Consider the following 288358-nt stretch of genomic DNA (forward strand, 5'->3'; position numbering starts at 1 on the left):
AAGACGATGGAAAGCAGGACCCAGTGGTTATACAGGGCCTGCGCACCACCACAGACCTCGCTCTCCAGGCGACCGAAGTGATGGCGTGCACACTGGGTCTGCCGATGTCCACTCTTTTGGTCCAAGAGACACATCTGGCAAAATTCTGCGCAGATGGGAGGCGTCCAGAGAGTCCTGAGGCCATCAGCCTCTCCGTCGCGACCTGGCCCCCACAAGGGTGTTGAGGTCCTGGTTGGCGTCTGCATCCCAGCAGCCCCGCCCCTCTGCCCCAGGCTCCGGTGCTCCCTCCTCAGGTGGCCCCCCGCAGACAGAGGTTCCATCAGAGGACATCAACTCCCTGCCAGGAAGCGGCTGGCAGGAGCCACCCGGGGACCCAGAACATCGGGCACAGCTCCGACCACACGATCGCTGTCAAGCTGCATGGGATGATCCTTGCCACACGTTTCCTTGGTTTTGCTCTCAAGGGTCGAGCTTACAAGTAGAGCCTCCTCCCCCTCGATCTGGCCCTTCCTCCCTGTGCCTTCACGAAGGTCACGGAGGCTTCTCTCACTCCCCACGGGATAAGTATGCTTACTATCTTGCCGACTGACCTATAATGGCACTCATGGGATCTGTGGCCTACGCACAGGGACCATGTGCATGGCACCTCGACTGATTGGGTCGGAGCACCTCTTTTCCCGGTATGGGACTAGACTCTGGTACCATACAGCAAGCCTCACGAGAGTGTGCCCAGTCGATGCTGTGCTGCCTGGCCCTTGTCTGACAACAGTCAGCGGTCGCCCTGAAACACTCAGAGGCTCCTGGAGCATATAGCATCCTTGTCGGCAGTCATGCCGCTCAGGTTGATGCATATGAGACCGCTTCAGAGTCGGGTTCCCTGGAGAGCATGGCACACCGGCACAGGGCGTGTTCCCATCACGTCTATCTGCCGGCACACCCTAACCCCTCAGACAGACATGTCCCACTCCAGGCTGGAGTCCGTTAGAGCAATTGGGAGGCGTGCGGTGTGCAGCGGGCAGGCAGTGTCGGGGCGCTGGACGGGCCCCTGCCTGCAGTGGCAATCCAATTGCCTGGAGTTGCTTACAGCTTACCTTGCGATGTAGAGGCCCCTGATTCCCATTTGGCACAAGCACATGCTGCAGACAGCATAGCTGCCCTAGCGTAGGTCAACCGTCAGGTGGCGTTCATTCATGGCAGATGTCGCAACTCGCCCGATGCCTCCTCTGGAGTCAGCAGTGGGTGGTGGGCCATTCATATCCCGGACGACCTCGATCAGTTGGCGACTCCATCCCCGCGGTCCAGCCCATTAGGTGCAGTGCGGGCAGGACGAGAAGATCCGAAGTGACCTGTCTCCCGCTCTCGTGAGCATGGTCACTCGGACAAGAGCACCACCACTAGGCGACTGTCGCTATAAGTGGCGCCTCTTCTTGCCCTGCTGCACTTCCTGCAGCACAGAGTGCCTTGATCTGTGTTGTGCTGGGCAGCACCACCCGATCAGCAGATAATCGCCCCCCTGTCATTATCCGTATCCTCCTGGGACCTTAACATGATCCTGGTGGGCCTGTGTAAGGCCCCGTTGGAGCCCCTGGAGAACCCAATCTTTCTCTAATGATTGAGACGCTTCTCCTGTCGGCGCTACATCAGGAGGGTAGGTGATCAGCACGCACTCTCCGTGTCCAGCGGGTGCCTAGAGTTGGGGTACCCCACGTGGGCTAGAACCCAACCTGGCCACATGCCCAGAGTCCTGTTTGGAGGCTGTCTTCATACAGAGACTGGCACACTGGATCGTGGTCGCCATCCCTTGGCTTGCCGATCTCAGGCCCCTGACCACTGTAGTGACACTCACTCCGCCGGGGTGCAGCCTCCTTGTGGGCACTAGCTCAGAGCGCCTCTTTGGCAGATATCTGCAGAGCTGCGGGTATGGTTGCGTCCAGCCTTTTTTCGCACGGGCGTCAAACCTGTGTTGGACCGGGTCTTGAGTGAGACTGACAGTGGCTGGGCGTATGCCTGCAAAGTCTTTAGCAGACTGAAATAAATTCCATAGCAATTTCCATGTTTTAACAAGCTGTCCTTATCCGTGCACCTCTATTATTTACCGAGAGCTGTGGAATATATTTCATCAATGGATTTAGGTGACTATTATGTTTGTGCTTGTGGAATAATGGCTTTTATTGTGTCCACCTGATCTTCCCATATAGATCAGTGTTATGCAAAACATTGATGTGGTCTGTTTTGGGTGTTTTGAAGTAACACTTCCTGGTTACTTAGATGTTATTTTGCAAACATAATTTATGGATTATATTTTACTTATATAACTTTATTTTTAATTTTCCTGTTGAATAATGCAACTTGCAGGGTTGCAACTGCAGGGTTTTATTCAGAAATGTGATCTCAAAAATTTCACATTTTCTTTACATTATAACTGTAAGACAACTGTGTTCTCATTAGTGCCATTCATTTCCGATCTGTCAACGTGTGAGCTATGGTAGCACTGGGGTTGATGTGTTTTAAACAATGTTACATACTGTTAATGGAATTTATTATGAGAGTCTGCACTTAGTAATATAAGGAATACAAAACTAAATGCAAATGTGGAGATCGTAATCCTCGAATATAAAAAGATTGGGGAAAGGTCTGAGCACATATAATTCAAAACGTATTATTAAGTCCCTGCAATTGTACGATTCACAGTAAAATGAGACCTTGATGCTTTAAAAATAGACTGAACTGCAGAGGAAGCACTAAGCTTTTTATTTTCTACCTCACATTGCCTTTTATTTAAAAAACCTTTATATTTCTTAACTATTTTAATGCATAAAAAGCCCATGTAAAACAGGCGCACCAGCAACCTAAGTAAAAAACTGAAATACGTATTAAAAACTCTGGATGGAATCTGTTCTTTCCATCAAGCCAATGTAAATCTAAATGCAAAGTATTATTTAAGATGAAGAACATGTTGGGTAGTTTTACATGTGCTGTACAATGGCATATCACTAGGTAACAGGATGATAAACTAGAGTTTATCAGAGTGGGGGCTGCTGTGCAACTATGCCTTCAAAAGCCATGTGTACACAAGAAATGGCTTTTTAGACATTTTTGTCCAATAAACAAGACTATAAAAATAATATGGCAAATCCTGCTGCGACGTAAACTAAATATATATTTCTGCGTTCTGTCTCCTACAGTATGAAACAACACATGTATTAACAGAAACACAGCTTTCACACAGAATTCACCAGGGGAGCTAATGCTGAATGCAGATAAAGGAAACTCTACCTTGCGTTAAAGAGTGGGTAAAATAGTGAGAAAACAATGTTTATTATAAAGAAATACTTTAGAAATAGTAGAAATTGCATTTTCCAGGCCTCACTGAAATAGTGTAAAGAAAGAAATGTGTGTTTGTGTGTGTGTTCATAATTTTGCAAGTGTGTGATCACACACCCTCATGGCCATACATTTTCTGCTTTAACCAGCTACATTAATTACGTTTGGTTACGCCTGCCACGAGGCAACTATATGCCTTTAAGTGGCACCTCTTCGCGAGGCCATGAGTGGGTCTCTACTAACCTCCTCCCTGCAGTAGGAAGTGGTCTCTGTAGCACGTTTCCTCAGTGAGGGAATAGCGATTCCCAGTGGCCCTTACGGTGCCTCCGCCTGTGACGGCCGGTGGTAGGGACTCCCCACCTTTTTTAAGCTCTGGGACCCCTACCTCTTCTCTGGAAGGTTACAATTTCGCACTAGCGCTCAGGTCTGACTCGCCCAGGCCAGTCAGCATCACTACATTAGAGTTTGTGACGGGGCACAGCGCCGTGGCATTTTCATAGGAACCCCTGCAGCAGTCGAGACACGATTCACAGGTTCCTCAGCACAAAAGTTGAATGAATGCAGCACACCGGCTGCAAATTTCATTCGCTAATTCTCATTGGCCTTTTCAAGTCAGTCAGAGATGATAAGTTCTTTAAAGTTAAAGAATAAATTTAAATGTAATACCAAATAGAATTTGATATTAAATTGCTATATTACATTTTATATGTATGAACCATCAAAGGCGATAAGGTATAGCCAAGAGCGGTCCAGACCAACCTTACGAAAGTATGACGAAGGTATATACAGAAGGTATACTTACCTAAGAAGGTTTCCAGAAACACGTATTAACGATAAGGTACGGTTTAAGGTATTACTTAAGAAGGTTTCAGGAAATGCAGCCCTGATGACATTTCCAGTCTTGACACTTGGCATTTGGATGAAGGAAATTTTGAAGGCTTTTTTTAGCCTGTAGCTACAGACAGTGTTTTTGTGATGGAGTGTAAACAATCTTATTTCAAAATATACATTAGTTAGCATCTTTAGTTGAACAATCAGAAATACAAATCAAGAAAATAAATATAAATAAAAAACAGAAGGCAAGAAAGAAAGGAAAAAAACAAAAAGAGTGTAGCGGTTTTAGCTGTTGTTAAATAGTGATGAATTTAGCTCACCAAATATGATTTTGATAGACCCACCAGGTCTATCAAGATCACATCCATGAAATTAGTCTAGCTCAAAGTAAAATACACATAGTAATCATTATTAAATATACATATTTTACAGTTTCTGATTAGCAGTATAGTGAAAGAAAACATGTATGTATTTTTTCAGCAAATGCATCAATGATATTATACACTTTAACGTTATCTCATAAGTTATGCAACTTCACCAAACTTTAGAGCTGTAGCATAGATCGAAAAAACAGTTAAAGGGACCAAGTATATGTGAGTGTTGAGCACAGAAAACCCATTATAAGTGAATATATGGTTGTTTATTTAAACTACTTTGCATGGTAAACATAATGATCACTAAACAAAAACAATACATATATGAAACACAAACACGTTAGGGACCGCAGAGAGAGAGAGAGTGAGAGAGAGAGAGAGAGAGAGAATAGCATAGCAGCAATCAGGTAGGCAAAAAAATTTCTGAACGCCAATAAAATCATCTTTAACAAAGAGGCACAAACTTAACATAGTTATTAGGGATGCACCGATACCGATACCAAACTCATGTACTCGTACTCGTAAAAATTCCCCGATTTCAAAGACCGATACCTCACGTGAAGTAATTGACAGAACGTTCCAGTGCACACAGAGACACCTGCCATAGCAGACACAATGTCATAGAGTGTTCACACATAAAACGTGCTATTCGTGTGTAGTTGGACGCTTGAACATTTTGAGTTTACTTGCTTCATTCGCGCTTGGAATTCGCTTCATTCGCGAGTGAAATTTGCAACATGGGAGGGGCTTCTGGCAGGCGGCTCCAGTCTTGTTGTGAAATGGCGGACATGGATTTTGTTGAGCAGGTAGCTGCGCATTATGTGCTATGGAAGGCTGAAGATAGACGTAGACTCGTTCGGCGCCGTATTGGGTCCATCAGATCCTTCAGAGGCGCAGTCCTTCATTGTTGTTTCAGATTTCTGCCTCATAATCACATAATTTCTAGAGCAGGCTCCTGATTGGTTAACCAAAGTTCAGATTTTTCAACTTCAGATTTTTCAAATCGCGCGAATAACACGAACGCTCAATTCGCCTCATTCATGTGAATCGCACCGCAAGTAGGTCTATCGCGTCTCTGCATTGACTTAACATGTAAATCACTCTCTCTTAACGCTTCATTCACGCTTAGCAGTGTGGAAATATTTCAAAATCAATGATGACGACCCACGCATGGCAATCTGCATGCTTATGTCCTTGGTTTTGCCCTTTGTAGGTTATTGGACACTGTGAATTTTGGGCTTTGAACATTTTTGATAAGCACATAAGATTGATTTATTTTTTCATAATATGAGTTGAAGTTGTTAAAAATAAAGTTGCTGATATGTTCATTAGTGTCATTGTGTTGTTCTTAGAATTTGCCACAAACAAAAAAAAAACTGTACAACAGGCGTCGGTATCGGTATCGGTGAGTACCAGGGAAAAAGTGTCGGTACTCGTACTCGATCCTTAAAAAGTGGTATCGGTGCATCCCTAATAGCTATTCTATATATAGAAATGGATACTTGCGAGCTCTGTGCTTGATGTCCCGTATACGTGGATATGTAAAAAGTTCAAAAATGGTTTCAGAATGCAGTCCTGCTAAAATAAGTGCGGGCCTCGCAACCAGCCGCATGGTGCAGCCAGGTGTGCGAGGTAGCAGAAGTCCATTGTTCCTTCTTTCCCCCCAGTGGGGGAAACGCCGTCTCCGAAGAGAGGCCACGAACCAGTATCTGGTGAGGGCAGGTATAGAGAAAAAGGCCAAGCTTTGTATTCAGAGCAAGGTCGATCAGAGTTGAGCAGGGAAGAGGTTCTCTGTCCACTCACTGGTTAATTTGTGTCATGATCCGGATAGAAGATCCTAAATGCAGATGCGGAATAGGTTAAAAAAGCTTTAATACAAACAAACACGAAGCAAAACCCGCGTGGGGGTAAAACAATGGGAAACAGGAGGTAAATCACACAGACTAGACAGGAACAATACATTCGACTAAAATAAACTGAAATAAGCTGGAGCCAGGTTTGGTTCTGGTCTTTTGATGATGTTATCAAGAAACGAGGACATGTATAAGGTTATATACATCTGTTTTATCTCATTTAACCACTGATTGAAGCTTGACTTTGATTCAAAACACTTATGAATGAAAAACTTTGCCATATATACCAATAACTTAATAACAAATTCTAAATGTTTGTCCTCCAAAAAAATCCCAAACTTTATTTTATGCATTGTAATGGGTGGGATTATAATCTCTCTGGATTGTAGCAACCAGTTCACTCCAAAAAGGTTGTACCAATTCACAAAGAAAGAAAACATGGTCTAAACTTTCCAAATTAGTTATTAACCTCTAATCTTAAAAACTTGTTTGTGGGATAAATCTCATTTAACATACTTAAGGTTAGCTTCCTCAGCCTTCGGAGGAAGAGGGAAAATAAATACATTTTTATTTATTTCCAACGTATCAAAATCTTTCAACATATTTGGGTTTAGGTAAAATGCTTGTAAAAGAAGATTCCTTACACCACATTTGTACATTTTTAATCACAAAAATCAATACCTTCTATGAAGAGCTGTCTAATACCTTGAAGTAAACAAAATATCCTCTTTAAACATGTCCTCCAACGTATGTCGTTTTTGTCTCCTCAAATACAACATAGTGTTCTCTCTCGGCTGCATGCCAAGCCTACTTCTAAAATGTACATTTTGGGGTACTATTTAGCAATAATATTATGTGTTGTGGTTTGATTTTCATTTCAAAATGTTGTGATTACTATATTTACATTACACACATATTCAGCAAGTAACATATTTGTTTATTAAATAACAAAAACACAAGAATCTGCAGCCGCCTGACAACAGCAATCCATTCTGGTTAGACAATTTGTCCACTCTTGATCGGCGCTGCAGCCGCCTTAAAGTGGCAGTCCGTAAATTCCTTTTATGTAAAAATGAACTAAAATCAATTATTTAGCAAGAACATGAAAGAACATTGTTTAAAACTGTGTCACTACCCTTGCTGGATTCACCTGTCACAAATTGGCTTTGGACAGAACCCAGATGCAGGCAGACGAAGGTTTAACAAAAAACTTTATTAAATAAAACACCCGCAATGGGGAAAAACAAGAACAAAAACACACTAGAAAACAAACACTAGAAACAAAACACTTCACAAAACCGAAACAGGAAACAGGGTAGTCCAACAAGACGAGAAACAGGGGATACTACCGTGAGCGTTGATACAAACACCAACATCAGACAAAAGATAAAGACAATGCACCAACACTGAACAGAGAGAAACTGAGACCATATAAAGGGAGACACTAACGAGGAGTGATTACATGGGGAGAGTGGTGACAGCTGATGGGAATGAAACCCTAACGAGGTGAATTACAAAACAGACGATGGGAATGAAACCCTAATGAAATTACAGGAGATAGGAGGGTGGGGCTGAGAGACATAACAGGAAGACACGTGGCATCACGTAACAACATAAAGCCACATGTCTCCACACATAACACAACAGAAACCCGAAAGACGTGGCAATGTCATGACTCTGCCCAGGGAGCTTGAAAGCTCGAGACAGGAAGGACAGAGTCCTAACATCACCACAGAACGTTTGTAATAATGGTTTGTAATTTATCCTGACGGGTCGATTTTTTCCGGAAAATGCATAATTTCGTCACATTCGTGAACAGAACGAAGAGGATCCGACTGCTAGGCCGTGTGTGGATGCTGCGTGTGACAGGGGTAGCATTGTACACAGATATTTTTTCTTGAAAACTTTTAGTGTTATTTATGTGTTGCATGTCTATTCTGACACACTCGGTTACGATCATACACACAAATGTGAATTTTGTATAAAAAAATTGGTATTCCAATCATATTCACTTAATCAGGGATTAAGAATTAAATATCCTACGGTCTGCCGTAGGTTTAGCTCCCTACGGAAAAGAACAAAGTGTCCGAAATGATGGGCGTCTTTTTACTCCTCCCCCGCCAGCAACCAACTGATCTCGAGAGTCGGTGGCAAGCTAGAATGGGTCAACTCGCACAAGCTTGACGGCTTTCGTCTGTGACAGACAGCGCAAGATGCATGTCGATTAGAAATGTGTCCGAGTTATACCGCCCTGCTCTGATGTCATGCTGACGTGTGCCAAAAAACTCTCATGGCAGGGAGGCAGCCTGGCTGGAATCCGTAGGCAAGTGCAATTGCTTCCCCCTGATTGTGTTGATGAAAAGCACGATGGGAAATGAATTGCCAATGACAAAACTTAAATGCTCATTTGGCGAGAATGCCAGCTATTATCTTTTTTCTTAAGTGTTCCATTAATAAGTCCATTAACTGAAATAGATTGTATTTTTTGTGATTTATATGTGAAAAAAAAAAACTTTGTGAAATACATTGTGCTCATAACCACCTTCACACAGGGGCACAGTTGGGATCAATAAGTTACTTAGTGTAATTAGGACTAATGGTTTGCACTAAAGAGCTATTGGAGAATTCTTATTTGAAATCATGGATAAATAACTATCAACACTAGCAATTCATGATCAAACGTCTTGTTTATGTATGTAACCTCCGTTCCCTGATGGAGGGAACGAGACGTCGTGTCGAACCAACAGATGGGGTTTGACTTGAGCACCTATCATCTTCTGACTATTTTGAAAAGGCCAATGAAATTGCCGAATTAAATTTGCATGCCGGACTCCGCCACCGGATATCAGGGTATAAAAGGAAGACGGCGTGCTGCATTCATTCACTTTTTGTGCTGAGGAGCCTGAGAGCATCTCTTGACTGCTGCAGCGGGCAGCAAGTGTTGTGGCATATGGGACAGCGCGAAAATGTAATCATCCAGTGGGTTTGGCAGGGCGTCTCAGAGCTTTGGCAAAGATGAGAGGCACCTGCCCTCGGCCACCACAGACAGACGCCTTGTATCTCTAATGGCGAGAAGCCTTCCAGTACCGTAGGGCCACTAGGGAAGCGCTGTTCCCTGAAGGGGGATATGCGCTACGGAGACCACTTCCCACCGCAGGGAGGAATATAGTGGAGACACCAACATGGTCTCGCCCTCAGGGGAGAACTGATGGGAGGTAAGCGCGGACCAAGGTCCCGCCAGGTGGATGTCCACCTGGAGGAGGTCATGGGTCACCACGAGGGGGACAATCTCATGAGGAAAACGTCAGACGGAACCACCCTGTTGGGGGGTTACTACGTGTGGGGCACTAGGTCCGGTTAGAGCTATGTGTTAACTCAGCTGATACCCGACCATAGGAGGCAGGCTGCTCTGCACAGTCCGCCGCCATGGAGCGCTTAGTGATGGATGGAATGCCTGTTCTTCGCCCGAGGGGAAAGAAGTGAGGCTGAATTAGCGCACTGACCCGCCCGGAAAGGGGGGGAAGGCGCTTTCGCAGGCGTACACCCTACCGGCCGCTGGTCTCACGTGCTGGCAACATGCAAGACTCAACCGGCAGCTCTACAAATATCTGCCAGAGAGGCGCCCTGAGCCAGTGCCCATGAGGAGGCCACACCCTGAGTGGAGTGTGCCCTCACTGCCAGTGGGCATGGGCAGTCCTGTGATCGGTATGCCGTCGTAACGGTGTCCACGATCCAGTGCGCCAACCTCTGTTTGGAGACAGCCCTCCTTGCTGACCTCCGAAACAGATAAAGAGCTGCTCAGAGCTCTGAAGCTCTGCGTGCAATTTAGGTAGAGGCGCAACGCGCGTACCGGCCACAACACGGCCAGGGTTGGGTCTTCCTGCCCAGTGGGGAGCGCCTGCAAGTTCACCACCTGGTCCCGAAAGGGAGTGGTGGGAACTTTGGGCATGTAGCCAGGCCGGGTCTCAGGATCACGTGAGAGTTACCCGCCCAAATTTAAGGCAATCCGGGGATACAGAAAATGCTTGTAGGTCCCCTACCCTCTTGATGGAAGCGAGTGCCAGCAGGAGGACCGTCTTCATCGAGAGGTGAGGAAGAGCGGCCTCCTAGGGGCTCGAAGGGGGGCCTCTGAAGGCCCGCCAGGACCACATTGAGGTCCCAAGAGGGAACGGAGCGCGGACGGGCAGGATTCAGCCTTCTTGCGCCCCTCAGGAACCTAATGACCAGGTCATGCTGCCCCAGGGGCTTGCCAGCAACAGGTTTGTGATGAGCGGCAAATGCGGCTACATACACTTTCAGTGTGGACGGGGAGAGTTTCCTCTCCAGCCACTCCTGAAGGAAGGACAGCAAGTACCCGATCAAGCATTTCCGTGGGTCCTCTTCACGAGAAAAACACCAGGAAGAGAAGAGGTGCCACTTAAAGGCGTAAAGCCGCCTCGTGGCCGGGGCCCTTGCCTTTGTAATGGTCTCTACCACCGCAGGGGGTAGACCACTCAGGGTCTCCTCGTCCCATCCAGAAGCCAGACATGGAGGTCCCAGAGGTCTGGTCTCGGATGCCACAACGTGCACTTCCCCTGCAAAGTCAGAGGAATCGGCCAGGGGGGAGTTGTCAACAAGAGCATTAGCTCCGAGAACCAGGTCCGGTTGGGCCAGTAAGGCGCAACTACTCAGACTTGATGCTCCTCTTCCCTGACCTTGCACAGGACCTGTGCAATGAGGCTCACTGGGGGGAAGGCGTACTTCCGCTTGTCCCGCGGCCAGCTGTGCGCTAGGGTATTCGTGCCAAGGGGGCCCTTGGTCAGGGAGTACTAGAGCAGGCAATGGGTGGTGTCCAGGGAGGCAAACAGGTCCACCTGCGCCTGCCCGAACTGCACCCAAATGAGCTGAACTGCGCGGGGGTGGAGTCGCCACTTTCTCCGAGGTGTTGACTGACGAGAGAGTGCATCGGTTGTCTGGTTCAGGTCGCCCTGGATGTGGGCGTCTGTTGACACCATGACTCGCCTCGAGACCTGCCCGAGAGGGACTCCGGCCCGTAAAAAAAAAGGTAATTGAAGACCAGGGGGTTAGAATGCGACGGCAGAGAGGCGTGATGACAATACGCCTGCTGCCTGTGTGCCACGCTCTCCAGGGAACTCGTCTCTGTAGCCAGTGCAGGAGCGGTCTCATGTGCATCAACCCGAGGGGGACCACCCCTGCCGAGGATGCCATGTGCCCCAGGAGCCTCTGAAATAATTTCTGGGTGACCGCCGGTTGCTGTCTGAGAAGGCTTAAACAGTTCAGCACTGACTGTGCAAACGCGCTCTAGGGTGAGTCGTGGCGTCATGGAGACAGAGTCGAGTTCCATACCGAAAAAAAAGGGAGCTCTGCGCCCGGGAGAGCTGGCTCTTCTTTCGGTTGACCCGTAATCCCAATCGGTCGAGGTGCCGGAGCACCCAGTCCCTGTGTGAACACAACAGATCTTACGAGTGTGCCAAGATAAGCCAGTCGTCAAGAAATTTGAGTACCCGCACACCGCTCTCCCTGAGGAGAGCGAGGGCGGCTTTCACGACCTTCGTAAAGGCCCGTGGAGACAGCCGAATGGGGGGACCCTGTACTGATATGCCCGTCCCTCGAAAGCGAACCGTAGGAACGGCCGATGACAAGGGAGAATCGAGACATGAAAGTATGCGTCCTTCATTGTCGATGGCTACGAACCAATCCTGACGTCTGCCAGACGGCAAGATGCGCCTCTGCGTGAGCATCCTGAACGGCAGCTTCTGCAGGTGCTTGTTCAAGGTACGGAGATCAAGAATAGGGCGCAACCCTCCGCCTTTCTTAGGGACGACGAAGTACGGGCTGTAAAGCCCGCAGGACATCTCGGCCTGGGGGACGGGCAATCTCAGCCCGTAGTACAGGAGCATCTCTGCCTCTGCTGAGGTGAAGAGGATGCCCCGAAACCTGCGGACCGTATTCTGTAGCCACCGTGACGCTTGGAAAGTGCTACCCAAGCACCCAAAGACCGAAACAGGGGGACTAGAGGTACGATCTGCTTCATCGCCCCCGCGATGGGGTGGTTCGACAGCCAGCAGTGCCGGTCCCCCGCCGGGGGAGACCCCACGGGAAGGGACCAGCTCCGCTGTGTTTCCTGCCTGGCGATGGCACAGCTCAACGCACCGTCGAGGTGAGAGTGCTGAGGGCTGGCTATGTTTATACTCTGCTCTGCACCGTGACGCAATGTTGAGTCGCCGAACACCGTCCGCAGAGGTTGAGAGCGGCTGTGAGAAAGACCCAGGGGGTACGAAAGCTCTTGTGAACATGTGGGCACCAGGCCCCCGAAGGGGACCAGCAGATGTTGGGATGGGACATGAACCATCCCAGTCCGACCCGGCAGCGATGGAATGGCTGGGGTCAGGCCCAATCTTGTTCTCCTTGGTTTCACCTCATCAGCTTGTGCTTCTGCAGCGGCTGCTGATGAGACGGCGCACCTTTCCTTGACGTCTTCCTCCGGGGGGCTGCCTGAGGAGGGGGCGTCGGAACTGGGGACGACGACAAAGGTGGCCGGGGCTGTTTAGGAGCAGAGCCCGAACGGGACCTCGACAGCCGGAAGGCGGCCGGCCGGCCCGCGCCGGGGCTCACCACAGCCCACCCTGCGAGATGGGAGCATCGAGAAAGCGGACCTTCTCGGCGTCCCGCATCTGGGCAAGGTTGAGCCAGAGGTGCCTCTGGACCACCATTGTGGACATCGTCCGACCCAGGGCCCGCGCCACCACCTTCGTCGCCCCGGAGGGCGAGGTCGGTGGTGGCGCAGAGTTCCTGCATTACCTTTGGGTCGGTCTTCTCTCGTGTAACTCTTTCACTGATGGATCTGCAGGACGGCCATGTTCATTCGCCAATTTCATTGGCCTTTTCAAAATAGTCAGAAGATGATAGGTTCTCAAGTCAAACCCCATCTGTCGGTTCGACACAACGTCGAGAGACCGACAGAAAGGGAACTGTTATTTGTCTAGTATGCCAATCACCTACCAAAACTTAATGCCTTCAGCAAAATACGTCTTATTTAAACAATTAAAGATTGTGTATCACAGGAAGTTTCTGCCAATCACGTGTTAATCTTGAGTTCCTATACAGTAGTATCGCATACGTTGTATCTTCGAAGAGTATTTAGTTTGATAAAATTTGCAAAAGAGAGATACAGCTGTACGATTATTTCAGAAAAACAAGACTTGCTAGAGGTGGTACTAGTGGGGAGAGTGGGGCGGGACTACAGCACGAGCAACCAACACATCATCACATCATCCCTTTGTGTTTTGTACATTATGCACATACACGCCGATTGCCAACAAAAAACAAGACGTACTGTATGACTTAGTTTGACTTATGCATACAGTTAATGTCCGGCGTCTTTTAGCACTGATACCGTGCCAGCAATCAGTTTCAAACAATCTACAAATCCAGCTTCTATCCACCGTTTATATAACATCCATCACTGAAATGCCATGAACAAACAGACACACATAAACTTCACTATCGCAAGAATAATGAGCTACAGTACAGGTAACCTTTATGGTAAGCATGTCTCACTCGTTGGTTGCTTGGTTTCTGTGCTTTTGGCCAATAAAAGGAATAGGATCCTGTTACGTCCTGTTGATGTATTTGAAATGTATATATTATCTGGGGATTGGTTTCACCTAGTGGATGTATTGTGTGGTTGCTGTTTATCTTGTACTTTCTCATTCAGCCTGGGACGGCTGATTGAGCACCAGCAGATGCTCATTTGAGGACTGCAGCATTTGTATAAGTGGATAAGAAGCAATGCTGAGGATCTGACGGAGTCGGAAACACGCTTCACTCTTTCTCCTGATCTTGAACCATTATCTTGTGTGGAGTTTTGTGTGACCATGTGTGGTTATTTCTCTCAATGTGGTAAAGGAGTAAACAATCTTTAGGCGTGACTAAAATTGTGAGCTAACTTAATGATATTTCTTTTTAATTATTATTTCTTTGTGTATTCTTAACCCTTATGTAAATACTATATTTGTTATAATTTTGGTAAGAGGTAGGGAGAGGGTGCCCTTTGGTTTGAACCTAATTTTTGTTAATGGTTTTATTTAGTCAAGGAGGAAGGTTAGTATTTGTTGTTTATTTCTTTTTTTTTTGGATACAGGTTATTTAAGTCTTACCTGGAAAGATAGTGTAGCGGTTTTAGCTGCATGTTAAAATAATGACGAGCTTAGCTCACCAAATAAATTCTCCACCAGATCTGAGTTATTTAAACATCAGTACAGTCAAGGAATTAGTTTAGCTCAATGTACAATATGTATAATAATCGTTATTAAATATACATATTTTACAGTCTCTGATTAGTAATGTACAGTATAACAATATTGGTATTCATTCGTCCAGCGAATGCATCAATTATTAATACACTTTACGTTATCTCATGGCCATAAGTTACGTTACTTCACTAAACAGAGGCTGGAGCAGAGGTAGCCTGGATCTAACACGGTTGAATTGACTTTGCGTTGTGAGCATTGATCACAGAAACCCATCACAGATGAATATATGGTTGTTTATTAAACTATATCTAAATGGTACACTTAACGATTGCAAATACAAACAAACACACAACATGAATACACATATGGAGAGAGGAGAAATAGAAATGTGAGAAGTATAGATTGTGAGAGTAGCATGGAGAGTAGCATCTGAACACCAATAAAAGATCTTTAACAGAGGCACAAACTTAACGCAGCTATTCTATGAATAGGACGGAATACTTGCGAGCTCTGTGCTGTATTTGTATCCGTAGCATTTGGAGGGATGGCAAGGTTGCAATTGGTTTCAGGATGCGATCTCGATGGAAAAGTTCTGGCCTCGTGGCTCAGTGGTAGGCCGCAGTCCATTGTTCCTTCTCCCACCCCCCGATGGGGGTGAAGGCAATCTCCGAAGAGACTCCAAGAACTGGTTTCTGGTCGAGGCAGGTCCAAAGGTGAAAAGCAAGGAAGAGAGCGGGAAGTGAAGAGAGTGATCTCTTATTTAAGTTGTGAGGAGGTCACGCCCTGTTGCTGTAACAGACCCAGTCAGACGGTGGCACCTTTGGAGGGAAAGTAACTTGTCTTTGTCTGTGGAAGGTGATCGGGTGTCCACTCACCTAACTGCCTAGTTGTGCTCTCCACTTTTTGCTGTGATTGCTAAGTGCAGACTAGCTATACTAGTAAATAACAAAATTAAACTGCCACATCTGGGAAAAGACAACTTACATTGTTTGTTTTTTGTCTCTTCATTCACTTTATTTGGCAGTTATGTACAAAATTTTTTTCAGTCCAGAAAAATCACCAGCTCAGTCCAAGACGATGACATTTGATCACTATGGTTACCACTACTACAGGCTCAATTAAGCAAGGGGCGTTTCGAGCATTGAAGGACATGACGTATACGTGCGTCTGACATATGACATCGGAGGCGTAGTCGGCTGTCAGTGCCAAACTCTATTATAAAAACTAACCGGGATCCCGATGAGCAGGAGTGATCACATCAAACCTAATCAAAGCAACATTGCGCTCTCCGTAAACATCAACTTCATGCTGCAGTATTCCTCAGAGAAAACACCCTCTCCACGAAGAGAATTTGTTTTTCCGCTCTTTCTAGCCTAGAACCAATTATAACGGCTGGGCATGTTCAGTGATTTCTTAATAAACATTTTTTGAAATTTTAAATACATTTTGTAATTTAAAGGACGATTAAATAAAATGATGCCGATTAAATTAAAATGCGGCACACTTCTTATGACTTGCGTCGTGTCGCGGGACAACAAAGCTTCAAATTTTAAATCTAAAGCTTCAAATTTGAAAGCTTCCCGCAAAATGCGAGACAGGTGGTTCCCCTTTAGTAATATTAAGCAGGTTTTTGATTTACACACTGTTTAATGTTTGATGATGATCACGTTATTTTATATTTGAGTGAGTGAGCAATCTTCTATCACTTGTTTCAGCTTCTTCTCCTGTGTTTTTATCCGGAGGATATTCGGTAGGCTAGAAGATGCCAGTACAAGTGCAAACGTATAACGTTAGCCTAACGGTAGTAATAACTAGCTAGTTAAACAAATAGGCCTCCAGTGAAAGCCAGCCAGATGATGATCTTCAGACTTTAAGGATAAAAAACTGAATTCTTACCCACTGACTTCTTTCCGAAAAATCCCCTAAATTTTGTTTGCTTCATTTTTCTTTCCTGCTCGCTGACTATCTCATTTGTCAACCGCACTCGTGCTAGCTCCTCCCCTACATGCTGCATATTCAACAGAGAGGTAGAAACAGAATAAGGTATAGAGGCTACCGACAGCAAAGAAATGTATTCTATAGGCTAGATTATTTTAAGGTCTATTTTTACAGGCTGCAGTATGTGCAAAGCGCAATGAAATAAAGCAACTTATGACACGAGGATGTGTTCGTGGCCGCGGGCAGACTTCGGCAGTGGCCCTACCAGGTCCAACCCAATGCGCGAGAAGGGTACCTCGATGATGGGAAGTGGGATCAAGGGGCTGGGGGGAGGTCGCTGGGGGGGGACGTCAGCTGGCAAGTAGGACAGCCTTGGCAGAAGCGTTGCACCTCCGTTTCCAATCCTGGCCAGTGGAACCTGTCCCGTATCCATTGTGCCGTATTGGCGGCCCGAGTTGTCCGGCCATCGGGTGGACATGTGCGAGTTCCATGATTACCCCCGTTTTTGTCTTCGGTACCACCAGCAGGGTTTTGTCCTCCCCCCGTCTTAGGGCGACACAGTACAGCAGCCCGTGTTTTACAATGAAATGGGGAAGGGGGTAAGGGCCTGGTTGTCGGATTTCCTGGTCCACTATGCGCACCTGGCCCCAACAATTCCTGGAAAAGATCAAAGCCTAGGTTAGTGGGACGAGGACTACACTCACCCCCTTGCTCGCTCTTGGTGGCCATCAAGGCCGGCCGTGGCTTGGGCATACGTCGTCTTCGTGGGGGTTTGTTTCTCCGCTGGTTGGGCTTCATCGTCCGGGCCAACAACAGATCGAACCCGGGCCAGTCACGGCCCAGGAGAAGTGGTACGGGCAGGTCGTTCACGACCCCTACATCTAGGGTCCAGGACCCGGGCTCCGCAGCAACCACTACTCGATGGCTAGGGATCTCTCGGGTGTCCCCATGGACACACGTTATCGGAAGTAGACCTTTCCAGAATGGACCAGGAGAGAGTGGAGGAACCTTCCGGTGGACGACGCAGCCGCCAGCCACGCATTTGGTGTCGGAACCGCCGGCTCAGTGGACATTGGCTCATCTTGTGGGGAAGTCACCGGGGGTCTGCTGACTGGCCGTGAGATACCCTCCTGCGGTCGCCACGGGGAGTTCACCCTTCTAGGCTGGGAAATCGCTCTCTCTCCCCCTTCCCGGGGCGAAGGTGGCGTCCGCCAACTCTACTGCCTCAACGAGTTCGCGGAGGGAGATTGGATTTCGCATGGCGACTTGATTCCTACACCGGTGAGGCAGAGCCCTTAACAGGCGGTCCAAGACGCCTTTTTCCCGCTACCTTGGTACCCGAGGCCCCCTCTGTCAGGAGCCAGAGATGAGCATACCTCGAGAGAAATAGATTTGAAGTAACAGGGGCAAACGGACATCATCACATGAAGTTAGATAAGATACACAAATTTACAAGATATATAAAAGATAAATAAAAATACAAAAAGGGAAAGAAAGGATCTTTTAAAGATAGCTTACAATAGACTCAATTATGTTGAAAGTTTTGAAGCCTTTTGAGTTCAACGGATTTGACATAATCTTTATGTAATAAAGTTCGTAAGAAGGGAAGGAAGGAGGCGGGAACCGGCGAACATTTAAACTTTAAAACTTTAATTAAATAAAACATAAACACTGAACAATCCGGCAGCCACCTCGCGGTAGACTGCCGGCCATAAAACATACACAAACTAAACACAGTTTCGGGCCCGGTCCTCTCTCGTCAACAGTCCTGCCGAACATCCATTTAAGCTCCCAATCTCCTCCGTGATAAGATGCGGGACCGGTGCGCGCACAGCTGATTGCACTTATCACTCACGCCACCGGCCCCGCGTCACGGCTCTCGTCCCGCCTTCCTCACCACATACCCCCATCACCCCTTACAGGCCGGGGGGCACCCCCGAGACTGTACCTACTCCCCCCCCTGGGGAGCCAGTCTCGGAGTCGGCAGCGCCTGGGGGTATGCACCGGCGAGACGAAAGACGGGAGCCCCCGGAGCGACAGGGACGAGAGAGGGGAGAGAGGAAAAGAAAAAAAATTGTCCGGTTCCCTGACACGCTGTCACTCGGTCCTCAGCCCAGCCGAGAGGCTCTTCCTCGCGGTGCAATGCGGTGGTGCTGGACGTCGGGGGGACGGCCCGATCCTCCTCCGCCTCCTGGCGGTTGGCGATGGCCCTCGGCGTGAGGGCAGCCAGCAGCGGGTCCCCCGTTTCCTGTTCCTCACCCTCATGGTTGTTGGACACAGGATTCCGGCCCACGGCCAACGGCGACGACCCCTCCGCTCCCTCCTTAAGGCCGCCATCCCACCTCGGCCCAGGAGCACGGCAGCGAGCTCTCCGTCCCAGACGATTTTTCTTGCTCCAGCACCACCGCCTCGGGCAGCCGCCGGCGGACGTCCCTTGTCACTCACGCCACCGGCCCCGCGTCACGGCTCTCGTCCCGCCTTCCTCACCACACTTTATATAATTTAACATTCTAAAGTTAGGTTTGCAATGAATGGCTCTGGCTTTATGAAGGTGAAATTTACCCAGAAGACAAAGCAATAAAACAATATGTTCCAGATTAATGTCCTTGGAATGAAAATCTGACACAAAAATAATAGATTCTGCAAGAAAAAATTTACATGGTAACTTTTGACCAAAAAGATTCGGAGACTGGGCAATGATAAAACAGATGTAGAATAGATTCTTCATCAGAATTACAAAATGAACACATTGAGAATATATTCTGAGAAAATCTGCACAAAAATAAATTACAAGGGTAGTATCTATGAACAATTTTGAAATTCTTCTTTAGAGGATATATTCTGATAAACAGCTTGGGATAAATAGTTTGTAAGGTCCATACGTTTTTTAATTCAGAGTTCAGATAACAGATCCTCCATTTAGATTGTGCTTTAAAGGGGCATCCTGAAGTTGAAGAAAGAGCCTTTCTAATGAAAAAGTTATTGCATTTTTTATCTGATAAATAAACACCATTAAACGCAAGTGTAGGAAAGTAGTTCCTAGAACTCTTTACTAGAATACCATCAACAGAATTTTTATTGGAATCGTGTACATATAAAATTTCACTTTTTGGGGGATTTACTACTAATCCTGAGGCTTTTGATAAAATAATACATTATTGAAGGCAACAGAAACTTGTGAATTATTATTAAGAAAAAGACTAATGTTGTCAGCTAACTAACTAATTATCAATGTATTCCCTTCAATATTTATACCTTCAATATTGGAGTACTTTATATGCAAGCTTAACAGCTTGGCGGCTAATAGAAAAAGAAAAGGAGAGACGGGGCATCCCTGGCGAATATCCTGACCCACAGAAAACCGGGGAGAAGTGCCGGGAACTTAGGAGACAAAACTGTTAATACCGTTATATAAAGTACGAATCGCGTTAATATAGGATTTACCAAAACCAAACTGATGAAGGGCTTCAAAAATAAAGGAATGCTCAAAAGTATCGAATGCTTTATAAAAGTCGATAAACAAAATTAACGCATCTTTCCCTACCTCAGAAGCACATTGGCTGAGTGGCACTTGCCAATAAACTTTTAGTAGATCGAGTTTTATGACAAATTTTGCTAACCCAACTCTATCTACACAGTCTTCCATCCTTGGAAGGGGGAAAGAGTCAGGTTTTGTTACGTTGTTGACCTTCCGATAATCAGTGCAAAAGCGAGAGGTGTTGTCAGGTTTTGGGACAAGTAAACAGGGGGAGCTCCAAGGACTCTGGCTGGGCACCGCCAGTCCATGGCGCAGCATATACTCAACTTCTGTCTGCATGATCTCACGTTGTCTTGGATTTACTCTGTAAGGATGTTGTTTTATAGGTACCGCATTACCAACATCAATGTCATGAACACACACAGTAGTTCTACCTGGCACATCACTAAACAAAGTAGGGAAGGCACACAGTAACTCAATTAAGCCATAAGATTGTTCATCAGACAGATAAGAAAGAAAATGTGGAAGATCTTTCATTATGGCCGAATTACTTAACCGGGTAGAGGAAATTGGTACAGCTCTACACATTAAACCATCTTCCTCTAAGGAGTAATTTGCAATCACACCTACTGCAGCATTAGAGGATGCCAGTGGGAGGACCGGAGTTTGATCTACAGCCAATTCACAATAAGGCCTATTTACATAAGCCTTAAGCCTGTTTACATGACAAAACCGGCTTTTACATTTGCGGTCAGGAGTAGCAATGAGAAAGTTTGTCTCATTTAACTTTCTTTCAACCAGGTATGGACCAGAAAACTTTGCATGTAAAATGGAACCAGGCATGGGGAGTAGAACCATGACTTGATTACCAGGACTAAAATCTCTTTTCACAGACTTCTTATCAAAATAAGACTTCATCCTTGTCTGTGCCGTAGACAAATGAAGCTTTGCGAGAGATTGGGCATTGTGCAGCTTCTCACGAATAGAAGTGGCGTAGTCATCAACAGGCAAAGCTTTGGAAGTTGGACTCAGCAGCTGTTCACTTTTTTTAACAGTTTTAGAGGGCCACTGACTGTGTGGCCAAACACCAGCTCAGCAGGGCTAAAGCCAAGGGACTCCTGCACAGATTCTCTTACTAAAAACATTAGAAAAGGAAGGCCCTCAACCCAGTCTTTTCCGGTTTCCACACAATATCGTTGTAGCATCGTTTTTGGTGGAACCGCTCTAGTGCAAGTATCTACAAGATCTACAAGTATGACAAGGTCTACAAAATCTTGACACAGCTGACTTAAGACCAGGCCAAAAAAAACTAGTAATGCGATGGTAGGTTTTTGTTATCCCGAGATGTCCAGACAAAGCATTTTCATGGGCAAGTTTTAAGATTTGCTGCCGATAACCATCAGGCAAGACAATCTGCTGCACCTTCTGCCAGCCTATCTCCTCTTGTTGGGGTTTCCAGCTACGCATTAACAATCAACGTTCCCAGAAGAAAACCACACCCGAATTAGGCACATGGGTAGTACAATCTGCAGCTGCTATACACTTTACAAGAGAAGGGTCTGCTTTTTGTGCTGGAGCTAAGTATTCCCTACCTAGCTTTAGAGGGATTTCAGAGGTTATTTCTTTATTGATAGTTACAGCACAGTCAGGGTCTGGAGTAACAGATAGGACACACTCCACAGAGTCAGACTCATTAATCTAAAAGGAGTTTGAGAAATCCACCACTTCATCAAATTTCTTTGACTGGGCACGGGCAACTGCACATGCAGAAAAACGGACGGGAAATTCTCTGCCAGATCAGACTTCTGTGTAGTACTAGGTTTATATGATACAACTGGCCTAGGAAAGACTGTGCCACCTGCAAGGTAATTTTCGAGAATCAAATCAACGCCCTCTACAGGCAACTGTGGACGTACTGCTAAACTGACCACACCAGTCACAATGTCAGATACTAGATACGCAGTATGAAGCGGCACATTCATACAGTGCATTTTATCACTGCGAATCAGCATGCCATTACCCGTAAAAGAGTCAGCAGAGAAAGGCAATATACTCCCCGAAATAAAGTATTGAGCTGCACCTGTGTCACGTAAGATTGTTGCAGTTTTAAAATCAGAATAAGGAGATAGGGAAACTGTGTCTTCAAATAAGAAGGGGTGATAACCCTCTCCACCAAGAGAGTTGCCATTACACAAGGTTTGCACAAGCGCTACTTTTTTGGGTTTGGAAACTGTGCTCTTTTGCTTCCAAGCCTTACAGTCCGCAATCAAATGGTTTGGATAAAGGCAAAAAAAACTTGCCTATCACCATTGTTTGTAAGTTTACGCGCAAATTTTGATGCAGTTTCACTTTTTAATTAATGTACTGCACATAGTACAAGTGAGCTTTCCACATTCACAAATGGAGACCTGGCAGATGTGTGGGCTGAGAACACATTTCTGTGTGTCAGCACAAACTCATCTGCTAAGACCGCAGAATTAGTCAATGAAACCACTTTTTGTTCATTTAAATGCATTACGATATTTGTCGGAAGACAATTTTTAAATTCCTCTAGCAAGATCAATTCCTGTAAATTCTGTAAAAAACACCGCTTTTCAAAAAGAACTCTCTTCTCTTACAAACTCACCATACGTTTGTTTGACTGTTTTCGAATGACCACGAAACTTCAGTCGGTAGGCCTCAGGGACTAGTTCGTAGGCTCGCAATACTGCAGCCTTAACAATAGAATAGTCAAGAGAGCTTTCAATTGGTAGAGCCGAACAAACTTCTTGAGCTTTCCCGGTTAGACTACACCGGAGTAATACAGCCCACATATCTTTTGGCCACCTCAATTTACTAGCGGCACGCTCAAATGCGACAAAGTACAAATCGACTTCTGTTTCTCTGAATGGAGGCACAAGCCTTATATACTAACTGACATCGAAATAATCGCTAGGAGGTGCATGAGAAAAATCCTTTGTGCCCACACTACCACCAGTCGTTAAGGGTGATGAGACTGATGCGGGGCTAATACGTGAAAATGGTACTGGTTTTTAGCCAGGCGCTCTGATTCTAGATCCAATTTACGTATTTGGATATCTCGCTCAGCCTGCCTCTCCACTACACAGTTATATTATTTTTGCTTCACATTCCTGTTTTTTTATTTCAAGTTCCAATTCCTTTAACTTCAAAACCATTTTTGGATCCTGAGAGATAGCTGACTCAGAGTTGAGATTCCCCTCTTCAACCTCTAATGCTGCCACAGACTGAACCTCAGTGCTCTCGTCAACTTCTCTTCACAAAATACCTTATTTTACAAATTCTTCAAACAAGATGTCTTTAAGTACTTGTTTAGTGACGTCGTTTTTTACAGAAATATTAAAGAATTTTTCTTACAGCGATTAAACGCTTCAATAGTAGGAGAAAGAGTAAACGCAGTAAAATCAAACTCCATTATTTTAAGGCCCACGACGCTTTCCTCTCCACCTACAGTCAAAAACAATCAAATAATGGTAAATGAGAGAAGAGAGTACTTACCACCAGCCAATTAACGGCCAGATGAGCCCCGACTTGTTACAAGCTCTCCCAGGGTTGGGAGAGGGTAACAGGATTAAATTAAATCAAAACATAAACATGGAGCGTTCCCTTCAGTCCTCTGCCCCAGAAAAGTGAGCCAACTCTGAATGCAATAAATTAGATTAATTTATTTTGCTTAGACAAAAAGAAAAATGGAAGCATTCAATTTTCAGGAGAATGTTATACCAAAACAACAAACAAAAGAGGAAACTAACTATTAAATAAAATAAATAAACAACATATGTTTCCCTCCACTCCCTGACTAACCAAAAACAGGGATTCATGTTATACAAAAATAAAAAGGTGGCACCAACTCCCTACAGCTTCCAATAACAATTAGAAAAAGTTTTAATATAATATAATTACAGTACCTTTTAATACCGAAACTAATTTAGACAAAAACAAGGATATAAAAGGAAAAAAAATCACTACCTGATATCAAAAACTGTAATGCTGACACCCTAGCATTCACAAAAGATGCGCTGTAATGCTGACACCCTAGCATTCACAAAAGATGCACTGCAATAGCTACACCAGGACAACACACACCAACTTCACACTTGATTATAGCAACACACAAGTCCGGTGCAGGGGAGAAGTGAACCTCCCCACAACAGTGTGTAATGGAAATTTTCTAGTCTTGCCTCATGATATGTCTATGTTCTATGTTTTCAGAATGTTATCATGTTTTTCTCTATACGCGTCATTGCACTCTGCCGTTGTCCTCGAGCAAAGCACAAGACATTCTGTTTAAGATAAGGGGTCCTCACGTATTGTGTGGACCACAGAAGCGTTCTTGCTCGAGAGGAAAGGTGGGGAGGGGTGTCACGTTTTAATCATGTAGGCTATATACTCTGTGTGGAGCAGGAAAGAGCGCCTTTTCTGTGCACCATGCTCATTGCTTATGATGCAGATTAAACGATAATAAAATAATTTGCAAGGTACTTCCATGTTTCTCTGTGTGTCGCGTTTGTCAAAGTTGACTCAACCTAGTTTAAGGAATAAGAAAATTCCACAACAAGTGACTCAGCTGTCTTATTGCGTAGCTCTGCAACAGTCCTTATGAGCTTCAGGTGTGACTAATTAGCTGATAAGCAAGCAGAGTGAGGGAGAGACAGAGCACATAAAGTCTCGGATATGTATGTAACTTCTGTTCCCTGATGGAGGGAACGAGACGTTGTGTCGAACCGACAGATGGGGTTCGCCCTTGAGAACCAATCATCTTCTGACTATTTTGAAAAGGCCAATGAAATTGGCGAATTAAATTTGCATGTCGGGCTCCGCCCTCGGATATCCGGGTATAAAAGGGGAGCCGGCGTGCTCATTCATTCACCTTTTGTGCTGAGGAGCCTGAGAGCATCTCGTGCCTGCTGCAGCGGACGGCTATTGTTGTTGCATGAAGGACACAACGTCTCTATTCCCTCAATGGGGAGGTACGCTACGGAGACCACTTCCCACCCTCGGGGGGCAATAGAGTGGAACATCAACATGGTCTTACCGGCAGGGAAGAGCTCATGGGAGGTATGTGCGGGATGCCGCAAGGTGGATGTTCACCTGGGGAAGGTCATGGGTTCCAGGAGGGGAACTAACTCAGGACGGAATCTCAGACGGAACCACCCTGCTGGGGGGGTTACTACGTCTGGAGCACTAAGGTCGGTTAGAGCTACATGAGGGTAACTCAGCTTGGGCCCGCCAAAGGTGGCAGGCTGCTCCGCTCAGCCCGCTGCCTTGAGTGCTTAGTGATGGATGGGCTGTCTATTCTTCGCCCAAGGGGAAAGAAGGGAGGCAGATGATAGCACACTGACCCACCTAAAGAGGGGAATGGCGCTCTTCGCAGGCGTACGCCCTACCGGCCGCCGGTCTCACCTGGTGTTACCCTGTAAGACTCGAGCTGACACCGGTTCCACGCGGAGGTTCCAGAGGTCTGGTCTTGGGTGCCACAATGTGCCCTTCCCCTGCGAGAGAAGGTCCTTCGTCAGGGGAATTGGCCAGGGGGGAGTTGTCTCTGAGAACAAAGTCCGGTTGGGCCAGTAAGGCGCAACTAGTATCACTTGATGCTCCTCTTCCCTGATCTTGCACAGGACCTGTGCAATGAGGCTCACTGGGGGGGAAGGCGTACTTCCGCTTGTCCCGTGGCCAGCTGTGCGCTAGAGCATCCATGCCGAGGGGGCCCTCGGATAGGGAGTACCATAGCGGGCAATGGGTGTTTTCCAGGGAGGCCAACAGGTCCACCTGTGCCCGCCCGAACTGCACCCAAATAAGCTGGACTGCATGGGGGTGGAGTCGCCACCCTCCTCGGGGCGTCAACTGACGAGAGAGTGCGTCGGCTGTCTGGTTTAGGTTGCCCGGTATGTAAGTGGCATGCAGAGACTTCGTCACCTGCTGACTCCACAAGAGGAGGCGTCGAGCAAGTTGCGTTAACTGCCGTGAGCGAATGCCACCCTGATGGTTGATATACGCTACGGCAGTTGTGCTGCCTGATCGGACCAGTATGTGCTGGCCCTGCACGAGGGACCATAGTCCCTTCAGTGCAAGCAGAACAGCTACCAACTCCAGGCAGTTGATATGCCGGCACAGGTGGGCCCCCGTCCAGCGGCCCGACACTGCGTCCCCTTTGCACACCGCACCCCAACCCTGCAGGGAGGCGTCGGTCGTTACCACGACGCGCCTCGGGACCTGCCTCAGGGGGATGCCAGTCCGTAAGAAGGTCATTGATGACCACGGGGTTAGGATACGACGGCAGAGAGGCGTAATGACGATCCGCCTCCTGCCTGTGCCACGCTCTCCGGGGAACTCGTCTCTGTAGCCAGTGCTGAAGTGGTCTCATGTGCATCAACCCGAGGGGAAATACCCCAACCGAGGATGCCATGTGTCCCAGGAGCCTCTGAAAAAGTTTCAGGGGGACCGCTGGTTGCCGCCCAGGTTCAGGCAGTTCTGCCCTGATTGTGCACGCTCTTCAGTGAGCCGCGCCGTCATGGAGACAGAGTCGAGTTCCATACGGAGAAAAAAGGAACTCTGCCGGGGAGAGCTGGCTCTTTTACGGTACGCTGCACCCGTAACCCCAAACGGTCTAGGTGCCGGAGCACCATATCCCTGTGCGTACACAACAGATCTCGCCGAGATCACACAACAGTACCCGCACACCTCTCTCCCTGAGACCCTTTACGACCTTCGTAAAGGCCCGTGGGGACAGGGACAGACCGAATGGGAGGACCCTGTACTGATATGCCCGTCCCTCGAAAGCGAACCGTAGGTATGGTCGGTGACGAGGGAGAATCGAGACATGAAAGTACGCGTCCTTCAGGTCGATAGCCACGAACCAATCCTGACACCTGACGGATGTCAAGATGCGCCTCTGCGTGAGCATCCTGAATGGCAGCTTTTGAAGGTGCTTGTTCAGGGTACGCAGATCCAGAATGGGGCACAACCCTCCACCTTTCTTGGGGACGATGAAGTACGGGTTGTAAAACCCGCTGGACATCTCGGCTGAGGGAACGGGCTCGATCGCTCTTCACCTCTGACTGAGGTGAAGAGGATGCCCCGAAATTTGGGCGGAGGTCTGGCGAATTGGATCGAGTAGCCGAGATGGATCGTATTCTCCAGCCACCTTGACCGTCTTGTGAGTGCTAACCAGGCACTCAAGACTGAGACAGGGGCACTAGAGGAACGATCTGCTTCACCGACCCCGCAGAGGGTGGTTCGTCAGGAACACTTCTGCTTCCGCGGCGGCTGCTTACCCTCGTGGAGCTCTTTCAGTGCCTTGGCCTGATGGCCCTGCAGGATGGCCATGGCATGAAGAGCTGAGGCTGCTTGTCCAGCGGCGTTGTAGGATTTCGACACCAGTGATGCCGAAACCCTACACGGCTTAGACGGGAGTCTAGGTCGAGACCTCCACGTGGCCGCCGTCTGCGGGCACAGGTGCACCGCGGCTGCACGTTCCACCTGGGGGACATCGACATAGCCTCTAGCTGCCACACCATCGAGGGAAGAGAGGGCGACAAAGTCAGCTTGACGGGAGCGAGCCGAAAAGGGGGCGCTCCAGGTCTTGCTGATCTCCTCATGGACCTCGGGAAAAAATGGCACAGGGGCCGTGCGCGGCTTAGAGTCGCGCTCAGACCCAATGTACCAATTATCCAGCTGTGAGCGCTGGGGCGTGGGCAGTGCGGTGCACTGCAGCCCGATACTCGTGGCGGCACGAGAGAGCATGGCTGACATCTCAACGTCTGCCTTTTCCTGAGCTTTCGTCTGCCTTTTCCGCAGTGCGGGCAGGATGACTCCACGAAAGCTGCCTCAGCCTGTTGGATGCCCAAACACCTGACGCAGATATCGTGTCCGTCCCCCTCCTCGATGAGGGAGCCGCAACCACGAGAGCAGCTGGACATTTCTGGACAGAAATTTGCTCTTTTAGAAATTATCTCTTTTTCGAACACCTCTGGAACTGCTGAAACGCCGGGGGGGATGATCACTAGAAGGGACAATCCGCTGCACCACGTCAAGATATATTCGTTAGTCATTCAATGCGAAGGCTCCGAACAACAAAAGGTCAATGAATGAGCACGCCGGCTCCCCTTTTATACCCGGATATCCGGGGGCGGAGCCCAGCATGCAAATTTCATTCGCCAATTTCATTGGCCTTTTAAAAATAGTCAGAAGATGATTGGTTCTCAAGGGCGAACCCCATCTGTCGGTTCAACACAACGTCAAGAGACCGACAGAAAGGGAACAACAATATTCAACAACGTAAAAGACAGATAACAAACACTTTACCTAATACGTTACTAGGATGTAACACTTAACTACACTATACAAAATTATAAACGCAACATTTTGGTTTTGCCCCCATTCAAGATCTAAGACTTTTATATGACACAAAATGCCTATTTCTCTCAAATATTGTTCACAAATCTGTCTAAATTTATTCATTTGGCAGACGCTTTTATCCAAAGCGACTTACAAGTAGTTTTTTTACAGTGTCACATTACTGCAGAGCAATCAGGGGTAAGGTGCCTTGCTCAAGGGCCCTTCAGTCATGACCTGCTGGCACTGAGATTAGAACCAGCAACCTTCTGATCACAAGCCTAATGCTCTAACCATTAGGCCACAACTGACCTCTAAATCTGTGTTGGTGAGCACTTCTCCTTTTCTGAGATAATCCATCCACCTCACAAATATGGCACATCAAGATGCTGAATAGACAACATGATTTTTGCACAGTTGTCACAGGGATCTCGACCTGACTGCAGTTCGGCATCGTAACCAGCTTGAGTGGCCAAATGGTCACACGTAAACTACGTCATATGCTGTCACCATCAGATGCAGAGAAGCTAATTCATGCCTTTATGACATCAAGACTAGATTACTGTAATGCACTATTAGGTGGTTGCCCTGCAGGCCTATTACAAAAACTCCAACTGGTCCAAAATGCGGCAGCTCGAGTTCTTACACGTACAAAAAAAGTATGAGCATATTAGCCCGGTTCTGTCAACCTTGCACTGGTTGCCTATAAAGCATCGCATAAACTTTAAAATCTTGCTTATTACCTATAAAGCCTTGCATGGTTTAGCTCCTCACTACTTGAGAGAACTTCTAACGTATTATAGTCCATCACGTGCACTACGCTCTCAGGTGTCAGGTCAGTTGGTAATACCTAGAATTTCAAAATCAAGTGCAGGCGGCAGATCCTTTTCCTATCTAGCGCCTAAACTTTGGAACAGTCTTCCCTGCACTGTCCGGGAGGCAGACACACTCTGTCAGTTTAAATCTAGACTAAAGACGCATCTTTTTAATCTTGCATACACTACACTATCATAATATATATATTTCAAAGATCTAGGCTGTACTAGTTAGATCAACCGGAACCAGGGACACTTCCAATAACAACTTATGCATTTGTTGCATCAAAGAGTGCAGAACAGTACTCTACTCTCAGCCAGTCTTGTCTCATTTTTTCCAAGGTTACTAGAGCGGGCAGGATGCAGTCCAAGGTTACCGGAGCGGGCAGGGCGCAATCCATTCCCAGACCTGACAAATGCTGGACGAAGGACGTGGCGACTCTACAAAACTTCAGTCGATATTAGATTATTAATTATAATTTTAAATCTAACTTTTTTTATTTTGCCTTGTTGTGCGAGCACTGTCGAGCTTGTGCAGAGGCAGCAGTTTTTGCCAGAGGGGAACTGGAATCCCCTGGTTAGGCCTGGTTTCCCTTTGAGGTTTTTTTTCTTCTCCAATGGAGTTTTCGGTTCCTCGCCACCGTTTGCATACTGTTTGCCTGGCCGGGGGGGCTGCTAGAATTTGATAGTCTTATTTAATTAACACTGCATATAGGAATTTATTGTGTGTCTGATATTTGACCTATGTTTTGACTTCCATAACCTTTTATGTTTTACTTATAGTCAATGTTTTCTTGTACAGCTGCTTTGTAACAATGAAAATTGTAAAAAGCCCTCTATAAATAAAGCTGACTTGACTTGACATTCGATGGCGTCTGGCACTTTGGAGAGGTGTTTACTTCACGGATGAATCCGCTTTTTTTACTGTACAGGACAGTGGGTGTATGGCGTCATGTGGGTAAGTTGGTTTGCTGATGTCACCTTTGTGGATCGAGTGGCCCATGGTGGAGGTGGGGTTATGGTATGGGCATGTGTATGTTATGGACAACGAACTCAGGTGCATTTTATTGATGGATTTTTTTGAGGTCCATTCTTGTGCCATTCATCCACGACCAAACCCCTGATGTTGCAGCATGGTAATGCACGGCCCCATGTTGCAAGGATCTGTACACATTTCCTGGAAGCTGAAAACATCCCAGTTCTTATATGGCCAGCATACTCACCGGACATGTCACCCATTGATCATGTTTGAGATGCTCTGGATCAGCTTATGACAGTATGTTCCAGTTCCTGCCAATATCCAGCAAGTTCGCACAGCCATTGAACCAACATTCCATGGGCCACAATCAACAACCTGATCAACTTTATGCGAAGGAGATGTGTTGCACTGCCTGAGGCAAGCGGTGGTCACACCAGATACTGACAGGTTTTCAGAACCCCCTAAAACAGTACATTTTAGAGTGAACCTTTATTGTAGTAGTTTTTGGCAATGTTGTGGGCTCAGCAGGCTGTGTGAATGGGTTGTAGCGATAATGAAGGAAAGACAGCTTGTCTCTTTATGGGAAAGCTTGCTTGAGCTGATAGGGTATATGCCGCGATTGCTGATTGCGGATCAGCCGGGCTGATTATCTGCTCTGGCTCCTCCCGAACTTTGTTAATTAAACATTGTTTTATCATACGTGTTGACAGGGGCGATTCTAGGTTTTCAATGTTAGGGGGGCTCAGTCTCCAATGAGGATATATATAAATAAATGTAACAGGTTCGTTATGGCCCGCGTAGTAGGGGAAATTAATACGTTACTTTGGAAGACTTACAGCGGAAAGGATCTTAGTCCCCCACCCCAGTACATTGAGTCTTGGTTTATTTTAGTTGTACGTTTTATCTTACCCTGTTGTATCATATACTAAAGGAACCAAAGAGTGTGGCTTCAGGTAAGTTAAATAACACGGCGGCTGTCTGAAGTACAAGTATGTAAGACAGTAACTGTTGTTACACACTCCACAAGTACCTAACAGAGCAAGTGAGACGCCCCCACTCCAAAGTAAGTAACATCACAATATCGTTTTAGATTAATTGAAACCATTAATCGTTTATTTTGCCTTTCCTTTAAGGTTTATTTTTCTCCTCTGCAATATTCAGCAAAACTGAGTTTAGATTAAGGCATAAAAGAATAAAATAAACAATATAAACAATAATAATAATTCAAATGATAAGATTTGTGCAGGGTAACATTTACAATTTACATTCGCAACAACACAACTATAAATGATCAAATTCAAATGTTCAGTTCACTCAGTCTATATCAACAAAACGTGTAATGATATGTAAAAGTACCACTCCGTAGCCACGTTGACTTGCGTTGAGTGCGATGACTTAACACCTGTGAGAATAGTAACCAGGAAGATTATAGATGTGTGCCAAAGATGTCACTTGGATGGCAGGGCAACTATAAAATAACATCAATAATGCCCGACCGTGCTCGATGAGTATCCTCGGAGAAACAGGGGATCGCGCACGTGTTCCTGCGCACATGAAGCGCACTTGGAAAAACCCAATACTCCACACAAAAAATCTCGAAAACAAAACACAGTCACGGACGCAATTGCTACTTGCAAAAATATGCGTAATAATGACGCTCGTATCACTAGCACTCGGGAGTTCTTCATTTCGGCATTACAGCGAAGACTACGGTGTTCGGCGAACCTCTCGACATTAGCAGCTCTCTTCTGCTTTTCAGTCAGCTTCCAACACCGTCTGTTTCTTTCAATGTAACTTTACACAACCGAAAAAAATAAAACCGTCTTACGCACATCTACCACGAGAAACTGTGTAATAAATTATCACGTTATTTTCCTGCAAACGTTCAACCAAAAACTCTCTGTATAACTTCACAGCGAACACTTCACTTCTTCTCTTTTCTTCTTCTTCGTACGGCGCGCCTGCGTCTCGGCTCACACTCCAAAAAAGTATGTCAAAATAAAAGTCCCTAAGGAAAAATACATTCAAAAATGATTACCATTACATTCCCCCCTGCTAAACCCTGCCACGCCATTGACATCTCCAATTGGCTCACATCTGAAACACAAAACAATACATTTAGGTAGTGCAATACAAATATTAAACCTTTTAAACAGATAAACACTTTTCAACTTTAAACAGATTCGTCATTAAAATCTCAATTCAATTCTTTTCACGTTTCATGAATTTTTAACCACATAGTCATCTCTGTATCTGAAAGGTAAATTACCACGGGTTTTTCTCTGCGAACACCTAAGCTCAGGTAAGTCTTGACAATCAACCTCAGAAACATCAGCATCATCTGAAACATTTTGTAACTCAATTTCTCTGGCTACATTTTCAGGTTCTTGCACTATATCCCCTTCTAGATCTACATCATCTGCTCCAACCTGACCCACCCCTTCATCTCAGTTAAGTCTAAGTGGAGTGACTGGAACACAAATAAGATCTGGGAATTCGGATTCAGAATCTGACTGGTCTGTGGCTTGTTTTCTGGATGTACAAGGTGTCGTAGGTGAAAACAAAGGAAATGTGCAGTGCCTAATCTGATCTCTGTGAGCTACTCTAGCTGTCCCCCCTCTCTCAGGTCTGATAGTGAATACAGGGATGTCTGGATGATTCTGCTTTACTACTATGTAAGTTGTGTGCTCCCACTTGTCTTGGATTTTGTTCCTGCCTCTGTGTCTGTGATTGCGAACCAAAAGGCGGTCACCAGGCCTTACAAGCACTCCAGCAGACTTGCGGTCATACACCCTCTTGCGTCTCTTTGCAGTCTCTTGATTGACTTCACTTGCAACTTTTACTGCAGTTTTCAGTCTTTCGTGATGATTCCTCACCCATTCATCCAGGTTTTCTGCATCACTTTCCTCTAAATCCTTTCCACCCAACACATCCAGCGGAATAATCAAATAAAAGAGGGAATATCCTGTGGATGAGTGAACATGGTTGTAGTACACCATCACCAGTTCTGGTAGATGAGTCTTCCAGTCTCTTTTTCTTTCAGGGGTCAGCGTTCTTAGCATGTCGTGCATGGTACGGTTGAACCTCTCGCATCGTGAGTTTCCTTGAGGGTGGTACGGACTTGTACGACTCTTTCCAATACTGTACACTTTACAGAGTTCCTTGATCACATGCGCCTCAAAACATCTTCCTTGGTCTGAGTGTAAACGGGCAGGACATCCGTAGTAAACAAACCAATGTTTGATGAGGGCCTTAGCAGTAGTACTTGCTGTTTGGTTCTTTGTTGGAACAGTAACAGTAAATCGGGTGAACATGTCCGTCAGTACCAGCACATTCTCATATCCTCCAGATGACATCTCCAGCTGGGTGTAGTCCATTGCCAGAACCTCTAAAGGAGCGGTAATGTTACTGCATGTCATTGGGGCTCTGATTCTTGGAAAGACATCCTTTGCAAGTGTACATCGCTTACACTGTCCCGTCCATCCTTGAACATCTCTAGACATGTTGGGCCAATAGTAACTCCTTCTCGTTAACGTTAGGGTACTTCTTTCACCAAAATGACCTCCATGCTCGCGCTGACAGACGTAAACTACTCACCGCAAGGGATCAGGAACAACCAGCTGGCTAACCTTTTCTCCATCTCTTGGGTCATAAATACATCTAAACAACACTCCGCGATTCAGCTGAAGACGGTCAAAGTCTCTGAAGAGTTTCTTCAACTCTGGAGTCATACTACGTTGTTCTGCTGGGCTTGGTCTTTTGTTTCTAGAGACGGCGTCATATACCGGAGCTTCACAGGGTCATCCTTTTGCAGTTTCATGATCTCATCCCAGCTGTAACCACTCACTACTTCCCTGACAGATCCTTGAACAGCTAGCTGATCTCCAACTTCGTCCTTCTTGGTCTCCTGAGCTGGCCACAGACATGTGTGCACCTCCTGAGAACTGATTCGGATAAAATCCTTTTCAGTGTCATCTCGTTCGGGTTCTTCCTTGGCAGGTAACCTTGACAGGGCACCAGCATTTGTGTTCAGTCGATCCGGCTTGTACAGAAGTTCGAAATTGAACTCTGCCAAGATTGACCTCTGCCAAGATCCCGAGATTGGCTGTCCCCAGATACCGCAGAGGATTGTGATCAGTCACCACAGTGAACTTAGAAAACATGAGGTACTCTTTAAACTTTTCTGTTATAGCCCATTTAAGTGCCAGTAGTTCCAGTTTAAACGCACTGTAATTCTTATCATTTCTCTCTGACCCTCTTAGACCCCTGCTTGCAAAGGCGATAACTCTCTCAACTCCCCCCTGCTTTTGGCCTAACACAGCTCCGAGGCCCTGGCGGCTTCCATCAGTAGTGAGGATGAATGGAACACTAAAACTGGGGTATGCAAGCACCGGTGGAGACATCAGACACTGTTTCAGCTTGTCAAATGCAGCTTGGCACTCGTTACTCCAGAAGAATGTTCACGAGGCTTCCTTTTGGTCTGACTGCCCATCAGTGTATGCAATGGTTTTGCTGTTTGAGCAAAGTTTGGTACGAATCGCCTGTAATAGCTTGTGAATCCAATTAACTGTCTCACTTCTGTTACACTCTTGGGTACCGGCCATGTATCTAGGGCACTCACTTTTTCATCATCAACCTTGATTTCTTCTGAGGAGATTAGATGACCAAGAAACTCACTTCAGATCGCAGGAGGAAGCATTTGCTCGGTTTCAACTTTAATCCGTGCTGTTGTAGTCGACCAAGTCACGGACGCAATTGCTACTTGCAAAAATATGCGTTATAATGAGGCTCGTATCACTAGAACTCGGGAGTTCTTCATTTCGGCATTACAGCGAAGACTACGGTGTTCGGCGAACCTCTCGACAGTAGCAGCTCTCTTCTGCTCTTCAGTCAGCTTCCAACACCGTCTGTTTCTTTCAATGTAACTTTACACAACCGAAAAAAATAAAACCATCTTACGCACATCTACCACAAGAAACTGTGTAATAAATTATCACGTTATTTTCCTGCAAACGTTCAACCAAAAACTCTCTGTATAACTTCACAGCGAACGCTTCACTTCTTCTCTTTTCTTCTTCTTCGTACGGCGCGCCTGCGTCTCGGCTCACACTCCAAAAAAAGTGTGTCAAAATAAAAGTCCCTCAGGAAAAATACATTCAAAAATGATTACCATTACATAAATAATACTCTACTTAGCACCACATACTGTTGACATTACTAAAAAATATTATTCACAAAGATTATGCAGATTAAAGACAAGTTATTTTAATTAATATCACATTAATCTCTTCTCTTCGCTCTCTCAACGGAGGCAGTCGCATTTTTCTTGCTCCCGTCCTCCCCTTTTTTTTCCTGCTGATCTTGTGTCTCGTCTCGTATCATGTATTGAGAGATTTTCACTGCACTGCTCTACAACTGAAATTATGGATCTGATCAAATGGTCTCTCAACGCTATTGACACGATCTTCTCGACGAGAAGCTTGGGTTTGGGGGAACCTGCCTGCCCTGACGGAACGTTCGCAGCTGGCTACACGATGGACGCATGGGAGAGATGGCGGATCGTGTGTCTGGCGCCTCTTTCCCTGGAGGACATTGAAGATGTCTACCTATTCGGAACCATGATAACAGGTATTATGCTGATTGGATTAGGCTGTGCCGTTTGTTATCGAGAAATTAAGAAAACGGTAACAGCTCTCAAAAGTCTCACAAGGCTGCCCGTTATGATGGAAGTCGTGGGAAGAGCGGTCGGCTCTGGAAATGAGACTATTAACCGCAATATGGATTCTATCACGGAGAAGCTCACGACTTTGCAAAGAAAAATTGATATTCTTGGAGACCATATTGGACAAAGAGAGTAGCCGTGGAAATGGAATGCGGTTGCTCGCCCTAAGACCAAACAACCAATCTTATCTCTTTCGACTCCCCCGTATCAGCCTTGGCCAAAGCTGCTGCTAAAATTCAACCCTGAGTGGAGCAGTACGTAGAGACGCTCTTGCATACCTCCCCCATTCTACTGAAACACCTGCATAGACTATCACACAGACTCTTACAGACACACACAAACATAGGCCGCACTCGAGGGCGGCAAACCCACTCCCAGATCCAGTGCCTCCGTCGCTTCGACCCGCCAGCCTGACAAGTGGGTCTGCATGCGGCGCCACCATGGCAGCAGAATCAGATGCTGCTTGTCGGAACTGGATTACCTATCCCTGTTGCAAGTCTTGTCTTTGGTGTATTGTGTACATGTTTTTCTCCCCACCTTCCCCATGTTATGCTTTATCTTCTTCTAAAAATACATTTCGTTGTACTGTAATTGTATGTGTGTAATGACAATAAATTTAATCAAATCAAATCAAATCAAATTAATCGATCAATCTGCAACATTTATAATTCAGAGTGACAACAACTGTCACAAATCCACATAATAAATGTCACAAACAACTGCTGAAAGAAATAACTTGATATGATTGTAATATAGTTCGTACAAGTGTGGAGAAAAGGAGGCGGTTCAGATATTTATTAAATAAAAATATAGCGCCACTGCGCTTCTCAACAATTCATAACTCAGAATCAACTTTATATACGGTTTGCTTGTAGTCATGTCTGCGGGTTCGTTCGTCTCCCCATAAGAAGCAGAGAGGTGTCTCCCAGCCGGTCTCTCTCAGGTTTGTCTGCTGACTGCTGACATTTTAAAGAGTCTCCTCACCAATCACTGTAACATGACACAGGTGATCTTAATATGCACTTGACCTACTTACTCACTGTCAGTCCCGCGCCTCTTCCCTTCTGTGCAGACTCCGCTAAACCACGCCTCCCTTGCCACATACCACCACTGCCCGACTCAGGCCGAGGGCCCATCCAGCCTGCAGCCTCCCCCCTCCTCCTGGAGAGGAAGTCAGCTACCACCATCTGAGACCCCGGTCTGTGGATCCGCGCGTTGGTATCCTTCATGCGGTGGAGCCATTGGAGGGGAGCGTGGTCCGAACAAAGCGTGAACTCGCGCCCCAGGAGTTAAAAGGTGAGGGTGAGGATGGCCCACCTGATCGCCAGACACTCCTTTTCAATGGTGCTGTACCCCGTCTCTCTCCTAGAGAGCTTGCAACTGATGTACAGCAACGGTCGTTCCTCACCCTCCGTCTCCTGGGATAAAACCGCCCCCACTGCCATCTTATCAATTTGGGGACGCACCTGACCGTGACCCAAGTGGAAGCCCACATACCTTACCTCCACACGCCCAATTGCACATTTCTTTGGGTAAGCCATCAGCCGGGCTCCTCTCAGCGAATGTGTCGCTCCCAGTCATTGCTGTAGATGATGATGTCATTTAGGTAAGCCGAGGCCTTTCGGCGGGAGTCGAGCCACGAACTGCTCCAGTGTCACCTTGTCAATGATGTTCTCGGCGTCGTCTCCGTCAGCCATCAGCCACTTGCGTTAGGCATCCCGGAGCTGCTGAGCAATTGCAAAGGGTTGGCCACCCTCCCCAAGCTCCAATGAGCGGAACCGCTGCCGGTGTTGTTCGGGGCTCAGGCCGACGAGCTGGAGAATGGCCTTCTTGAGGTCTGTGTAGACCAGGAGATTTGCTACGGGCAACTGCTGGGCGCCAGCTGAGCCTCCACCGTCAATAGAGGGATATGCCTCGATGACCAAACGTCAAGTGGCCAGCACGGAATCTCCACGGATCTCTCGAATAGCTCGAGGAAAGCTTCCGGGTCATCCTGGGGACCCATCTTGTGCAGCGGGACGCAAACGGCTGGGGATTCCCTTATGGCTCCGCCCTGACTCAGCCAGCTCCCTTCCCGAAGGCCCAGCAGCGATTGATGCTGTTTGCGGTGAAGACCGGCGAGCGACTGGATCACGTCCGCAAAGGGCGTTGATGGCGGGGACTTCATGGTGGCTGCAACTCACTCCTTTCCACCCAGGTTTGATATTTATATTTGATAATGATATTGATATGTTTCCCTGCCATTCATTCTAATTAGCACGAGCGCTGTCACTCCTGTGCCTGACTGTGTGTTCATGTATTACATCCACAATATATTTTAAATTTAATAATAAAATATTCGTCTTCAGAACCCAGAACAATAAATAACATAGCAGCCGCACTAGGCTGAACAACAGTTACTCTATCTGCCCGTCTTCTTTCCAGGGCTCTCAAAACTACCATCAGCACTCAATAACTAGGTGCAGAAAAATTAAATGCTAATGACGTTCAATCCACTCTGTGCTACTATGAACTGGATAATGTGCTAAATAACGTAGCCTGACGCCGTTTTCATAATAAGAGTTTTAAAGGGGATTATAAAGTGATCTTGAATACTTGTATAGACTTGTACTTACAATAATTTAAGGGCGCTAAGCTAGAACTTTAGGGGGGCTTTAGCTCCCCTTAAAAGTGCCTAGCAACGCCACTGCATGTTGATATGGGTAAGAAGGCTGGATACATAAACCTGGATAAACCATCCAGAAGGACCCTTCCAAAAGGGAGTTTTATTTACTAATATTTTTTTAAACAAAGGTTTCAGATCCACTACTCTTAAGTCATAATTGGTTGTAATAATGCTTAGTTGAGCTACACAAAACTTGTCTCAAATGAAGACCATTCAAAGGTTGTTCAGTTGACATCAACAGTATTTGTTATATTCTTGTCTGGATTTGTTTATCGTGTCTGTGTGCTAGGCAACACAGCATGCCCATCAGCTGCAGTTAATAAGTTGTGCCGTTGAACATCTACCGTGAGAAACAACAATGCTGTGGTTGCTGAGCTAAAGAATTTATTCTTGCACAATCTCACAGATGCTCCTAGAGGCAAACGCTTTGGCGGAAGTTGAACATGTAGTGCTTACCAGCCTATGTAACTGTATTAATGTTCAAACCTACTGTAAGCATTATAAAAATTATGTAATAATGCTATCTTATGTTTAGACCGTCTTGGCTATTGTAAATATGCGGCAACTAAGGACCAAAAGCCTGAGATCAAATTGGGAATATATATATTTTTAAACCTGCAAGTACACATAACAGTTGTGAAGATCTTTATAACAAAATAAATGTTTTAAATACAACAGTCCTCTGTTACATGTGTGAAATATAATGTATCCGTTTTTATTACCAACATATTATTAGATGATCCTCAGGTCACAAACAGAAGAACAGAGAAACCAGCAAAACTTGCTGTTTACTAAAAAGGTTATGGCAAAACATGCAGTGCATTGTAAAGCAACACTGCCTCAATTTGAATATTACAAAAACTGTGGTCTTATTAATGCTATTCAATTGTTTAAATCCAATTTAATGAACAAGAGGATAAAAATGAGAGACAGGTAGGTTGGTGAAGTTGCTGAATAACCTTAAACTACCACTTTAACATAAATCAGGGCAAATACATTGCCCACTTTTTTAAAATAATATTTAACATACATAATACATTTCATGCATAGGAATAAGTCTGATATTAACATTTTTGTTTAGGGTATTTGCATTGACACTGTACCTTTCCTGAAAGATAAATAAGGCAGGATAAGTTAACCTTAAATTCTTCTTAAAGAGTGAGGTTATCAAATATCTCTTCACTAACAGATGAAGGTGTATAACTATGATAATTTAAAAAAGGCAACGGGTTCTATGAGTGTATCCATCTCAAGCAGGGGTAAAAAGGCACTGGCTGAAATATGAGATCGTGAGCGTCAGTTTTATCCTCTAGTATCAGACTTCTGTAGAGGGTATGCATTGTCGTTACCTTCTCGCTGGGACACGCCCCCCTTGAGCGTGAGTGGTAAAACACGCAGCAAAATGGCTGAGGAGAATAGGAGAAAAAAAGAAACTGGGACTAAAACACGAAATTATTGGCTGAAATTACAAGCAGCTGGACTCGACGCTGATCCTTACAACTCCACTATGACTTACAAAGGAATCAGGTGTTCCTGGACACAGAAATGTTGCACGGAATTGCGTTTCCTTATAATGTAAGCAGTCATTTTGCTGAATGTTTGCCACTTGCGGAGGCCCGTTTTGGTGTGCTCACATGGTGTTCACGTGGTAAAGTGACGACACGTCCATACCCTCTATAGCAGGGCTGTCCAAAGTCGGTCCTGGAGGGCCGGTGTCCTGCAAAGTTAAGCTTCAACCCTAATCAAACACACCTGAACCAGCTAATCAAGGTCTCGGTAGGCAGAAACTTAAAGACAGGTTGTTGAGCCAAGTTAGAGCTAAACTCTGCAGGACACCGGCCCTCCAGGACCGACTTTGGACACCCTGCTCTATAGTATCACATGCAACACATTTAAATGACATACAGCACCTACAGATTTGTTTATTTTTACCGAAAACTGATTTTGAAATTATGAAATAACATATCACGCATTACGAGACTCAAAGCAATGCTATTGCTTGCTTATTAATTGATATGAATTCTGCATTGTAAGACATCAAAAGAAAATTAAGTCATAAAATGTAAGAAACAGTTTGAAATGATCCCCAGACTAATCCATATCCCCAAAACCACACAATTTCCCTACAGTAGCAACACTGTTGTCCATTTTTGTACACCCCCTTCTACTAAGGAAAAAAGTATTAAACATTATAAACTCTGCCTTTGCTGGGGACATAACTAACCAACTTTCACTGCAATAGATTATAACAGTATTATATATATGAAAAGGCCTAAATTGTTACAGCTCTATAGAAGCTCAATTTAAATGCAGTTTACTTATTTGTTTAATATTACAATACTGCATATGTGCAGTACCGGTTGAAGCCCGGATCAGATTAAAGTCACTGATGTTTGCCTACAGGACTATCACTAGATCTGCACCGGCATACTTTCACTCCTACACCCAATCAAGAACCCTGCGTTCAGCAAACGAGCGGCGCCTTGTAATGTCTTCTCATAAGGGCATTAAATCCCTTTCCCACTCAACTCCTTCCTGGTGGAACGTTCTTCCTAATGCGGTCCGGTCAACCACATCTCTCACAACCTTCAAAAAACAATTGAATACTTGACAGATAAATGAAGAAAAAAAGGACACTAACCCTCTTCTATCTTTTGTTGAAACTAGTAACTTTGTATTAGCACCTAATGTACTATTGCTCTCTTATGACATATCGCTTATTGCTCCCCGGACTCTTTGTAAGTCGCTTTGAAATAAAAGCGTCTGCTAAGTGACTAAATGTAAATGTGCAATATTAATTACTGCTGTTAAAAAGCAAAAGAGCATCATGAACATCAAAACAATTCAAATTTACTTATTAAAATTTTCTAAAGCCCTTTCACTACACCAGTTTCACAATATATTATCTAACAAAAAATTATAATAAGCAATACAGTGTTTCAGCATTTATTAATCTTTGTTCATGTTAGATAATGTCTATTTTTGCATTAGATGATTCTAAAATATTAGTAAATGCTGATACTAAGATGAACTAAAGTAAATTATTTCATTGTTGATCATTAATTCATGTCAGCTAACGCATTCATTAATTGTGTTACTTTTTAAATAAAAAATATTATAATGTAGCCTACTGTTATACGTGCATTATAGGCTGTTTCATCAGACGCAAGGGCCTGGCCCGAAGTTCATTTCTGGTATACATTTGTTGATCGCTCTGGCTAATACTAAAACTGTATTTTATTTTATTTCATTTAAATTAATATTTGATTGCATAATAATTGTATTACATAAAACTGTCATGATTCTGCCGCATCATGTCATGTTTCTCTTGTTTTAGTTGCAGGATCATGACAGAACCTCATGTTTAATGTGGGGTGAGGCAATTATTGTTATGGTCTTACATACACTCTCTCCGGCTGGTCTCTGTTACCATCCTCTCGTTACCTTGTTGTTGATTAATGCCCTACACCTGTTCCCCTCTTGATTTGGTCCCTTATTTAATGCCCTTGTGTATTATGTCTTGTTAGTCTAGTTTAGTGTAGTTTTGATGTTCATGTTTATAGTTTATTTTAGTCTTGTTTAAGTGTAGGTAGTTTTAGTCCTGTCTTGTTATTAAACCCATGTTATGTTTTGTTATGTTACCCCCACGTGGGTCTTTGTTTTATTATTTATTAAATTATCTGTTAACCCCTTACCCGCTGTCTGCACCTGGGTCCTCTCTCCTTGTCTCACAACTCGAGAACCATGACAAAAACAATTTGTTGAATGGGCCAATTAACTTTGTTGCATTTAAGATTAACCAAGAAACGCTTCGTCTACTGTTAACCTAAAATAATACTGGCTAGACATACTTTTAACTTGCTAGCAAATGTAAATAAATTAAACATTTTATCAGAAATAATCAACAGGGACTTTGCGGATGTGTACCGGAAGTTAAGTTTGAGCCACAATAGTGTGCATAGTAACGTTTATTTTTTTTATTGTCCAAAATGTATGATGTATTAAATAAATCATTATTTCTGTGTATTGTCATATACGTCCATACTAATGAAAACATGAAACATTCTTTCATGTGTTCATTTGGTGAAATCAGTTTAAAAATCGTGCATTTTGATTTTACTGTAATTACATCTTGAATTTAATCATTTAGAATCTTGCCAAAAATTTTAAATGTAAAAAAATGTTTAAATAATCACTCTAATAGTCCTTTTAGAGCAAATTCATTAAATTCATGAAATGTGCAAAGGCTGAAAAATATAAATGTATAACATTTTCAGGCCAGCCCTTACCCTCCCATAAAATACATGCCTTTGTTTACAGTATATGCAAGCAATATCTGTGCAAAATATTTTTACAAGTTAATATAATTATTTAAATGAATACAATTATATGCTTTTATAAGGACATCATTGCAGAAGAGCATTTGAGACAATTGCATAAAAATCAGTGCAAACCACTATAATACTATTTAGAAAATGACTAGTAAAAACCAGGTTACAATTTCATGTTGCCCTAGGAGGTGGAAGAACAAGGGAAAGAGGCCAAATGCATAGTTAGGTCATATCAGGCTACAGTTTTGAATAATGTCTACTTCCACCAGTATGTGTTTTATAAAACACAGTGTCCACAATGTTATAGAATGATTATGTGTGTGAGAATATGGTTCAGCTTAGTCTGTGCTGTTTATAGACCAGTCATAGGGTAAATAGTTCACTTTGACATTTCCTGCAGATAGTAAGGCTTTTAGGCTCAACTTCTTCTGTGACGGCCCCATATGATCAAACACCCAATTCAGCAGCTAGAAGAAATTAACACAACTGACTGATGAAATCCAGAGTGAAAGATACCGTTTTTACCAAAAACATAACAAACGGAAATATTCATACGAGAACAGTGATATGACAAAGTAATACCTTTTCATCTGTCCCTCCAAAGTCTGCCTTGTACCATTTAAAGATCGGGCTGAGTTTCACCTCTCTTCTCATGCTGTCGATCGTGACGCTGTCATCATTCTCTAAGAATGCTTCTGCAGCAGCACGCAACTGATTATTGATGTCCTAATACAAAATACAGTATACAGTATATTGAGTTTGTATGTATATATATGCATTTATAGATGTAAAAAAACATTTAGCAAATAATAATAGTTTTGGGGTGAACCTGTGGTGTGTAAGTTCTAATTGGAGGACAGCTCTTTGCACCACAGTTTAGTGCAAAATGAATGAGAGGCTCCACATCATGAAGCGCCACCTAATGGATGAAAACACACATAACTCATGCCATTTACTCAATTTCTATATAAACTTCAAGAAAGTAGGTGAAACCTTCAATAACTTAAACTCATAGCAAAAACATTTTTATTATACTTTGCTATAAATTTCAGGCCACAAAAAACCTTTTTGGATACCTGCAGTCGTGGATCATTCTTTGAAAATGGCTTCAAGAATTGAGCCATGCCTCTTCGATTCCCTCTCAGAACTCCATTTTCAATATCCTGCAGTGTGAACACTTCGCCACCAATGAGGTAGCTCACATAGTTGAAGAACTATAAAAAATCAAAAGGGCAAACATTAATGATATCTTTCTATTTCTAAACAAAAGACCTGAACCAAACTTCTTTAGATTCTTTACATTTGAGAATGTATTCTTACCCGGTACCTCTGCCATAAGGTATTGGGAAAGCCAAGGCGCAGATTTCCATGGATGACGAGAGCATTATAGATGTTGATGAAGAAGGCCAGTTTTTCTTCGCGACTCAGGGACAGTAGTTCCACACGCTGAAGATGGACAGCTAGCTCACAGTACTGCTCGTAGTAAGGGCTGCGACGCACAGCCTTGTAATCGACCGTCTGGTTAAAAGTCAACACAGAGACGGTCAGACTGACAACTGTTTACTTATTTAAAACATAATCTGGTGGAACGGATCCTTTACTCACTATAAACATCAAACGTCTAAGTGCAATTAGCATAGGTGTCTGTGGCGACATGGACTTGCATCCTTCTGATATGCATGAAGTGTGTTATAAGATGGTGAAATGGAGCATTACCTTGCCATCTTCAGAGAGATGATCAGAGTAGAGTTTCAGGATCAGATTCCTCATTGCTTCGGAGACATCAGAAGCTGCTTACAGTCAGTGTCACAAACAATAAATGTAAGAATGATTAAAACCACAAAACACTAAAGGCTGTACATGCTGCATTGGTAACATGCCTCAGAAACCTTGTTGGTACTCTCATCAAACTGCTGTCATTAAAAAGATTTCAATGTTTCCTGTGACTGTTAAACTCCAAAAGATTTCACCAGCTTTTTCCTGTATGTGAAAGCAAGTACAGTATGACACCCGATACCCGATGGAAAATGACATATGACGTGACAAGCGTAATGGTTTTAATATAATAAATGGAGGACGCTATCCCATTCATCAATGTCAATGGATTCTGACTGGTGTAGTACCTATGGACGTAAGTACACTCCATTGGTTGAACAAAAACTGCTGTGTTATCCTCGTTTGGTTGCTCAAAGACACGTGTTTTACAGTGTTTACCTATTTCAAAAACCCCCCAAAAAATGTTTAAATCGATCATTTCACTGAGAAGGGTAGCCAATTTGAGAAACCTCAATATATGTTCTAATGACACTGTTTTCTTTGGTAATGAGATACAAGTAACCATAGACCTACATAGACGCTGCAATGAACGCCTTGGTCTTTTGTTCTGATGTGTTAACCGTATTGCCATATTTAAGAAGACAAGACTGCCCTTTAGAGGGTTTCACACTCCTGGCCCAAAGTTAACTTCCGGTCTCTGTTTGGCTAGTGGCTAGTAATATAACAATTTATTTTTATATGTATTACAATTTAAATGTAATGTATATTAATTCATATTTACATTTTATTGTATATTAATTGTATTAAATTAAATTAAAACTACTCAACAGTTAGATTCTTTGCAGAGGTCTAATAGAAGTTAAGTTTGGGCCATAAAATGTTTGTTTATATTGCTGCCGCTAACACCGTCTATAACCTCAATACAATAAGTATAGAATGGAGCTGCATTTTTAATTTTGTGGTCCAATAGAACATGGTGAATAATCCTTTGCAGATGTTGGATTGTCTCCACAAATATTATCTTTCACATTAATATAAACAGATGACAGCAGATATTCTTAGAGAAACAGCTGGTGATATTAAAGAGGCTCACATGCAGCCAGAAGCGTTCAAGCGACACCAGTCATCAACACTGTATGCCAGCAAAACGTAGAAGGAAAAAAAAGCAAACATATATACTAACCTCTTTCAAGCACTCCCTCTGGATCAGTGCCATCTTCATCAGGGACAGGTGGAGCATCAGGGGGCACAGGTTCCTCTCGTACCAACAGAACAAGATGTTCCAGCTGCTGAGGATCCTGAAAACACATATAATATATATGATCTGTTATTATTATATTAGGGGTAATTCCTATTATGCCGTTCCTTTTTAACTATGCAACTTTAAATAATTTTTTTGGCGTTGTGTCAAAAGAGGTACTTTTAGATTTTGTTTGTTACGTATTGTTTAAAAATGCAGACTTTCAGAAATATTCTTTGGTCAAACTCAGACACTGAAAATCTAAGTATTTAACTTGTTATATTAAATTATGCTTTTAATATTTTCCCCACTACAAATGATCAATGTCTGCCAAATGCAAATAAAATATCTTTAAAAGTTTAATATTTATTTAATATATTGCACTGTAGAAATTACATGTGGGACTCACCAGGTTCTGGAGGTCCTCATTGTTTCCAACATATACATTATTGAAGAAAATCTGTGGTACAGAACTGCAGCCTGTAAGTTTTTTCACTTCAGTTTGCAGTTCTCTGTGTTTGTTTATATCCACTTCACACACATGTAGACCTAATTTCGTCAGAGCTGCTTTTGCCTGTGTGCAGTGTGGACAGCATGACACAGAGTACACTGTTACCCTGCCCTTCATGTTGCTTTTGTTCTCAGCCATCAAAGCACCTGCAGGTGAGTTATTAACAAATAAAGAGAAAATAAATCTCTGAATTAATGAATTAGTGTCAGTAAAGAATATTCCCTTGTGAAAACTATCAATTGTTTTATAGTAAAAGTGTGTGACAGACAGATACCAAAAGTTTCATTTGTATTACCAGTTTTACCACAAATATGGTTATACTTCGGTTATCGTGGTGAGATATCTTGAATTATTATAAACATTTATATTAATTATATATTTATGTGTCAAATATTCTCTGCAAGAATACCAACGTTACTACCAACAAGATACGACTCTGTCACAAACAAATAATAAAGCAAACAATTGTATTGTAACTAAAGATAAAAATGATAGCAAACCAGCAGGCTTTATGGATCTGGATAAGCTGTTTTCTGGACCTACCTTTTTAAAGGTCTGGAATATCATATCAGTGCGTTCGGACAGTCACACAATAGACTTTTTAGCCCGACTGCGGGTAAACACATATTTGCTGCTTTGGCTGGTTTTTACTGTCTATAATTACAAGACTAAGCATTGCTGTATATTGTCACTAAGCAGTGTGATGTTGTATCCATACTCATTATTCATCTGAAGTTGTCTGAATAGAGATAGGAAGAGATTCACGGGCAGCACGGACAATAGTGGGAGGGCGCATCACTAATACAACGATGTGAAGTCAGTAAAATTAAGGCGTTTGGAATATATATATATTAAGAGTTACTAAACAGTTATAGTCAAATAGCCAGTGATACATAAACTAATAAACTGAGTTAAAATAACCTCAAGTCAAACATAAAAAAGAATGTAAATTGTACACTCTTTTCCACATTATAAATCACAAATAGTATGAAAGAACTTAAGTAATGGGAAGTATATATGGCCAAAAGACCACATTTGATATTTTTAGGTTCTTTAAATAGACACGCTTTGCCTAAATTACAGCTCTACAGCACACAACCTGATTATTATGTATTTTTGACTACACTGAGTAATTTGGCACGCGACGGCTGCTTTTTATTTTGAGCACAAGAATTCGAACCATTTTTGTTGTATCAAATTATAAAGAATGTATCGCTAGCTCAACAACTTTTTTTAATTACTCTCCACGTTGTAGAGTCTACTATTTTGAAATATTTTTCTGGTCTGGGAGGTCCTTGTTTTTATTCTTTGTTGTTTCTGTCTTCACCCTTCTGAGTGGCGTCATCGCGTTGCGTTGAACAAGGAAATGAAGGCGACGGTCGGGTCGCTACAGACGACGCTTAACGTGAACGACCGCAGAAAATGTAAGACCATTGAATGGTTGTATCTTTTTCACTTATGTGATGTATAAATCCTTTCGTACTTTTGAGAATTAGTTTCTTGCCCTGTTATCGATCATAACTGTTTGATAAACGCGTGGTCTTCCCACGACCTTTAGAGTTTACGAGAAAGTGCAAGCGACATTAAAGTTACATTTATAAGGATGTGTAACAGCAGACCGTAGTTAAATGTTTGTGATCTCAGTGTTGGTATATATTCTCGCAGTAGGCCTACATGATTTTTTTATAGAATGGTGTTTTTGGTTTTGTTATTGATTGGAAATGAACTTACACTGCCTACGCTTATTACATCTGGCAGTTGTATATTTATCAGTCACGCCATTGACTTCATCTTGGTAGTGTTCAGGGCTCAGTCATTCACCTGTCATGAATGAACTAAAAATGTATTATCTCTCTGCTGCTCAGATGATTGTAATGTTTATTGAAGCGATTGTTTGTCTATTTACGGTAGAAATCTCCCGTCTTCGTTTGTTAAGGATGTAAAGCGTCTTCGGATGGGTCGCTTCCTGGTCACATTACAGTCTTGGTCAGAGATGGGTCTTCTGACTATACATTTAGGGGCAGTCTGCCTAATTTCTTTATCAGATTAATTCATTGCTGTATTACGCCAACCGAGTTTCACCTACGGACCTACACACATACACAATGGCACCAGTCCCGCCTGGCATTCGTTTCATGACATCCTTCAATAAGGACCAATGGTGAGTATGAGCATCAGATTTTGTTTTTCATAAACTTAAACGTCTTGTGTCATATGTCTCATTTGTTCACACATATCTTTCGGCACAGCTTCCTTTTTTAAACACAAAAGGATATATTTATAACAGGATGTTCATGCTTTTTCCATACAATGAATGTAAAGGGTGGTTGACCATTGCTGTCAAGCAAGATGTCATTGAAAAATTTATGGTTTCAGAGGACTTACAATACATAATAAGTCTCATATGGATAACCTTTATGGTGCTTGGAGAGTGACGGTCCTTGGTGCCATCCATTTTTATCGTATAGATGAGAGGAGCTTTGCCAAAATTCTTCTGTGTTTCACAGAGAAAGATAAAGGGTCCCACTTCAGTATAGGGCGCAATTCTCGCTATTAACAAATCATAAACTAGGACTTCTCTGCCAATAAACTCTTAATTTGTTGGTTATTAATAGTTTGTAAGGTAGTTGTTGGGTTTTAGGTATCAGGTAGGATTAGGGTTGTAGACTATGGACATGCAGAATAAGTGCTTTATTAGAACTAATAAACAGCCAATATGCATGCTAATAACAACTAGTTAATAGTGAGAATTGCCCCATAACTGAAGCGATACCAAATAAAGTAATACATTTTAAATGAGGCGTGGAATTTCTATCTCTTAATAGTCCTATTTCCTTATACATTGTATCCCTCATTGTTGTTAGACAGGCTTGGCAAGCTGCAGTCTCTGTGTGCTGAATCAATGTAATTCCTGCTGTATAATTGAACAAATCCATACTGGAACACTTTCTCATGACGCATTAACACAGCTCTCCCCAATCTGTTTTGATCTGTACAGTGGAATGAAATGTTTAATGTTGGCATTGTTCAATGTAGGCTGTACTCAATTAATTGATACAAGCATCTGCATCCTGTACCAAGACTCAGTACCATGATTACTGACACGTATACGAATAAGAATCTACCCTACAACATATGAATATTTCACTTGAATACGTCATTAAGAACAGACATTAGATTATGATGCGTCCGGTTTGGTGAGTTTACTGGAACAAGGACATAGGACTAGGCTAGCCATGTCTAAACTCTGTGAACATGCCAGCAGAATATGTTGTAATCTTATAGGAATAGTTTGCCCCAAAAATGTATTCATAATTTACTTCATGTTCTAATCGCATTGTGTGTCTCGTGACAAAATATATAACACATATACACATATAACAACTAGTCAAAAATATAATACGAAATGATTTGTGTTCAAACTAAGAAATTATAACATATATATCTGGAATGGTATTAGGGTGAGTAAAGTATGGGAGAATTTTCATTCTGGGGGAACTATTCCTTTGAAAAAGGTCTGTAAAGTGCCAAAAGTAGCTGCCAAGATAATTTTTTGAACATTCTATTTATTGATTTCATTCTATTTATTAAAATAACGATACAAATATACAAAAAGGTTTGATCTTCCATTTACACACAACCTATTACTCTTCTCAAAACTAAATTCCACTGTGTCACAAGAGCATATAAACATATATTTTTTTTAAACTGAATCGTCTCCTTTTGGAACCAAACTCTTCATTTGCAAAGTTATGCACGTCCTTTGCATGCCTATACATTTTTTTGCCATGTTTGAAGATGTTCATTAGTCTGGGCATTTTCTTTGTATAAAACAAAAAGCCAGGATAAAATAATAAAAACTAAGCAAATAAGTTAATACAATAAAAAAATTCAGTCAGTATAAGAATTTAACCTTATAGAAGTGATTCCTTTAGTACATTAAACAGTCACCCGTCTTAGAAACGTAAGCAGGGTCTGGTTGCCTGGAACTATTAGTTTGTTTGCTATAGATAATCAAAAGTTGTTTGCTTTATTACATAGGTGGAAATGTTATTGATAAGCTCACAATTAATTTGCTCCCAGATTTCCACAAAATCCAAACTCAAGTTGTGCTTCAAGTTCCTATACTTGTTTATTCATAAAAAAATAATAATTATTTTGTTTACATTTAAGAGTTTAGTACTCTTACATTTGAATTCAAGCAAAAATAAAAATAGATTGCCGTTTTTCACTTTTTCACACGTCCCATATCATTGCCATTGCAGTGCATAAGGAGAGGCCCTGTAAAATTTCCATATTTCCCTGTCTGACCAACCTTGTTTAACCCTGTTGCGTTTGATGTTTGATTTACGTAGGTACAAGGCCTTCACATTCGCGCTCACTTTTCTGCTCTACACCAGCTTCCATCTATCCAGGAAGCCCATCAGCATTGTCAAGGTAACTAATTGTTTCAAATAAACACAATAGTCTGAGGCAACATGCATTTATGGAGTCACCTGTAATGTAATGCACATATTAATGTGTAGATATCTGAATTGATATAACCTTTTAAGGAACCCATGTTCTTACCGGAAATGTACAGCTATTTTGTCTATTCCTGTAACATATTAACACATTTATCATGGTGTAATCTAGCATTCCATGGAACTCTGCCATTTGACAATGTTGAACTTGCACTATTGACTCAGCCTTGAAATTTTGTCATTACCTGCGTACCTTTTGTAGGATGAGCTGTCAGAGATAACTCGTGTTCTGTTTACTGATGCCTCTTTGAGTGACCGCCACATGTGTTTGTGTCTGTAGAGCGAGCTGCATAAGAATTGCTCTCATGTCATGGAGTTATCAACAGAGAGCAGCAGAAATCACCGGCCTGGACTGCACCCGGAACTAGAGTGCAGCTGGAAACCATTCGGTAGGATTGAAGATGACTTTGGTTATATTATTTTCTGCGTGCTACAGGCTTAGGCATAATTCAGAATTTAAAATGTGCTGCTTTTGAATTCATAAATTTGAATTTGAGTTGAATTATACACATCCCACTATAAATAGAGTGACAGGAAAGTGAATGTACTGAATTTTTATTAAAAAAAATCATCAGTTACAACACAAGACAATATTTTGTTAAACACAGCAACAAAATAGACAAGAATGAAATTCAACAAAAACTTCTATAGGACGCTTTTCAAACGTTAATTCTTAATATAAACTTATGATACAATTTTTCAGTTCATTGAAAAATGTAACATATTTTTACAGCTTTACTTATAGCATTAATTTGAATTGCCTGGTTATGTTTAACTGCAATTCTATTTTTATAAATCGAATAGAATTTAGCTTGCCTTTTTAATCAGGGTTTCTTCCGTTCATTCAATATTATATTTCAAATGCAAAATTGAAAAGGGAAAACTTTCATTTCTTAATTTCTTTCAGAAAACAAAAAAGGAAAACGCATTTCAAAGAAGAATTATTACCTGTTTCTATACTTTGTTTAAACTGGGAAAATCAAATAATGAACATATGAAATAATTAATAATGCCTGTATTTTCAACCAGGAGCTACATACAGTGTACTTTTGCAACAGTTGCAAATGTCACCAACAGGGGGAGCAAAGATGCTGCAAAGCAGCTAGAGTCATTCAGGTCAATTTACACAGACTATTATGGCATTTAGCAGGCAATGCAGGTGTGATCTTTAGCCCAACCCCCTGTTTCTGAGTGTGGACTGGGCAGTGCCCGGACGTCTGCAATGGACTGTTTTCTCGTCCCGCTCCCTCTAAATTCTATTCAGCACCGGTCCTCTCCCGCTGTTCACTTTGTTCATTGTCTGCATTATATATACCTGTGTTTCTCCTTTTATCTTCTGTTTTTATATTTAAAAAACTTCTGTGCTTCTTTGTAATAGTGCCTGTCGGGTGTATGCGTTTTAGCGTGTGTATGTGTCTGGTGTTTGATGTGTTCTATGTGCAAGTTTGTGTGTGCGCGTGTCTGTCTGTGCGTGGGTGTCTGTGTGCGTCTTTCTGTCTGTCTGTGTGTTGTGCATGAGGGTGTGTTTAATGAGTCTGTTGTGAGCGTATGTGCTTGCTACTGTGCTTGTGCGTTGTGTCTGTGTCACTTTGCTCTTAATTTTTCTTTCTTTCTATAAATTGAATGGAATGCTTGTAGTTATCATGTTTCTTGTACAGCTGCTTTGTAACAATGAAAATTGTAAAAAAGCGCTATATAAATAAAACTGAGTTGAGTTGAGTTCACCCGCTATTTGCTTAATAATTATTTTTTTCCCACGCAGCACATGCATATGCAGTCCTCAGATCAGGCTGTACTTGTGATCTGTTAGAAGGATGTCAGGAGTGGGCTCCCGTCCCCCTTCACAGAAAACAAGAGTACCCGACGGCTACCGTCTTTTATAGGCTACGATAATGTAATCCATCGCCGCAAGAATTCGTACTAGGGTCCCGCGGGACAACCACAGTAATGAAGACCTCTAGTAGACAGTCCATTAAGCACAACCTATTTATACTGTAAAAATACCGTATTTATACTGTAAAATATTAGTGATCCAAGGCTATAAAAAGAAGCCTTACATTTCTGAAACTGGGCTTAACGAGTCATAATAGACTTGTGGAATTTTTCACAGGTCAGTTTTTGCCTATTAACCTTTCCTAATAAACATATTTGCACCTCCTTGCTTTGTAGAATCTTTGCTCCACCTGTCGGTGAACTTTCCAACTGTTGATAAAAAACGTACTGTGGTTAAAAATACAGCCTTTAAAATCGTTCCTCATTTCATTTACACAGTTTAGACAAAGTATTGAAAAAGTTAACAATTCTTCTTTTTTTAAGAACCATATTTTATTTTTTTATTTTGTGAACGAAATGGAAAAAACATGTATTTTTTTGTTTGCCATTTTTTAAATTTGAAAACTAATATGGAAAGGAACTGAAGATACCCTGATTCTACATCAATTCAAATTTAAGTATTACATTTAGATCTGTTCTTAAATTAATTCTGAATTACGTGCAGTCCTGGTATGCTTTATAACTCTTCTAAACTTTTCCATTTTCTACAAACTATTTTATTTTGTTTCATTTGTATTCAAAGTAGGGGTGTCACAATATTTTGATTCTGACAATAATCATGACATGAATAAATGTGATTATTAATATTGTGTTGATATTACATATGACAATATTGTAAATAATTCAGCTGCAGTCTCTGGTTGATACTTCTTTGTTGAAGTATCAACCAGAGACTGCAGCTGAATTTATTTACAAAGTAGGTGACATTTTTGCACCCTTTCAACATTTTTCCTTAGGATATATTATTAATTACAAACTCTTTCTGCCTATACTCACAATTTGAGTGTAATGCAATGGCCAACATTTCTTATATAGTGTGACAGCCCTGATTCAAAATAATCTCAATATCTGTCTTTATCAGACAGATTATTGAAAATGTAACATCTCTATCTACTTAATTCTATAGATAGAAGTAACTATAAGCAGTTACTTGGAGCAATGGATTACTCTTTCCTGTGTGCTTATGCTATAGGCATGTATCTGAGGTAAGAATGGATCAAAAACACTCACCAACTAACCACCAACACACTGGGAAAGAGAAGTGACAGACAAAATATTATACACATAGTCTACCTGAACATAGCACATGAAACTTAATTTTTTACAGATTACAATTTAAACTAATATGTTTGTTTATTGTTCATTATTGCTAATAAGTGAGATTCGTTGGATATGTGTAAAGGAGAGTAATACAGTAATTTACCTTTAAGTGGAATCATTGGAGAGCGTTTGCCCATTCGTCTGTACCTGACTGTCGGCATGTTGGCCAGTGGCCTTTTCACCTGTATTTTTGGACTGGGATACATCTATGACATCCATAGCCTTGGGTTCTATATATTTGTTCAGGTGAGTTTTGTTTTCTAAAACATTGAAATGACACATCTTACGGCTCCTTTTATTGTGCCGATCATAAATATCCTTAGATTATTTTTAATAATAATCATAATGTGATTTGTACAGTCTCAGAAACTTCTTTAGACATTTGTTTCTGCATGTTTAAGGTAACTTTGGAACTACAGCACAAGCACACAGAACATCATCCCATTATCCCTGCATAACTGTGGATTCACAATAAATTTGTGTTTTTTACAAAATGCACGTACGCAGCGATTGCCAACAAAGACATTTGGCGCAGTTTCACTTACCACATTCAGTTCATGTCCAGCATCTTTTAGCGCTGGGACCGTTCAAGTTTTATATAACATTTCTCACCAAAATGCAGTGAACTAACAAACGCAGTTGAACTTTAGTGCAACAAACGAAGTGCATTGATGGGCTGCTCTTGCTGGTTGATGCATGGGCGTGCTTTTCCCGGAGAATTTTTAAATAAGGGACTAAGAAAAGTTCTTACGTAAGGGAATACTCTCCGAAACCTATACAAACCCTAGGGGGGTTGGTTCGAGCACAGAAATACTGTGTGATACGTCTAACTCGTTTTTTGACAATTTGACTGATAGCATGAGAAGCCAGCATGTTTGACATTTTTATTAAAGAAAGAATGAATGAAACACTGTTGCACCACCATTTAACTTGTTAACTGTTTTTGTTTGTCTCTAGGTGGCCAATGGCTTGGTTCAGACCACTGGTTGGCCGAGTGTGGTCACATGCATTGGAAACTGGTTTGGCAAAGGCCGGTGAGAGGCAGTATTTTTACTACTTGATTTGAAATATCATGAGCATGTACAGTACTTTTCGATTTTCGTTTATCCACCTTTTAACTGTTTTGTAACTAAATCTGTTAATGGCACTCGAATAGACGTTACATAATCTGTTCATGTTTTCATATCAGGAGAGGACTCATAATGGGTCTGTGGAACTCTCACACATCAGTGGGGAACATTCTGGGTTCTTTGATCGCTGGATATTACGTCTCCTCAAACTGGGGTCTGTCTTTCATCGTCCCTGGCATTATCATCGCTGTCATGGGGGTTATCTGCTTCTTCTTTTTGATAGAGCGTGAGTGTTTTAAAAATGACTTGTTTTTAACCAGATCGTATATTGGTCTTTATTCAGAGTGACTGTTCGCACTCAAGTTTATATTAAACTGCTACAACCACTTGCACCCCTGTAGTCTCATATAGCCAGACCAAATGCAAATCTCATGGCAGATAAATGAACTGAAAGATACCATGTGTTTTGCAATGTGGCGTTTATGTGCAAGTTCAGATCTGCCTTGTGTTGTTTTTCCATCTCAGTCCCAAACTGCAAAATGTTTACATTTCATCATCATTAAGTTCGCTTTATAGCTTTATATCTAAAACATGGTAGCGTCATGTTAGGTAATTTTACAGCATATTAGCCAGGGTGGCCGCGGGTCCCTAAAGGGCACCCGGTGTATAGAGAGATGTATGGCTTAATGCGTTGTAATAGCCTTACACTAATAGCATTTGTCGTAAGACACATAAAATATTTTCAATTCTTAAAAAAACAACTAAATGTAATACTCATTTGGAACCCAAGGAGGTAGTGTTCTTTTTCGATGACATAAAGTGGTTGCAAGCACAACTAGGCAGCCAAACTAAACATAGACACACTAATCAGTTCTTCAGTAAATATAAGGCTCTGTAGGATAATATAAACAGTATATATATATATATATATATATATATGTATTATGCTAAAATAAGAAAGAAAGAAAATAAAGACGCTATTTGGTGTATTTTCATACATTTTAATATTGTTTGTCAGAAACAATACATTTTAATATTGTTTGTCAGAAACAATACAAACATGCATATTAATAACTAAAGTCATTTCGAATTTATTATATACACAATGTTTTAGCCATTATACGTCAATATATAGGTATTTTTAACTTAAGAATTTTATTGTTAAAGACTGCGATGTAAAGAAGCTTTTTTCCACAGTGGCCACTAGCAGGGTGAACTCTTAACAGTGTTAAGGTAGCGCTAAGAGCGCTCCAGACCAACCTTCCGAACGTATGACTCACAGAAGGTATACTTTACTAAGAACGTTTCATTAGCTTATGGTATAATTTTAGAACGATGTAGCTTTAAGAGGGTTTCGGGAAACGCAGCCCTGGTTTAGGTTGCAACCATTTGACATCACAGATTTTGACGGAAAATAAATGGCGGCTGTATGATATTTAGGAGGATCTATTGACACAAATGCAATATAACATACAAAACAATGTTTTCAGAGGTGTATGAAGACCTTACAGCGTTAGCGTTATGTTTTAATGACCTTAGAATGAGCTATTTCGATCTACCGACACCACACGTCCCCTTTCATGGAATTTGCCATGTTGCGATGCCATGTTTCTACAGGAGCACTAAACCAAACATCTGCTCTGCAAAGCACATTTCGTTAATATGTTTACTCCTTCAGCAAAGAAGCGAAAACATTACGACAAAGTCCTGTGTCAGCCACTGTTGTGATTCGGAACGGAGGGTTGAGCAATGGAGTGAGCCATTAGTTGCCGCTAGAATCTCCACACAGCATCTTTAAACATGTTAGCAGTATGCTAAAACATGCTAGCATCTGCTTTTGTTTACAAGGTTGTCCAAATTTTTAACTATTAAATAGTAGAAAAAAGCGATATGCGTTAGCATGCTAAATAATGCAATATTCGATATTCGATACAATATTTATTTTTCTAAAATAAATTTAAACTGTTTTAAAATGTATATAACCAATATGACTGCACAATATTAAAGAAAAATGTGATATACAATAATTTGCTTAATAATGTAGTGTGGGATAGAATAAAATGCATATATAAATAAGTTTATATAAAAACTGAAAATGATTTCAGTTCTTTAATGCCGCTGGCATTTTTGCATGACTCCAAACCCACACAGATGTTTTGCATACACATAGTGATAACAGCTGTCTATCACATGATGTACAGTATACAACATAAATGTAACCCAACAGCCTCTGACTTACTTCTTTGTTCAAGTGTAAATGGGTGCAATTTTTCACTGATTTGAATCTTTCTGTTTTTTCAGACCCTAATGATCTCAAGACAGCAAGTTCCCAGAGCTCGGCTGCGAGTAATCAGGTGAATGAACTGTATTATTTAGTTTTATTCGTATTCACTTCTTTGTCGCCTTCGTCAGTGAAGTCAAGTTTATTTATATAGCACTTTGTACAATTTTCCTTGTTACAAAGCAGCTGTACAAGATATACAACATATTGACTCTAAGCAAAACATATATGGTTATGTAAGTCAAAACACAGGTCAAATATCAGACAGACTATAAATTAATATATGCAGTATTAATTAAATAAAACAATTAAATTCTAGCAGCCCCCCCCCCGGCCAGGCAAACAGTGCAAAACTGTGGCAATGGAACCCAAAACCCAAGAGAAAAAAAACTCAGAGGGAAACCAGGCCTAAACAGGGGATTCCAGTTACCCTCTGGCAAAAGCTGCAGAAGCTCGACAGTGCTCTCACAACAAGGCAAAATAAAAAAATAATTAGATTTAATATTATCATTAATAATCTAATGAAATTTTGTAGAGTAGCCACTTCCTTTGTCCAGCTCTATAATCACAGCTTTTGTCAGGTCTGGGCATGGACTGCATCCCACCCACTCTGGTAACCATGGACTGCGTCCTGCCCTCTCTGGTAACCTTGGAACAATGATACAAGACTGGCTGAGAGTAGTACTGTTCTGCACTCTTTGATGCAACAAATACATCAGTTGTTATTGGAAGTGTTCCTGGTTCCGGTTGAGCTAACTAATGCAGTCTTAACCTTTGGAATATTTATATTGTGATAGTGTATGCAAGATTAAAAAGATTAGTCTTTAGTCTAGATTTAAACTGACAGTGTGTCTGCCTCCCGGACAGTGTGGGGAAGATTAGCGCCTAAACTTCCAAAGTTTAGGCGCTATGTAGGTAAAGGATCTGCCGCCTCCACTTGATTTTGAAATTCTAAATCAACTGACTGACCGGACGCCTGAGAGTGTAGTTCACGTGAAGGACTTTAATACAAGAGAAGTTCACTCAATTAGTGAGGAGCTAAACCATGTAGGGTAGTTTTTTGTAATAGGCCTGCAGGGCAACCACCTGCATTACAGTAATCTAGTCTTGATGTCATAAAGGCATGAATGAACTTCTCTGCATCTGACAGTGACAGCATAGATATATTTTTAAGATGGAAAAATTCAATTTTCAGGTGTTGGCGACATGGTTCTCAAATGACAGAGTACTATCAAATAAAATGTCTAGATTCTTTGCTGGAGACGAGGGTTTTATGGAACATCCATCAACAGTATTCTTGGTTGTTACGTATGCCGGTTTTCGTTCCAATAAGAAACACTTCTGTTTTGTCCGAGTTCAGTAATAAGAAATTGTTACTCATCCACTTTTTTATATCGACAATGCATTCCACTATTCCATGGAATTGCTGAGTTTCATGAGGCTTCAAGGAAATATTAAGTTGCATATCATCAGCAAAAGTGAAAGCTGAAAGCTAACTCTGTGTTGCTTATATCTCCTAGAAGTAGCATGTATAATGCGAAGTGCATAGGCCCTAAGACTGAGCCCTGTGGTACACCGTACTGGACTTTGCGTGACACCTCATTGTTTATAGCTACATATTGAAAACGGTCGGATAAATAAGATCTAAGCCATTTCAAAGCTATACCCTTAATGCCGACATAATTTTCGAGTCTGTAGAGGAGCGTGCTGTGGTCAATGGTGTCGAATGCAGCACTAAGATCTAGCAGCACCAATAAGGAGATACAATCTCGGTAAAATGCCAAAATCAGGCCATTTGTAACTCTGATCAAGGCAGTCTCTGTACTGTGATGTGCTCTAAATCCAGACTGGAAATCTTCATTGATGTCATTCCTTTGGAGGAAGGAACATAATTGAGTTGAACTACTTTTTCCAGAACTTTAGATATTAAAGGTAGATTCGATCTGTATTTAATGGCTTTCCTGTAGCTCAGTGGTAAGAGCATTGAGTTAACAACGCAAGGTTGTGTGTTTGATGCCAGGGGATTGCAGATACCTATGTAAAATGTATAGGATAATGCAATGTAAGTCGCATCGGATAAAAGCGTCTGCCAAATGCCTAAATGTAAATGCAAACTAGTTCTCCAGGGTTGAGATGTTTTTTTTTTAAATGCCTTATAACAGCCACCTTATATGCTTTGGGCATATGTCCTAGTGTCAGAGATGAGTTAATAATGCTAAGAAGAGGATCTATAATTTCTGTGAGCATCTCTTTCAGTAGATTTGTAGGTATAGGGTCTAGCATGCATGTAGTGGATTTAGATGATCTAATGAAGAATAATCGCAATTTCTCTTTGGGGCGCTGTAGTTAGTTGTTTGTTCAACGGGTTTCACTTTTGGTTGCATAGTTATAATTTTTTCTCTAAAATTGTGAAGTAATTCATAAATTCACCACTGCAATGCTGATATACAGAATCAGAAGTCCCTGATGATTTATGTTTGGTTTATTTAGCCACTGTGTTAAATCCTAGGGTTGTGCTGGTCTTCTATTAGTGATGAAAAGTAGGCGGATCTAGACGTTTTTAGGGTTTTCCTGTATTTTCGAATACTATCCTACCATGCTGTACGAAATACATCTAATTTAGTTTTCTTAGTCGCACTCCATTTTTTGTGCCTCATTTTTTTAGAGCCTGAGTGTGTTCATTATACCACTTGTCGGACTGTCATTTTGAATATTCTTTAAGCTCAGAGGAGCAACTGTGTCTAGCGTTCGTGTTAGTTATCTTTCCTTTGGAGTAAGGATGATTAGGTAACATCTCTTCTTCTGACATATTTGTACTCTACAGTAGTTGCTATGACGACGAGTCTGTGATCCGTACACCTGTGTCTCAGTAGAGCGAAAGGTGCTCTTCTAATGCTTAGAGAATTCAGATATGTAAAATGCATTCTGATCCAGGAGGTGTGGCTCATCACAAGCAACAGAGACTTAAGTGATGGAGGTAAGGGGTGACAGATTCATGTAGATTGACGCCTCTTTTTCTCATTTTGAAGTGGAGGAGGAATTAATTAAATTCAAGGGGAACTTCAAACACTTTGCAGCTGGCTAATGCATAATTCTTGATTCTTTTTATATTGTTTACCCTCATGCCTTTTCAGTTGTTTCTAGAGGTTCTTTAAATATTCATGGCAGACAATAATTCACAAAAAACGTCTAAAGGCAAATGTACACTGATATGATCCATGACAACAAAATGTATTTTGCCTATTGACCACTTACAATCGACTTATATAATGGCAAATAAATACATTTAAAATATTTGGCAGCAAAGCAGCTTCACAGAAAGTACATTTAAGAATAAACCGTGGAGACAAACGATAAAACAGTACAGTAATGTCACCCCTTCCTTACAGCATATACACAAAATAGCAGTCTTTCTAAGTTTTTCTTAAGGTCTCTGTCATATACACTCACCTAAAAGATTATTAGGAACACCTGTTCAATTTCTCATTAATGCAATTATCTAATTAACCAATCACATGGCAGTTGCTTCAATGCATTTAGGGGTGTGGTCCTGGTCAAGACAATCTCCTGAACTCCAAACTGAATGACTGAATGGGAAGGAAAAGTGATTTAAGCAATTTTGAGCGTGGCATGGTTGTTGGTGCCGGACGGGCCGGTCTGAGTATTTCACAATCTGCTCAGTTACTGGGATTTTCATGCACAACCATTTCTAGGGTTTTCAAAGAATGGTGCGAAAAAGGGAAAAAACATCCCGTATGCGGCAGTCCTGTGGGGCGAAAATGCCTCGTTGATGCTAGAGGTCAGAGGAGAATGGCCCGACTGATTCAAGCTGATAGAAGAGCAACTTTGACTGAAATATCCACTCGTTACAACCGAGGTATGCAGCAAAGCATTTGTGAAGCCACAACACTCACAACCGGATGGCGGATGGGCTACAACAGCAGAAGACCCCACCGGGTACCACTCATCTCCACTACAAATAGGAAAAAGAGGCTACAATTTGCACAAGCTCACCAAAAATGCCACGGCCTACCTGAGCATTGTTTCTGATCATGTCCATCCCTTTATGACCACCATGTACCCTTTCCTCTGATGGCTACTTCCAGCAGGATAATGCACCATGTCACAAAGCTCGAATTATTTTAAATTGGTTTCTTGAACTTGACAATGAGTTCACTGTACCAAAATGGCCCCCACAGTCACCAGATCTAAACCTGATAGAGCATCTTTGGGATGTGGTGGAACGGGAGCTTCGTGCCCTGGATGTGCATCCTATCAATATGGGCCAACATTTCTAAAGAATGCTTTCAGCACCTTGTTGAATCAATGCCACGTAGAATTAAGGCAGTTCTGAAGGCGAAAGGGGGTCAAACACAGTATTAGTATGGTGTTCCTAATAATCCTTTAGGTGAGTGTAGTTCAAACATGTTTTGTGTATTCTCAGAAACTGCACAAAAGCTGGAATGGTGCAAACGGACACAAAGATCTCTACTTACAGTACAAACAAGGAACTAAAAAACAGGTCAGAATCCCTGTGCGTGTATGTTTTGTTCTCTCAGGCACTCCCTTGTAATGTGTTAATGTTTAATAATTTTTTCCTCTTTGCGGTTGTGTTTGTTAGAGCTGGGATACAGAGCTCCTTCTTGGGCAGGAGAGCATTGGAGTGTGTGTTCCTGTACAGCAGGTTGTGGTGGTGAAGAGTGAAGCAGAACCATCCCCCATTAGTTTCATGGGGGCTTTACGAATTCCTGTGAGTGCCATTCGTTTATCTTTGCGATGCCACCCATCAATGAAAAGTTGCAGCATGTTATTGAAGTTTCTCTCTGCCTTTGTTTGCAGGGAGTGGTAGAGTTCTCTCTATGTTTATTTTTTGCCAAGTTGGTCAGTTATACTTTCCTATTCTGGCTCCCCCTCTACATCACTAAAGCCGGTGCGAGAAACACACTTACACACTCAAACACACACTTTTCATTAGGAGGGTTATTATCGGCATGTCAGGGAAAAGTTGCTCTACAAATTAGGCTGACAGTAAAATTTCACACTCATTGAAATTTAGACTTAAGTAAAAACATATAATAATGAGATTGAGAGCATCTTAGTAGTCACATTCATTTCATTTACAGTATAATACTAAATTTGATAAAACTGAGATTAAATATGTTTTTACTCATGCTTCTCAGCTCACCTTGATGCCAAGAAAGCTGGAGATCTATCAACTCTTTTTGATGTGGGAGGCATTGTCGGTATGAAGAAATATCGTTTTTGTGTTACTTAGTATTCAGGGGTGTGCAGTACGATCTCTTGTCATAGTATTTTATAGCACGGTAATAACTTGTAAGCACACCCCACTTTGTATTTCATTCTTCTCCAATTTGTATGTACTGTGGTATGAGGGGTATAGCGAAACTTCTACCAGTCACACTTCTAATGTTGCATATTTATTCTTGCGTATTTATTGTCATGAATATCTATCCTCATTCCACCCGGCCTTCTTTAACATAGCTTGTGTGTGTGTGTAGGAGGCATTCTGGCTGGAGTAATGTCTGATAAGATGGGAAAGAGGGCCACCACGTGTGCTGTGATGCTTTTACTGGCTGCACCTACAGTATGTTTAACTACAATACAGATGCTTCAAAATATTACCAGTATGAAACTAGATGCAGGGGAAGTGAACATGTGAATCATTTTTCCCATCATTGACTCTGGTTTGTGTTTTTCTTTTTCAAGCTGTACGGCTTCTCTATGATGAGTCAGTTTGGCATAGGTCCCACTATTGGTAAGACATGTCTCATAGTGTTGCCTTTCAGAGTCTATGTTCTGTAAGAGCATTGACCCATGTTGCTTTGCTTTAGTAGAGAATTAATGATAAGTATACATGAAATGATTCATGACAGATATTTTAAGTTAAAAAAGTTCTGTAGATGATGATTGTAAATGTTGTGTTTTGCAACATTTTTAAATTCATAAATTTAAAATGCTTTCAATTACATGTGGAAAAGAGAAATTTTTTAGAAAACATTTAAAGGGGTCATTCGACGTGGCTAAAACGAATATTATTGTTTGCTTTAGATGTAATACAATGTGTGTACACGATTTAAGGTTTAAAAACGCTTTATTTTCCACATACCGGGCATGTTTGTATCTCCTCTTTGGTCCGCCTCTCTGAAACGCGCTGATATTTTACAAAGCTCATCACACTGAAAAGCCAGTTCACTAGTGCGTAGTGATTGGTCGAATACTGCACAGAAATGTAACGCTTAACAAACAACCATATACATCATACAGAGTTTGTGTGAGATAGAATCAAGCTTGTATTACAGCAGGGAATGGTAACATAATAAATACCGCGAGTGCTTCGGCCCTTCTTGATCAACCAGTGTTACGCCATGTCTCATCACAACAAAGGCAATAAACCCCATAATAAACATGACATTTGTTGCCTCTAGTTGGCACATTATTACTGATTTTTAAGACTTGTGTTGTCTTTTTTTCCATGTTGCGCTCGTGTTTGCATTTGCATCACACAAAAAAACATCAAATTCAACTCGCATTTGTCCGTAACAAAGTCTTTTACAATGAAAATATACTTAAAGGCTGTGAGCACCAGACAGTCCGTGCAGAGTTTTAACAGTTGGAATTGCCCCACTTTTTAACAAAAGCTTCCGTGCGTAGCCGGTCTTGATCTCTCCCAGATTCGTGAAGCAATCATCCGTGTGAAAAGCGATGCACACACTTGAATATTCGGACTGTACTTTTCTGGAACAGTATTGTACATAAAATGTAACCGTGTGTTTTTAGTTGCCTCGTCCTTTGGAAGGGTAAACAAAGAGGCTTTTGTTTCGCAACGAAACACACATCGTCTCTGCAACATGGCTGCGACGGACCGATACAATGAGATTTACAAGACCGCCCACCTTACTTGCATTTACATTTGGGCGGTCTTAGTCAAATCATACCACGAGCTGACGTCAATTTGCCAGGGTGTGGTTACACCAGGCATTTCAGGCAGGTCTGGGTGAGCATTCGCTTCAAGATAAAATGTCTTTTGTTCCGACACTTACATTTTTGCTATTTTACATGCATGGGCAACTTATAACACACCAAAGACAAAGAAAAAACACGTATTTCCGGCGAATCACCCCTTTAAAATGAACACTTAACTTGCCTTCCAAAGAAACGCAAGCACATCGAATAGTGTCATGTCATAAGAACATTTTCAAAAACTGTGTCTGGATAATAACATTTATTAGAACACTTAAATAAAAATGAAACTTTTTAATATATTTTCCCAAAATGAAAAATTAAGATTTTTTTTACTGCTTGATATTTTTGTTATTGTCTGTAAAGGAATGCTGCTGGTGTGCGGTTGTTTAGTCAATGGACCTTATGCTCTCATCACAACAGCTGTCTCCGCTGATCTAGTAAGCGCTTTAAAAACTCCTAACGTGTGCTTGCATAATCTTCTCCTTGGTCATGATTTGATGGGTATTTTTTCTGTCTATAGGGCACCCACAAGAGTCTAAAGGGTAATGCTAGGGCTCTCTCTACAGTTACAGCTATTATAGATGGGACAGGATCTGTTGGTAAGCACATATCATTCATCCACTCAGCTGACATTCTTATTGTATGTAAATGGTATTGTGAGACATTGAATTCAGCCTCAGGCATTTGCTGGTAGAACTGAAAGAGGTCACTCTTGCACCTTTTTTGTTCCCAGGCGCAGCTGTAGGACCTTTGCTTGCAGGGCTGTTGTCCGCAGGAGGTTGGAATCAGGTCTTTTACATGCTCATGACTGCAGACTTTTTGGCACTACTGGTGAGTTTAACACCTATGTTGACTCTTCTGTAAAATGATGGTTTATGTGCAGGCTGTATCACAGTTCATTTTTACCTTTGGTTTATATTTATTCATTTAGCAGACACTTTTATTGACCTTGTTTGTATGTTTGTTCCTAGGTGTTGATGAGACTTGTAATGAAGGAGCTTCGCTCTAATAAGAACCGTCCAGGAGTTGCTGTCGAGTGAGTGATGGTTTATAGATTTTTTTATTATTACTTTATGAATGCAAATAAAAAAATGAAAACATTTGTTCTTTTTATAATTGTAATTTATTGGTTATTTTCTATAAATGTTCTTTTTCAGAATGAAGGAACATTGAGACCTTGCATTAACCTGTGGGAGAGAAACGGAGAGAGGGAGAGTTAAATGGAAATGTTTAAGTTGATCTCTCATCTGTTATAATATCTGACCACTTCCTAACCTGGACCAAAACTTGAATTTGGGACCAAAACTTGATAGAAACCAGTTCTCTACCCTTTGTTTGTAGAATACAAAGACAAATTATTACTTTTTCATGTTTTCTTCATATAGCATATTTTAACTGATTTACAGACTCTCATGATCTTTGAGTCTTGTGATGGCATATTCAATCTGTGGCTCTGCTTGCATTTGGCCCTTGAGGGTTGAACCCAAACAAGTGAACATGACCTAGAGATCAAACTTAAACATATCTCAAGTTGAAGACCGCACACTTGCACAACCAAAAGTAGCCTCTTCTTTTCTGGTATTGAGGAGAATCTTTCATAAAAGCAGTGTAATTTGTACTCCTAGACCACGAAACCACTGCCAGGCATGTAGCGCCTTACTAAAGTAATAATTTAAATTGTCACATGGAACAGAATGTGAAAGTTTGTTCAAGAGAAGTCTAATGAACTGTTTAAACAGAAATTCATTATGTTCTCTGTCATGAATAAAGCCCATGGAGTGAATATAGTGGGTTTATGTATATATGATAAATCTATAATATATTAAGGCCTATATTGTTCTCATCTGCCTTTTTATGAACCAAAGCCAATACTGTGCAATTATTGTATCACTGATTCCTGTCTCTTGGTGTGCCGATGTAAAATGTTCTTATCCTGTGTTTGTATATAGGGGATCCACTTGGACATTCTGCCATGTGATCGTTCACTTTGACAAATTATTTTCTTAATGTACTTAATATTATATTTATTTATTTTTCATGTCAGTCATTTAATGCTGGCTTGCGACTTGAATATTGTGGAAGATTGGTTATGAAGGATATCAGTAAATTGTATCTGAACATACAAGGACAACATTTTTACTGCTCTGAATAAATTTATCTATTCAGAATTAAGGTTGTATAATATTGATAATACAAAACAAACCTTTTTTTGGTTATTTGATATATAATATTCACTGGCATTCTATATATGGTCAATTTAAATATGTGGGAATAAAATTCTGTTGACAGAATTTGGTTTTGTATTTAGGACCCTGCAGCTATTCATGTGTAAAGTGTATAATGTTCAGGATTCTGTTGATCTGCAATGCTAGAGGCACATACAGATGTTTATTTTAAAGCTGGACCTCTTATGTAACCATGTGTCACGAATGTGTGCATCTGTCCTTGAAGGAGTGCACACTCTAGATAACTGAATGTATCTATATAATTTGTGAATAGTACTTTGGTGTAATGACATGCAAATTACACTGTGCCTTTTTCTCTTTATTTTTTTCCATTTATTATCAGCTGCTTGACAGGATCCCCTGTTTGGGAATTATCTGAATTATGTTGCTATGTGTATACAGAAGACATTTTGAATAAAGTAAACAAATAGCTTACCTCTTTCTCCTTTGGCTCGTGCAGGCTGGGTACATTTAATGTAATTGTTTTGTTTTTATTTACTTGAAAGTAGGGTTTGGCCCAAGGCATAAGCGAACAAAGCGGCTGCTTAGGGCCCCCGTGGCCACCAGGGGGCCCCAAGTCTCTAAAAATATATATAAATAAAACGATGTCGCTTCATGTACTCTTGGACCATTTCTTGACATCGTTTTTTTATATAATATTTCAACGTATTTGGGAATTGATCCTATATGCATTATTCATAGAAAAAAAACTTCAACGCAATTTAATGCTGGATGCATACACAGCTAGAGTATGACTAGTCTCGAGTAGCCAGGCCGTATCGCGACCAATAGGCCATATGACTGACAGATAAAGCCACCAATCATGTTTCGTCTTAAGCCGCGTTAATGTATAGAGGCGTGGAAATCTCCCTGCAGTAACAGACCGGTTTAAATTCACGAACCTGTCAAAAGGTTAACAGCAAAAAACATAATAAATGTATGCCGTGATCCTCGCATATTTTAAGAATTGAGCGTTTAGTCGATCGTGATTAGTTCTTATAGCACGTTGTAAACACAACAGCTTACTCCTTAGATCAAGCGGCTTAGCCTAGTAGGCTATTGTTAGCTAGCTAGTTAATTAAGCAAGCAAGAAAGTATGTTTAATTAAACATCCGCAAATAGCTTTGCAATCTTAATATATATAAAACACTAAATATTACTTAGCTGGTTTTAAAAATAACTTTATTGGATTATATTTCTGTAATAGAAATAAGCTTCTGTTTCATAAACTTGGTACTGGTAATAAAAAATAAGCTTCTGTGTTATAACTTTAGTACTGATAACAGTTTAACATTACTTACATTTTCATTACATTTGTATTTATTTTTCATATAGGAAGATCCTGTTGGTATTTTATTGTAGTTGATTGGTATTCAGATTTATATTTTATTCTTGAACCACCTTGTTACAGATCCGTCTGATCTGTTCATTTTGTTATTATTTTGTTTAATATTGTCCATTTTGTCCATTTAAATGATTTTTTTATATAAAACATACACTGTTTATCTTAAGTAATTTAATTTGTAGTTAGATTGTATTGCACTTTTTGGACATTGCAATTTTTTCTAACCAAAAGAAATTAAAGTGGTTAACATGTTTACCGTAAATGCATTGTCTACTGGTTTATTTAGCTCATTTTAAGTACACCACATTAAGTGTGCCAAGAAATTGGATTGATTAGCTCTTCCCTTTATAGTTCTCTAATTGAAAGGTTCATATTCATAATTAACACACTTTGTGCTTATTATTAATAAAGTGCTGGTACTGTATGTGTACAATAAACATTTAGTTTGGAGCTAGAAAGCTAGATAATACTTAGGCCTAATAAAAACGTAACTTGCCACCTCACTCAAACGTGTGATAACACGTGGTTCAACAAACACATAGGGTCCTACAGCATTTGTTTACTTTTGTATTATATGTGCACACAAATATTTTTTAAATAACATTCACCTACCACATGCTCATCGGGTGAAAATAATTAGCCTGAACATTAAGAAAACAAGCGAATGCTACAAAAACGAGCCCTTGTATAAGGAAACATTTCAGCGCCTGACAAATGGATAGCGACTCGTAAGTAGCACTAAAAGCATTGCTACGTGCAGTCCTGTTAAGTGCATTTTTGGGAAACGCACGTGAAACGAAGACAAACGTTAAAATGAACAAACAACAAAAACAAGTGGGAGTTTACAGAGAAGAAGAAAAACACAGAAATTACCATTTATCTACAAATTGATGTTTTGTTTTATTGGAGGAGATTTGTTTGAAGTAAAATTTTTATTATTAAATATTTTATATTGACAATTTTGCAAGACATATACAATAGAAATTTGTAAAATAGGAATGAAGTTTAATGAATCTTGTGTTTTGTGAATAGCCCGGCATCATACTGGAAAAGGGATATAAAAAAGACTAATATGGAAAGTGACATCTGAGACGCAATTAAAGCAATATTCCCAAATATTTAATAAGATTCGATTAGAGTAAGAACATTAAAAAGAGAAACAAATATTTTATGATAGATCTATATCGATTTGACATCACCAAAGCATCAGCAAAACAGCACATCAGGACTAAATGGCAGTGTTGTTTCACACTAGCCTCTCCATCCTTGCGTGTCCTTGTGGGCCTCAGTTACTATGGAGATCATGATGAGAGAGCGCGTGGTTTTTCCTCTTCTCGCGCATGAACTAGTGGGAGTGAAGGGGGCGATGAGTTGAAAGATCAGTGCAATGAGAGACACAGTCTCTGCCTTAATAAATGTGTTGCTGCTGAAAGAAACGCTCAGATCTTTAAATTAGGTCGCGTACAGGATACGGGGTCCAGGGAACGGACGGAGAGAAAGGTCAGGGAGATGGGCAGTGCGTCTTCGGCGTATCGGTTGATATACCTGGACGTGGATGGACGGATCCAGAAGGTAAATCCGCAGTGTGACAATGTGTTTTTTTCAAAGGGAAAGTGTGCACTTTTAATACATAGTTTTAAAAGTTAGATGTTTATATGGTATCACTGAGGCTGTTCAATTGTTTCCTTGGTTAAACTTTACAAATATAGTTATGGTTTAAAATTAAAATCTAATTTTATAATTTAAATTGGCCTACGTTTTTATTTTTTTTATTTTTCATGCACATCCTTTCCCTAACGAATATAAAAATGCATGGTTTTATTTGTATAGAACATAGTTTTGCTACATTAACAAGTTTGACAATGCTATTAGTAATTATACTAATGGTCACGACGTCTTTTTAATGTCTCGTAATTTGACTTCATTTAACTATTTATTGTCTTTTGTTAGCCACTTATCCTGTAGGATCTTCTTTATGTGCTTTTCACTATTATAACACTTCACACAGTCTTCTTCAAACTCTTGTGTTCTGAGTAGTGTGTGGTCTCAGCTCTTGCTATCAAGGTTAAACAGCTGGTCTGACTGATTATACATTATGAGACAGATTGTTGGGATATTTGCGTTCCATTTACAGGTATCTACAATCAGTTGTCATCCCACTGCTGTGTATCTAATTCAATAACAACAAATCAATGAGTTGTTTATTCACCAGAGTAATAAAATGCTAAGTAGTCTTAATAGTTATAAATGTGCCTCTGCCTTGTCATTGTTCTTTCTTGGCAATGGATCAAAAAACTAGACAATCAACATATAAAAGCAATGACACACATGATTTAAGGAGCACATCTGTGTGTATGTCTGCACCAACACAACGCACAAACATTTAGTTCTGGAGTAATGGCTAAACGAATAGGTCTATCATAAATTTGTTATACTAGTGTAGCTGCATGTCCACACATTTATTCATAAGCGCTTATTCAATAACTGAAACATGCACTGAACAACACTACAATGCCAATTTAAAATAATTATATAGAGCAATATATTCTGTGAATATACATATTTACAGATGGTACGCACTCTTTCAAGGCATAATATGAATAAATGTTTAATTAGGAATTAATTTACATAAATGATATAATATTATTAAATTCAGTACACAGTGGGAAGAGTTGTAAACAGTGTAATTTTATTTCTGACAAAGTGCAAAATTGCAAGCAATTCTTATTCTAAAAATGATTTCTCGTACTCCAATTAAAAAGCAGTTGCACTATTGAACAATCCCTTAAACACTATAAAGCTCCTTATCACTGACTCTCTCTCTCTGTCTGCCAGCTGCAACCCACCCAAACCGCCCCACCCCATTGTTTTTTTTAACTGTCACCTTTTTTTTGCTGTCTTGTTGTGTCTGCTAATTTCATTAGTCAGACATGTGTTTGAGGTGGGTCAGAGTACTCAGGGGTCAGGTTTTGAATGGTGTGCAAAGTCTTTAATAATCAATAACGTATTAAAAAACATAAAACCATGGTCAAACTATGCCATAGTCAATTCTTAGATGATTCAGTTAGGGGAACTTCTGTCTTCTATGATAAAAAAGTTATAGTTTTGAGGAAAACAATTATTAGCACATGCGTTTTATTGTGTCTTTTTAATTTTAATTTGGAGTCGTTTGAATAAAGGTTAGATTTCCCCGAATATTTTTTTTGTGAGCTTATTAATAAAAAGTGTTAATGTTTTCCTTTTACATTAGGTTAAAAAAATATTAAAACATGCTAGTTATTCATTTGCTATTTGTATAGTTTGTATAGAAGTATCAAAAATTCCAGCATTGCATTCCAATTTTGTTGTTGTGAAATGTGGTTATATTAGACATAATACAATTAAGGTTATGAGCATCTTTGTGTTACACAGATAAAATCATAGTCTTTAATTTTTCATTATTTTAAGTAGTCAAACGAATTACGGGAATAGAACTAATAAAACAATGCACCCATTTCACAAGCAAAAGTAGTTATTGCATTTTGTCTTTATTTTAGGTGGTTTTTAGTCGTTTCTGTAGTCCGTGTGACATTAAGGAGCTGTTCTGCACTGCCACAAGGCTCTCCAGGTACAACGTGTTATTTGTGTGTGTGTGTGTGCGCACGCATGCATGCGTGTGCGTGCGAGCTTGCTTACGTGTGTTTGTGCATGTGTGATTGAAGTGTTTCCATTTGTGAAGTGCTCCTCTGTTTAAAGAGTGTATCTGCTTCTGACAGGAACACAACCATTTCGCTTTTGGACTCAACAGGAGCTATGGTCTCTATTGACCCCACAATGCCAAACAACTCTGAGAGGTAATTTTGTCGTCTGCCCCTTTTTAAAACCCTTTAAATTTGTGAACTGCTTTAAATGTGAGTTTTTACAGTAAGTAAGCCGATTCAGTACACAAACAAAAGTGTTAGACCTAAATCTCTTCAGAATGCGTCACCATGTACTGTTTATAATAGATAAGACCTATAACAAACAACAGGTAGTTGAATTACCTTTTATATGGCCTTTTACATGGATACAAATCTTATTCTGTAAGAAGAATGAAGCTGTTGCTTTTAAAACTGTTTAGACTTTTTTGGACAAGTAGAATTCTCTTGATAGTCTGTTAAATCAAACTGACTAAAGGGTCAAGAACTAAACTCTCACGAATCTATTAACACCCGTTTACAGACAGACTTATGGTCAAAATAGAGAACACTTTATACATAAGGATACTGTCAAAACATTCTCAGGTGAGCCAGAAATAAAGTGGCCCATTGTAAAAAACCTTATCTGGGGATCATGTACAAATCTGCCCTTCATGCAAGACAAATAATGGCTGACGGCCAGATAAAGATAAAGGTAAAGTTCCTGTTTGAAAATTAAAGAGTGCCCATTTGCTGTTATGAACAACAGGTGTAAACAACTTTGATAGCAATGCATCTATGGCATTTGGACATCAGTAGCTGCTGATTGTCAGTCAGGAATAAGGGACGTATTTTAGTGTGGCAGCAGCTTTGTAACTGCGTTTGTGTGTCTTGGTGTTTTTCAAGGTCGCCATACAAAGTGGTGCCAATAACTGACGGACAGCTTGCAGGTAAGTGTCATTTGTTCTGTACCTTATATAATAATCAAGACACATGTGCCTCATGTGAAATGGTGTGCTTTCATCAATAAATAGTGTTTGCATTTATTGTTAAAGGAGAGTATAAAGACTGAAAGGGGAATGCACAATTGGAGTGATCAATCAATATAAATCACCATAAATGGAGTGTGCAGAAGAGTAAAGGCCATTTGTCACTGCTGAAACACTCAGACAGTCTTTTACATTTTGTCTCTGGTAATCTCGAGCTGGGAAATTAACTTTATTTACGTAAAGCAAACTAAAATGTAAATTCCTTTTTTGGACAATTTCTCTAATCCAACATGTTCCATCCTGCTTTGTTTTTTAACATCGCGGCACATACTGTGGCTTTGAATAGCACACAACCATACTATGTATTAATACTTAGCATGCACAGAATTCCTGTATACATGGAATCCCGGAGTTTAGTGATGTTGCTAAATTATTAAATGAAAGTATTTTCATGTTCATGACTGTGAATGACCACAGTGTCGTCTAGGCAACAACAGCCACTTCTGTTTTGCGTTAGTATGTCCCAAGCAACAAGTTGGTATAATGCACTACATTGTACATATTATTCCATAACAAAAACAGTATATACTTTTACTGCATAAAATAAGTGTGCAATTTGGGACGCAGCAAGGGTTTTTCAGCATGAATGGAGTTTAAGATGACTGTGACCTCTGTGAAGTGATTTGGGGATAATGAGAGACAGTCAGCCAACAGTGAGTCTTTTATTAGGCACTTGGTCTGAACTTTGTTCATGAAATTCAGTGGATCCACATTTGAGAAGTGTGCATGTTAGCAAATTTCACTCTATAAAATTGTAAGTGGTACGGTATGTTAACGCACGATGCGGCTATGTAAACACGGTTAAACCAGGTGAGATTGTCATTAAAATTGGAATTTCTTGCATTACCTTTATCATTTATCTTATCTCCTCTCTGACTATTTTTACTCTTTGGATGCTTCAATTTACACCTTTATTGCTTATGCTTTATTTACGCTGTCAGAGTAAACTTAGATCATTCTATTATAATACTTCGTTCAGCCATGATTAAGGATGCATATTGTTTTGTCATCTCTTAGATAAAGAAGAGCTGTTCCAAAATGTGCTGACCCAGGTGGCAGAGCAGTTCTCCAGGTATTTTCAATATCAGAATGACCTTCTTCTAAATACACCTTTGATATATTGCTGGATGAATTATTGATTTGTACTTTTGTCTCCGTCTCCTTCTATTCCACTGTTCTCAAAAAGGGCATTAAAGATCAACGAATTGAAGACTGAGGTGACGAATCGTCTAGCCATGCTGGAGAAGAGAGTAGAATGTGAGTTTAAAATCCTATATTTTTTAGCTCATGGATAGAGAGCATGCTAAAATGAATGACTCACCCATGACAACAACCGGCAACCTTCTGATCACAAGCCCAACGCTCTAACCCCCAGGCCACAACTGACCCCTGAAATATGAGGAATGTTTTATGTAACTGGCTCATTTAGTTTCTGTAAGGAGCCATGCACTCTATAGCTGATAACTCATGTGCCAATGACACATTATTAAGCATTATATTCCTTGTCATTTATAACCACAAAAAAATCATGCAATTTACACAGATCACTGCGCATATAGTAGAATGTACATTAACAAAATGTGACATGTTGCACTTCAAAGCAGATTGGATTGCTTGGATTGTTGATATTATATTTCAATAATGCAGATTGTCTGAAAATTATATTTTTCGAGCCGTTGAGATATCAACAGTTTACATGCTTAACTATTGGAATATCACCACATTACCCAACATTCTTCACTTTAATATTCACTTTGATATTATTTAGCAAGAACAAAGTTATTACTTTGCAGGTATATTGCTGTCATTTACATGCCATTCACATAAACAGGCACTTTTAGTCTTTTCATTACTTGGAATAGAAAGTTATTCATTACTTTATACATTTATTTAAGGCTCTGAAGTACTGTGCATAAAGTAACATCAGAGGTTGTAAAACTCAAGCCACAGTTCCTCTAAGCAAAATGTATCATTGGTTAGAATTTGTATGAACATTTACATGTCTCTATGCCATCTTTGTTATGCTGTGTTTTCCATATTAAATTGTTTTGTCTTGAATTAGACAGCGGAAGTGCAATTCTATAATGTAGCTTATTTTTTAAGCTGTAACACTAAAGATGTAACACTTGCATTTTCTGCCATCTCATACTAATCTTGAGTACCTACCTATAGAGTAGTATTGCATACTTTGTATCTTCGAAGAGTCTTTAGGTTGATCACATTTGTTAAAGACAGATATAGCTGTTTGATTATTTCTGAAAACAGGCGTCCTTCTGAACATGTGTGGGAGGGGGTTTGGTTGGGATGCTAGGGATTGGGAACTAAAGAAAGAGCACACAATTTGTCAAGTTCTGACCCCTTTCTCGTGCAATTCCCCACTTGAAAAGGACAGTCCCTCCACATGAAGATCTTAACTGGATTTCACTCAATAAACAGCCATGGAATCAGTTGTTCGTTTTTTATTTACCATTCGTTGGTTGGCAGTAACCAGGTGAAAAACCTCAAAAGAGGGATGACAAATACAAGTTATTATTTGAGTTGCCAGTCAAATAAAACACATACCAATTTATCCACATTCACCTCAGATTAACACATTTTTGCCATGATAAAATACAAGGTTTCTACTTTTAAGCAGATGTTTTTCCAAAATAGACACCCAGCATTTTAAACCAAATGCAGAATCAGTATATATTTTTTAGCTATATTTTCTTTTTCTGAATTAAGAACTTGGTTTACTAAGATTTCTACAAAGTTTAAATTACTTTTAACCATTTCAAACACATTCTTTGTCAACAATAAATTTGGCTCTTACTTTTCCTTTATACCCCACAAACAACATTTGAAGGTATAAATACAAGAAGTCCTATCATAGTCAACAAAAGTTAAGAGTCTGTATTTTCCAGAGTTTCATTAGCAGTCTAGCCAAGCATGGCCAATATGGCGCTTACCGGCTGTCCTTCACAGTTTTGTGGAGGGCTTGGTCTTGCACAGTCACCTTGATTACAAAGATGTCTGTGGTGCTATAAATGCTCCTTTCACTGCAGTCTAAAGACAACAGCACGCTGGCACGCCCAGATTGCCTGGAAGATTTGTTCCACCTGGTTCACCACTGATTGAAGGAGGAGGAGTTTCACCACTGAGGAGCTCCCAGGCAGTTTGTCAGCACACCTCCCAGTCAATCTTCCCACGGGAACCGATGGAAAGATTGTAAATCAGCCCCTACACACTGCCGGTCAGCTCCGAGTTTGATCCTCACCTGGTATCAAGACAACCAGGCGTCGAACATCTCTGTGCAGGACTGTGGTTTGCATAGCTTTTTTCAGGACTTTGGCCAATGGCCGGTTTAGTGCGGGTTTTGTGACTGGGGGGCAGGAGCTTTGGACCACTTTGACGTTCACGTCTCGAACAATGCCCTTAGCATCTGGATTAACGCTCACCACCCGTCCCAGCTTAAATTGGCCCCTAACTGCATTTTGGTCACACAACCAGACAATATCTCCGACAGCGACGTTGCAATACGAAGTGTGCCATTTACTTCTCAGAATTAAGTTTGGGCCAGCAAGCTGACTCCAAGACCTCCAGAACTTGTTGACCTGGTTCTGCATCTCTCTGAGCCTCTTGTAAGGGTAGTTCGCAAAGTCAAATGTTCTAATCTCACCGCTTGGAGAGGCTCGGCCCAGGAGATGTGTGTTGGGTGACACATACTGCATGCTTTCTTCATGGCTCTGCACCCTGGCATCTATTGGGCATTCGTTGGCAAGATTTGAAGCAAGTTGTAGTGTTGTTTGAAGCTCGCTGTAGCTAAGGCCAGTGTTGTTGCCCAGGCTCTGCAATGCCTTCTTGAGAATGCGGACAGCGGCTTCAGCAGCCCCATTGCGGTGAGGTGAGTCAGCAGGGTGAATTGTCCACTCCCATCTGGTACCTTTTGGAGCCGACATCTCTTCTATTGAAGTTCTATTCTGAGCATCCAGCAACTGGTACAGCCGTCTTAGGACAGGTTTGGCGCCGATGAAGTTTGTCCCCGGGTCGGACCAGATCTTTCTTGGGTGCCCCCTAATTGCAGTAAAGCGTTGGTAAGCCATCAAGAAGCTCTCTGTCGACATTGTGTTGACCAGGTCTGCATGAATTGCCCTGCTGGCCATACAGCTGAAGACGACACCCCACACTTTCATTGAGACCCGTTTCTTGATGTCATCTTTGACAAGGTATGGTCCAAAGAGGTCGACTGTGGTGAACTCGAACGGAACTGCAGGTGTGGCCCTTTCAGGAGGTAGGTCACCCATTACCTGTTTGCACCTTCTTGCTCTTGACTTTTTGCAGAAAAGACAGTTCTCCACTAATTTTCGGGCAATTTTCCTCCCTTGGATGACCCAGGCTTTCCTCCTCATTTTCAGCAGGGTTGCAGCCACACCTTCATGACCCTCATCGTGCGCCTCTTGTGCCAATAAAGTAGAGACCCATGCATTGAAAGGCAGAAGGGGAACTGCAGCGCCATCCTCCCTGAAGCCATGGATTCTCCCACCGCAGACTAGTAACTCAGATTCTGGCTCTCTGTACACAACTAGGCGGTCCGTAGTGGTAGTTGGGAACGTCACCCCCTCTTGAGCAGCAAGATAGAGGTCTCTTATTGCCTCTTGACTTTCTGTGGTGGTGATAACTCCTTTTTGTGGAAATTGCCTCCCACTTTGGGGTCTCGATGGACTTTGTTGTAGATCTAAACTTTTTGGCGGCTCTCCAGATAAAAGCAACAGTCTTGATTAGACACTTTAGGCTACTAAAGCGCCTCTCATCCACCAAGTTTAGAACAGCTGCACCTGCAGGAAGTCTTCCCACAAGACTTGGAAGACTTATTTTTGCTTGGGCTCTGGTGAGTGCTGCCAAAAATGACTCCTTTTGCATATTTTTAATGCTTTCTCGAGCTGTCACAGACACATCTCTTGACGACATAATTGGCCACTCGCTCTCTGGAAGATATAGAAAATCTGGCCCTTGCTGCCACTCTGAATGGGCATCAAGTTCCTTTGGCCCAGCTCCTCGAGTGATAATGTCAGCTGTGTTGAGTGGTCCAGGGATCCAGCACCAGTCCTGTAGCCGTGTGCTCTCTTGGATCTCTCCAATTCTATTAGCGAAGAAAGTCTGAAATCCATAGCTTTCACGCTGGATAGCTCCAAGAACAGTCTGACTGTCTAACAAATGGTACCAACTTTTGATCTGGATCTGGGTATGCTGTTCAAAGTACTTTTTCAGGCGGCTTGCAAAGACTGCACCGCAAAGCTCTGCTTTGACTGCATCCCCCCTCTGATCTAGTGGTGTCAGCTTTGCTTTTGACTCAACTAGTCGAATTGTTAATTGTTCCTTGCAGTTCCACCGCAGGTAGAGGACAGCACCATAGGAGCTTTCACTGCCATCTGAAAAAGGGACAGCGACTGGTTCAGTTGTTGCCTTTGGTGGAGTAAGGGCTCTTGGGAACATTACTTTGCTTAGCTGGACGTACTCCTCAAAAATTCCAATTGCATCTTTGCGGAGCTCATCCGACAGGGGAAGGTCCCATGTGTCCTTGACCATGCTGCACTTTGATTTTGCCTCTTGAAATGCCCTTCGGACCAGGATAGCTCCTTTTTGCTTTAATGGCGTTGTCAGGCCAACCGGGTCGTACAAACCAGCAACTTAACTCAGCAGTTCATGTCTCGTCAGCGGGTCTGGTGTCTGTGCTTGTACTTCTTCTACCAGTAAGTCTTGCCCAAGCCTCATCTTTTTCTTCCGCCTGGAGAAGTTGACTCTCACCATGACATGCAACATGTCTTCATCCACAATGTAGCCGAGACCGAGCGCCTTGTTGTCTTCCTCCTTAAGCTGATTTGGCAGGACAACTATTTTTGGTGATGCCTTTTCTCTTACTCCTTTATTTTGGCCCGAGAAGACCCAAGGCTTCAGTGCAAACCCTCCTGCTTTTAGAATCAGCTCCACATTCTTTGTGATGACTTCGAGTCTTTCACGGCAGTTGTGGGATGTCAAGATGTCATCGACGTAGCTGTGCTCATGTAATACTTGACATTCATCTGTGAGGTGGCTGAATTGAGGCAGGTTAGCCGTCTCCCTCATGGCCAGTTGTGCTATGCACCCTGCTGGCTTGTCCCCGATATTCACTCTGGTTATGGCATATTGTTCTAACTCATTGCCCTCTGAATCCCGCCACAAGAATCGGGGTAGATGGACTTCCCTCTCCTCAAGCCACACAGAATTGTACATTTTTCTGACGTCTCCTAGAGCGGCGTAGGAGCCTTGGCGGAACTTGAGGAAGACAGCTCGAATCGAATTGAGAACGTCAGGGCATTTCATCAGAAGGTCATTGAGACTTTGGCCTTTGTACTAGTGACTGCTGTTCCAGACAAGTCGCACCGGAGTTGTAACAGAGTGGGGGATGGGTGCGATTAGATGACTAATATACCAGACAGGTCCATTCCAGTTAGTTAGATCCTCTTTGGTCAGCTTTCTTGTAGCCCGGCGGTCAACCATTTCGTGGACTTGAGCATCATAGGCTTTTTTCCACTGCGGTTCCTTGACGAGCTGTCTCTCTGTTCTGAGAAAGGTTGCCTCCACTGCTTGTATGTTGTTTGGCAATGTAGACGGGTCACTGAGCCATGGATACCTTGCATGCCAGTGTGGACTATCACTGTGGTCATCAGCATCAACATAAGTCAGGCCACCCTTAACAACTTCCAGCTCCCTTTCTTCAGCCAGAGTCATTTATTTGCCACCAAGTTGACAACTGCCACAGCGACATCCTCCACAATATTGGGGTGCAGGGGGCACCAATGCTATCCCATCTCCACCACTCAATAAACTCCCGAGTGGTTATAGCAGAATAAGAAGACTTGCTAGTAGGTTTGGCGCAGATATGCTCTTCATACATCAATGCTGCCGTTCTCATGGATCTAGCGATGTGCGCTCTGGACTGGTGTGCTGTAACTGTAGCCTCTTCAAACAGACCAGGGTGTGTCCCTGCAATTGTCTTTCCCAATGGCCCATCCCATAGTACAAGGTCCCCAACAGTGCGTATTTTCTGTGGGACCAGTCGCCCTTCCTTATGGCTTATCAAAAGTTTTATCTGTCTTGGTCTAACAAGTTCATTTTGGGGGACATCTGGAAAGAACTCTTGGAGTCTTTTGGCTGTCACATGTTTGTGAATATCTGCAATACTGTCCAAACCATAGCAGAGGAGTTGGTGGGATCTGACATTGCTCTGTGCGGACCCGGATCTTTAGGAGGTACCGTTTTGTGGTGATGAACTTTCATTCCACACCGTGGACAACAAGGGTTATGGCTTCACTTCTGAGGTTCAAACAATCAAAGTCCCAACTTTTTGTCCTGCATTGGCCGTGACCTCTAAGAGCATCATGATGACTGGCCACTCCACTATTCCATTCTCTGCTAGAAGACTGGGTTGGTTGGACACAAGATAGGTTCTGGCTATAGTATTGCAAAAAGCATTGCAACACTTCTCTGCAAGTTCAGGTGATAGGCTTTTAATGAACTCTTCTTGGGCTTGGGTATAACGCTCTCTTGTGTCACCTCCCACTTTGCTGTTGTTGGACCTCTGGACGACATTCCCTTTGGATGTACCAACTCTCGGGCAGAGGTAATAGTGGTGTCCTGCAGCACGCTGTTCTATGCAGTCTGGCCTCCTGCACAGAAACTCTGATTTACAATAGTCACCTTCATTGTGAATCTCCAGGCATTTTTTGCAGGCTCCCAGCTTCCTGACAGCATCTCTTTTCTCTGCCAGCTTAAGCGTGCGAAACTTTTGGCAGAAATATAACCTTTTCTTATGCTTCCAGTCTCCGCAGACATCACATCCTTGAGCCTGGTTGCTTAATTGGGTGGAGGCTCTCGTTCGAGCTTGCCGAGGTTCAGATTTTGGTTTTGGTTCCTCCTCTTTCAGTTGGTCCAGCTTCTCATAGATGGCTTCTTGACCTTGAAGAAACTTGAGGAGGTAGTCAAATCGCTTGTCTTCTTCAGCTTCATCACCTTTGCCAGCTACATGCAGAAGCCATTCCTTCTTCAGGCCATCAGGAAGTTTACTCTCTATTGTCTTAGTAACAAGAGGGTTCTTTATAGCACCAGTCTTGCCAAGCTCGTTCAGATCGACCAGGGCTTTTTCTACGGCTTGGATGAGCTCAACAATTTGATTTGATTTTGATTCAATTTATTGTCATTACATACATACAAGTACAGTGCAACGAAATGTATTTTTAGAAGAAGATAAAGCATAACATGGGGAAGGTGGGGAGAAAAACATGTACACAATACACCAAAGACAAGACTTGCAACAGGGATAGGTAATCCAGTTCCGACAAGCAGCATCTGATTCTGCTGCCATGGTGGCGCCGCATGCAGACCCACTTGTCAGGCTGGCGGGTCGAAGCGAGGACCCGCCAATCCTTCTGGGCTGGTTACCTTTAACTGCTTGGAGTCTTTTGAGCTCTTCTACTATCTCAAGGGCTATATTTGTCTTATTTCCAAAGCGGTTCTCCAAGACCCGGAAAACATCCTCAGCAGTTGTGTAAGTTGTGAGGTGGAGGTCTCGTATTGTCTTCTCATCCACACTGTTGAGAAGTTGGAACTTTTTAACCTCTCTAGATCCAGTAGGTTCTCCCTGCCTCTGGAGCGCTTCCCAGTCCTTTTTCCACCGATGAAACTCTCGGCGGATGCCAGAAAACTTTGGGAGGGAAGCTGGCTTTAATTTAATTGCTGGTGTGGCCACAGAACTGTTCGAAGTAGTACTCAATCTGCTGGTTTCTCCTCTAACGTGTGCCCCTGTAAAGTCTGCTTGTCTTATTGTGAGATTTGGCAGGATAGTTTCAAGGTCTTTGATACGACTCTGGAACTGTTGTTGCTCTGCTGGGGGGGCCCAGCACCTCCAATATTTGTGCACCTCCTTCGCAGCCTTCACAAGTTTCTCTAGTTGTCCGATCATGAAGAGATATGCATCTGGGTTTTTTCTTGGGTCCACAGCTCCCACGTTTTCTACTTGCGACTCTGCTGTTGTAGTTGCTTGGGTCAGTTCATATTCCCCAAAATTGGCCCACAATGTCTTTTGTATGAGGTCCTTTAACTCCTGCAGTTTCTTCTCACACTCATTGGCTGTTTTGACCAAGTCAGACTTCTGCTGCTTGCCCAACTCCTCTGCATCAGAGTTTTCTTCAATCCATTGCCCCTCTACATCATCGTTGGCTTCCAGGACTTTGCCAGCTTCTGCAGTGAGCTTCCTAAAATTGTCTCTGAGCTCCTCTTCTGACATCATTGTATGCATTCGTAGCACATTATTGGCCAGACGGGAAAACTGACGCTTCGCTGATGTCCAAAATGCAGTGAACTAACAAACACAGCTGAGCTTTGCGAACAAAGGAGCACATTCACTGAAGAAAAGGATTTTTGCTGCTTGTCCAATTGTTTTTATTAAAATAAGTTAAATCAACATAATGTTTGTAAACTTTTGTCACAACATGATTTTTTCATGTTCAGTTATGTAAATGAATCCATTCATGTTGGCACTGCATCATTTATGTGTTATGTGGCAGAGGATTTAATTTTCCCAGCATCCTTTGCCTAAGACTTCATTTTGAGAGTTATTTTCTTAATTAAGTGTTGTTTTATGTTTTTCAGTAGAGAGAAACACTTGTTAGGGTTTACTGTACTTACTGTGAGAATTAGTGGATTTATGAATTAGAATTTCTGTCAAGCTTGGTTAACCTCATATCTTGTTAGAGATCAAATAAAATGTTATGTTTCATTAACTAATGTAAAAAAATTCTGAAACCTATACGAATGCTGGGGAAGAGCACAGAAATTGTCATGATCGTTGGTGGTGAGACACGGACAGAGGACCCAGGTGCAGACAGCGGGTAAGGGGTTAACAGATGATTTTAATAATAGATATAAAACAAAGACCCACAAGGGTGTAACACAACAAAACACAGGATGGATACAATAACATGACCGACTTACTACACTAAAACAAGACTAAAATTTACTTCTCGACTCGACTCAACACGGGAACTCACCACACAACCACAATGTACCAGCACAAGACAGAAGACACAAGGGCATTAAATAAGGGACCAAATCAAGAGGGGAACAGGTGAATGGCGTGAATCAATAACGATGAGACGAGAGGGCGGGAGATGAGACCGGAGAGAGTGTATGGAAGGCCATAAGGGCCATAAATGCCTCTCTCCACACAAAACATGAGATTCTGTCATGATCCCGCCACTAAACCAAGAGAAACAAGACATGATGCGGCAGAATCATGACAGAAATACTACGTCATATGTCCAACTCGTTATTTGTTGACACATGTCAAGAATGAGAAGCCAGCACATTTTACACGGTAAAGCAGCCAGAAGGCCATCAGGATTCATTCCATAGCAGCATAGCTGTGTGTGCTCATAGAAATCCATAAAGAAAGTAAAGTATTCATTCACCACGGGGATGGACTTTGACTCTTTCATCAATGCAGACTATTCACCAGTCAAGGTGTGGTGATAAATCAGTGTTGTCTATAAACTACGTAAAAAATAAGAAATGACAAGCTATGTATGACCATACCTGTATGAAAATACCTGTAAACTATCTTGATATTTCTGTAACCTACTTAGATGTCACAGTACATACATGGTTGCAGGATGATTGTGGACTGTAGAGAGAAACATGGCAGACAGCATCATGTGTCAAATATAATTTTACTGCAATTTCTCAGCAGTATGCATGTGGGTACTAGGAAAATTAGTATGTGGGTATGCAGCTGGTAAGCATGTTTAACAGCTCATTTCCATATTTTCTTTCTGTGTGGTCCAATTCAAATATGTAAAACCATGTATCGCCTTCCTTTGTGTCATTACATTTTCGTTTTATTAACTCTCTGTTTCGACAGTGGAGGGTATGAAAGTAGTGGAGATCGAAAAATGTCGCAGTGACATCAAGAAGCTGCGAGAGGAGATGGCCTCCAGGAACAACAGGTCAGGCACCTTAAACACTTCCCATAAGCCATCACACAGTTATCAGAATTGTTAGAATTAAATATTGAAATCAGTAAATCATTTTATATTGTTATTTCAAATGTAAACAACATTGTTGAACTGGCTTACTGAGAAAATGTTCAGATGAAATGGATATAACTAATAATGATTTTTAAAGTCAATGTGAAATGCTTTTCCTCCATTTTACTTCCAAAATCTGAAATATTTATGAAAGATTAATTGAGAACATTTGAGTATACATACAGTAATACTAAGAATGTGTATCAAAAATGTGTATCAATTTGTATTTTAGTTTAACATTGGTCAGCTGTTTGCTTTTAATAAGAGGAGAATTGAAAATCTTAGTCAGCTCTTGTTAAAATACATACGATCTATTCCCTTTTGAGTGTTAATGAGCTGACACGGATCTCACATGCTCACTTATCAGTAAGGATTATAGTTGAATCAAACGTAGCTGTCTACTCTCAAGATACGTTCTTTAAGAGATATTGGCTTAGGACACAAAAACGAAAAACACAGAATGTTTTCTTCTTAAGCAATGAGCTCACACTCTGTTATTTTAACCTTTGCAGTAGTTTTCTAGATGACAACAAGAAGTTAACTCCTCGCAGAGATGTGCCTTCATACCCAAAGGTAAAATGGCAAATGTACTTTCGTGTTTGTAATTTGTTGCCTTTATTATTTTCATACAATAACCATATTTTAATTATTTTTATTGTAATTGAATGTATTAATGCTTTATGGAACTACATGGTTTATGGTTAGGGATAAGTTAGGCTACTCACAGTTATGTCATTATTTACTCACATTAAATTTCAAACCTGTATGCTGTTTTTATTTATGTGTTTGTTTATTAGTGGAACACAAAAAGAGAAATTGTGAAAAATCTTTTTGCTGTTTTTTTCCGCCACTGTAACAGAAGCCCATACAACGTGTGTGCTATATTGTAAGTCTTCTAAAGCTAACAGAAGACTTATATTTAATTCACTGAAAAACATTTCCTTCTGCTGCAGCTCTCATTGATAACAAACCTCATTTGTTTCTCGAGTGTTTACAGCCGGAAGCAGCATGCCAGTTTGAATGTGTAGACGAGAAGACATCTAAAAGAGCTGCATAATCAATCTCACTACAGTATGCAAACGCCACCGTTTGCATACTGTTTTGCACTGTTTTGCCTGGCCGGGGGGGCTGCTAGAATTTGGTTGTCTTATTTAATTAACACTGCATATAGGAATTTATTGTGTGTCTGATATTTGACCTGTGTTTTGAATTCCATAACCTTTTATGTTTTACTTAGTCATTTTTTTCTTGTACAGCTGCTTTGTAACAATGAAAATTGTAAAAAGCGCTATATAAATAAAGCTGACTTGACTTGACTTGACTAATTTCTTAAAACAAGATGTATTATAAAGTTACTCAAAATATTTAACATGCAATAACTAATGGAATATATTCAGAAAAACAATGTATTCAAAACATTTAACAAAAAATGTATTCCTTCTTAAAGCATAGGTGTAACGACATGGGATGGAGTAAATAATGACAGAATTAAAATTTAATAATAATCTTCCCCGTGTTCAGTGCTTAATAATGCTTTATAACTGCTTTATAGTACATTATTTAACAAAGATGTGTGAATGAAATGTACATAATGGCCACAGCCAGGCGTTGGTTATTGGGGGTTAACTGGGAGCTCTGTCGCCTGCAGTACATGCTTTCCCAGCAAACCATAGATGCCCTCAGAAAACCCGCCTTCGACGTCTGGCTGTGGGAATCCAACGAGGTAAGAGTCTAACACTGCACTGTCGGATCTTTCTCCTCTTCTCTCTTGGCCTGTTTTCTTTCTTCTGCGTCTGCTGCTTGTGTGTTTGTGTGGGCTTGTTTAGTACCACCTCTCCCAGGAGACAGTAGAAGCTTTGAGGCAGCCAGTCTTCGATGTGTGGCAATGGGAACCAAATGAGGTGAGCATCAGCCTAATGAAAGATCTTTTGGATATCAGAATTTTAAGGTCCAGTGTTTAATTTTTGGGATGATCAATTGATAGAAATGCAATATAATATACATACATGTCTTCAGATGTGTATAAAGAGCTAACGCAGTGAAGGTTTATGTTTTTATTACCTTAGAATGAGCAATTTCTATCAACACACACCTCCGGTGACCTTGCATTTAATTTGCCATGTTCTGACAGCCGTCATAGTGTTTTGAAAGGGGTAGTGGGTGGAGTTAGCGGTTGATTGCAATTTGCAACCTTACCACTAGATTTCACTGACCGGACCTTTAATTAAAAACTGCAATATAAGATACCAGAAAACACCAAAGCGTTTATTGCAAATATGCTTTGCATGAAATCCATTCAAATGTAAAATTTACTTAAATCGTTAAAACAGTAAAAATAAAAAAATTATTTGTCTACAAAAACAGAATGTCATTCTGTTAGAAAAATACAAAGTTTTATATTTAGTACAGTATATATAGTTAGTATATAGTAGTTTGTCAAATATTTTTGATTTGTATGAAAAAGATTCCTTTTTTTGTCATGATCCTGCCTCTCCTTTTCTTGGTTTTCAAGTCTTGTGGCAGCATCAGGTCAGACCCATGTGTTTTACGTGGAGAAGGGGCATGGCACTGTTTGTTTTTGTAATGCCATGCTCTCTCTCCGGTGTTGCATCGTTTAGCCCCGCCCCCTTGTTTCTCTGGTAGTTCCCCATTAGTGTTTCATCACACTCACCTGTCCACCCAGTTCCCCATTAGTATTAAGTCTTGTCACCTGCCCGTCACCGGCCCTGGTCTATCATCCCGTTTGTGTTTCATTCCCTTCACCTGGCTGTCACCCTCCCTTTGTGATCATCCCTAGTTAGCGTTTCCCTTTATATTGTCTTAGTGCCCTGTTGTTCCTGTTGGTACATTGTACGTACTCTGCGTACTCTGCCTTGCATACCCTCCCTCGTGTACGGAGTACCCTTGTTCCTGTTGCCAATTTGTGGATTTTTTTGTAGCTTTTTTTTTCTAAAACTTTGTTTTGTCCCCCTTGTGGGAAGTTTGGGTCTGCCTTGTGTTGTTCATGTTTTCCCCATCGTCTGCCTGTGCTTGGGTTCTGTCCTAATCCCTGACATTTTTATCAATTATTATCTATATTGGAATGGTTTGTCAATTTCACTCTTGTTCTTATTATTGTTATAAATTAAACAGTAAGATGAATTTTTATATTCAAAAAATGAATTTTCAGTGTGATCTCCAATGTGATCTACTTTATCAAAATGAATTTAAAAAAATCAATCAATCATTAAACTGTGCATAGTTGAAAAAAACATAAGAATGCTTGGCATACATAAATTGCTGATAATAATTTTCATACTGACGAAGATGCTATCTTCATTGGATTTTTATTTCATTTTAAGATGCTGAGTTGCCTGGAGCATATGTACCACGACCTTGGACTAGTGAGAGACTTTAAAATAAACCCCATCATGATGAAAAGGTGGCTGGTAAGAAAACTAGCTATAATTTAACCAATTATATAGTTAGTGGTATTTCTGGAGAGAATGTGAGTACTTGCCAATGGCCATTCTTGTCCCTACAAGCCTTAAGGCCCGGATCCAATGTAATATTCTTTTTATTCTGTTTCTCTAAGTCTTGTTCTCTGTTCACTCTTAGCTCTGCATCCATGACAATTACAGGAACAATCCCTTTCATAATTTCCGCCACTGCTTCTGTGTCACACAGATGATGTACAGTATGATCTACCTCTGCAACCTACAGGTATAAACTTTAATATGAAGTTATCAAGGGAACCCATCACCACTATTTGACCTCTATCAAAATTTTAATTCCTTCTAAATATATTAAATATATTAATACAATATAAAATGTATACAAAACTTTCTATAGTTTTCTACACTGGTCTTCATTGTTGTCACTCATTGCTACACTGTCTATTGCTGTCAGGATCACTTTCCTTAGAAATACAGTTAGCTACACTATATTCAACTGCAACTCGCAACTCGCTCGATGCCTCCATCTCCGGAGTCAGCAGTGGGTGATGTCCCTGCGGGCCATTTTTATCCTGAGTGAACTCAAATAGACAGCCGACGTGCTAACTCGACAGGTCATGCTCCACGGAGAGTGGTGACTCCATCCCCGTGCACCAGCCCAGTTGGGAACAGTTCGGGCAGGCACAGGTGGTCCTGTTTCCTCCCCAGGCCCTTCCCATTGCCTGTGTTGGCACTCCCTGACCGAGGTCACCTTGTAACTGATGCCTTCACGGAAGTACGCCATCGCACCAGTGAGCCTCCTCGCACAGGGAAGCTCTGCTAGGGGTATTTAGCTCTGCTAGTGGCGCCCTATGGGCCCTACCAGACTCTGTTCTGGGAAGGGAGCGCTTCTTACGGTCACTCCCCCTGGCCGATTTCCCCTTACAAAGTCGTTCTCGGGAAAAGGGCATGGCCTGGCACCTGTGACCAGACCTCTGGAACCTCCATGTCTGACCCCTGGACAGGACGAGCAGATCGTGAGCACGGCCATTCAAAACAAGAGCTAACCATTTGGTGACTGTATGCTTAAGTGGTGCCTCTTCTCATCCTGGTACACTTCCCGCTGGGAAGACCCACAGATTGTGTGTTCAGTGTTGCGCTGTCCCTCTCAGGTAAGTATTATGGACGGCACAACCCGACCAGCGATTCCTAAGGGGTGCGCCGTGGGGGGGGCTAATCCCCCTGTCCACCCCGCACCCTCGTGCCTTAAGTGGTCCTGGTAGGCCGGCGTAAAGGTCCCATTTGGGCGTATACCTGCGAAGTGCCTTCTCCTCTCTTCAGGTGAGTAAGTGTGCTACTCCAGCCTCCCTTCTTCCTCCACTCGATGAAGTCAAGGCATCCCATCCATCATTACACACTTCCTGGCGGCAGGCTAAGCGGAGCAGCCTGCCCCCTTAGGGCGGGTACTACCTGAGCACTTAGTGTATAGGTCTAACCGGACCTAGTGCTCCAGATGTAGTAACCCCCCCTCACAGGGCGGTTCCGTCTGACGTATCCTCATGGGCCGGCTCCCCGTGTTGGTAGCCCATGACCACCCCTTGGTGGGCCTCCACCTCTCGCGGTTCAACCCCACATTGTTCCCATGAGTTCTCCCCTGCGGACGAGACCATGTAGGTGTCTCCACTAAAACTCCTCCCTGCGGTAGGAAGTGGTCTCTGTAGCGTGTTTCCTCAGTGAGGAAATAGCGCTTCCCAGTGCTCCTTACGGTGTCAGGCGGCCAACTCGCCTTTAGAGTAACAAGGCCACCGCCTGCATGACCGATAGTAAGAGCCTATCGTCGTGATCACATGAATTTATACCTTACTACACCACTGGATGGTTACGGTTCGCGGGGACGCTCACTTTGACGCGCCTTGGCTGGTCAGTGTCGTTCCGCTGGAAATCGTGAGTTGTGTTTTCAAGAGGGACCACCTTCTGTCAGTCTCAACACAACGTTGAGAGACCGACAGAAAGGGAACGTCTCGGTTACGTATGTAACCTCTGTTCCCTGATGGAGGGAACAAGACATTGTGTCCATCATGCCACAGGCGCTGCGCCGGCCTACTGCAGCGAACGAGAGTGCCTCTCAGTTTCCTCAGCCCAAAAAGGTGAATGAATGTGCACACCATCTTCCCTTTTATATCTGTATGTACGGGGCAGGGACTGGCATGCCGTCCCATTCACCAAGTTCATATGCCTTTTCAAAAGTATAATTGGAGATGATAGGTTCCCAAGTTAAATTAATTCTGTCTATCTGGACACGTTTCATTCCCTCCACCATGGAACAGAGGTTACATAAGTAAAAAAGACGTTTGTTTTACATTTATATCATGTTCATGATATAGATTTTATATTGCCTAAAACATAACCCTCACACAGTTAGACTGATACATAATTTGGATCATAATTTTGATATGAAACAGTCGATTGTCATGATATTCAACTATATGTAGTTATCTTCATAGATGTAAAGAAGTAAAGACTATTTAAGTTTGCAACTCATCCGATTAATTTGGGATTGTCATGTATTGGAAAAAACACTGTTCCTGAATTAATATGTCATGCAATTATCTCCTTATTTTTGTCAATAAACTGTTGGTAAGAATGCTCATTGCATCGTGTTGACACAGACACAGCTTTGCTTTGGCGGGGCTTAGTTTGTACAACCAAATCAGTTACGCTAACATCTCTACGACTTTCAACATCCGTCCACCCCCTCGGCTCACCTCCCCGAACCCACTATTATCTGCATAGTTGAACTCCTGAAAGTTATTCTTTTGACTCCAGTAATCGAAATGCAATAATTTAAGTATTCAGTGAACAGTTTTAATGGCTTTGCGATACAATCATAACTAATTATAGGTAGTTGACAGACTAATATGCAAATTTGTCCTCAGGGGTGTTATTGGCCCACTTGCATAACTCAAATCCACCTGTAGCCAACAGTGAGATCAGTTTGTCGACCAGGTGACGAGCTTCTTCAACCGATGGGAGACTTTGCAGACAATTGTCCACATAAAAGGATTGTTCTATGGACACTCGAACGTCTTCATCTGGCTGACTGTGGTGCCAAATGGAAGGACTTGCCATGAGTAGATGCTGGGTGGTTCCTCTGTCTTCAGATCTTGCCACAGGAAGCGCAGCAATGGCTTGTCCTCTGGGAGCACCCTCACCTGATGAAACATGCCTTTAATATCGCTGCTGACAGCAATTGCACGCTCTCTGAAGCGCAGCAGTACACCGAGTAGACTGGAATTTAAAGTGGGCCCAGGCATCATCAGCTCATTAAGGGTTTCTCCATTGTACATGAAGGAACAGTTGAACACGATCCTGCTCTTACTGTTATGGCTCACCATGTGATGTGGGATGAACCAGGACTCTGCTGCTTTGCCCAGCTCCTCTTCTTACACTTTAACTGCATAGCCCGCCTTTTCCAGCATTCCAATCTCTGTACAGTATGCAGATGCTCTTCGAGGGTCCCGCAGCAGGCACCTCTCTGTACTTCGGAGATTAGCTACCACAGCCCCCTTAGGTGCCTGAAGCTGTGGCATGTTCTTTACCCTGAGGAGGGGAGTAGCGTAGTGCTGAATTCCGTCAACCTCTACTCATGTGGTCTTCATCTCCAGCAGGCGGACTGCTTCCTGATCCGGCCTTGAGCATGTGACAAGTTTTTCGCTCCTGTATGGCAGAACATCCAGCTGCCACAATCTCTCTACACTCTGTAGAAGCTCGTTAGTGGGTGAGAGGATGGAGACGTGCAGGCATTGTTGTGATGTTGCCTGCTGCTTGCTGTACCTGGTCGGGCTGCTTGGCACTTGATAAGGCCTTCTTAACTGTCGGTGTGCTCTCAGGTTGGTCTGTGGTATGCAGGATGTTGGTGTTCTTGCCACTCTTAGCGTTGCGGCGCTCTGTGCTGGGTCCTACTCTGCTCTTGTTTTCACCGATTAGAGGCTCATACACTGTCTCTTGCATCTTCAGCTCGTAGTCAAGCCAGTCAGAAAAGTGCAATAGGCTTGGGATTGTAACACGCTGTGGGTACAGGAACCTCTTAAATTCCTCCCGTATATCATGGGGCAGTTTGGATAGCAACCGTGTCACATGTGAACCACAGTGAAGCTCAGTCTTTCCACTTTCCCCAAGCTGGTCTAACATTGCCACGAGTGCTCTTACTGTCAGGGCGAATCGCTTAAACCCACTGGAGTCACCATGTGCAAGATTAGGGGCCTCCATTAAATCAGCTATTTTCCTGAGAGCTAGCTGGTGAGGCTGTCCATATTGCTCGATTAGACTTGTCATAGTGTCAGTGCAGGGCTGTAGTGAGTTAGTGTACGAGTACGCTATTAGAAGTGCCTCTTCATACACAAGGTGGTCCACAAAGATCTGGTATTTAAAGCGCTCTGTAGCGTCCACAGGCAGCAGGTTCTCCAGAGCGACCTTAAGCCTGGCGAACTCTCTCGGATCCCCTTTAGTGAATGCAGGGATTGTGGGTTTAGGCCCGCGGTACACTGTCTCATGGTGGTGTGAGGGTCGCAGGTCTTTGGGTAGCGACTCACATCTTCATGGGGTGTAGGGTACATAGTACTCTGGTGTCTGCCCCCCACCCACTGGATAATGGGACTCAGGGTGACTGGGGCACTCCTGCTGATGTGTCATCTTAAGGTCTCTCAGTGCTCTTACGAGCTCTGCCTTTAGGTCCTGTGATTGTGGCTGACAAACGTTTTCTGCTACTGGGGGTGGTGGCGGTGGCCAGTCATTGTCATCCAGAGGTAGAGTGTGAGCACCAACAGGTGGCGGAATTGGCATGGTTTGGTACGCCCCACCATCCTGCTCTATGTCATGCTGGTGGTAGGCAGATGTAGGGAAAGAAGAGGGGGCTACCTGTCGCAGTGCTGATGCGTCTGGAAGGGGCGTACGAGCGTTAAGTCGCCTGTGCATGTCCATTACCTCTTGCTGCAGCCTTTGATTATCTTCCCTCATCTTATAAAGAACTTCAAGGACTTCCAGCGCTGTTTCTGGGGCAGGTCTCGATTGGGCAGAGGCAGGCGTACTCTGAAAAAGGGGTTCTGCATACTCAAACTGAAGTGGATATGCAGCGTCCGCTCCCCGTATGACACTTCTGGCCTCATGCATCAGTGGTGGTGTGAGAGGTGTCATCCTGGCGTGTCTCTCTGGGAATCTCACCATGCTGTTGTAGGGCCGCTGTTGCTCTAACAGTGTAGCCGGTTGATGAGGCAAATGAGAGGGCGGCTGCAATGCTTGGAGGGAGATGTTATAGTCTTCCATCCAGGCTGGTCGTCGGATCTCTCGGCGGGGTCGGGCATCTACTGGGTGTGTATGCTGATCCAAAAACATCTCTATACAATCCTACGGTGGCCACGCTGAATCCGGCTCGAAGGATCAAATCTTTTGTTGTTGGAAAGGACTGTATAATTTGACTGGTCTTTAAAAGTTTATGGCCGCCAGGGAGCATCGATTAGAATGCACACAAGATGTTCCATTTAGGTGTTTATTGGACTTAAGGTTTAAATATGACGGTGTCTGTGGTTCTGAAACAAAGGTACAGGCATAAATCTGTAAATGTTAACTCTCTATATAAATGTTAAATAGTTATTACATGCCTAACAGGTATATAATTAAACCCACACAATTAAAGATGAAATCCTCATTTCGTTATGTATGACTTTAATGCAGTGTTATAATAAAGGCTTATTACTAAGCAAATACAGACTTATAAATACAGTCATACAATATATCCCTGTTCAAAGATTAATTTGTTGCGCAATAACTGCAACAATATAACATAGTACATTTGGCTGAAAATAAATAAGTATGAACTGCAGAGTTACTCCTTAAATTAAACAACGTTACATTACAACGTTGTTAAATTAAACAATGTTCATTGCATGAACAACAGAGAAAAGACATTATTTCAATTAAGACATGTAAGGCTTGCAGATTAAATCTCCATTAATTATCAGTGTTCTCAAGAATTAAACCCACTAGCAGTGCTAATTAAGCTCCGCCATTATACGATAATGACCAACATGCCACGACATTAATCTGAGGTGAAAATAACAACAAACTTCCGTATACTCACTGGTAGTTGCACGCACACAGTTCTAGACACTTGTAAACGAGTACTATCAGTATTAGAACAAATATAAATATAAACTGCACAGTCTCTCAACACCAACGCTCACTTTCCCAAAACCGAAACTAAACTGTCTCCTTCCGCACGCCGGAACTGGGCACATTGACACTCCTGATTGGCTGATTCTCAAGCAGCCAGTTTTATCGGTCTGAAAAGGGTCGTCCTTTGTCACACACGCACGACGATGACGTACTTCCGCTCAAATCGCTGCCAGATAGGTCACTTCCGCTCTCATAGCACTAAGGGGATTTTTCACCAAGTGATAACGATGTGTATAATAATATTCACAATGCTCACCTGTAGTGCTGTGATCATGCCTCTACTAAGTGCAAAAGTTCACTTTGCTTTTTGTCATATTTGTTGATGTACTTTGAAACGGATAGCCTGAAGTTCTTCTCCTTTTTGGTTGTCGACGTATGGCTAATTGTTTGAATAAAAAGACTCCCGTTGTTGATCGTAATCCTATGTACATCCTGAAGAGAAACGCCAATGTTCCCTATGGCACCGGATGCAACAGAGCTGGCAGAGATTTTAGTGGAAGGACATAACCGCTCTGTGTGCATGGATGTTATGGATAAAAGAGCATATAAATGGCTGGTGGGTGGGGGGTGTAAAACCAATTCCGCTCATATGCCTCACTCTGCTCTCGGTTACCATGGAGGTTATTGCATATAATAACCTATAAGTTATTACTGGCCTGGCTATAGAGGCCAAACTTTTAACTCTAATTTACCCATCTAGGAGGACTGGAATACACATCAACACACACAAATATATAGGAGTCTAAGTGTGCTGTGTTCTTCTTTTTAGGAAAAGTTAACACAAGTAGATATTCTTATTTTGATGACTGCAGCCGTGTGTCACGACTTGGATCATCCTGGGTACAACAATACGTAAGAGGTTCTATCATTTATAAAAGCATATAAACATGAACATGCTTCCACATTCATTCACAAACACATACTCACTGTTTTGCAGGTATCAGATTAATGCACGCACAGAGCTGGCTGTGAGGTACAATGACATCTCCCCTCTGGAGAACCACCACTGTGCTGTGGCCTTTCAGATATTCTCTCAGCCAGACTGTAATATCTTTGCCAACTTCGATCCTGAAGCTTTCAAACAGATTCGTCAGGTTTGGCTTTCCATGTTTCAATAAATGAATAAATAAAACCTTCAATTAAAATGTTCTCCAGAAATTATTATTGGCCAGTACTCTACTGTACATAGTGATGAACTATACCTGGACTGTGATTTAATTTTTTTCATCTAAAAATACCATTTGGTTTTATATGCTGTCACTTTATGCAATTACATTAAAACCTTTTTAGTTTTGACCGAAGTGTCCAAATACTTTCTTTCACAGGGAACTATCACTCTGATACTGGCCACAGACATGGCTCGACATGGAGAGATTCTGGACTCTTTTAAACAGAAAGTGGATAACTTTGAATTCGCAAATGAGGAGCATGTTACTTGTGTGAGCTTTCTGTACAGTACCTGCACTTCCCAAAAAACATAATTGTATTACCATTTTTTTAGATATATCCCATCAAGGTCCATGTAAATACTACTATGATAATAATTTGGCATCATTATCATAAAATATAATCCAGTACCACAGTATGTATATTGTAGGGGTTGATGGGCATGTTTTAAATAGTGGTTAGTTTATACTATAAAACAGTTTTTCGCCTTAAATTTTTTTATTTTCAACACGCTGGGTCAAAATGGGGACACAAATTAACTGGGTTAATTGAATTAAAGAAATTAATTCCTTTTTTGACCCAATGCTGGATTGAAAATAAACCATTTTATTTAGAGTGTTGAGAATAGGGTGGTACATAATTGTTTAAAATTAAACACTTTGACTCAATATGTACCCACTAAAATCACAAAAATGTATGTCAATACATTTAAATCAGAAATAATTTATTATACTTAGACAAGAACTGGTATTTTTGGAACAGACAGTAGGAAGGGCAATGAAAGAAAACAGTGGCCATTCTAGTCCGGTGTCTTTTGAATTCTTTTTTTTGGCGGTATTGGAGGTCTGAAAAAATACAAAGCATGTTTTTTCCCGGTTTTTATTTTCAAATAAATGCAAATAGAAACAATAATTGGAATTGGAATTTGGTAAAAATACTTTTAGTAGTTCACAGAATGAAATTAAAATGATAGTTTTATCTAAACACATGCCTATAAATAGAAAATTTTAAAATTCTCTGAAATAGTTTTGAAGCATGACACTTTTTTTCTGACAGTTAAAGATGATCCTGATTAAATGCTGTGACATCTCTAATGAAGTTCGGCCGATGGAGGTTGCTGAGCCGTGGGTGGACTGTTTACTGGAAGAGTATTTCATACAGGTGTGTCTGAAAACATCCCGAGTTAGAAATTCATCCTTCATTGTAAAACTTCAATTCAGTTGTATGTTCTTCATTAGTATTGATTTCTTTCTAAATACTCCCATTAAACAGAGTGATCGAGAGAAGGCAGAGGGTTTACCTGTAGCTCCTTTCATGGACAGAGAAAAAGTGACCAAGCCCACTGCTCAAATTGGCTTCATCAAGTTTGTCCTCATCCCTATGTTTGAGACAGTAATGAAGGTAACGCTGAATACAGTTTAAATTATGTTTTTTTATGAAGACACCAGTTTTATGAATTTTATCGGGCCTTCTCACAGTGCTACCTTTGCTTGCATGCTCCTGGTCATGTTTATTTTAAGTGTAATAGTATCTTTTATTGTGGCTGCTTGTCTCCAGATTTCCTTTGAAAAGCATCTTGCATTCTCTAAATCTAGTGATGCATCCAGCAAATGAAAAAATAGGTTTAGCGGAAACAATCCAGTGGCCCGTTTCAATAAGGAGGGTCAACCAACACAGAGTTAACTCTGAGTTGATTTACACCAAGATGCGAAACTTTGAGTTTTTGGTTTCAGAACAGCTGATTTGAGTTACTTCTATCAACTCTGGGTTGGCTCACCTTGAGTTGAGCGCATACACCACAACTACGACAACCCATGATCAATAGAGCTCTGATATGACAATTCACCATGGCAACGGCACCAAAAGAAAAAGCAACAAGGCGGCAGAAAGCACTTGAGCAAAGGCACACTTTCCGCTCTGCATACAGTGGCTTTACTAATGTGCTGAAAATGACTGAAGATTAAATGAATAGATAAATCTACCAATAAACAAATAAATGAATCAGTAAATGGATGAATAAATGAATGAAACACCAGGAATAAAATTTAAATAATAAAAAATATTATATTCTCACTCCCCCATCAATGCTCTGGTGATGAGTGTGAGACGTCGTGTATACTTGTTAGGGGTCAGAATGATCAGCGGTTTGAACCCTGCTTGGAGCAGATTTGGGTAGGAATGGCTGCAGGTTTTGGTTAATTGTTTGTACCTTTATCGCTTAATTTCTGCATTTATGTCTGTATTTATTAATTTCTGTATTCGTGCACTTTATGAAGTCCTTTCTCACCCTCCATAGAAAAATACAATTTGTGAGCAAATGTAGGGAAAGAGTATGCTCTGATGTAACACATGGGCACGATGACTGATGTTATTGATGTAAGGATGAATGATGTGTTGATATATCTATTTCACTGCAAAGAAAAATGGTACAGTTTTAATACAAATGCACAGGGAAATGACAAATTCCACTCGCCACCTAAATTGCTCTCCTGAAATCAAAATACATCCCTATGAATTAATGCAGCTTCTTCACGTAGAGGATCGTCTATAAAGGCACACATGACATTTTAGTCACCGAGATGGTCTCTGTGTGGTGCAAAGAATGACACTTATAAATTAATGAATGATGTACACCACCACTTGAGCTTTAAAATGGAGAGGAGATCGAAAGAAACTGGGTTTACCAAAGAAAACCTGTTCCCGACGAGTTAAGGTTCAAAGAGTAAGTTACCATGGTTACTGACTTGGAGTATAATTTACCTCTCTTTTAGAAACAGGCTCGAGTTTCCCTGCTTTTTCGGGTTTGACATACATCGCATTCTGAAACGGAAAACCCAGAGTTTCCTTCATTTCAGAGTTTTCACTAAACCACCTTTCTGAAACGGACCCATGGTTGCTATAAAAATCAGAAGATGGTTGTGATGTTAATATTCTTCTTTGTAGTTATTTCCTCAGATTGAAGAGGTAATGGTACAGCCACTAAGAGAATCCCGGGACAGATACGAGGAGCTTAAACAGATAGATGACGCCATGAATGAGGTTAACAGCGAGCACGTTTGTGACATATGCCTTGTAACCAGAATTATCAGTTCCAATTTATTTTATTATGCCAAATTTTTACAGGTACAGAAAAAGATGAGTGAAAATGTAACATTGGGAGGAAAAAAGAAATGAGGTCAGTTTCCAAAAGTACTTATAATTAGTATTATTATAATCATTTTAAAGTTAATTTTTGTGAAATCTAATGTTTTTTTTCAGCTGTAATCCTCATAACAGTTGGTACAAAATGGACACTGAGTGACATCTCAGAAAATCCAAAGCATCTTTCAGGGAATTGAACATTGTACAGCTCAGGCGTGAACTTGAATGAGTCTTTATTTGTGGTGGGTTTTTTGATTTTGTATAAGAATAACTATTATACAGGATGTACAGATTTGTAGACACTTCTACTTGAAAATTAAAGTCTAACTTTTAACAAACAGCAGTGGGTGTCATTTTAAAAGCACTCTGTATTTTAATAAATGTTTATTCATGTTCTTTTGGCTGCATAAAAAGTACAGCCACCATCATTGCTGCTTATTAACTGAGCATAACAGAAATTATAGTGACATCTAATGGCCAAAACACACAATGATACAGCTTCTGTTTAAAAAAATGAAAAACAATTTAAACAGTAATACAAATAAAATAATCATTGTTATTATATGATAGCAAATGTAAAAGTAAGCCTCTTATTTAGTCGGTGTTTTGTAGCACAGAATCCCTCTCCATTTTACTTCTTTTTTCAGTCACATTGGATTTAGAGCCATTTGCTGCTGCTCTCTTATTGCTTTCCTTTTCTAGTCTTTGCTGTTTCTTCTGTAAATATGATGCCATGTTGTCAAAGTTCACCTTATATAAGTGCTTAAACTGACTTTCCAGCCCCACAGAACCTGTGAACAAGACAGAATGCAGCATTTGAATCTAAGAGATCAAAGTTCAGATATGTTTACATGTTAATTGTGTAGATATATGTGTAGTCTTGATATGACAATACAATTTGGTTAAGTCAAAGAATCAAATTGTAGCCTGTTATTTTTTTCTCTGTAACAATGATATTTAGTGTATTTCTTACCCTTAAAGACATTCCATTGGGCTTTTAATGCTTCAGTGACCCTGTTCAATTCAGGTGTTTCTGTATCACACAGCTATAGCCAAGCAAAATGAGTCAGTAAAAGTAAAGTTACCTTTAGTATATCAAAAGAAAGCCTTAAAAGTGGGTATACCTCCCAGTGTTCTTCTGAGTATTGATACAGAAGCACATTCACGTCTTCATTCTCCAGTAAGACCCAAAGATGGCATTGTGAATCAAAGGTCATGTCCCAGGGAGCATGAGGAAGAACAATTTTCTCAGCAGGCTTCAAGCAGACCTCTGTCCCAGCATCCACCAGAAACAGCTGAACTGAGGGAAATCTAAACACATGAATATGAACATTTTTATGTAAAATGACATACAGTTGAAGTTAACAAACCTCTTTGCAGAACCTGGAAAATGCTGAAAATGTATGTTTTTGGGTGTAAAATTATTATTATTATTATTTTGATTATATATTTACTTTTTTATTTAGTAATGTCTTTCAGAAGCTATATAAATGCATAAAGTATATGCTTCTCAGGAAATTAAATGTAAACAATTTACACAAAAAACATTTTCAGCAGATTACACCCACCTGACTTTGAGTTGGGTTGCCTTTATGAGCATCACTGAATGTTTCTATGATCTATTGTAATAGTTGTATACGAGTCTCTTGAATGTAAACAGGTGACTTGCAACATCATACTGTTACTGCTGGATATGAGTCAAATATACAGAAATGCTGAAAAGGAAAATATTCTGGAGGACCTGGATAATTTTTCTTGAAATCAGTGGACAGTTTAATGACTCTAACAAGAAACCCTTAAACAACTATGACGAAACATAAAACTGTCATTGATTGTGCAGGTAACATCATACAGTATTAGTAATCGGGGATGTGATTTTTTTCTGCAAAGGGGTATGTAAACTTTTGACTTCAACTGTAGATGAGCAACATCTTACAAAAGACTTGTTTTGTCTGAGAGTGTTTTAACAGAATTCTACAGACATTGATACTAATGAAAGGAACACACCTCTCACACTGGACAGCTATGTGTCGCCCATCTGGCGAGCTGATGATCCGGCTAACAGCAAACCTCTAAGAAAAGAAGACACCTTGGTATATTTTTAAAAGCAGGTGTCAAATTAAAGTAGTAGTTCACTTTCAAAATTAACTTTTATTATAATTGGCTCACCCCCATGTCATCCAAGACGCTTATGTGTTTGTTTCTTTTGTCGAAAAGAAATTAAGGTTTTCGATTAAAACATTGCAGGATTTTTCTTCATACTTTAATGGACTACAAATGGTTGAAGGTCCAACTTACAGTTTCAGAACAGCTTCAAAGGACTTTAAACGATACCAGACGATGAATAAGGGTCTTATCTAGTGAAATGATTTTATCGTTTATCTAGTCAAACAAACGTCATTTTTAAAAAAAAATAAAAATGTATATGCTTTATAAACGCTATGTCAAGCGTGACCTTTTCAAAGTAACCAGGTATTACGTGAAGTCATGAACGTGCATCGCAGAACAGAGCAAGGCGAGCATTTGTGTTTATAAAGTATATACATTTTTATTTTCTCAAGTAAATGGCCGATCGTTTCGATAGATAAGACCTTTATTCATCGTCTGGTATCAATTAAAGCCCATGAAGATCCACTGAAACTATAATTTTGACCTTCAACCGTTTGGAGTCCATTGAAGTCCACTATATGGACAAAAATCCTGGAATGTTTTCATCAAAAATCTTAATTTCTTTTTGACTAAAGAAACAAACAAACAAATAAATAAACATCTTGGATGACATGGGGGTGAGTAAATTATCATGAAAATGAACTTCTCCTTTAACATGTTAAACACTTGGGTTACATTTAATTAAAAAACACTCTATATAGCATATGTTTAAGATTTGCATTAAGGTATAATAAGTGATAAGTTCAAATTAAACACAACTGAAAGTGTTGGACAGTTTTTATTTGACTGGAGCCGAGATCATGTGAGGGAAATAATTATTTGATCCCCTGCTGATTTTTTAAGTTTTCCTGCCTCAAGAAATGAAGGGTCTATAATGAGTATGGTAGGTTTATTTTAACTGATAAGAGACAGAATATAAAAAAATCAGGGGTACATTTTTATAAAAAGGTTATAAATTGATTTGCATTTCATTCAGTGAAAAAGTATTTGACCCCTGAGCAAAACATAACTTTGTACTTTGTGGAGAAACCCTTGTTGGCAAGCACAGAGGCAAGACATTTCTCATAGTTGGTCACCAGGTTTGCACATATGTCAGGATACATTTTAGCCCATTCCTCTGTAAATCTTAAATGATTCTTGGCTGTCGCTCAGCAGACTTTTATAGGACTAGGGTCTAGAGACTGGCTAGGACATTTAATGTGCTTCACCTTAAACCACTCTTTGGTTGTCTTGGCAATATGTTTTGGGTCTTTGTCATGTTAAAGGAACATCCACGACTCATCTTTATTGATCTAGTTAAGGGGAGGAGATTCTCGTCCAAGATTTTACGGTACACGGACCCGTCCCTCAGCCTCTCAATGCGGTGAAGTCATCCTGTACCCGTAGCAGAGAAAAGCCCTAAAGCGTAATGTTGCCAACACTGCTTCTCTGTAGGGATGGTGTTCTTGTGGTCATAGTCAGCATTTCTCTCCCTCCAAAAACAATTTTGATCTCACAGACAATCATTTTGATGTTGATTTTCAAACTTCAGACGAGCAAGGCGGGCGCTTCAGGTTTTCAATCTATTGTGGCATGGCGTGATGTCTTAACTGTCTTGAAATTCTGATGGTAGGCATCTTGTATATACATAAGCTGATTTAGGAGTACTTTTTCAAAAAGACGGGACTAATCTGTGGTCCATATAGGCACATAATCTGTGGAGCCAGAATTCTTGCTGGTTGGTAGGGGATCAAATACTTATTTTAAATGCACTGAAAAACAAATACATTTATAACCTTTATATAAAAGATGTCCCCAGATTTGTTTGGTTGATATTTGGTTTCTATCAATTAAAATAATCCTACCATAAAAATTATACACCCATCATTTCTTTGCAAGCAGGCAAACCTACAAAATCAACAGGGGATCAAATCATTATTTCCCTCACTGCATGTATAATAGAGGAGTAAAGCACAGGTCTGGTTGGGCTGAATTTTCTAGGTCTACTTAAGGTTTTTGCATTTTGGTAGTGCTTTTGTGACAATCATACAATTCAGAACTAAGATGAGAACCCCCAAAATACGTGCCGGAGTATCATGAAAATTAGAACATATGTGGGTCACCTTTTCCGTGTCTACATTAGAGTTGTCCAAAATGATTTGCTTCAGGTCAATGCTCTGTAACCTCCGACCAGTCTCATAATGCCAAACCTTCAGTGTGCCATCCTGTAACACATTTAAAATCAACTAAAATCATCACCACCAGATATTGCAACCTAATCATAAAAAAAAGTGAATTGTAAAAGCATGCTTACCCCTGAGCCAGAGAGAACACAGTCAGGGTGTCCTGCAGGCACAAGCAATGCACTGACAAATCTGTAAAAACAAAATCAGATTCAAACCAGAAACAATATGAACCATATGACAACAACAAATTCCTACTGTCCTTACTCTCTGTGCCCTAGGCAGAAAGCCTGAATGTTGTATGGTTGAAGCCGGAAGCTTACTCTGATTTTCTCATCTCTGTCTGCGGTTATGATATACTTATCATCTGGAGAAAGAGCCTGTAGAGATAAACACAAAACGCGATCAGTTAAAAAGAGATAAGGCTATTTTATAGGATACAACCTACAAAGTTGATTTATAAACAAATCTGTATTAAAAAGTACTATTGATTATTTGGTAGCTGAAAGCATACTTAAATTAAATTGTTAATAAAATAACAGACAGGGCAGAATGGGAATATGTGGAGTTTGAGTTACACCACGTCTACACCGGATTGTCAATGATAATGGGTTCTATATTTCGAATGCGTTTCTAATGTTTTTTGTCGTGTCACGTCAATCGCGTCCCGAGTAGACATTGTGTAAGAATTCCAAGCTTTTTAATTCTGTGGAGCTTATTAATGTTCTGTTGCACAAAACCAAATGTCACGCTTACCACAGCCAATAACATAGAGACATGTCCCAGCTGTAGCTCTCCTGGTTTTTGTGGCTCCAGAACGGAGAATGAATACACATCACCAGACTTGTCAGCCACATAGACTTCATCTTCAGTTTGAGTAAATACAACAGAAGTGCATCTCCGCATAACCCATCTACAAGAATATAATCACAGTCTTAATCAAATCTGAAATAGTAAATCATTTACTCACCCTCATCCCACATGTGACACTGTCTTATATGAAACACAGAAGCACAACATTCCTTTCCGGAAAACATTTGAAATCAAATAAAGTGTCATTACATTTTTATCCAAAGGTTAAATTTTAAACCAACAACCCTGCTGAAAGCTCTACCAGTTTCAGGTTTGACATAAATAATATGGGTAATGCCATTTATATATCAACTCCTTCCTGGTGGAACATTTTTCTCTAATGCGGTCCGGTCAACCTTCAAAAAACTACTTAAAACACACCTCTTCGGCGAATACTTGACAGACAGGTAGTGGTCTAGCTCTTGTTGAAACTAGTAACTTTGTACAAGCAACTTTGTACCAGTACTATTGTTCTTTTATGACATATTGCTTATTGCTCCCTGAACTCTGTGTAAGTCACTTTGGATAAAAGTGTCTGCTAAATGTAAATGTTGTATAGTTCAGTTCAAAACCGGGGGGGAGAGATTTGTGGTGAACAACAACCTCAGTCTATTCTTCATTAAATATTTCTGAGGATATGTTTCATTTCAAGGAAGAAAGTCTTTAAAACAAGCTATAACTTAGTAAGTAAACACTACTACAAATAAATTACATTTACCACTGAAATTAAATTACCGTGTACTCATGCACTGCCACGATGGCTCTGTAGAGAAAAGAACAAGACGTTTGTGGTCATCTGTGAGTGCTACATGTTTGCCGGATGCCGAGACAGCAAATGCAAGAATCTTATCATTGTCCTTCTCTGATCCTCCTCCACTGAAATGCAGAAATAAAATAGTTTTATTATGTATGCAATTTCAAACGCTGTTCAAATATGAAATACACAACACTCAAAATCCATTACACAGCACTAGTTAACGGAAAGGTTACCTTTTTTCATCGCCATCAGCTTCCTTAGGTCTTTTCTCTGCTTTTGCACAGTCAAACACGAACAAATCCCTATGAGAACAAAGATCAAGTGGAGTGAGTTACCATGTTAACCAGTTCACATGCAATTTCTCTTTATTTGCATGTATAACTTACAAGAATGAATATAACAAAAACATGCCAGTCTAGAAAAGCACAAGTATACAAATTGTTTTTGGTATTGTGGTTTTGTGGATATAATGGTTTTATGCTTGGATACAATAATATAATCAGATTTCGCAAGTACCTTTGATTTAATGATATGCATTTCAAAATACAAAATGCGTGCATTATGACATTTCCAGGTCCATTCAAATGGACAGCTGTGTTACGCTATTCAATACGCCTATGTTTAATTATTTCTGCTATTTATAAATTAATATGGAAGAACGAGCATTTGAGTGCATATAAACTTCATATAAATGCTCCACATCCACAGGTCCAGAATTGATAATAAAGCAGACTTTGAGATCTACAAACGTTATAAATTAAAGCACTCATTAATACCACGGTAGACGTTCGTGCAAATATCTAATTCAATTAAATGCTGAATAGGACACACGTCAAGCCACTCACCTTGTCTTTTTAAGGTTTATTGCAATTAAAGTACTAGAACAGCTTGAAACAAACCAGTCTCCTTTTGAAAGCAATACTGCCATGATGACTGTTGCTCAGTGCTCACATGTGTGAGTCAGTCGCAGTCGCACGTTTAATACGTCACATGCATAAATGTGCAGGAATTTGTCACGAGAAAGTCGCCATTACTAGTGAGTAGAAGGGAATTATATATATATATCGGCGTGTTCGATTTAATTCCTGGTTTACAAAGTGCATGTTTAAATATGGTTTTCATCAAGTGTTAAATGAATCCTTTGTGGAAAAAATGTAAACAATTTAATTATTTATAGAATCACAGCGTGTGCGAGGGGGCGTGAACGTAATGCAAGAACAGTATTTAAACACAGCTAACGTTAAGTTGTTGTACTCTTATTACTTTCAGCTCAGTGTCGTTTTAGACAAACTGGAACTTTGATTTAAATATATCTGAAATTCAGGTAATAATATCTGCACCAAACAAAACATTATCCAGAAAATCTGATGATTTCACATGGATATGTGTTATTTTTTATCATATAGCGTTAGCGCGTAACGATCATTCATCATTGTTTAACGTTGCATTAGCCTATATCTGTTGCTGTCCGGTCCACGAATAACGAGCTTTCTCGTTCTGTTTATGAAGCAACTATTTCTTGTTTTTAAAAGGCAGACGTCAGGTTTGTGATGGATAATGTCGATCCGACTTTTTACTTCATAGGCATAGGGCAGCAGAAAACATGGCAGTCTCTTTGCTTCGGGTAGGACGAATTGGAACGCTAAAGGTAATGTAATAATTTTTGCGAAATTAATTAATATGCATGCAAGTTTTAGTGATTTACAAGCACATTTAATCTTATGATTGGCGGAAAGTGCGCATACCCGAGACCATCTGTGACAAACTAGTTCACGTGGCAAATCACTGTGGTATTATATCCACTCAGACTGGATTTATGAAATATCTTAGACAGCTGAGTATAAACGGTATTGCAAATATTCCCGGAATTACATATGAATTTAGCTCACTTCGATGGGAACACGATGTACTTTCTGCTGAATACGTTCTGAGACTTCAGCAAATACTTGTTGAAACGGTTGCACCTCAATATAATGAATATGCGATATGTTATTCTGTTTTTTGAACTGCTGTGCTTTGAATCTTCTTGTTTGTTTGATAGTATCTGCTGGCAGAGAGTTCTGTAAGAGTTCCTGTTGTCACTCTGAGCACAAAATCAGGGGACAATAAGTCCAAAAAACCCAGCAAAGGTATGTTTCTAACATGTATCTTACGTTTTATATTTTCTAATGTAATTGGTGTTATTTATTAATTTGGGGGGATGGAAGACTTAATCTCAATGTCATACGTGGGACAACCTGAGTTTTTTTTAAAGAGACCTCTGACATCTTCATGCATGCCCTCTGACCTCAGCTGTAGTTTCTAAACCTGCAGTAGATTTTGTTCACTCTCTAGATGTGCCATACAGGAATAACACCATGGAAATAAACATGCATACTAAATGAATTTCCTGGCAGATGCTTTTATCCAAAGCGACTTACAAGTAGGAGAGCATATAAACATTTTGTCTAAACGCTAAACCGTACTGTTAGTTTACAAGGCCATGCTACTAGGAGGATTAAAGCTGGAGTAAGCAAGGGAGAGAACGAACAACAAGATTTTCGTTTAAGACACAAGGCATAGACAGTTTTAGTTAAATAAATGCAAAACGGGTATGTTTTGAGCTGTTTTTTGAAAGTTGTGAAGGATGCTGCAGTTCGGGTGGAGGCTGGCAATTCATTCCACCATTGGGGAACCAAATGAGTAAAGGTTTTTACAACCGATTTGGTGCATCACTGTGATGGAACAACCAGAATACTACAATAGATATTCATTTCTTTACTAAGAGACTAAGTATAGCTATAGACAGAACACATTTGCTTGTGATCCAATAAGAAATATCAATACTTGAAGGGATTACCCACCCCAAAATTATAATTCTGTCTTGATTTACTCACCCTCGAGTTGTTTCAAATCTGTATTCATTTGTTTTCTGATAAACACAGAGAAAGATGTTTGGAAGAATGCTTGTAACCAAACTATTCTTGTCCAACATTGACTACCATAGTAGGAAAAAATACAATGGTAGTCAAAACTCTTCAAAGTATCTTCTTTTGTGTTGAACAGAACAAAGAGATTTATAAAGCGATTTCTTCTTACTATGGTAACAAGCATTCTTCAAAATATTTTTCTCAGTGTTCATGAGAACAAATGCATTCACACAGATTTGGAACAAGATGAGGGTTAGTAAATGAAGACAGAATGTTCATTTTTGAGGAAACTGCTCCCTGTAAATACACTGCAAAAAAATTACTTATTTACTTTTTTCCTTGTTTTCCAGTAAAAATGGCTAAACATTCTTGAATCAAGAAGCATTTTCTTTATGAGCTAACTGGCCTAAGAAACTAAGTCTGGTTTTAGTAAAACAAGACATTTCAGTGAATTTGTGCTTAAAACAAGCAAAAATATCTGCCACTGGGGTAAGAAAAATAATCTTGAATTGAGTGACTAAGAAAAAGGTCAACTTTAATTCAAGACAATTTATACCCCATTGGCAGATATTCTTTGCTTTTTTTAAGCACTAATTCACTGAAATTTCTTATTTTTTTAATTAAAAACAAGACTTTTTGCAGTGTATGTAGTTAAGTAGAGTGTCCGGTACAATAAGGCAAAAAGTATATTTGATTTGTAAAGGATACATTTTTTTCAACAAAGTTTAAGCGAGATTTCTCCAACTTGTTAGTGCTATACTTATTCTCGTAGTTCTGAGAAAATTGGGTGTTATATAACTGCCTATGAATTATAAATATAAAAAACTTTACATGTCACAACACCCCAGAACACACAAAGATGATTGCTAGGTTGGAATGAGGATGAACAGGATCCCGTTCCCAAACAGTATCATTACACTTGTATAAGAGGGATTAAACATTCATATTAAAGTATAGAAATTGATGGGTTTTTGTTTCTAAAGCATACATTTCTGTCTGGAATGGGTGGATTTTCACATGAAAAGGAAACTTCTTGATGTATTTAATAATATAGGTAAAACTGGTGATGTGAAGGAAGATAACCTTATGACCCACTCCCCATAATTGGCGTTGTTTTGTCTTTGTTCTTACACATGACAGTGTCTGAGAAAGAGAACATCGTGTGGTGGTATACTGGCAGATGTTCATTTCAATCACATGCTAAGTGGTATATTTGGACCTCTTATATATAGACCCATAGCTTACAGTATATATGCCACATTGACATCGGAATCAAGGACTGTGCTGCATGGATGAGCATTTATAGTTTAAGCCACTCCCTTTGTTCATTGAAACGAATCTGATGAAGCCAAAGGGCTGGGATGTGTCTCCCCACTGACAAAAATACGTTTATGGGTAATTTTAATGTTGAAATGTAAAATAATGTAAGACGCAAGTAAACAAAATATACATTGTGCTAGTGGTCTATGGATATCTTATAGCAAAAACATCCCAAATGTTTTCAACCAGTGTTTGCCTATAATAATTGTAAATGTTCCTCCTCGTTGCACCGTTAATGGTGTCATTTGAGTTTTATTTTCCATTTTTGTTTTAACTGTTGTAAAAATCCTTGGTGTGGTCAACTTCATGCTTTGCAGAATGATAATAATGATAGTTGATTAGCACAGCACACTGTTGTTTGAACGTTGTAAAACGTAATTTCATATTTTAATGTGATTATTGTATTTGTATTGATTTCCATCAGCAGTGGAGTTGAAGACAACAACTTGCATAATTCCACCTTCCTTTACAGTTTATCAAACTACGCTTTTGTTATTTCTTTGCGACCTCTAGTGGTGAAATCTTGTGCCTTAGATTCGCATAATAGTACTATTATCCTGGGTGAAAGATGCCTTTTGGTGCTGCTGATAATGCCCTTTGTCAGTTGTGCACCTCAGCCTCATTGGGTGTTTCGGCCCTTTATCACAAGACACCCCTCAACCAAGGGAGGCCCACCGCAGGTTGATCAGACCTGGGTGTGTGTTGCATTGTTGAAAGGTCATCTCGCAGCCAATGCTGTGTCCATGCGCCTCAACCAATCGAACCGGCAGCCTTCTGGTCACGAGTCCGACTCTCTAGCCATTAGGCCATGACTGCCTACACTGAAATGCACGCTCAGTGCCACTGGTCTCGTATGGCACAACATTACAATCTGTTGGCTAAGGCTGTTATAGCCCCACCAGCTATAAAGGGACAGTTCACCCAAACATTTTATTCTGTCACCATTTACTCATCTTGAAGTTGGTCCAGACCTGTATAAATGTATTTGTTCTGTTAAACACAAAAAACGATATTTGGAAGCATGTTAGCAATTTTCAGTTCTGGAACATCATTCACTACTATAGTAGAAATAAACATTGGGTAATTTGGTGTTAAATCTACCAAATACAAATATTTCCCCGGTTCAAATTTTTTATTTTAACGTAAACTTTTTTGCATTTAGCAGACCTTTTTATCCAAAGCGAATTACATTGCATTGTACCAGGGGTCGTCAACCCTTGGCTGTTTTACTGTGTAAAAATAAAATAAAGCTGGGATATTTCTCATGTCATTTTTACCTCTTTTAATTTGGCTCCAAATTTAAGGTGAAGATTTTCCTTTTTACCCCCCCCTTTACAACTCCGTGGATTACTCCGTAAATATTCATCCATGTACTTTAATATGTTGGCTTTCATCACTTCAGATGTTGGCTCTGCTTCAAAAAACAATTGAGCCGGGGATCTCTGTTTGAGTTAAGACGGAATGGCCCTATTGTATATTTTGGTTCTGTTGAACACAAAATTTTATATTTTTAAATATTTAGGAAAGACTTTATGATTTTATTTACACAACATGATTTTTTTCTATGAAGAGGCTTTGCTTTTTATGTAAGCAAGAGTTCACATTTTGTTTTACTTGAGTCAAAATAATAAGATTAAAGATCCACTACCTCAGTGGATGCTGATCTGCTGGGTAAGTTGTTTTGCTCTGTGATTTGAAATTGTCTCCTTTGGGTCTGAAAATGTTAATGAAATGATAAAATTTGTATATTTACCCTGCTTCCCCCTCCATCCTAGAAAAAGCAGCCCCAAAAACATACTTCGATATTGAGACACTTGTCCAGCACAGAGCGTTCGTGGAATTCCCCAAGAAGGAGCCTACAGTTGTTGCTGCATCCACAGAAGTTGCATCTGCTGCCAACCATATAACTGCCGCTCCTGCAGCAGCAGAAGCACCAGCCACCATTCCTACTGTTGAAGCTGCTAAATCTGCCACTAGTCTGACTCCTACAGCTGAAGCACCTGCTGCTGCCCCCTCAGCCGTAGCCCCCTCAGCCGTAGCCCCAGCAGCCGAAGCCCCAGCAGCCGAAGCCCCAGCAGCCGAAGCCCCAGCAGCCAAAGCCCCAGCAGCCGAAGCCCCAGCAGCCGAAGCCCCAGCAGCCGAAGCCCCAGCAGCCGAAGCCCCAGCAGCCGAAGCCCCTGCAGCCGAAGCCCCTGCAGCCGAAGCCCCTGCAGCCGAAGCCCCTGCCCCCTCATTTGAAGCCGCTGCAGCCGATGCCCCTGCCCCTTCAGTCGAAGCCCCTGCAGCCGATGCCACTGGCCCTTCAGCCGAAGCCCCTTCAGTCGAAGCCGCTGCCCCTTCAGTGGAAGCCCTTGCAGACGAAGCAGCAGCTCCTGCAGACAAAGCCACTGCTGCTGCCGATGCCCCTGCAGCCGAATCTGATGCCCTTGTTGTAGAGGCTGTCACTGAAGTTGCGGCAGAAGTTGTGGCTGAAGCTTCCCCTGTTACAGATACAGCTCCTGCTGAAGAGCTGATAGATTATGCCCCTGTGGTCACAGATGCTGCTGATGTTCCGGCTGGGGAGTCACCAGAGGGTATACTCCATATCCCTATAACCTCTCTCTTTCATAATATGGGACACAACGATTTTAACAGCTGTTTTTTTTCTCATTTTGTTTTTTTAACTATTTGTAATGATACTAGCTAAAGTAGTGTAAATATCAAAATGCACTTTCTACATTTTATCTGTTCATACTTTGTTAGGCATTATAGCACATATAGCTTTAGTAAAGCTTGCATAAGCAATACTGCAGCAACAGACACTTGAGTTACACCCAGTGCACACAGTCCAGCCTTCGCTACGTTTTAGTAGTCTAGAGTAATTCGGAAACATCAAAAAAAAATAATTAGGCCATAATGTTTATATTTATAAGTGCAGAGTTCTTGCAATGTATTAAACTTTGAAACACATCTATTTCTATACAGTCTGTCACAAAACAATGACTGTTCTTGAAAAGACTGTTGTTGTTTTTATCCTTTTATTCATATTATATTATGAAAAGCAGCAGTCAGACAAAATAAAACGCACAGTATGCACCAGGCTTGACTCTTTCAAGGTTTTAGTCAGCAAGACTAGACAGTGGATTTTGTGTTGATCCTATTACTCTCTGTCCATGAACATAGAATGTAGTCTCTTCCTCTGTCATCCGTCTCTGTGCATGCCCGCGTCAGTTGTGTTTGCTTGCAGATTTTTGACTCTTCAACATGTTATGCAATGCTTTTTCTTCATTGCATAATTTGGTATTTTCACTTTTTTTATTCATTTGACTCCTTAACACTCCTAATACATTTGTTTTTCATGTTTCAGATATTCACCCATTAATTAATGTAAATGTTTATTTTATGTTTTTGCCTTCCTTTGCTCTCCTGGTTTATATTTTTTATCAGCGTTCTAAATCATAGCATACATTCCCCATTGTTCCTTGTGTCGATATTTACCCTCCATCCCAACCCCCCACATAGTGTACATAGTTTGTTCTAGTGTATTTATCTGTATTTAAACTAAATTCCAGATTTCTCTGCTTTGTAAATGTAATGGAAAACTTTGTCAGTTACTTTTCTTTTTGTTAAAGTTTCAGTTAGTTTATTTTTATGTTAAATGTAAAAAGGAAACTTTTTAACTGTATGATAACATGTTAAAGCAACCATATTCTCTCCTTACACAAACACACTTTTCTCAATGTATCACTCTTCTTCCCAGGGGTTTGTATGATATCAGTTAATTATCCTTTTATCTTTTCCTGTGGTGGTCTGTGTGAGAGATGAATCTGAAATGTCTGTTATTTCTTACCCACTTTCCCAATGTGGTATGTGGTGAATTCGGTGAGATTGAGTTTGCACTCTGTTTGCTGTATGTGGAATGGAAGCATCATATTATGAGAGTGTACAACAACAACTGCTTGAATATAACATTTATTTCTCTATGGTAAATATACAGTGTCTCATTACTATTGTGGTATAAACTGCTTCCTTTTCATTTCAGTGAAGATGCAACCTTTGTAGTAGTTACTCACAGCCTGACCTGTTCCTTGACTCAATTCTTTACCTCCTTTGTCCAGTATATCTTTCACTGTGGCCACACTAGACACTTCTTGTGCATGAGGGCTAAAGACATACTTTTAGTGTACAATTCATATGTACTGGTATTTTTAAAGATATATTCAGTAATTGTTTCTTTTTCATTTGACTTAGCTGGATTGGACCCTATTCAGAATCTTTTCCTACATTCAATTCGTGACTACACCACAAATAGCAAGTAAGTGTTCATAATCTCTCATCTTTTATTAAAAGTGGCAAATTACTTATTTGTTTAGTACATTTAAAAACAACAATGTTTATATTAGCAATTTATTACTTTCTACGGTTCTAATTTAACCAAGGCCTGGTTTAAGCTTATCCATGTCTGGAAAACTGCTCCTTTATGTTTACTCAGTGCTGCTGGCGGTCTAGTTGATGCAGGCCCTGAGTACCAAAAGGCTCTAGCTGAGGAAATAACAAAACTACAGCGGCTGTATGGTGGTGGTGACCTGACTTCATTTCCAGATTTCAAATTCCCTGGTATGTCAACAATAAAATTAAATAAATCTGATTGTATAGGAAGTTCTGTTAGTTTCAAAACTTCTAAGTCCACAGCAATCTAAGACAAAAACAATGTGACTTCCTTGAACTAATTTTCTTATTCGTAACTATTGCAGTGAATTTTTCTTAACTTCTCTTGGTTCTGTTTGTCCTAAACAAAACAACTTGAACTAATATATTGATTTCTCTATTCACAGAGCCTAAATTTGATGAAGTGTCTTCCAAGTAAATCATCTGTATTTTTGCGAACCTCTCCTGTGCATTTTGTCAATTGTCTTTCATCTGTAAACCTGAATATATTGTGAGATACATGTGAGTCTATAGCAATTTTTGGTTTATGTGATGCACCTGTGGACGAGAGTATGGTGTAGCTGTGAAATATAAGCTGTTTGCTTGCTGTCAGTAAGTTGAATTGTTTGGGGAAAGAGCTGAATAAACTGAGCCACACGTGTTCTGTGTAAAACTGTTCTTATTTTTAAAATGATTATCAAACATTCATCTAGCCATCATCTATATTGCTTATCCCGTTTGGGGTCCTGGGGTAGTAGTGTGGAACGCACAATAGGGAGGTGGAAGCTGCGCTTTCGGGCTATTCACCAGTCCAGCGGTGGTCTTCTGTTTGCTCCACAAAAGTGCTGTGCAGTAATAATAGTAACCGCTATGTTGCACAACATTACGGTGCAGATGAGAGTGCCCTTACTTAACAGGGATAAAGAGGTGGTGGTGGAGGAGGAGGACGACGACGAAGATGGCATTGGACCACATGCTGGCCAACCAAGAAATGCTCAATACATGGCTGGTTTTCGTGCACGTCAGCAAGTCATTGACAGATTTTTTTGTGTTTATCTCTATTTTTCCCAGTCTTTAAAGTATTTCCTACATTACTTATTTTATTCATTTTTTGCTGTAATTTAATTTAGATGTGTATTTGTATTTTCTTTGTTTGTTACCTGCCCTCATTAAAAAAAGTACAATTAAGTACAATCAAAACCTTATATTATCACAATGCACTTGAATAAAGTTAAAGATGTAATCTGCCGGTTGTCCTGTAGGTGACCTCATAACTCTGTTTTACGATACACTTACAGCTTACAATTACTCCAGAGCACTCATTTTCAATTGTTACTTAGTTACGATGCTTTTGGGAAACAGGCCTTAATATTAAGATCACTCCTACGATCGTTTTTACGATCAATTTAGGCTTACGATGCTTTTTGGAAACGGAGCCCTGGACAGTGGCCAGTCCATTACAGTCAAACTGAGTTTAACATTGATTTCCAAGAATGACAGATATTGTTTTTTTATAGGAGGGCATACTGATTGTGGGCATTTGTAACATGATGTAAAAAGGTTGCACAATAAGACGAATTTTTTACACCTGGAACGTGACCATGACATTCAGAATGAATGAAGGGCCCACACAGTTTGTTTGGTTCTTTGTCAAACAAGTCTACATATTTCTACAAGTACAACTACTTAAGTAATTACAAATCGGTAAAACAGACATTAAGTATTTGCTTTAAATTTCAATGACATGACTTATACAGGAACTATCGATCGTGGGCGGAATCTTCCGCCGGACAATAATAATAGTAGAACAAAGATGGCGACGTCCCTTCTTAGGTTAGGTCGACTTGGGTCTCTCAAGGTAATTGGCACTAATCTTGTTGAATTTTTACAAACATGTTGTTTAAATGTTTTAATATAACGCTAAGCGAATGGCGCGGATAGATAAAACGTCATTCGCAGGTGAAGACATTACGAGTGTTTGTAACTACAATCAGCGTTGAAAGCTGATAGGGCAACGTAGATGTTAGGCAAATAGTCTTGAGGGTGGGTAAATTATAAAATAAATGGATGAACATAAGCTGCATATATATATATATATATATAAGTAGTTTTATCGAAATTGGCTTTTTTCTGTAAACATATTTAGGGTATACTAGTCTTGATCTCTTATTGTCATTAATTGGCAGCGTATAGTTTTCATATGACTTTCTATATTCACGTAGTGTCTCCTGCGTGAAATCGGGGGCACACAGAAGACCCCATTTGTTGCAGCATTGTGCACTAAAGCGGATGCCCCTCCCAAAACACCAAAGAAGGCAAAAGCTGCTAGTAAGAGTAAGCGCATGCCTTTTTACCATGTACATCCCTTCTAACTGTTTGTGTGCTTTCCCCCTAATGTGTCCAGAATTACAACCATTCATTTCTACTCATGGGTCTGTCTGCAGCATGATTACATAATTACATAACTACATGTACGTTAAGGTTCATATCAGTTTCAGACAACAAGACTTCATCCACTTAAATAGAGAACTTAGGTGGCTATTTTGTACATTACACCTGGGGCGTTGTGGAAAGATGCTTTGTGGCCTCTGTGCAGGGTGTTTGTTTCCTCACTATGGTGTTCACAGAGATAACGGTTCAACATAACAAGAGGGTTTCTCAGATGCATACAAAAACCTTCTCATATATTTTATCCCGTTTGCCGTTTTCTCAGCCAAAGAGGCCGGGGAGAGGGCCTCTCTTCTAGCCTACAAGCCTGCAGTTGCCTTCCCTTCCAAGCTGTCTGCCACTGGATTTCTTCCTAAAGACATAGCATTAGGTGAATCTGATTCTGCTGCAAAAGTTGTGAAAACTGAGACGATGGTGGCCCCAGCTGACACAACAGAACATCAACCTCTGACATCCCAGTCTGTGACTGAAGCTAATGAACATTTCACCAAGGAAGTTGATGAAGCAATTTCTACTGGCGATGTTGAAATCCCTGAAGGCCACCCTGCTGATAAGGTCTCTGCAGCAAGTAACAGAACGCAGGCCTCTGATGTTAAGGCAGAAGTACATCAAGATCAGGAGGACACTTCTTCCTCATCCTCAAGTGATTCCGAGTCTGATTCTGATGATGATAAATCAAAGACTGAAACGGTGGTCAAGTCTGAAGAGAAAGCACCAGAGGGAGTTCTCACAAGTAAACAAGTAGAAAATAATGTTGAGTCTGAATCAGTTATTACACCTAGTGCCTCATTTGAGAAATCCCCAAAATATGCTCAAGCTAAAGGAGTGCCTACCACAAGCACTGAAGCAGTTGGCTCGGGGGAGACCCTAGTTGACCCTGCCCCTGTAATATCCTCCTCCATGATGGAAGCAATTCCTGAAGTTACCGGTGAATCCATTGATGTCTCCCCAGATGAGATGGTGGACAGTGCTGCAGAAGTTAAAACAGCTCCTTCTGAAAATATTGTGGAAAATGAGTCTGAAACCATAGCTAATGTTGTGGAAGAAGAGGAACAACAGCCTGCTGGTGTCAAAACTTCTCCTAAAGTCGTTCCAGAGGTTACTGTAGAGTGCAGCCCTCAAGAAGTTGCCAATACAACTGCTGAATATAGAGTAGCTGCCGATGCTTCTGGAGATGATGTTTCTGAGTCTGTTCAAGAAGTTGTGTCTATACCTGAACGTGAGGCTACATCAGAGATGGTGGTTAAAGATGTTAATGCAACAAAAATTGAGACGGCCTCTTCAGAAGAACTTGGAGATCCTGCACCTGTTGCTGCTGATGCTGTGGCTGCTCAGTCCCTGGCTGAGACCGTTGCGGAAGCACCTGAGGGTACACCACACCTCATCTAAACTCTGTTTCTCTCTGTTGATCCATCACTACAGAAACACATTCTTCTCATTCTTTTTAGAAAACAATCTTTCATTGCTACAGTGGCACTGCTAATGCTCTTCTCATGTGGCTTTGCTATGTCTTATCTCAGTCGGTTTTAATTTAAAGTTAATTTATTAACTCTCTTAAATTTGCATGACTCTGCATGGCAGGCTCTCTTGCATTTAATTCTCCCTGGAACAAATAAATGTACTCAGGGTGTTGGCTTGAAATGATTTTACAATTGCTCTGTCTGCAAAGTCAACATCCAGTTAACCATGTTACTTCTTTCCAAGTGGGTCTGCTGATTCTGTGGCCTGATTTATATATGTCGCATAGTGACACAAGTGAGATTGAAATTGATTTAGATTATTTCTGACACATTGGAATTGCAGGACAAGATCGACATATTTGGTTAAGGTTTTTTGTTATAGAAACAATAAACAATTAATAGATGTAAAAAAGAGACAGCTTAGAAAATGTTGTTGCATTAAAAATGTAAACATCCCAAATCAGGAATTGGAATTGGAATCTGAATCGACTCCAAACATTCTGAGTCAAACAGCCCTAGTGAATGCCCTGTATAGACGTTGAAGGGTTAAAAAGATTTTGGGTTTCTGTATAAATTATACACCACTTCGCAATGAGTAAACCCCTGTCTAGAAGCACTTCCCGTTTTCATTTATAAATTTAAAGTTAACGTTAAGTTTTAAATCTTTGTTTAACATTTTTATTCAGTTGGATTTATTACAGCGTTTTGGACCAGCGTTGGATCAATATTTTTTACATTTTCTGAAGCGTTCTATAATCTAAACTGCATCTTAAATTTTCTCATTTGTTGGGGCAGTTTCCCGGCCAGGGTTTAAGGCTAGTCCCAGACTAATTTAAATGTTAGAGGTTTCTTGATACAAAACAACTTGAAATCACTAATCTTAAAATATATCAGTGTGATGGTTTTGTCTCGTCTCAAAATGTACACCAGTAATGTTTTTTGTAAAATACATTTTTAACAATGACTTAAATGGCCTAATTTAACTAAGGCCAAGTGCTGTTTTAAAATAATCCCTGTCCGGGAAACTGCCCCAAGATGTACCTGATAATACCTTATGTACAGGAACAAATGGTGTAAAATACTTAAGTACAACAGAAAAATGTATTGCTACAATTGGCAGATTTTTATAGTATTTGTCAATCATCTCTTTTTTACCCCTTCTTAGGTCTCTTTTACTTTATTATTTTTGAGCTGTTCAGTATCCTGTATTATTGTTTTTAAATTGGGAATGGTTCAAATTAGAATGAGATGCCTCTCTGTTACACATTAATTCTTTCTTAATACTTTGTTGAATGCATTTTCCTCTATTAACAAATAAGTGTTAAGATTTATAAATATTGGGTGTTATTTGTTATTTATGTCTAGTGGTTATTACAAATGTTTAGGTTATTTTTAGAACATCAATGTTCATCATGAAAATTAGCATAATGACACAACAATGTGCAGTATATTGTAAATCTGATTTACTTCACTAGAAGTATATAGTTAAGATCTTCCCTGTGATGTAAAGGACCACCAGGAGTTTTATTCTGTAGTGATTACTGTAACACCATGAAAGGTTTAATTAAATCCTTTTCAAGAGTAGATTGTGAACATCATTTTCTTGTTCACTTGATGTAAACATTTGTTAGTTTCACGTTTTAAATGTAATCGCTTACATTTTCCATTTTCTCAGAACAAGCATTGGAGAAAGAGCCAGAGCCTGAACCCTTTGAAAACACAACATACAAGAACCTGCAGCACCACCACTACAACATGTACACCTTTGTTGATATGGATGTAGAGATGGCTAAACATCGTCTGCCCCAGCCTTCCTCAGGCAGACCCTCGCCCAGGCACTGAGCCAGTCTCTTGTTATCTTGATCCACTGCTCTGTTTCTTGCCTGTGTTTCTTTGTTCTTTAGATAGCATATTGACAAATCCTCAACTTTATGCCAGAATTATTTCATTAAAATGTATGATTTAACTTCATTAGAGTTTGTGTTGTTTGTGTTAAAACCCCAGCAATCCTGTATTGCTTCTATATTGCTATCATTATGTACTTAGCTTGTGTTTTTGGCATGCAAACTGGAGCTAAACACCAAGAATAGTGTGATCTGATTTAGTGATTGTTGTCTGTGCGTTTTTGTGGTAAGGCCAGTAAAGAATCTGAATTGTTAACCTCTGCGAACACTACGGAGTCAGGAATTAAAAAACATTGTTGATTTCAACATGAAACAACAGTGAGTGTTCTAAACATTCAGAGAGCTCTACATCTGGCGTCTGTCGCGTCATTTCTCCGCCTTCTTCGTAAATATTCAGGAACCGAACGCCCTGCGTCTCCTTGCGTGATGACGCAGCGCGACAAATGCGGATCCCGATTGCTGCAAACGCTTGTCAGTGTGACGAAGATTGGCACCAAGGTAAGCTGTCACTCAAACTCGTCTTTTCCGTACCCTATCAATCAAACGATCAGAGCGACACACAAAAATGACTGGAGCTGAAAGAAAGCGAGTGTAGTTGTTAGGGGCTCATGGGAGTTCTGTAGGACAATCGAGTCAGTTCTCATTTAAATGTCTTTAAAAGAAAAAAAATGTCTGCTTTTTTATGTGACAGGAGGTCCCTGTACTACCAAGGGCGAACGCTGAGTAAAGGCCCGGTCTTAGCGGCTCCTTGTCTCCTTTTTTCAGCGCTGTCGCTCAGGCCAAGCGAGCCATAGAAAACTGACTCCGCTCAAGATTAGACAATTTACTAATGTTTATATTTTCAGGCGAAAATCTAAATTGCATTTGAACCCATGTTTACATCTGGATTGTACAATAAAATAAACTTGAATAATTTGATTGTGATGAAAGCCTGTGTTGCGGTTGGCTGCTAACAGCACGCGCTGTGTGCTGCTACAGATAACCGTGTTTGCTAACTGGCTAGTACACTAGCTAACCACGACTCGTTCTTCAGACATTATCATGGCGTTTTCGGCTTTAACACACGCTGATCCACATTTTTACACGCCCAGTGTGTTTATTTACACGGGACTAACAATATTTACCAAAGTTTGGTTAACGCTGAGTAAACAGATAACAGCCAACTGGTTTAACCGCATAGGTTTTTTTGTTTTAACCGTTCGCTTTAACGAGGGTTTAACTGTGCTTATGCTAATGTGTCGTGCGTGTTTCTTTTATTTAAAAGCTGCACAAAATGATCAGATGCATCCGACATCGGCCCCCGTGTCCTTGTCAAAAATGATCATGGTGTTTCATTTAGATTGATAAAAAATGATATTATAAACATGTTCGGAAGCACGTATGAATTTAATTTGACTTTCAGAAGAAGACCAATAAAGTCCCGTTTCCGACTAACTGATCAGACGGAAGTGTGAGACGCTAGCGGCAGGGTGGTTGTTGTAAAACATGGGAATGGCGTAGGGTGCTCTAGTGCTCCAGTACTTAACACCGCATTACCATATCAAAACCCCCGGTTGTGTTATGTCTTGTATGGTATGCCTTTTCCTTTTTAGTAGGGAGGTGTGAATCCATAAAACGTACTCAAATGTATTATGAAGAAGATGCTAATGTAAATAAGTTAAGTAGAAAAAGCAGGGTACAAAATCAAAAATGGGACTTTTGTGAATTTCTAATGACTTTTGCTATCTTAAAAGTTTTCAAAAAACGTTGTAGTTTTAAATGTACTGTATTTGGGGAAGTGGACCAAATGGATTGTCCATCCCTGCCTAGGGCATACACAATTTTTTGTCTAATAAATCGATGAGATATTCCTTACTAATAAAAAGGACATTCCACTTACTGGAAAATTATACTATTTCATACACAAAGGCCTTTCTTTTTGCTGTTGTTTACTTTAATGAAAAGAGAAGTTAACATTTCTGAACTTGAGGCAGCCCTTTTCTATAAAACCAAAGGTGTATATTCAAGGATATCACGACCACTAAGCTCACAATGAGTTACATTTTGGTCTGTTTCCTCACACAATGCAAATGTTTTTATGGTGCTTTTGATGTTTACAGTCCCCGTACGCATTCACTTTTTCCTATGGAGTAGATACAATATTCTTAAAAGTATGTCAGATAACAACTTGCAAGTAAATAATGATTTAATTTAGGGGAGAGCTGTGGTTTTACCTGTTGGATTTATTATATTCTACGTTTGTGTGCTGTTATTTTTAGGTCAGTTCCTTCTGCCCGCTCATATAATGCACCAGTGTTGGCAGTGGCCACTTTGAATATGATGGCTACCCAGTCAGTGTCCATAGAGCAATATCAAGAGGGAGACCAGCAGGTGGGCATGATATATTTAATAGCAGTTTAACCAAAAAGTACTTTTGTGTTTATGTAGTATGTTTAAGTACCAGTTATAAAAAAACAAGCAAACATTATTTCGCCAAATGAAGCATCCGATAGACCTCTGTAAAGAATCAATAAGTAGTAGTTTTAATGTAATTTCATACAATAAAATAATATTATAGTAATTTAATATGAATATAAATTAAATATAAATTAAATTGCTATATTACTAGCCACTAGCAAGGTCGATAACCAAACACGGTCTGGAATTTAACGTCGGGACAGGTGTGTGCCCTGATGTCTATGTGCTGTCGGACATTTACATTGTTTGCAAGACCGCACTTTATACAGTAGATATTCTAGAAAATTCTGTTTAGGTTTTTTTTTCTAAACTTCTAACGTTAAGTAGCAAACATCTTCAAATCTATTTACTATTAAAACATTCAGACAATTCAGCCTCAGGTGAGCTTTGTTTTTTTCTGAGGCAGATTTGTTTTGTCAATGAAATTTTTAACGGCTTTAACCTTCAGAATATATTAGCATGGTAAATGAATTCATATGTTTTTTAAATTGCATCATAAGCGTTCCGATTTTTCGTCATCTGTTTAACCAAGTTTCTAATCTAAGGTGAGTCTTATAAGAACGGCTGTCTTGCAAACATTTTGGAAACATTACACCGTACAACACTATACAGTTTAACAAAATATGACAATTTTTGCATGCCATTATCCCAGCAGTACCCTTTATACATAGTGTTAAACCTAATAAAAATAATTCTAAAGGTACACAATAAAATATGTGTAAAATAATGTTTGGTCAGATAAAGTAAACCAAGCATAAATTAATTAAATAAAAAAAATATTATTTAGACTTTGTCTTCCATATGTCATTTGTTTGTCCCTGAACTGTTATGCAACTAGACTGTGTTTTTCATTAACATTTTTACTATTCATGTAAGTTTCTTGGAACATTCTTAAACAGTACATTGTCTTTATTGTTATTTTCTAAGATTGCCTCCTTTAATTTTCAACCATTTTGATCTTGCCATAAAAACAATATTTGATATTGAAAATCTCATTGTATTAGATGCAGGTTATGGACCAGTCGGACAGTAACCCTGAAGAGGGGTTTGCCAATGGAAACATAGGAACATCAAACAGCCCTGCCTCCACTGAACCACAGACGCAAATGGATGCTGACAAAGCCTCTATATACAGGTGACATGATTGTTCTCATAATTTAAATGCAGACTAATATGTGAAATGTGTAAAGTCGATTGTATTATATTTTATATATATTAGAATTAGAATGGCATTATATTACATTGTGTTGGATTTACAATATGTTCACTAAACAACTTCATTACTTACATATGGTTCCTTTTTTAAATGCAGACATCCTCTTTTCCCTCTTCTGGCTCTGCTGTTTGAAAAGTGTGAGCAGTCTACTCAGGGCGCTGACTGTGTATCTTCTGCTAGTTTTGACGTGGACATTCAGAACTTTGTACGCATTCAGGAGAAAGAGGGCAAGGCCTTCTTTAGTGAAGACTCTGAAATTGATAGCTTGGTAGGAGTCTTGCCCAGATGCTTTTGGAATAGTTTTTGTTTAATAGGTTTTAATTTCTAGATCTACAATTTTGGCATCAACACTCAGGTTGCTGTTTTTCATCTTCGTAGATGGTCAAGGCCATCCAGGTGCTAAGGATTCATCTATTAGAGCTGGAGAAAGTTAGTGACCTATGCAAGGACTTTTGCAGTCGTTACATTACCTGCCTCAAGACCAAGATGAACAGTGAGACACTGCTGAGTGGAGAGCAAGGCAGCCCGTACTCTCCAACCCATGACCAGGTAGACAATTACCACACTACTTTTTCACTTTTTACATAAGGGTACAATTTGGACATCTTTTCCCAATGCAAGGCATGCAAATGTTATGAAAAAACTCAAGCTGAAGGCAGTTAAACCAACATAATGCTTGAGAATTTTATGCATATACTTACATACATACATTCGCAGGATATGTAGACATTAATGTATAAGAGAGCTTGCTTATGTGCAGTGGCTTTTATTCGCTTTGTTATCATTGTGCTCATTTTATTACAATAAATCAAATTAATATTTTGCAACAAATTGCCCAGTTTTATAATTTGCATATTAGGATTTGTATTGCCACATTAAAACCTTTCTTTAGTCAATTTCTAATGTCATCCATGCATATAAATGAGTACAAAAATGGGCATTTGTACCAATTCATTGATGGACTAAACAGAATTAGGTGTGTAACCTTTAGTTTATTTTTGCAGATGTCCAGCTCTTTCTTAGGCAGCTTTAGTCCCCAGGGCATTGTGGTGCCTACATCAGGCCATCAACAGGGCAATGTTACCATGGCAACAGTCAATCCATCACAGGGATTGATGGGTACGTTACATTTAAAAAACATGTTTCTTCTAACCATCTTTATGGTTGCAAAGTTTCTCTCATTCTGGTAATATCCACGTTGTATGCAGGTAACACACTATATCAGCCAGTAACTGTCGTCACACCACAGGGGCAAGTTGTGACACAAGCCATCTCACCTGGAACGATACATATTCAGAACTCACAGGTTTGCATTATTGCACACACTACACAACCTGTTTGAACACAGATCCCAAGCACATTCACTTTCCCTGTGTTTCTCTATGGCAGCTTCAACTTCAGCTCAATCAGGACTTGAGCTTCTTTGGTGCTGATGACAGCTCACCTAAAAACAAACGCGGTGTTCTTCCCAAACAAGCGACCAATGTCATGCGTTCCTGGCTTTTCCAGCACATTGCAGTGAGGAGACGAACTCATTTTCAACTGACTAAGTGCACTGTTTTGATTTACCTGGTATATTTCATGAACAAATTTTAACTATCTTCATCTAGCATCCCTATCCTACTGAAGAAGAAAAGAAACAGCTGGCAACTCAAACTAACTTGACTTTACTCCAAGTTAATAATTGGTAAGTTAATCTGACAGTCAAGCACTGTTACCTTCTAAAGCATTTTGTATGTCAGAGAAACACCAGAGGGTGAAACGTTTGGAATGCTCTACTTAGCCATCAGCTTTGTGCATCACACAAATAATGCTAATTTTATGACACTGGATCTATGCTTTAGGTTCATTAATGCCCGTAGACGGATCTTGCAGCCAATGCTGGATGCCAGCTGCTCAGAAACGCCCAAAACAAAGAAGAAAACTGCTCAGAGTCGCCCCCTACACCGCTTCTGGTCGGACACCATCGCCTCTTCTGGAACCCAGCAGCATCTAACAATGCCAGATGGTATTTACTCTACATAATGTGTTATAATTAGAGATGCACAAATTTATTGGCCGTCAATGTTGAAACCTTGATTATAGAATCAAAATATTGAATTCTCAAAAGTGGAACATTGTTGACGTTGTATGCAGGTAGTTTGGTTACAGTTGGGATGAACGTAGATGCCTTCCAGGCGCTTTCATCAGATGGTGCAACTCTTGCCATGCAACAGGTTATGATGGGAAATCACAGTGAGGACGAATCAGAAGAAAGCGACAATGAAGAAGGCGACACAGATTTGTCATCTGCCAACATGACTGGGCTGGGTTTAGATGTTACTGACTAAACTATGTGGATTGCAGAACACACACTGCATGCTTACATAGATTTTCAGCCAAGCTGATACTACTGCACTACAAAAAACATTAAGAGTACTGTATGTGGGCCTTTACAATACACAAACACACATGAACAGTTTACAGACAGCACAATGTTACGGAACGGTGTGGTGTGTGTGCATTATAGCGCCTGTTTTTATTGCGTAGCTGTGCAGGTAAGTGCACTTTTAGGTATGAGATACACTTTGTGAAAATAGACAGAAAATGCAAGTAAACACACTGAGGCAAGTTTTAAACTCCTTTAGTACATGTTTGGTAATTATTTGTTTTCTGTATTAACTAAGTTGAATGCCAAGATTTGAGAGTTTGTCTTTGTGCTGGTTTTATTCAAACTGCATGCTAATGTTTGTTCACTACTATTGAGAGCAGCTCCAAGACAGAGTCTGAGGACAAAAGAGATTCTTATTTTTATATACGAGCATTGTATAAACAAAGTTTTTTTTTTCCTTTTTTATTAGTTTGTGTTTTATAAGGAATATTTATGTAAAGAAACATTAAATCTATGTGCCCTGCTTTCAGGGGATGATTTAAATTTTTTAGTAAAAGGGTGGAAAAAAAGATGTTTGACTTAAAAAACATTTTAAATATGTAAATTGGTTTTAACACCCGTTACAAAATTGCCTTACATCTTTTGTAAAACTATTACACTAATAAGCACATGAAGCCTAATGCATTGACTATATTCAGTAATGAGTTGTAGTATCTTCCAGTTTATAATGTTTGTCCTAGCTGAAGATGTCTCTTCGTTTCAGAGGGGGCTCTTTGTTTTTGTTCTAGGACAATGCATATTTGATAAAATACACATAATGCTTCCAAAATCAAACAGATACGTTAAAGATGCTTTGGAATGAAAGGCGACATAAGAAGTCTTTATTAAGGTCAAGTTGCCACCACTTTGTACATTCACTGTTGCTTTTTGAGAATTGTAGAAGTACAGTAGTGTTTCATATTAAAAAGTTTTGCAACATTGAAAATACATGGATTTTCTTTGCATGAATGGGGGCTTATGTCCCTGTATTTATGTATTTTAAGCATATTGTCACTTCTGTGTCTGTGAAAATACTCAAGTGTAATTAAACATGACACATCAGAAGCAAGTTTGGCAGGTTATTATACTTTAAACAATAGCAAGTACTGTATAAGTATACTACTTACACCAAATAAAATCTTTTCCAGTTTGAGTGCACATGACGCATGTTATTACAGAATTTAATTATGTATGTGTATTTAAAAATTAAACATAGTTGTTTAAATAATCATAGCTGGTAGTTGCAGGACTTATCATTTCTTCTCTCTGTAGGAAAAAAGAAAATTATTAGTTAAGAGTTTTGCTGTTTTTTTTTTATACTTTTGACACCACAAGGGGCACTGATTTATCAAATGAAATAACTTGAATCACATAATAAGACTTGTGATAATCATGTGACTGCTTGGTTTCCTTCGGGTCAACCACATTAATTTCTGCTCTCATATTTAGATTCACAAACACAATCATTATCCTGACCTCCATCTGCATATGTATCCAAGTTAGGGACTGTGTGATGCGTGTGTAAACGCCAGGTTTGTTCTTTTCTGCGCACCCTTGGCCCCAGCTCGTGGCTCCTACTAATTTCCAGATAGAGGAATCCTCGCAAGCCAGCGGACCACCACTGTCACCCTATCTCACACAGTGAATACTAGTACTAAGGAAAAGCAATCACAGAATTTCAGGGACATTTTCCTCTGCTAAATCCTTTTTTTTTACCTGGCAGGAGTCTGTTCCTCCCTCTAGGTACCCTGCACATATCATGTCTGCTGATATGTAACCTTGGTAAACATCCGGCTGAGTGCAGGCCTTAGTGGAGATCAGTGGTACTGTTGCTGAATGCATAGACACACTTGAATCACCTAGATTACAGAAAACATAACCTGTAACTGTATTACTGTCTGATAAGACTTGTACGTAAATTGTACACTGTAAATACGCTCTGTAAAGTCTGTGCAAATGTACTAATACCCTCTTTTCTAATCTTCTGCAGACTCACCCCCATCCTCAGTGGATCCCCATCCTGAGATCCAACACATCTTGCCATCTTCAAATTGCTCACCAAAGTTTGGCAGACAGATAGGCTCGACAAAACCTAAGAAAAAAGGGGTAAACCATTTTATCAAATTAGCCTTTTCATTACAGTTAATGCAAAACAGGAATAAGATGCTTACAAGAATGTCACAAAGAAGCAAATGATAGTTATCTCACATGCAGGTTATTACACTTAAAAGAAACAACAACACCAAACAGGCTTTTGTGGAAGATACCATTGAAGTTGAGAGGCTGCTCCAGTTTAAGCAGAGCAATGTCATAGTCCAAGCCTTTGGGTCTGTAGCGACTGTGATATATGATCTTCTCCACTGCAAGGGCCTTCGCGCCATTCACTGGCTGTTCTAATAATCCCACATACACTGACCAAAAAGTAGGAAATGCGAACCTGAAAAAATATACGTTATGATCACTTCTATTAAACTTTCGGAAAATGTATTTTGAATGGACATCACAAACTCACCCGTACAGACAATGTGCAGCAGTCAGTATCCAGTAAGATGATATAATGGAGCCTCCACACAGGTGCTCATATTTAAAGTGTAAGCTGACCTGCCATGGAAACTGGCCCTCAACTGACAGATTTCCACCAACGATACGAGCACTGAACTGAGGTCTGGAACCACATGCTTTGGGTGTACACAATGATGATGAGAAAGAAACAAAACAAAAGGTTTGCAGATTTAACACTGGTATGACCTTTTTTATCAGATGGAGAGTGCACTTTCTAAGATTTGTAACAGCAAATACATTCTTACCTAGACACTTCAGTGTTGTTACCCTCCCCAAACTGCACTGGGATTTACTAAGAAAAAAGAGTGCAGCAAAATGATATGGATGCTTGATAAATTCTATACAGGCAGGTCTGTAAATGCAATTGTTCATTATATTTGACTGAGACTTTGCAGGCTCAAACTGCACCGACGTTTAAAGTGCATAAAATATTTCATGTGAAATAATCAAATGCAATGTAATGCACCTTAAGCTATTGGCCAAAGAACAGATGCCAGCTTAGGGGGTTTTGTGCACAAAAAGCTCTTTAAAGTTAAAATATTATGCAAATTATCTGTAATATTGTATGTGAAAATATAACACAGAAACTCTCAGGAAGGCCTTTGCTGGTTTAAGTGAATAGTACTTATCTAAGTGCTTTACACATTTTTTGAATGCTACACTTTCATAAGATGGAGTTTAAAACATCAAAGCCGGTGTATGAAGCTGCTACCTGGAAGGTTAATGACAAACTGCTACCTTGCAAGTGTAACCAGGCATTGCTATGTTTTTGCTATGCTTTTCTGCATGGGTACCTGTTTGGGTGATGCTACGGCGTTCTGGTTCTATTATAGCCATTAGAAATGACCCCCACGTCTCTATCATATTTAGATACTTGGATTGAAAGTTTCCTCATCTAATGTTAAACATATTTTGTAATGTAAGTATAGTAAAGCCTAAAAAACACCATTAACTAGCATTATGAAAATGTTACATCACACCTGATATTAGTTATGCTGTGTATCTTGATGACCTGCTTGGTATTTGTGTAGTTCAGACTTATTGACACAAGGTTTTTTTGGAAGTCCTGCTCAATAGAAGACAGAGGACAGGACTTTGACTCCACATATCTGTCAGAGAGGGGGGAAATAAAAACAAACTTAAAGGGACAGTTCACCCAAAATTTTTAATTATGTTATCATTTACTTATCCTGAAGTTGTTCCAAACCTTTATAAATGACTTTGTTCTGCTGAACACAAAGGAGTATATTTGGAAGAATGTTTGAAATGTAAAATTCTGGAACATCATTGCATACTATACTTGGGAAAATTTCAATTGTATGGTCAAAGGTTCCCCAGAACAGTTGGCTTTCCTAAATATCTCATTTTGTGTTCAACAGAACGAAAATATACCATAAATATTTTCTACTATGGTAGTTAATGATGTCCCAGAACTGAAAATGGCTAACATTCTTCCAAATATCTTCAACAGACAGAATATTCATTTTTGGGTGAACTATCCCTTCTAGATCTGATGTTATATTATAACACAATCATGGTTGTAGTATGCAATGCAAACAAAATATGTCCCCATATGTCCCTAGTATTTTACAAATGTTCACATGTTTTTAATCAATGAATAAACTAGAAAAGGACTGTTTGTCAAGAAATACTTTGATGTTGGCATGATAAAATAAAAAGAGCTTTGAAAAGCCTTTGACTTGAGATAGACTGGAATGAATGTCATGCTAACATACCAGAGTATTTTTAGCTGAAACGCTTATCCAAGCTGATATATAAATACATGGGACTGTAAACAGATGGCAAGTTTGAAGTTTGTACAGACTTAAAAATCCCTGAAAGAGGCGACTCTTGTGTCCACGCGTGAAGGTTAAGATGGATTCTGACATTCTCACCATGTGTATAGTTGAGGGCGTGACTAAAAGTTTACACCAAGACATGATTATACCTGGAATAGCCGAGCTGTTTGCAAGCAGAGAGGGAAAGATCAGAGTCCCAGCCATCAACACAAACAGTTCTCCAGACCCCACCAGTAAGCACCTGAAGTACAGAGCTCTTACCACTCAAACGCACTGCATGATACACACACACACACACACACACACACACACACATATATACACGTCAGTTTTATAGTAACAACAGCAATCAAGAACAGTAAAGTAAGTAAACAGGATATTTTCTTAACTCACCACAGCTGAGCTCATCTTCTCCATGTTCACAGTCTTGATGGCCATCACACTGCGCAGACATGCTGACACATCCAGAGGAACCACACCGAAACTTTCCCATACAACTCAATCCCACTAATGACAGATAAATGAGACATTATGTGGGATAGGTGATAATGATAATTATATGCATTCATTTAACTACACAAAGCCCATTAATACACAACAACGAAGTTAAAGCCATACGCTTATCATTTAAAATGCATTATAGCTCAAAAATGTGAGATGTTGAGGATTACTGCACTACATAATAATGACCGTACATCGCCTATTGACCTACTTTAGTAAGATGACTCCATAAAATGAGGTCTCAGTTTGTTTCTGGCATTCAGAGTTGCAGACATCTTTTTCACAGTTTAATCTATGAATTATTTAGCACAGTTGTGTGGTTCAGTTTTTGCTACAGCTGTGTGAAGTATTGCACTTTATACTTACCTCCCAGTCCAATGGCAAGCACAAAGATGAGGACGAGAAGTACACACGCCCCAATAAGTATTTCCATCCGACGTGCAAACAGACTTCCACGCAGTGTTTTCCCCTCAGCTAAATTTTCAGAGAAGGAAAGTCATAGCATTAATGTTTGCTTGAAAATTATATTTTTTAAATAGGATTCCTCCATCATCACTTTCATCACTATTTATGTAAAATAAAATAAAAATGAATTGGATTATATGTTACACAAATCCATGAGTCATACCTTTTTCATTCATAATTTTCTAGGTTGAAGTAATTGAGGATGAGGTGTAGCCAGTGTAAAATCGTATAAAATATGAGAAGATTACTGGCATATGAACATGTCTGAAAAGGTACCTGTAGCAAAGGGTTGGACTTTGGTAACTGGAACTGAGGAGCTGGGCTGGGTTAAGGCGTTGATTTGGGTTTCTGATGTTTCTTCAAAAGCTGGTTTAACATTGTTGCTGTCAGGTGTAGTACTGGCACTTGGACAGTCAAGAGGACTGACGTTGAGCGTGTTTGGTGTATCGATAGCAGGAATGACGTCCTCTGTTACCGAGACTACCTCTATTCTCTCAGAAACAATGTGCTCCGCTGTCCCCTGTAAGAAAGCATGGACTGATTCAGAATGTATGAGTGTTATGTACATAAAGCATAACTGTGCTAGGCTGCTGGCAATATGCTCGGCATGACATGCCCATATTTTCAAAAATCAAAAATTTTACTCCACATTGTAAAAGAAATACCCAGACATTGTTACTAATTGTTCACTTTTTATTAATGTGTGGCTATGATGATGATGCAATTTTAAAACTTTTCAGTCGTAGCAGAAGAATATTTGGGATTATTTCTGTAGAATAAATGTGATTTATTTACAAACAAACAAAAACATTTGAGTCCCTGTGATTTAAACCATCAAAAATTGTTGAAGCTGTCATCAAAATCAATCCCACGAGTATGAAAATTTTGATCTTACCAGCACACATACAGTAAAAAAGTTACTCCATGGCCTCACCTGTGAATCTATACGGGTGCTCTCTGTGTTGGGTATGAATTCTCCGTTTACATCAGACTCAAAATCAACACCTGTGGTAGACTCCAACTCCTCAAAATTTTCCATTTCTTACTTCATACATTCATCTTAAAAACTCTTATATATACTTTCAAATGTAGATTTACCTGCAGAAAGAGATTAAAGTAAAAAAGGAACAGTTTACGAAACAATGGAGAAGTAATTGCAGAATAATACTGAAAAGCATGATGGACAGAACACAAGAATACAAATGTACAGAAGTCTTATATACCTGATTGAGTTATAAAATCCATTTGGTCCGATTAGCTTGAAACATTTCAGTTTTACTGTAGAACATTTTGGGTCTTCATTGGTCTCCTCCACACAGACACAGACACTTTGTGATAAAGTGGGATACCTGAGCAGGGGAGCACTTAGAAGTTGTGTCATAGTGAGACGAGATCGGGTGACCCATCATCTCCCTAAACACAAGCTCATGTTACAGAAGCCTGTTTCCCTGATCAAATGCAGGGGGACACAAATAAAGATATTGCTTTGTAACAATAAATTGTGATATATTTAAAATGTTCATAAAATAAACTGTGATTATGAAATTTTAGGACCATTTCGTCTAGAAATGGACCATCAAAGTGTAGCATTGAGTGTGGTATTATTAAGTGTTTTAGTTATGGTGAATTTTTAGCACCTGATGGAATTAATTGCTGCATCTGTTTAAATAAATAATATATGCAGTACTTAAATCTGGACAGGGAATGTTGACAGAGAAAAAGAGAGAAAAGGAGGAAAGTGAGTTGCCCATATAAAATGCTAACAAAGACTTAAATATGTATTTATATAAAGACTCAAAGTTATATATATCTCGTTTACTTTAAATATTGGTAAGACTTGGTAAGATAACAGTGAAGTTTAAAAAGAGTCTTTCAGTAAGCCTGAAAGTTTGACCTTTGACATTAGCATGGTGGTTTGCCAAGTGCTGGGTTTTGAAGATGTTCTGGGAAAATCTATCTGGCCACATTTACTATTGGGGATCACAGGAATTCCACTCTTTTGGTTTTAGTCCTAGAATAAAAAAATTCTGGGTAGCATGCAGGGGGTTACCGGAGTTCCTCAAGGATCTGTGCTTAGAACACTCATTTTTTCCATTTATACAGCATAATTAGGTCCAAACACATGGCTTCTTGCATCACTGCTATGCTGACAACATGCCAGTTTTCTTTTCTTTTCATCCAGATTATCCCATTATCCCATTGCACATATTGAAGCATGGCTAGATGACATAGCAGCTTGAATGAGAGAGCACTACCTCCAAATCAAATAAGCCAGGACAGATATTCTTTTTTGTCCAGTCTGCCCTACAGTGCTGCAATATTCTACTATCCAGGCTCAGAAACTGTAACACCAACCAGGACAACCAGAAAACTTGTGTATAATCTTTGACAACTAGCTGGTCACAATGCAAAGACAGCACTATCATGCAGATTTTCAAATGCAGATCTAACTGACGGCTAACAGAACTTTTCTAACTAAATTCAGCACAACTCCTTTTTTAAATCTGTGTACTGTAATTTCTAGACAGAACTATTGGAATGCTCTGCTAGCCAGACTTCAAATATGGATAATTACACCTCTACACATGGTTTAAAATGTAGCAGCTTGACTAATCTTTCAGGAGTCAGAGAAATTCAGTGAACTTTAATTTAGCATTGTATTTTGTACAGTTGTGTTATTTCTCAGTCTTAATGCACAGCTTTCATGAAAGCTTACAGAGGGCAAATAGTTCACCGACAATCATATAATATATAGCTCATAAACAACTTTGTACACACGTTTGAGAAATAAATAAATAAAATCTCTATCATACACAATGTATAAAATGCAATAAAATATAAGTAACTATATCACATTCAAAAGTCATACATCAGTTTAAAAGTTGATATAAATACAAATATGGGGTGGTTTCCCGGACAAGGCTTATTCTTTGTCCCAGAATAATTTAAATGTTAGATTAAAAACAGCTTTTGTTGACAGATCTTAAAATATAGTACTGGGAACGTTTTGTCTTGATATGCACGGTAACGTTTTTTTGGGTAAAGTATGTTTAACTAAGGCCTAGTCGTGGATTAAGATAATGCCTGTCCGGAAACCCCAACCCTAAAGAGAGATTAAGACTGTGGTTAAGCTTTTACTTTTTATTTAAAGTGAGGTTTGCGAGGCAGGAAGTGTGTGCAGGCTTGGTGTGGGGCCACCCTGTTACCCTTCCTCAACCGTCCTTGCTGTGACAGTGCCAGGTACAGCCCTGGATGAGGCAGAGAGGAATAGGTGTTGTGGTGATTTTCCTCCATGTGCTCTTTAAATAGACACTCATTTGAAAATGCTTTCTACAACAAAGAAATATAATGAATGTTAACATATTTTGCAAACATCTAATTATTTGAGGCAGATTTTAATACTAGTTCTACATTACAAATAAATTAAATTATTACAAATCATTTCCTTAAGTATTTAATAATTTAATAGATGACGGTAATTTTAGATAGTATGATGGAATAATAGATGGCTTCTCTCACCCTTCCACGAGCATTTCCTTCCTTATTCATGCACAAATACAGCTCACTCTTGACACCACGGATACCCACAACACCAGGACTCATAGCAAACACTCTTAAATAGCCTTATTGACACACAGAGAATGAAAGGGGAATTTGTAAGTGATACAATGTTTGAAAAAGTTTAAAGGAAATAAATAAGAACGACATAAGCATGCAATCTGTATAAATATGTTATTGTTTAATAGATAAAGAAAAATAAATCATACTGTATTCAGATGGCTCATGCACACCCCCTACACTTCCGTTCTTCAGAATCTGTAGATGGAAACCAATTCCAACACGGCAATACAGAAGCTGATGTGTGATGAGCTTTCTAGCTGGATTAACTAGCAGAAAATTTTGATTTAGAGGCAATATCATAAAATTTGAAGATAAATAACATTGAGTCACTTATGAAGTTAAACTCAGATGAGTGATTCAGATCTTGAATCACTTAATTGGGGGATTTACTGGATAATTACTTGTTGATTTTACATTATTCTTATAATTTACACATTTCATGAAATGTATTAATATAAAATATAGATTAGGCTTCTTTTAAGAGATAAGTAGAAAAACTTACGAAAACACACTAAAGTAGTACAGCTATGTAGTAAATAGTTTACATGGGAAACAATACAAAGTATATTTTAGCTATATTATTTTACAAATAAATTGAAGCTCAGAATGTTACTGACTGATTAGAATCAAGCACTGCAATGAGCAACATAGCATAAATCAATAATGTGTTCAAGTGTAAAATACCAGGAAAGCATTTTCTTACCCTTGATCAATTCTTATTACACTTTCTACAAGCAACTAACCCAGCAAACGCACACCACTTACATCATGGTTTACTATCAGTAAAAGTTCTTGATATGCCTCAAGGATCTGGCCTTGTGTCTTTGATTATAGTTTCCTTGATATAAACAAGGCCTAATACTACATTAAGAAACCTATGAGCATCCCAAATACTGAGTATTGTGGTTGTAGTTGAGATCGTTGCCTCTGTGCCAACAAAACAGTAACACATCTAATTGGTCCAAATTATGATTGTTTGCCATCGAATGACACCAAGTTGCCCAAAATCTGGCTTATGCCTATTATGAAATGATCACATGGTGCCACGGCTCCCCCGGTACACGGTCAAATAGGAAATGTGAAATGGAAAAGTCCATCCCAAGCAGTAACCGTGGCTTTGATATACTCCAAACAGTCACACATATACTGTGGATAGTGTTTAACCATGACAGGCATTGCCCATAGTCAAATATAATACTATTTGTAATACTATTAAAGCACTGAGACAATCAGTTACTATAACCTTAGACTTATCTTTCAAAAATGCATTATTTTAACCCTTCGAATATCGCCCGCATGAAGTAACAGAGCATTGCTATAAAACAAATACAAAATGTATGTTTCTATTATACTGTATGGCTGCAAAGCTTTACTGACCAATCAGCATTCAGAAGCGAAACAGACATCACATTTTTTGCAAATAATAATTTTTATTGAAATGAAGCTTTAGTATTTTTGTGTGTTATTTACAATACTAATGCCTATTAACATTTTAGAATTGTATTTGTTTATTTTGATTAAACAAGCAAGTATATGTTACAACTACCAATTTGATCTTACCTTTCTCTCTCATCTTTGTTTCCATCATTGAGAGCAGCCACATGTGTGTTAGTCGGCCTACTTGATCACCTGAGAATTCAGTCTCTTCCTTTGTGCAGTCACAGATCACATACAGTGACAATATAACAGTTGAGCATAAAATAATCCAGCGGAAATCCATGACATCAAGTCAACAACTCTAAATAGTGTCTCCATGTGAACCCACTTGACATGCTGTCAACCTGTGAATCTACAAGGCCGTCAGCCCTGTTTTCTTCCTGAGGCTACCAGTGCTTTGGTTCATATAAAATGTGTAGAGCCTTTTTTAACTGTTCTGAACAAAGTGTCCTTCCCTCAACATAAACAAAGTTTACACTACAGGGTCAGTTTGCCTCCACATTTAAAGTGTTGCACATTCCTCCTATATCTCCATCTTATGGACATATATCTTCAGCTCTGATACCCACACCAAATGAACAATCAGAACAGACGCACACAGAAAAGAACAAGCGTGCCCACGCTGATAGACTTTACGGTTTGGTTTAAATCAGAGTGATATCTTATCTGATGTGTACTCATCTTGCATGGTAAGTAATGTGAGCTGATGTAAGAGACATAAAAATTTTCATAGCAGGGCTAATTTACGTCACCAACAACAAATGGAAACATTCTTCGGGCGTGCTAGTAAAAGTGTTACTATCTACAGACAACAGTTCTATGGTATGGTCTTAATTTTAGCAACATGAATACAACAATTGTTTTAGCTGTAATGAGTAATCTGTCAGGAAATGTAGACAGAATAGGGTTAAACTAAACACAGTTAAAGCAGAATAAGAGTTAAACTAGAATAGTGGCCTTCAGAAGAACTCTGGCAGGTACAATAAGAATTATGTGAGGTCATTTCATTATTTTATGTTGACTTGGAGGATTTAATGATGATCAGTAATGATGTTTTTTTTTTTTCTTGTAAATTTGCAGTCTTCATAATTTTACGGTAGAAACAGACATTTTCCAGCAACAGGAAAGTACAGTAAAATTAAAGTTTTTTTCATGGTTTTCATATAAACTTTTTTCTGTAATTTGTAGTTTTTTGCCTTATTTCAACAATATTAATAAACTTAATTAATTTAATTTAATTACTTAACTTAATTTTTTTGTAAAATTACAGTTATTTACACTGTAAATAAATAATAATGTTTACCAGTATGAAAAGCTACACTGATAGTGTCATTTGATGACATTTTATTACATTTTCTTAGAATACATTTTCTCTAGCAACAACATAAACAAATGTTACTGAGACCATTTTCAATTAAAAACGGAAAACATTTTATGCGTTTTGGCTGTTCAATTACACAAAAATGGCGTTTTAGGGGACTATAAACGTAAACCTTTGAAGACGGGTCTAAAAGTGCAAGTTTTCGAAAACAACTGCATTATTGTTTCCGTGTAAACTATGAAGGCGCCGTTTTCCAAAAACGATGACGTCATATGCATGCGTATTACATGTTCAGTTTGTAGGCATGCTTGAGTATTTCCCAAACAAAAATGATGGGATCCATGCTGCTTGGTCGTGCTGCGTGACATACCCATTATCATTTCTCCAGCACTTATATTATTACACCATTACAACCAGCGGAGATATAGTATTTAAATACACAAACTACAGCGCCACCCACTGACCTGGCATACATAATACAGTGTTTTTACTCATTTCTTAGATCCATGTAAATGCAGATCGTTTTGATAACGCTGTCGTGTGAAACTTTAAAAAAGCGCAAAAAGGAACAACTTTTCCATTTTTTATTGTGTAATCATACTCTTAAATGCGACAATGTTACACGACCCATTCAACAAATTGTTTATTTAATAAAATTAACGTTCATTCAAATTCAACTAATTGTTTATTAAATACAATTATTATACATCTAAATATTAATGTGAATGAATACCAATAGTTACTAGCAACTTTAGCCAGACCCATCAATAAACAGACTGTGGCGGGGATGTCCGATCAAACCGTGTATAGGGATTTTTATTTTCTACCGCATGCTTTGGGTTTCAATGATTGAAAGGCAACTTCTCTGAAACTTCTATGATAAAAATTATTTTAATATTAGGAACAGCGTAACAGGAGAAACTAATGAAAGAGTGGTGTTGATTTAGCATTTTGTGCTACGAAGCGGTTTAAAATTATTATGCTGAAATGTTGTTCTGTGTGTGGGATTGCAAAATTTCTTTATCCAGTCGACTGTATGAAGAATTTGTTTTAAAATCATGCTTTATTGTGTCTGTTAGATATCTCTAAAGATATTTTTAAATATCTCAAAAAATATTTTTAGAGTCATTTGTTTTTGCAAATTAACTCTTCATTTAGAAATACATGGATTCTATATTGGTTCCCCTAAACTATACACTAACCATGTGTTTCTGGTTTTATTTGAGGTAAACCTCAATTATTGGCATTGCTTTTCTTTAATCTTACAGTTGTATTTGCAAACCATATCTAACGGATGTGGATTCCGAGAGCTTGACTAATTTGTATCTGCATACAGAGAGTGAAATTAAAGCACTGGGTGAAATGTATAATTTCATGTTCTAAAAAGCTGATTTTATAACACATATTCCAATTTACTGCTGGAAAGAAGATTTATTCGTGTAAATCATTTCATTGAATATTATCACCCGGCATGAGTGACAGTGTGAATGATGCCTCGGCTTATTCTTAGCACATTTTACTAGGTCGGCATGAAAACGGGATGAAAATGAAAATGTCTGGTGTAATAATGAGTGTAGGTTTATCTGACAGATACTTAATATATATGTGATCAGTAAATAATTAGCATAGGCTATTTGAATGTCTTTTCTGGATCATAAAGTGTTAAGCGTGAGTATAGCTGAACAGGCGCTCTGATTGGTCCACAGATTGGTACAGCATTTTTATAAAATTCTTCACCCAAAAATCATCTGCTCACCTTTGAGGTGTTCAAAATCTATATAAATACATTTTCTGATGAACACAGAGAAATATATTTCGAAGAATGGTTATAACCAGACAGATTTTGACTACCATAGTAGGAAACAATACAATTCAAAATGTCTTATTTTGTGCTCAACATAAGAGTCAAGATCTGTTTGGTTTCTTCCAAATATCTTTCTCTGTGTTAATCAGAACTAATAAATGTATACAGAATTGGAACAAGTCGAAGACGAGTAAACGATGACAGAATTTTTGGGTGAGGTATCCCTTTAAATATCCATAAAGAGTCAGATTTTACGACACGCCACCCGTGCAAGACAGTAGGTGGCGACAATGCTTCTAAGGAGTAATCCGTCATTAACGAAGAAGACTATAGTGCAAAATGTCTGTTATTAGTTAACAGTTTTGTTTTACTACGTCTCTTGTGATATTCGGTGTGAATGAGTTAAAAGTCTGGCCGTGCTTTTCTTTAAGCGGGCGTCACATCGCGTAACTGTTGTCAGACATTACTTTTTAATATTATCTTAAGTGATGTCAGAAATGGATTGTAGAGTTCTCTCCATTCAAAGTCATGTTGTTAGGGGATACGTTGGAAACAAATCGGCGTCGTTTCCACTGCAGGTAAGTACAGATGCATTTTCTTTTTACTGAATGCACGGAGTGTCATTTACCTTGAGTTTTGCTGTCGTGCATGCGAAGCATCTAACTTGTCATTTCTTTAATAGGTGCTCGGCTTTGAGATTGACTCGATAAACTCGGTTCAGTTCTCTAATCACACAGGTAACTTAACGAAGTATAAATAACATTTGTTAATGTGTTTAATGCAACCCCGTCTAAGCAGGCATAATACATATTATTTAGTGGGAGAGAATGAAAACGCACCAATTTGACATAAATAACCCTTTTCTCATTATTGTTTAGTCACAGGTCAAGGTTCACAATTGATTTTGTTTAGCATGTACTCAAAGACGAGGCAAACTATGTGTATGCTATGATTTCGTCTAGTGGATATTTAATTGCAATGAAAAACTTAACCAAACCTTTACAGTTCTCAGAGGTAGTGCCGATTTGCACTTTTATGATAAAATAATCCCATTCTTTAAAATGGGTTAATGAATGCGTCATTTGCTGAATTTAAGTTAATGCTATTTTGCTCTGGGTAACCTGGTCTCCTACTCCGTGCAAATCATTTTTTATCATCATCATCTTTTTGAAATTAATGTTGATTTTCAATTGATGGTTAAATGTTGCCAGTGATGCACTGACTGTTCTTATAAGAGTGAGTTTAAACTGCGCTTCGTTGCTAAGGGCTTCAATAGGGTCATAGTTCACAGTGGGGAGTTGTTTTTGTTCTTCTCTGGTTGCCATGTGATCTTCATTTCAGCCTCTCTTTTATGTTGAAACAAATCTTCCTCCCGCTGCTCTGGGACAAATGCCAAAGGACACGCAGTTCTTTCCCACAGTGCTGTTCTGGAAAACCCCGCTCCTAAATTCTCTCCAAAACATTTTTTATTACATAATATCTTGCTGTACTAACGAAACCTTCTTCATCGTGATGTCACCATCATGTATTTCACAGTGAAATAAAGCTAGAATGCAACTGAGCAACTGAATTGGATTCCAAAACTTCATGTTAATTGACTCTATATGATCTATGGGATGTGGGGGAATGAGAAGCACAATTTCAAGACACACACGCTTATGATTATCACGATTATTTGTCTGTTTTATTAAAGTTTTTAGCATATAATAAAATCCTAAAATGGTATGTCTTGAATTTGTTCCATTAGCTTCTAAAGAATTCTGCAATTATATATTTTTTCTGAATGATAAAACTTCTGTCTCAAAGACGATCTTGCTGTGTGTGTGTGTGCAATACATTTCTCTAATAGGTTGTTTAAACCAGCCACCAACTTATCATTTCTTGTGTTTTGCTTACAGTAAAAACAATTATTTGTGCCATTCCATTTGTCTATCACACTGTTGTTTTTGTGATACCAACCAGCTGCATGCAAATAATCCCACTTACACAGTTATCAAGGCACCATGAACGGTTTATTTGCATAAATTATTTTCTTGCTGTTTTATGCATTGCAGAGTAGATCATTTCTGAGAACACACAAAATAAATTTGTATTCTTTTTCTAGGATACGAACACTGGAAAGGTCAAGTGTTGACTGCAGAAGAATTGCGTGTGCTGTACGGTGGGCTCAGGCTCAACAATGTGAACCATTATGACTATGTGTTAACAGGTAGAGTCAAAACCTCCTTCATGTTGACTGTGTTATCCTAGTGTTCAGATGTACATTTCTAAAGTCACTTTTTGTCCATGCAATGCTTGTACATGAAACATTGCACTGTAAAAATGATTCTGTGTCGTGGTGGATAGTATGAAATTAATTGAGTAAACTTACGTTATACAATTTTGTTCTTGTTTTTTTTTTACCAAAATTTAAGTTAAATTTAAAAAGAAATCTCGGAATTCTAAATGCACAAATTATTAAGTGATTTCAACTTAATTTTATCATGTTCAACCAACTTAAACTTGTATAAAGGATCTTTACTTGATCATTTGTGGTGGAACTGCACTTTTTTTTAGTTCATTTCGCTAACTGAGCAGTGAATTTAGAGTTCCTTTGCATGCAACAGAATTAGGATAGTCGTTTTGGTGAAAAAGTGCTATTTTATGGTCTTTACAATGAAATGAAATACTTGATAGTGTTTATTTTTCCGTTGTCTTTAAGATTGAGAGGAGATTCTGTTTGTATTTTTGAGTTTTGCGGTTACCATCATTCTGAAGAGCGGTGCTTGTGCTTAGGTCATGGGAGAGCTCATCATGTGCGTTTCTTTACTCAGTGAACAGTAATGGTGCTAATGCCAGTACTGAGACAAATCTCATTTTACTTGTAAATGATTTATGCGGTAAACAATAATAAATGTTGAACCGAAGTTAGAAAAGATCAAGAAGTTAACTGCAATGCTCAAATTAGTATTTCTTCTTGATTTTTAAAGTTGTCATTGTGACACGGCATAAATAATTGAAGTCATTTTACTAGATTTATTCATGGAATATTGCATTTAAAATATGATTTACAATTATAAAACAATTATTATAAAAAATGTGATAGTATTTATCCGTGTCATTTTCTACAGTGTATGTGTATTAAATGTACAAATGTAATTACACTTATCATTTCAATTATATAAATTAATTTTTTTAATGTTTTCTAATCTCTGTTGTCAGGGTACACTAGAGATGATTCCTTTCTGCATATGGTCGTGGACATTGTACGGGAGCTGAAAGAGGCAAATCCCAGTCTAGTGTATGGTGTGTAAAGGAAACCGATCGTGTCAAACTGGTCTTATGTACATTTATCTTTAAGAATTATTGGAACACAAGTTATTTTAAACATTTGATAGTGTTGGAATGTGCAATATGCAGCTGTCTTGCATTATTTTAGGCTTGGGTGGGGATCTGCACATGGATTCACTTACATTGCATTTTATATTGCATCCACGCTGACTTTTTTATGTGTGTTACCTGGGATTCAAACCATTGTATTTAGCCAATAAGGCAACACAGACCTTCATGAAATCACGTGGTTAACTTAATACTTTTGCATTTTTAGTGTGTGATCCAGTATTGGGAGATAACGGGGCAATGGTAAGCATATCTTTGCAATATTTGCATAGTTCTAATGGTTCTCAAAAAGTTAACTCTTTATTCATCAGAACCTGTGAGTCAATGAATAGCTTTAGGTGTGGTTTAAAAGTTTGTGTTTAATAACTTTGCCATGGTCCGGTTTATTTGTAGTATGTTCCTGAGAACTTGCTGCCAATCTACAGGGATAAAGTGGTGCCAGCTGCTGACATAATAACACCCAATCAGTTTGAAGCAGAGTAAGTCTATGAAACAGATCTGAACTCCAAAAGTAACTAAAACTATTGTTGGATTTTCCACTTGTTTTAAGTATGTAGCCAAGCCCATTTTAAAGACATCTGTCTGGGTGTGTCATTAATCTCAAAACACAGTGTGCAAATTTTTCTCCATATTTGTTTCTCTCATAGGCTGATTACTGGCAGAACCATCAGTACAGAAAAAGACGCGGTTGAAGTAAGTTTACATCAGCTGTTCCTGTGAGTGGGAGTCATTGGCAGTTTCTTAATATGGGTTCTTCAGCGGTCTTGTGTTCTCGCTCTATGTCATCAATAACTGTCAAAGTCCAGTTCCAATACTCAAGAGCAGAGAACGCATGGAAGTACCCAAAGGTGTTGTTAATATAAAGGGTGCGTTGATGCAACCATGCGCGTACAGAACCCGCTTGAAGTCCCAGAAGTCATTGAGGCGCATCTGTCCTAGTTCGTTCTTCCGAGGCTGCCTCTGTTCTTTGTGTTCTTGGCATTGAGAAATGGCCATCCTTTGTTAATGACCTCAGTATTTGAGGTCACTTCGGTGGACAGCTATTCAAAAATTCATTTCTTGTGAAGTAACGGTTCTCAGTTCACAACAAAATGTATATATATCAATTCTGTAACTGCTTTCATTATCAGTTCTTATTTCCTAAGCCTAGCTGTTCCTTCTATTTACCTTAAACTGCTGATCTAATAAGAATAAACCTGTATTTCAGGTTATGAACTTGCTGCATTCAAAGGGTCCACACACAGTGGTCATCACTAGCTCTGACCTGCCCTCTCCTCTGGGAGATCAGTACTTGGTTGCCATGGGGAGTCAGATAACAGGTAGATCATTTAAATAAATACAACTTTAATGTGAAGGTGGCGCACAAGGTGTGCTGCCAATATTATTCCAAAAAGAGGATCTTAACCTGTTTTTAACTTTTTTTGTTTTAAGTTTAAAACAAAGTATAATTCAGTAAGGGTAAAAGCTGTCAAGGGATATATTGGAGTTTAAGCTGAAGAAGTCATTGTTTTGAAACACTTGGTGCATTCTTTGTTTTTTGTGGAGGGGTAACAACAAATTTGAGCACGTCTGTAGGTATGTCTCTGGATTACACTGGAAAAGTAAACATTTATATATGTATGCTTAAGCTTTTAGTCTTGGTTTGTCCTTTTTCTGTCACTCTTAGTAAATAGTTTTCTGCCGTTGTTTCTTTGGCAAAGTGATACTTATGGTTTCAGCCCTCAGTGGGTTTGGCCCACTTTTGAATCTAACCATTTATTAATACTGTGTCCCAGTAAGACCAGACGGTACCAGGGCGACCCAACAAATTCGTATGGACATACCCAAGGTAGATGCTGTGTTTGTGGGAACAGGGGACCTGTTTGCTGCAATGCTCCTGGCATGGACTCACCACCACCCAAATGATCTAAAGGTATGCAAAATGATAACAGACAACAGTATCTGCTTCTCATGTACAGGAATCAACAGTTTGCTTTTGCCTTAAGTCAGTTATACAGTGGTCTAAAAAAATAATTTCGGATTCTTCAGTCACACAATTGGCCTCAATCCATTTTACAAACAGATCCAAGGACAAAAATCTTCTTATGAAAGGGTTTATGTGTGATTTTATCAAACATTCATTGGCCGCCAATTTCCCCTGGAATTTACGAAACAGAGGAATATATATTCTGGCCAAGAAGATGAACACCATGGAGAATGAAACTTTGATCACATGCAAACAAACCATCTTGTGTTATTTTCAGCCTGAAAAGGGGAATAAGAGTTAGTTTAGTTAGTTAGTTTTTTTAACGCTTTAATTCAATGAGAATTTCAGCTCATTTTTCTAACATTAAAAAAATGTATATGAGAAAATGCTTTATTTATGTCATACTTTTAAAATTTGGTATAGATAGTTTACAGAATGAAACTAAAATTAAAATAAAAAATTATATTACCTTAAACTATACTGTACCTATAAATAGCAAATTCAGAATTTTTTTACATGGGCTTTGAAGTGGTCTCTTTATTTTTTCAGCAGCTATATTCATAGCTTATTATACATATGTTTGTAAGAGTGTCTTAGTAGTTAAGCAGGTTTTGTTTAATGCACAACCCTCTGTGTTTTTGACAGACGTCATTTGAAAAGACTGTTTCAGTCCTGCAGCATGTCATTAAGAGGACTATTACTTATGCTAAAGGTAAGATCAAATCCTGACATGTCTTTATACTCCATGTCTGTGTCATGTACTTTATGTGCACTATTCAAAAGTAAACTGGGAATGCGTGTTAAATTGCAGTTCTGTTTCTACATTTGAATTTAGAATTTGTTTTTATTATTTATTATATAACAATCAATATTGCAATCAAACCTCTCACCACCCTTTCCCAGCCCCTTGGGTGCAAAGAACTATATCTCAGTAAACCCAAAATGCAAAAGGGTCTTCATTTTAAAAATGTTTTTTTAACTGTTTAAAGTGATTGTTCAGCCAAAAATAATAATTCTGTCATCATATACTCACCCCCTTCATTTCAGACCTGTATGACTTTATTCCGCAGAACACAAAAGATGAGATTTTAAAAATGTCTCATTCACATGCATTGGTTTTGTATCCATACAATAGAAACAGGTTTGAAATGACAGGAGGAATGAGTAAATGATGACAGAATTTTCCTTTTTGGGGGAACTATCACTCAATATCCTTTAAAGTGGAGGCCAAGAACCACCCCACATGAAAATAAAATCCTTTAATACACGGCTAGCCGTGGATTATCCTGCTTATACCATGGTCATTTGCTAAATTTAAAACAAGTCAAAGCTGTTATTGTTGTTACAGTAAAATGTTTGATCAGAATTATTTTTTTTCCTCGGCATGTCAGCATGTGCTCAGGGGCCGGTTGCAACAGCTGTGCATAAGTTACTACTTAGCCTTGTTTTGACTTAAATGGGCACTAAGATAAAACTTAAGCAATAATAAATATTTTTGAGTTACACCATTCAACTTTGTAGTTTATACGCAACGTTACCCTTCAACTTATTTATGAAAGGAATAAAACAGCAGACTGTGATGAACTAACGGAATAAGCTCTTATTTCACTTGACTTTCATAAATGCTGCACACATATTGTAATGCTGACATTTACAGTCACTTAACTTCAAAAAAAGGAGAACATTATGTGATGACATTACTTCAGTAGAGTTTTGAAATTCACTAGATTGCAATTTTTTCTCACGAATTTAAAGGCTGCTATTGGACTATTGAAAGTAATCGCCATATTATGCAATTACGCATTACTTTACGGAGAGTTTACGAACTACTAGCCAGTAGTTACTAAGCCTCTTGTGTGTATTTTATGTTCTAATTTAAAAAGGAACTTATGAATGGGTGGTGCAACCCTTCCCAGGACACCAATCCACCATTTAAAGGAAAGAAGATGACGACGACGAACAAACAGAGAAGCATCTGTCCGGAAAAAAATTGCCAACGGACAAAAATGATCGCTACTCCTTGCAAAGATTTTCCGAGCCATTTTAGCTATCCTGGGCAACATTAAAAACATTTTTGATGCAGTTTGGGTGAGCACTGTCAGCCGATCAATTTCCCTTGCGTGTGTGTAATATGATTACATTATTGGCAGCGCATTCATTTCGAATTGCGATCAAACTGACTGGAACTACCTGTGCATTAAACGGTTTTAATGCACACCTTCCATCCAATCAGAATTTAGTATTCAGATAGACCATGGTATATTGGGATAAAATAGGTTTGTTCAAGTTTCACCCCAACCCTTTCACAGGTCAACTACAGCAACAGTATCTCTTCAAACAAAATATACTATTCACTCAACCACAAAGTCTTGGTTCACATTTCTAATGAGGCAAAAAGAGTCTTGCATGATATTCTGTGATAACTTCCCCACCCTAATGTTGTGTCAAACCTGTATCATTTGAATTTAGTGGAGTGTTCATGAACTTTCTTTTTCTTTATTTCTCAGAGGTGGCATGTCCAAATCAAAAGCCCAGCCCTGCTCAGCTTGAGTTGCGGATGGTACAGAGTAAAGCAGACATTGAAGATCCTGCCATAATTGTGAAAGCTGTTGTATTGTAGTGCTCTGAACTGTACTAGACTAAATGAATGTCATAGAATTAACATTGAAATAATCTCAGCGGTTACAATCGCACTGTAGATGCCGAATGGTACCACTATAATTGTGTAATGCACTTAAACAACAATAATGTGCTATGAATAGAAATTATGAATAACATAGTATTCTGGTAATCAGTGCAGGTGTAGCACCAAACTAAAATGATTCACTTTCCAGCTATACGGTTTGCATTTTTCTTTTCTTACTATGATTTGATGATGCATGCATTCATAATCAAAGTATTTTTTAAACAAACATACATTTTATGGATAGTAACATATTAGTATTACATTTTATTTTGATCAGTGTATAGCCATTTCCAGTGTTAGTTTTGTATCTAAAACTAAAGCATCAGTGTAACTTTAATCGTCCTTTTAATTGACCATCTAATTTTATTGCATTTTTTGGGGTGGGATTGAAATCTCACTCCTGTGGTTAGGATTAGGTGTAGGGTGGTTAAAAGATGTATATATGGAGCAATTAGGTTGTAACAGCCCCACCAATCAGACGCAAGGGTGAGATCCAACCATTTGTTATTGTAGTCTTTGAATCAGCCGTGAGCGACATGTATAGAACATGTAAGAGTGATCTGCCACAGTTTCTTAAGTGCCTGAAGCAGATGCATGTTGATAAGACCATAGATGTATTCTTTTTATTTTAAGATGCCACTAACTGGTGGTATTCTGCAGTAACAATTCCATATGTTCATTGCTGTTAATAACTAATCCATCCATAGAAGGTTTCTGTCTGAAGCAACTGTCCATTGCTTAATGCATTTTAGTCCTATGATTTCACAATAAGCTGTTGCTCAGTCAGGCCAAATGTGAGAAGGTCTATGACTGTCTCCGCTAAGAAAAGGCCAACATTCAGAAAGCTGCTTAAATGTGAAAAACATTTTCGAAACATATTTAAATAAGATTAATGATAATAAACTTATCGTTTAAATGTTTTATGTATCTTTGATATTCATTTCACACATTAAAAAAATGTTTTACTGTTTTTTTAAAGCATGTGGGTTTAAATGTATAAGATCATTTAGAATGTTATATGCTCTCCTTCTTCACTAATAAATATGGCATTGATAAACATTCAATGCAAACAAGCTGCCGAACAGATTAGTTTAAAGTTTAATTTCAAGTTTTAAAGCGTTTCCACATACCAAACCCTTAATTTTAGAAGTAGTGCTAAATTTAACAGATAATCTAAAAGGGCATTAACAACTTGCAGACAACCTTTGGGTTGAAAACGACTGTTCCCTTATTGTTACCACTATAAACAGGTTATATACGTGTTGGAACGTTTGAAAATTGGACCTTGAGACCCACAGACTTGTTTGTTTGATATACATTGGGATGAGAGGAACTGAATTTTGTTGGTGTGATATTTTTATTAGAAGGAAATCATTTACTACCAAACTGTAAAAGAGAAACAAAACAAATGGTGATAATGTAAAGACAAAAAAAGAAACAGTACTGTAACTATATCAACACTTACATTGTAAAGCATGAATAAAAGGATTAAATGAATTGTATATGAAAATAATAAGAACAACGAGTTCGGTAAATGAAATAAAACAATTGCTCAAGCTTTTATCTCCACAAGACTTCAAAGACAACACCTCAACAGGCCAAAAAACTTAGAGGGGTGGAAATATGTCATGAGCGTGGGGTGAGACACACAGAGGACCCAGGTGCAGCGGGTAAGGGGTTAACAGATATTTAATAAATAAATACAAAACAAAGACCCACGTGGGGGGTAACAGAACAAAACATGGGACTATAATCACATGACAGGACTAAGACTTACTACACTTAAACAAGACTAACATAAACTTTAAACATGCGCTACAAAACTACACATGACTAAACTAACATTACACAGGAACTCACCCAACAACCACAATGAACCAGTGTAACCGTTTGCTTTTTGTAGTCTGCGTTGTGTTGGATGTTGGTGTAAAAGAATGACAGGAAAGCACCGAATTTGAGCTGCATAGAGAATGTATTTTTATGAACAGGTCATTCTGCCAGCTTCAGCTCACACAGTAACACTCTCAGTTCGGGGAAAGGGCAGAAAGGTGCTAAAGGTGTGATACAGCGGAAAATAACAAAATCACACGGAGAAAACGCAGTAACTCCGTACACTTAAACGTGAAACACGACAATATATACTTGAAAACAAACAATACTGTTCGTCAATGCATACCTGCATAGAGAATGTATTTTTATGAACAGGTCATTCCGCCAGCTTCAGCTCACACAGTAACACTGCCAACAAAAATAACATTCCCCAAATATTGTATACACATTTTACATCTGTGAATAAATAATAACCACTTAAACAGGGTATTTGTGTGTGTGACTTATTTTAGACCAATGCTAATAGTTAATCTGTAGCATGTAATACAGCATACCTCTCAGTTCGGGGGAAGGGCAGAAAGGGCCGCTAAAGGTGTGATACAGCGGAAATAGCTGCCTGGCCAAACCACTTTGTTGTAAGAGGGGGGGGGGGGGGGGGAAGAACCATCACCTCTTTACAGACCCTTTTTAATAAATTTTATATAGAACCACTTAATTGTAGAACAGCTTTAAATGTATAAAGACAGAAAAATCTTGTGAAATAAATACAACCATTTTAACCTTGTTACATTAGCACAAGACAGACGACACAAGGGCATTAAATAAGGGACCAAATCAAGAGGGGAACAGGTGTAGGGCATTAATCAATAACGAGGTAACGAGAGGATGGGAACAGAGATGAGACCAGAGAGAGTCTATGGAAGGCCATGACAATAATTGCCTCTATCCACATTAAACATGAGGTTCTGTCATGATCCTGCCACTATACTAAGAGAAACATGACAAAAATCGTTTAGTCAGTTGCATTTCGCAACCGATTCCCTCCCCCTTAACTGTCAAACAGACACCACAGATGTTTATATATGATATGCCACGCTTGCTTTCTCAAACAATATTTAGACCAAAACGAGCAACAAGACATTTCTCAGGCTTTTTCAAGTTTTTCAATCTTTCATAGTCTGAATAAACTTAAGATCAAGACTAAAATAGCTTTTCTAACAGAAAAATAAAAGGTCTATCCACATTCCACCCAAATAGAGGTACTGTGCTTTATCAGTAAAAGTTTAGCTGCAAGTTCATTTCTTTCAACAAACTGAATAGGCACCACTAATGTTTCTATCCCCCACCCTTGATACATGTACTTTATATAATTTACCTCAGTAAATTATTTTTTTGGCTGTTACAAATAGGTCACAGGAAATACTGGTCACACAACAATGAAATTGTTATAGATGTTCTAAACCTGATCAGTTCCTCACCACATGGAAAGCAAAACCTCCAGACTGAAATCTACAATTATTCTTTGTTCTTCTGCCTTTTTGGCAACACCATATAATATTGTTGTTGACTACTTGAGATACTAAGAAGCAGGGAATCAGCCAGCCCAGTGCCGTTACGAAACTGATCCTGAGTACACAACCCTGTGTGTGAACCACAGTACCTTGATTTGAGAAGAACCGTCCAGTGTTGGCAATGGTATGTATTTGGGTCGAAGTGCTTAAAAAAGCTACAGAATTTAGCTTGCCTATTGTCCTCATTTCAGATTCAGGCTTCTAGAGCTAGTACATGGGGCATATTCATGCTTCAGAACACAAACAGGATCATGAAGCTATTTTTTCATGTCTATGACTTGCGGCTGGACTGTCTCCCCCCTCATTGAGTTGAACACAGTCCTGACATGTGAGCCGCTGAAGACGCTGTGCATTAGATTTATTTTTCAACGGAATGTGCAAAAGACATCAGGTGAAGTCACTTTACACCGAGCTGCTTCTGCTTCACAAACTAATGTCAGTAAAATGCTGGATTCATAATGGGTCGTTTTCACTTTTTATATAGAAATGGCACGTTTGTCCTGCACTTATAAAACACTGTGCATTCAAGTTTGTACATTCATTAGAAAATTGCCTTTGAAGTTGTTAATAGGAGGCACTGTAGCTACCCATCCATGTAAAATTGTATTTAGGGTAGGAAATTTACAAAATATCTTCGTGGATTATGATCTTTACTTTGTATCCTAATGATTTTTGCCAAAAAATAAAACTATATTATCTATCATATTTTTGGGTTTTTACAAAAAGATTTCCCATGCAACTTAAGACCGGTTTTGTGATGCAGGGTCACATATGATATGTTTGTCCTGTGTACATTCACTTTAAAAATGTAACTACACCGGACGGAACCCGACAAAATAAATTAGAAACACATAGAACACACTATAATTTAACATTTTGTCCACACTAAATACAGTGCAGCGTGACAAACAAATTAGAACAAACCTTGTGTTGTGTCATGTCACGCGGGTCATGCCCAGAGCGGTGTAAGAAGTGTTTCTCATTTGCTTTATTTTACTATTCTCTTCAGTTTTGTCGTTACTGAAAGCCCAGCGCGAAAGCTCACACAGCCCAGCAGGGGCGGAGACCAGCAGCTCATTTGCACACCCACACCAGTGTTTCTTCTCACAGGCAAAAATGGACATTTATTATCCATGTCCGTAACCGTCTCCCGCACAAACGTGTCCACACAACTTCTTGAGCATAGTCATCAAAGATTGTCTTCCGTCAACACGTTGCTGATTGATTTAACCTTATTCTTTTCCCTTTCTTTCTTCTTATTAAAAAATGTAAAAAAAAATAAAATAAATACTAACCTCACTATTCTTAGCTTTGTATACAGTGCTTGGCCTTAATGGACTAGTTTTGATGCACTTCTGTATTTTGTTGCTTATGTTGTTATAATTGCTTCCAATGTTTCCTCATCTGTAAGTCACTTTGGATAAAAGCGTCTGCTAAATGTAAATGGATTAAGCACGGACATCCGAGTTAGACACATGCACAAAACAAATGAGTATGTGTGCTCTACCAGACCATCAGAGCCTAGCACTGATTCCCACTGCAAATTAATGATTGGGTAGCTTTGTCAATAGAGAAATCTACCCACTGCAAACGCTAAGTGAACTAGAATTTCCACATAACTGCGTTGTATCCAGTCCTGGCTATTAAGATTGACCTCCTGTCTACATAGACACTGCGTCATGGTGTTGGCACTTTCTCAGGAGACCCTTCCTTGATTTGCAGAATCCACCAACTCACCTGGAAAACAGAGAATCGTTATTTGGACCCATAATTAACAGACATACATTTAAAGTAGTATGAGCAAGTAAGATGCTTAACAGCAATCAACATATAGTACATGAAGTAACTGTAGTACACATATTAAAGCTAATACTGTCTGGAGCTCCAAGTATTTCAATAATTATATAGGTAAAAATAGTAAATATAAATATATTAAAATTAGTTCTTGTGTTAGCTAACATAAATTAACAATGAGAACGGTATAATTTTTAAATATTTTTTGTTAATGTCAATACAGTTTTTAAATTTTTTCAGAATTTTTCATGGTCCCTAACCTTTTTTATTTTCAACCTTTCTCACAACTTAAATTTAAATGAGCTGCTTGAACTTGGCTGATCATCACCTGGTTTTTCAGAATCTGAAGGCGTCTCCTGTTTTCTTCAAAGTTCTGCAGTTTCTTCCTCAGTACCCTACAGATGACGATTGTATATATATACACCATTTGATAATACATTAAAATAAACATCTATAATGTAAAAGCTTTAATAAAATCTTGTTTAAAACACACCTTCGGTTCACTGTGGGAACTACGCTTTTTTTTCCTGTAGTAAAAATACATAACATAAATAAAATAAGTTTTCATCTTAAAAATAATAAATATATTTTTTAAAGGCTTTAAAAAAATAACACTGTGTGAAATCCAGTAGATAAACTCACCACAACCTCAATGCATAAACTACAATGCAAAGAACAGCACAGCAGATGATAAACCCAAACAGACCCCAACAGACATTGCTGGATTCTAGGAGACAGGGCAGCAAAATGAGTGAAGCTTTCAGATATCATATTTCTACAGTAACTTTTGCAGTTACTTATAACAACCTAAACGGATTCACAGGGCTGTCAAGAAATACATCTTACTATTTTGTAATGATGTTTATACTGATGCTGTCAGGTGCAAACTGGCTGCTCGATTATGGCAAGTTTTTTATATTGAAATCACTATTATTTAACATGATAACTGGTAGGTGATATGCTCACAGGCTTTTTCCTTGATGATGTTAATTTCTGAATTATCGTTACCTTGAGAGACACCTATTCCATTCAATATTTTATTTATTAATAGATTATTATTGTTAATATTATCATTACTATACTGGAACAATAAAACACATTAGAATAGTTCAGAACTTTTACCATTAATAGCACTGACCACAACTGGGCAACAAATAAGTCTAAAAATAAATGTTGCTTCTAAAGACATGTGCCAACTTCACAACTGCTAGACATACATGCACTCAGTACAGTGTACTATATTACTTATTTTTCGTAGTTTTTTACAAAACTAAACAGTTTAATAACAAGAAGTGCTCTTAATGTTTTGCTTTCCAGTATGATAGCAGAATGTTAGTTTGTGGATACTTTAATTAAATATTTAGTTTCCTAAAATGTAATCTAAACGCAGTTAATGTTTGACAGCGGAGCGCAAACTTTCGCTTTAGGAATGTTACAGTTTTTTGTTACCCTGCCTCATTCCATCCATTTAAAAAAAGTATATTTTTTAGAGGCTTTGCTTCACATTGACATGACAAAGGCAGAAAGCAACGCCCACACAGGCTGTAGTGTCATATGTTGTCGCTACTTTGGTGGCAGCATGTGATGATGTGAGGTGCTTCATTAGATTAGAATTACTTGCCACCGACACGGAGTCTCATTCTTATGGGCATAGGTTGCGCGTTACATAAACATTCCTTGTGTTTCACCATAACAAGGGAAAAGTAGTGATTATATTTCCAGTTTGCGAAAGCTACGTTTGAACTTGTTGCCCTTGAAATCGCTCTCTGAATCCTAGGCATTGGTGTACTCTGTGACTGTGTGTGAAACCCGCCCTACTGGCAAAAGATGAAAATTTACTTAACCTAAACCAATCGTCATCAGTGAGCTCAATTATAGTATCGCTGCATTTTATTGTCAGTAACGTTAACAGCATTGTAACATTTAGTAATTTAGCAGACTCACATTTTGGAGAACTACGTTCGTATTGCATCACTGCCGGCAGTTTGTTTGTATCACTGCACTTGCACTTTCACTTTGTTTTAATATTAGTGTATTTTATTAGCAGTATATATCGTTAGTTACTGTCGTTGCTAATGTAACGGGTGCAAGCTAGTGAAGAGCTGTGCAGTGTGTAAGCCTCACTCTCCGACCAACAAAGACGCTCTAGCGACAGACGCTAGAAACTGCGGTCTTTAGCAGTCTCGTTAGAGCGCCCATCTCCCATTCGGACCGACGTCGGTTCGAAGCCCGCAGAGAGCAGGGCCAGTGGGACCGGCTATACTAACATATCCTGATATCTCAAAAACCCTGTCCTGGTTATTTACTTGAAGATCTTAAACCAAAATTTGATAGTTAACTCAACGATGTTAGAATAGCATAGCATTAGCATGCTAGCTTGTTTTCTGATTACACTGTTGAATATCATCTTGCCTTCTAGTTGTCTTGTGTGCTAACGGTTTCTCTTTTAAGCGTATATACTATGATTCATCGAGCAACCTTGGTAAATTACTCTTCAAACCTGGTGAGTTATGGCTTCTCCTCTTATTATTGTTACTTGCACCTCATGACAAATGTTAAGCTTAGCCTTTTCTGTCAGCGGCAAGGGCTTTACATAAAGGCATGGAAATAGCTAGGTTGACAGAGAAGATCTCAGAATTAGTGTCTCGCATCCAATCTTTATCGGAGGATAGTAAGAGTGTAAGGACCATAGAAAACACTAAGGGCGCACAGCTCGATTCCGGTTGAAGATCCCCCCAGCTGGGAAACTTTGTGACTGTGAGACAGCGTAATCTCAGGTCAAAACATCACTCAACCTTTACAGTCTTGATCAGGTTTGCCCCACTCAGTGATGCACCGACTGAGAAACCTGCTGAAAGTGCCCTAGTTATTGGTGATTCTATTGTTCGGAACGTTAACATAGAGGCGCCAGCCACCACAGTCAAATGTTTACTAGGAGCCAGAGCGCCTGACATAAAGTCAAATTTAAGAACACCTGGTGGTGGTTGATGTGCGATTTAGAGGATAACTCACCGCGGCGATCCCTGGCGCAACATAAAGTCAAAGTGTAAACCAAAACATTTAAGCTGGTCATGTGCTGGTTTTAAGATCATCATCTGCTGGTTCCTCACCAGCTTAAACCAGCTAAGGACAAGCACAAGTAACTTTGCAATTTTGACCATAATATGATCACTTGTGACAATGTCGCTAGTTTAACATGTTTGCTGTCAACTGATTAATGACCATTGGGGATTACACGTGATGTCAGAAATATTTAGATGCATTCCTGCAGTGTGGCTTCTCCTGTAAAAATATACAAAGAAAATATACTTACCAATGTGAACATGCAAATACAGGGAACCCAAAGCGCTTCCATAATGGTTTGAAGCTTTACAGATGTACAGCCCATTAAAGTCAGGAGAGAGTTTTGGTTCATGAAGTTTGTTTCCGACAGACTGAATAGTCTGAGAAGTATTTTCACTTTTCCTGTTCAAAGAGAGATGCTTTATGAGGCAACAGTCAACGTGATATCATGCAATATGAATGAACACATGGAATGTCAAAATACAAAAGGTTGATAACATCTGGAAAAATAAATAAATGTACCATAAAAGAAATTCCATTCTTCAATTTCTGGGTACAGGAATGCACTACAGCTCAGTGGGGGCATGAATAGAACAGGAAAACTATTTATTTGTATCTTACTAAACCTGACTAAACCTGCAATGAGCCCATGTATGGCTGACCAGACAGAATTTGTATTTTTTTACCTCAGTTCAGAAGTTACAATGATGCAAGATAAACAATGCTGACCATTAACTGACATGGGGCTATAATTTAGCAATACTTTTATGCATTGAAACAAAACAGCATTATTCATCAGGACCATTTTCACAGACAACCAAATGTCTGATTATTGGCTCTTAAAGTCAATATTTTTCTCTTATTTTTAATTGAAGGAAAAGATTGAAGAAATTAATGGCTCCAAAATAAATAAAAATTCTATATAAACATATTGTCATTTTTCTTAGCACACTAGTGATTAGAAGCATGAAACTGTCTAGCCATGACTTTGTGTTTCACAATTTCGAATGTGTCAAAAAGTTATTGTTGCAATTTTTCAGCAGTTTCCCAGTGAGCAGGCTAATAGGGTAATAGCTGCAAGGAACCAGAACTCCAGTAATATAATGGAGAAGAAATCTTGTAAGTCAGCAGGCTCAACTGAAAGGGCCAGTTCTCCACTGACATGTTGCAGCTACATCCTTTCTTTTTTGGTTAAATGAGAGGCTTGATAACGGGTTTTAACTGGAGAATGTTTGGAGAACCCCGTGTTGGTATTTTAAATCTACACACCTATGACACTATCAGGGGAATAATTGAGATGTTTGAGATATCAAATAGATTTGTTATGAATCGGCCTGGACGTGTTTCTGTATGTTGAGAAGTTGGAGGAAAAATCTCCTAGGACCATAACTGGACGCAGAAATCAGAAAGCTTAATGTACAATACTACAGGACAGGGAATTCTGACCAAGTACTGCACAATTTTTATAGATTTTCTCGAAATAATTTATAATTTTAAAAATGGTGGTGCTTTTCAAATGTCAAATGTTATAGACAATCCCCAGCAACTACAGAATCATGAAGACTTCACAAAACATAAATCCATTACCTAGTCCATGTGTAGTTTGTAGGGCTTGGGTTACCATCAACAACACACCTAAATTCTTTAGCATCTCTGGTACTGTCAGGAATGATCATCACGGATTCTGGAGGATCTAAAAGAATACATTTATGAGATTTCATAGTTAATATTGTCATCATCAAGCAAAAATTGCCTGACTATTACTCTTTATTTGGGTTATGTTTGTGGGTATGTATCACCACTTGATTCATTCCAGAGTTCTATTTAGGACTTCTTCTGTTGCCCACTACACTTGTGTCCTGATTCAGTAGTCAAGTGTTAATTTTAATCTCCTGTCAATTTATATAAATTCTCTTATATTAATTGGACTGTCTACAGGGTCATTTGAACTGTTTCAGTGAGTATAGTGTCAACAGTGCTTTGTTTTAATAATGAAAGAGTATTTTTAATTTACCCTGTGTTGGAATTGAAAAAAAAAATCACAACTGCATTGACAGGGAATATGGTTTACAGGATGGAATTAGATTTTACTTGCGCAGATGATACTATTGCGCTGCCTGGTTATCATTTGCAAGAGTTCGTATTTCTAATTTCTGGCCATTCTGTTTTTGCTTTAAAAGATTGTTAATTGCTTTATGTCTGTAACTAACAATTAGTTTCTTGCCATCAAACAACTAAAGCTCTGTTTTTTTTTATTCTTTACTCACAATGAATGTTTATTTGGTAGTCCAGCACAAGTTCCTTTTCCAGTGCCTCATGTGTCACCACACACTGAACCTTCTGCTGGTTTAAACTTTTAAATGGGGCACCAAGTAGGTTGGCAACCACAGTAAAAGTTCCATTTGGATGCACTGTGTGGTTGGTTTGAGTCCTCAAAAAGGATTGCGGAGGTCCTAATCTCCATAAAACTTTTGCTGCAGGTAGTGCACTGGAGGCGATGCATGATGCCAAAGCAACATCTAAATCACCGACAACTGGAGTCACCTCAATCACGCTGACCTTAGGAGGAACTAAAAATTAAAGGAAGAAAAAAAGCGAAATCATTGTGAATAGTTAGAACTGAACCAAAGTAGAGCATAAATATGTTCTCGTATACAGTATATTAAAAGCATTTTCTTTTAAACATTCATTCAACTTTTGCTTAGCATACAGCATTTCGGATATACAAATCTATTAAGCCTACAATATAACATTAGCCAACATTAAACATACTTTTTTTTAGATTTTGACAATTAATTAAGTTTATGCACAGACATTATAAAAAGTTTGTATTATTACTGTAAACCAGCAAATACCATAAACAATGTATCATACCAAGAATGGTGACGTTTATGTTTGTCTCAAATGGTCCACTAGGAAATAAATTGAAGATGCAGGTATAGATTCCTTCATCCAGGAGCCTCATCTCATGAATTTGAACGGATCCATTTTTTTCAGAAATATCCCCAATAAATTGTATTCTGTCCTTTAATCCATTTAAGTGTTCAGTTCTGCCATCTGGGAAAATAACAAAAAAGGACTTCTCCTCAGGATTTTCTCGTGTCTTTTTCCGCCATATAATTCGAGTTAAACTGTCTTTAGTCTCGGTCAACTGAGAAAACAAAGTGGCATTTTCTCCATATCTGACTGATGTATCATGACTAATAATCTTTATACCTGGAAAAAGATAGAATACATGGATTAATAAACTTTTCACAAGTAGATAATCAGTTGGGCAGGTAGGTCTAGATTCTTTAAACATTGCAGTTGTAAAGGGATGATCTAAACATTAAAGGCAGAGGTGTGGAAAATGAATGCAAACATAAATGACACTCCTTGAAAAAATTAACGATTAATGTCAAAGCACTCCTGCATAACTTTGGACAGTACACTAACATAGAAGACAGAGCTCCTTCTGAAAAACAATAAAGATTTGATCTAGAAGAAGGTGTGTGTGTGTGTCCGCGCGTTTGTCTGTATGTGTGCGTCTGTTGGCGTGTTTACCTCTTATGTAAATTAATTAGTTTCTTCATTGATGTATTTTATTTTTATTCTATATATTTATTTTTTCCATTTCCTGTGTTTGTCTATACTGTATTTTTTCATTCTGAGCTCCTGAAACCACAACACGTTGCTTGTCTGTGTGTGCACAATTGGAAAATAAAGCTTATTCGAATTTTTTTCTGATCCACTGCTCTTATACAATTTATTATACTCTTGTTGGTCTAAGCCACTGCGTATATTACTGCTATGCAGTTACATGTATATAGATTTATGTAATGTACAGAATATGTGTTTTTGTACAAGTATGTCTTTGATGGTGCGTTAAAAGTTCCACAGCTAGGTTATACCTTGTCTTGATGTCTACTGCATGCAAGAAAACAGACAGTTTTACTGTAGCATTATGGGATTATTGGGACAATTTGGGGTGCCATATCTCGACTTTCTTTGAGGATGCGTTAGAAGTTCTACATTGGAGTTATACCCAGTATTTGCGACCAACATCTAGCCAAAAAGCAGATCTTTTTACTGTAGCATTTTAATGTTATAGACCCATGAACTTGGCATATCTCACAGTACTGTTCAATGGGCCGTTGCACTTCTGGGACATTTTGAGGTTCTACATCTCAAAAACCTTTAAGGGTGCATTGAAATGTCCACATAGGGGTTATACCCAGTATGCTTGACTACCACCTAGCCAAAAAGCAGACATTTTTACAGTAGCATTTTGAAGTTATGGACCCCTGAAGTTGGCATATTTCACAGTACTCTTCAATGTGCAGTTGCACCTATGGGACATTTTAGGTGCAACATCTCAAAAACCTTTGAGGGTGCGTTAAAAGTTCTACATATAGGTTATACCCAGTATCCTTGACTAACATCTAGCCAAAAAACAGACAATTTTACTGTAGCATTTTGGAGTTATTGACCCCTGGGCCCTGAAGTTGGCATATTTCACAGTACTCTTCAATGGGCCGTTGCACCTATGGGACATTGAGGTGCGACATCTCGAAAACCTTTAAGGGTGCGTTAAAAGTTCTACATATAGGTTATACCCAGTATCCTTGACTACCACCTAGCCAAAAAAACAGAGAATTTTACTGTAGCATTTTTGAGTTATTGACCACTAATATACATATCCACAATATTATAAAAACAAACCCTAAAAGCGGATTAGTTACATTTAAACTTTGGAGGCTGAATCTAGATTCTTATTCGCAGTTTCTTATTGACGCTTTGCGACCAACATCTAGCAGGGGTCATATATATATATCAGTGGTGTGCGGTGGACTTAAAAAATGAGGAGGCAGATTTCTACCCATGTAATTTTTGTTCATCTCTGTACTATTAACAAGTGCGTTTGTCAGTCATTTCAGTGTTTATGTGTGAAAAATTCCTTTTAATTACTACAAGTTCATTACAGTATGTACTTCTGATTTTTGTAGTTTTATATTTTCCCTGCTTTGGGAAAAGGTACATCAACACCACTTTCATCTTCCTCTGATACTATATTTCCTATATAAGAATAACATCATTACCAGGGCCAGACGGAATCTGCAGACTTTTTTTGTTAATTCTGCAAAAAACTTAATTCTTCTTAATCTGCCGAATAGTTTTTATATTGTTTGAAATATGTTATAAGTTGAAAAAAGGTTTTAAAATAAATTTGTTAAAAAGATTTGAGAGAATGGGCCTTTAAACTTTACAAAATAAAAGCATTTACAAATCAGCTGTCAAAATAGCAATTAAACCTAAATAAAAACGTCATCAACATGTTTTATAAACACCATTATTGAATATAGACCTACTTGTTTATTTATAATATACATTTAACATGCAGAATGACATATTTTTATGATGATCATACATGTAAATGCTGTTCACAGCTTTAAACTATGACGATCTCAGTCGTGTTTTTGACTACTTTAATGGATCTTTCAGTGTCACTGTCTCAGCACATGAGATGAAGAAGAAAGGAATTTATGTGGAAAAAAAACATAAGCGCTTTAACAAACTTGTTCGCTCATTGCATTATTGTGTGTGAGTTTGCTGCGTCTGATGCAGCGCTTCTTAAACACAAGTTTTATGTGTAGGCTAAGCTTGCTTTTATCAACAAAAACATGTGATGCAATACGAACACGACAACCATATCGTGTGGACATTTATATAGACAGGCTGCTTCATTAGTGGTTTTTACTTTTGCTTTGCGTGAGGTAAAACTCACTTGTTCTGTAGCCTATTTTAGAAACGATCACGATCTATTAGATTCGCTTGAGAAGTAGACTGTGGGTGTCTTTGGAATCGATCACGCCATAAAATCATCAGATTGAAACACTACACAGCAGAGTACTTGATGCGAACTCTTCCGCGGAAATATCCACGGGTACCCGCGGTCCGCGGACGCGCGCATTCCGTCTGGCCCTGATCATTACCAATAGCATCAATTTAATTATTAGCAGTCCCAGAAATATTCAAAGCATTTAAGAGACCAAATCAAATAGATGTGACTTACTTTAGCCTTGCTGCTATCCTGAGCAAGCCTGATCACAAGCAAACGTTTTTGAACAAATCTGAACCACGTAATATTCTGTCAACAATCGATAACTCCTCTGCCTCTGCCATCTCCGACACGAATCCGATTAATACAACTAATAAAACAATTTAATTAACGTTCAATCTAATTTAGCGCCCGCAGTTTAAAATGAATGACGAAGACGAGCAGGAAGGCGGGATCTCGCTGATGAGTTAATCCAATCATAGCCCGTTGGAGGCATTGCCTCCTCTCACGTGACTTTTCTCCATTCTTTTCAATTACCCCCACTCAAACTCACGGCACGCTTTAGGGGGTATAGGCAGTGGCGGGTCTCAAGACCCTTCCAAAAAACGCCTTGACCCCCCATTAGACCCCCCACCCCTTCCTGATTAAAAAATATTTTATATATATCCTGGATAAAGATTTAAAAATTGTTCTCTTCAAACTACGCAGAACAATAATAATTAATAATTAATCGACATATAAAAAATATAAACATAAGAATCAAAGCGACGCCTCATGAACGTTGCTGTCGCTGCGCCTTGCGTCATTACGTTCAAGACGGTGTCGCGAGCCCGCAAGAGCTGCTACGCACTTTTCTTGAAGCTAAAAGTGGATCGTTTTGTAATAGGCCTACCTAAAAAGGGCGGAGGAGACAGGTGAGCAGATGAAAAGAAATGGCGCTTCATCGAGCGCTACAGCGGGCACGGATGTTGGGAATCCTGACGGCGGAGAGCATTTAACTGGGGATTTAATCCATGGCCCAGCCGAGAAACCAAGACAGGCTCAACTAAAATCATACCCGCGTAGTTCGTTTGGATTGTAAATATGTTTTCTGTCATGGGTGTGGCCAGCGCTGCCGCTCCCACGCGCATCACGTGCTTTGCGTAAGGCACCAAGTGATGAGGGGGCACCAAAAATAGCCTAATGAAAAACCTTTTTTTTAAATCTAATTTTATTTCATTAGGCTATAGAAAAATGATTAGGCAGGCACATTTCAGCCATGTATATGTAAAAAAACCGGCCGAACATTCCCATATCACCACCACCCGCAGCAGCGCCGGTTGATCGCGCGTGCGCCTGACGCAGTTTGACAGATGGTTGCCTAGGCAACTTATTTGGAAATGGCCCCGAAAAGACATTAGGAGTCAGGATAAGAGATAAGAAAGAAGAAGAAACTGCGAGATGATGCCCGTGCATCACATGCAGGTATGTCCATGTTTAATTAACTTAAATTCGGGAAATGTGGATGTGCTGCTACTAATTCTGTTTACTGAAGAAAAGTTTGCACTTTCAAATGTGTAGTGTGTGTTGGATATTCTACATATGTTTACAAAGTCAGCAAAGCTGTGAAGATTTTACTTTCTCTATTTAGTGTTCCTAGGTTTTATACTGCGATGCTGCTATTGTGTTATTGGTATTGAGTTATATGTTTGGTAATAAAAAGTAAAACTGGCAAATTTCAGGGTGGGGGGGGTCATCATAATGGAATTATGCTTAGGGCACCAATATGGCTAGCAGCGGCACTGGGTGTGGCAATTAAAGTTCGAGCATATTGTTGGCAAACTACAATTGATTAATTAATTAAAAACAAAGTAGTTGATATGCTGTGTTGTTTTATTTGTTTAGTAGCATTAATATGCAGCTATTAGCCGTGTCCACTGTATTTTCTGTCGGTTTTCATGAGACCCCCCTTTAAATGACCAGGACCCCCCATTGCCCCCCCAATCAAAATTGTCTGGAGCCGCCACTGGGTATAGGTAAAGTCAATGAGCTTAGAGGAGGCAAGAGAAACGCTGTCTCCCTTTGGAATTCTTTCGAGCGGGGTCGCTGTTTCACACTGTTGTAAACGCTGACTTATCTCATGTTTAGCTCAATACGTAATATCCGCTGTCCTATTTTATTTCTGAACTGTTAATAATATTCTCATTCGATTATTTTCGAGGGGGAGGGGAGGCACCGCCTCCCTTGCCTCCTCGGAGGAAACGCCCCTGATATATATATATTAAGGGTGTGACGAGATTTCGTGAGACGATATCTCGCGAGATTCGGTTGGTCTCGCGAAATCCGACTGGTCTCGCGAGAACGTAACAATCCTCACGCAATTGGCATCATGGAGGGTGAAATGACGATCGAAGATGCCCCCGCCACATTTAAATCGTTTGTGTGGCAACATTTTGGGTTTCCGGTGGAGATAAAAAACGGCGAAAGAATAACAGACAAGACAAAGACAATATGTAAACATTGTAAGAAATTAATACCATACACCTCTGCTAACACGACCACCATGCAGAAACACCTAGAAAATAACCACAGCTCTTTAAAAGCTGCGAAAACGGAGAGCAATTCTGGTCGCATGAAAGGGCAGACAACGATAACAAATGCCTTTGCAGCGAAACTTCCATCGTCAAGTGCAAGAGCCACGGCAATAACGAGAGATATAGGTGTTTTTATTGCTGCTGATATGAGGCCATTTTCTGTGGTGGAAAATCTGGGATTTCGGCGACTCATCCATACACTTGAACCAAAGTACGCGATCCCGTCACGCACACATTTCACTCGCACAGTGGTCCCGACCCTCTACAAAGAGTGCAAGGTAAAAGTTGTACAGACTCTAAAAGATGCAGAAACCATTGCATTAACTACTGACGGTTGGACGTCTAGGTGTACGCAGAGCTATATTACAATAACAGCCCACACAATTAACAGTAATTGGGAAATGGTACATTTTGTACTGCAGACACGCGCCCACATTTCGAGTCCCACACAGGTGTAAACATCGCTGAAGTTTTACAAGCAGCTGTCACGGACTGGGGTCTTACGAAGCCAAACCACGGGATCGCTATTGTGACAGATAATGCGCGTAACATGGATGTAGCTGTGCGCGAGGCAGGATTTGAGCCGCACATAAAATGCTTCGCTCACACAATTAATCTTGCTACCCAGGCTGGCCTCGGTGTCGCGCGTGTCGCTCGTTTGCTCGGGCGGGTGAGACGCGTAACTGCATTCTTTCACCGGAGTTCAACGGCTGCCGCCTTATTGACGTCGAAGCAGAAGCTGCTTGAACTGCCACCACACAAATTAATAATGGATGTCACCACGCGATGGAACTCATCTTTGGATATGCTGGTTCGTAACCTAGAGCAGCAAGCTGCCATAGCAGCAGCGCTCACCGGCCCAGAGGTAAGACAGCATGCCCGAACCATTGATACACTGGACACCTGCGACATTGTGAATGCCGAAGACCTTGTGAAGCTTCTGAATCCTTTAAAGACAGCTACCACAGTCTTGTGTGAAGAGAAAACCCCCACAGTGTCTCTCATTGTGCCACTGAAGAACATGATTGAACAAAGCATGGCACCAAATGACAGTGATTCCCCCACTGTGGCTGACGTCAAAAGAGCAATTCTCAGTAATATCTCAGGGAGATACAGTGGGGATGTGTACAACTACCTGCTAGAAAGCACTGCGCTGGACCCAAGATTTCAGACTCTACCTCAGCTAGACCATAATCAGCGCGAGGCTGTCTTCCAGAGGATACAGGAAAGGATTCAACAGTTCCTGCAAAATCAGGTATAATTAATTTGAATTGCTCCTTCCTTTTGTGTATGTGAGAAATACTTTCTTCCTTGAAGGTTTATTTTACCAAATTGAATGTGTGTGTTAGAAACATGACAGCATCAGAGTGTGTTTGTTTTGAAAGGTAGAGGGGGACTACTTTGCTGCTTATTAAGGTTAAAGCCAGTTTTTCCTTTCTTTAAAGCCTACAGATGAGAAGATGGAGAGCAAAATAGAGACATCAGCTCACTGTTCCACACATAGGAGAGATGGAGCTCTTGGAGCTGAGGGTGGATCTGATTCAGAAGAGACAGAACCTGCTTCCAAGAAGACAGCGCTTGAGGATCTGCTAGGGGATCCTTTGCTGTCTCCACTTGTCAAAGCATATCTTTCCATCCCTGCTACCTCTGTTCCAAGTGTCTTTTCAACTGCCGGAGACATAGTTACTGCCCAGAGGTCACAATTGCTGCCAGAAAATGTAGACATGCTAATATTCTTAAAAAAGAACATGACCTTATCTTAGGCTGTTTGTTCTGTGTTGTTATCCTTTTGCTGTTTTCCAAGTGTAATTGTTCAGTATTTCTTTGCACTTTGAGTTTAAGTCCAGCCGATATGGTTACTGATATTTGTGCAGGGTTATTTGTGTTTATTTAAATTTATACCGTTTGTGTTTGTTTATTTTTGTGCATTTACGTGCCTGTGATTTTTTTGACATTATATTTAGCAGTGTTGCTGCATTGTTTACAGTTTATTGTTACTACAGTGCACAGTGCATAATATAATTTATTAAAATGAAAAACATTTAATTTGTTTCAAAGTCTCGTCTCGTCTCGTTCTCGTGAACCCAGTCTCGTGTCTCGTCACACCCCTAATATATATATATATATATATATATATATATATATATATATATATATATATATATATATATATCGCTGTGCACGTTTAAATAGACCCTTTATATTTTGACTAGCAGAACTGTATTTTTAAATGTCTGAAAAACGATAACATAATAGCTACCGCAAGCGGCTAAAATTTACGATGTTACACAGCGCTGCACAACGCTGCCTGAATGCCGTTTTGTAGTTACTTACTTGCCGTTTTGCCGCAGCAGAGAAAAATCAACAGCTCGAGTATCATGCTTCAGAAGTTCGTTTTAACAAGAAACATACTAGGAACATACTCCGGTTCAGCACATGTGTTTCGAACATAAGAGATGGGACGTTCGAAGCTTGTTTTAAAAAAGCGAAGCAGAGTCCCGGAGCTTGATTAAACTTATTCTTCAAATAAAAGACTATTCTCTATTCTATTCTTCTGGTGTTTTGTTGTCGCTTGTCGCTACCCGATCCGTCCCGGAAACACGATTTGTACGGCGCATGCGCGAAACGGACGTCACTTCCTGTCATAAATCAATCGAAACACTTTACGGCAGTTTCGGGTATTATTTATAATTTAATTATTATTCTTTACACTCGCCACCCGATACGCCCACTGTGTTTTTATAGATTTTGTATTACATTTATTAATAAGTGTATTTATTATATCTGTAGGCCTATACGTTTATTTTTTCTTAATGTGTTTTTTATTTTTTATTTTTATTTTTTTATTAGCATTGTAGAACATCAACAAAAAGACAATCATAGTTTAACATTCACAAACAACCTTAGCTTACATACAAATATTTGAACATAATATTCATATCATTCCCAAGTACAATGAAGACAGTGAAAAATAATAATAATACATAAATAAACAAACAATAAATTAAACAAAGTAGGGGAGTAGGAAGTTATTCCAATTATAAAACCAAAATCTTCCAAAACTGAGTACAAATACACTGCTTTAGGGCTTTTCAACTTTTTCACGGTCTTTAAATATACATTGAATTCCTCCTTGAAAGCCACTAACCGTGGAGGAATTTTGAAAAATTTACACTTGTGTATATAAAATTTCAATAGAAGCAACACATTATTAACTACAAAAGATAACTTTTTATCCTTAATTAATAGTCCAAACTTAATAAGTTCCCACGACAATATCAGCCTTACAGGTAATCTTTGTTGCAACCAGCTCAACGCATCGTTCCAGAATATGGTTACCAAATTGCAATTAAAATAAGTGTTCAACCGTTTCTATCTCTACCTTGCATATTTGACATACATTTGAATCTCCAACGTTAAATCTTACTCTTAAAAATTATTTTGTTGGATATATATGATTCAAAATTTTAAAATGCACCTCTTTACATTTAGGATTAATGGGAAATGAAAGAAACATAGTCCTAATTTTACACACATCTTTCTTCTCATAATGACGAAAAATATAATTTCTCAAAACTGGACCTGGAAAACAATGTTGTATTAAACAGTCTCTTAAGAATTTGTTGGAACATTTTCTGTCAACAAATCTTACATGTTCTATAATAAGTTCTTGTAGTTTAGGAATTATCATTGAATATTTAAACTGTTCTCTCACTAATTTAAGCATCGGTAATGGAATATTTTTGATAATTTTTTCATACCTTTTAGAGGAGCAACTTAAATTGTATTTACCACAAAAAGCATCATAACTCAGTATATTTCCAACATTGTCCATTATATGTGATAGTGACCATATGCCTTTCTGCCACCACTCATCAATAAACAGATTTTCTGTTCACAGTTATAAATCTGTTGTTCCATATTGACATATTATGAGGACTAAAATTATGTTTGAAAATCAATTTCCAGTATAATAATACTTGTTGGTGGAAAGCAGAAAGTTTTACAGGGAGTTTGGAGAGTTCGAAGTCGCATTGCAGCAAAAAACTTATGCCACCACATTTATTGAATACGCTAGTAGGGATCTCAAACCAAAAAGAGGACTTATCATTAATGAAAGACTGCAACCATCTAAGTTTAATGACTCCATTCATAATATCAAAGTCAATTGTTTTAAGACCACCTTCTTCATAATCTTTAATCATATCACTTTTACGTATATAATGACTTTTCATTTTCCATACGAAATCAAAGTTTAATTTATTAACTGCCTTTATCTTTTTTGCCGAAACTGCTAAAGAGAAACAAGGATAGATGAACCTAGAAAGAATCTCTACTTTTGTCAATAATATTCTTCCAAAAATCGTTATGTCTCTCTGCAGCCAAGTATTCATTATTAATTTACAATTGTCCAAAGTTTAATCAAAATTTAATTGTTCTAAGTTATCAATCTTCTTAGATAAGTGAATACCTAAATATTTGACTTCATTTTTAACTGGGATATTGTATAATGTTAGATTAGGATGATCATTAATGGCCATTAACTCACATTTTGACATATTAAGCATTAAACCTGAAGCTTCTGAAAAACATCTGATTAAATGAAGTGCTATGGGAATTTGTTGTTCATTTCTTAAAAAAAGAGTAGTGTCGTCAGCAAATTGACTGACAGTAAAAATGTTACCTTCAAAACGAATGCCAGATATAGTTCCCATTTTGAGTAAAATAGACAACATTTCTGCTACCATTATAAATAATAAAGGTGAGCATCCACATCCTTGCCTGATGCCTCTTCTAACCTCAAATCTTGGACATGTACCTTGGGTAAGAGCCACAGAACTGTTTATGTCTTTATAAAGCATTCCAACTATACTAATGAATTTAGGACCAAAACCAAAGTGTTTAAGAGTTTGAAAAATAAAAGAATGCTCCACCATGTCAAAAGCCTTATAGAAATCCAAAAATAAAATGAAACCATCTTCTTCAATTAAATGACCATATTCAATCAAATCAAAAACTAACCTGATATTATTATGAATTGACCTATCCTTTAAGAATCCTGATTGGGTAACACTAATAATTTGCGCTATTCCTGTTTTTAATCTGGAAGCCAGAGCTTTAGAAAACAGTTTATAATCTGTATTTAGTAATGTTATAGGGCGTAAATTGTCTAATATCTTCTTATCTTTTCCTGGTTTTGGTAACAAAACTATAAGTCCTTTCATAGTTGGCAATAATTCAAAATTAACTATACACTCTTGTAAGGCTTCAAATAATAGATATTTTAGGTCATCCCAAAAGTTTTTATAAAAATCTATGGTTAACCCATCAGGACCCGGTGATTTACCGGGTTTACTCTGTTTAATCGCCGTATCCAACTCCTGTATGGTTATGTCAGATTCGCATAGTTCTTTAAATACACTGTCAATAGATGGAATGTTATTTTTCAACATTTGAAAAAAAGAATTAGAATTAACAGAGGAAAAAGAAGAGGAATACAATTGAGAGTAAAATTGAAACACCTCTTTTACTATCAAGTTATGATTTGAGAGTTCTTCTTGGTCCACAATTAAACTATTGATCGAATTTCTCTCTTGTCGTCTTTTCTCCAAATTAATGAAGTATGAGCAATTTTTTTCCCCCTCTTCCAGCCACTTAGCTCTAGATCTCACGTATGCCCCTTTGGCCTTTTTAATATAGGATTCATCTAGAATGGAATGAAGCTTAATAAGTTTTTCTTTATCTTCATCTGACATATTAGGTTGACAACAGCAATTATTAATCTCTTGAATTAACTGGATTTCTTTTTCATCAGATTTTTGCTAAAGGTCATTGAATATTCTCTTCATTTATGTTTTAAATATTCCCATTTAAAATCAATTGGCATCTTTTTTACTTTAAATTCTGAAATTATTTTTTTAATACATGTACAAAAGTCGATATGATTCAGCAAATCTGCATTGAATTTCCAATAGCCTTTAGTGTTACAAGATTTATTTTTTTGTTCTAAAATTAAGTTGATCACACAATGATCTGTTGAGGGGGCACCTGAAATATTACATTTAGTTACATTACTTGACAGAGTAAAAGATTCGAGCCAATAATCAATTCTCGACCTTGAAGTGGCATTCGGTTTGAACCATGAAAACTGTCTGGCAGTGGGGTTTAATTTTCTCCAAACATCAATTAGTCCATTAAATAAGCAGAAATTTTGAATAATACTGTTCACATGAGAACTATCAAATTTAGAAGGTTGTCTATCTATATATTCATCTGGTGTCGTGTTGAAATCACCACCTATTAAAATATAATCTGTTGGATAACTATATTTCAGGTCACTAATGACATTTGTTATTGTCTCTAACAGGCCTTTATTCTGTGTTTGGACATTATAACCATATACATTAACTAAAATGAAAAATATTTCGTCTATGAGTAGGACCACTGCAAGCCAATGGCCATTAACATCAGTCTTATGAGTAATAATCTTTCCTGGACAATTATTCATGCATATAGCGACCCCTGCAGACCGATTTGAACCATGACTAAATATCATATCATCCCCCCACTGCTTTTTCCAAAAGGAAACATCTTCCAACTCTGAATGTGTTTCTTGTAAAAAAAAACAATGTGATTTTTGACTTTTGCAAAATAAAAAAATTGCCTTTCTCTTAATTGATTCCTTTAAACCCCTACAATTTAAAGAAGAAAATGAGATATCAGATTTTAACGCGAACATGAACAATAGAACTTCAAAATGAATATAAAAAAGAAAAGAAAAAATTGAATCAAAATAAAGATGTAGAGCGTAGACTATAAACTTGTAGAGTTTGTGGGATAGAAAAAAAACAAAGTCCCAATTCTTAATCATTCCACCTCAACTCATATCAAAAACAAGTAGACAAAAATCCCTTTTACGAGATACGTTTACCCTCGATATAACCAAAAGGACCTCTGAAGCCAGCTGCCTTGCCTTCCTTTCTGGCTTGTTCGATTCTTGGCCATAAGTCACGCCTCATTAGTCTGTCTTCTTTCGTCAGATCTTCGGCAAAACGGATGCCAGCTTCTTTGCACACCGATGACGACTTTGTTCCCCTTCAGTCGGTCTCTCGACGTTGTGAGTGTTGCGGTCACGGTTGGCTACGTTCTTTTCGAGCGCTGCCACCACCCCGTCTGCTTCCCAGGCGTCTTCAGCCGCTGTTTCAGCGCGGTTGATCGCTTTGGCGAGCGGCGGGGGTGATTCGGGGATTCCTATGGATGTCGCTCCGTCAGCAACATGCTCGCGGACCATCCATACCCCTGCACGCTCACCTGGTTTGTCCCCTATGAGCGGCAGACAGCCGTCTCATAGCGGAAAGACTACGTATAGGGATGATGACTCCATTTCTGTCGCTGCATCGGACAGCTGCCTGCTGGCATCTGATGCGGAAGATTCCTCTGACCTCCTGTCGTCGGGCAGTCGAGTACCAGAGGAGACGGACGCAGAGATGTCGGCCATGCTCTCTCGGGCAGCCGCGTGCATCGGGTTGCAGTGTGTGGCTCCACCCTCCCCGAAACGCTCGCGGCTGGATGCATGGTTTCTGGGATCGGGGCGTGGTCAAAAGCCGCGCCCCGCCCCGGTGCCGTTCTTCCCGGAAGTGCATGAAGAACTCTCCAAGTCCTGGAATGCGCCCTTTTCGGCGCGTATCAGGCAGGAGGGTTCGGCGGCTGTGGCTTCCCTGGATGGAGGAGCGGCTAGAGGCTATGTCGACGTTCCCCGGGTGGAGTGTGCGGTCGCGGGCCACTTGTGCCCGCAGACGGCTGCCACCTGGAGGGGTCGACCTAGACTCCCGTCCAGAGCATGTAAGCTCTCTTCGACACTCGTGTCGAAGGCTTACAGTGCTGCTGGACAAGCCGCTTCTGCACTCCACGCTATGGCAGTCCTCCAGGTCTTTCAGGCGAAAGTCCTGAAGGACTTGGACGGCGGGAAGCCCGACCCAACTCGCATGAGTGAATTGCGCACTGCCACAGACCTCGCGCTACGGGCGACGAAGGCCACGGCGGGCGCCCTGGGTCGGTCGATGTCCACAATGGTGGTCCAGGAAAGGCATCTGTGGCTTAACCTTGCGCAGATGAGCGACGCCCAGAAGGCTCACCTTCTAGACGCGCCCATCTCGCAAGCCGGGCTGTTTGGTGATACCGTGGAGGACGTAGCGCAGCAGTTCTCCACGGTTCAGAAGCAGACCGAGGCGATTAAGCAGATCCTGCCGCGCCGCGACGTGGCCACCAGCAGGTCGTCACGTTCTCGGCCGCAGTCTGCTTCCCAACAGCCCCGCCCTCCAACGGTGGCACCTCCGGTTCCAGGACCCTCCCATAGGACGACCCGCCAGAGACGTCGAGCCCCGCGGAAGAAGGCATCTGTCCCCCGTCAGCAGTCCGCCAAGAGCGCTGCTAAGCGGCCCTGACGGGACGAACCTAGGGGAAGTTTCATTGGGTCCGATCCCGGCCTTTCCAACGCTGGATCGGGGAAGGACGCTGCCTGCCGCGTCTCCATCAAGTCCGGGCCCTTTTCAGGGCCCGGCACCCACTTACTCACAAAGAGAGATATTTCCCCTGGGTTTTCCTCCACAGCACTCTCGTCCGGACGGTGTCTTGGATGGATCGGGCCGCCGACTGCAATCTCCCCCGGATGTTGCGTCAGGCCGCCGGAAGCAGGTAAAACTACAGAGCCGTCAGCCTCCCAGGGGGTCCCCCCTTTGCGAGGTGACCGCACTGTCAGCCACCGAACCAGCCTTCCCCGGCACGGTGAAGCAGATTGTCCCTCTGGTCCCACTGTCGCGGTTCTTGGACGCTTGGCAGCGCACCAGCCCGTCACACTGGATAGAGAGGACAGTCCGTCTCGGTTACTCGATCCAATTCGCCAGGCGCCCCCCCAAGTTTCGGGGCATTCTGTACACCTCGGTGCGAGGAGAGAATGCTTCCGTGCTTCGGGAGGAGGTTGCCGCCCTTCTGGCGAAGGGTGCGGTCGAACCCGTCCCTATAACCGAGATGTCGTCCGGGTTTTACAGCCCGTACTTCATCGTGCCCAAAAAGGGCAGGGGGCTGCGGCCCATATTGGATCTGCGTCGCCTGAACAAACACCTGCACATGCGGCCGTTCAGAATGCTGACGCAGAGACGCATCCTGGGTTCGGTACGTCACCAGGATTGGTTCGTGGCAATCGACCTGAAGGACGCGTACTTTCACGTCTCTATTCTTCCCCGACACCGACCGTTCCTACGGTTCGCGTTCGAGGGAAGGGCGTATCAGTACAGGGTCCTGCCATTCGGTCTGGCCCTGTCTCCACGGGTTTTTTCCAAACTAGTGGAGGCTGCCTTAGCTCCTGTCAGGGAGCAAGGCGTGCGAGTGCTAAACTATCTCGACGACTGGCTTATCTTGGCACACTCGCGAGATGTGTTGTGCACGCACAGGGACCTTGTGCTTCGGCACCTAGACCGTCTAGGCCTCCGGGTCAACCAGGAGAAGAGCAAGCTCTCCCCCGCGCAGAGCACCTCTTACCTCGGTATGGAACTAGACTCTGTCCGCTTGACAGCACGTCTCACCAACGAGCGTGCACAGTCAGTGCTGCGCTGTCTGAGGTTGATCAGTCAGCATCCCTCGACATCGCTGAAGATTTTTCAGAGGCTCCTGGGGCACATGGCGTCCTCGACGGGGGTAATCCCTCTCGGGTTGATGCACATGCGGCCGCTTCAGCACTGGCTACAGAGTCGGGTTCCCTGGACGGCGTGGCACGCCGGCACCAGGCGGATTACGGTAACGCCGCAGTGCCTTCGCACTCTCTTACCCTGGTCAGACTTGACCTTTCTCCGGGCGGGGGTCCCGCTCGGACAGGTTTCGAGGCGTGTCGTAGTAACGACAGACGCCTCCCTGCAAGGGTGGGGTGCGGTGTGCAACGGGCACGCAGTATCGGGTCACTGGACGGGTCCCCGACTGCGGTGGCATATCAACTGCCTAGAGTTGCTAGCAGTCCATCTGGCACTGAGGAGGCTCCAGCCCCTCGTGCAGGACAAACACGTGCTAGTCCGGTCGGACAGCACGACTGCTGTGGCGTACATCAATCATCAGGGCGGCATACGCTCACGGCAGTTGTCGCAACTCGCCCGACGCCTCCTCCTCTGGAGTCAGCAGGTGACGAAGTCCCTGCGGGCCACGTTTCTCCCGGGATACCTAAACCAGGCAGCCGATGCGCTCTCTCGTCAGGGCATTCCCCGCGGAGAATGGCGGCTCCATCCCCGCGCAGTCCAGCTCATATGGGAGCGGTTCGGTCAAGCACAGGTGGACCTGTTTGCCTGCCCGTACTCCACCCATTGCCCGCTCTGGTACTCCCTGACCGAGGGTCCCCTCGGCACGGATGCCTTAGCACACAGCTGGCCGCGAGACAAGCGGAAGTACGCCTTCCCCCCAGTGAGCCTCCTTGCACAGGTCCTGTGCAAGGTCAGGGAAGAGGGGCATCAGGTTCTGGTAGTGGCGCCATACTGGCCCACCCAGACCTGGCTCTCGGATCTGGTAGATCTGACGACGGCCCCCCCCTGGCCCATTCCCCTGTCGAAGGACCTGTTGTCGCAGGGGAAGGGCACGGTTTGGCACCCCAACCCAGGCCTCTGGAGACTCCATGCCTGGCCCCTGGACGGGACGAGGAGACCCTAGGGGGCTTGTCGGTAGCGGTCCGGGAGACTGTTCTACAGGCTAGAGCCCCTGCCACTAGGCGGTTATACGCCTACAAGTGGCGCCTCTTTTCGTCCTGGTGTTCTCCCCGGGGGGAGAACCCACAGAATTGCCCGATCGGGTCGGTGCTGGCCTTTTTACAGCAGAGACTTGAGAGTAATCTCTCCCCTTCCACTCTGAGAGTGTATGTTGCGGCCATTGCTGCACATCACGATCTCGTGGAGGGTAAGTCTCTCGGTCAGCACGACCTGGTCAACAGGTTCCTCAAGGGCGCGAGAAGGGTGAATCCACCTCGACCGCGCTCTGTACCCTCTTGGGACCTTAACGTGGTCCTACAGGGCCTTGGTACGGCCCCGTTTGAGCCCCTCAGAGTTGCCAGTCTCCCTCATCTGTCGATGAAAGCTGCACTCCTGACGGCGCTCGCCTCTATCAAGAGGGTGGGGGACCTACAGGCTTTTTCCGTGTCCCAAGGGTGCCTAGAGTTCGGGCCCGGCGACTCTCACGTGGTCTTGAGACCCCGGCCCGGTTACGTGCCCAAGGTTCCCACCACTCCCTTCCGGGACCAGGTGGTGAGCCTGCAGGCGCTCCCCTCAGGGGAGGAAGACCCAACCTCTAATGTGTTGTGTCCAGTACGCGCGCTGCGCCTCTATCTGGACCGCACACGGAGCCTAAGAAACTCCGAGCAGCTCTTTGTCTGTTACGGAGGACAGCACCCGGGGGGGGCTGTCTCCAAACAGAGACTGGTGGATTGTGGATGCCATCACGGTGGCATACCAGTCCCAAGATTGCCCGTGCCCGCTGGCAGTGAGGGCCCACTCCACTCGGAGTGTGGCCTCCTCGTGGGCACTGGCACAAGGCGCCTCTCTGGCAGACATCTGCAGTGCTGCGGGTTGGGCTACGCCCAGTACCTTCGCAAGGTTTTACAATCTTCGCGTGGAACCAGTAGCAGCCCATGTCCTTAACGCCCCCGGCGTGTAGGACGGACTCCTGTTCTGGGCGTACGCCTGCGAAAACGCCTTCTCCCCTTGCTAGGTGAGACTACGGCGTTATTAGCCTCCCTACTTTCCCCTCTAGGCGAAGCATAGGCATTCCATCCATCACTAAGCATTGCACTTGGTAACAGACTGAGCGGAGCCGTCTGTTAGAACCAGGTCCATTATAGGTAGAGTCATCCCTGCTCGGGCAGACCCCTGTATTAGGACTAGTGCCCCATACGTAGTGACTCCCCTCTGGGTCGTCCCGTGTGTTGTATTCCTCACTCAGGATTTCCCGATTGGTGAATCTGTGACCTCCCCGCCGGTGGTATCCCACCTGGATTGTCCCCCTATTCGGGCTAACACCTTCCGCATGATGTTCTCCCCGCCGGGGAGACCATGTTAGTATCTCCACATGTAACCTCCCCTTGGGTAGGATGTGGCCTCCGTAACACACTCTTCTAAGAGGAGAGCAGTGTTCCCCAGTATTCGGCTCCGGACAGCTCCTCGCTACTAGAGGCGTACGCCACTGTCCGTGAGGCCGTCAGTAGAGGCTTCTCAGTATGACCAATACTATGTGACTGGAAGATTACGTCTCGCGGTAGCACTATAGGGCACTAGCCCAGTCAGGGTCGCTCCGCTAGAGGTCGTGATATCGGTGCAAGCGCTGTGGCGTTTAAGATTGATCCCCAGTCAGTCTCTCACAACGTCGAGAGACCGACTGAAGGGGAACGTCTCGGTTACGTCTGTAACCTCGGTTCCCTGATGGAGGGAACGAGACGTTGTGACTTCATGCCACAACGCTGCACCGAATCACTGCAGTGAACGTTCCAGGTTCCTCAGTACAAAGGGTAAGTGAATGACCGCCGCCATCTTCCTTTATACCCGTATGCACGGGGCGGAGACTGGCGTGCGCGTGCCATTCGCCAAGCCCATTGGCGTTTTTTAATTAATTAATTATCTCGGAGAGGGTAGGTTCTCAGGATCAAACCCCAGTCAGTCTCTCACAACGTCTCGTTCCCTCCATCAGGGAACCGAGGTTACAGACGTAACCGAGACGTTTTCTTACATACTTCATCTCGTACCAATCTGCGGGTAAAGAGAATGATCACCTCTCTCGAACGACCAGCTCCTTCCTTCCCACACGATGCACGACATCCACAGCCTCCCCCATGTTAGACGCAAACTCCGGCGTTATCTTGCCCAGAAGTTGTATCACATCCTCTCTTATGCGCTCGTTTGAGTTCTCTTTGAGACCTTTTATACGAAGACACCATCTTCTCTTATATCTTTCCTCTTCCAACACACGAATTTTCAGATCATTGTTAACTTCAGACAGATTTTCAAATTGTTTCTCCATTATTTTTATTTTATCTTTGCATTCTCGTAACTCTTGCGCATTTATTTGGACGGATTTAGCAACGCTTGTAATCATTGCACTGTGCTGCTTCATTTGCGTGCTTAATTCTTCGTGCTGTAAATCTACCTTAGTTCCAAGGGCTTTAATCGCATCCAGTATAGCCAAATTGGACACCTCATTTTTCTCACTCTCTGTTGGTGTTTTAGACTTTTTCTCCTTTTGAGGTTTACTCGGTGTGGGTGGATCAGAATCAGCTCCTCTCTCCCTTTTGTTCGAAGATACAGCTATTTCCATTCCGTAACAATGGTCTTCCATATCGGCACTACAATTTGGGTGTGTATATTATCAGGTGGAGGTGGAAAAAAACTTGTCAAACTAAACTAACTTGGGAAATTTGTGAGAGCACGAAACAGCTTGACTACTCAGTCCGCCATCTTGCCGGAGCCCCCTTAATGTGTTACTTAAGCTGCTTTGAGATATTTCCTGGCTTGTTAAATTGTTGCTGCATTATAATGCCTGTTTGTTTTAAGGTGGTTATAAAAAATAACTACTCAATCCATGTCAGTTAAAATTTGGTTAATATGTGGCATAAATTCACTTTGTTGAATTAAATAAATGGTCAAAATAAACTGAATTGTTTAAATTCTCTAGACAGACTTTGGAAAATACAGATGTGTTTCTTTCAATTAATTTTCTAAAGAGGGTTCTACTTAACTGTTCTAGATTGTTTAACACATGTCTGCATTTAAGAAACACACAGAATAAAGTTATATATACATTTGTTCAATTTATTTATACATTTGTTCAATTCCTCACTCACACACACACCCTCTCTCTCTCACTCTCTCACTCACTCTGTCACCTCCCCACGGAATAATTGTCTGTGATTCTGTACCCAGTACCATGCTGTATTAAGGTCTCGCACAATGGTTGGGTCCTGCACCTATTGAAGTAAGTGAAGTTAATGTTACATTCTAATTGGTTGACTAAATTATTCCTTGCATACTAAAATGGCACAACATTTAAACTATTTATTCAGCATGCATGCAAATGTTTAATGTATAACCACTTCTGTCTAATAATTTACCTTATCAATGTCCTTGTCATCCACTACTCTTCTGCTGGGTGACAGTTTGGTGGTGGTGGATTTCGACGCCCTAAACACAGGCTCAACGATCCCCTGAAGGAGTTGAGATGCTTCTTCAGTCCAGTATGCAAACCTCTGTCCATGCCTTTGAAATATATGTAAATGTATATGAACTCTATTTAATAGCTTTAGCTTACTTAATACAGCCAAGATACTGAAATTATATCTGTAGACTCTATCATACCCTGCTATGCAAAATCTTTCCATGAGGTTAATGCACCACCACTGGCGAATTAATGGCACCTCCTCCTGAAAAACACAAACACAAAAACAATTTACACATATCAGTAGTTAAATGACATACTTGTGTGAAAAATTCAGCTTACCTCTGTGAATGTTAAGGGACATGATGTGCAGATGCTGAGAGCATACTGTGAAACACAAATTATACTGAAAGACTTTGATTTGATTTTCTGACAGCTTTGATAAAATAAACATTCTTACCATCAGCATGTAAACACCACAAGAATCCCCACCAGACTGTTGAGGAAAAAACTGGAAAAGGAAAAGTGCATCCACAGTTAGTTTAAACAATAACTGCTATTTTTAGGTAGGGGATGACATACAGGCAGCAGGTTGTTATCACAGAATAGATGTAATAATGTAATAATGACTGGGTGACCAAGTATTCCAGAGCACAGTGTAATACAGGTGTTTAGTTACATACATAAATTAGTTTGACACAATTCCATCATTTATAACATACCTCAAGGTCTCTTCCTGTTTTTTCAGTCCAGGATGCTGGGTCAATGAAGCTTGCAATGTGTCTGGGATTCCAAAGAGAACACAAAATTACATAACGTGCAATTAAATTATCAGGTGTGCAGCCTGTGAACGAGGCTCTATACACACACTTGAAGCTCGAGAACGAGGCTCCTTTTGGAAACTGTGACCAAATAACATGCCTGGAACAAGGCCAGTAAATTATCTTTAGTCTCAACCTAAATATGGTTCTGTAAGTCTCATCTCCAAAACCATCAGGGCGAAGAGAATCAAGAAATCAAGAGATCTCCCTCTTAGCTACCAACATAATATTGGTATACATAATATATATACAGGGTATTCTGTTAATAGCCATGAAAATATAACACACTGAGAACCCTCTAATTGAATTTGAATATTAGGGCTAAAAATATTATAACCACCTTAAAACAAACAGGCATTATAATGCAGAAACAATTTAACAAGCCAGGAAATATCTCAAAGCAGCTTAAGAAACACATTAAGAAAAAATAAACGTATAGGCCTACAGATATAATAAATACACTTATTAATAAATGTAATACAAAATCTATAAAAACACAGTGGGCGTATCGGGTGGCGAGTGTAAAGAATAATAATTAAATTATAAATAATACCCGAAACTGCCGTAAAGTGTTTCGATTGATTTATGACAGGAAGTGACGTCCGTTTCGCGCATGCGCCGTACAAATCGTGTTTCCGGGACGGATCGGGTAGCGACATCGCTACTTGTTCCGCGCATGCGCCAAACTAACGTCACTTCCTGTCTGAAATAAATCGAAACATTTTACGGCACTTTCGGGTATTATTTATACCGTGACTCAGGGACGGACTGAGACTAAAAAACGGCCCTGGACTTTGACTAGGCCCGGGCCGGCCCAAAGCAAACGGCGCGCGGAAACTCGACAACAACAACAACGCCTGGCATGACAGGGCTCTAGAGTGCGACTAATTTGGTCGCACATGCGACCTAAATTCTCAATGGTGCGACTTAAAAAAATCTGAGGTCGCACCGGTGCGACCAGCCGTTCGACGGAGAAAAAAAGTCTCCGCGTCTCAAGTCTCCCTGTCACACATAAGTCCCATAATAATTGGTCCCATAATAAACCAATAAGAGATAGTGTAGGGCGGACCCCCCCTCTGATTGGCCGTGGTCGAGATATTCCTGTACGTGCGGTGACGTTTGAAATCGCGTCGCGTGTGGTGGTGCAATCAGACTGAGACAGAGGTGAGTAGAAAAGATTAAAAGAACGATTGAACATTTTTTCGATAAGAATCCGTGCGATAATCTTAAACATTGCTCTGACACGGAGCCATCAACCTCCCAGGTTATGTCAAGCATTGGTCCGGAGACAGCATTCGATAATGAGACAGATACGATCGAGTCCGAGCCGACTGAAATTAAAAGGGGGAAAGTGTGTAGATTTCGAAGAGAGTGGCTCGACAAGTTTCCCTGGCTAAGATGCAGTAAAGCTGATGAAATAATGCACTGCATTTACAGTAAAGAGTGTGGGAAGACGATGGCCGGCAAAAGTGCATTTGTGTCGGGTTCTAATACAATGATGTCGCGCGCCCAAATTATAGGAGTCATGGCAGATACGTTTAAAAAAAATACGTCTGTGCATGTTGCGAACAGTCCGTATGTCAGCACACGATCCGTTCCACCTGCACGATCCGTTCGCGCATGCGCACAACGACGTTGTAGAAGAAACCGCTCATGCGCAAATGATGATTTAGTTGTGCGATGATTTACAACACTGCACGATCTGTTCCACGCTTGCGCAGCTTTGTTTTACTTTGTTTATTTTTTTTTACTGTTAAATAAAATACAATACTCAATTTACTTCGCTGCTGTCCACCTGGTCTCATTTCACAATGCGTTCTGTCAAGTCAGTTTGAAATACTGTAATGTTTCCTCTGACTTTGCAGTTCTTTCTTCATGTAAATTATAGTCTATTTAGACATACGTGTTATGTTCCTTATTGGCTTCTGTAAACGCCATTGAAGGGATTATTTTACTAATTTAGATGAAATGGATATATATATTAGCCTATATAGACCCATAATAATAAATTACTACATTTAAAGTTAACTAGTATTATTAGATTTTAATTAAAACAACAACACAAACCATCTTTGACAATACTACTGACCTCAGATAGAAACACAGAAAGGTAAATAGACATGATACAGCAATGAATCGCAAAATGGAGTTTGGAGGAAACTGAAGATTTGCAGTCGATAAAAATACTTTATTCCACATGTAACCAAAATCATCTATGTTCATGTAACAACTCTATTATTTGAGATTGGCAACCACATAAACACATCATAATCATGGTAACGTAAGCAACATTTAAAAACATAAGAACAGACTCGCCGTGAACGGTTAAACTATGTAACGTTAGTCTACAAAACAAAAAATATGCCGTCAGTTGTGCCACCTGGCCGTCAAATGTTTCATCGCCTGCGTCACGGTACCATTAGTGTAGGAAAACAATGACGTTTTCTAATATGTAATATCAATATCGCCTAAATGGGATCCGGTCGAAAATTTGGGTGCACCTAAATTTTATGCTGGTGCACCTAAGAAAAAAAATTAGGCGCACCAGTGCAACCAGTGCAAAAAGTTAGTCTAGAGCCCTGCATGAGTGTCACAAGACTTTAATTGTGGCTCATGATACTATACCATCCAAATTATAGCAATAGCACTGATGTTGACTAGATGTTGTGTTAAAAGCATATTCTTCTAGATTAACTTGAATTCTCATATAGAAATGGAGGTCTCAACAAAAAAAAAAAGGTTTTATTTCAAGATAGCATGGAATAGATTATTTCACGAGTTCACATCTACATAAAATGAATACAATAAAAGGTTATGCTTATTTGGCATGCTGTCCGGGAGGAGGGCTCTGAGTTCGGAGTAGGCCTGAACCCAGAGTACTCCCCGGTAGTGGTAAGAGTAGTAGATGGAACTAGAAGTGAGTAGATGGGGTGGAGGAGGGATGCTGATAAACTGTCAATGAACAGAGGTAGGTCTGCTGAGTTGATTACTGATTGATCTCCACTTGTGCTAATTGGGTTAATTATCTGAACCTGCTCCTCCCAAACTTTGTTAAATAAAACGTCATATAATATGCTGTTATAACAGCATATTATACAATCTATTCCATGCTGTTTTAAAATGAATTTATTAATAATCTTAATTTATGCAGTAATTAATCTTACCACATCTAAATGAAAATACACCATTACAAATGTAACTTCTGTATTGAAAATCTTCAAAGTTTGTAAGCATTAACTGTAACGTTACCAACATTTTCAAAAGTAAAAGCAAAACATATTTCTTAATATTAGCTACTGCATGTGGCATTTTACAGCTAAAATTTTGAAGTTAAGCTGTTTTAACTACTGTAATCATTAAAAATGTAGCAACCTGAATATAACTTCCTAACATCATCCCTAGCAAGTAACTCTCTTTCTCCTCTCATGTTCCATACTTACTTGCCCTGTATCTGCCTGTGAGAGCAGCACATCTTTCTGTCCCTCATCACTGGTGGCATGTTGCTGCGTAGCTGTCTGGCTCACTTCTTCACTGCTGATCATTTTAAACTGTGAGGTGCTGCTGCTGGCTGTGCTGCTAAATATTTCTGTTAGTTTGCGACTGTGGTGAGGAAGGCGGGACGAGAGCCGTGACGCGGGGCCGGTGGCGTGAGTGATAGTTGCAATCAGCTGTGCGCGCACCGGTCCCGCATATCTTACGGAGGAGATCGGGAGTTTAAAAGGACGACCGGTCTTTACTTCCGTGTTTGTTTATTTGGTTTAATTAAAGTTTTATTGTTTGAATGTTCCGCCTCCTTCCTTCCCTTTTATGGATCTTTGCTATATTGGTGCCGAAACCCGGGAGGAAGGAGGCGGGAACCGGCGAACATTCAAACAATAAAACTTTAATTAAACCAAATAAACAAACACGGAAGTAAAGACCGGCAGCCACCTCACGGTAGACTGCCGGCCATAAAACATACACAGTTTCGGGCCCGGTCCTCTCTCGTCTACAGTCCTGCCGGTCATCCTTTTAAACTTTAAACTTATTGTTTATTATTGTATATCATTTAACTTGCTTCGATTCCTCCGTCCTTGCGTCTTTTCCTTGCTTCCTTCTCTCGCATCCTGAAGAGGTGGAGCTAAGACACGAGGAAAGGAAGCGAGGAAAGGAAACGAGGACGCACAAATAAGAAATGAGAAGCACCCAATGCGGCCGCGGCCAGTGCAGCTGGCATCCAACTTAAAGGTGCATTGCTGCCACCTACAGTACTGGAGTGTGAAACAGATTAGTGGGTGGAAAAAAAACGTCTCAGTTACTTTCGTAACCTCGGTTCCCTGAGAAGCGGGAACGAGACATTGCGGAGACCGCATATGAAACTCCTCCTCTTTTTCACTTTTCCTGAAGTCCTATAGGATAACGCCAGTTAAAAAACTGGCCAATTGTCGCAAGACATGCACAGTATGCAAATACTGACGAATCTAGACAGTATAAATACAGTGCATGAGACGACAATACCTCAGAATCTACGATAGAACGCTTGACCAGAGATAAGCAGCGAACACGGCGTTCTCCGCAATGTCTCGTTCCCGCTTCTCAGGGAACCGAGGTTACGAAAGTAACCGAGACTTTCCCTTTCGAGAGCGGTCACTTCGACATTGCGGAGACCGCATATGGAACGGTAGTACAATCCCGCCGTGAGAGCTAGCAAAAACAGCCCGATAACTGGGATAACACGTACACAGTATGCGGAGCAGACAAACCAACCATACGCGAGGTTGCCCCAAGCGTTAACCGTTGATTGGCTGAAACCGGCCTATGAGCTGCTAAATCACTGAGCACGCCAATGAACTGCTAGATTGGTCTTTTGTCGAATTTGCATATCCAAACCCAACGAATGCAGCGGGCTGCGCTGAACAGGGCAGACACCACAGCAGTAGAACCAGCATGGAAACCCGGGCGATATAATAACGAACATAAGTACACCAAGCACAGTGTAAACAGCAATGCGGCAACAACTGTGTAGCACAATACATTACAAGGTAGAAGATAAGCTTAATCAGCACTCACCGAGAGGACTTGAGAAGCCAACGAGGACACATCCAATCTGTAGAACCTGGCGAAAGTATTCTGAGAAGACCAGCCAGCTGCACAGCATATGTCCTGAATAGATGTGCCCCTAGACCAGGCCCACGAAGAGGCGATAGCCCTAGTCGAATGAGCTCTGATACCGAAGGGGCAGTTCTGACCCTGGCTTTCGTACGCCAAGGTAATAGCGTCCACTACCCAGTGAGAGAGCCTCTGTTTTGAGACAGCCCGGCCTTTAGTACCCCCACCAAAACAAATAAAGAGCTGCTCCGACTGCCGAAACCCGGCCGTGCGATCTATGTAAGCCCGCAATACCCTTACCGGGCATACCGCTCTCTGAGCGTCAGCATCCTGTGAGTCTGACGACTCGGAAGACAAGGCGGGCAAGGAAATGACCTGAGCTCTAAAAGGGGTAGACATGGACTTTGGCACATAACCCGATTTTGGCCGGAGAGTGACGCTGCAGTCTCCTGGCCCAAAACGAATGAAATCAGCGCCGACTGAGAGCGCTTGCAAATCCCCTATGCGCTTAGCCGAAGCAAGGGCGAGAAGGAGAACGGTTTTTAGAGTGAGCTCTCTTACCGAAGCCGCGTCCAAAGGCTCAAAGGGGGGAGAAGAGAGAGCCTTCAACACCAGTGCTAAGTCCCAAGGTGGCACCGAAGGGGTTCGCGGGGGGAAAAGTCTCCTCGCTCCTCTGAGGAATCTGACCACCAGCATGTGCCTACCAATCGATTGCCCATCAACCGGGGAACGAAACGAGGCGATGGCCGCTACGTAAACCTTCAGCGTTGACGGGAGGCCGCCGCTGTCCAGCCTGTGCTGCAGGAAAGACAAAATATCAGACACGGGGCAAGACGCCGGGTCGATATTGTTGCTGCTGCACCATTTAGCAAACACCCCCCATTTTAGAGCGTATAAACGTCTGGTAGACGGCGCGCGAGACTCCGAAATAGTATCCAGCACACGCTGAGGGAGTGCAGTTAGAATCCCCGAAGCGGCCAGGCATGGAGGTTCCACAACTCCGGGCTGGGGTGCCAAATCGTGCCGTTCACTTGGGACAACAGGTCTCTCCTGAGGGGAATCCGCCACGGCGGTGCCGTCAACAACTCCCTCAGGTCCGGGAACCATGGTTGATTCGGCCAGAACGGAGCGACGAGAATCACCGACGCCGTCTCCTCTCTGACTTTGCACAGCACTAGGGGTAAAATCTTCACCGGAGGAAACGCGTAAAGCCGAACGACCGGCCAACGCCCCGTCAGCGCGTCGCTCCCCATAGGGGAGTGGATCAGCGAGAAATACAACGGGCAGTGTGCGTTCTCGCTTGTCGCGAATAGATCCACCTCCGCTTTCCCGAAGCGTTCCCAAATTAACAGGACTGTGTCGGGATGAAGCCTCCATTCCCCGTGCTGAAGACCCTCCCTCGAAAGCATGTCCGCTCCGCGGTTCAGATGACCGGGGATATGCGCTGCTCTGATAGAGAGTATATGCCGATCCGCCCACAGTAGGAGACCCGCCGCCTGTTTGAAAAGAGCTCCGGAACGGATCCCTCCCTGGCGATTTATGTACGAAACCACGGACATGTTGTCGGTGCGAATCAGAACATGTTTCTGCTCCAGCCTCGACTGGAAAGTATGAAGAGCTAGAGACACCGCCTTTAGTCCCAAGCGATTTATGTGCCATTTCCTCAGGGACTGTGACCAAAGGCCGGATGCCGGCATGCCCTCGCACACCGCGCCCCATCCCGAGGACGATGCATCCGTCGTAACGACTGTGCGTCTCGTCACCAGCCCCAGGGGAACTCCCCGACTGAACATGCTCGGGTCGCGCCATGGACTCAGGGCGTCGAGGCAGCGGCGTGTAACCTGGACTCGCGCCTGACCCGAGGACCATGCTCTCCATGGAACCCGAGCCTTCAGCCAGAACTGAAGCGGTCGCATGTGCAGAAGACCTAGGTGGCAGACCGCCGACGCCGATGCCATGAGACCCAAAAGCCTCTGGAACTCCCTCAGGGGAACAGACCGGCCCAGCCTGAGCAAATGTAGAGCTGAAGAGATGGACTCCGTCCTCTCTAGGGAGAGACGAGCGCGCATCTCCACTGAGTCGAAACATACCCCCAGATACGTTATAGACTGACTCGGCGTGAGTTTGCTCTTCTGCATGTTCACGCGCAGCCCCAGGGATGCCAAGTGACCAAGCAGCATCTGCGTGTGACCGATTAGCGCCTTCCGAGAGTGGGCTAAAATCAGCCAATCGTCCAGATAATTGAGAATGCGCATTCCGCTCGCTCTGAGAGGGGAAAGCGCCGCGTCCACGCACTTCGAGAATGTGCGCGGAGCTAATGCCAGCCCGAATGGGAGGACGGCAAATTGGTACGCTGAATCCTCGAATGCGAATCGCAGGAACCTTCGGTGGCGCTTGTTTATCTGAACATGGAAGTACGCATCCTTCAGATCTACGGAAACAAACCAGTCCCCGGGACGCACTTGTGCCAGGATCTGTTTTAGAGTTGTCAGTCTGAACGCTCGCTTGTGAAGCGCTCGGTTGACGGGTCTCAAGTCCAGAATCGGACGCAGACCACCATCTCTCTTGGGCACTACAAAATACCGGCTGTAAAACCCGCTTTCCAGCTCGTTCGGGGGGACACGCTCGATCGCTCCCTTCGCGAGCAGGCTGCGGATTTCCTGCCTTAGCACAGGTGCGTTTTGCGCTGACGTAAGCGACGGGACCACACCGCTGAAGCGGGGAGGTCTGCGCCTGAACTGCAGGGAGTACCCGTGTTCTATCACGTTTAGCAGCCAAAGAGAGATGCCTGGGATGGCTTTCCACGCGTCCAGAAACAGACATAACGGCCGAATCTGATCGGGGGTTACCGTCATCGGACCGTTTAGGGTAGCGCGCTGGCCCAGCGAGGCTAAATGCACTGGCGGGAAAATATCTCGCGCGTGAGACTCCAGCGGTCCCTCGTCCACGGGAGCGTCCGTGGACGAGGGAATGCTGGTTATAGTTGTGACTAGCTGCGGCTTCGCGCTGCACCGTGGCAGGGCAAGGGACGCAGCATTGTGTGTGTGAGGGGGAAAAAGCTCCTTCTGTGAACAGGTATGTGTTTTTATTGCATTCACACAAACAACACTTACAACATTGCAATAATCGCCCGCAACCGCGGGGGAAAACTGTTGCAAACAGCGGCGCTTTGGGGCCGCCGGCACGCTCACAGACTCTCTCCTCCTCTTCCCAGGTCCGTCAGGACGACGGCTTGGCAGCCGATGACGCTCCGCCGTCGTGGCGTGGACCTCTCTTCGGCCCATACCTCTTCTTTGCTGGGCCCAAACATTGTTTAGGACGGACGTCCGGTTCGCGACCTCGACTAGCCGGTGCGGGAGCCGCCTGCTGTTTGGCGGGTCTCTGCGAGGAGTGAGGCGCGGATGAAGAGCGGGCTCTCGGAGACGTCACCAAAGAGGCCGGAGGGAGTGATCGGCGCGTTGAGCAGGGACTTACGATCGGCGTCCTTTACATCCGCCAGCGTAAGCCACAGATGACGGTGGAGGACGACCATAAACCCCATAGATCTGCCGATAGCCTGAGCGGTGCGTTTCGTAGCCATCAGCGCGAAGTCGGTCGCTGCCCTCAGATCCCGTGTAGCGTCCGTCTCCAGGCTGCCGCTATCCAGCGACTGAAGGATCTTTGCCTGGAACACCTGCAGCACCGCCATAGTGTGCAAGGCGGAGGCGGCCTCGCCAGCGGACGCGTATGCCTTACCAGCGAGATGGGCGGTAAACCTGCACGGCTTCGAGGGCAGGCCTGGGTCCGAGCCCAGCGAGGTGGCGGAAGGGCACAAATGAGCGGCGAGGGTCTCGGCCCCGACCACGTGGGCGAACATGGCCGGCGTAGCAGCGTGGACGCACGCCGACTGAGGTGCTGACCACGTCTTCACCACGTGCTCGTGGACATCTGGGAAGAACGGCGAACTCCTTTTCGACGTGGCCTGGCGGCGACTCGCCTGAAAGTACCAGGAGTCGAGCTTACTCTTCGCCGGCATCTCAGGTGGATCCCAGGTGATGTCGAGCTCGCTTACAGCTTTTTCGAGAACCCTGACGAACTCCTCGTGGAGGTCCGGGGTGCTCTCCGGATCGGGACGATCACGCTCCGATCCTGCCCAGTCCTTGTCCGAAGCTGATATGGACATGGAGTCATCGTCCTCCTCGACGCCGAAGGAAACGGCGTCCACGATGGAAGGCGGAGGACGAAGGACCTCGTCGACGTAGAGGACTGGGGAATGAGGTGACGGCAGAGGACGGGGGCCCGGAGCCGGGTCCTCGTGGAGTGGGTGGACTCACCAGCGGCTCGTTGGCGGCGGTGAGCCTCGACCCTATGAGTCCACGAGCAATGTTCCTGCGAGTCCTCAAAACACGAGCCGGCAGGTCCGCACAGTGCGCGCAATCGGACTCGCAGAGTGCATCCTCCGCATGGGCAAGGCCCAGGCAGGCAATGCAGTGCTCGTGAGTATCCTGCGGGCCGATGGGGCCCGCGCAGAGACGACAGAAAGAAGCCATCGGATGCGGTGAAGAAGTATCCAGTTGCGTCTTCAACGATGGCAGCGTGAAAAAGAAGATTCTGAGGTATTGTCGTCTCATGCACTGTATTTATACTGTCTAGATTCGTCAGTATTTGCATACTGTGCATGTCTTGCGACAATTGGCCAGTTTTTTAACTGGCGTTATCCTATAGGACTTCAGGAAAAGTGAAAAAGAGGAGGAGTTTCATATGCGGTCTCCGCAATGTCGAAGTGACCGCTCTCGAAAGGGAACAGGTGATGACTGCGTGCGTGGCGGGCCGGCCCACCGGCCGTCCTGTAGTACTGGCCCTTCTGTGATTCTCCAGATCACACAGATGGCCAGTCCGCCCCTGCCGTGACTGCTGTTGTTTTTCACTCGCTCCACTGTTTTTTTAATACATTTTGTATTAGATTGATCAATAAGTGTATTTATCATATTTGTATAAGTTTCTTTTTTCTTAATGTGTTTCTCACGCTGCTTTGAGATATTCCCTGTCTTGTTAAATTGTTGCGAGTTTGGTTGTTTGTTTTAAGGTACTACTCAATCCATTTCGGTTAAAATTGGTTAATATGTGGCACAAATTAACTTTGTTGAATTAAATAAATGGTCAGATTAAACTGAATTGTTTAAATTCTCTAGACAGAAAAGTACAGATGTGTATACAGATGTGTTTCAATTCATTTTCTAAAGAGGGATCTACTTAACTGTTCTAGATTGTTAACACATGTCTGCATTTAAGAAACATACAGAATAAAGTTATATATGTATTTATTCAATTTATTTATACATTTGTTCCATTCCTCACTCACTCACTCACTCTCTTTCTTTCTCTCTCGCTCTCGCTCTCGCTCTCGCACGCGCACGCGCACGCGCACGCGCACGCGCACGCGCACGCACACACACACACACACCTATAGGATAATGGTGCAGCGCGAGTTGTGTGGTCACGTGGACGACGCATTCATTTTAAACAGAGCGGGACGATGGCAGAGAGGAAGCGTAGCGTGGTGTGGTGCTATTTTTCTACAATTGAAAAGAGTATTGCACGATGCAATATATGTGATAAAAAAGTGGCACACAGCAATAATACTAGCAACCTTTTTAAACATTTACAAACGACACACCCTGAAACTTATAAAGAGGTTGAACGAAACCAAGCTGCCCGTGCCCATGTCTTCCTCTGCCCAGTCTTCATCTGTCCGACAAAAGACGTTACAGGAGACTTTCCAGGGAGGCAAAAAGTATCTAGGTACAAAGAGCTGGTCATTAGTTAACCTATTACGTGTAATCCCTTGTCACTTGGTACAAATAGGCAAATAAAAATAAGTGTGTTTGTGCGCGCACACAAATGAAAGTTTGCAAAAACATATCTCCATAAAAAAATATGAATCATGTTTTTTTATTACATTTTTATGTTTTTCTATAGCTTATTACTTAATCCAAACAGATCCACTGTAGTTTGATTGAAATTAATTGGAATTCAAATGATTTTATTTGCATAAACAGTTATCTGTTTATGCAAATAAAATCTTCAAATACTGTAATATTACCAATTAATAAGAGAATCATATATATGTGTGTGTGTGTGTGTGTGTGCGTGCGCAATGGAAAACCTTTATACTTTTTAGATGATTCTCAAAGAGCACGAGAAATCACAAGGAGCCTAGCCAAAATGATTGTAATGGACTTGCAACAAGTCTCAATGGTTGAGGATGCAGGTTTCTGTAATTTTATGAAGGTGGTTGATCCCCGATACAAAATCCCGGGTAGGAAATCCTTAATGTCTACTGAAATTCCAAAAGTCTATGAACAAGTCAAAACCACACTGAAAGACTCCCTAAAATCTGCAAGCAGTGTGGTTTTAACAAGTGACATATGGACATCAAGAACAGGACATTTCATTGATGACAACTGGCAGATGCAAGCTTGCACTCTTGAGACGGCCCATGTAGCTGTACAGCACACAGCACAAAATCTATCCGAGCTCCTCACAAAAATATCAGATGACTGGGGCATTAGCAGCAAGGTCCGTGCTGTTATTACTGATAACGGAGCTAATATGGTTTCAGCTGTGCGGAAAACACATTCCATGTTTTTCACACAAGTCAAGTCAAGTCAGCTTTATTTATATAGCGCTTTTTACAATTTTCATTGTTACAAAGCAGCTGTACAAGAAAACATTGACTATAAGTAAAACATAAAAGGTTATGGAAGTCAAAACACAGGTCAAATATCAGACACACAATAAATTCCTATATGCAGTGTTAATTAAATAAGACTATCAAATTCTAGCAGCCCCCCCGGCCAGGCAAACAGTGCAAAACAGTATGCAAACGGTGGCGAGGAACCCAAAACTCCATTGGAGGAGAAAGAAAACCTCAGAGGGAGACCAGGCCTAACCAGGGGATTCCAGTTCCCCTCTGGCAAAAACTGCAGCCTCTGCACAAGCTCGACAGTGCTTGCACAACAAGGCAAAATAAAAAACAAAGTTAGATTTAAAATTATCATTAATAATCTAATAGCGACTGAAGTTTTGTAGAGTCGCCACGTCCTTCGTCCAGCATTTGTCAGGTCTGGGAATGGATTGCGTCCTGCCCGCTCTGGTAACCTTGGACTGCGTCCTGCCCGCTCTGGTAACCTTGGAACAATGAGACAAGACTGGCTGAGAGTAGAGTACTGTTCTGCACTCTTTGATGCAACAAATGCATCAGTTGTTATTGGAAGTGTCCCTGGTTCCGGTTGATCTAACTAGTGCAGCCTAGATCTTTGAAATATATATATTATGATAGTCTAGTGTATGCAAGATTAAAAAGATGCGTCTTTAGTCTAGATTTAAACTGACAGAGTGTGTCTGCCTCCCGGACATTGCAGGGAAGACTGTTCCAAAGTTTAGGCGCTAGATAGGAAAATTATCTGCCGCCTGCACTTGATTTTGAAATTCTAGGTATTACCAACTGACCTGACACCTGAGAGCGTAGTGCACGTGATGGACTATAATACATTAGAAGTTCTCTCAAGTAGTGAGGAGCTAAACCATGTAAGGCTTTATAGGTAATAAGCAAGATTTTAAAGTTAATGCGATGCTTTACAGGTAACCAGTGCAAGGTTGACAGAACCGGTCTAATATGCTCATACTTTTTTGTACGAGTAAGAACTCGAGCTGCCGCATTTTGGACCAGTTGGAGTTTTTGTAATAGGCCTGCAGGGCAACCACCTAATAGTGCATTACAGTAATCTAGTCTTGATGTCATAAAGGCATGTATAAGCTTCTCTGCATCTGATGGTGACAGCATATGACGTAGTTTAGATATATTTTTAAGATGGAAAAACGCAATTTTACAGGTGTTGGCGACCTGGTTCTCAAATGACAGAGTACTATCGAATATAAAGCCAAGATTCTTAGCTAAAGATGAGGGTTTTATGGAACATCCATCAATAGTTAAGCAGTATTCTTGGTTGTTACGTAGGGCGGTTTTCGGTCCGATTAGTAACACTTCAGTTTTGTCCGAGTTCAGTAATAAAAAATTGCTACTCATCCACTTTTTTATATCGACTATGCATTCCACTATTCGATGGAATTGCTGTGTTTCATGAGGCTTCCGGGAAATATAAAGTTGCGTATCATCAGCATAACAGTGAAAGCTTACTCCGTGTCGCTTTATTATATCTCCTAGAGGTAGCATGTATAATGCGAAGAGCATAGGCCCTAAGACTGAGCCCTGTGGTACACCGTACTGGACTTTCGATTTGCGTGACACCTCATTGTTTATTGCTAAATATTGAAAACGGTCGCATAAATAAGATCTAAGCCATTTCAAAGCTATTTCCTTAATACCGACATCATTTTCGAGTCTATATAGGAGCATGCTGTGGTCAATGGTGTCGAATGCAGCACTAAGATCAAGCAGCACCAATAAGGAGATACAACCTCGGTCGGACGCCATAAGCAGATCATTTGTAACTCTAATCAGAGCAGTCTCTGTACTGTGATGTTCTCTAAATCCAGACTGGAAATCTTCATTAATCTCATACCTTTGGAGGAAGGAGCATATTTGAATTGAGACTACTTTTTCCAGAACTTTAGATAAGAAAGGTAGATTCGAAATAGGTCTGTAGTTAACTAGTTCTCCAGGGTCCAGATGGGGTTTTTTGACAAGGGGCCTTATAACAGCCACCTTATATGCTTTAGGCACATGTCCTAATGTCAGAAATGAGTTAATAATGCTAAGTAGAGGATCTATAATTTCTGGGAGCATCTCTTTCAGTAGATTTGTAGGTATAGGGTCTAACATGCATGAAGTTGATTTAGATGATCTAATGATTTTAGAGAGTTCATCGTGATCTATAGTAGAAAATAAACGTAATTTCTCCTTAGAGGCGCTGTAGTTAGTAGTTTGTTCAGCGGGATTCACTTCTGGTTGCATAGTTATAATTTTTTCTCTAATATCTTGGATTTTATTTGTGAAATAGTTCATAAAATCATCACTGCTATGCTGGTATACAGAATCAGAAGTCGCTGACGATTTATTTTTGGTTAATTTTGCCACTGTATCAAATAAAAACCTAGGGTTATGCTGGTTTTCTTCTATTAGTGATGAAAGGTAGGCAGATCTCGACGTTTTTAGGGCTTTCCTGTATTTTTTAATACTATCCTTCCAGGCAATACGAAATACCTCTAATTTAGTTTTCTTAAAGTTGTGCTCCATTTTTCGTGCCGCTTTCTTTAGAGCCTGAGTGAGTTCATTTTTCCACGGTGTCGGTCTGTCATTTTTAATCTTCTTTAAGCGCAGAGGAGCAACTATGTCTAGCGTTTCCGAGAAGGTGGCATTAATATTTTCAATGGTAAAGTCAAGATCTTCAACGTTATTACTCGTGCTAGAGATTTGAGACAATTCAGGCAAATTATCAAGAAACGCATCTTTTGTAGTCGAAGTTAATGTTCTACAATATTTGTAACTTGGAGTTTGATTTGCCACCATTGGGTAGTGAAGCAAGCATGATACCAGATAATGATCCGAAATGTCTTCGCTCTGCTGAAGGTTTTTTACGTCGCCCACGTTTATACCGTAAGACAATATTAGATCTAAAGTATGATTACGAAGGTGAGTAGGTCCCGACACATGTTGACTAACGCCCATGGAGTTAAGAGTGTCTTTAAAAGCCATTCCTAAAGCATCTGTATCATTATCTACATGAATGTTAAAGTCACCAACAACAAGGACTCTGTCTGCAGCCAGTACAACTTCTGATAAGAACCCACCAAATTCTTTAATAAAATCTGTGTGGTCAGCAACACCTCCCCCTCTGCCTTTTAGGCGAGGCTCGTGTTTATAATAATAATCTTGGGGGACAGACTCATTTAAAGCAATATAATCATCTGGCTTTAGCCATGTTTCTGTTAGATAGAGCATGTCTATTTTATGATCTGTTATCATATCGCTAATAAAAAGTGCTTTATTAGAGAGAGATCTTATATTTAGCAATCCGAGTCGAAACAGTTGATTATCTGTATTATGTTCATGTTTAGTTAGTTTAACGTTAATTAAATTACCTTTGAGAGGTTTACGCATTATTTTATGTTTGCTAATCCGGGGGACAGACAAAGTCTCTATTTTATGATGTTTGGGAGAAAGTATTATCGCATTTTGTGTATTTATTGTGTTCTGCAACGTGAGACGGCAAGCAGACCGTTGGTTAAGCCATTCTGTCTGCTCCCTGACCTGGGCCCCAGTGAGTCAAGTTTTAGCATTAAGACTATGTGCCATATTTCTAGACAGTAGAAAAGCTCCAGCCCAGGAGGGGTGGAGACCATCACTTTTCAACAGATCAGGTCTGCCCTCAAAACTCTTCCAGTTATTTATAAAAACTATATTCTGCAGGCACCACTTAGACAACCAGCCATTTAGATATGATAATCTGCTATGTATCTCATCACCACGATAAGCGAGGAGGGGGCCAGAGAATATTACAGTGTCTGACATCGTGCTTGCGAGCTCACACACCTCTTTAATATTATCTTTTGTGATCTCCGATTGACGGAGTCGAACATCATTTGTGCCGACGTGAATAACAATCTTACTGAATTTACGATTAGCCTTAGCCAGCACATTTAAATTTGACTTGATGTCAGGCGCTCTGGCTCCCGGTAAACATTTGACTATGGTGGCTGTTGCCTCTATGTTAACGTTCCGAACAATAGAATCACCAATAACTAGGGCACTTTCAGCAGGTTTCTCAGTCGGTGCGTCACTGAGCGGGGCAAACCTGTTCGAGACTGTAGTCGGAATGGTTGAGTGATGTTTTGACCTGCAACTACACCGTCTCACAGTCACAAAGTTTCCCAGCTGCGGGGGTTGTTCAACCGGAACCGAACTGTGCGCGCTAATATTGCTCGCATCCAAAGTGTTTTCTAAGCTCCTTACATTCTTACTTTCCTCAGATAAAGATTGGATGCGAGACTCTAATTCTGAGATCTTCTCTGTCAGCCTAGCTATTTCCCTGCATTTATCGCATGTAAAGCCCTGGCCGCTGACAGAGAAGGCTAAGCTAAACATATGACATGAGGTGCAAGTGACAATAATAAGAGAAGAAGCCATAACTCACCGGGTTTGAAGAGTAATTCCAACTTACCAAGGCTGCTCGGAGATTCTTAGTATATACGCTTAAGAGAGAAACCATTAGCACACAAGAAAACTAGAAGGCGAGATGATATTTAGCAGTGTAAACAGAAAGCCCGCTAGCACGCTTGTGCTATGCTAACGGCGCTGAGTGTTTTGGTTTAAGATGTTCAAGTAAATAACCAGGAGATGGTCATTGAGATATCAGGATAAGTTTAGCAACAGCAGTGATAAGTAACAATGTATGCTATGAATAAAATACACTAATATGAAAGAAAGTACAAGTGCAGTGATACAACAAACCGATTCCGCTGCAGTGAGGTGAATCCTCCTAACTTGGTCGTAAAAGACTCCATCAAGGCTGAGACAATTATGGAGTTCATCCTCGAGAAATGTGGTGCTATTGTTCGGTTCTTTCAACATAGTACCAAAGCATCTGACAAGCTAAAGGAAGTGCAAATTCAGTTGCAACTGCCAGAGCACAAACTAATTCAAGCAGTGGAGACCCGGTGGAATTTGGTGTTTTACATGCTGGAGAGACTGACTGAGCAAAGACAAGCTGTTATAACAACACTTTGTCTTCTTGGGAGAAACACCTTGTGCTTGAATGATGAAGAATGGTCACATATCAGCCAAGCTATTGAGGCCCTCAGGCCCTTTGAACAGGCCACTAGGGAAGTTTCAGCAGAGCATTATGTTACAATTTCAAAAGTCATACCTCTGGTCTCTCTTCTCCAAAATGCAACCGTGTCTGCCGGGCAGAAGGGTAACACGTTGTCTTTACAGCTTGCAACACAATGCAAACGGTGATTTGAAAACATTGAGCACAACTTTACTCTTGCAGCCAGTACCTTTTTGGACATTAGGTTTAAAAATGTTGTGTTCTGTGATTCGGGAAATGTGGAAAACATTAAAACACGGCTTATCAGTGAGATGCAAGCGCTGGGCAGACAGGCAACTACCGGTGAATCCTCTGCAACCACCTCTATGGGAACAGCCTTGTTAGCGCCACAAGAATCACCTGCTGCAAACACTGAAAGGGAAAGTGAAGGTGCAGGCTGTTCAACATCAAAGGGAGGATTATGGCAAGAGTTTGACACACGTATTTTGGCTTTTCAGGGGAATCGCACAGCGAGTACAGATGCATACATTGAAATGCGCAGATATATGGAAGAAAAGGTGATCCCAAGAAGTGAAGATCCTTTGCTATGGTGGAAAAATAATGAGAACACATTTCCACTGCTCAACAATCTGGCAAAAAAATACCTTGGAATTGTCGCAACATCCGTTCCAGCAGAAAGGCTGTTTTCAAAGGCCGGAGAGACAATTAGTCAAAGGCGAAATCGCCTGAAACCAAAAAATATAAACATGTTGCTTTTCTTAAACTCTAATCTACACCTTAAAGATTAGGAAATCTTTATCAACGATTGAAGTGACAGTACAGTATCTCTAAGCATTGCCGAATAATACAAAACTTTTGCCAAAACAATAAGACAGAATGGTCTGTTTAAAATAACATGTTTATGTTGTTAGTAATTCAGTTAATTGAGTGTTGTTTAATACTGTATGTAATAGTTCAGTACAGTAAGTGTAACAGTTCAAGAAAAATGGCCTGTTTAAAATGACAGTGAAAAAATGCACAGTTAATGTTTTTAGGATTTACGTTATTTCATCATAATTTTTGGAAGAATGTGGTTTAAACATTTTTATTTTTTGTTAAATTAACCTTTTATAATAAATATGTTATTAATGGCCAGTACAAGTCGTAATTTGTCTTTAATTGTAATTATATTCAATTATAAAAATGAAAAATTCTCATACACTTTAAAAATGATAGCAGTATCGGTATCGGTATCAGTATCGCTTAAATTTAAAGAAAAAATATCGGTATCGTATCGCATCAAAAAAATGTGGTATTGCCCATCCCTAAAAACAGCCCGACAACTGGGATAACACACAAAGTATGTGGAACACACAAATCAACCATTCGCGAGGTCGTCCCAAGCTTAAACAACTGATTGGCTGAAACCGGCCTATGAACTGCTAGATCACTGAACACGCCAATGAACTGCAAGATTGGGCTCTTGGCAAATTTGCATATCCAAACCCAACGAATGCAGCGAGCTGCGCTGAATAGGGCAGACACAGCAGTAGAACCAGCACGGAAACCCCGGGCGATATAATAGCGAACATAAAGTACACCAAGCACAGTGTAAACAGCAATGTGGCAACAACTGTGTAGCACAAGAAATTACAAGGTAGAAGATAAAGCGTGATCAGCACTCACCGAGAGGACTTGAGACGCCAACGAGGACACATCCAATCTCTAGAACCTGGCGAATATGTTCTGTGAAGATGTACCCTTAGCCCAGGCCCACGAAGAGACGATAGCCCTAGTGGAAAGAGCTCTGATACCGAAGGGGCAGTTCTGACCCTGACTCTCGTACGCCAATGTAATAGCATCCACCACCCAGGGAGAGAGCCTCTGTTTTGAGACAGCCCAGCCTTTAGTACCCCTACCAAAACAAATAAAGAGCTGCTCAGACTGCCGAAACCTGGCCGTGCGATCAATGTAAGCCCGCAATACCCTTACCGGGCAGACCGCTCTCTGAGTGTTAGCATCCTGCGAGTCTGACGACTCGGAAGACAAAGCGGGCAAAGAAATGACCTGCGCTCTAAAAGGGGTAGACATGGACTTTGGCACATAACCCGATTTCGGCCGGAGAGTGACGCTGCAGTCGCCGGGTCCAAAACGAATGAAATCAGCGCCGACTGAGAGCGCTTGTAATTTTTTTTAGATAAGATTAGATTCAACTTTATTGTCATTACACATATACAAGTACAGTGTAACGAAATGTAGTTTAGGTCTAACCAGAAGTGCAGTTAGCAAGTGCAGGATATACAGTTAGAATAAATACAGAATACAATATGAGAGAATATAATACAGTGGGCATGGACTATACAAATATTTTGCAGTAGGAATGTTCTATGAAAATATGACAGTAGGTATATACTATGAACAATATATACAGATGGCTATATACTATGAACATTAATGTACAGGTATGCATAAATTATTGACATTGGCTATTAAAGTTGCAGTGCAATAGGTGAGTTAATGCAGTTGTTGAAGTTACAGTGCAGTGTTACGAACTGTGTGGAGAGAAGAACCCAATTGCAGGCAGACTCGGGGGTGAAGGAGATAACAATAAATTTTAATACACAATAAACACAAAACAAAGACTCACGATGGAGTAAAACCAAGACTAGACAAATAATAAGGACATCAGGACATGGACTAACTAAACTAGAAAAATAAACACTAAGGACAAGACTAAACTGACTCACCAAAATACACTGAACGAGAACTTGATACTTGACACAGCATAGAGGAACAAAGTACAATATACAAGATACCAAATACAATGAACGAGCACAGGACAATAGACAAGAGGAGGCTTTAAAGGGAAACAAACACAGGATAATTGAACAAGGGGCAGGTGTAGGTAATGAGACACTAATGGGAAGGCTAACGAGACAAAAGGGCGGGAAACACTGACGAGACACGAGAAAGCACATGGCATGTCAGAATCAAAACAAAGCCATGTCTTTCTCACACAAAACCTAAGGCTATGCCATGACTCCGCTACAAGACCAAAAATAAACATGACATGATAGCGGAATCATGACATAAGCCCCCCCTTAAATGAACACCTCCAGGTGTTCATCAAGGGGTAGACTAACAAGACAAGACAGAATGGGAACACGACAATACAAGGCAAAACAAAGAAAACAATATCAGGGGCAAACAAGCAAGCAAAATCACAGGGTTGGGGTGAGACAATAAAAATAATAAACATGGGAGGGGGGGTGGGGGAACAACAAAGTTCACGGGAGGGTGTCCAAGAGGGTAGGGATAGGGTGGGACAGTCCTAGTTCCCGGGGGCGCTCGCGAGCGTGGAATCCCCGGGGACTTGATGGGAGAAGTCCTCGGGGGAACTGTTCTTGTTCCCGGCTTGAAGGCCGGCTGAGCCACAGGCTGGAAGGCCGGCTGAGCCGCCGGCTGAAAGGCCGGCAGGGCAGGACTGGGTGCAGGACTTGACGCCGGCTGGAAGGCCGGCAGGGCAGGACTGGGTGCAGGACTTGACGCCGGCTGGAAGGCCGGCAGGGCAGGACTGGGTGCAGGACTTGACGCCGGCTGGAAGGCCGGCAGGGCAGGACTGGGTGCAGGACTTGACCCCGGCTGGAAGGCCGGCAGGGCAGGTCTGGGTGCAGGACTTGACGCCGGCTGGAAGGCCGGCAGGGCAGGACTGGGTGCAGGACTTGACGCCGGCTGGAAGGCCGGCAGGGCAGGACTGGGTGCAGGACTTGACGCCGGCTGGAAGGCCGGCAGGGCAGGACTGGGTGCAGGACTTGACGCCGGCTGGAAGGCCGGCAGGGCAGGACTGGGTGCAGGACTTGACGCTGGAGTGGACGCCTGGGCCGGACTTGGGACCACCGGACTTGGGACCACCGGACTTGGGACCACCGGACTTGGGACCACCGGACTTGGGACCACCGGACTCGGGACCACCGGACTCGGGACCACCGGACTCGGGACCACCGGACTTGACGGGACCACCGGACTTGACGGGACCACCGGACTTGACGGGACCACCGGACTTGACGGGACCACCGGACTTGACGGGACCACCGGACTTGACGGGACCACCGGACTTGACGGGACCACCGGACTTGACGGGACCACCGGACTTGACGGGACCACCGGACTTGACGGGACCACCGGACTTGACGGGACCACCGGACTTGACGGGACCACCGGACTTGACGGGACCACCGGACTTGGGACCTCAGGAGGCCCGCTGGACGATCGGGCCCTCCTGCTCGTATGGCGCCCCCCCAAAAAATATTTGGGCTGAGTCCCGGTCTCCTCCTCTGGCTGGAGCTTCGGCTTGGACATTACGCCCCTCCTCGGCTTCTTCTTCGACCGGCTCACGGTGGGTGTAGCCGGTTGTGGAGAAGCGGTGGGGAGCATGACTAGCTCCATGCTGGAGGAGTCGAAGGGTGCAGAGGGCGAGGAGAGGCCCACAGCCCCGATTCGCAGGGTACGGCCCTCGGGGATGGCGGCCAGCGGGGGGGGAAAACTGGGCTGAACTGAGACCCTGGGCTCCGGCCGATTCATGGCATACCTGATAAGGTCGGTGAAGCCCAGCGGTCTCAGCATTTGCATCTCCCACCCCGCTAGAGGTTGGTTGAGGCCGCCATTGAACAGGACCATCTGTTCCTGCTCACTGTGGAGCATCTCCCCTGCCACCTCAAAGAAACGGTCCGCAAACTCCAACACGTCGGAGTGTCCCTGACGTAAACCCAGGAGGCGACAAGCCTGGATCGCTCGCCTTGCCTCCAATCTGTCTGCTGGGTTCAGTTTTGGCTCGTTCATTCTGTTACGAACTGTGTGGAGAGAAGAACCCAATTGCAGGCAGACTCGGGGGTGAAGGAGATAACAATAAATTTTAATACACAATAAACACAAAACAAAGACTCACGATGGAGTAAAACCAAGACTAGACAAATAATAAGGACATCAGGACATGGACTAACTAAACTAGAAAAATAAACACTAAGCACAAGACTAAACTGACTCACCAAAATACACTGAACGAGAACTTGATACTTGACACAGCATAGAAGAACAAAGTACAATATACAAGATACCAAATACAATGAACGAGCACAGGACAATAGACAAGAGGAGGCTTTAAAGGGAAACAAACACAGGATAATTGAACAAGGGGCAGGTGTAGGTAATGAGACACTAATGGGAAGGCTAACGAGACAAAAGGGCGGGAAACACTGACGAGACACGAGAAAGCACATGGCATGTCAGAATCAAAACAAAGCCATGTCTTTCTCACACAAAACCTAAGGCTATGCCATGACTCCGCTGCAAGACCAAAAATAAACATGACATGATAGCGGAATCATGACAGTGCAGTGGATGAGTTAATGCAGTTATTAAAGTTACGGTGGAGTATACGGCAGTTAATAGGTTGCAGTCCAGAAGATGAGTTAATGCAGTTTATAGGTTACAGAGCAGTAGATTAGTTAATGCAGTTATTGAAGTTACAGTGCAATAGATGAGTAGATGCAGTTAATAGAGTTACAGTGCAGTAGATTAGTTAATGCAGTTACAGTGCAATAGATGAGTAGATGCAGTTAATAGAATTACAGTGCAGTAGATAGGTTAGTGCAGTTATGGAAGTGGTCCATTAGTGCAAATGAGCATTCAGTTAAATATTCCTGGTGTGCAAGTGAGCAGTATAGAGTGCAAATGATGCTGTGTGTGTGTAAACAGTCCGGTAGAGCAGATACATGAAGTACTGATGTGTACAGTTCAGTCATGCATGCAGCCCTGTAGTGCAATGTAAACAATGTTGTAGCAGCATTGGAGTTAAAGGTATGAGAGGTAGTGGAATTAGTGGGGGGCAGAGTTCAATAATAAAACAGCTCTGGGAAAAAAGCTGTTTCTTAGTCTGCTGGTTCTTGTCCGGAGGCACCGGAAGCGCCTACCGGAAGGCAGGAGAGTAAACAGTCTGTGAGCGGGGTGAGAGGAGTCCTTGAGAATGCTGCGAGTTCGACGCAGACAGCGTTTCTTCTGGATGTCCTCAATGGCAGAAAGTGTAGTCCCTGTGATGCGCTGGGCTGTTTTCACCACCCGCTGCAGTGCCATGCGCTCAGCAACAGAACAGTTCCCGTACCAGACTGTGACACAGTTGGTCAGGATGCTCTCTATCGTGCAGTGATAGAAGTTCACCAGGATAGTTGAAGACAGTTGGTTCTTCTTCAGTGTCCTCAGAAAGAAGAGACGCTGGTGAGCCTTCTTGACCAGGCATGAGGTGTTGGTGGTCCAGGACAGGTCCTCCGAAATGTAAGTCCCCAGGAACTTAAAACTGGAAACACGTTCAACAGCCATCCCATTAATGTGGATGGGGTCGTGTGTGCCTCCTTTCGCCTTCCTGAAGTCCACGATGATCTCCTTTGTCTTGGAGGTGTTAAGGAGCAGGTTGTTATCTGAGCACCATGTGGCCAGGTGCCAGACCTCATCCCTGTATGCAGTCTCATAGTTGTTGCTGATGAGACCAATCACTGTTGTATCGTCTGCAAACTTGATGATGGAGTTAGATTGCTCACAGGCCTGCAGTCGAGTGTGAAAAGGGAGTAGAGAAATGGAATTTGCACAATGGATGTGGATTTAAAACATGCTGGAACCACTGCTTGGGCGAGGGACAGGTTGAAGATGTCCGTGAAGACCCCAGCGAGCTGCTCTGAACATGCCCGGAGTACGCGACCAGGGATGCCATCTGGGCCAGCAGCCTTGCGCGCGTTGATCCGACTTAGTGCATTGTGAACATCAGTGGCGTTAAGTGTGATGATTGGGTGGTCAGCAGAGGGTGTGAGCTTGGTAGCTGTTTCCTTGTTGTCTCTCTCAAAGCGAGCATAAAAGTCATTAAGCTCGTTCAGGAAGACGGCATCTGTGGCTATGGGGGTGGAGTGGTTGGGTTTGTAATCACTGATGGCCTGGATGCCCTGCCATATGCGTCGAGGGTCAGAATTGGAAAAATGCTCGTCTAGCTTCAGCTTATAGCAGTGCTTGGCCTTTTTGATGCCCCTCTTCAGATTTGCCCTAGAAGTACTATAGGCCTGTGCATCATCCGATCGGAAGGCAGTGTTACGTGCTTTCAACAGGAGGCGCACTTCCTTGTTCATCCATGGCTTCTGATTAGGGTACGTGGTGATCTGCTTCTGGGTTGTGACACTATCAAAAAATCCCCTATGCGCTTAGCAAGGGCGACAAGGAGAACGGTTTCAGAGTGAGCTCTCTTACAGAAGCCGCGTCCAAAGGCTCGAAAGGGGGAGGAGAGAAAGCCTGTGGCGCTTCAGCGGATCGAAGAAGTTCAACCAAAAAGAACTGTGATATGTAGTGATTCGATGGCTGTGCTGCAGGAAAGATAAAATATCAGACAAGGGGCAGGACGCCGGGTCGATATTGTTACTGCTGCACCATTTAGCAAACACCCCCCATTTTAGAGTGTATAAACGTCTGGTAGATATCCGGGTATAAAAGGGGAGCCGGCGTGCTCATTCATTCACCTTTTGTGCTGAGGAGCCTGAGAGCATCTCATGATCGCTGCAGCGGACGGCTAATGTTGTGGCATGAGGGACACAACGTCTCGTTCCCTCCATCAGGGAACAGAGGTTACATACGTAACCGAGACGTTCCCTTTCTGTCGGTCTCTCGACGTTGTGTCGAACCGACAGATGGGGTTCCTATTGAAAACGCCACAGCACTAAGCCACGTCACAATCTCTAGCGAAGCGACATTGACCGGCCTGGGCGAGCCACACGTGAGCGCTATCGCGAAATTTGTAACCTTCCAGTGGGCAGGCAGGGGCTCCCAGAGCTTTTGGCAAAGATGAGTAGCCCCTGCCCTCGGCCACCACAGACGGAGGCCTTGTTCTCTAAACGAGAAGCCGTCCGGTACTGTAGGGCTACTGGGTAAGCGCTGTTCCCTCAATGTGGACGTGCGCTACGGAGACCACTTCCCACCATAGGGGGGAATACAGTGGAGACACCAACATGGTCTCACCAAATAGGGGAGAACTCATGGGAGGTATGTGCGGAATGCCGCAAGGTGGATGTCCACCTGGGGGAGGTCATGGGTTGCCACGCGGGGAACCATCTCATGACGACATCTCAGACAGAACCACCCTAGTGGGGGGTTACTACGTGTGGGGCATTAGGTCCGGTTAGAGCTATATGTAATAACTCAGCTTGAAACCCGGCCATAGTGCTTATTGATGGATGGACGGACTGCCTATTCTTCACCCTTGGGGAAAGAAAGGAGGCAGCCCATAGCGCACTGATCCACCTAAGAAGGGGAATGGCGCTATGCGCAGGCGTACGCCCTACGACCGCTGGTCTCACCTGTTGGCAAGACTCGCGGAGGTTGCAAGCCTCTGCAAGGTATAGCGTAGCCCAACCCGCAACTCTACAGATGTCTGCCAGAGAGGCGCACTGAGCCGATTCCCACGAGGAGGCCACACCCCGAGCGGAGTGTACCGTCACTCAAATGGGCACGGGCTAGGATCGGCACGCCGTAGTGACGGCACGTGCGATCCAACACGACAACTCTCCTCGGAGACAGCACTCCCGTTGCTGACCTCCATAACAGACAAGAGCTGCTCAGGGCCTTGAAGCCCTCCGTGTGGTTCGAGTAGAGGCGCAATGCGTTTACTGGACATCCCACGTAAAGGTTGGGTCTTTCTCCCGGTGTGGGAGTGCCTGCAAGTTCACCACCTAGTTCCCAAAGGGGGGCGGCGGAACTTTGGGCACGTAAGTCGGCCGGGGTCTCAGGATCACGTGAGAGTCACCGGGCCTGAATTTTGGCAATTGGTGGACACGGAATGCTTGCAGGTGCCTCACCCTCTGGATGGACTCGAGCCCCAGCAGGAGAGCCAACCCCCCCCTCGCAGAACGAGGAAGGGGGCTCTCTGCAGGGCCCGAAAAAAGGGGACCCAAAGGGACGAGAAGGGGCGCCACTTAAAGGCATCCAGCCTTGTGGGCATGGCCCTTGCCTGAGTAATAGTCTCCACCACTGTGGGGGGTAGATCATCCAGGAACTCCTCGCCCCATCCAGGAGCCAGACCCAAATGTCCGGCTCGAACGCCACAACGTGCCCATCTCCTGCGAGTAGGCCTTCGCCAGGGGATTTGGCCAGGGGGAGTTGTCGTCAGGAGTATTAGCTCCGAGGACCAAGTGTAGTTGGGCCCGTAAGGCGCAACTAGGAGCACTTGATACTCCCTTCCCAGACCTTGCACAGGACCTGCGCAATGAGGCTCACTGGGGGGAAGCGTACTTCCGCTTGTCCCGCCGCCAGCTGCGCGCTAGGGCCTCCGTGTCGAGGGGGGGCCTCGTTCAGGGAGTGCCCAGCGGTACTGGGTGGTGTTCAGGGAGGCAACAGGTCCCCCTGTGCCCGCCCAAACCACACCCAAGCCGGCCCGCAGGGGTGGAGTCGTCACTTCCCACGAGGTGTCAACTGACGAGAGAGCGCTTGGCTGTCTGGTTCAGGACACCCGGTGGGAGTGTGACATGCAGGGGCTTTTCCCCCTGCTGTCTCCGGGGTGGAGTCGTCACTTCCCACGAGGTGTCAACTGACGAGAGAGCACTTGGCTGTCTGGTTCAGGACACCCGGTGGGCGTGTGACATGCAGGGGCTTTGCCACCTGCTGTCTCCACGGGAGGAGGCATTTGGGCGAGTTGCGATGACTGCAGCGAGCGAATGCCACCTTGAGGTTTAGTACGCTACGCCGGTCGTGCTGTCCGGGCCAGTATGCTGGCTCTGCACGAGAGGCCGGAACCTCATCAGTGCAAGCAGGACAGCTAGCAACTTGAGGGCAGTGATATGCCAACGCAGGCGGGGGCCCGTCCAGCGACCCGACACTGCGCGCCCGTTGCACAGTGACGATATGCCTACTGCCAGTGCGCCACAATCTACAGGGAACTCGTCTCTGTAGTCAGTGCTGTCGCGGTCCCATGTGCGTCAACCCGAGGGGGACAGGCCACCCTCGAGGACACCATGCCCAGGAGCCTCTGAAACTGATTTCAGGGGACCGCTGGCTGCTGCCTGAAAGTTCAAGCAGCTCAGCACTGACTGTGCGTGCTCGAGAGCGAGCACGCCGTCATGGAGACAGTGTTGAGTTCTCTACCAGGAAAAGGGGGGCTCTGCGCCAGGGAGAGCTGCTCTTTTTCCCGGCTGACCCGTTACTGACATGCCAGCCCCTCGACAGTGCAGAGGGAGACTGGACATGAGAGTATGCGGTCAGTTGTCATGAACCACTCCTGGCGTCTGACAGACACCAGGACGCGCTTCTGCGCCTCCTGAACGGTACCCTTGCAAGGTGCTGCTCAAGGTATGCAGCGACCCCTGGTTTTGGGGATGATGAAGTGTGGCTGTAGAAGCCACTGAACATCTCGGCCGAGGGGACGGTTCGATCGCCTTCGCCAGAGGGGTGGCAGCCCCGGCCTGGAGCACGGGAACATCCCTGCCTCTGCTGAGGTAAGAGGATGCCCGAAGTCCGGAGGAGGTCTGGCGAACTGGATCGAATGCCGAGAAGGACCACACTCCCAGCCACCGTGATGGTTTGAAATGCTAACCAAGCACCCAAGGACCTCACCGGGAGGGGCTACGATCTGCTTCATCAACCCGCGGGGGTTGGTTCAATGACTAGCAGTGCTGGTCCCACCCGGCGGGAACAGCTCCGCTAAATCACCTGCCAGGCGATGGCGCAGCTCGACGCACCGTCGAAGCGAGCGTGCTGAGGGCTGCTTTATACTCGCCATTGCGTGCCGCCACGACGCAACGTCGAGTTGCCGAACACCATCTTTCAGAGGGCGAGAGCGGCTGCAAGTGGGACCCAGAGAGAGACCTCTCCTTGTGAGAAGGCGGGCACTAGGCCCCCGGAGGGGCCCAAAAGGTGTTGGGACGCGGCAGGGACCGCACCAGTCCGACCATCCAGCAACCAAGGCTGGGTCGGGCCTGATGGTTCAATCTCTCTAGGTGGTCCTTCTCTCGACGTCTTCCTCCGGGGGATCACCTGCGGGGGCACCAGAACCGGAGTCGACGGTGGAGAAGGCCGGGGCTGCTGGGGGGCAGACCACGTGCGAGACCTCGACGGCCAAAAGGCGGCCGGGTCACAGCAGGCCGGTCTGTTTCTACACTGTCAAAAGGCTGCTGGAGCAGTCCCTGACAGCGCCACCAATCAGCCGACCTTGCGAGAGGGGAGTCGGGAAAGTGGCCTTTCTCGACATCGCCCACCTGCGCAAGATTGAGTCCGAGGCGTCTTTCCGGGCCACTGATGTGGACATCGTCCGACCCAGCCTGCGCTGCCACCGTGGTCCCCGGAGGGCCAGTCGGCAGCGGCACTACTTGGGTCGGTCTTACCCCGTGGGACTTTCTTTAGCGCCCTGGCCTGCAGGATGGCCATGGCGTAAGAGTGGTGGCAGCTTGGCCCACGGCACTGCCAGCCTCAACACCAGAGATGTCGAGACCTTACATGCCCTGGACGATGAGTCTAGGTCAAGCTCCTCAGGTGGCCGCCGTCTGCGGATACCCGCGACTGCATGCTCCACCCAGGGTGCATTGACATAGTCCCTAGCTGCCTCCCCGCCCCGAGGGAAGAGAGGGCGATAGAGTCAGCTAGCCGGAAGCGCGCCGAAGGGGGCAGCTCGGTAAAAATCGGCACTTGAGCCGGGCATGGCTTGGAGTCGCGCCCGGACCCAATGTGCGAAGTACCCAGCCGCGAGCGCCAGGGCTGCGGTGCACCGCAATCCGAGCGAGCATGGCTGACATCTTGACGTCTGCTCTCACCTGTGCTCGACCTCCCGAGGGAGGGAGCTTCAGGGAATCGCCAGAGTCTGATGCTAGCAGGTCGCGCTCCGATGTTGCAAGAGACACCTCATCTCCACGGCTCGTGTCCGAGCGCGTGGCTGAGGAATAAGACGGCTTTAGGACCATCTTTGGGGAACTGCTAAACAAGCGAGACTGGGGGGCGAGCGGTCCGCGAGCCGGCCGGCTGACAAATTAACGCTCACGATAATCCCCACATCACCCTCGCTGCTCGCTGCCGCTGACGGCAGGGCCGTAGCCGCTGCGGTCACAGAACGGGAAGCAAACGAGGTGTTGGCTGGATCTTACAGAACACAGCCACCGTGACGCAATGTCTGAATAGCCATCCGCCCGCAGTGACGCAACGTCTGAATAGCCATCCGCGCGCAGTGCGGGCAGGACGAATCCACGAGGCTCCCACAGTGGTCGGACCTCCGAACACCTGCGGCAACCACCGTGTCCGTCCCCGTCCTCGATGAGTGTACTGCACCCAAGAGATCAGCGGGCAATGCCACGCTGAGGAAATTGCTCTTTTACAAAAAATACCTCTGGAACTGCCAGGACGTCCAGGGGAATCTCCGCTGCACCGCGTCGTAGAATTCGGCAATTCGAAGAATGTCATCAGATGCGAAGGCTCCGAAGAACAAAAGGTGAATGAATGAGCACTCCGGCTCATCTTTTATACCCGGATATCCGTGGCGGAGCCCGGCATGCAAATTCCATTCGCCAATTTCATTGGTCTTTTCAAAATAGTCAGAAGATGATAGGTTCTCAGGGGCGAACCCCATCTGTCGGTTCGACACAACGTCGAGAGACCGACAGAAAGGGAACTGCAGCCTGCTCGCGAAAGGAGCGATCGAGTGTGTCCATCCGAACGAGCAGGAAAATGGGTTTTACAGTCGGTATTTTGTAGTGCCCAAGAGAGATTCTGCGTCCGATTCTGGACTTGAGACCCGTCAACCCAGCGCTTCACAAGCAAGCGTTCAGAATGACAACTCTAAAACAGATCCTGGCACAAGTGTGTCCCGGGGACTGGTTTGTATCCGTAGATCTGAAGGATGCGTACTTTCATGTTCAGATAGCCAAGTGCCACCGAAGGCTCCTGCGATTCGCATTCGAGGATTCAGCGCACCAATTTGCTGTCCTCCCATTCGGACTGGCATTAGCTCCGCGCACATTCTCGAAGTGCGTGGACGCGGCGCTTTCCCCTCTCAGAGCGAGCGGAATGCGCATTCTCAATTATCTGGACGATTGGCTGATTTTAGCCCACTCTCGGAAGGCACTAATCACTCACACGCGGATGCTGCTTTGTCACTTGACATCCCTGGGGCTGCGCGTGAACATGCAGAAGAGCAAACTCACACCGAGTCAGTCTATAACGTATCTGGGGGTATGGTTCGACTCAGTGGAGATGCGCGATCGTCTCTCCCCAGAGCGGACGGAGTCCATCTCTTCTCTTCAGCGCCTCCGACGGGTGGCATGCGCACGTAACCTTGGGCTTCAGCCCCGACCACGTGGGCGAACATGGCCGGCGTAGCAGCATGAATGCGCGCCGACTGAGGTGCAGACCAGGATTTCACCACGTGCTCGTAGACGTCTGGAAACAACGACGCACTTCATTTCGATGTGGCCTGGCCTGGCGGCTCGCTTGTTTTCGGGACGGATCGGGTAGTGACAGCCATAACGGAAAGGTGCATTCTTCTTCTTTAAGTTTTATGGTGGATCACAACCAACTTTTTCAGGTGCATACTGCCACCTACTGTACCGGAGTTTGTAATATCAAGTCTTTAGTACTTCAGCGAGAGAGAGAGAGAGAGAGAGAGAGAGAGAGAGAGAGAAAACTAAAAAATAACAGTCCTATATATTGCGGTATAACCCTGTAGATTTAAGAAAGTTAACAAGAGCTTTGCAACACTCCCTTGTTTCCTCATTGATCCTTAAAATCCCTTCTAAATTCCATCCCTGTCCTAATTCATATATCACGTCAGATGTTCCTCTCAGAATCATACTACATTTCATGATAACATGCTCGACATTTTCAGTAACATTACAAACCTCATATCAGACACACATTTTGCCATTAAATACATTGTTGATTTTAACCCAGTATGTCCAAGCCTTAATCTTGAAAAAAGTACTTCATCTCTTCCACATTTCCCTTTAAAAACCTTCACCTTAATTTATTTCTGTATGCTGTAATAGTGTCTCCCTTTAGTGCTGTGTCCCACTTCTTCTGCCATACGTTACTCAATACCTTCATAATGAATGATTTTGCCTCTCCTTTTCCAAAGGGAACTTTCATTATTTCATCAACCTTTAATTTCAACGCTGTTTTGCAATCTTATCTGCTTTCTCATTCCCCTCAACACCAATATGAGCCGGGACCCAAAGAAATTGCACATCACCTACAGCTCTTTGTATTCTCACTTTTTTGGAAGTATTTCAATCAATAAATCATCTCTCCTTCTCTCTGTCTTTTTGGCTATATTCAAACTATGCAGGGCGGCGGCGGAGGAAAAGGTGCATTACCGCCACCTACTGATTATAAAATATATAAATTAATTGCCTTGACCCGTTTCCTAACAATACTTTGAAAGAAATAGGATCAACTCTCAATCCTCCTAATTCTTGTACTAATTGGAATCTCTCCCTTTCATATGCAGAACACTCATTAAGAATATGTCTGTTTCTAATTGTACACATTTGTCACACTTTCCTGAATATAACAACCCTGTACACAGCAAGCTCAAACTGAATAGTACATGTGGAACCACTCCAACTCTATGCTAAAGGTAAGCTATGGGTAATTGAGCACAATGTTACGATACCATTTGCCGAACCATTCATAATAAACCACAGAAAAGAAAAGAAAACAATGAAACAAAGAAACAAACAAAATACAATACAACTTGGAGGTACAGTACAATTATCTACAATATAATAAGGGGAAAGCGGCAATTACACCCCGAAGCACTCGGTTTCTTGCACTTAGGATCCTAGCACCTAGTTGTGTCGATTTCCGGTGCTCCGCTCGGCTACTTGGCTCCCCATTTAATCCCAGAAAACGTTCCTGCTACAACTAGTTGGACGTCTCCCATGTGAATGAAAAGCTTCAAAACCTTCTGTGGTAGATCACTTCCACCAACTCGACCTTAACACATGCTGCCTGGGCCAAACAAACAATTCATTCACCCTACACGTGCACATGCTTTTATCCACTTCCTAGTGGAACTAAGCAAAGGCGGTTAGTCTGCAAACGACTCCCTCTATAGGAAGGGAGTAGGTAAAGGTAGCCTACATAGTCATCCAAATCCTGACAACACTTCACCTCGTCACATTAGTATATACTAGTTCAGCACTTTGCGAACGGAAAGCGACTCAAGTAGCACCTATTCAGTAGCCTACATTTTTGGGAAGATGAAAATTTTTGGGAAACGCGCGAGGAATTGCGGCTAACGTTCATAACCTTGCACGTAGAGAGCGCTTTTAAGAGCTAAGATAGGCTAGGCTACATCGTTATCGGGAAACCCGGCCCAGAACAGATAGCCTAAACAACAGAACAGAACAGGACAGAAAATAATAATATAAATATAATATTACGACGACACAAATAAAACACTGAATCAGTTAAAAAGAATTTCCCCATCAGACAAAGTTTTTTCGTATAGATATTTCTGAAAACTTAAGGCTTTTTTCTTCATAAAACGAGTTGGACATCATCACACAAATGTCTGCGTATGGACCAGTTAAATCAGAAGACTAAAATTCGCCTGTAGAGAATAAGGATGTCACAACAATAATGAGCCACTCACACAACTCCCTGGGTTCATCCCGTCAGGAACACTTCTGCTTCCGCGGAGGATGGTGCTCTCCTCTTCGAAGTCCTTCTCCGGGAGGCCGCTTGTGCAGGGGCGCTGGAGCCGGAGTCTGAGTTGTAGAGGGGCGGGGCTGCTGGGGAGCAAACTTGATGTGCAGGATGTGCTTGATCGCCTCCGTCTGCTTCTTCACAGTCGAGAACTGCTGGGAGAAGTCCTCGACCGTGTCACCAAACAGCCCACCCTGCGCGATGGGAGCGTTGAGAAAGTGAACCTTAGCGTCACGCATCTGCGCAAAGTTCAACCAAAGATGTCTCTCCTGGACCACTAGTGTGGACATCGTCCGACCCAGGGCCCGCGCCGTCACCTTCATCGCCCGGAGAGCGAGGTCAGTGGCAGTGCGGAGTTCCTGCATAAGACCTGGTTCAGTCCTTCCCTCGTGCAACTCCTTCAATGCCTTGGCCTGGTGGACCTGCAGGATGGCCATAGCGTGAAGGGCCGAGGCAGCTTGACCCGCAGCGTTGTAAGCCTTCGACACCACCGATGCCGGAAACTTACACGCCTTGGAAGGGAGCCTTGGTCGATCTCTCCAGGTGGCAGCTGTCTGCGGGCCGAGAAGGGGGCGTTCCAGGTCCGACAGAGCACCGGGGCCGACCGCGGCTTAGAGTCGCGGCCGGCGCCGAGAAACCACGTATCCAGCCGCGAGCGCTGGGGAAGAGGCGGTGCACTGCAGCCCAATACTCACGGCGGCCCGGGAAAGCATGGTTGACATCTCGACGTCCGCTTCCTCCTGAGCTCGACCCCCCGGAGGAGGGAGCTCTAAGGAGTCGTCGGGGTCGGATCGTGTCCGTCCCCCTCCTCGATGAGTGCGTTGCACCCACGAGCACAGCGGGACATGCCACGCTGAAGAAATTAACTCTTTTAGAGAGAAGCTTTGGAAGTTGCCGAGACGCCCAGGGGAAGTCACAGGAGAAGGCACTTCTGCACCACGCTGTAAGACCAGCAACAGTAGTAGAACTACGAAGTCGTCAGCATCAGGATGCGAAGGCTCCGAAGAACAAAAGGTGAATGAATGCAGAACACCGGCTCCCTTTTATACCCGGATATCCGGGGCGGGGACCGGCTTGCAAATTTCATTCACCCATTTTCATTGGCCTGTTCAAGTCAGTCAGAGATGATAGGTTCTCAAGTCAAACCCCATTTTGTCGACACAACGTCGAGAGACCGACAGAAAGGGAACTAAAAGGGATATTTTTTGGGCCACGCAATGGCCTGAAGGAGTGGCATCAATGACCGCTAGGGGGGGCACGGCCCTCGAATGCCCCACCATAGCGCCAGCGCTGCGTTGAACTACTAATTCAGTTGGTAAGTTCATCTCTGGGTTTTTCATTATTTTGTGAATTTGTAAATATTAATCATGGCTTAGGGAACCACCAAGGGGGAATTGCTGGTATAGCAACAGAAGGAGCAATTTCATGGTCATTCAACTCCAAGCCTCATTCCTTACTACCCAACCAAAGCTTGTTATTTCTTTATATTCATATTCCCAACAATGTTTCAGAATCGCTGGATGGTTTTCCAGATGTCCCTTTACACCGTACCAGTACCTTAATCTCATCTGGAACCTGCGCAGTTCTAGAGGCTATTCTCCCATTTCAACTTGCAATGAAGCTACCGGAGAAGATCTAAATGCTCCACAGCAAATGTGTAAAGCTTGATTTTGAATTACCTCTATCTTTTTAAGTAATGGTTTGTTTGCAGACCTGTATACTACACTACCGTAATTAATGTTTGACCTAATCACAGCACAATTCATTATTTTCAATGACTGACAGCTTGCCCCCCACTCAGCTCCTGACAAGCACCTTAATACACTGTTTTTGTATAATATGTATTCAAATATTTAATTTAGAGTCCATCCACATTCCCAAACTAAATAACTTGTTCCAGCTGATAACCATACATTTTGACATTCAAGCTTGGATTGCATTTTTCTTTTACAAAAAACAAATTACTTAGAATAACGAAAACCCCAACTATACGCCAAATTTTCCACCTCATTCACTCCTTTTTGCTTTTTATTTTCTACAAATGGAACATTTCATCCCCTTTTCCATAGTGCTCCATCATCAGCATACAATAATCTTCCTATTCCAGTATCAACGTTATGATAGATATCATTAATCATTAAATTGAAAAGAATAGGACTGCTCACACTTCACTGGGGAGTTCCATTCTCAATTGGCAGAATCAGAGAAAATACAGTCGCTACTCTTACTTGAATCATTCTTCCAAGAAACTCAGAATCCAGTTATACATTTTTCCGTCAATTCTCAAGCTTTCTAATTTAATTTAAAGGCCCTCTTTCCACAAAATATCATTAGCTTTTTCTTCATCAAAAAAGACTCCTACAAGCACTTTATTAACTTGAGCTTTTCAAATTTCAGCTTCCAAACACAATATTGAATCCATTGTATTTCTCCCTTTTCTAAATCCACTTTGACATGCTGATAAAATGTTCTTACATTGAATCACATGAGTCAACCTACTCCTACTACTAAACGAGTCTACATCTGCCAAAAGTGACGTCTACATTTGCTAAACTTGATGTCTGCGTCTTCCACTTCATTCTATGGGGTGTGATAACTGAACTTTTTGTGGATAGCTTTGCTAAATGAGAGGAGGCCTTCTGGCTGCGGATGGTCCACAGAGGTGCGGAGATGTTTCATCTTGAGGAGGTAGCAGAGGTCGGTCCGTCAGGATCTCCAAAGGAATTCCCACTCTACAGAATAACAGGAACATTTCTTTGGCGATCGTTTGGTGGTGGCTTTCCGGAGAGAGAGCGCTTCTGGGTACTGGGTGTAGTAGTTCAGGATCACCAAGATATGTTCATGGCCACGGGCAAACTTTGGCAAAGGTCCTAGCAGGTCCAGGCCAATGCGCGAGATTGGTACCTCAATGATGGGTAAGGGGATTAGTGGGCTGGGGGGTGGTCGCTGGGGTGATGTCCGCTGGCACGTGGGGCAGCCTTGACAGAACCGCTTGACGTCTGCCTCTAGTCAGGGCCAATGGAATCGGTCTCATGTCTGCTGGCCCCTGCTGGTGGTGCCGAGATGTCCATAATTGTTCATGTCTTCCCCTTTGGTACCACCAGCAAGGTCTTCTTCTCCCCCCGCCTCTGGGCGACGCAGTACAACAGACCTTGTTTCACAAAAAAGTAGTGGAGAGGGTGAGGCACTGGGTGTTGAACCTTGTTGTCTATAATCCGGACCTGGGACGGACTGGGTTCTCCACATCCGATGGCATCATGAGTGGCGGTCCTTACGGGGCCTGGGTTGTATCGTTGCAGACAGCAATTGATCAAACCATGGCCAGACACGCCCCAGCAGAACAGGTATGGGGAGGTCGGTAACCACTTCCACGGACCAGGACCCAGGTTTCTATCGAGAGGGCAGCACGTTGATCCGGACCAGCGTGATGGAGCTCTTAGAGTGAAGTGTGGCGACGACCGCCTTGCCGTCAAGCCGAACTACTCGCCGGTGGGGAGCTTCCGGTGGACAATTCAGCCCGCCAGCCAGGCCCCCGGCGCCGGAGAAGCAGTCTTCGTGGGCATGGGAACATCCTGAGGGGAGGCTGCTGGGGGTCTGCTGACTGGTCGCAAAGTACTCTACTGCGGTCGCAAAACAGGGTTCACCCTCCAGGGCCTTGTCATTGCTCTCTCTGCCCTGTCCTAGTATTTTGTTTTACACGTTCATGATAAGAAAATCAAGCATATGTAGGCTGTTCCAACAACAACTCCCGGTAAAAACAGTCGCATTGTAGAATATGTTATTAACCTGCAATTTTTCTGCTCCAGTGGCATGGGGTAGTGACCCCGTACCATGATACAGCTTTTTCTCCAATCGAAGGGGGTTTGAATCCACCAATTGCCAAGTGTTCTTCTCCTTCTCCCATTACTAATCAGGGGGAAAGGTGTTTGTTTTCAGCACAAATAAAGAAAACGTTCCAAAAGTGTAAATAAAATACCTCACGGATAATTTATTGTTTATCTGGTAGGATAGAGAGGACTTTAACCAATGGCTTTAACTTTAAAGACACTCTTAACTCCATGGGCGTTAGACAACATGTGTCTGGACCCACTCACCTTGTAATCATACTTTAGATTTAATACTGTCTTATGGTATAAATGTGGACGACGTAAAAATGTGGTAGAACAATGATTTCAACTACCAAAGGTGTGTTTCTTGATAATTTACCTGTACAGACAGAGAGCCGCTCGGAACGTCTGAGCTCTGCGACCGGTCCAACAGAGGCGCAAGGCACGTGCTGGACATGATACGTGAGGGTTGGGTCTTCCTCCCATGGGGGGAGCACCTGTAAGTGGTGGGGTCCGGGCACAAGGCCAGGCTGGGGACTTGCCCACAAGCCCAAGGCACTTTCTGGACACAGAGGGTGCGTGCAGATTCCCCACCCTCCCTGGGGTCGAGCGCCATCAGAAGAACCGTCTTAATAGTGAAGAGGAAGATGGGGTCCTCCAAAGGGGCTCCCTAGGGGCCTTTACGCAGGCCCACCAGGACCACTTAATGAGGATAGAGGTTCCAGAGGTCTGGTCACAGGTGCTGTGACATTTCCCAGAGAACGACTTTGTCAGGGGTTAATCGGCCAGGAGGAGTGATCATCAGACACGCTCACTTCCGAGAACCGAGTCTGGTAGGGCCCCTATGGAGTCACCACTCTCCGCGGAGTGCAGTGGTGGTTCTACATTGAATTGCACCCTGGGCGAGACCACCTTTGAGCGCCCCCCCCCGAAAAATTTATAAATAAAAATAAAACACACAAACAAAATTATGACAAACCGTCATATTTTTTATAACAACATAAGTGAAAGAGAAAATTATATTTCTCAATTGCACAAATCCGTTTTTTTGTGCACCTGATGGCTTTGACCTTCTCCTGTCCATCTCTGTTTATTTGACACTCGACAATCTACAGATTTCCCCCCGCCCCCCAACACTGTCACTCAGGAAACGAGTCACGGCCATAATCGTTTTGTATTACTTATTTGTTATTAGCCATTTCACACAATTCAGAAAAACTAAAATGTGCAGGAACTATACGCCTGTATTCATTGCATTATGGATAAAATGTGTGTTATTTGAAAGAAAGTCGAGGTGGTGCTTTAGTCCACTAATTGAATTTGCGTCATGGGAGGGGCTTCTGCACCTCGCTAAGTCATAATAATTTCTTCCTAATAACTCACATCTTCAGCGAATACCCGACAGAAAAAAAACTAACCCTTTTTCTCTCAACAGGTATTGGTCTGGCTTTTGTTGAAACCAGTGGCGGTTCTAGGCAAAATTTACTAGGGGGGCCAAGGAGGGGCCAGTGTTTAACCAGAGGGGCACATTAAAAAAAATTGCAACAAATGATATTTAAAGATTACAAACTTTCTTTTATTTTACAATCATATAAACATTTATTTTGTACAGTAGTGCAAGAGTGAGTGCAGGTGCAAAAGAGTTAGGGCCATAACAAATTAAAAATGCATCCAGGGTACAACAATGTGTCATTTCCTATTGTGGACAGTTGAGTCCACACTTAACTTGGCATAACAATGCTGGATCAATTATACCAGTTTGGCCTGAAGCTCCGTTTTCTGTCCCCCATCAAAGTGGTTGGGAATATATTCAAGATGGGCTGTACTGATCATTCTTGGACTTGCTGATATCTGTAGAAAGATGTACAGTAAACACACATTTATTTACTTATGCATGTATATCGACATGTATTTAAATTTATGAGGCAAGTATTTACTTAAAAAAATAAACATTAAGAGTCATATTGTCACAAAAAGGAATTTACAGCAGAAAGCACATTTTTAAGGACACACAGTAGGCCAACAATGAAATTATAATTGCACTGCTTTGCAAATACTAAAGACCTTCTTCATCACAAACCTGATGGTGCAGTACTTGATCCACTTTCTGTCCCTCTGGCTGTTCCCCTCTCTGTCCCTGTATATTTTCTTCCTCCTCACCCTCTTCTTCATGCTCATCACCCCCTTCTTTATGCTCCTCACCCTCTAGAATTTCCCTCTCTGTGTCAGAGCCCTTACTTTCATCACATGCTCTCTCTCTCCAACCTCCACTGACTCATCTGGCTCTCCCTCTTCCTGCTCCTCAACACCTTGATTTGTTTCTCTCACTTTTTTGTTTATTTGGGCAAAAAAGGATGCTTTGTCCCTTCCTCGTTTCATGATAACTATAAGAAAAAAATAACTTAGGGGCATGCATTACATTTCTTTGACTATTATGGGAACATGTGTGCAATATATGTACACAATAAAGGATACAACTTTGTGAATATAACATGTAATGCTATTTTTGTCTTCATTTATAAATATTGTATATGTATTAGCCATTCATATTCAATGCATATATTGCAGTATATTGAAAAATATAAGTACTAGTTTCCCCATATATGGAAATGCATAATGTAATTTATCGCATTACGTTTTAAAGTATATTCCCATATATTTTTGTTCCGTGAGGGCATTGTGTAGACCTACTAGCAAGGATACTGACATTTAGATATTCGCTTCTGCTTCAATAAGTTTGCTTAGATATGAATTCGTTTCTAAACATATAGAAACCAGACATTTACAAACTTGATTTTATTATCAATGTAAGGAACAAAAGTAACATGGTTCCCTTTCTGTCGGTCTCTCGACGTTGTGTCGAAGCCGACAGATGGGGTTCGCCCTTGAGAACCAATCGTCTCTGACTATGACTTGAAAAGGCCAATGAAATTGGCGAATGAAATTTGCATGCCGGGCTCCGCCCCCGAATATCCGGGTATAAAAGGAGAGCCGGCGTGCCCATTCATTCAACTTTTGTTCTTCGGAGCCTTCGCATCGAATGACTACTAGAGCTGAATTCTTGACGTGGTGCAGCGGATTGTCCCTTCCAAGCGATCATCCCCCCGGCGTTTCAGCAGTTCCAGAGGTGTTTTCTGAAAGAGTTAAATTTCCTAAAAGAGCAAATTTCTCAGCGTGGCATGTCCCGCTGCTCTCGTGGTTGCGGTTCCCTCATTGAGGAGGGGGACGGACACGATGCTTGTGTCAGGTGTTTTGGGGTCCAACACGCTGAAGCAGCCTTCGTGTAGTCATCCTGCCCGCACTGCAGACGTTGCGGTCACGGGTGGCTGCGCTCTTTCGAGAGCCGGCCACCACCTCGTCTGCTTCCCGCTCTGCGACCGCGGTGGCCACGGCCCCGCCGTCAGCGGCGGCGAGCAGCTTGGGTGGCATGGGGATTTCCGTGAGCATAAATCCGTCAGTCGCTGGCTCGCGGACCGTTCACGCCCCGCCTCGCTCGTCTGGCTGTTCCCAGGGAGGCGGTTCCACACCGTCTTACTCCTCCGTCACGCAATCGGCCTTGATGCGTGACGACGATGAGATGTCCCTCGCAGCATCGGAGGGCGACCTTCTGGCATCCGACCCTGACGATTCCTTCGAGCCGTCTCCGTCCGGAGATAGAGTTCAGGAAAAGGCAGACGTCGAGATGTCGGCCATGCTCTATCGGGCCGCCGCGAGCATCGGGCTGCAGTGCACCGCACCGCCCACGCCCCAGCGCTCGCGGCTGGATAATTGGTACATCGGGTCCAAGCACGGCTCCAAGCCGCGCACACCCCCTGTACCTTTTTTCCCCGAGTTCGCTTTCTCGATGCTCCCATCTCGCAAGGGGGGCTGTTGGGTGACACTGTCGAGGACTTCTCTCAGCAGTTCTCGGTAGTACAGAAGCAGACGGAGGCCATCAGACACATCCTGCCCCGCCGCGACCCGGCCGCCTTTCGGCCGCCGAGGTCCCGTGGAACGTCTGCCTCCCAGCAGCCCCGGCCTTCTTCGTCGTCAGCCCCGGCTACGGTGCCCCCTCCTCAGGTGCCCCCCCCTTTTCAGGGCCTAGCGCCCACTTCCTCACAAAAAGAGCAGTCTCTCTCTCTATGTCCCTCTTTCAGCCGCACTCACTCTCCACAGGACGGTGTTCGGCAACTCGACGTTGCATTGTAGCGACACGCAAGGCCGAGTATAAAATTACGCAGCCCTCAGCACTCTCACCTCGACGGTGAATTGAGCTGCGCCACCACCAGGCAGGTAAGTCAGCGGAGCCAGCCCCCCCACGAGGTGGGGCCGGCACCGCTAGCCAGCGAACCGCCCTCCCCAGGGGCGATGAAGCAGATCGTACCTCTAGTGCCCCTGTCGCAGTCTTTGAGTGCTTGGTTAGCACTCACCAGACCGTCAAGGTGGCTGGAGAACACGATCCGTCTCGGCTACTCGATCCAGTTTGCCAGACCTCCACCCAAGTTCCGTACCCTCTTGGGACCTCAATGTGGTCCTGGCGGGCCTTCAGAGGCCTCCCATCGAGCCCCTCGGAGAGACCGATCTTTCTCATCTCACGATGAAGACGGCTCTCCTGATGGCGCTCGCCTCCATCAAGAGGGTGGGGGATCTGCAAGCATTTGCCGTGTCCACAGAGTGCCTAAATTTCGGGCCCGGTGATTCTCACGTGATCCTGAGACCTCGGCCCGGCTACGTGACCAAGGTTCCCACCACTCCCTTCCGGGACCAGTTGGTGACCTTGCAGGCGCGCCCCACCGGGGAGGAAGACCCAACCCCGTACATGTTGTGTCCAGTACGCGCCTTGCGCCTCTACGTGGACCGCACGCAGAGCTTCAGAGGCTCTGAGCAGCTCTTTGTTTGTTTTGGAGGTCAGCAGAAGGGGAGAGCTGTCTCCAAACAGAGACTGGCGCACTGGATCGTGGACGCCGTTACGACAGCATACTGATCTCAGGATTGCCTGTGCCCGCTGGCAGTGAGGGCACACTCCACCAGGGGTGTTGCCTCCTCGTGGGCACTGGCTCGGGGAGCCTCTCTGGCAGACATATGCAGAGCTGCGGGTTGGGCTACGCCCAACACCTTCGCGAGGTTCTACAACCTCCGCGTGGAACCGGTGTCAGCTCGAGTCTTGCAGGATAACACCAGGTGAGACCGGCGACCGGCAGGGCGTACGCCTGCGAAGAGCGCCATCCCCCCTCTTTAGGTGGGTCAGTGCGCAATCATCTGCCTCCCTTCTTTCCCCTCGGGTGAAGAATAGGCATTCCATCCATCACTAAGCACTCAAGGCAGCGGGCTGGGCGGAGCAGCCTGCCACCTTTGGCGGGCACAAGTTGAGTTATCTACGTGTAGCTCTAACCGACCTCAGTGCTCCAGACGTGGTAACCCCCCTGGTTCCGTCTGAGATTCCGTCATGAGTTGTTCCCCTCCTGGAACCCGTGACCTTCCCCAGGTGGACATCCACCTTGCGGCTTCTCGCACATACCTCCCATGAGTTCTTCCCTACCGGTAAGACCATGCTGATTCTCCACTGTATTCCCCCCGAGGGTGGGAAGTGGTCTCCGTAGCGCACCTCCCCCTTGAGGGAATAGCGCTTACCAGTGGTCCTACGGCCGGATGGCTCTCGCCAATAGGGCCGTCTGAGTTGGCAGAGGGCAGGGGCTACCCATCTTTTCTAAATCTCTGGGTCCCCCTGTCTACCTACTGGAAGGTTACAATTTCGCGAGAGCGCTTACGTCTGACTCGCCTAGGCTGGTCAACGTCGCTTCGCTGGAGATTGTGACGCGGCTATTACCGTGGCGTTTTCAATAGGAACCCCATCTGTCGGCTTCGACACAACGTCGAGAGACCGACAGAAAGTCAAGTCAAGTCAAGTCAGCTTTATTTATATAGCGCTTTTTACAATTTTCATTGTTACAAAGCAGCTGTACAAGAAAAAATGACTATAAGTAAAACATAAAAGGTTATGGAATTCAAAACACAGGTCAAATATCAGACACACAATAAATTCCTATATGCAGTGTTAATTAAATAAGACTACCAAATTCTAGCAGCCCCCCCGGCCAGGCAAAACAGTGCAAAACAGTATGCAAACGGTGGCGAGGAACCCAAAACTCCATTGGAGGAGAAAAAAAACCTCGGAGGGAAACCAGGCCTAACCAGGGGATTCCAGTTCCCCTCTGGCAAAAACTGCAGCCTCTGCACAAGCTCAACAGTGCTTGCACAACAAGGCGAAAATAAAAAATAAAAATTAGATTTAAAATTATCATTAATAATCTAATAGTGGCTGAAGTTTTGTAGGGACGTCACTTCCTTCGTCCAGCATTTGTCAGGTCTAGGAATGGATTGCGCCCTGCCCGCTCCGCTCTTGTAACCTTGGAACAATGAGACAAGACTGGCTGAGAGTAGAGTACTGTTCTGCACTCTTTGATGCAACAAATGCATCAGTTGTTATTGGAAGTGTCCCTGGTTCCGGTTGATCTAACTAGTGCAGCCTAGATCTTTGAAATACATATATTATGATAATCTAGTGTATGCAAGATTAAAAAGATGCGTCTTTAGTCTAGATTTAAACTGACAGAGTGTGTCCGCCTCCCGGACATTGCAGGGAAGACTGTTCCAAAGTTTAGGCGCTAGATAGGAAAAGGATCTGCCGCCTGCACTTGATTTTGAAATTCTAGGTATTACCAACTGACCTGACGCCTGAGAGCGTAGTGCACGTGATGGACTATAATACGTAAGAAGTTCTCTCAAGTAGTGAGGAGCTAAACCATGCAAGGCTTTATAGGTAATAAGCAAGATTTTAAAATTTATGCGATGCTTTATAGGTAACCAGTGCAAGGTTGACAGAACCGGGCTAATATGCTCATACTTTTTTGTACGTGTAAGAACTCGAGCTGCCGCATTTTGGACCAGTTGGAGTTTTTGTAATAGGCCTGCAGGGCAACCACCTAATAGTGCATTACAGTAATCTAGTCTTGATGTCATAAAGGCATGTATAAGCTTCTCCGCATCTGATGATGACAGCATATGACGTAATTTAGATATATTTTTAAGATGGAAAAACGCAATCTTACAGGTTTTGGCGACCTGGTTCTCAAATGACAGAGTACTATCGAATATAAAGCCAAGATTCTTAGCTGAAGATGAGGGTTTTATGGAACATCCATCAATAGTTAAGCAGTATTCTTGGTTGTTACGTAGGGCGGTTTTCGGTCCGATAAGTAACACTTCAGTTTTGTCCGAGTTCAGTAATAAAAAATTGCTACTCATCCACTTTTTTATATCGACAATGCATTCCACTATTCGATGGAATTGCTGTGTTTCGTGAGGCTTCGAGGAAATATAAAGTTGCGTATCATCAGCATAGCAGTGAAAGCTTATTCCGTGTCGCTTTATTATATCTCCTAGGGGTAACATGTATAATGCGAAGAGCATAGGCCCTAGTACTGAGCCCTGTGGTACACCGTACTGGACTTGCGATTTGCGTGATACCTCATTGTTTATTTTTACATATTGGAAACGGTCGCATAAATAAGATCTAAGCCATTTCAAAGCTATTTCCTTAATACCGACATCATTTTCAAGTCTATGTAGGAGCATGCTGTGGTCAATGGTGTCGAATGCAACACTAAGATCTAGCAGCACCAATAAGGAGATACAACCTCGGTCGGACGCCATAAACAGATCATTTGTAACTCTAATCAGAGCAGTCTCTGTACTGTAATGTGCTCTAAATCCAGACTGGAAATCTTCATTAATCTCATTCCTTTGGAGGAAGGAACATATTTGAGTTGAGACTACTTTTTCCAGAACTTTAGATAAGAAAGGTAGATTCGAAATAGGTCTATAGTTAACTAGTTCTCCAGGGTCCAGATGGGGTTTTTTGACAAGGGGCCTTATAACAGCCACCTTATATGCTTTAGGCACATGTCCTAATGTCAGAGATGAGTTAATAATGCTAAGTAGAGGATCTATAATTTCTGGGAGCATCTCTTTCAGAAGATTTGTAGGTATAGGGTCTAGCATGCATGTAGTCGATTTAGATGATCTAATGATTTTCGATAGTTCATCGTGATCTATAGTGGAAAATAAACGTAATTTCTCCTTAGGGGTGCTGTAGTAAGTCGTTTGTTCAGCGGGTTTCGCATCTGGTTGCATAGTTATAATTTTCTCTCGAATATCTTGGATTTTATTTGTGAAATAGTTCATAAAATCATCACTGCTATGCTGGTATACAGCATCAGAAGTCGCTGAGGTTACAGAGTATGTACGTATGTAACCTCTGTTCCCTGGTGGAGGGAACAAGACGTTGTGTCCTTCATGCCACGACAATAGCCGTCCGCTGCAGCAGTCACGAGATGCTCTCAGGCTCCTCAGCACAAAAGGTGAATGAATGGGCACGCCGGCTCCCCTTTTATACCCGGATATCGGGGGGCGGAGCCCGGCATGCAAATTTCATTCGCCAATTTCATTGGCCTTTTCAAAATAGTCAGAGACGATTAGTTCTCAAGGGCGAACCCCATCTGTCGGCTTCGACACAATGTCTTGTTCCCTCCATCTGGGAACAGAGGTTACATACGTAACCGAGACGTTATGTGCAAGAACAACAAGTCACTTATGAGATCAAATAATTTTTTCTTACCTGCTTCGACTCTTGCACCAGGAGAAATTGTAGCTCCGCTCTCCAAGAGTAGTTGCTGAGCCGAGCAGCACCGCAGGCGGCTACAGTGTTTGGGTGCACCGCTTTAATTCACCCGTGTAGAACGTTGAGTCGTATTAGTTCCGCTTTTGGCGCTCGCGTGTAAAATCATAATTAATTGATACTTGTTTTTGGTCAGCACGGGGGGGACACAGGGGTGGCCAGGGACATGTCTACAGAGGCACGGGCCTCCCTAGGCCTCCGTGTAGAACCGCCACTGTTTGAAACTAGTAACATTGTATAAGCACCTATTGTATTATTGCTCTTTTATCGCGTATTGCTCCCCAACTCTTTGTAGTTCGCTTTGGATAAAAGCGTCTGCTAAATGACTCACGGATAATGTATGTAAATAATCACGGCCCAACTATAGCAAGCTCCTGATTCGCAGAGCAAATTTTCGCCAAAGTTCCGATTTTTCAACACGCTCAATCGCCTCATTCGCGCGAATCGCACCGCAAGTAGGTCATCGCGTCTTTGAATTGACTTAACATGTAAATCACTCGCGCTTAACGCTTCATTCGCGTTTGGTTTGAACACCTAGAGGTGAACTATCCCCTGCGCGCCCCTTTCCCCTTCACGGCACCTTGTCAGCATTACGGGGCGCTAATTTGCCGATTCCCCACACAATGAATGAATGATAGATCATAGAAATCCGCTTTGCGGCGGCCCAAATTCTTTTTTTAATGCTCGTGCCGGTGCCGCCCCCCATGAGACATGAAAAAATGCCGCCCTGGGCGACTGCCCGGTTCGCCCGTGCCTGGAACCGCTACTGGCGGAGTGTGACCTGTCGAGAGAGCACGTCGGCTGAACCAGCGCCGGTGCTATGGTCATTGATGCCCCTCCTACAGGCCATGGCGTGGCCCAAAAAATATCCCTTTTAGTTATTATTTTAATATTAAATGTTAACATAAACTAAATAAAATAAAAAGAATGGGAAAAATGCATAATTTTGGTTGTTCATGGCACGTTACTAGGCTTCGTCATGGTGAATGCTTATTGGTCGCCGAGTAAACTTGTTACATTTGATTTGCAGCGCGCGCAAAATCCATTTCGAGTTGAAGAACAGTTTTTCAAGTTGGAGTACAGACCAGCGCCGCCGCTCCCACCACGCACATCACGCACTGTGCGTGGGGCACCAAGTGCCGAGGGGGCACCAAAAATAGCCTGATGAATTTAAAAAAATTTAAGGCATATTTTAGCCATGTATATGTAAAAAAAAAACGGCCGAACAATCCCATATCACCCCATCCACACCAAGGCAGTGCCGGTTGATCGCGCGAGCGCCTGACGCAGTTTGACAGAGGCCAGCTAGTGAAGAGCTATCTAGTGTGTAAACCTCACTGTCAATCAACAGAGACGTTAGCCTCCTCGTTAGAGCGCTCGGACCGACGTCGGTTCAAAGCCCGTGTCGAGCGGGGCGAGTAACTTAAATTTCGGTGCAGCTTGCAATCTGAATTGAGATTTTACTGTTAAACATTGATATTTTTTGTTTTACTATGCTGTTTACTGAAGAAAAGTTTGCACCTTTAAGGGGGGGGGGCATCATAATGGAATTATGCTTAGGGCACCAAAATGGCTAGCAGCGGCCCTGGTACAGACGCACAATACTACACGAGAGAAAGATCAGGTTACTGCAGCTTGCATTCGAGAAAGACTTGACACGCAAATGCACAAGCGAATGGAAGGACACAGTACTTAGACGGTTCAGTAGCAACACTCGTTGCCTGCAACTCTTCTGAGGGTAACTCGTTTGTTCAATTCACTTATTGATTGGTTCTAACTGCATTTGTGTTTTATACTTGGCTGTCTGTAAAGATATATGGGCTTATGACATTTCTGCTTGGTGCGTGCATAAACTGCTGGGAGGTGTGTAACCCAGGTTAAAAACAAGTATTAGCATAAAGTAATAGAAGAATATACATTTATTTTTGTCCTTTATTTATTTTGTTTAGAAAATGAGTCCTTTAGAGTATTTAAAGTCCTTGAAACCCTGAGAAAAAATGGTGTTTAAAGAATTTATTTTATTTGTTGAAGCACACTTTTTATTTTATTTTTTCTATTTCCTGTATTTTTTTTATCTTAATTTATTTTTTCAAGTTCAACAAAATTTGCATTTTACGCAAATCAAAAACTAAATTATACCTTGTGTGAGTGGCTCATTATTGTTGTGACATCCTTATTCTCTACAGGCGAATTTTAGTCTTCTGATTTAACTGGTCCATACGCAGACATCTGTGTGATGATGTCCAACTCGTTTTATGAAGAAAAAAGCCTAAAGTTTTCAGAAACATCTATACGAAAAAACTTTGTCTGATGGGCAAATTCTTTTTAACTGATTCAGTGTTTTATTTTTATTGTCGTAATTTGTTAATTATTTAAGTATAAAAAATATATAGCTATTTATTGTATGCCTATTTTATGTTTTTTTATTTAGCCTATATTATATTTATATTATTATTTTCTGTCCTGTTCTGTTCTGTTGTTTAGGCTATCTGTTCTGGGCCGGGTTTCCCGATAACGATGTAGCCTAGCCTATCTTAGCTCTTAAAAGCGATCTCTACGTGCAAGGTTATGAACGTTAGCCGCAATTCCTCGCACGTTCCCCTTAAATGTACATTTTCCCAAAAATGTAGGCTACTGAACTCGTAGAACGCGAGAATAGGTGCTAATTGAGTCGCTTTCCATTCGCAAAGTGCTGAACTATAGGCTGTACTAACCTTATATGGAATCGTATTCTGAACGTTTAACCTAAAAATCGTCATCTGTTGTATAGTAGGAATCAAGACACGAAAAAAACATATATATATATAATGACGTTCTATATAGATAGATCATAGCTAACATTCTAGGGTAGAATGTCATTCTATATAGATCATTGGAGCTAACTGACTCTTGCCGTATCCGGTCGGCAAAATAGCAAATTTCAGCGATGTCTTCCGTTCCTCTTTTAGATAAAAGCCTAAGTCTAAATCATTCATTGTCATTCTATATTGATATTTTAGATTTTAGGTCTAGATTTAGGTCTGGAAAACGAGGGATGCACCAATGTCCTGTGCTACCAGGTAGGGATGATTATCCTCACTCGGTGGATATGGTTGGGAGTCCTGTTTGGCGTCTTGGCCCTCAACTTCCGGGTATGTGCGGGAGCATTATGCTGGTCGTTACTCGTCCGTTCCTGAAGAGACAAGAAAGCGTATCTCAGTACCGTCATGTCTTACGTTGCTGACCTTCCTTCTCGTGTTAGCGGCTTTTATAGCCGCTGGTAAAGATCGGCAGGTGTGCCGCTCTGATTTCCTCCATCTCCATGGCGACGCTGAATGCGCCATTCGGTCAAATCTGGCTGTGTTCGCGTGGATACAGCCACAACATCGGCTGCTTTCAGCTCAACAACGGTTGCTGAGCTGTATTTATGGCATCGGATAGGCGTCGAATTTCGACACAGCATTCACCTTTCGGTAGTCAATGCAAAATCGTACTGAGCTGTCGGTTTTAGGAAATAAAACTATCGGGCTCGTCCAATCAGAGCTGCACACTCCTTATTTCTCCCAATTCACCGTGTGACCTCGAAGGGCCCTTGCCAATTGCCCCGATGACTAACGCAAATTGGTGCCCTCGTGCGGATCGCTCCAACGGCCCGATCAGGTCCATACCAATTTGCTCGAAGGGGACCTGCATGAGGGGAAGCGTGCACAATGGTGCTCTTAAGGTGGCCGGTGGGTTAACCAACTGACATTCAAGACAAGACGCGCAAGACCACAAGTTCTCATGAATGCAGAAAAAAATCTGGTCGTTAGGTGATTTAATGTTGCAGCTTGTCCTAAGTGTCCGGCCATCGGATAACAATTACCCGCCGGAAAAGCATTTCACGAGTGCTCTTTGGTATGAATAACTGTGTTGTATCCTGTTTTGACTGAGTGTCTTGGGTCACTCGATACAACCGGTCTTTTAAAATGGCAAAGTACGGGTAGGATAGGGGCTGTGCAGGGTGGAGAGTTTGACCGTCTATGGTACGGACCTGATCAAACGCTGTCCTGAGACTGCTCCAGAGGAAAATCATTGAACTTGGAGAAATCTCTTTTCCCCACAGCGCTCCGTTCCTCTGAGTCAGTCGTCAGAGGTCCCGGCTCAACCTCTCCCACCTGCGCGACTGCCCTATGTGCCGTCCTTGTTTAGGCCAAGAGACATCCGTGCACAATTGCCCCAATAATACAGAGAACATTGGCCAATTAGTCCTCAAGATTAATGAATGTCTGAGGTGCTTGTTAACAGCCACCTCTACACTATGCTTTTGGCCCCGAAACTGTATGGTCACCACATCTCTGTTCACACAGCTTACCGTAACCATGCGGCCCGTATCCACTGCCACAAATTGAATCAGGCTTTGATGAATTGAGGTTTGGTTGAACGGTAACTGTGTGAACAGGGATGTGGTGACCATACAGTTTAGGGGCCAAAAGCATAGTGTAGAGGTGGCTGTTAACAAGCACCTCCAGGCCCAACAGGAAGGCCGCGAGTCGTTCCAGAGCTGGGTGAGCCAGGAAAAAGACACCGGATAACCATTGGCCGCACCCCCAGATCCGGCTGCATAAGATGTAGCCTGCCCTGAGGACCCGGACATCGGCGGGAAATGGGAGTGCCAGGAGCCCTCAGGCCTGGAATCGCCTCGTTTAGTCCTCTCTGAGGCCCAACAGTGCCTGATGGTGCTCCTGGTGAAGACCGGCAAGTTAGTTTATTAACAGCCTCAACTCGATGTTATGCATGCCACTTCTGTAGCCCACAGGGGCGATGAAGCAGATGCCCTTGCTAGTTCCCTCATCACGCTGTCTTGGGGTCTGGTCACAGCTACCCAGAATGTCATGACGGGTAGTGAGGATGATCCTTGTCGGCTACACCATCCGGTTCGGCAGGCACCCCGCCCAAGATTCACGACATTCCCTTACCTCAGTCAGAGGTGAGATTGCTCCCGTGCTTCGGGCCGAGTTTACCACCCTTCTGGAGAAGGGGGCAAATGAGCCCGTCCCTCTGGCCGAGATGTCACAGGGGTTACAGCAACTACTTTGTTGCTAGGCCGATGGTTCGTGGTTATCAACTAGAAGGACACGTACTGCATGCCTCAGTTCTCCCGGGGTCAGAGCGTCTCTTTGGTTTGCCCACAAAGGTCGAGCATAGCAGTACAAGTTGTTGTCCTCCGGTCTGGCCCTGCCTCACCATGCCTTTACAAAGGTCGCAGAGGCTGCTCTCACTCCCCCTGGGAGGAGGGGGGCGTGCGTATCTTCAACTATCTCGACTACTGATGCTGTGCAGGCAGCAGTCAGTGGTCCCCCTGAAACATTCAGAGGCTCCTCAGGCATATCGCCTCCTCGTCAACAGTCATGCTGCTCGAGTTGGTGCATACGAGACCGATTCAGCACCGACTTCAGAGTCGGGTTCCATGGGTCGCACACCGGCGCATGGTGTGGTCCCATTACGCCTCTCTGCCGGCGCACCTTGGGCCCTTGGACAGACGTGTCCGTTTCCTCGGGCTGCAGTTCCATTAGCAGGTGGTAAGGTGCGTGATGGTACCACACGCCTCCCTCCGCGGCTAAGGTGCAGTGTGCAACGGACAGGCAGTGTCGGGGTGCTGGGCGGACCACCACCTGCAGAGGCATCCAACTGCCCAGAGTTGCTGACTGCTTGGCTTGAGATGAGGAGGCTCCTGCCTCTTATCCAGGGCAAGCATGTGCTGTTTCACAGACAGCATAGCTGCCATAGCATATGTAATCAGCCAGAAGCATACATTCACGGTAGATATCACAACTCACCTAGTAGAGGCGCAGCGCACGTACTGGACACAACACAGATGTGGTTGGGTCTTCCTCGTCAGTGGGGAGCGCCTGCAGGTTCACCACCTGGTCCTGAAAGGGAGTGGTGGGAACTTTGGGCACGTAGCCGGCCCCGATCTCTAGGCAATCCGTGGACAAGGAGTATGCTTGTAGGAACCAGAAGGGCCGTCTTCATCGAGAGATGAGAAATAGCGCCATCTCCCAGGAGATCAAAAGGGGGCCTCTGAAGGCCCGCCAGGACCACATCGAGGTCTAAAGAGGGTACGGAGCACGAACGAGGCGGATTCAGCCTTCTCGCGCCCCTTAGTAACCTAGCGATCAGCTCGGGTTGCCCCAGAGACTTGCCACCGACTGGTTCGTGATGAGCAGCAATGGCGGCTACATACACTTTCAGTGTGGGAGAGATTGCTCTTGAGTCTCTCTTGCAGGAAGGACAACATGCTCCCGATCTAGCAAATCTGTGGGTCATCTCTCAGAGAAAAAAGCCTGGACGAGAAGATGTGCCACTTTAAAGGTGTACAGACGCCTCGTGTCAGTTGCCCTAGCCTGAGTGATGGGTGCTCCTCGTCCCGTCCAGGAGCCAAACATGGACTCGGATGGTCTAGTCTTGGATGCCACAATGTGCCCTTCCTCTGTGAAAGAAGGTCCTTCTTTCGGCCAGGGGGGAGTTGTTGTCAAGAGCCCAGGAGCGTTTGAAAAAGTTTCAGGGGGACTGCTGGCTGCTGCTTGATAAAGTTCAAGCAGTTCAGCACTGCCTGTGCATGCTCGGTGGAAAGCCGTGCTGTCATGCAGACAGAGTTGAGTTCCATCTCGAGAAAAGAGATGTTCTGCACAGGGAAGATCTTGATGTTTTCTCGGTTGACCTGTAGGCCCAGACAGTCTAGGTGCCGAAGCACCAAGTCCCTGTGTGTACACAACACATCTCGCGAGTGTGCCAAGATGAATCAGTCGTCGAGATAGTTGAGTATGCACACACCCTGCTCCCTGAGGGGACGAGGGAGGCTTCCCCTACCTTTGTAAAGACCCGCGGAGACAGGGACAGACCGAATTCGACCGGTCCATCCCTGTTCGACCGGTCAGCGATGGAGAGGCTGGGGTCGGGCCAGATGGTGGTCAAGATTTCCCTGGGCTCATACTGTCAGGAACGCTTCCTGGGCTCATACCGTCAGGAAAGCTTCTGTAACTTTCAGTACTGCTTAAGACTTGGCAGACATTTTAGCTTACAATAACGAAAAGCATTTTACTGACATTTGCTTAAAAAAAGTACTTAAACAAGGCACTTACAAACAACAAAATCATGAAAAAACATGAAAACAGTCGTTGATCATTCAGGTAACAAAAGACAATAAATATTCAAGGATATGTTTATTTTATAATGTGGCAATCAGTATAATATATCAGGCAGTTTGTCTTCTGGAGTACATGTAAATTTCTATTATGTGAAATATCTTATTCATGATACGAAATTTCTATGAACCCAGAAACCTTTTATTTTGTAAAAATTATTCAAACTATGTATGCAACTTATGGGCATAAATGTAGTTTAGGATGCTATAAATAACATAAAAATTCCACGTAATCACAATTTATAATAATATTTGGATGTAACTGTAATTTTATTACCACCCATTTAAAAGTAACTGTAATGAATTACAGTTACTTAAATTTGGCATTTAAAATATGTTACTAAGTTACATGTATTTCGTTACTCCCCAGCCCTGCCTTTACATTGCCACTCCGAGTCAAAGTGTCATTGAATGGTTGATTTCTAGCGTCACTTGGTTAGTAAAAAAGCTGTTTTGCTTTTTTGGCTAAAGATTGCAGGCTCTGCATCTAGGGTCTTTGGCGCGGAGCTACCCCATTTCAACAGATTGACCAATCAAACAGGGTTTACAGAATTCCAGCCAATCAAATTACAGTGCCTAAGCACCAAGAACTATTATCACAGGCAATGAAAAGACTACTTTTTGTTCAAATTTGTATTTAACATTATTAATTAGGTTACTTTTTCAAATGGTTCCTTTAATAATCAATATATTGTACCAGCAATGTCCAAATATTAAAATGTGGTAATATATGTCTTGCAAATTAACATTTTGTGGGTTTATTAGGTTTCTAAATTGTCATATTGTTGTCATATTGGCTCGAAATTGCTAACTGTTAACCAAGGACACCTCCCTCAGCCTCTGTCACACCAAAGAATTTCTTAGAAATATATTCAACATGTTTAAATTTTCATGTGAAAATATTTCAGTGCATTAGGATCATGCTGTGCATTTAAAGCCTCCCAATTAAAAATTTATAATTTAATATAAATGCCATGTATTTCTATAATCTTTTGTACTCCAATTGCAGAGGATGCCTACCCAACGAACCCAGTGAAACCTCAGACCACCTTTCCTCTCTTCATATTCCTGACTGCTCCCCCTGTAATGCATAGGGCATGGGAAATGTCCTATCGAGCAATTCAACTGTGCTGAAATAGCTGTATTGCAACACCTAGTCCTATTAAGCAAATGAAAAAAAATTTGAACAAACAATTTTATTTGTAAAAAGTAAAAATATTCAGTTGTGCTTATTATATACTGTTATGAATCACAGAGGAGAACCCAAGCGCAGGCAGCAGGGATGAAGGGGTTAACAAGACTTTTAATAATAAATAACAAAACAAACACCCACAATGGGGACAAACACTAAATAAACTAGAATACAAAACTGAAAACAAACACTTCCCACATGGGGGGCAAAAACAAACTACTAACTTAACACAGAGACTATCAAAACCAAGACCAAGGGAACTAGGAACTCTAACATTCAAGGAGGGTAACATGCACAGGCAAGGTAACACGTACAACGAACGAGCACAGGACAATGAACACGAGGATGTTTTAAAGGGAGACAGACAGAGGATAATTAACAAGGGTCAGGTGCGGGTACTGAAACACTCAGGGAAGGTTAACGAGGAAATGAGATGGCGGGAACAAAGACACGGACCAGAGAGAGAGCAAGAAAGCCGATCGAACCAACATCTCTCTCTCACATAAAACATAAGACTTTGTCATGAATCTGCCTCAAGACCAAGAATAAACATGACATGAAGGCAGATTCATGACAATATACAGTCATCTCGGTTATGTATGTAACCTCCATTCCCTGATGAAATTGGCGAATGAAATTTGCATGCCGGACTCCGCCCCCGGATATCCGGGTATAAAATAGTCCGGCATGCAAATTTCATTCGCCAATTTCATTGGCCTTTTCAAAATAGTCAGAAGATGATAGGTTCTCAAGTCAAACCCCATCTGTCGGTTCGACACAACGTCGAGAGACCGACAGAAAGGGAACTTAAGTTATACACCTATAGGTATATATCTATATTTATCAAATATCCAAAGCAAAATGAAACCAAGTGGTGCCGCATATCAAACAAAGTCATATTGTTTTTACATCTTCATGTCTGGGTTGCTCAGTGGTTCAGCAGGTAGCACTGTTGCCTCACAGCAAGACGGTTTCACAGAAAGAGTTCTTTCAGCCCTCCTGCAGATGATAAGTGGATTCGAAGAATGGATGGATCTGCACTCTTCAATGTGATATGTTTCCATATATTGAGTTGTACCTCTCAAAGTATTGACTGTTGTGAGTCTGTAATGTTCCTCTGGCTGGTGTCTGTGACAATATGAGATAATAAATTAAACCTTAATCAGTCGTCTAAATATTGTTTTAATGAATGGAAGAATACTTACAACGTCCCCTGTTGTTTCTCTGTGACCTGCATCTTCATTGTTTTTCTGTTTTCTGTCAATTTACAATCGTTTAAAGCTTAATGAGAACAAACTTAATTTATACAGCTTGCCACCTCCTTAACTATTCGTTCCTCCTTTTTTCATACATAATTGAAACAATGTAGAGGAGAAAATACAGTCACAATAAAATGAAGCTGTGGTGAGGATGAGCAGCAGGACTGTTGAGGAGAGAGGACCGGGCCCGGACATATGTTAAGTTTGTGTTTATGTTTTGTGGCCGGCAGTCTACTGTGAGGTTGCTGCCGGTCTTTTATTTCCGTGTCATTGTTTGTTTATTTTGATTAAAGTTTGTTGAATGTTCGCCGGTTCCCGCCTCCTTCCTTCCTCTGAAAACGCTGTTAGTTTTATTTCTCAACTAAATGGGCAGAAGACATTAGGTGAAGTCTCTTTAAAGCGGTATGCTTCACAAACAAATGTTAGTAAAATTGGTCAGGTTTTCAGTTCTTAAACATTTGACGCGTTTATCCTTGTGTTGTTTCACATATAAAAACAATGTGCCCTTTGTAAAGACATAATGCGTTTGTGCATTCACTCATAGAGAGCATGTTTTCAGTTTTTATGGATAAGATGCGTTTATTATGTTAACATGATAACATAGGTTATTAACAAATAACATGTTTGTCTCATGTAGCTACTCACACTTATACAATTTTGAGCTGAAACTTCACAGACACATTTTGTGGACTCCTATGATTTATATAACATTTTGTAATAGGTCTACATTGGGGGCCCTTTAATGATAAAATTGTTTTGTAGATGTTGCTCATAGCAACTCTGACGAGAACTAAGTTACACTAGATGTTCAGATTTGATAAGTAGGTATACTTGGCCTGAGAAATCTGACGACCACTGTACTAACACAAATAAAAAAGCAATAGTCTTTTCTTTATAAAATTATATGAAACCTAAAATGGAAAAAGTACACTCCTGGCATACTTATCTGACAATCATTTGTTGATCTCTCACCTGTGAATCCAGATGCTGAGGCCGATTATTAAACAGACAATAATAAATCCAGTACATGAGATGATAATGTAGAGTGGCTTCCACTGCTGTTTTTTTTCTGAGACACAAAAAAGTCAGGCAAATCTAATATTTTATTAATCCTGTACTCACAGGTTTCACACAAAATTATAGGAAACAGAGTTAAGGAAATCTTGGAATTACCTGTTACTGTTAATGTCCATCGTATTAGTGATTTAGTATTTTGACAGGAATATATGCCAGCATCAGATGCTTGTATTTTTTTTATTTTCAGTTCTGCAGCTTTTTCATTAAACATTCTTTCTGATGTGAAGTTTTTTAAAGTTTTGTTATTTAATAAATCTTCCCTAAAAATCACAATATTGTTTTTTTTCCATGTAATATCGTCTCTATCAGTAGTATCGTTGCATGTTAATGTGACAGTTTCCCCTTCAAAAGGTGTTTTGTTGGCGTGCCGATGAAAGGAGCTGGAAAGTCCTGATGAAAAAAACTGTTATTTTATTTTAGTTCAATCAAAAAGCAAAGGCTTATCATGTTGTCACAAGGCACACACATTTATGAGACATTTTCTATTGTAGTCACCAGCACAAACAGAGACCACAAAACTTAACAGAATTGTAATAAATTGAATTACAGTAACATAAATAATGTACCGTCTTTAGTCAGTAGAGTAAAGATGATGCACAGATTCAGTTGAAGAACCTCCATGAAAAGAATGACAGTATTCTACAAAGAGGTACTACAAAGTACAAAGAAACAAGTCTGTTACTCTCTCTTATGCATTTCAAGCACCTCTGATCAACTGATGAGAATGTGCAGAATCTAACAAGGGGAAGTGGTTATGCAAGAGTGGGACACCACTGAGAACCACTGAGCTAAAGAGAGCAACATGAGGATCAGTTTTGCAAACCGTGAAACAGCTTAAGATTCTGATTGTTTATTATAGACGTTCTCTAAAAAAATATCTCACCTGAAGAATATCAACTGTGTCTTACTTACATTAGGCCTGTTTATTGTGAACAAACCAAAATTGATTTAGCCGGGACCTTTTATGAACACAAAGTAGCACCTCAAACTCATGAGCATATATAACATATTTTTGCTTTTTGCAGGGTATAATTTGGGCATATTCAGGCATTGAACTGAATAATATATTTGTGCATTAAAATGACTTGTTTGATCAGTTATGAGACAAAGCCTCAGAACCCACACATTTCCTGTGTATTCTAAGACCCTCTGACGAAAATAAATCGAAACGGGGTCTGTGGTTCACTTTTACGAAAATACTCTTCACTGTTTGGTTAAATACATACAAAATTTTGATTATCTAAGCTGATTCTAGTAAAAAGGGAATCTAAGAGAGACAAAAGGAATATCTATGTTTTAAACTAAATGTTTTGCGAGGAAATGCAAAGATTTGTTTAACAAACGGGTTATATGTACTGTAAATGATGCGTATTTAAATACATTACACCAGTCTCTGTGTCAAAAGCTTTAATCAAAATGAAATCAGAGCAAAATTATGTGTCACAGACCAGCTTAACAGAACATTTGTATCATCTGTTTCACTCAGGTTAGGTTGTAAATAGATCAAAATCTAATAAATCATAAAACAGTGACATAGCCAGTGTGTTATTAAAAGCCTGTTGGTTGAAAATGCAGAATCGGCAATCCACGAGCTTACACCATTATGCGAAAGGCTCAAATGTTTCAAAACATAAATGGATTGTTTTGGTTTATTTTTACTTTTCCTTGCATTGAAGCATTCTGTTAAAAGTGTCAGATAAGTTATTCATATACACATACAGTAGAAAAGCACTAAAGCAAAGTGACAACTATAGATCTTTTGTGCATCTTGTGCACATGAGACTCAAAGCGCTTTGACCAAATACATGCAATGAGTCTTACACTGCAGCTTTCTCTGAACAAGAATTGTCCACTTAAAAGGGTCTGTATGACTGACATAAAAGTAACTACTACTTCTGCTACTACTACTACTAATAATATTAATTATGATAATATAAATATTTTTTGTAATAAACAAACGTTAATATTGGCTGGTCTCATGACATCAGTCATCCTAAAATCACAAAGTTGTTAAAGAGATAGTTCTACCAGAAAGACTCGGGAGGCAAAGTGTAGAGTATTGAACATTTATTAAACAGCTGGTAAACAGAATATATGGTTATGGTAAATATGGCAACATGAGGTCCCAGGAGTCGTAGGGATGAAATCCTCGTCGGAATCGGTGTATTCATAAAATGCGTTCTGTGACATAGCGAAGTCTGCGAGTCGTAGCTGATGGATTACGGTGAATCAATGTTGCTTCGACTGCGGACGTAGAAAGGGGTAAGTGGCGATCTTTTATATTCCATGTTGGGGTGTGATTGGTTAGGTGTTGATTGGTAGTGGATGATGCGAGATTGAGTCTTCCCGGCAGAACTTGCGCTGTAGCTATATTTCAGACAAAAATCATTTTCTCACTGTCAGGAACCGGTTTCGAATTCAGGTCTCCGGTGTGAGAAACAGTCACCTAACGAACTGAGCCACTGATAATCTTCATGATCTTCACTTCATGAAGCAAGGATAGAATAACAGGAATGAAAAACAAAGATAAACACTTCAAAAACATAAAGACCAACACTTCATGAAGCAAGACTAGAAAATTTCCATTACAGCTCTTTCTTACAAAATAATGAAATACACAAATTACTGAAACTGCGCTCGTTAAAACTACAAACGACCTGCTTATAGCCTTAGTTCCCTTTCTGTCGGTCTCTCAGATTGGGGTTTGACTTGAGAATCATCTCAGATTCTACTTTGAAAAGGCCAATGAATTTGGCGAATGGGACGGGGGTGGTGATATGGGACTCCCGGTGGGCGTAACTCCGTCACATTATTGCGGCAGACCGCCCAGGCCCTGTCACGCTCACCGAACCTGTCTTCTAGGGGTTTCATCAGACAGTCTCATAGCGGTTTCACGCTACGGCGTGCAGAGGATAGGATTTCAGCTGCAACATCGGGTGCCGATTTCCTGACATCAGATGATGAGGACTCCCTGCAGCTCCCGGCTACGGTGGGAGGAGCCCGATGTGGAGATGTCAGGCGTGCTTGCCCGGATTCGTGCTTGCCCGCATTCGCTGCAGACAGGCTCGGTCGCCGTGACTTCCCTCGACTCTGGAGCAGCTAAGGGATATGTCAGTAGCAGTCAGAGGAAATACGCCTCTCCGCCACCACCCGGCCCCCACCAGAGCGTTGTGGTCTCGGTTGGTGTCTAGGTAGGACGTCAGCTCCCTGTCTAGGTAGGACGTCAGCTCAGAGGTGAGATTGCTCCCGTTCTTCTGCTCGAGGTTGCCACCCTTCTGGGGATATGCTAACTATCTTGACGACTGACCTATCCCGGCAGTCGTGGGATCTGTGGCCTGAGCACTGGGACCATGTGCCTAGCACCTCGACCGATTGGGCTTACGGGTCAACCTGGACAAGAGCATGCTCTCCCCTGCCGGAGCACCTCTTTTCCCGATATGGATCTAGACTCTGTTACCATACAGCATGCCTCATGAGAGCGTCATCAGTATGGACTTCAGAGTCGGGTTCCCTGGAGAGCGTGGCACACCGGCACAGGGCGTGTTCCCATCACGTCTATCTGCCGGAGCACCCTAACCACTCGGACAGACATGTCCCACTCTGGGCTGGAGTCCTTTTAGAGCAAGTGGGACGCATGCCGTGGTACAGCAGTCACATCCCTGCTCGGTTGGGGTGCAGTGTTCAACGGGCAGGCAGTGCTGGGGCGCTGGATGGGCCCCTGCCTGCAGTTGCAATCCAATTGCCTAAGATTGCGGTCAGCTTGCCTTGCAATGTAGAGGCACCTGCCTCTCATTTGGCGCAAGCACATGCTGCAGACAGCATAGCTGCCCTAGCGTATGTCCACCGTCTGGTGGTGTTCGTTCATTGCAGATGTCACAACTCGCCCGACGTCTCCTCTGGAGTAAGCAGTGGCTGGTGTCCCTGCGGGCCATCCATATCCCGGACGACCTTGATCAAACAGCCGATGTGCTCTTTGCAGGTCGCTCCGCGGAAGTTGGCGACTCCATCCCTGCGGCCCAGCACATTGGGAGCAGTGCGGGCAGGCACAGGAAGTCTTGTTTTCCCCCTGCACTCCTCCCATTGGCCGCTTAGGTACTCCCTAACCGAGACCTCTGCGGTACGGATGCCCTCGCGCACAGCTGACTGCGGGGCAAGAGGGAGTACATCTTCCCCCCCAGTGAGCCACCCCACACAGGTACTGCAAAGTCTGCTAGTTGCGCCATATTAGCCCAACCGGATTTGGCGCTCGGTGCTCACACTCTGACGGCCACTCCCCCCCCTGGCGAGAAGGGCACGGTCTGGCACCCGAGACCAGACCTCTGGGACCCCATATCTGGACCCTGGACGGGACAAAAGGATCTGAAGAGACCTGTCTCCCCCTCTCATGAGCATGGTCCCTGCAACTGCCAATGGGCAACTGTCGCTATAAGTGGGGCCTCTTCTTGCCCTGCAGCGCTACCTGCAGCACAGAGTGCCTTGATCTGTGTCAAGCTGGGCAGCACGACCTGATCAGCAGATTCCTAAGGGGCACACAGGGTGCTAATCCTCCCTGTCGTTATCCGTACCCTCCTGGGACCTTAACATGGTCCTGGTGGGCCTGCGTAAGGCCCCGTTGGAGCCCCTGGAGATCCCGGCCTTTCTCGAAAGATGAAGACGCTTCTCATGCTGGGGCTCCATCAGGAGGTTAGGGGATCAGCACGCACTACTACTCCCATGAGTTCTCCCCACTGGTGAGACCGTGTAGGTATTCCACATATGATCTCCCTTCGGCAGATGTGGTCTCCGTAGCGCTTCCCAGTGCTTCTTACAGTGTCGGCGGCCTACTCGCCTCCAGAGTAGCAAGGCCACCACCTGTACGGCCGGTTGTAAGAACCTCTCGTCGTGGTCACACAAATTGATGTCTCACTACACTACTGGATGGTAACGATTTGCAAGGACATTCATTTGTGACTCGCCCAGGGCGGTCAGTGTCGTTCCGCTGTAAATCGTGACGCGGCGCAGCACCGTGGCGTTTTCCAGGGTAAACACATTCAGTCAGTCTCTACACAACTTCTTGTTTACGTATGTAACCTCGGTTCCCTGATGGAGGGAACAAGACGTTTTTTCCATCATGCCACGAGCGCTGCGCCGGCACGCTGCAGCGAACAAGAGTGCCTCTCAAGTTCCTCAGCCCAAAAAGGTGAATGAATGGGCGTGCCGCCCCATTCGCCAACTTCATTGGCGGCTAAAGAATTCCCTGGTAGTTTATGGTGGATTTCGGGGCAATACTTCATTGAATCATTGGAACAAGTTCAGCATTGTTGTTGTGACGTTTTCTCGCTATTTCCGGGACCACGCTGCTGCTTTGCTACACCATCAAATCAAAACACGAACCAGTGTTGTGAATCTGGGTGTACTGGCACACTGAAAAATGCGTTTGACAAATTTATCACCGTAAACATTATTTTTTTGTATTCAGGTGGAATTTGACTGACAATGGTATATGGGTTGGGTACGTTTGGTGCTTGTGGCTGTACTGCGGCATTAACTGCTTGCAAATCTTGTACGAACCGCCATTCAATGGGCGCTCCCTTTTCTATGATCTTTTTAACTGGATACAAAGGCGTGCACACAGGTGAATTTGTGCATGTGTGGCGGCTTTGATTTGAGGTACACTAAAGATTTAGTAAAATTACCGACTACGCCACCCCGGGACCTCTTTCCGGGGAAATGCACTGAATACAAAGAGCAAGGCTCATTATATCAGGATCAGGTATCAGACATGGGTTGGTTATAAAACAATAGAAACTTTATTTTCTCATTAATAAAAGTATATCAAATTTTATTTAGCACGACAACACAGATAAATCAAAGAAAAAGGATCTATACACAAAATAATCCACAAACGCTCACTTCAGAATGGGGCATACACACTCCTTGGCAGAAAGGATCAGCAATCATACGTGCACACTCACTGCACACTCACACCTCACCGTGAGCACAGCATTCAGGCAAAAGCACCCACCACCACAATCGGGACGAGACGCTAATCTTCCGCAACTGGCTGCCCCCATTCTTAAGAGAGAAGAAAGTAAATAACAAAACACGCAATTCCAATGATCACAAAAGCATTAAACATAACAACAGACAATCTAAGAGACACTTTTAAAAGAGTTCACCACATCAATTTGGCTCATCGACTCGAGGTGCCGCGTCCGGTCACCCCGACAATGCCAGGATGGATAGGTAAAACAGCAAACAAAATTACAAAAACAAGAGAAACACCTTCCGAAGGCTACTCTTTAGTCGCCCCCACAAAAAGAAATAAAGACTTGAATCACACACACAAAATATATATAATGGATAATATACTTAGCACAACTCAAGTCAAATAAGAAAAAATATATAAACCACACAACGACAATCAACTCACATGAAAATCAAACAATGTTTAAAGAAAACTGCAGAAAGGAATGGTGACTGCTAGGTGGCTGATCTGACTACTATTGGTTACTCACAATACATAATCGACATTCAAAGCTTTCCGCCAAAGGCCCGTAATTGTCGGTCCAGCTGATGGAGCACGTTTAGCACCATGAACGCAACAGATAGATGAGGGACCAAGCACAGCGTGTGGACGCGCAAACTGGAGCAAGCAAAGCGGCAAACAACTCTAGGCAACTGAAATGCCACGGCAGGCGGGGGCCCATCCAACAACCCAAAACTGTATGCCCGTTTCAAACAGCATAGCAGGGAGTCCCAGTTGACCCAAAGGCCCAGTCGGTCAATTATCAGAGCACAAGGACCCTGTGCGTACCCAACAGATCTTGGGAGTGTGTCAAGTTGAGCTAGTCGTCTAGATAGTTGAGAATACGAATGTCCTGCTCCCTGAGTGTTGTAGGGAAGGCAGTATGTCCACACTCCAAGCATGTGATGCAGGTATCTTGCCCGTCAGGTTTGAGGACAAGGCGGCCGCATCTAAGATTACAGCGGTGAGACATGTCTGGCGACACATGCATGCATTAGGAAATTGTAGCTCTTTTTGAAATTTGCTTTTAAATAGACACCTAGGTCCGCTACTGAAATGACCAGTGCAAGTCGCACACAAGATTCCGCTTTTCTGCATCGTAAAACTCCATTAGGATATAACAGAGATAAATGCTCAGCATGTGATGCCTCACTGGTTCCAAAGAACGGGGGTGGAGACTGGAATGCAATGCAATTTGCCAAGTTAATTAGCCTCTTAAATGTACAATCAGAGATGATAGGATAAATTCAAACCCCATTCTGCCTCGACAAAATGCAGAACACCTTGTTTGTTTACAAAACATTCTTGTAGCTCACTGTAAGTAGTCCAGTGTGAAAACAATGGCAGATAGTGTACAACTCCACGAGGGCGGGGACATTCCATCAACAGTCATGGTCAGGGGTTAATCAAACTTCAGGTAACTGAGAGATGCCAACAGCTTGATCAAGAGGACTTAGGTTTATTAAGGATTTAAAAAATTCAAGGGTTCAAACAACATTTTAAAGTGTATGATTGTGGTGAAGTGCCCCTTTCAGCTTGTCCCCGCCCCATGATTAGGTTACGGGCCTTATTTGGACTATATAAGGGGCATCCCCAGAGTGCTAGGATATTGCGTCATCCTTGCGTCATCGGGGTGTTGGTTGCCGGTGCTCGTTTGCTCTGGTGCGAGGTATGTGTTTGTTTGTCATTAGCATGGTTTGGCGTCTAGATGGTGTGGGTGTTTACTGACTGTTCTGTACAGCTGGGGTCTGTCAGGAGGTACGAACCGTACTGCTTGAGACTTTTCCCTTTACATTGCTGCTGTAGTTCCAGGGTAGAAAAGCGAACCGATCTCGCACACAGTACACATTGTGCTGCGAGTGATTGCCGCTCTACTGCTTGTGCGTGAGGTAGGTGGTTGGTTTCTATAGCTATGGGCTAGCATCTAGATCGCGTGCTTACTAACTTTTCCACTCAGTGTCCGCTGGTGTCTGTCGGGAGCTACAGAGCATACCGGTCGAGGGTTTCCCTCTAAATCGCTACTGAAGTGCGATTTAGTAATTGAGGTTTAGTAATTGAGATCTGATCACGCGTGTAAAATTGCGTGTTGGGAGTGACTGCTGCTCTTCTACTCGGTAGGTCCATTTTATGGTGTGTATGCGGGCGTGGGACTGTATTTGTTGCATATGTATGACCCGTGAATTCCTCTGTACAGTAAATGGGAGGAAGGAATGGTTTGCTGGATGTTTGAAAGGAAGTCCTGCTGATCGGGGGTTAAAGTGGGCGTTGATCACTAAGCTGGTTTAACTCGACGCTGCTGTTTTGCTTTAGTTTATTTGTTTTGGTCAATTTGTTTTACTTTTGTTTATTTGCTTTAGTTTATTTGTTTTGGTTTATTTGTTTTGGTTTATCTGTTTTGCTTTATCTGTTTTGCCCTAACCGTTTTGGTTTATTTGTTTGGGTTATAATTGTTGAACAATTCTTCAATGTTCTGCGTGTTCATAATTGGAGAGAGGCCAGTCAAAGTAAAATCTTGAAGTTTATTGATCAGAAGATTCAAAAATACAACAGCTGCTGGGTGAGTTGCCTCAGACTCAGTCTTACAAGAGAACTGATATCTCACAAAGGACTCACACCGAAGAACAATTTTACATGGTATTTATAATCCTTATGGCGTCTTTTATTAGCTCGAGAAGCTAATGTCCTTTCGCGGATGTGAAATCCTGGGAACACGTCCAATCCGCTGCCTCTCCTTTGTTCGGTCTCCGCCAATCAGTTCACGCTGCTTGTCCCGACTATTTGTGGAGACCCCATACCTCACCAAATTTCGACGAGCTCTGCGTAATCTGATCTTTACACACACACACACACACACACATATTATTTTGGTACAGAAAGTTCACTCCAAATAAGTCCTTTGGTTAACTCACACACTTGTTATATTTTTAACATATTAAGCACAGTTAGTGGTCAATTATGAAATCATAAAGCATATTAAATGTAAAACCAATGTTTAAACCATAATAAAAATCACAATAAAAATCCTCCAGTCCCTCTCTTGACCACTGAAAGTGGTCACACATTATCACAGTCATCGTTAGCGTCCTCATCTAGGAAGTGGTCGCCAGACAATAGAGGCATGGTATATTTGGGAGGGGTTACGTCTGTTTTTTCTATTGCCGCTAATATTAATCGGTTACATAGTGATCTGATACAGGGAATACAACAGCATCCACATGAGACCAAAATACCTACGAATTCAGCTATCGATACCACAATCGACATTATAACTGATTTCCATTTGCCTAGTGGCTTGTCTAGCCAATCTCTAATAGGATTATTTACTCCTGAATATTCCTTCATTTCGATAGACAAAGTTTTTAATCCTTCCAATGCCCTCTTCACTGATCCATCTGGGGCAGTATTATTGGGAATGTACGTACAACAAAGATCACCAAACATTACACATACTCCTCCCTTTTCTGCCAATAACATGTCCAGAGCCATACGGTTCTGGATGGCCATCAATGAGGTTGGTGCAAGTTGCTCCGCTAAACCATCTACGGCATCTCTTGTCATATTTGCTAGTCTCATCACATTATAATGCACATAATTAATCCTATCTACATTCTTGTTCGGGGTGACTGGAAAAATAGCAGCTATTATTGGTATATTCTCAAAACCTGCTGCCACTTGGTTCGCTAGCTTATATTCATCTGGTACACCTCGTGGAATTCCTATCGCATCGATATACGTGGGACTATTTAATGTCAAATCTACACTTGAACCTATTGCTCTCCTCTTAATAATATGTCTCCTACGTCTTCTAGTCAATGTTGCTGAATTCACGGTTTCTGTTCTGACTGCTCTATCTCCTATCAGGGTTATTGGAGCTCCCAGTCTTACCATAGCACACACTCCCTTCGCCTTCTCAGGTATCCTAGTAAACAGTCTTCGTTCTCCACAATAATAATACAAACCTGCCCTAGCCCACGTACCTATTTTAGTACCATTATCCACTATTATCTGATCACACCACTCCTTGTTTATCTCCCCCAGGTTGCTAGTTAGTGATTGACGTTCAATATCATAGCAAGTATAATTTGCTTTCTTTGGTGTAAATGGACCTGCCCGTGAAAGATTGGTTATTGGTGGAAATGTTGCTGCTAGTGTGGTACAATTTGCTGGACTGGCCATCCGTGTCAATGCCAACATACACTCATAGCCCCACGTATCGTTTTGATACAACGGGGCTGGTTCAATATATAAATGGGGTCTTGCATTAGCACAACCTACACAATCATCTAAGCTCTGTTCTCTGGCTGTGGTAATTATCCATTCCAGCCACAAATTATTTTCCCCATATTCTGTGGCTCTTTCTATCATATCTTCTGGTTTTAACATGGTGTAATCTATTTCTACTACCCCATTCTTCTGTTCTACCGATAATGGCTCAGCTACTGTCCCATTTCTTTCCTCCTCAGGTGAACTGTCCACAACAAATTGTATTACTGCTTTTCTATCTGTTCCTTGCATGTGCACCCCCATTATAAGGAAAAACTCCCCTGAATAATTGGCTGATCCTGTTCTGGTGGATATTGAAAGGGTGAGTGGATTTTGGCTTGTACTGTAATCTCTTTGCATTTTAAAATCAAATTTTGCCGAGGTACGGGTCCAAAGGCTGGGTTCTTTCGGGGTCCAACCACCGTTATATGCTATTACCTTATTCCATGACGGACACCATTCACCCCTATGGGTTTGCCCTAGACTGGTACGCCTTACAAACACTGTCCATATTCCCATCCATACATACATATACCTCGTACCCCCTCCATGAGCTATTTTTTCCCCCACAATTTATGACAGCGCATAGGTCGAAAGTAAATGATGTGGTCTTACCCCAAACATAGTTAATTACAAGTTGTTCACATGGTAACCTCGTATCGGCTATGGCTCTTTTGTGTCTCGGTTTCGATATGGTGTTGTTGCTTTCCTGACCCTCAGTTAGGCTAAAAATTATTCCTACTACAACTCCTAAAATTAATAGAATCCCCAACTGCTTACAGTTTTCCCACAGCTTCATCTCGTTACCCTCTCTTGGACTTTAAAGGAACAATAAACACACTCTTGAAAGTTTAAATGGTTAAACACACAGTATACTTAATGGGAATATGCGATTAAGGCAATAATGTATAGTTAAAATCACACAAACTTTACCTAATTGTAAGGAATAAATGGTTATACGTTAATGAATATGGCAGTATGCAAATCACAATAGCAATAATGAATATGAAAAATAAAGAATTAGAAAGAAAATTAAGATATAGAGATTATGATAAAAATAAATACGAAAACGTGATAATCCTTGATTATAATGAGTGTATGGTTATCACTTATCTGTACTCCTGTGAACACCTGTCTCAATATATTCTTGACTTTTTGAAAATCTAATTTGTCCAAACCACATCCTTTTTTGCACTAGATTTTTAATGCCACTGTTGTTGATGCTCGTGTCCCACTTTCTGCTCCAGAGATACCCTCCCTTTCTTGGACCTGAGCCCTCAGGTCCACAGCAGTCTCTGACAGTGACCTGTTTGGTGGATCACAGTTAACACAAGAAGACAAGTGATACCGGGTGTCGCCCTTGCCAGATAGTCGGACACAATGTGACATCCTTGCCGTCACTTTCAGAGGCTCCGTCCAGCGTGGCTCATTCCACTTCCTTCGAAACTTCTTCAGGCGAACCCACTGTGAACGGGGCTCGACAGGTTCTTCAGCAATGTCAGAGGGAGTCTGCTGAGAGAAATTTAATCATAGCAGTCAGTTTGTCAAAATATACACAATGTGAAAGTGGTACACAGGTGTCCGGCTGCAGCGGCGTCGACGGCCCTTGAAAAGATCTACCTGTAAGCAATTCAAAAGGTGTAAAGCCAGTAATTCTGTTGACAGAGGAACGTACAGACATTAGAGCCAACGGAAGAGCTGATAGCCATGATAATTTGGTCTGTGCACAGATTTTAGCCAATTTAAGTTTCAGCGTTAGGTTCATCCGTTCGACCTTACCTTGCGATTCAGGATGATAGAAGGCCCCAAACGCATGCGTTAGGCCCAGCGATTTCTCTACGGTTTTTAAATGCTCATTTTTGAAATGCGATCCATTATCTGACCGGATATGCCGGGGAAAACCGTAATGTGGGATGTAATAATTTATGAGACATTTAATGACTGCAGTGCTGTCTTCTTTTCCACAAGGAAAAGCCTCAGGCCAACCTGTGAATTGGTCAACTATCACCAACAAATACCGTTTCCCTTGCACCCTCTCTACCATGTCTGTAAAGTCAATTACGATTTCCTCTCCTGGGCCTCGCATGGGCAAAAATGTACCCTTCAACTGTTTTAAGGTTGGTTAGATGTTATGTTTTTGACAAATGTCGCATGAAAGTACAAAGTTGGACACCATATCTGTCAAAAAAGGATGCCACCAATATTGCAATGTTTTTATCATCTGTTTTGAACTCACGTGTGACATAGTGTGTGCTTGGATCATGATAGAGCGTGACAGGCTCAACGGCAATGCCGGTCTGCCATCTGGGACCTGCCACAGACCATCTGGTGCACACAGGGCCCCATACTCTGTCCATGTTGACAGTTCTTCTGGTGTGCATTTGCCATGTTCGGCCACAAGTGTTTCTCTGCTGAAAGATGGTAACAATTTCACATATGAACAGTCAGTCTGTACCATCATGGTTACCTGATAGCCTGCAGCTGTTTTGGCAGCCAAGTCAGCAGCCTCATTTCCCCGTGCTACCGCACTGTCTGTTTTACAATGGCCCTGACATTTTATGACAGCAACAGCTGCTGGGATTTTCAATGCATCCAACAGTGCACGTACTTCTGCGTCATGTGCTATAGGCCTACCAGACGTAATGACGAACCCACTTCTTTGCCAAACTTCGAGTTCGACATGGACAGCACCCACGACATAAGCTGAGTCACTGTAAATGTTGACTTTACTAGAGTCTGCAAGTTTTAGTGCTTGTGTGACTGGAATTAGTTTTGCTCTCTGTGCTGACTGTTTGCCTTCTATTTTTGCTGCTTACCTAGTGGTGTAACCTAAGTCTGTTTGCTGCACAACAGAGTATGCCGAGACCAAAGAGCCGTCATGAGCTCTGAAACAGCACCCGTCCGTGAATAGTGTAATCACGTCTATGGCTTCAGGGATAGGGGTTGCAGTTAAGTCCTGGCGAACACGAGATGCCAGGTCAGTGATTGGTGCACAGTCATGTGGTTCCCCTTACATTTCTGGTAAGTGAAAGTCAGGCATGATTTACATTCTTCTGAGATTGGTATACAGAAAAAAGCGTTGGCCAAATCAATGCATGTGAACCATTGGTGAGCTGGGGCCAAATTTGAGATGGCAGTATATGGGTTTGGTACGGCCATTGTTGGTGTTGCCACCAGGCTGTTTACTCGACGCAGATCATGGACTACTCTATATTTGTTTGTGCCTGGTTTCTTTACAGGAAAGATCGGGGTGTTCCATGGCGATCGCCATGGAATAATGACACCTTTCTCCACTAAACCTTGAACAGTGGGCGCAATGCCTTCCTCTGCCTCCCTTTTGTTAGGATATTGTGGGACCCAAACTGGTTCTGTCGATTTTAACTGAAATGTGACTGGCTCAATGTTACAGAGGCCAACATCCGTTGGACCTTGTGACCAGAGGTCGTGCGGCTGGCTGTTAATTAACTGCTCAGCTCCGGGACCATCTGTTAGTTCGCGACCATGGCTTCTTGTAATTTCGAGATGAGTCAATTGGCCCCTGTCAGCCGTTTTTTGTGGTACCCAATATGAATCTGTCATATGCGAATGCAAAACCCCAACAATGCCAGAGGGCTCCCAATCGGTCACCAAGCGCAACCTCTTTGTCATAGCTCCTAACTCTCGAGCTTCATGGCCTGGATGCAGTGCCATAGAAATGTGAGGTTCAGCTGTGTCTGCCAGTTCATACCATATCTGTTGGTCTTCTACATCCTGATGGCGCCGCGAACGGCTGCTTCAGTGCTTGGCTCTCCAGTGTTTGTCCTGTTTTTGTTCGTTTTTCCTGTTTTTTGTTTAACAAACACGATCGGTTTCACCAGGGATGAACTGCTGAACATTCGGCAGAACACACCACAAGATCTTTTTCCGGATTTCAATTATTCAGAAGTTTTACTTAACATTATCGTCGGAGGAACAGCGGCGCTGATTAGACGCTTCAGGACGCGCAGACGGGGGAAGCGAGCGGGAGCGCTTGTCAGACTCAGGATGCGCGGATTTCGAACGCCGTTGCCTAGCATCCATCTGGCAAATCTCCGCTCTCTACCCAACAAAACGGACGAACTCCTTCTGCTCTCTCGGACAAATAACGATTTCTCACACTCTGCTGCTCTGTGTTTCACAGAAACGTGGCTGAATGACGCCATACCGGACAGCGCGCTCCATCTGCCGGACTTTCAGCTGTTTAGAGCAGATCGCGACGCAGAATCAACAGGGAAATCGCGCGGTGGCGGGACATGTTTTTACATCAATGAACGGTGGTGTACAGATGTAACTGTCTTGAAGAAGATGTGCTGTTCAGATCTAGAAGTGCTGTTTGTCAACTGCAAGCCGTTCTATTCACCGCGGGAGTTTCACTCGATCATTCTGGTGAGTGTTTACATTCCTCCACAAGCGCACGTGAACTCAGCTTTACAGAAACTCGCTGATCAGATCACAGAGACAGAACAACAACACCCGGACTCCGTCTTAATCATTCTTGGGGACTTTAATAAAGCCAATCTCTCCCGTGAACTGCCAAAATACAGACAGCATGTTACATGTCCCACCAGAGGCAGTAATATATTGGATCACTGTTACACCACAAGAAAGGATGCATATCACTCTGTTCCACGAGCAGCTTTGGGGCTGTCTGATCACTGTCTGGTTCATCTTATACCGACCTACAAGCAAAAACTTAAATCTGCTAAACCTGTAGTAAGGACTGTGAAGAGATGGACCAGCGAAACAGAGCAGGATTTACAAGCCTGTTTTGACCTCACTGATTGGAGTGTTTTTGAAGCTGCTACCACCGAACTGGACGAACTCACGGAGACTGTAACATCCTATATCAGTTTTTGTGAGGATATATGCATTCCTACCAGGACTTATTTAACATTCAACAATGATAAGCCATGGTTTACAGCAAAACTCAGACATCTTCGTCGGGCCAAAGAGGATGCCTACAGAAATGGGGACAGAGTATTATACAATCAGGCCAGGAACACACTGAACAAAGAGATTAGAGCGGCTAAAAAGACCTACGCTAAAAAGTTGGAGGACCAGTTTACTTCCAATGACTCAACTTCAGTGTGGAGAGGACTGAGAGCCATCACCAACTACAAGACACCCCCCCCCCTGCACTGAGGCTAATCAACGACTTGCTAACGACTTGAATGAGTTTTATTGTAGATTTGAAACCCCCAAAACCCATTCTGACCATCTCTCTACACAACCGTTAACACCTCCTTCAATCCCCCTCTCCACACCCCCTGCTCTTCAAATCTGTGAAGATGATGTGCGCCAGGTCTTCAGGAAGAACAAAAGAAGAAAAGCACCAGGCCCAGATGGCGTTACACCAGCCTGTCTGAAAACTTGCGCTGACCAGCTGGCCCCCATCTTTTCACAGATCTTTAACAGATCTCTGGAGTTGTGTAAAGTGCCTTCCTGCTTCAAACACTCCACCATCATCCCCGTTCCAAAGAAACCCAAGATAACAGGACTTAATGACTACAGACCTGTGGCTCTTACGTCTGTCGTCATGAAGTCGTTTGAAAAACTGGTTCTGGCTAATCTGAAGGACATCACTGGACCCTTACTGGACCCCCTGCAGTTTGCTTACCGAGCAAACAGGTCTGTGGATGACGCAATCAACATGGGATTGCACTTCATCCTGCAACATCTGGACAAAACAGGGACTTATGTGAGGATCCTGTTTGTGGACTTTAGTTCGGCTTTCAACACCATCATCCCAACAGCCCTCCAGTCCAAACTGACCCAGCTCTCTGTTCCTAGCTCTATCTGTCAGTGGATCACCAGCTTTCTGACAGATCGGCAACAGTTAGTGAAACTGGGGAAATTCATGTCAAACAGCTGCTCCACCAACACGGGTGCCCCTCAGGGATGTGTTCTCTCCCCACTGCTCTTCTCACTGTACACCAACGACTGCACCTCTAAAGACCCTTCTGTCAAGCTCCTGAAGTTTGCAGACGACACTACAGTCATCGGCCTCATCCAGGACGGTGACGAGTCTGCTTACAGACAAGAGGTTGAGCAGCTGGCTGTCTGGTGCAGTCTTAACAACCTGGAGCTGAACACGCTCAAAACAGTGGAGATGATCCTGGACTTCAGAAGAAACCCCCCTGCACTCCTCCCACTCACCATCATGAACAGCACTGTGGCTGCAGTGGACTCATTCAGATTCCTGGGAACCACCATCTCTCAGGACCTGAAGTGGGACAATCACATTGATTCAATTGTGAAAAAGGCCCAACAAAGGTTGTACTTCCTTCGCCAGCTGAGGAAGTTTAACCTGCCACAGGAGCTGCTGAAACAGTTCTACTCATCCGTCATTGAGTCTGTACTGTGCACTTCAATAACTGTCTGGTTTGGTTCAGCTACAAAATCAGACATCAGAAGACTACAGAGAACGGTTCGGACTGCTGAAAGGATTATTGGTACTCCCCTGCCCACCCTTCAAGAACTGTATACATCCAGAGTGAGGAAAAGGGCTAGGAAAATCACTCTAGATCCCTTACATCCAAGTTACCCCATCTTTGAACTTTTGCCATCTGGCCGGCGCTTCAGAGCCGCAAATACCAGGACAGTCAGGCACAAGAACAGTTTCTTCCCCCAGGCAATCTACCTCATGAACAGTTAAATGTTCCCCACTTATGCAATAAAAATGTGCAATATCCTTATATTTATTGTTAACCCCTCCATCCTAGTACATCTCTGCATCTACTTAATCCTATCCCATTATAATTTCTAGCACAATTGTTTATACACTTATTTATTTGCCTATTTCTTGTCTGTGTGTTGTTGTCTCTGTGTACTGGAAGGTTATGTCACAAAAACAAATTCCTTGTATGTGCAAGCATACTTGGCAATAAAGCTCTTTCTGATTCTGATTCTTTCTTTCTGTTGTTCTGGTGTCAGTGTAACGGGGACTACTACACCCTCTTGTCCTACATATAGGCCATCCCCTGTGAGTGTCCACATTTGGCTTTCAATGTCATGGAACATTTCCTGATATGTGACAGTGTCATTTCGGTCATAAAATAGTGTACAATGCAGGGGGTCGAAGGGAGGCAAATAAACAGCTAAGTCTTTAATCCAGGGCCACTGATTCTTATACAGTGCCCTGGCCCCTGATTGAGAATCATCTAGTTCCACCCAATATATGTCTGCCATTTCCTGCAAGGGGCCTCCCAACAAAACCGGCTGGTGGCCCTCTCTGCTGTGTGCCTGTGAACAGTCGACTTTAGCGCCGTCCGGGAACGTGACTGTGACATCCTCTGGTGAGCATAAAATATTTGCACCCAATTTAATCAACAAATCTCTGCCCAATAAGGGAACGGGTGCTTTTGTGGAGTACAGAAATGAGTGTGACAGGGACTGATTTGCCACTTTCGTGGTAAGAGGAACAGTAAGATGCCAATGTTCTAACCCTCCAGAGAATCCCATAACTCCAACAGTCTTATCACTTAGGTCTTTGTCTGTGATTGTGCCCCTCGTTACTGTTGAGTATGTTACTCCGGTATCTACCAAAGCTGTAAGTGGCCTGTTGTTAACCACTAAAATCATGAAAGGCTCAGCCAAACCTTGCATGATTGTTCTCTGTTGGCCTCTTCAACAATCCCCCGCGCCTACCCCCTGGCCACATGTTGGGTGCATGTGCGCCTGAATCGAGTGGGGAGGTGGGTGTTGTTGCTCCATGTATTTTGGAGTTTGTGGTCCTCTGCCACGACCACTGGACCCACCTCTATGAGGATCCCATCCCCCCGCAGGTGGTCCCATATACTGGCTGTCCCCTGTCATGGGACAATCTCTCCTCCAATGATCAGTCCCCCCACACTGATAACATGCACCCCTTGGGTGCACCCCTCCCCCATTCGGCTTCCCCCTAGCCCATCCGCTATTGCCCCGTGGCCTATACCCTCCCCATGGTTTTAATAATTGGAAATTAGGGACATGTCCTCCCTGAGCATAGCCAAAAGTTTCAGGTGTGACTATGGGAAAAGGTGGGGTTTTTCCCCCGGGCTGCCCGTCAAAGCCACTGCTCACAGGACGTTGTGGCATTTGTTTTGGTTTTTTACTGTCTGCCTTAGCCATTTCTAATTGTAGTTTTAACAATTGTTGCTTTGTCTTTTCTAATTCCTCCTGTTCTTTATCCTGTTTATCGACTGATCTATCAATATGGAACACCAGATGTCTTTCCCACATTTCGTTGCTGGCAACTGGAGTGTCAGGATTACATTCCATTGCCTGCTTGACACCGTTGGGGGCCCCTGTCATTACGGCAGTTCTAAATATATCACGCGTAATTGGATTACTTAGACTGTTTTCTTCTACCATCTGCTCCCATTCAGCTGCGCATCTGAAATAATAGCTTGCTCCAGTCTCACCAGGCTTAATGCGGAACTTAATGTTTTGGTATGCGGTTGGGGGTGTTGGAAATTTTTCTCTGAGGGCCCTGGCGATCGCTGTACTGACAGTGGTATACCGTGCGTCATTGGGTTCGTCTTCAAGGTTTGCATCCTTCTCAAACTCTGCCATCTGAAAAACAGTTAAAATTTGGCCCAAAAGGCATCTTATGTCTCCCACCGCCAAGGTGGTGCCGTGTCACAATGCCATCAACTTTGTAAGCCATCTGCCTCCACCAGATGTAATGGGGGGCAATTTTGCCAGCACAGCTGTCATGTCACTATGGCTCCAGGGCTGGTACTTTGGTACCCCTCGGTTGCCCTGTATCAGAGGCATATTAGTTGCCCCTCCTGACATTAGTTGGGCGTTTGGTACATTTACATTTCTTTCATCATACTCACTGCCTGGGCGACACATAATGTCCCATTGTCTCTCTTGAGGGGGAGTGAATTGACAGGCTGGAGTGTATTGACAGGCTCTGGTACGACTCCTAGTACCCTGTGACCCTGTGATCATAGTTCCTTTAATAACTACGTCCCTACATACCTGCAGTGGCCCTCCATCCTCACTGTTGTTACATGCTCCCTGTCCCTTCATGTCTTTGTCTTTCTCCTCATTGTGCACTACTCGTGCTCTTTCGCTTGTTATACTATCCTTTCTTTGTAACGTTTCTTGTTTATTTCCCATTGTTTCTAATTGTGCTGTCAACACGTTTATTTGATCCTTTAAAACATCTAGATCTGGCATCTCTACCTCCACCCTGTAATCTTTCACATTCACTTGCACTTGCTATGATGCTGGTACATAGGGCGGTGGCAACAGCTTATTCAAATCAGGATGCAAAGGGGCGGTCTCAGTATGACACGAGATGCTGGCCCCTGTACTTCCTGACTCTCTCATCAGTTTTTTCTCTGATTTTTCCGACTGCACATGTTCTGTGCTCTTTTTTGGGGAACTTAAAGCAATTGCAGTCAGTGCAATGCGTGTCCATAATCGTAATTCTTCTCTCAGTTTCTCTTCCTCCTTTTTATACTTATTTTTCTCTAACCACTTCACATCTTTTCCTCCTTCTACATGTTTGTTTAAACTTGCATGCGCTTTTTCCTCCATTTCCCTGATTTTTGGTGTTATCTTAATTAATACATTTTCCGATTCCTTCCACACATTTTCCATACATATCTGACTCCATTTACTCTCCCAAATCTTTCTTTCCTTTTTATGATTTTTCGGCTCCGACTGGGCTATTAGCATATCAACTATTTTTTCCCACTGCATAGCTACCGGAGAACAACCATAAATCACACACTTTCTCTCAAATTCAGACATTTTACACAATAATATTACAGTATACAATACACAATTGATATACACAGTTTAATCGGCTTTTAGCGTATCTTTAGCGTTTTAAAAGGTGTTTAAAAGGATTTCACAATTATCTCATTTTTATCATGCCGTGGACTTTATACCAACGGTGTTTTAAAAATGCCTTTTGGCGTGCAATAAGCCTGGTTACTTATAGGCGTTTCAAAAGTATTTAACAACAATAGTTCTTCTTAACTATCGTGACGCGGGCCTGGTTACCCCGTAATATAATATAAAAATCGTAACGCGGGCCTGGTTACTCCCGTAATATAATATAAAAATCGTAACGCGGGCCTGGTTACCCCGTAATATAATATAAAAATCGTAACGCGGGCCTGGTTACCCGTAATATAATATAAAAAATATTCTTTTATTCTGATCAACAAATATCACCAATTTCTAATTTGTAATCAATGGTACGGATATACTTCAAACTCAACACATAAATTTGGAATATTCAATCTGCAGAAGTTTGTTTAAACAGGTCTCTGCTTACCTTATCTTATTCTGTCGACAGTGTGTTGAAGTTTAAAGTTGTCACGTCCCGATTTTCGGTCAATCCCCAAGTTTTACAATTTCCCCTTAAATGCCCCTTTTCTCCAATCACGTCGGATGTCACCATCTGTTGAACAATTCTTCAATGTTCTGCGTGTTCAGAATTGGAGAGAGGCCAGTCAAAGTAAAATCTTGAAGTTTATTGATCAGAAGATTCAAAAATACAACAGCTGCTGGGTGAGTTGCCTCAGACTCAGTCTTACAAGAGAACTGATGTCTCACAAAGGACTCACACCGAAGAACAATTTTACATGGTATTTATAATCCTTATGGCGTCTTTTATTAGCTCGAGAAGCTAATGTCCTTTCGCGGATGTGAAATCCTGGGAACACGTCCAATCCGCTGCCTCTCCTTTGTTCGGTCTCCACCAATCAGTTCACGCTGCTTGTCCCGACTATTTGTGGAGACCCCATACCTCACCAAATTTCGACGAGCTCTGCGTAATCTGATCTTTACACACACACACATATTATTTTGGTACAGAAAGTTCACTCCAAATAAGTCCTTTGGTTAACTCACACACTTGTTATATTTTTAACATATTAAGCACAGTTAGTGGTCAATTATGAAATCATAAAGCATATTAAATTCAAAAGCACGTTTAAACCATAATAAAAATCACAATAAAAATCCTCCATAATTTACTTTGTTCTTATTCGTTATAATTTGTTTACAGCCGTTTTTGATAACTGTCTGGCTTACAACTGTTTTGGACAAGGGTTTGTGTACAGCTGTTGCCTACGGCTACCGTACGTTTGTTTTGTTTTTTTCTTATTGTTATATTTTGCTTGCGTTTAGATTTTGATATAATTGCTGTATTTGTGTTTGTGTGTTTTGCCTTGCTACTATCGTTAAGCAACGGTGTATTACTTGCCGTCGATAGCTTCTTGCCGGCAATATTAACATGTAATGCTGTTTCCTGAGAGGCCACAGTTATATATTTTGTTAATTGCTTTTCTTCTCGTTCTCAGGAGCGGGGTGACCCAAAGGCTGGCAGGCTAGCCATCATATGCCGGGTGACGGAAATTCTCCTTTCAGTGTGCGATAGAGGTTTTCTTGTAGTGTATCTCACTAGTGTGTGTGTGTGTGTGTGCTTACGAAGTTGTGGCACGGTGTCCTCATTTACGGGCTAATTTGAGGCCCACCACTTAGCCTGTCCAGCTAATGGTGCACCCCAGCTCCGTCACGAGATCCTGCATGTCTGTGTACTGATTGAGCTTTGTTGCTCATATACCAGCCAGTGGCCTGGCCAGCTAGCACCATTGTTTCACTGATACTAGTAGTTTTTTAAAGTATTTATGACTATCAAATAAAGAATTATATTTTTCTATACCTATTCACGTCTCATTGTCTTGTGATTTGGAGAGAGAGGAACGAACTTGTGTGCCCTAGTGGGGTATTTCCCCAGCTGGTTCAATGCTGGGGTGGCGTAGTCGTGACATTTCATAGTTTTACCATTGGAGAGCGTGCTCTCAGTTACCCGTATCGCCACATTTTCATTTTTAGGGGGCCTTTAAGGGACAGGTTGTTTCTTTTGTTGTCTTTGCTGTCAGCTTTATATTATTTGTGTGAAATAGACATGCATAGTGACAAAACGTCTCGGTTACGTATGTAACCTCTGTTCCCTTTCTGTCGGTCTCTCGACGTTGTGTCGAAGCCGACAGATGGGGTTCGCCTTTGAGAACCAATCATCTCTGACTATTTTGAAAAGGCCAATGAAATTGGCGAATGAAATTTGCATGCCGGGCTCCGCCCCCGGATATCCGGGTATAAAAGGGGAGCCGGCGTGCTCATTCATTCACCTTTTGTGCTGAGGAGCCTGAGAGCATCTCGTGACTGCTGCAGCGGACGGCTATTGTCGTGGCATGAAGGACACAACGTCTTGATCCCTCCATCAGGGAACAGAGGTTACATACGTAACCGAGACGTTCCCTTTCTGTCGGTCTCTCGACGTTGTGTCGAAGCCGACAGATGGGGTTCCTATTGAAAACACCACGGCACTAGCCGCGTCACAATCTCTAGCGAAGTGACGTTGACCGGCCTGGGCGAGCCACACGTGAGCGCTATCGCGAAATTTGTAACCTTCCAGTGGGCAGGCAGGGGCTCCCAGAGCTTTTGGCAAAGATGAGTAGCCCCTGCCCTCGGCCACCACAGACGGAGGCCTTGTTCTCTAAACGAGAAGCCGTCCGGTACCGTAGGACTACTGGGTAAGCGCTGTTCCCTCAATGAGGACGTGCGCTACGGAGACCAATTTTCCACCCTAGGGGGGAATACAGTGGAGACACCAACATGGTCTCACCAAATAGGGGAGAACTCATGGGAGGTATGTGCGGAATGCCGCAAGGTGGATGTCCACCTGGGGGAGGTCATGGGTTGCCACGCGGGGAACCATCTCATGACGACATCTCAGACGGAACCACCCTAGTGGGGGGTTACTACGTGTGGGGCACTAGGTCCGGTTAGAGCTATATGTAATAACTCAGCTTGATACCCGGCCATAGGCGGCAGGGCTGCTCCACCGAGCCCGCCGCCCTGAGTGCTAATTGATGGATGGACGGACTGCCTATTCTTCACCCTTGGGGAAAGAAGGGAGGCAGCCCATAGCGCACTGATCCACCTAAGAAGGGGAATGGCGCTATGCGCAGGCGTACGCCCCACGACTGCTGGTCTCACCTGTTGGCAAGACTCGAGCTGCCGAGTCCCCACGGAGGTTTGCAAGCCTCTGCGAGGTATAGCGTAGCCCAACCCGCAACTCTACAGATGTCTGCCAGAGAGGCGCACTGAGCCGATGCCCACGAGGAGGCCACACCCCGAGCGGAGTGTACCGTCACTCATATGGGCACAGGCTAGGATCGGCACGCCGTAGTGACGGCGTGTGCGATCCAGCGCGACAAGTCTCCTCGGAGACAGCACTCCCGTTGCTGACCTCCAAAACAGACAAGAGCTGCTCAGGGCCTTGAAGCCCTCTGTGTGGTTCGAGTAGAGGCGCAATGCGCTTACTGGACACCCCACGTACAGGTTGGGTCTTTCTCCCGGTGTGGGAGCGCCTGCAAGTTCACCACCTAGTTCCCAAAAGGGGGGCGGCGGAACTTTGGGCACGTAAGTCGGCCGGGGTCTCAGGATCACGTGAGAGTCACCGGGCCTGAATTTTGGCAATCGGTGGTCACGGAATGCTTGCAGGTGCCTCACCCTCTGGATGGACTCGAGCCCCAGTAGGAGAGCCAACCCCCCTCGCAGAACGAGGAAGGGGGCTCTCCGCAGGGCCCGAAAAAAGGGCCCACCTTAAGGTCCCAAGAGGGTACGGGGCGCGGACGAGGCCTTAGCCCCTCGCGCCCTAGAGGAACCTAATAATCAGGTCATGCCGCCCCAGAGGCTCACCAGCAACTGGTATGTGATAACCGCGACAGCGGGTACCCACGCTCCAATGTGGAAGGGGAGATTACTCCCCAGCCTCTCCTGCAATAGGACAGCATGTTCCTGAGCGAGCAATTCCGCGGGTCTTCTCCTCGAGAAGAGCACCAGGACGAGAAGGGGCGCCACTTAAAGGCATCCAGCCTTGTGGGCATGGCCCTTGCCTGAGTGACAGTCTCCACCACTGTGGGGGGTAGATCATCCAGGAACTCCTCGTCCCATCCAGGAGCCAGACCCAGAGGTCCGGCTCGAATGCCACAACGTGTCCATCCCCTGCGAGTAGGCCCTTCGCCAGGGGATTTGGCCAGGGGGAGTTGTCGTCAGGAGTATTAGCTCCGAGGACCAAGTGTAGTTGGGCCCGTAAGGCGCAACTAGCAGCACTTGATACTCCCTTTCCAGACTTTGCACAGGACCTGCGCAATGAAGCTCACTGGGGGGAAGCGTAGTTCCGCTTGTCCCGCGGCCAGCTGCACGCTAGGGCCTCCGTGTCGAGGGGGGAGCCTCGACCAGGGAGTGACCAGCGGCACTGGGTGGTGTTCAGGGAGGCAACAGGTCCCCCTGTGCCCGCCCAAACCACACCCAAGCCGGCCCGGAGGGGTGGAGCCGTCACTTCCCATGAGGTGTCAACTGACGAAAAAGCGCTTGGCTGTCTGGTTCAGGACACCCGGTGGGCGTGTGACATGCCGGGGCTTTGCCACCTGCTGTCTCCACTGAAGGCTGCGCGCTAGGGCCTCCGTGTCGAGGGGGTCCTCGTCCAAGGAGTGCCCAGCGGTACTGGGTGGTGTTCAGGGAGGCAACAGGTCCCCCTGTGCCCGCCCAAACCACACCCAGGCCAGCCTGCAGGGGTGGAGTCATCACTTCCCACGGGGTGTCAACTGACGAGAGAGCGCTTGGCTGTCTGGTTAAGGACACCTGGTGGGCGTTTGACCTGCAGGGGCTTTGCCACCTGCTGTCTCCACCAGGGGTGGAGTCGTCACTTCCCACGAGGTGTCAACTGACGAGAGAGCACTTGGCTGTCTGGTTCAGGAAACCGGGTGGGCATGTGACCTGCAGGGGCTTTGCCACCTGCTGTCTCCATGGGAGGAGGCGTTTTTGGGCGAGTTGCGATGACTCTAGCGAGCGAATGCCACCCTGAGGTTTAGTACGCTACGCCAGTCGTGCTGTCCGGGCCAGTATGCTGGCTCTGCACGAGAGGCCGGAGCCTCATCAGTGCAAGCAGGACAGCTAGCAACTTGAAGGCAGTGATCTGCCAACGCAGGAGGGGGCCCGTCCAGCGGCCCGTCCAGCGACCCGACACTGCGCGCCCGTTGCACACCGCACCCGCACCCCGTAGGGAGGCGTCTGTCGTTACCACGACCGGCCTCAAGACCTGCTCGGGGTTAGGATGCCACGGCAGCAGGCGTAATGACGATACGCCTACTGCCAGTGCGCCACGCTCTCCAGGGAACTCATCTCTGTAGTCAGTGCTGTCGCGGTCCCATGTGCGTCAACCCGAGGGGGACAGGCCACCCCTGAGGACACCATGCCCAGGAGCCTCTGAAACTGATTTCAGGGGACCGCTGGCTGCTGCCTGAAAGTTCAAGCAGCTCAGCACTGACTGTGCGTGCTCGTGAGCGAGCACGCCGTCATGGAGACAGTGTTGAGTTCTCTACCAGGAAAAAGGGGAGCTCCGCGCCAGGGAGAGCTGCTTCTTTTCCCGGCTGACCCGTTACTGACATGCCAGCCCCTCGACAGTGCCGAGGGAAACTGTACATGAGAGTATGCGGTCAGTTGTCATGAACCACTCCTGGCGTCTGACAGACACCAGGACGGGCTTCTGCGCCTCCCGAACGGCACCCTTGCAAGGTGCTGCTCAAGGTATGCAGCGACCTCTGGTTTTGGGGATGATGAAGTGCGGCTGTCGAAGCCACTGGACATCTCGGCCGAGGGGACGGTTCGATCGCCTTCGCCAGAGGGGTGGCAGCCCCGGCCTGGAGCACAGGAACATCCCTGCCTCTGCTGAGGTAAGAGGATGCCCGAAGTCCAGCGGAGGTCTGGCGAGCTGGATCGAATGCCGAGACGGACCACACTCCCAGCCACCGTGATGGTTTGAAATGCCAGCCAAGCACCCAGGGACCTCACAAGGGGGGGCTGCGATCTGCTTCATCAACCCGCGGGGGTTGGTTCAATGACTAGCAGTGCTGTTCCCCCGGGGGGAACGGCTCCGCTAAATCACCTGCCAGGCGATGGCGCAGCTCGACGCACCGTCGAAGCGAGAGTGCTGAGGGCTGCTTTATACTCGTCATTGCTTGCCGCCACGACGCAACGTCGAGTTGCCGAACACCATCTTTCAGAGGGTGAGAGCGGCTGCAAGTGGGACCCAGAGAGAGACCTCTCCTTGTGAGAAGGCGGGCACTAGGCCCCCGAAGGGGCCCAGAAGGTGTTTGGGACACGGCAGGGACCACCCCATTCCGACCATCCAGCAACCAAGTCTGGGTCGGGCCCGATGGTTCAATCTCTCTAGGTGGTCCTTCTCTCGACGTCTTCCTCCGGGGGGCCACCTGCGGGGGCACCAGAACCGGAGTCGACGCTGGAGAAGGCCAGGGCTGCTGGGGGCAGACCACGTGCGAGACCTCGACGGCCGAAAGGCGGCCGGGTCACAGCAGGCCGGTCTGTTTCTACACTGTCAAAAGGCTGCTGGAGCAGTCCTTGACAGCACCACCAATCAGCCGACCTTGCGAGAGGGGAGTCGGGAAAGTGGCCTTTCTCGACATCGCCCCCCTGCGCAAGATTGGGTCTGAGGCATCTTTCCGGGCCACTGATGTGGACATCGTCCGACCCAGCCTGCGCTGCCACCGCGGTCCCCGGAGGGCCAGTCGGCGGTGGCACTACTTGGGTCTTCTGTCTTACCCCGTGGGGCTCTCTTTAGCGCCCTGGCCTGCAGGATGGCCATGGCGTAAGAGTGGAGGCAGCTTGGTCCAAGGCACTGCCAGCCTCAACACCAGAGATGTCGAGACCTTACATGCCCTGGACGGTGAGCCTAGGTCAAGCTCCCCAGGTGGCCGCCGTCTGCGGATACCCGCGACTGCATGCTCCACCCAGGGTGCATTGACATAGTCCCTAGCTGCCTCCCCGCCCCGAGGGAAGAGAGGGCGATAGAGTCAGCTAGACGGAAGCGTGCCGAAGGGGGCGCTCCAGGTCCTACTGAACTCCTTATGCAGCTCGGTAAATTTTGGCACTTGAGCCGGGCCCAATGTGCGAAGTACCCAGCCGCGAGCACCAGGGCTGCACCGCAACCCGACGCTCACGGCGGTCCGAGCGAGCATGGCTGACATCTTGACGTCTGCTCTCACCTGTGCTCGACCTCCCGAGGGAGGGAGCTTCAGGGAATCGCCAGAGTCTGATGCCAGCAGGTCGCGCTCCGATGTTGCAAGAGACACCTCATCTCCACGGCTCGTGTCCGAGTGCATGGCTGAGGAATAAGATGGCTTAGGACCATCCTTGGGGAACTGCTAAACAAGCGAGACGGGGCGCGAGCGGTCCGCGAGCCGACCGGCTGACGGATTAACGCTCACGATAATCCCCACATCACCCTCGCTGCTCGCCGCCGCTGACGGCAGGGCCGTAGCCGCTGCGGTCACAGAACGGGAAGCAAACGAGGTGGTGGCTTGCTCTTGACAGAACATAGCCAACGTGACGCAACGTCTGAATAGCCGTCCGCCCGCAGTGACGCAACGTCTGACTAGCCATCCGCGCGCAGTGACGCAACGTCTGAATAGCCATCCGCGCGCCGTGCGGGCAGGACGAATCCACGAGGCTGCCACAGTGGTCGGACCCCCGAACACTTGCGGCAACCACCGTGTCCGTCCCCGTCCTCGATGAGTGTACTGCACCCAAGAGATCAGCGGGCAATGCCACGCTAAGGAAATTGCTCTTTTAGAAAAATACCTCAGGAACTGCCAGGACGCCCAGGGGAATCTCCGCTGCACCGCGTCGTAGAAATCGGCAATTCGAAGAATGTCATCAGATGCGAAGTCTCCGAAGAACAAAAGGTGAATGAATGAGCACGCCGGCTCCCCTTTTATACCCGGATATCCGGGGGCGGAGCCCGGCATGCAAATTTCATTCGCCAATTTCATTGGCCTTTTCAAAATAGTCAGAGATGATTGGTTCTCAAGGGCGAACCCCATCTGTCGGCTTCGACACAACGTCGAGAGACCGACAGAAAGGGAACACAAAATCCAATAACTCACCACCACCAGTTAAGTAAATAATTTATAATAAAAAGAAATTGCAGTCAGAGTCAAATTGTGTCAGATTGCAAGTACACATTGATTTTTTTTAACAATATTAACATGCAATATGTAAAAAACAAACAGATGTAACAGCACACAAACAATAACCCCCAATAACAGTTTATAAACAACCAAAAATCTGCAGTCTTAAGTGCATCAAGCACCTCACCCAATTTACAGTATTTGCCCAAGTGACTGTGTTCATTTATAGCTTCTGTATCCCTTGCTACACACCTTCGGCTTGCAGGCTGTTTCAGAACATTTGTAGATAAATGTCAGTCTTTTCCCCTTGAACATCTCTCCCCAGCATCTACCCGGACATCATTCGAGTGCTCGAACCATCTCATTGTTTCTCTATTTAACTGTTCCATATTGCTCTCCGCTTTGGCGGTTGTTTGGGGTTGTTCTTATATTAGAGTGTTAATAAATTATTTTTTTGCATCCTGCATTTGACTCTCTAGTCATTGTGAACATTTACATTTTGTCATTTAGCAGACACTTTTATCCAAAGCTACTTTTGAAGGTTTTAAGAGATGTGGTTGACCGGACTGAGTTAGGAAGAATGTTCCACCATGACGGAGTTGTGAAGGAGAATGAGCGGGATAGCGATTTAATGACCTGATGAGAAGGCAATACAAGGCGCCGCTCGTTTTCTGAATGCAGGGTTCTTGATGGGGTATAGGAGGGTGTGAAAGTATGCCGGTGCAGAACCAGTGATAGTCCTTTAGGCAAGCATCAGCGACTTGAATCTGATACGGGCTTCAACCGGTAGCCAGTGGAGGGAGATGAAAAGGGGTGTCACATGAGCCCTTTTGGGGTGATGGAAGAAGAGGCATGCTGCTGCGTTTTGAACCAGCTGGAGTTGTTTGGTAGGCTTTGCAGGAAGACCACCAAGGAGAGCATTTCAGTTGTCCAACCTTGAGATTACCAGGGCCTGGACAAGTTGTTGTGCCGTATGTTCAGTGAGATAGGGTCTAACATTTCTAATGTTGAATGAGGCATATCAGCAGGATTGCTTTGTCTTTGCAATGTGATCATTGAAGAACAGCTGTTCATATAATATGACTCAGAGGATCCTGGACGATTCGGAGGGAGTGGTTTTGGAATTGCCCAGTTGTATGGTGAGAACGGGTTGCACTGTCGGGTGTGCCGGAAACACGAGTAGTTCTGTCTTTGCCGGGTTCAGTTGGAGGTGATGCTCCTTCATCCAAGCTGAGATGTCTTCTAGGCATGCTTTTAATGCGTGCTGCTACAGTGGTATCGTCTGGGTGAAACGAGATGTCGATCTGGGTGTCGTCAGCATAACAGTTATACGAGATACTGTATGCCTGTATGATGGGTCCCAAGGATGTCATGTAGATGTAAAAAAGCAGTGGTCCAAGCACCGATCCCTGAGGGACCCCAGTGATCATGTGGTGAACAGCTCCTCCATGACACTCTGAAGGATCTGCCAGGGAGGTAGGATTGGATCCAGCAGAGAGGGGAACCTGAGATTCCTGAAGATGACAGGGTTACTAGCAGTATCTGGTAATTGACAGAGTCAAACGCTGCAGATAGGTCTATCAGAAACAGGACAGAGGATTTAGATTCCGCCATGGCTAGCCGCAGTGCTTCTGTGACCGATAGCAGTGCATTCTCAGTGGAGTGGTTTGTTTTGAAGATAGACTGCTTGTCATCCAGTAGTTTGTTCTGGGATAGGTATGAAGAAACCTGGTTGAAAACTGCCCTTCAAGAGTTTAAGCAATAAAAGGGAGGAGAGATCAGGTCTGTAACTGTCGGTAGTAGCGGGGTCTAATGTGAGTTTCTTAGGGGCATGACCCTGGCCTGTTTTAATGTAAATGAAAAAGTGCAGGTGAGCAGGGAGGTGTTGATGATGAGTATGAGTGCAGGTCTGAGTGTGCTGGATAGGCCTGAAGGAGATGGGAGGGGATTGGGTCAAGGGGACAGGTGGTGGGGTAGCGGGAGAGAAGTCTGGGGACTTCGGTGTCAGTCTGTGGGGTGAAAGAGGAGAGTGCGATGTTTGAGGTGAGGGTAGTGTGTACCGAGGTCTGAGGTGCTAAGAAATGTTTGCTGATGGATGATGTTTTCTCAGTGAAAAATACAGCAAAGTCCTCAGCAGTCAAAGGTGTAGTGGGCGGGGGAGGAGGGGGGAAAAGAAGAGAGTTAAAGGTCTTGAAAAGCTACCGAGTGTTAGGTGCATTGCTCACCTTGGTAGTCTAATCAGATGTTTTAGCTCTGGTAACACTAGCAGAGAAAGAGGAAAGTAGTGACTGGTAGTCCCCTAGGTCAGCAGGATTCCTGGTCTTGTGCCATTTCCTTTCAGCAGCCCTGAGTGTACTGCGTTGTTCACGGAGGATGTCAGACAGCCAAGGTCAGGAGGGGTGACACAAGCTGGTCTGGAGGACAGAAGACAAATGTAATCTAGACAGGATGTAAGTGTAGAGCATAAGGTGTCGGTGGCAGTGTCAGCATCTAGAGATGCAAAGTTGGATGAAAGAGAGTATGTCACTTAGGATGCTTGGGGAGAGAGAGCAATTCCAACTAAAATAAACAGGTGGTGGTGTTGGTGTAGTACATGTTGGGAGGAGCATGTTGAAAGTGATCAGTGGTCAGAAATGTGAAGAGGTGTGACTTTAATGTTGTCTGTGGTGTAGTTACGGGTGTAGATGAGATCAAGCTGGTTTCCTGATCTGTGAGTACCTGCTGTGGCGAGGCACGTGAGGTTGAACGAGGCAGTGAGGGTGTGGAAGTCAGAAGCATAGGGTTTGTCCAGGTGGATGTTGAAATCCCCAAAGACTACGAGATGGCTGCCATCTTCTGGAAATGATGAGAGCAACACATCTAACTCTTCAATGAAGTTGTGAAGAGGACCTGGGGGCAGTTAACTACGACAATACTGAGCTGAGTGGGAGAAGTGATATTAACAGCGTGGTATTCAGATGAATTGTTGTTGCATAGGGAAGATAGTGTGGAAAATGTCCTTTTATTGTTGATAAGAAAACCTGGGCCTCCTCCTCTTACAGTTTGCCGGGGAGAGTGAGAGAAGGAGTAGTTAGTGGAGTGAGCAGCAGGTGTGGCTGAGTCCTCAGGACAAATCCATGTCTCACGAAGACCTAAAATGTGAATGTTAGACTGGCTAGCAAAAGCATGGATGAAGTCTGTCTTGTTCACCGCTGACTGACAGTTCCAGAGACCCACAGAGAGAGTCAGAGATGTGGAAGTGGGCTGCACCCTATCTAGATCTGCGTACCCTGAACAGCATGAACAGCATGAAGCTGACATTCAGATTTGCGTCCTGACGTCTATCAGATGCCAGGATTGGTTCGTGGCCATTGACCTGAAGGATGCGTACTCTCATGTCTCGATCTTCCCTCTGCATTTTCGAGGGGCGGGCATGTCATTACAGGGTCCTACCATTCGGTCTGTCCCTGTCTTCACGCTCCTTTACGAAGGTCCCCTGGGAGAGAGTTGTGAACATGCTCAACTATCTCGACAACTTGCTATCTTGGCTCACTCGCAAGATTGGCTAGGTACACACAGGGACCTGGTGCTCTGGCACCTAGTCCGTTGGGATTACTGGTAAACCGGAAAAAGAGCCAGCTCTCCCCTGCGCAGAGCTCCTTTTTTCTCGGTATGGAACTCGACTCGGTCTCCATGATGGTGCTGAACTACTTGAACTTTTGACACACATGAGACCGCTTCATCACTGACTTACAGAGAAGAGTTCCCTGGAGAGCGTGGCACACTGGCAGCAGGCATATCCTCATTACACCTTTCTGCAGCCGCATCCTTACCCTGGGATCTTGATTACCTTTTTTGGACCGAGGTCCCTTGGACAGATCTCGGGCTGGGTCCTGGTAATGATAGATGCCTCCCTACGAGTTTTTTGGTGCAGTGTGCAATAGGCACGCAGTGTTGGGTCGCTGGATGGGCCCTCGCCTGTGATGGAACATCAACTGCCTGGAGTTGTTAAGTGTCCTACTTGCACTGAGGAGGCTAAGGCCTGTCGTGGACGTACTGGTCCGGACAGCACGGCTGCGGTAGCGTATTCTAACCATCGCAACTCGCCCAACGCCTCCTAACGTGGAGTCAGCAGGTGACATAGTCCCTGTATGTCACATGCCTACCGGGCGACCTGAACCAGAAAGCTCCGCACTCTCTTGTCAGTTGACGCCTCGTTTGAGAATGGCGACTTAACCCCCGCAGACCAGCTTTGGGTGCAGTTCGGGCGGGCACAGGGGGTCCTGTGGCCTCCCTAAACCCTACCCAGTATCACTGGGTACTCCCTGACCGAGGCCCCCTCGACATGGAGGCCCTAGTGCACAGTTGGTCGTGGGACAAGGGGAAGTATGCCTTCCCCCCAGTTAGCCTCATTGCACAGGTCCACCACACTTGGTCCTCATAGCCAATGCTCCTGACGACAACTCCCCCTGGACGATTCCCCAGACGAAGAACCCATTGTCGCAGGGGATGGACACGTTGTGGCATTCGAAAACAGACCTCTGGAACCTCCATGTCTGGCTCCTGGATGGGATGACTGATCTACCCCGATCCTAACTGATCTACCCCCAGCAGTGACGGAGACTATCACTCAGGCAAGGGGCATGGGCACAAGGCGGCTGTATGCCTTTAAGTGGCGCCCCTTCTCGTCCTGGTGCTTTTCTCGAAGAGAAGACCCACGGAACTGCTCGTTTGAGACCCCGGCCGGCTTTCCTGCCCAAAGTTCCCGCCACTCCCATGCGGAAACCAGGTGGTGAACTTGCAGGCGCTCCTCCACCAGGAGAAATCCCATCCTCGTACGTTTTGTGTCCAGTAAGCACACTGCACCTCTACTCGAACCGCACGGAGTGCTTCAGGAGCTCTGAGCAGCTCTTTGTCTGTTTCGCACATCAGCAACGGGGAGTGCAGTCTCCAAACAGAGTTTGGCGCTTTGGGTCGTAGACGCCGTCACTGTGGCGTGCCGGTACCAGGCCCACGCCCTCTGGAGTACTGGGCACACTCCACTCGGGTCTTTCTCTCTGGCAGACATCTGCAGAGTTGCGGGTTGGGCTACGCACCTCGCTAGGGTTCACAACCTTAGTGTTGAACCGGCAGCTCGAGTCTCGAGACAACGTCAAGAGACCGACAGAAAGGGAACCGAGGTAACATACGTAGCCGAGACGTTTTCTTTTCATTCCATGTCAAAAACATATCCATTGCTAACTTTTACACTTGTCAACTGCCTACAGTCTCTATTCCCCACCAGTGGGGCCCACACTTTGATAAACGCTGGTTTATACACCCACACACAAACCACATATCTAAACGTTTATCTGATTTAATTTCAACAGTTTCAAAAACAATTTTTCGTTAAATGATTACAATAAAGCAAGTTATGCCTAATTTTAGATAGAAGGCATGGTCTGTGCATGTCTGTGGCTGTCAGCAGCCTTAAAAAATACATTTATTATAAACGGTCTCATACTTTGCTCCAAAGTTATTCAAAATGATTTTGCACGTAAGAGCAGGAAAGAAGATGGTTATTATTGTTGTCCTTATTGTATCAATTGTATCAAACAAATTAACAATTGTTTTAATAATTACTTTAAAGCTGTCATTGGTAAATTTTTTCAAACGTGAATTGTTTTGATTTTGCCTACAGTCACATCACCGAATCCCTATAACATTACACTGTTGTCCTACATGTAGTCAAATATTAAATATAGATTTCTACAACTATAATAAATAATTGTCAAGATAAGATTAGTACTATCGTGCTGCATTATAAATATTACATTACTATCTTTAATTTTCAAAATTAAATGTTAAAGTAACAGAAGCTGTTTTGACTTAAAGGTACAAATTATGGTAATGTCACAGCAGTAATAGGCCTACAGGTTGTCTACATCAAGTCACAAATGAACAAAGGACCATCTACAAACAAAGCAATTTATATTATTGAATTTAAGTATAATGATTGTTTTTTTTAAACCTGTAGTGCAATAGAGCACGCAAGGCAGTCAGAGAGGATATGTATCACGTGTTAGGATGTGTAGGTGTGTGTTAAGCAACTGACCTTCACAGTTTGTGTGTTTGACAAAGTTCATCAAGATCTTCCCCTGCTGATAACCATGTATAGATGCAACAAAAGAAAAAACAACTAATATGAACTGACATTGTTTAAATTGTAACCTCTCCAACTTATATTACCTATGCAAAAATCTACGCCTATTTTCTATTTAGAAATTCGAAACTAGTTAGCATAATTGTGCCTAAAAGCATGTGATAAATATGTACTAACAGGATGTAAAGCGTCTGTACAGCCTAATCTGCTCAAGACTTCAGCTTCAGTTTCCTGTTATAATGACAGAAAAACAATTTGAGATCATATACCTTGACCTTCACCCATGTAGAAAAACATAGCCTTATTAAGGGGCTCCACTATAGTCTATTTCTAAATTCTAAATGTGAATACCCCAAAGCTCAAAATCAGACAAACCATAATGATTCCACTAAATAAAAAACAATACTGTTGAGTGGAATAATTAAATAACTTCTTTGATCTTTGTCTATATTCCCAAGCTTATTATAATTCAATTCGTGTTCGTGTTTTATGGCCGGCAGTCTACCGTGAGGTGGCTGCCGGTCTTTATTTCCGTGTTTATTGTTTGTTTAATTAAAGTTTTATCGTATAAATGTCCGCCGGTTCCCGCCTCCTTCCTTCCCTTCTATGGAACTTTGTTTCAAACACCTAGTAAATAATATCTAATATCAGCAGACTCCTGGTGGTTTATTTAGCATATTTTGCATTTAGTGAATGCTTGGCTGAAAAAATTTGTTTTTAATCTAGATTTAAATTGGCCGAGCATGTCTGATCCTCGACTAGTATCAGGAAAGCTATTCCAGAGTTTAGGTGCTACGTATGAGAATGCTCGGCCCCCTTTGGTGGATTTAGTTATTCTAGGTATTATCAAAAGTCCTGAGATTTGAGATCTTGGAGAGCGTGATGGGTTGTAGTGTGATAGAAGCTCTGTTAGGTAGGTGCTAAACCCTTTAAGGCTTTATAAGTGATTAAAAGAACTTTAAAAGACCTGGTTAGAACTCTGGCAGCTGCATTCTGAACTAACTGTAGTTAGTTTATTTATGATGCAGGACAACCACTAAGTAGCGCATTACAGTAGTCAAGTCTTGAGGTCATAAATGCATGAATTCTCCGCTTCAGCAACAAATAGAATTTTTCGTAATTTGGCAACATTTCTTAGGTGGAAAAAGGCTGTTTTTGTGACATTTGAGATGTGATTTCGAAATGACAGGTTGCTATCTAATATATATTTTATTTTTATTGGAGTAACAGTACATCCTTCAACTTGCAGTTTATAATCAGGAATATTTGGTTTGCGTGTCTTTGGTCCGATAAGTAATATTTCTGTTTTATTAGAATTTAAAAGAAGGAAATTACTGGTCATCTAATGTTTTATATATTCAATGCACTCTGACAGTTTGGATAGCTGGGAGGAATCATCTGGTTTTGATGAGATATATAGCTGAGTATCATCTGCATAGCAATGGAAGCTAATTCCATGTTTTTTAATAATGTTTCCGAGGGGCAGCATGTATATGGAGAACAGTGGTGAAGAGTAGGCATTCAATCCATCACTAAGCACTCCTCGGCGGCGGGCCCGGCGGAGCGGCCCTGCCTCCCTTGGCCTGTTTCTGAGCTCTAGCAGTGACTCAAACAAGGCCTAGTGCTCAACACGTAGTAACCCCCCCACAGGGCGGTTCCGTCTGTTGTCTTCTCATGAATGGCTCTCAATCGATGGCCCATGACCTCTCCCAGGTGTACTTCACCTGTTCGCGACACCCTCTCGTGTCTGCATGTCTCCCACGTGCTCTCCCCTATCCGGTGAGACCGTGTGTGAATCTCCACTAAAGCTCCTCTCTGCGGTAGGAAGTGGTCTCCGTAGCGCGTTCCCTCAGGGGGGAATGACGCTTCCCAGTGGCCTTACGGTGCCGGGCGGCTTCTCGCTGTTAAGAGAACTAGGCCGCCGTCCGTGACGGCCGGTGGAAGGGGCTCCCATCTTTTTAGAAAGCTCTGGACTCCTTCCCTTCCGCTGGAAGGTTGCAATTCATGCTAAGCGCTCACGTCTGACACGCCCAGGCCAGTCAGCGTCGCTTCGCGAGGAATTGTGACGCGGCACAGCGCTGTGGCATTTTCCGAGGAACCCCATTCTGTCGACACAACGTCGAGAGACCGACAGAAAGGGAATGTCTCGGTTACGTATGTAACCTCCGTTCCCTGATGGAGGGAACGAGACGTTGTGTCCTTCATGCCACAACACTGGCTGCCCGCTGCAGCAGTCGGGGCAAGATCCTCAGGCTCCTCAGCACAAAAGGTGAATGAATGCGGCACGCCGGCTCCCTTTTATACCCGGATATCCGGGGGCGGAGTCCGGCATGCAAATTTCATTCGCCAATTTTCATTGGCCTGTTCAAGTCAGTCAGAGAAGGTAGGTTCTCAAGTCAAACCCCATTCTGTCGACACAACGTCTCGTTCCCTCCATCAGGGAACGGAGGTTACATACGTAACCGAGACGTTAGATTTGATGATTCCCCATTTAAATGGACAAATTGATGTCTGTCTGACAAGTAAGATCTGAACCATTGTAGTGCCTGTCCTTCAATACCGGTATAATTGTGCAAGCAATCTAGAAGTATGTTATGGTCTACGGCAGCGGTTCCCAAACTTTTTTTCCTGCGCACCCCCTTCTATGTCCCAACAGGGTTGGCGCACCCCCAATCCCCACTTAAAAAAAAAACGCAACAAAGATTTGTTTTATTGCCATATAAAGACTCATGTTTAATCATGCGCAAAAAAACAAAACACGCATGACAATAACATCAACAAAATTTCAATATAATGCAACAAAGCTACGCACAAGCTTCCACTTTTAAGAGGACGAGTGACAGACACAGGCTCAGTAACAGAAAGCACGGTTATTTTCAGCCGCGTAAAAGAAACATTGCAGCAATAGGCCAGGCCTATTAAATGACCGTGGAGCTAGCATCATCATCATCATAACACAACTGTTATGGAAATTAGAATGACGGTACCTTGAATTACATTGCAATGAAGTTACAAACGATCCACAACATTAAAGAGATTAGGCTCCGAAATAGATAAAATAGGCCTAGGCTAAATAAAAACGAGGATCAATCTGAAACTTTTCAAGTGCGACAATAAAATGAGCCTAGCGGCTGCAGTGCATGAAAGAAGAGCAGTGTAGAAACGTAGAAGAAGACAGCTGCAGTCTTCTTCTACGTTTCTATCAAAAACTAATAAATTATAGTTTTTTATTTAAAATAAAAGCGATTACAAAGGAAATGTTTACTGTTCATGTTTTTTTATTGTATGGAAAAATCCCACTTAAAAAAACAGATCGCCATTACATTTTTCCTCTCGCGCACCCCCTGGTGGCAGCTCGCGTACCCCTGGGGGTGCGCGTACCACACTTTGGGAATCCCTGGTCTACGGTATCAAACGCAGCACTAAGGTCAAGCAGGACCAGGAGTGACATGTTACCTTTAGCTGATGCTATAAGCAGGTCGTTTGTCATTTTAAAGAGCGCAGTTTCAGTGCTATGATGCAGTCTAAAGCCTGACTGAAATTTTTCGTGTATGTCATTATTTTGTAAGAAAGAGCACAACTGAGTGCACGCTACTTTTTCTAGTATTTTAGACAGGTATTGGAGATTTGAAATCGGTCTAAAGTTTCCTAGTTCATTTGGATCTAAGTTTGGTTTCTCGATTAGAGGCTTAATGACAGCCATCTTAAAGGGTCCTGGCCTAGATTAATTGACGAGTTGATAATGTTATAAATGGGCTCAATTGCAACAGGTAGTAACTATTTTAATAATTTAAAAAAATATATTTATTATAAAAACATTATGACGACAAAAAAACAGCTGATGATCTGCTTATATAAATAACCATTGGATGCTTGTCCTTTATATATTGTATTTTTAATTCCATTGGAACGGATACCTTCTGTTTGAGGTGAAGTTTATTTAACAACTACAACGGAGGGTATTTACTTAACATGTCAAAAAAGTCTTCAAAATAACTGTAGAAAATTATTCTAAATCAATTAATTATCTGTGCCAATCTCACATAATTGATTGTTCAAATGTCCTTGGTTTTATTTGGAAACAAAAAAAGGGGAAAGAGATAAGAGATTTTAAGGGACTTACTTTCAAAGTTTTCCACAACATCTTTAAGGTTCAGTTCTCTTGTCCTTTTTTTATTTGTCATATAATCTGCTTTAGTTCTGTTCCTTTAAGAAAATTAACTATCAACAAACAAAAAAACTATATAAAACATATGTGACCCTGGATCACAAAACCAGTCTTAAGTAGCACGGGAACATTTTTAGTAAAAGCCAAAAATACATTGTGGGGGTCAAAATTATAGATTTTTCTTTTATGCCAAAAATCATTAGGATATTAAGTAAAGATCATTTTCCATAAAGATATTTTGTAAATTTTCAACCCAAAATCAACCCAAAATCAACTTATTTTTTTGAGTGGATGGCCTGCAGTGCCTCGGATTAACAACTTCAAAGGCGATTTTCTCAATATTAAGATTTTTTGCACCCTTTACTTCCAGAGTTTTACACTCTTGTATCTCCACCAGATATTGTCCCATCTTAACAACCCATATATCAATAAAAAGCTTAACTATTCACCTTTCAGTTGATGTAAAAATCTCAATTTCGAAAGATTGACCCATAAGACTGGTTTTGATGTCCAGGGTCACATATATACTACAAAACTAAACTAACAAAACTAACGAAAACATTAAAAATGCTAGTCCATGCATTAACACTTCAGCAGCTCATCACAGCCCCCTGCTGGTATTTGTGGTCATACATTGTTCTATATATTATTTCAATGTTAGTAATTGATTCATAGCACCTCAAAGCGATTTTTTGTTGCTTTCTTAAAATATTTACCAAAATAATTATCGTGAATAATAGTATTTCTGACTCTGAATCTTCAATATTTATCAAACTAGGCGAGAGAGAGAGAGAGAGAGAGAGAGAGAGAGAGAGAGAGAGAGAGAGAGATTGATTGATAAATAAATCGGCCACATACTTTTCTGTAATTTTGGACTGCACACCCGAACGGAACAGATGACAGTTAATGTGAGCTTTGTGACAGTGCTGGAAAGTAGTGTGACAATTAAGGAGCATTTCTTGGAATTTGTGCATTTAACGGATTCTACTGGTGCTGGCATGACAGATGTTGTGCTTGAGAAACTGGGCGAGCTTGATATCATGGATATGAGAGGTCAAGGATTCGACAACAGGTCTAATATGCATGGGAAACACAGCAATGTCCAAAAGAGAGTGCAGGACAAAAATCCAAGAGCATTCTATGTCCTATGCAGTGCTCACTCTCTTAATTTAGTCGTGAATGATGCAGTGGCATGCTGCCTGCAGACAGTGGAATTCTGTTCAGTGATACAGGTGTACAAGTTTTTCTTCGCTTCCACTTCGCGCTGGCAGGTGTTGAAAAGACACGTTGGTGAGAGTGGTCTCACAGTTAAGCCCTTTAGCAATCCTATGTGGGAAAGCAGGATTGACGCATTTAAACCCATCCGACATCATTCAGGAGATGTTTATGACGCTTTTTTATCAATAGCTGAAGATGACACACTGTTTGTGGTGTCAGAACCAGATGTGATGCAAGGGGCATTGCTACCAAAATAAAAACCTACCCATTTCTGTGCAAGTATCATAGCCTGATGCAACATTTAAATGAAATAAATATAATCAGTAAGATTCTGCAGACAAAGGACTTGGCATTCCACATGCAACAGAACAGCTGAACTCGCGCGACAAAGCAATTCCATGTAAAAAAACGCACAGATAGCAATTTTGAAAGACTGCTGTCCAGTGCAAGAGAATTAGCTGATGAGTTGGAAACATTGGCCGTTCCTCCACAAAGTGCGAAGAGACAACGAAAGAGAACAAAAATGTTTACTTATGAAACAGACAACGCACCTGTCATGGACACCAAACTTCAGGGTGAGCTTTTTTTTAACCAAGTACTCGACTGTGCCATCTGTTCCGTGGTTACGTTTTTCTTAATTAGTTAATTAATTAATTATTATTATTATTATTATTTTTACTGTACATAGGAAGAATGAAAATAAATCAAATAACATGCTTGCATGCTTGTACATGTCTTTTTAAGTGATGCTTTATGAATAAACATTTCGTTCGCATACATCTTAAAAATTGTACCAAATTGTGAGTGTGAGGTGGGGCGGGGCAGGATGATTGTGCTTTGCCTAGAGCGGCAGCTGAGCTTGAGCCGGCCCTGGATGTGATAAGTCTCTCTGTTTTTTCTCACCTGGAACTTAAGACCTGTGGTTTATCCAGAGAAACTTCTCTGACAAAACTACACTAAACCCTCCTATTCTATAAATATATGTAAATATCCTTGTTGTGTGTTGGCACTCTTGCAATCTTAAATTACCTAGTTAATTATATTACCAGTAATGATGCAAGATGTGATTTAGGCTTTCATACGTTGGGATGATTCACAGTTTAACATAATTTAGGGCAGGGTATGTTTACTATGTAACGCCTCCTCTTTTAATTCCCTATCTGATTAGCTATGTTTTAATACTATAGCATGCATCATACTATGTCCATAACTAAGTTTATTTATTAAGTGCCAATTAACCAAACTGTCAGAGCTATGTAAATGAGGCGCCATGAGAAACTAAGGAATTTTCAAAGGAAACAAAGGAAAGGAATACATCTGCTCCAGTACGCAGTGCGTTGTCAGCATCCTATGTGGTATCTCACACTACCTCAGAAGCCACGGTTATGTCCACTGCTGCGCCCTCTGTAAGCACGGGTCAGCCCATCACAGCCGCACTTACAAGTCCATATGTGATACAACAGGCATTGTTCCCTCCAGTGACCCCGCATGCCCATCCATTGCAGCTTCCAGTTACCAGCCAGCGGACATCTGTCGCGAAACAGAGACGGATACAATTGCAAGTAAAATGGAGTTTATTTCCTCGTCAGAACGAACACAGGTCGGGGACAAACACTCAGTGGAAGATGACGCAGGGACTTCAATGGCCAACCCGGGAATGGCGTGCGGTGCGAGGCGTGTACAGGAACCAGGAACGAAGGATAATCCAGACAGCGTGAGGTACAACGAAGAAAGCCACGAGGGTAGAATCCACACGAGAAGGCGAGCGTAAACACGGAACAGGACACAACACCGGGGAAGCCACAGCGATCTGACAACCAGAGATGAGAATGACTGCACATATAAAGGGAACTGGAATTGAATCCAGCTGGCGACACTAATCAACACAATGAGTAACCACACCCTCACACAGACACCCATACACACACATACACATCAGAAATGACACAGCAGATTCATGAACCGTGACAGTACCCCCTTCCCTAGGAACGCCTCCTGGCGTTCCCAGACAACCCTACCTGTCGATTGTAATCATCGATAAGGGAGTGATCCAGGATGTCTCTAGCAGGTACCCAACTTCTCTCCTCCGGACCGTAACCCTCCCAGTCCACCAAGTACTGAAATCCGCGTCCCCTCCGTCTCGAGTCCAGAATACGATGTACCGAATAAGTAAGTTCCCCATCTACGAGTCGCGGCGGGGGGGGAACGGGGACAGGCGGATTAATGCGAGAATAAAACACGGGTTTGATCCTTGATACGTGAAAGGCGGGGTGAATTCTCCTGTACGCTGGAGGGAGTTTGAGTCGGACTGTCACCGGACTAATAATTTTGGTGACAGGAAACGGGCCGATAAATTTGGGAGCTAACTTGTTAGAAACGGAGCGGAGAGGAATGTTTCTGGTAGAAAGCCACACTTTTTGACCCACGACGTATACGGGAGGCTTTGACCGGTGGCGATCGGCCTTGGCCTTCATGCGCCCCCCCGCTCGGAGTAGAGTCTCACGGGCTCTAGTCCAAGTGCGGCGACACCTTTGGACGAAAGCGTGAGCGGAGGGGACCGCGACTTCGGATTCCAGACTCGGAAAAATTGGTGGCTGGTAACCTAAGCTACACTTAAACGGAGAGAGGCCCGTAGATGACACAGGTAACGAGTTATGGGCGTACTCCACCATAGAAAGTTGTTGGCTCCAGGACGAAGGATTCTTGGTTACCAAACATCGCAACATTCTCTCAAGATCCTGGTTGGCCCGCTCAGACTGACCATTGGTCTGGGGATGATAACTTTTGGTCCAACCATTGGTCTGGGGACGTTTAAGCTACACTTAAACGGAGAGAGGCCCGTAGATGACACAGGTAACGAGTTATGGGCGTACTCCACCATAGAAAGTTGTTGGCTCCAGGACGAAGGATTCTTGGTTACCAAACATCGCAACATTCTCTCAAGATCCTGGTTGGCCCGCTCAGACTGACCATTGGTCTGGGGATGATAACTCGGCTTAACCTCACAAGTCATGTTGCCAGCACCACCCGGTCCTGTAGATTCATCCTCTACAACATTAGGAAAATTAGACCATTCCTGTCGGAGCACTCTACGCAAGTCCTAGTCCAGGCTCTTGTCCTGTCCAAACTGGATTATTGCAATGCGCTTCTGGCTGGACTTCCTGCTTGCACAATCAAACCTCTCCAGATGATCCAGAATGCGGCGGCAAGAGTGGTCTTCAATGAACCGAAGAGAGCGCATGTAACTCCGCTCTTCATCAGGTTACACTGGCTCCCTGTTGCCGCCCGCATAAAGTTCAAGGCTTTGCTCCTGGCCTACAAGACCAACACCGGATCTGCACCATCGTATCTCCACTCGCTAATGCAGATCTATGTTCCTGCCAGATCACTGCGGTCTGCAAAGGAACAACGACTAGTGGTACCATCCCAAAAAGGAAAAAAGTCACTCTCCCGTACCTTCACTGGATCTGTTCCACATTGGTGGAATGATCTACCAGCTGCTACAAGATCAGCAGACTCGGTTGCCATCTTTAAAAAACACCTTAAAACGCATCTCTTCCGTCAACACGTTGCTGATTGAGTTTTTCCTAATTCTCTTCCCTTTCCTTCTTTAAAAAAAAAAAAAAAAAATGATTACTAACCTCGCTATTCTTAGCTTTTATACTGTGCTAGGCTTTAATGGACTAGTTTGATGCACTTATGTATTTTTCGTTGCCTATGTTGTTATAATTGCTTCCAATGTTTCCTCATCTGTAAGTCGCTTTGGATAAAAGCGTCTGCTAAATGACTAAATGATAACCCGAAGACAAACTGACCGTAGCCCCCAATAATTTACAGAACTCCTGCCAAAATTTGGATACAAACTGGGAACCCCTGTCAGAGACCACGTCCGTCGGGAGGCCATGTAACCTTAAGACATGATCAATGACCGTGACCGCTGTCTCCTTGGCTGAAGGTAATTTGGGCAAGGGGATGAAATGTGCCGCCTTCGAAAACCGCTCCACTACGGTTAAAACAACCGTCATGCCCCTGGAGGGTGGGAGGGCGGTAACAAAATCTAGCGCGATGTGGGACCAGGGTCTCGAAGGGACAGACAGCGGTCGAAGTAACCCATCCGGAGGTCGGTTAGATGTCTTACCAGTGGCACAGACCGAGCAAGCCAAAACAAAATCGTGAATATCGCGAGCCATTAACGGCCACCAGAATCGTTGCTTAACTAAATAACTGGTGCGAGTCACTCCCGGATGACAAGCCACGTTGGAGCAATGACCCCACCGAACAACGTCGGACCGTAACCCCTCCGGAACAAACAACAGATTCGGTGGGCAGCCGGGCGGAGGCGTTACCCCTTCTAAGGCCGATTTGACCTTCGACTCGACCTCCCATACGAGTGTGGAGATAACTACTTTCTCAGGTAAAATGCACTCGGGAGTCACCGGGCGTTCGGATGGATCAAAAATACGAGATAAGGAGTCGGGTTTGATGTTCTTGGAACCCGGGCGGTACGAGAGAACAAAGTCAAAACGTCCGAAAAAAAGTGCCCACCGAGCCTGCCTGGAGTTGAGTCTTTTAGCAGATCTAATATATTCAAGGTTCTTGTGATCGGTCCAAACGATAAAGGGCACCCCTGAGCCCTCTAACCAATGACGCCACTCCTCCAACGCTAACTTGACTGTCAACAACTCTCTGTTACCAATGTCATAATTGCGTTCGGCAGGCGATAGTCGATGAGAAAAAAACGCGCAGGGGTGCATCTTGTCGTCTGAGGAAGCGCGTTGTGAAAGCACTGCTCCTACTCCCACCTCTGACGCGTCGACCTCCACCACGAACTGACGTGTGGGATCAGGGGTGACAAGAATGGGGGCCGAAACGAAGCGGCCCTTGAGTTTGGCGAACACTGCCTCGGTAGTGTTCGACCACCTGAACGTCGTTCGGGGGGAGGTCAAGGCAGTCAGAGGTGCGACTAGTTGGCTGAAATTGCGAATGAAACGCCGGTAGAAATTGGCGAACCCCAGAAACCGCTGTAGGGCCTTACGGGAATCTGGACTTGGCCAATCTACCACAGCCTTAACCTTGTCAGGATCCATACGCACCCCCTCAGAGGAGATGATGTACCCTAGGAAGGGAACGGACTGTGCATGAAACGCGCATTTCTCCGCCTTGACAAAAAGCCCATTCTCCAACAGTCTCTGGAGCACTCGTCTGACGTGTTGAACGTGTTCCTGGAGAGACGAAGAAAAAATCAATATGTCATCCAGGTAAACATATATGAATTGGTCTACCATGTCTCTCAACACGTCATTCACGAGTGCCTGGAAAACCGCTGGGCTGTTGGAAAGCCCGAAGGGCATAACCAAATATTCAAAGTGGCCTCTAGGGGTATTAAAAGCGGTTTTCCATTCATCCCCCTTCCTGATGCGAACCAAATGATATGCATTACGTAAGTCCAGTTTCGAACACTGGACCAGCTCTACACCCTCTACAGGGTGCTGGAGGGTGCATGGGAGTTTGCTCAACCAATCCACATGTGTTTTGTGGATTTGGAGAAAGCATTCGACTGTGTCCCTCGCGGCATCCTGTGGAGGGTGCTTCGGGAGTATGGGGTCTGTGGTCCTTTGCTAAGGGCTGTCAGGTCCCTGTACGACCGAAGCAGGAGCTTGGTTCGCATTGCCGGCAGTAAGTCGGACCTGTTCCCAGTGCATGTCGGACTCCGGCAGGGCTGCCCTTTGTCACCGGTTCTGTTCGTAATTTTTATGGACAGAATTTCTAGGCGCAGCCAGGGGCCGGAGGGTGTCAGGTTTGGGGACCACACGATCTCGTCTCTGCTATTTGCGGAGGATGTCGTCGTGTTGGCCCCTTCAAACCAGGACCTTCAGCATGCACTGGGACGGTTTACAGCAGAGTGTGAAGCGGCTGGAATGAAAATCAGTACCTCCAAATCCGAGGCCATGGTCCTCAGTCGGAAAAGGGTGGCTTGCCCACTTCAGGTTGGTGGAGAGTTCCTTCCTCAAGTGGAGGAGTTTAAGTATCTCGGGGTCTTGTTCACGAGTGAGGGGAGGAGGGAACGGGAGATTGACAGACGGATCGGTGCAGCTTCTGCAGTAATGCGGTCGATGTACCGGTCCGTCGTGGTGAAGAAAGAGCTGAGCCGCAAGGCGAAGCTCTCAATTTACCGGTCAATCTACGTTCCTACTCTCACCTATGGTCATGAGCTTTGGGTCATGACCGAAAGGACAAGATCCCGGATACAGGCGGCTGAAATGAGCTTCCTCCGCAGGGTGGCTGGGCGATCCCTTAGAGATAGGGTGAGAAGCTCGGTCACCCGCGAGGAGCTCGGAGTAGAGCCGCTGCTCCTCCACATCGAGAGGGGTCAGCTGAGGTGGCTTGGGCATCTGTTACGGATGCCTACTGGACGCCTTCCTCGGAAGGTGTTCCGGGCCCGTCCGACCGGGAGGAGACCCCGGGGAAGACCTAGGACACGCTGGTGGGACTATGTCTCCCGGCTGGCCTGGGAACGCCTCGGTGTCCCCCCGGAAGAGCTGGAGGAAGTGTCTAGGGTGAGGGATGTCTGGGCATCTCTGCTTAGACTGCTGCCCCCGCGACCCGGTCCCGGATAAGCGGAAGAAAATGGATGGATGGATGGAAGTCCAGTTTCGTGAAAATGGATGCTCCCTGCAACCTCTCGAAAGCTGAAGACATCAACGGCAAAGGATAAGAATTCTTTACCGTGATGTTGTTCAGCTCTCGGTAGTCAATGCAAGGACGCAGAGAACCATCCTTCTTCCCAACGAAAAAGAACCCCGCCCCCGCAGGAGAAGAGGAAGGCTGGATGAATCCAGAGGCTAGAGAATCAGAAATATATTTCTCCATGGCCTCCCTCTCGGGAACAGAAAGAGAGTAAAGTTTGCCCTTAGGCGGAGACTTACCTGGCAGTAGATCTATCGCACAGTCATAGGAACGATGCGGAGGGAGAGAAGCAGTGCGAGACTTACTGAACACCTCCTTCAGGTCGAGGTACTCTGCGGGCACGTTAGACAAATCCGCTGCCTCACTCTGAAACACAGAACCAGAACCAGAAGTACAAGCAGACACCAAACAGGACTCATGACAGTGGTTACTCCATGTGGAAATAGTGTTAGTGCACCAGTCGACCCGAGGATTGTGCAGGGTGAGCCACGGGTGTCCCAGAACCACTGGGGCAAGTGGTGAGTCCATGAGGAGAAAGGATATGGTTTCAGTGTGATTGCCAGAAGTTATGAGTGTAAGGAGTTCAGTCGAGTGGGAAATCCGGGGAAGTTCTTGTCCATTGAGTGCGTTGACTGATATCTTGTGAGTGAGAGGGGTGAAGGGAATCTGAAGTCTGACTGCGAGTCCAAAGTCCATAAAATTACCCTCTGCTCCCGAATCCAGCAGTGCTTGAGTGCGGTGCGTGGAGGTTGCCCATCTCAGTCTTACCGGGAGGAGGGTTGATGATGGTGATGAGGTCTTCTCGGCGGAGATCCCACCCGATAGTAGCCTCATACTTACTACCGGGCTTGATCTTTTACTGGACAGGAGTAAAGAAAGTGGCCAGCCTTGCCACAGTATAGGCAGAGTCCTTGGGATCTCCGCCTCTCCCTCTCCTCCCGGGAAAGCCGAGCTCTCCCTACCTGCATGGGCTCATGGTCGGGAACTGGGCTGACCGCGCTCCCGCCGCTGGTCCGTGTGTCCTCCGTGTGGTACTGGGGTCGCCTCTGATGAAGGTGGGAAGCCACACGATTCAGGCGAGACTCAACCCTCAGAGCGAGCTCCACCAGGTCATTCAGGGTCCTGGGAAGGTCCAGGATGTAAATCTCCTTCAGAACGCGGTCAGCCAGCCCATGCAGGAACATGTCCCACTGCGCCTCCTCGTTCCATTGGCACTCTGCAGCCAGGGTGCGGAACTGGATGGAATAGTCCGACACCGAGCCATCCCCTTGGCGTAGATCAGCGAGTAATCTGGCTGCCTCCTTACCCGCTATTGCTCGATCGAAGACTCTTCTCAACTCTGTGGAGAGTGCCTGGAATGAGGCGCAGCAGATGTCCTGATTCTCCCACACTGCTGTTCCCCAGAGGGCCGCCTTCCCCGACAGTAGAGTCAGGACGAACGCCACTTTAGTCTGTTCGGTGCAGAAGGTCCGTGGCTGCAATGCAAAATGCATGGAACATGCTGTGAGAAACGCTCGACAATATTCAGGCTCACCTGAATATTTCTCTGGCGTGGGCAGACGAGGCTCCGGCGGATGTTCTTGCGGAGGCAGGGGGGGCTGAACGGGCGGTATGGGCGGCGCAGTGGGAGCTCGAAGAAGTTGAAACTGTTGGGTGAGCTCGGACACCTGCGCCACGAGTGCTTGAACCGCGCGACCCGTATTCGCAATTTCTTCTCCTTGTTGATCCATTCTGGTGGTGCTGTGCGCGAGAAACTCGTTTAAACTGGCCGAACTTGCTGCATCCATAATTGGTCAGATCGTTCTGTCGCGAAACAGAGACGGATACAATTGCAAGTAAAATGGAGTTTATTTCCTCGTCAGAACGAACACAGGTCGGGGACAAACACTCAGTGGAAGATGACGCAGGGACTTCAATGGCCAACCCGGGAATGGCGTGCGGTGCGAGGCGTGTACAGGAACCAGGAACGAAGGATAATCCAGACAGCGTGAGGTACAACGAAGAAAGCCACGAGGGTAGAATCCACACGAGAAGGCGAGCGTAAACACGGAACAGGACACAACACCGGGGAAGCCACAACGATCTGACAACCAGAGATGAGAATGACTGCACATATAAAGGGAACTGGAATTGAATCCAGCTGGCGACACTAATCAACACAATGAGTAACCACACCCCCACACAGACACCCATACACACACATACACATCAGAAATGACACAGCAGATTCATGAACCGTGACAACATCAGCCCAGCCACCTCAGGGTCCAAGCTTTACTCAAGACCTTATCCTCGCGATTCCGTTGAAAAGTGGATTGAGGAAGCTTTCAAGATCTATCACGAATTAAGATCGCCAGATCACCCACCCTACATTTACCTTAGTAAAATTCATATAAGTCTGCATGGTCTCATATAGTTTTACTCCACGATTACATGGCTGTTTTGTGGACATGAGTCAATCTGTTCTTTCATTGAACAAAAAGGTTTCCAAACAGGCTGTGATCTCATAGCGAAGAAGACTTCGAGATGGGATTAAGAATCCTAAAAAATTCAAGGGCATTTCTATACATGAAAGGCTACTGTTATACAATTTCATGTAAGTACAATGATCATTTTTAAGTTTATTTGAGTGCCATCTATACACTTGTAACCTAAAGCAAGTACTTCATGACGGGACTGTGGATTTAAATTGGATAATTTCTCGTTGTTACTCCTCAATGGAATTAATTTCATTCATATTTTCAAATGCCCTCTGGGTTTTGGTAGAATTAAAGCGTTAAGTTAAACTCTGAAGGCTTAGCAAACTTGAGTGACGATCAATGTATTTTTCATGCATACAGTATACTGGTGGTGGTGTCTTGTTTTCTCATTTATTACTCTTTGATCACGTTCTATTACTCAGCCACTGTAGTTTTTGTATGCAGGTATTGCTGCTATTGTGGTTATAATCTCACAGGATATTGAGTCCTCATTGGCAACCGTATCCAAAGGCTGGGTTTCAATGGCAGCTATCAAATTGATGGGCACACGGTCTTCCTCAGCTTTGAATCCTACATAAGACCCGGTTCCAAAAATCATCCTTGTCGCTCAGCAAGCTCTATCAAGTCTCAATCGAGTTTTTTTCTAGTGGTGGTGTCTCGCTTCTCATTCATTACTCTTTGATCATGTTCTCAAATAGGGCCTATCGAGGCCTCTGTCTCAATGTCGTGGCCTATCGAGGCCTTTGTCTCAATGTCGTGGCCTATTGAGGCCTACGTCTCAATGTTGTGGCCTACTTAGGCCTTCATCTCAGTGTTGTGGCCTTTCGAGGCCTTCTTCTCAATGTTGTGGCCTATTGAAGCCTTCGTCTCAATGTCGTGGCTCATCAAGGACCCTGTCTCAATGTTGGGGCCTATCAAGGCTCGTCTCAATGTTGCAGCCTATCAAGGCCTTTTACTGGACTATACTTCAGGATTGGGGCTGCTAAATGCGGGGTCTCAACGGCCGCCATCAAGTTGCTTGGCAGATGGCTTCCTCAGCATTCGAATCATACAGAAAACCAGACATTAAACCATCCTCAACCAAGGTGGTGGTGGTGTCTAGTTTTCTCATTCATTACTCTTTGATGACAAGTAATAGAATGTGAATCTCATCACGGCCTATCAAGGCCTTCATCTCCATGATGCGGCCCACAGAGGCCTCATCACTATGTTGTGGCCTATCGAGGGATTCATCGCCACATTGTGGCCTATCATGGCTTTGTTAACATGTTACGGTCTATCAAGGCCTTTGTTACTATGTCACAGCCTATTGAGGCCCTCATTATAACGCAGCGGCCTATTGAGGTGCTGTTACTGTTATGGACTGTTAACAGGATGACCCGAGCAATGGATATGGACAGTGACAAAAACTTGAGAGGTGGAAAGAGATTTATTAAATAAACAATAAACAAATAAACTGTACAATATCTACAGGCTTGTTCAGCTAAATCCTATGGACTCCTATGGAAGCTTCTGTAATTTCCAACTCAAACTATGTCAACAAACACACCAACATACTTTCATCACCCTGAATGAGTGTTTGGGAGCCATTTTATATTCTAGGCCCCGCCCTTGGATCATACCATCATACCTTGGATCAAAAATGTAACATTGCTGAAGCAATCTGTTTAGCCGTTACTTCTCTAAGGGGGTATGCTTCAGGGTACGTAGTGGCATAATCACAGATCACCAGTATAAATCTGTTACCCTTCTGGCTTCTTTCAAAAGGTCCAACAACATCTACTCCTATTCTTTCAAACGGAGTCTCTACAGCAGGAATAGGTACAAGTGGTGCTATAGCAGGTGCTCTTCCTTTTGCAAACTGACGTTCCGGACAAGACTTGCAATAATCTTTTACATCACTATACATTCCAGGCCAAAAAAATCTTTCTCATTAGATTCTCATTAGGGATTTCATGAATCCCAAGTGTCCTGCCCATTTCTAACACTTGCTTGCGGTACAGTTTGGGAACCAAAAGTTGTTTCCCTTCCTCCTTAGACTGTCTGTAAATCAGATAATTGTCTACTACAAACACCTCATCACACAGTGACCTGCCGCCTGTGGCCTTATTAGGCTTCTGAAAACATTTAGACAATGTGCGATCATCTTTCTGCAGTTTAGCCAAATCATTGAGTATGCTAAACTCACTGTCATCAACTTCGGGGTCTGGTAACTCAAATTGAAGCTGTTCTGGCCCATCAATTAGATCTGTAATCAAATCTCTTTGTTTCTCCAGTCTGTCTTCCCTTGACACACTTAATTCACTTACACTGCCTTCAGTGAAAAACTGCATTTCTGCAAGGGTGCTTTCTACAGTATCTGAGGGTGACTGAGTTAAGGACTGTCTCTGAGCTCTAGTAACCACTCCACACCAAGCTGTCTCCTGTACTAGGTCTGGAAGAACTGGCATATCTGTGCCTAGCAATACTGGGTAGGGTAAATTAGCTGCAATACCCACATTCATCGAGTATGGCTGCTTGTTCACCTCAATATAAACTTCAGCAGTGGGCAACTCTGTCCTGTCCCCATGGACACAACACACTAAAACTGTGTCCTCAGACCACAAATCCCTGGCTATGTACTGTGACTGTACTAAGGTCCTTGCACAACATGTTTCAATCAGGGTGGTTACTGGCTTTACATTCAATAAAACTGTAATGGTGGGTTCTGTGCTAGAAGCATTGCAAACTGTAGGGGTGGGTCTAGGTATGTAACACAACTTGGCTGATTTGGGCTTCTTAAGTGGGCAATGAGTGCTGATGTGACTTGGTTTACCCGAGTTCTAGCAAACTACATCGTTGCTGGATAACTTCTGACGTGTGTCTACTGGTTTAGGGGACATCTTTACACGGGTGGGTTGGACAATCTGGGAGTGACTATAAGAGTACGAACTTCTCCCATACCCCTCAGGCTTACTTCTTACGGCTTGTAGGCTGCCAGCATATCTGAATATTCCAGAGAATCCCTTACGAGCTGCAACATAGGCTTCAACCATTTTAGTTGTTTCTTGTGCTGTACTGGGATCTCTCTCCTTCACCCATGTTCTCACATCTGGATAAAGCACTCACATATACTGTTCCAGAACTATGGTTCCCTTTCTGTCGGTCTCTCGACGTTGTGTCGAAGCCGACAGATGGGGTTCGCCCTTGAGAACCAGTCATCTCTGACTATTTTGAAAAGGCCAATGAAATTTGGCGAATGAAATTTGCATGCCGGGCCCCGCCCCCGGAAATCCGGGTATAAAAGGGGAGCCGGCGTGCTCATTCATTTACCTTTTGTTCTTCGGAGCCTATGCATCGAATGACTACGACAGCTGATTTCCTGACGTGGTGCAGCGGATTGTCCCTTCCGAGCGATCATCCCCCCGGCGTTTCAGCAGTTCCAGAGGTGTTTCTGAAAGAGATATATTCTAAAAGAGAAAATTTCTCAGCGTGGCATGTCCCGCTGCTCTCGTGGTTGCGGTTCCCTCATTGAGGAGGGGGACGGACACGATGCTTGCGTCAGGTGTTTGGGGGTCCAACACGCTGAGGCAGCATTCGTGGAGTCATCCTGCCCGCACTGCGGGCAGATGGCGATACAGAAGTTGCGGTCACGGGTGGCTGCGCTCTTTCAAGAGCCAGCCACCACCTCGTCTGCTTCCCGCTCTGCGACCGCGGTGGCCACAGCCCCGCCGTCAGCAGCGGCGAGCAGCTTGGGTGGCATGGGGATTTCCGTGAGCGTAAACCCGTCAGCCGATGGCTCGCGGACCGTTCACGCCCCGACTCGCTCGTCTGGCCGTTCCCAGGAAGGCGGTTCCACACCGTCTTACTCCTTCGTCACGCAGTCGGACTCGATGCGTGACGACGATGAGATGTCCCTCGCAGCATCGGAGGGCGACCTCCTGGCATCCGACCCTGACGATTCCTTCGAGCCGTCTCCGCCCGGAGATAGAGTTCAGGAAAAGGCAGACGTCGAGATGTCAGCCATGCTCTATCGGGCCGCCGCGAGCATCGGGCTGCAGTGCACCGCACCGCCCACGCCCCAACGCTCGCGGCTGGATAATTGGTACATCGGGTCCGAGCGCGGCTCCAAGCCGCGCACGCCCCCTGTACCTTTTTTCCCCGAGGTGCATGAGGAGCTCAGCAAGACTTGGAACGCCCCCTTTTCGGCTCGTTCCCGTCATGCTGACTCTGTCGCCCTTTCTTCCCTCGATGGCGGGGCAGCTAGAGGCTACGTTGATGTCCCCCAGGCTGAACGTTCAGTCGCGGTGCACCTGTGCCCGCAGACGGCGGCCACCTGGAGGTCTCGACCTAGACTCCCGTCCAAGCCGTGTAGGGTTTCGGCATCGCTGGTGTCGAAATCCTATAACGCTGCTGGACAGGCTGCCTCAGCTCTTCATGCCATGGCCATCCTGCAGGTCCATCAGGCCAAGGCACTGAAAGAGCTCCACGAGGGTAAGACCGACCCGAAGATTATGCAGGAGCTCCGCGCTGCCACCGACCTTGCCCTCCGGGCAACGAAGGTGACAGCGCGAGCTTTGGGTCGAGCGATGTCCACACTAGTGGTCCACGAGAGACACCTCTGGCTAAACCTTGCGCAGATGCGTGAAGCCGAGAAAGTTCGCTTCCTCGATGCTCCCATCTCGCAAGGAGGGCTGTTTGGTGACACTGTCGAGGACTTCTCCCAGCAGTTCTCGGCAGTGCAGAAGCAGACGGAGGCCATTAAGCACATCCTGCCCCGCCGCGACCCGACCGCCTTTCGGCCGTCGAGGTCCCGTGGAACGTCTGCCTCCCAGCAGCCCCGGCCTTCCTCTTCGTCAGCTCCGGCTACGGTGCCCCCTCCTCAGGCGGCCCCCCGGAAGAGGACGGACAGGAAGCGACCACCGTCTCGTCAGCAGCCGCCGCGGAAGCAGAAGCGTTCCTGACGAGCCGGACCCGGCGAGATCGAGATCGGGCCCGACCCCAGCCATTCCATCGCTGACGGGTCGGAAATGGACGGTCCCTGCCCCGTCCCAACATCTGCTAGGCCCTTTTCAGGGCCTAGCGCCCACTTCCTCACAAAAAGAGCAGTCTCTCTCTCTGGGTCCCCCTTTCAGCCGCACTCACCCTCCGCAGGACGGTGTTCGGCAACTCGACGTTGCGTTGTGGCGACACGCAAGGCCGAGTATAAAATTGCGCAGCCCTCAGCACTCTCACCTCGACGGTGCGTTGAGCTGCGCCGCCAGGCAGGCAAATCAGCGGAGCCGGCCCCCCCACGAGGCGGGGCCGGCACCGCTAGCCCGCGAACCGCCCTCCCCATGGGCGATGAAGCAGATCGTACCTCTAGTGCCCCTGTCGCAGTCTTTGAGTGCTTGGTTAGCACTCACCAGACCGTCAAGGTGGCTGGAGAACACGATCCGTCTCGGCTACTCGATCCAGTTTGCCAGACCTCCGCCCAGGTTTCGGGGCATCCTCTTTACCTCGGTCAGAGGCAGAGATGCTCCCGTGCTGCGGGAGGAGGTGGCAACCCTTCTGGCGAAGGGAGCGATCGAGTCCGTCCCCTCGGCCGAGATGTCCAGCGGGTTCTACAGCCCGTACTTCATCGTCCCCAAGAAAGGTGGAGGGTTGCGCCCCATTCTAGATCTGCGTGCCCTGAACAGGCACCTCCAGAAGCTGCCGTTCAGGATGCTCACGCAGAGGCGCATCTTGACGTCCGTCAGGCGTCAAGATTGGTTCGTGGCTATCGACCTGAAGGACGCGTACTTTCATGTCTCGATTCTCCCTCGTCACCGGCCGTACCTACGGTTCGCTTTCGAGGGGCGAGCATATCAGTACAGGGTCCTCCCATTCGGTCTGTCCCTGTCCCCACGTGCCTTTACGAAGGTCGTGGAAGCCGCCCTCACTCCCCTCAGGGAGAGAGGTGTGCGGGTACTCAACTATCTCGACGACTGGCTTATCTTAGCACACTCGCGAGAACTGTTGTGTACACACAGGGATCTGGTGCTCCGGCACCTAGACCGTTTGGGGTTACGGGTCAACCGAGAGAAGAGCCAACTCTCCCCTGCGCAGAGTTCCTTTTTTCTCGGTATGGAACTCGACTCTGTCTCCATGACGGCGCGGCTTACGACAGAGCGTGCACAGTCAGTGCTGAACTGCCTGAAACTCTTCAAGCAGCGAC

The 288358-nt window shown here is 43.1% G+C and overlaps 11 protein-coding genes across 19 annotated transcripts; 5 read left to right on the forward strand and 6 right to left on the reverse strand.

The window, feature by feature from the left end:
• Window positions 1-42525: 42525 nt before the first annotated feature.
• Window positions 42526-47269, reverse strand: LOC306898365 (uncharacterized protein). Of its 3 annotated transcripts, none has more exons than XM_079463802.1 (9): window positions 46991-47269; window positions 46346-46593; window positions 45880-45994; window positions 44637-44710; window positions 44241-44438; window positions 43997-44134; window positions 43750-43839; window positions 43503-43646; window positions 42526-43387 (listed from the first exon to the last, which is right to left on the reverse strand). In XM_079463802.1, exons 2-9 carry the CDS (start codon window positions 46583-46585, stop codon window positions 43259-43261), a joined length of 1128 nt encoding a protein of 375 aa, XP_079319928.1. In that variant the 5' UTR covers window positions 46586-46593; window positions 46991-47269; the 3' UTR covers window positions 42526-43258. The 3 variants fall into 3 exon arrangements, with proteins under 3 accessions (XP_079319928.1, XP_079319926.1, XP_079319927.1); XM_079463800.1 differs by having other exon boundaries at window positions 42541-43387; window positions 47166-47269; XM_079463801.1 differs by having other exon boundaries at window positions 42541-43387; window positions 44637-44713; window positions 46991-47129.
• A 488-nt stretch (window positions 47270-47757) lies between these two features.
• Window positions 47758-67302, forward strand: slc37a1 (solute carrier family 37 member 1). Of its 2 annotated transcripts, none has more exons than XM_079463739.1 (20): window positions 47758-47871; window positions 48384-48608; window positions 50803-50884; window positions 51251-51359; window positions 53930-54008; window positions 54234-54369; window positions 55081-55157; window positions 55313-55479; window positions 57495-57547; window positions 61919-61996; window positions 62096-62224; window positions 62314-62404; window positions 62655-62717; window positions 62994-63079; window positions 63202-63250; window positions 64822-64895; window positions 64979-65057; window positions 65192-65289; window positions 65430-65494; window positions 65616-67302. In XM_079463739.1, the coding sequence occupies exons 2-20, from the start codon at window positions 48553-48555 to the stop codon at window positions 65629-65631; spliced, it is 1587 nt and encodes a 528-aa protein (XP_079319865.1). In that variant the 5' UTR covers window positions 47758-47871; window positions 48384-48552; the 3' UTR covers window positions 65632-67302. The 2 variants fall into 2 exon arrangements, with proteins under 2 accessions (XP_079319865.1, XP_079319866.1); XM_079463740.1 differs by having other exon boundaries at window positions 47785-47871; window positions 48359-48608; window positions 65616-67126.
• Window positions 67303-69395: 2093 nt separating this feature from the next.
• On the forward strand, window positions 69396-98116 carry pde9aa (phosphodiesterase 9aa; the record flags this gene model as incomplete). Of its 2 annotated transcripts, none has more annotated exons than XM_079463969.1 (19): window positions 69396-69600; window positions 71565-71635; window positions 71784-71861; window positions 72591-72634; window positions 73751-73805; window positions 73920-73990; window positions 83667-83751; window positions 84345-84405; window positions 85659-85733; window positions 87174-87260; window positions 87430-87534; window positions 94246-94328; window positions 94414-94570; window positions 94802-94915; window positions 95700-95804; window positions 95916-96044; window positions 97587-97682; window positions 97767-97818; window positions 97902-98116. In XM_079463969.1, 18 exons carry the CDS (start codon window positions 69538-69540, stop codon window positions 97815-97817), a joined length of 1530 nt encoding a protein of 509 aa, XP_079320095.1. In that variant the 3' UTR covers window position 97818; window positions 97902-98116. The 2 variants fall into 2 exon arrangements, with proteins under 2 accessions (XP_079320095.1, XP_079320094.1); XM_079463968.1 differs by lacking the exon at window positions 85659-85733 and adding an exon at window positions 85481-85555 and having other exon boundaries at window positions 69538-69600.
• On the reverse strand, window positions 97781-104869 carry wdr4 (WD repeat domain 4). The gene is made up of 11 exons (XM_079463970.1): window positions 104570-104869; window positions 103958-104026; window positions 103703-103843; window positions 102872-103028; window positions 102383-102495; window positions 102247-102307; window positions 102056-102157; window positions 99792-99856; window positions 98909-99095; window positions 98758-98830; window positions 97781-98575 (listed from the first exon to the last, which is right to left on the reverse strand). The coding sequence occupies exons 1-11, from the start codon at window positions 104650-104652 to the stop codon at window positions 98379-98381; spliced, it is 1248 nt and encodes a 415-aa protein (XP_079320096.1). The 5' UTR covers window positions 104653-104869; the 3' UTR covers window positions 97781-98378.
• LOC306899028 (uncharacterized protein) lies at window positions 104751-118409 on the forward strand. Its single transcript, XM_079464980.1, has 12 exons — window positions 104751-105048; window positions 105309-105372; window positions 105766-105853; window positions 109729-110526; window positions 112184-112247; window positions 112425-112549; window positions 112768-112795; window positions 113278-113381; window positions 114082-114218; window positions 114583-114694; window positions 115074-116177; window positions 117944-118409. The coding sequence occupies exons 2-12, from the start codon at window positions 105328-105330 to the stop codon at window positions 118108-118110; spliced, it is 2772 nt and encodes a 923-aa protein (XP_079321106.1). The 5' UTR covers window positions 104751-105048; window positions 105309-105327; the 3' UTR covers window positions 118111-118409.
• A 139-nt stretch (window positions 118410-118548) lies between these two features.
• Window positions 118549-125487, forward strand: pknox1.1 (pbx/knotted 1 homeobox 1.1). Of its 2 annotated transcripts, XM_079465069.1 has the most exons (11): window positions 118549-118670; window positions 120431-120542; window positions 121634-121764; window positions 121942-122113; window positions 122224-122394; window positions 122850-122964; window positions 123054-123151; window positions 123235-123363; window positions 123456-123532; window positions 123690-123853; window positions 123982-125487. In XM_079465069.1, exons 2-11 carry the CDS (start codon window positions 120489-120491, stop codon window positions 124173-124175), a joined length of 1305 nt encoding a protein of 434 aa, XP_079321195.1. In that variant the 5' UTR covers window positions 118549-118670; window positions 120431-120488; the 3' UTR covers window positions 124176-125487. The 2 variants fall into 2 exon arrangements, with proteins under 2 accessions (XP_079321195.1, XP_079321194.1); XM_079465068.1 differs by lacking the exon at window positions 120431-120542 and having other exon boundaries at window positions 118597-118670; window positions 123982-125421.
• On the reverse strand, window positions 125072-129572 carry tmprss3a (transmembrane serine protease 3a). Of its 2 annotated transcripts, none has more exons than XM_079465071.1 (11): window positions 129484-129572; window positions 129010-129123; window positions 128766-128889; window positions 127798-127926; window positions 127063-127109; window positions 126768-126933; window positions 126523-126692; window positions 126252-126347; window positions 125972-126114; window positions 125732-125884; window positions 125072-125521 (listed from the first exon to the last, which is right to left on the reverse strand). In XM_079465071.1, the coding sequence occupies exons 1-11, from the start codon at window positions 129548-129550 to the stop codon at window positions 125462-125464; spliced, it is 1269 nt and encodes a 422-aa protein (XP_079321197.1). In that variant the 5' UTR covers window positions 129551-129572; the 3' UTR covers window positions 125072-125461. The 2 variants fall into 2 exon arrangements, with proteins under 2 accessions (XP_079321197.1, XP_079321198.1); XM_079465072.1 differs by having other exon boundaries at window positions 129329-129493.
• Window positions 129573-132723: 3151 nt separating this feature from the next.
• Window positions 132724-134923, reverse strand: LOC306899029 (fibroblast growth factor 4A-like; the record flags this gene model as incomplete). Its single annotated transcript, XM_079464981.1, has 4 exons — window positions 132724-132912; window positions 133102-133205; window positions 133350-133469; window positions 134764-134923. The coding sequence occupies 4 exons, from the start codon at window positions 134921-134923 to the stop codon at window positions 132724-132726; spliced, it is 573 nt and encodes a 190-aa protein (XP_079321107.1).
• Window positions 134924-138020: 3097 nt separating this feature from the next.
• pdxka (pyridoxal (pyridoxine, vitamin B6) kinase a) lies at window positions 138021-147290 on the forward strand. Its single transcript, XM_079464532.1, has 11 exons — window positions 138021-138343; window positions 138448-138502; window positions 139870-139974; window positions 140967-141050; window positions 141352-141386; window positions 141537-141622; window positions 141791-141836; window positions 142351-142462; window positions 142919-143055; window positions 143755-143821; window positions 145617-147290. The coding sequence occupies exons 1-11, from the start codon at window positions 138254-138256 to the stop codon at window positions 145727-145729; spliced, it is 930 nt and encodes a 309-aa protein (XP_079320658.1). The 5' UTR covers window positions 138021-138253; the 3' UTR covers window positions 145730-147290.
• LOC306898765 (nectin-3) lies at window positions 147141-165075 on the reverse strand. Of its 3 annotated transcripts, none has more exons than XM_079464529.1 (9): window positions 164779-165075; window positions 156928-157269; window positions 156321-156623; window positions 155641-155746; window positions 154304-154455; window positions 151633-151717; window positions 151484-151517; window positions 151319-151385; window positions 147141-150933 (listed from the first exon to the last, which is right to left on the reverse strand). In XM_079464529.1, the coding sequence occupies exons 1-8, from the start codon at window positions 164822-164824 to the stop codon at window positions 151356-151358; spliced, it is 1098 nt and encodes a 365-aa protein (XP_079320655.1). In that variant the 5' UTR covers window positions 164825-165075; the 3' UTR covers window positions 147141-150933; window positions 151319-151355. The 3 variants fall into 3 exon arrangements, with proteins under 3 accessions (XP_079320655.1, XP_079320656.1, XP_079320657.1); XM_079464530.1 differs by having other exon boundaries at window positions 164868-165041; XM_079464531.1 differs by having other exon boundaries at window positions 156928-157110; window positions 164779-164959.
• Window positions 165076-231574: 66499 nt separating this feature from the next.
• On the reverse strand, window positions 231575-233894 carry LOC306898978 (uncharacterized protein). Its single transcript, XM_079464910.1, has 6 exons — window positions 233783-233894; window positions 233313-233606; window positions 233112-233208; window positions 232086-232137; window positions 231959-232008; window positions 231575-231879 (listed from the first exon to the last, which is right to left on the reverse strand). The coding sequence occupies exons 1-6, from the start codon at window positions 233835-233837 to the stop codon at window positions 231786-231788; spliced, it is 642 nt and encodes a 213-aa protein (XP_079321036.1). The 5' UTR covers window positions 233838-233894; the 3' UTR covers window positions 231575-231785.
• Between the last annotated feature and the right edge of the window lie 54464 nt (window positions 233895-288358).

This window comes from Barbatula barbatula, assembly GCF_947034865.1.
Source record: "Barbatula barbatula genome assembly, chromosome: 9".
Classification (NCBI taxonomy): domain Eukaryota; kingdom Metazoa; phylum Chordata; class Actinopteri; order Cypriniformes; family Nemacheilidae; genus Barbatula; species Barbatula barbatula.

Excerpts from the sequence above, each read along its gene's own strand:
- LOC306898978 (XM_079464910.1), bottom strand. The coding sequence starts at position 233,837 with ATGGAGGTTCTTCAACTGAATCTGTGCATCATCTTTACTCTACTGACT. Across the intron at positions 233,209-233,312 it reads ATGGACATTAACAGTAACAG|AAAAAAAACAGCAGTGGAAG; the intron begins GTAATTCCAAGA and ends TTTGTGTCTCAG. Across the intron at positions 232,138-233,111 it reads CTCAGCATCTGGATTCACAG|AAAACAGAAAAACAATGAAG; the intron begins GTGAGAGATCAA and ends GTAAATTGACAG.
- LOC306898765 (XM_079464529.1), bottom strand. The coding sequence starts at position 164,824 with ATGATACTCGAGCTGTTGATTTTTCTCTGCTGCGGCAAAACGGCAA. Across the intron at positions 156,624-156,927 it reads CATAAACGTCACCATTCTTG|TTCCTCCTAAGGTCAGCGTG; the intron begins GTATGATACATT and ends TTTAATTTTTAG. Across the intron at positions 154,456-155,640 it reads ACAAACTACACATGGACTAG|GAAAAGTGAAAATACTTCTC; the intron begins GTAATGGATTTA and ends CTCTTTGAACAG.
- tmprss3a (XM_079465071.1), bottom strand. The coding sequence starts at position 129,550 with ATGGAAATACTTATTGGGGCGTGTGTACTTCTCGTCCTCATCTTTGTG. Across the intron at positions 128,890-129,009 it reads AGAAGATGAGCTCAGCTGTG|TGCGTTTGAGTGGTAAGAGC; the intron begins GTGAGTTAAGAA and ends TGTATCATGCAG. Across the intron at positions 126,348-126,522 it reads GCAGCCTCTCAACTTCAATG|GTTTTGTCGAGCCTATCTGT; the intron begins GTATCTTCCACA and ends CTTTTTTCTTAG.
- pknox1.1 (XM_079465068.1), top strand. The coding sequence starts at position 118,599 with ATGACGCAGCGCGACAAATGCGGATCCCGATTGCTGCAAACGCTTGTC. Across the intron at positions 122,395-122,849 it reads ACTCTCCAACCCATGACCAG|ATGTCCAGCTCTTTCTTAGG; the intron begins GTAGACAATTAC and ends TTATTTTTGCAG. Across the intron at positions 123,533-123,689 it reads TTACTCCAAGTTAATAATTG|GTTCATTAATGCCCGTAGAC; the intron begins GTAAGTTAATCT and ends TCTATGCTTTAG.
- slc37a1 (XM_079463739.1), top strand. The coding sequence starts at position 48,553 with ATGGCACCAGTCCCGCCTGGCATTCGTTTCATGACATCCTTCAATAAG. Across the intron at positions 63,251-64,821 it reads TGGCATAGGTCCCACTATTG|GAATGCTGCTGGTGTGCGGT; the intron begins GTAAGACATGTC and ends TTGTCTGTAAAG. Across the intron at positions 65,058-65,191 it reads AGATGGGACAGGATCTGTTG|GCGCAGCTGTAGGACCTTTG; the intron begins GTAAGCACATAT and ends TTTTGTTCCCAG.
- LOC306898365 (XM_079463800.1), bottom strand. Across the intron at positions 43,840-43,996 it reads AGAATGATCCACGACTGCAG|GTGGCGCTTCATGATGTGGA; the intron begins GTATCCAAAAAG and ends TTCATCCATTAG. Across the intron at positions 43,647-43,749 it reads TTAGAACTTACACACCACAG|GACATCAATAATCAGTTGCG; the intron begins GTTCACCCCAAA and ends ATTTTGTATTAG.
- LOC306899028 (XM_079464980.1), top strand. The coding sequence starts at position 105,328 with ATGGCAGTCTCTTTGCTTCGGGTAGGACGAATTGGAACGCTAAAG. Across the intron at positions 112,248-112,424 it reads GACTACACCACAAATAGCAA|TGCTGCTGGCGGTCTAGTTG; the intron begins GTAAGTGTTCAT and ends ATGTTTACTCAG. Across the intron at positions 112,796-113,277 it reads TTTGATGAAGTGTCTTCCAA|GGATAAAGAGGTGGTGGTGG; the intron begins GTAAATCATCTG and ends CTTACTTAACAG.
- wdr4 (XM_079463970.1), bottom strand. The coding sequence starts at position 104,652 with ATGGCAGTATTGCTTTCAAAAGGAGACTGGTTTGTTTCAAGCTGTTCT. Across the intron at positions 104,027-104,569 it reads ATAAACCTTAAAAAGACAAG|GGATTTGTTCGTGTTTGACT; the intron begins GTGAGTGGCTTG and ends TTGTTCTCATAG. Across the intron at positions 102,308-102,382 it reads TTCTGCCTAGGGCACAGAGA|ATTTGTCAGTGCATTGCTTG; the intron begins GTAAGGACAGTA and ends TTGTTTTTACAG.
- pdxka (XM_079464532.1), top strand. The coding sequence starts at position 138,254 with ATGTCAGAAATGGATTGTAGAGTTCTCTCCATTCAAAGTCATGTTGTT. Across the intron at positions 141,051-141,351 it reads AAATCCCAGTCTAGTGTATG|TGTGTGATCCAGTATTGGGA; the intron begins GTGTGTAAAGGA and ends TTGCATTTTTAG. Across the intron at positions 142,463-142,918 it reads CATGGGGAGTCAGATAACAG|TAAGACCAGACGGTACCAGG; the intron begins GTAGATCATTTA and ends ACTGTGTCCCAG.